The sequence below is a fragment of the Melopsittacus undulatus genome, chromosome 6, assembly GCF_012275295.1.
Source record: "Melopsittacus undulatus isolate bMelUnd1 chromosome 6, bMelUnd1.mat.Z, whole genome shotgun sequence".
NCBI classification, from domain to species: domain Eukaryota; kingdom Metazoa; phylum Chordata; class Aves; order Psittaciformes; family Psittaculidae; genus Melopsittacus; species Melopsittacus undulatus.
In genome coordinates this window covers 13,955,693-14,226,694 of record NC_047532.1, presented here as the reverse complement: position 1 = coordinate 14,226,694, position 271,002 = coordinate 13,955,693, and the positions used below count along the sequence as shown (strand labels likewise).

At 48.8% G+C, this 271,002-nt stretch overlaps 11 protein-coding genes and 1 non-coding gene across 18 annotated transcripts; 7 read left to right on the top strand and 5 right to left on the bottom strand.

The window, feature by feature from the left end:
• Nucleotides 1–2,478: 2,478 nt before the first annotated feature.
• SSBP3 (single stranded DNA binding protein 3) lies at nucleotides 2,479–56,022 on the bottom strand. 2 transcript variants are annotated; one of them, XM_034064084.1, is made up of 18 exons: nucleotides 55,935–55,990; nucleotides 55,709–55,781; nucleotides 55,459–55,520; nucleotides 54,858–54,942; nucleotides 20,708–20,797; nucleotides 12,907–12,987; nucleotides 12,075–12,134; nucleotides 10,024–10,090; nucleotides 9,840–9,916; nucleotides 6,655–6,719; nucleotides 6,498–6,546; nucleotides 6,087–6,122; nucleotides 5,841–5,895; nucleotides 5,288–5,358; nucleotides 4,660–4,738; nucleotides 4,408–4,436; nucleotides 4,173–4,274; nucleotides 2,479–3,626 (listed from the first exon to the last, which is right to left on the bottom strand). In XM_034064084.1, the coding sequence occupies exons 1-18, from the start codon at nucleotides 55,988–55,990 to the stop codon at nucleotides 3,597–3,599; spliced, it is 1,167 nt and encodes a 388-aa protein (XP_033919975.1). In that variant the 3' UTR covers nucleotides 2,479–3,596. The 2 variants fall into 2 exon arrangements, with proteins under 2 accessions (XP_033919975.1, XP_033919976.1); XM_034064085.1 differs by lacking the exon at nucleotides 12,907–12,987 and having other exon boundaries at nucleotides 3,114–3,626; nucleotides 55,935–56,022.
• On the top strand, nucleotides 55,989–56,378 carry LOC117436246 (uncharacterized protein C11orf96 homolog). Its single transcript, XM_034063520.1, has one exon. The coding sequence runs from the start codon at nucleotides 55,989–55,991 to the stop codon at nucleotides 56,376–56,378; it is 390 nt and encodes a 129-aa protein (XP_033919411.1).
• A 13,087-nt stretch (nucleotides 56,379–69,465) lies between these two features.
• On the top strand, nucleotides 69,466–86,933 carry ACOT11 (acyl-CoA thioesterase 11). Of its 5 annotated transcripts, none has more exons than XM_031050782.2 (17): nucleotides 69,468–69,558; nucleotides 74,147–74,222; nucleotides 75,607–75,805; nucleotides 76,631–76,700; nucleotides 79,972–80,032; nucleotides 80,184–80,285; nucleotides 80,604–80,739; nucleotides 80,984–81,140; nucleotides 81,472–81,591; nucleotides 81,673–81,817; nucleotides 82,711–82,766; nucleotides 82,887–82,953; nucleotides 83,076–83,159; nucleotides 83,272–83,405; nucleotides 84,094–84,225; nucleotides 84,301–84,427; nucleotides 84,509–86,933. In XM_031050782.2, exons 1-17 carry the CDS (start codon nucleotides 69,482–69,484, stop codon nucleotides 84,665–84,667), a joined length of 1,902 nt encoding a protein of 633 aa, XP_030906642.2. In that variant the 5' UTR covers nucleotides 69,468–69,481; the 3' UTR covers nucleotides 84,668–86,933. The 5 variants fall into 5 exon arrangements, with proteins under 5 accessions (XP_030906644.2, XP_030906642.2, XP_030906643.2 ...); XM_031050783.2 differs by having other exon boundaries at nucleotides 69,542–69,590; XM_034063958.1 differs by lacking the exon at nucleotides 69,468–69,558 and adding an exon at nucleotides 69,730–70,096.
• A 2,287-nt stretch (nucleotides 86,934–89,220) lies between these two features.
• TTC4 (tetratricopeptide repeat domain 4) lies at nucleotides 89,221–96,735 on the bottom strand. The gene is made up of 10 exons (XM_031050761.2): nucleotides 96,616–96,735; nucleotides 96,398–96,515; nucleotides 96,149–96,310; nucleotides 95,501–95,578; nucleotides 94,616–94,740; nucleotides 94,241–94,327; nucleotides 93,141–93,355; nucleotides 91,913–91,994; nucleotides 90,848–90,930; nucleotides 89,221–89,900 (listed from the first exon to the last, which is right to left on the bottom strand). Exons 1-10 carry the CDS (start codon nucleotides 96,688–96,690, stop codon nucleotides 89,801–89,803), a joined length of 1,125 nt encoding a protein of 374 aa, XP_030906621.2. The 5' UTR covers nucleotides 96,691–96,735; the 3' UTR covers nucleotides 89,221–89,800.
• An 886-nt stretch (nucleotides 96,736–97,621) lies between these two features.
• On the bottom strand, nucleotides 97,622–99,384 carry PARS2 (prolyl-tRNA synthetase 2, mitochondrial). The gene has a single exon (XM_005151291.3). The coding sequence runs from the start codon at nucleotides 99,357–99,359 to the stop codon at nucleotides 98,037–98,039; it is 1,323 nt and encodes a 440-aa protein (XP_005151348.2). The 5' UTR covers nucleotides 99,360–99,384; the 3' UTR covers nucleotides 97,622–98,036.
• Nucleotides 99,385–104,746: 5,362 nt separating this feature from the next.
• On the top strand, nucleotides 104,747–110,335 carry CIMAP2 (ciliary microtubule associated protein 2). Its single transcript, XM_031050952.2, has 4 exons — nucleotides 104,747–104,966; nucleotides 105,317–105,445; nucleotides 108,483–108,613; nucleotides 110,136–110,335. The coding sequence occupies exons 1-4, from the start codon at nucleotides 104,859–104,861 to the stop codon at nucleotides 110,230–110,232; spliced, it is 465 nt and encodes a 154-aa protein (XP_030906812.2). The 5' UTR covers nucleotides 104,747–104,858; the 3' UTR covers nucleotides 110,233–110,335.
• Nucleotides 110,336–111,999: 1,664 nt separating this feature from the next.
• On the bottom strand, nucleotides 112,000–122,394 carry DHCR24 (24-dehydrocholesterol reductase). The gene is made up of 9 exons (XM_005151154.3): nucleotides 122,089–122,394; nucleotides 120,677–120,832; nucleotides 120,055–120,160; nucleotides 119,659–119,777; nucleotides 119,305–119,568; nucleotides 118,368–118,511; nucleotides 117,240–117,437; nucleotides 116,266–116,444; nucleotides 112,000–114,112 (listed from the first exon to the last, which is right to left on the bottom strand). The coding sequence occupies exons 1-9, from the start codon at nucleotides 122,317–122,319 to the stop codon at nucleotides 113,959–113,961; spliced, it is 1,551 nt and encodes a 516-aa protein (XP_005151211.2). The 5' UTR covers nucleotides 122,320–122,394; the 3' UTR covers nucleotides 112,000–113,958.
• A 12,318-nt stretch (nucleotides 122,395–134,712) lies between these two features.
• TMEM61 (transmembrane protein 61) lies at nucleotides 134,713–142,037 on the top strand. The gene is made up of 3 exons (XM_034064119.1): nucleotides 134,713–134,777; nucleotides 138,820–139,229; nucleotides 141,671–142,037. Exons 2-3 carry the CDS (start codon nucleotides 138,880–138,882, stop codon nucleotides 141,957–141,959), a joined length of 639 nt encoding a protein of 212 aa, XP_033920010.1. The 5' UTR covers nucleotides 134,713–134,777; nucleotides 138,820–138,879; the 3' UTR covers nucleotides 141,960–142,037.
• Nucleotides 142,038–143,669: 1,632 nt separating this feature from the next.
• Nucleotides 143,670–146,579, top strand: BSND (barttin CLCNK type accessory subunit beta). The gene is made up of 4 exons (XM_005151155.2): nucleotides 143,670–143,846; nucleotides 144,882–144,961; nucleotides 145,358–145,597; nucleotides 146,318–146,579. The coding sequence occupies exons 1-4, from the start codon at nucleotides 143,670–143,672 to the stop codon at nucleotides 146,577–146,579; spliced, it is 759 nt and encodes a 252-aa protein (XP_005151212.2).
• A 2,198-nt stretch (nucleotides 146,580–148,777) lies between these two features.
• Nucleotides 148,778–148,848, top strand: TRNAG-CCC (transfer RNA glycine (anticodon CCC)). The gene has a single exon. It is a non-coding gene; the product is annotated as a tRNA-Gly (tRNA).
• Nucleotides 148,849–150,517: 1,669 nt separating this feature from the next.
• Nucleotides 150,518–155,731, top strand: PCSK9 (proprotein convertase subtilisin/kexin type 9). Its single transcript, XM_034063446.1, has 12 exons — nucleotides 150,518–150,679; nucleotides 150,760–150,948; nucleotides 151,040–151,163; nucleotides 151,308–151,441; nucleotides 151,966–152,107; nucleotides 152,183–152,379; nucleotides 152,547–152,730; nucleotides 152,972–153,142; nucleotides 153,438–153,586; nucleotides 153,692–153,857; nucleotides 154,084–154,265; nucleotides 154,772–155,731. The coding sequence occupies exons 1-12, from the start codon at nucleotides 150,518–150,520 to the stop codon at nucleotides 155,018–155,020; spliced, it is 2,049 nt and encodes a 682-aa protein (XP_033919337.1). The 3' UTR covers nucleotides 155,021–155,731.
• A 1,760-nt stretch (nucleotides 155,732–157,491) lies between these two features.
• On the bottom strand, nucleotides 157,492–225,540 carry USP24 (ubiquitin specific peptidase 24). 2 transcript variants are annotated; one of them, XM_034063444.1, is made up of 68 exons: nucleotides 225,232–225,540; nucleotides 210,771–210,936; nucleotides 209,746–209,813; nucleotides 208,131–208,274; nucleotides 207,195–207,317; nucleotides 206,296–206,331; nucleotides 205,660–205,725; nucleotides 204,155–204,220; nucleotides 203,270–203,344; nucleotides 202,352–202,510; nucleotides 201,344–201,458; nucleotides 200,726–200,829; nucleotides 199,470–199,577; nucleotides 198,306–198,401; nucleotides 198,043–198,204; nucleotides 196,777–196,821; nucleotides 196,107–196,214; nucleotides 195,325–195,474; nucleotides 194,487–194,618; nucleotides 193,558–193,669; nucleotides 193,229–193,305; nucleotides 191,764–191,904; nucleotides 191,558–191,611; nucleotides 191,254–191,369; nucleotides 190,545–190,611; nucleotides 190,266–190,376; nucleotides 189,767–189,865; nucleotides 189,515–189,685; nucleotides 188,808–188,893; nucleotides 188,566–188,659; nucleotides 187,856–188,011; nucleotides 185,492–185,589; nucleotides 184,018–184,113; nucleotides 183,632–183,860; nucleotides 182,622–182,781; nucleotides 182,199–182,354; nucleotides 181,597–181,667; nucleotides 180,730–180,890; nucleotides 179,503–179,564; nucleotides 178,972–179,163; nucleotides 178,563–178,680; nucleotides 177,115–177,259; nucleotides 176,606–176,725; nucleotides 176,239–176,364; nucleotides 175,936–176,034; nucleotides 175,652–175,734; nucleotides 175,322–175,463; nucleotides 174,791–174,910; nucleotides 174,187–174,407; nucleotides 173,642–173,766; nucleotides 172,841–172,982; nucleotides 172,367–172,517; nucleotides 170,986–171,081; nucleotides 170,229–170,332; nucleotides 169,488–169,601; nucleotides 168,667–168,763; nucleotides 167,878–167,994; nucleotides 167,200–167,292; nucleotides 166,755–166,857; nucleotides 165,840–165,961; nucleotides 165,205–165,318; nucleotides 164,876–164,941; nucleotides 164,535–164,601; nucleotides 162,400–162,478; nucleotides 161,729–161,804; nucleotides 160,589–160,675; nucleotides 160,155–160,265; nucleotides 157,492–159,986 (listed from the first exon to the last, which is right to left on the bottom strand). In XM_034063444.1, the coding sequence occupies exons 1-68, from the start codon at nucleotides 225,538–225,540 to the stop codon at nucleotides 159,924–159,926; spliced, it is 7,842 nt and encodes a 2,613-aa protein (XP_033919335.1). In that variant the 3' UTR covers nucleotides 157,492–159,923. The 2 variants fall into 2 exon arrangements, with proteins under 2 accessions (XP_033919335.1, XP_033919336.1); XM_034063445.1 differs by lacking the exon at nucleotides 196,777–196,821.
• Between the last annotated feature and the right edge of the window lie 45,462 nt (nucleotides 225,541–271,002).

Below are 271,002 nucleotides of genomic sequence, written 5' to 3'. Positions count from 1 at the left end.
TGAAAACTAATGGGGGAGACAATTATCCCTAAGGCTGGGCTCGGGAGACGTTTAGAGGAGGGAACTTGGCAGTTTCTCATGCTGGTGTTTAATAAGATTAGCCTGTAACCCAGTCAGAACCACCGGGAAGAGCTTTCCTATACCCTGCAATAAACCCACCACAGGCAGTGATGCTGCCTGCCTGTTGCTCCTCGATGGGCAGGAACGGCTTCGGAAAGCCCGGAGGGCATGAGGGCCTCATCAGCATCACCAATTACACTTGGGGGTCATGTTTCCAAGTGACAGCCAATGCTCACACTTCTGCAAAGCCCTGAGGGGTGGGATTGCCTGGACCAAAACCCGCACTGGGGCATGGCTGCGGACCCCGCACCAGGATGTCTGTGGTGCTAAACCTGCACAGGCAGCAAAGGGTGCAGACACACAGAGCTCCTAATTACATGTTAATGGGCTCTGCAGGCACCGTGGTGTTTCTGGGTGGTTCCCAGCCCATGCATTGCCCCTCACTCTTCTGTTCCATGATGGAGTGCGCCTGGAATTGCAGCGGTGATGCGGCTGTGGAGTCCTGGGAGCATCCCCCAACACAAGCAGAGCTCCAGGATAGCTCAGAGCCCCCCAGGCCTGCAGCCCACACTTGGAACAACATTCCCGCAAGGAGGAGATCGCAGCCAGCCCTATCCTGCCTGGACTGGTTGGAGCAGAGAACAAGCCTCAAACAGCAGCTCCGGGGAGCGTTTCAGGCCCCTGGCACTTGTAATCACCCAGCTAAAGACCTAAAAAGCCCCACTATCTCCCCAGACACTGCTGATGCTGCCTGTTGGGATGCCAGGTCAGCCTCGCCTTGGCTTCCCCATCTCCAGCATCTCCTGGAGCCAAGTTTCATCATGAAAAGGTGCACATCCCCCCCTGCACGGCAGCCAGCCTTGCCCAAGGGGGTCAGCACACCCCATTGCAAGCCTATAGAAGTATGTATTTATTTTGGAGGGGACACTTGTCTCCCCTTCCCTTCCCTTGCTCATCTCCCAGCAGTGCAGAACCCCAGCTCCTCTTGAAAGCATCCCTGATCTGCAGCCTGCTGCATGGGATGCCAGCACGGTGATGGATGAGGGCATCCCAATTCCTCCAGCCTCTAATGCGGACATCCTGGGGAACAGGATGCAAAAATAATCCCTCTTTTTAGCCCCTGAAAGCTCTCCTCTGCCTGCACCCATGCAGGCAGGGGCTCAGCAAGCACTTCCTCAGCCTGGTACAGGCAGGAATGATCATTTTCCTGGGCTAAAAGCTAAAGTTTCAAACCGCTTAAAACCCCCAAACCCTTTAACCAAGTGAGCATCACACACCCAAACCTGCCCTGGGTCCTGCACTGCAGCCGAATCCCATCCACCTCCCCAGCCTCAGCCAGAACCCCCAGCGCTCTCAGCTCAGCATCATCCCCACTCCCGCATTCCAAACCTCGGTTTGGTCCATGATAAATAAAGGCTGAAAACCAATTCCCCGTTACCCCCCGGGCCTGGCAGCAAGGAGCAGAACAAACTGCAGAGCACCGGAATCAAATGTTTATGTTGATATTTATTACAGCATGGGGAGGGGGGAGAACCGTAACCATTCAAAGAACCATCCCATACCAATGAAGACAATAATTTAGCTATTCATTTTAAAATACATTAAACCCAGTCCTTGCGTTTCCTCATGTCAGAACAGAAAAAGGAAAATAAAAATATATATATAAAAAACAAACCCTGAACAAGTGGGAAAGGAAAATGAGGTGACCCCTTGGGGAGCCCCTGGGTGTATTTGCAACAAATCTGTGTTATTTCTATGGGAGGTATTAACCTGACTGTAACTATGCGACTGACACCCTCTGAACCCTCCCCATCCCACCTATCCCTCCCTCCCCAGCGACTTCCTACAGGTAAAGCACAATGAAAATGCCCAGGAAAAAGAAGGCAAAACATTAAAACACCCCCCTTCCCCCCCCCCCCCCAAATTCATATTACACACTAAGAAGAACAAAAAAAAAAGGTTTTGTCATCTCATGTCTTGCAGTCAGAATAATAAAAACAAGCCAAATGTCCCCAAAAACGTCAATGGAGGGGTGCGGAAAAAAGACATCCCTTTAATAAAACATTATCAACAAATATCGTACACAAACTACAATGTAGAATAATTATTACTTGGTTTTTTTGGGTTTTTTTTCTTTTTTTTTTCTCATTGTTTTTCCCCCTCTGGGTAACTTTTCGAAGCAGACTACAAGGTAAGAAAAAACACTGAAACAAGATACAATGCTTGCAATAATCCGCACAAAGGGCAAATCCGAGGGAGGAGAGTATTTTACAGAGTATGATATACATGGAGCAGAAAACGGGAGCTGGAGAAAGAAACAGAGACCAAACTACAGGGGAAGTGTCATGTACAGAGATCCCAACCCGCCGCCTTGGCTCGTGTCCCTTCCTCTCCCACCAGAAGGAAGGGCCTCCAATGCTTGCCATTAGTTTTTATTTCCTTGTTACAGAGCGAGCCTACAGAATAGCAAGGTTACATCTTAACAACAAGAATTCCTTAAAAAATATCTCCATCCAGTTCCAAATCATAGAGAAGTGAAACCTTGACAAGAGCACATCTCTAAAGAAAAGAATATCCCCCCTCAAATACCCCCAAAAGCAAATATCCCTCCCCCCTCAAAGTTAGCTGGAGATCACAGTTTCCAAGTCCCAGGTCAGATTAACCCTTTTCTTTTGGTGGATTTAAGACAAAAATCATAACAGAAATCAATTGTTTGCAGTGAACCAGCTGAAGGGCCCTGGGGAAGGGAGGGACAGAGATTTCTTCTTGTACTCAGAGAGGGGGGGAAAGACTAACACAGTGCATGCCACAGTCACAGAGAGCAAGATCACGATTCATTCGAGGATGTGATCCTAGAAGGGGTCACCTGCGTTAACAAAGAACGAGGTGGTGGAGTCTCTTCCCCAAAGCAGATCTTGTTAACTGGAGGAGGAAGCGTTGTGCTGCAAAACGAACCAAAAACCAAAGCCCCCAAACCAAACCAAAAACATGGGGGGGGGGAAAGAAAAACCACCCCAAAACACAACCAAAACCAGGCCTTCCGAACGAAAACCACCATTGTAAACTGTCCAGTTTATTATTAAAAACAAAAAAAAAGAGAGAGAATAATAATGACTACAACAGAGACAACATGAGATTTCATATCTAGACTAGCTTCCTGGTGTCGCACGGCACAAACATACAACAGGTTCGGTTTCTGTCTTTATTTAAAAGAACAAAGCAAAGAGATCGGAGTTGGGTGCTAGAGGCTTCCGTTTGTTTCCAAAAAGAAGTGTCATGTACATATATAAACCCTTCTGCACAAAGAAGGGTCTTGTCATGTCTTGAAATATCTTAAGTTTTGTCCTTCATGTTTTATGGAATAAAAAGTTCAGCCTTTTTATTGCATGAAACTAAACCTGGGGTTTTGTCCCCCGCCACGCGTGTCCCTGCCCATACACCTAGCTTCTTCTTCTTCTTCTTCTTGCATAAGTCGTTGAGATCCTCCGAATGGCAGCTGACTCTCTTGATCCTGGAGAGGAGGAGGGGGAGGGAAATCACACACTCATCGTCATGCTGGGGGAATACTGGAAGAGAGACAGAGCCAGGGTGAGAAACCAGCCGGGCCAGACCCCCCGATACCGAAGGGGGATGCCAAAGGATGGCTGATGACAACTGTGCAGCAACCTAGTTGGATGCAATCAATCAGGAGGAGACCTGTGTTTATCAGGGCATAGTCTGCTCTGTAACTTGCTTTTTCCAGGGATAAAAATCAGCAGAACAGTATGGGGTGAGATGCAATTAAAAACAAGTCATTAACATGCATGCGTGTATATGCTGCTAATAGAGGAAGAGGAGGAGGGATGTCTGGAAGTCTCGAATCAGGCAGGCCAGCACAGCTGGCTTCATCTGCACCATCCATCTCCTCTCCATCCTGTGGGATCCTCTCCCCTCCATCGGTACACCCCCATCCCACCAAGAACCCAAAACTGTCCCCACCACTGTTATTTGTTCCTCCCCACTTTCTGTCCTGGAGCAGCTCACAGGTCCAAAAGGCACCAACCACCAAACCCACCCAATCCCTGTGCCACCCCAGGGACCATCCCACCATCCCCAGGGAGGTCCTCACTCACATTGTCGTTTTGGAAGGAATGGAGAAAGTTGCCTCCCAGCTCCCCGTCGTCTCTTGGAGTGCCCGGGGGATTGCTAATGCCACTTATGTTGTTTGGAGAATTCTGCAGCAGATGGAGAGGGGAGGCTGTGAGCAGGGTCCTGTGCCCCCCGAAACACCATGGTGGGAGGATGCAGCCCCACCTGCCCCCCAGTGCTGAGAAAAGGGGGCCCACACACACTCTGCAGCTCACTTACTTTTGGAAGTCCATCTATGTCTCCTGACCCTGTGCAGTGGGGGACACAAAAGAAGAGCATTACTGAGCGTGCAGCAGTGGTCCCCATGCCCTCCCGCCCTTCTCCTCCCTGGCTCCCCATCTGATTTCCAGCCAAAGGCTCTGCTTTGAGCGCTGGTCTGGACCAGGGGCTGACCCCAGGATGGGAGCAGGCACTGGGATGCTCTGCAGCCCCCATGGTGTGAATGCCACAGTCCCTCAGGTGGGTGCTCACCTAACGATCCGTTCATGTGATGGGGCTCCATGCCACCCATGCCGCCCATGGGGCCGTCAGAGCCGGGACCCATCGGGAACTGCGGAAGAAGAAGGGGACAAACCCAAAATCAGCCACAAAACCACCCTGCACATCTGCCATGGCCCTGGTGGCTCCATCCCTATCCTAGCCATCCCTATGGAATGGGGCGAGAGGAGGGATGCATCCACCCCTGAGGCTGTGGGGAGGTAAGGGTATGTAAATCATGGAGTACCAACTTGGAATGGACCTCAAGGATCAACCTTGCGTGGCAAAAGCACGGTCCAGCTCCACCTTAACAAGCAGAATCTGGCCGGACCCATGGCAATACAAAGGGCTCATTCAACCAGCATTTAATGGGACTAAAACCCTCCTGTACCCCCCACCAGAGCTGCCACCACCCTGGCCGGAGCGGCAGGACCGCTGCTCTCTTAACAGGCATCAGAAACGAACAAAGTTGCCCAAGAGTTAATCGCTTTTTGATGGTTTGTTTTATTCCTGTTTTGTACCAAATGGCTGAAATCAATTAAACTGCTTCCCCCACAACTGATGAAGTTAATTATGATTTGTTATGGTATCTGATATGTAAATGATTAGAAAGCAGACTTACATTCGATCGACTGCCTGCGGGCGGTACTGGATTAATCATTGTGTAGATGTTGTCACTTGAATTTGTTGAATCTGTGGAACAGTGAAGCCCAGGAAGGCGGGTGATTAATTCATTTCTTAATTAAAACAAACTCGTGCCACTTGAACTCATTCTTTTGTATTTTATCACCTAAAATTCCCTCTAAGTACCACCATTTTCTGCCTAATTTGGATTTAATGAAGATCCACAAAGTTTTGAATCACAGAAATTCAACTGTGGAAAATGATTCGAGGCCTGGTCGGGAAGTGCAGGGAGGTAACTCCCAGATGTGGAGCACTCCTCACCTCCCCGAGCCCTGCAGCACCTGAATCCATAGGCAGATAGAAGGAATAGCCCCAAACGCCATCCTGAAGCCAAGCAGCCCATGCCGCTCACTCCGCACAGAGGCGAAAGCTACATGAGTTGGTTATCACTGGCTGGGCATGGGTTGTCCATGCTTGCTGGTGCATCCCTAGGGATGAGGGCTTCCTAGCAGGGGAAGGGACTGGAGAAGGGGATTTCGGGGGGTTCATACCTGCAGGACTGGGCATGATGGGTGTCCCTGGAGGACCGCCGCCGCCGGGCGGACCCTGCGGACAGACAAAGAAGGGATCAGCCAGGCAAACACCATCAGCATCACCCACCTCCCCATGTCCTCAAATGCCCCCCACAGCTGCACCTTGCACCCCCAAACCCAGGCCCCCAACAGACAGTGGTTCCCTGAGCCGTAACATCTCTGCACCCCGATGACAGCATGGAGAGATGGAGACGGAGGACTCACCACGTATGTACCAGGCGATGAAGAAGAGTATGGGATCTGTAGAGAGAAGAGAGCCAGGTTCAGCCATGGGATGCATGGGGGGGTCCTGAGGGCTGGACCCCAGTGGGGCACAGCCAAAAGCCCCCACCACCCCCCTAAGCCCAGCCAGGATGGGGGTACCAGGGCCCACCAGCCCCAGAGGAGCAGGGCTTAGATGCAGTTGTGAACAAGAGGTTGAGGAACCCCTCTAATAAGCAAGATTCAGCTAATGAGGAGGAGCCTCATTTATGGGATGCTCCTCAAGCCGGGCTGGACAGAACCTTGGGTGACATGATTTAGTGTGAGGTGTCCCTGCCCATGGCAGGGGGTTGGAACTGGGTGATCCTAAGGTCCTTTCCAACCCAAACCATTCCCTGCTTGTGTGATACTCACTGAGTTAGCACTGCTGGGGTTCGGCCACGGTCTCCCGGCTCCCGGCCCCCTGAGGTCAGAATGAAACAGGGGAAAAGAGAAGTTAAGTTGTGTTTCTATCCGTACAATCCTGCAAAACCTGAGCTGGGACCCACACATCCCAAGGGATTTTCCTTACATGTTAATTCCAGGCATGCCGGGACCTAGGGAGTTGGGTGGAGGTCTCATGCCGCTGCCGTAGTTCTGCAACGATAACCGAGGGTCAGATTGCCATAAAGGGAAGGGAAACCAGAGAAGACAAAAGAAGGGGGAAAAAACCCAAACAAACACAAACCCAGGAGGGTTTGTTTGCAAAAATATGGATACCTATGAGGTGATGAGGACGAATGCAGAGGCAATCAGCAATCGTGTTTATCATCAACCCCAGCAATAGGGAAGGGAGCCTGGCTGAACCCCAAAGTGCCCCCTGGTCTCTGAGGCCATGCTGGGGGAGGGGAAACAGCCTCCTCCCAGCTCCAGGAGATGCGGTGGCTCACAGCCACCTGCAGCATCCCTTTGGGCTTGTCTGTCTGTGCAGGAGAAAACAGGGGCAGGAAGAGAACAGAAAGCATTGCTTGGGAGGTTATTGCTGCAGCGTACGGATGGGAAAAGGCTGCATGAGCTCCCCTCCAAGATGGAGCATCCCCTGCTCCCAGGCTGGAGCAGGGAAAACCAAGCCAGACTTGTTTTCCCCTTGCTTCCCAGCTCTCTGCTACATCCCCTGGAACAGGTCTGCAGCCACAGGGAACAGGCCAGGGCAGGCAGCCCTTGGGGCTGCTCTCCTGGGTTATTCCACCCCAGTTGGGACCAGGAGCCTCAGATCTGCATCCCTCATCTCCTAAACCCAGCTCCAGTACAAAGCCAAGCCCAAGGCTTGGAAGGAAGAGGAATCCCCTGAATGCCGCGCTCCATTTGGTCTGCTTTGCTCCCTGTGCCCTCTGGGTGATGTGCAGCCAGATTTAGGTCACGCTGCCTCTCCTCCCCTCCCACCTTCCTCCAGCGATGCATCTTTTTGGGCTGTATTTCTGCCATTTAGAGCAAAAATCACTCGGGCAGGAGGAGGGATGAATGGCCACTTCCGAATCTGAAGCCCCTCGGAGCGCTCCAAGCTGGATTTTAAGAGCAATACTTCAGTGCCATCGACTTCCCCTGGATTTACGGACGCACAGGAGCATGGTGCTCCACTGAGGGCATCGCCAAGTTTGTTTTGAAGAGGCAGAAAAGGGTTTTCCCTAAACAAATTACCGACAAGTCCTTAATTGAGTGAAATTCCATCCATTTACACTGAATAGCAGCATCAACTCCCCCCCCCCCTTTTTTTTTCCAAGGAAAGAAAAAGCAAAGCGTTTTTAATTGGAGCTGAAAGGCTGGAAAACGAAGCCAGCTGAAAGATGCTCATGGATGGTGGGGAGGGAACGCAGCTGTGCCGAGCGACCTGGATGCCAGGCTCCGGCAAGACACCGCTGAAACCCAGCGAGCTACAAACACCCTTCACAAGAGGCACTGGCAAACCTGATCCTGGCTTCTGCAGAGCTGAAACTGCGACTATTAAAGGGAAAAAGGCAGCAGGGATCAGCTGTGAGGGATGATTCATCCTCGGTGCGTAATGAGTGGCTGTCGTCAGGATGCCGGGATGTCCTGGCTGGATGCTCTGCAGTCCTTTGGAATAATTTAAGGATGTTTACGAAGGTCCTGATGCAAAGCTTAAAGGACAAAAAGCCCTGGGTATGCAAAGTGCAAGGGGCTGACGGGGGTTTGGTATGGTGTGTATGATGTAAGGGCTGGTCTCCTCTCCCAAGGACCAAGAAAGAGACAGGACAAGAGGAAAGGGCCTCAAGCTGCACCAGGGGAGGTTTAGGCTGGATGTTAGGAACAATTCCTTCTCCAAAGGGTGCTCAAGCACTGGAACAGGCTGCCCTGATGGAGTCACTGTCCCTGCAAGTGTTCACACACTGGAGATGAGGCCTCAGTGCCATGGGTTAGGGGTGGCCTTGGCAGTGCTGGGGTAAGGGTTGGACTGGATGAGCTCAAAGGCCTTTCCCAACCCAAGCCGTTCTGTGTTATTTCTGGTGGCTGCCAGCACAGGCGCTGGCTCCCGGATGGCTGCGAGGAGGCAGCGCCCGTGGGTGCCAGATTGGGAAGCCCAGCGCTTCTCCAGGGAAAAGCTGCCTCCAAACCCCCCCCCCTCCCGGCTCCCTCTCCCCAATGTACGTACACAGGGAACGTCGGAGTCAAAAATAAAGCCCTGAACATTCACAACTCCCGCGGCTGCCGGAGCCGCCGCCATCCCACGCGGCGCTCAGCGCGCGCTCCCTGCTTCCAAGTTTCCCTGCAAGTGGGAAAGCGAGCAGCCTCCCCCAGGCAAGCGCCGCCGCTCGCCTTGGCACAGGGCACGCTGACAAATGCCATCTTCCTTTTGGGAGCAATCCTCCAGGAAAAGGGAGGGTTTGAAGCACAGCGCTGGCGCTAACGGAGGGCTCGTCCGTGGAATGATGCTCGCGCAGGTTTGATCCCCTTGCGCCGGGACGGACCCTGCTGACACGGGCAGGCATCCCTGAGCAGCATCCTCATACTGGTGTTGAAGAGAGATGACACAAGCTCCCTCCTTACACAATATTCACTTCTCCCAACAGTCTCCGGGGGGGAAACAAAACAAGACTGCAGCGCACCCGCTCGTCTCTTGACAGACTCCGATCCTCGTGCTGCAAACTCGACGTAGGCGACGATGCAGAGAGGATAAACCTCCAACCAAAATATGGTAATCCGGTTTTGAAGTCTCGTAGAAGGAACAAACAGGAGTGAGTCAACAACGAGCCACTCCGTAAAGCGAATCCATGGGAAAGACGGCATATATTAACCCAGATCTGCTTAATTTCAGGAGTTTACTCCCCTTGCCTGAAATAGAGAGCTCAAGCAGGCAGGCGGAGGGGAAACCTCACAGGGGAAAGCCTTATTCCCCTGCCGAAGGGATCTTTGCCATTCCTTGTTATTTATTTATTTCTAATGCAAGCCTCCTTTCCCTTTCCTGCTGTTAGGGTCGGAACTATTTTCCAAGCAGGCAGTGTAATGCACTCAAAGGCTGCTCCGGCGCGGCACTAAGTGCCATCCCCTTTGACGGAAAGGCAAGAGGGATGTTGCAATATCCTTAATGAGCTCCGAAGACCTCACTCATGTTAAAAGGAAGGGATTTCCAGATGCAAGACTAATGTAAAACACATTAACACTAATGGGGGGACAGGGTGTGTGGGGGGAACTCCCAGCCCTTGGAGCCTCAAGAGGTTGCTTTGATGGAGCCTGTAAGATGCTCTTTGGTGTTGGGCTTACCTGTGGACCGGGACCCATGGGGCCCATCCCTCGCGGAGGATTCATCCTTTGCATGGGGCCGCCCATGTTAGGGTGCCCTGTTGGGAGGAAAGCAGGGGTGTTACATGGCATAGCAACCGTTTTGGGTCCCAAATTAACAGGCAATGAGAAAGGTTAACGTTCAGCCCTCCTCTGCTGGGTTTACCTTGCTGTCGCGTGGGATCCATCGAATTGGGCAGCAATGGCTGTGTACCGGGAACGGCACCCGGGGGCTGTGAAGGCAAGGGAAGGAAGAGTAAAAAACCACAGTAACTGCTAAAATGCAGCCCACAGACAGAGATTTGGGTTGAGGTTTTAGGTTTTCAGTGGGCTCCTCGATGTGCAACCATCCCTCCTGCTGCATCATAACCTGCAGCTGCTTGAGCATCCCGCATCCTGCTGCATCCCACATCCTGCTGCATCCCGGTTATATCTTCCTACAGCCTCCGTGTGTTTGCCTCCCCTTTCCTTTCACAAACACCCTCTAAAAACCACATAAGTCACCAGTGTTTCCTTCTCTCCCTGCAATCCCTGTGATGTCAGGCTGCTGTATTTTAGGGAAGCAAGGGGAAGCACAGGCTGCACGGAGCAGCGGTGTCAAAGCTGGCAGGGAAAGGAGACCAGCAGCATAGCTCCCCAATATTCACCCAGCACCAGGTCCCAGCTGCACAGGTTGCAGTGGGGAGATGCTCCATTTGCAGCGGACCAGCATTCAAACCCATTCCCATGCAGGCAGAGGGGAAGGCGGATGCTCCCCCTCCCCAAACCCCCGTTTCTGCTCAGCCAACATGCTATTTAAAGTTCAAAGGCTGCTCTGAACAGATAAAGGGGCAGAAAATCGCAGATACCATCTGCCTGGGGGAAGCAAACTGTAAACAGTTTTGCTACAGCGCTGCCTTTCATTTGAGTGCAGGCAGGATGGATCCCACTGCTGGAGCGCAGCGCGGGCACGGGGTGCGCATGGCTGTGCCAAGGCACAGTCTGCCCAATCCCTTGTTTCTCTGCAGCCTGGATGCTGGCAGCAGGAGGAAGATAAACGAGGAGGGGTTGCAGAGATGGGTATTTACACTTGTGCTGTCTGACCTTCCTGCCTGCCTATTTATTCCTCTTGTCCCTCTGGATGTGACCATAACCTCACTGAGCGATGCGTAGGTACAAACCTGTGTTTTACACACGGTGTTTGGGGGGGAAAGAATTCAATCCTTCCCGTTAACTTTACCCATTCCTGGATGCCTGACCAGCCTCCCCAGACCAGTCCCCTGCCTGCCCCAGCTCTCACTGGGCTCACCTCCAGCAGAGCTCAGTAAGAGCCCAGGACAACAGCAGGATGAGGTCCCACTAAAACTGCCCCATGAGGAGGTGCAGTCAATTAAAACCTCTCTAGAACAACCACCAGTGCCCTGGTGGGAGGCTCTTGCAGCCCAGCCAGGCTTGGAGGTCCTACATCAGCCCCCACTGTGTTTTTCCCAGCTCCATCTCAGCTGTCTCCCCATCATTTAGCAAGCTCCAGCAATTCAAGTCTCAAATCCACACGAAGCAAGCTGCTACATCCCGCTTCCTGACTATCCCACTCTTTCTGCTAATAAGAGCTATACAAAAACGATGTTAGCCAAAAATCAAGCTCCCAAGGTAACATTTAAAAATCACCTTTGCTCCTCAAAGGAATTCCAGGTTTCCTTTAATGGTTCGGCCCTTACCCTATGGATCTGCATGGCATCGTTGGGAAGGAGATGAATTCCTCACCCAAAGGCCACGCGTTCAGGCAGCGCGTGGGGTGGAAGCCTCCATCCGTAAGGCCAGAAACAAACTGCCCTTGTTTAAGCTGGGATAAGAGGATAAAACCCAACCCCAAAAATTCACCAGCGACCTGCCCTGCTTGACCCCACCGCTGATCCCAGCACTCGCTCGACCCAGCAGTGGGATTATCTCCATCGCTTTAATTTTCCATGATTGCAGGGAAAATCCAGGCGGGCGGCAAGCATGCTGAGAACACCACAAATCAAAGCAGCCTATTCCCCACCCTGGATACGCCTGAACCTCAAAATAGCATTAAAATACCACGGTTATGTGACAGCACCAAGAAAACAGGATGCCCGATGGAGGCGATGCGATGCTTGCCCTCCGAACCCAAGGAGCATCTTCAGGATGCCCATCCCTTGTCCCCCCGCTCCCAAACAAAAGCCATCCCTAGGAAACCCACAGCAGGGAGCACAGTACCTGGTTGCCCATCCTGATGGGGGGCCGGGGACCTCCGGCGTAGCGCGGCGACATGAACGGCTGCGGGGACACAAAAGGGAGGTGAGGCCGAGGTGCGGGGAGGCAGCACGCTCCCCACGCACGCCGGTTAGCCTGCACACGCCGTGTTTGTGTGAGTTGGGTGTTTTCTGGAGACATCCTCTTTAAAAAAGTGATAGGTTTCCAAAGGAAAAAGAAAAAAAAACTAAAAATGAAAAGAAAAAAGGTGTCCGGAGTCCTCTTATTTAGGTTTTTTTTAAACAGTTTCTCTGTAGGTTTAGTGTTTGACATCGGCAATGCTAGGTGAGGCTGTTCAAATCAGTGCATGGGAAACCCTGAGTGCTAGGTACTGGTCAGGTTTAACTAGATAGAGGTATATAAAAAACAGTGGCAAATAAGCACATACAGACACGCACACACAAAAAAAACCCCAGTGCTAAGATCATAAAAAACTAGAGGAAAGAGATTTAAAGTTACTCTTTTCTTGCTGCTACTAAACAGAAGCTTAAAAACCCACATCAAGTTAAACCTCTCAGGCTCCCTTGGGAAGGTAAAACAGGCTGATACCCACGATTGACTCCTCAGTCCATTGACCACTGCACATCCAAAAAAAGGGGAAAGAAAAAAAACACCACAAAAAAGGGGGGGAAAGGTAAAAAAAAGCCAACATTGTGCTTCAGAGCTGGGATGCCCGCGGGGATGCTCCCCAGGGGAAGCAGGTTCCCGCTGCCCAGCATGCTTATAGAGGGGGGAAGAAAAGGCAAATCGAGCGCACGTCCCAGTTCACAGCCCTACCCATCGCTAGTGTCTTTACCTGACTGTGGGGTCCCATCATGCTGTTAGGATTGTGGGGTGGAGGCTGTGCGTGTGGCGAGGGCTGTGACCCAGGCGGTCCCTGTGAGGTCAGACAGTAGAAGGAGGTTATAGATTAGCACATGAAAGCGCAGAAAAGAGCTAAAAAAAGGATTGACGGGTGGACCTGTTTTGTCTGGGAGTCCATCCTCCCATTTTTCCTCTTTTTTCTTTTTCCAAGTGAGTTTCTATTCATTTGCAGCTGAACAATGAATAATGAGATATGGGGAGGAGGGGGGAAAAAATGTTAAAAATATATAGCCAAAATCAGAACATCGGTCAAAATACAGCAGCCACATCGTAAATAATCCTGGGAGTTCAACCAAGTCTGCAAGGAGAAACACAACAGGGAAACACTTTGCAAGGGTGTGCAACCAGGAAGAAAAAAATACACCGGAGAGGACCAAAGAGGTTGGGGAAACACAAAAAAACACCCCAAACCTAAAAAAGAAAAAAGCATCGTTTTCCTCTCCCATCCCAAAGGTTGGAAACACCTCTGTTTGGGGGGGGTTTGACAGTGTGGAGGTGCTGGAGAGGATGAGGAGCACATCTCAGCTCGCACCTGGGCAGCGTTTAGCCGGCACAACCGGGGCTGCATCGCCAGGCTGTAGGGATGTAACATCCTTCCTCGAGGTGGATTCCCTAAGGATTGGAGTAAAATGGCTTGCGAGCAAAGAAAGGATGCCTGGGGGTGGGGGGGGGGGGGGAAAGGAGAGATTAGTCGGTGCAGGTTTAAGGCTGCAATGCAGCAGCCGCTGACATTTTGGGCTTGAACACCCACTTTTTTGCTTTTTACTTTAAATTCCCCTTAAAAGCACGGAATGCTTGGAAAAGCCACGAGCTCAGCGCAGGAACATACCGGTGTGTGTTAACATAAGGGGGGGGAAGGCTGTTTTTTTGAGTTAAAGGAGGTGTAATTGGTAGTGAAAGCAAAGGAGCTTTGTCAGTAGGTGATGGGAAGCGACGGCAGGCTCCAGGACCAGCGCCGGAGCAGATGTTCTCTACCTGCCTCGTTCCTAATTCCAACAAGTGTTCGCCTTCTAGCTGCTGCCAGCAATGGCATGGTTTGTTACCATGAGCAATTTTCTTAATTAACAGACATTAATTAGCCATTTAGCAATTTTGCAAGCATTTGTTTAGCAGCTTTCCTAAACATGAATACCACTGTGATAATGGTCCTGATTAGAGGGTCCCCTAATTAACAGTACAGGGAAGGAAAATTGAAATCACATAAATTAAAAAGGGAGGGGAAGTTAATGAAGGCAGGACATATTTGCACCTGCAACTCTTTTGTACAGCGGAAACTTGAGTGCAATGTAAATAAAGTAAGAGGGTGGGTTTTTTGCCTCCTTTTTTTTTCCCCTCCTCTCTTCTTTATCTGAACTGTTCGGTGGCGAAATGGAGCCAAGCGCATGGAAACCAACAGCCTCCTGCTGCCAGCCTCCCCGCTCCAGCCGCTGTGCCTGCGGGAATGAGGTCCCACCATTTATTCTCCAGGAGCTGAAGGCAACTGGTTCCTGGCCCTACTCCTCAGTGAGCCTCGGCTGGAAGAGGTCACAACACATCTGGTCAATTCTTCCAATGCCAACACAACCACCTTCCCCATCCACGTCGCATCAGAGCAGAGAAGATAAACCTCTGCAGTCCCATTGTAGCATCAAGCTCCTTTAGCAGAAGTCCTCTCCATGCATGAAACTCGACTTATTTCTGCTTCTGAGGTGGCTAACTCTGCATGAATGCAAACTGAACCGGGGCAGCAGCCACTTCACATCATCAGTTCACAGAGGACAGCGCTCCCCAGCGAGGTCTGGCCATCACAAAAGCCCTTCTACACATTACGGCTGCAGGATTTGGGGTAGGGAATATTGGCAGATGTGAACGTGCAATGAAACCAAGTGGAAGGAAAAAACAGGACTTGCAGAGGCCAATCAATCCCATCAATGCAGGAGTCAACAGGTCCTCCACAATGCCTGGCTTGCTGTGCTGCAAGGAGGAAGTCACTGTTATCCAGGTACTGCCTGAACAGGCACGCAGACCCCATCCTGGAGCTATTAGACCCCTCATTAAACTCCTGACGTCCTCCCTGTTGTATTCCCCAGCATGTGAGGGTGTGGGGTAACAGGTATTGATTGCATGGCCACCTACACACACCTTGTCTGGGCCTGGAGGTGATGCTTTAGGTCTGCCTCTGGAGCTTCAGAGCAAGCAGTGTTTGGTTATTGCAGAAGAATCATCTATATGAGACAGCAGTGTTTTCACCAGGGAAAAATCCCCCGTGGCAGCCGGATCCAGCGAGCATCAGTTGTTTGTGCTGCTGAATGCAGCCTCCACAGTGTGGTCCTGCCCCACTGCCCCAAGGCTGCTCCCCGGGATGCTCCAGCCTCAGAACCGCAGCATCCTCACCACTGCATTATCCCATGCGGTACCACCCGCGGCAGAGACTTCTGGATACCGTGACTGCAGACACCCAGCTTGTGCAAACACCTCGGCAGGCAGGGAGGAGCCAAAGGGGCTTTTTTCCTTCTTCCTTTTCATTCTTTTCTTGCTTTTTCAAACCAGCAACAAGCAGCAGCATCCGAAACGCTCGCTCCGGGCTGCAGCCACCACGGCCCCCTCCCGGCACGGCTGCTCTGCTCCATCAGGAACACAGACCTTCTGGATATTGTTATCTCCATAAATACTTGCAGATGTTTCAGGGCCGGGACCTGCGCTGGGCCGGGAACGCCTGCTGGATCGATTGCTTATTCGCATGGGTTTCCCTCACTGCAGAGGAGGCGGGAGATGATCCTGATGGATCGTGGTGGTTGAAACAAGTGTTTTGCAGAGATGACATGTGGGCTCCAACCAACAGAACCACCCTTTTCCCTTGAAAAACGTCTATTTAGCAGTGATTAACTAGTGCTGTTAGGAGAGGAGGCTGAATGAACGCAGTCCTGCTTCTTCCACATCCCAAATGCTCCAGCGTCACATCCCCTCGGAGCTCCATCCACCAGGACCTGCTTTGCAGCTAATTCACTCTCATCAAGACCAGTGCTCTCCCCAACAGGAGAAACCCCATCAAGTTCTGTTTTCTTTCCACCCCCAGACTGCATGCTTGCAGAGGGGCTGGTCTTCACCTTCCTGTTGCTGCCTCAAAAACACCCCCAGTAACCAACCCAAAGAGCTAAAACAGTGTTAGAAGGTACTGCTTCTGACGGCTGTCGGTGCCCCGATCTCTTCTCTGCTTCATGTTTTTCTCCCCTTTACACTATGGGCACCATAGTTACAAGCCCAACCTGGCCCATTGGACAACCAAAGTTTGCTGCTGCTGCTGCTTTCCACAGGGACTTCCCAGGCGATCGTGTTATTTCCAGTCTGTCTTTCATAAGCTCAGCTCCTCAAACTTCTTGTAAAATATTAAAGATGGAAAATGGCACGAGCGATCCTCGCCCTGCGTGTGTCAATTTCTGTTTCCAGCCTACCTCACCACAAATGGATCACGTCTGATGGGCTACAGACTTTCAGCTAATGGGCGAGTTTTCCTATGTAAGAGCATTGCCAAGCACCTCTGGGGGTGGCAGAACAACGCAGGATGGTAAGAGAAGGCAAAGCATCACCGCCACAGCATACTGACAGTTTAGAGTTAGCAGCAGGAAGGCATCTTGTGTTTTGAAATACCTGCCCCTGCCTTCTGGCTTTGACATGAGATAATACTAAATGAAATTAGATGGATATTAATCACAGATGTGTCTGGGTTTATCACATGGGAGCTTTAATTCCACCGAAGGAGAGGGAGGTTTTGCAAGTTGTCAACCAAAATATAAGGTGTCTCTGAAGGAGCCTTTAGGAGAGGTGCTCCTGTTGCCTTCAAAGAGGAAGACCATGGTCGCCTTCCAGTGCTGGGACACAGCTGCACCTTCCCAAGAGAGGGCAAGGCAGGGCAAGGCAAGGCAAGCAAGGCAAGGCAGGCCAAGTTCCCCCGCAGACAGCGAAAGGCAACCGTGGGCAGGAGCTCTGCCTCGCCTGCAGCTGGGGCTCCCAACTGCAGAAGCCTGGTTTTAAGGAATATGTTTAACACAAGCTCTTCAGGAAACAAACCCGTGTCAGCCGGAGCCAAGAACAGTCACCTCCATCTGGCTGGAGCACCCGAGAGAAAGTTGACTGCAAATCCCACCATATGCTCCAGACACTCGGTACAAAAGCCTCGGGCATCCTCCTAAACTTCCAGAAAAAAAGAACTTTCTCCAGTGCTTGCTTTTCCTTTCCTCCAGCTCCTCAGTCACCTTCCTCCAAACCCTGCCTGCTGCATGACTGATACCGGGTTCTGCCCTGGGATTTTGGGAAGGGCAGCCCCGTCTCGTGGCTCAACCAAAAACCGGTTGACCACACTTGGTGGTCACCTACGTTTGACGTATCTCAAATGTGGGATGGGAAATCCCACTGAGACATCAGCACAGCTGAGCAGGGGGAAAATGGTGGCATCCAAAGAGGGAGCAGGACAACATGGACCCCTTCCTATCACTCCTGGCTTTACCATCCTCACTCCTATGGGCAACCTTACCCACAGGGATGTGCTGCGGGATGCAGGGAAGAGAGGCGGGAAGGGCAGGGGAAGTCGGGGGGCTGCGGAGCCCCCCATCCTGCCTGGCTCCCGAGGTCTCTCTGCATTAGGGGGCAGTGTGGGAACACGGAGCAGGCGGTGCTTTGTTTTGGTGCATCTCTCTGAGCTGCTGATGCATAGCTAACGCAGTGCCGACATTGATTTATGGTCAACTTTCCATTTCATCAGCGTGCGGGGTACAGGGCAGCACAGGGAGTTTGCACTGGGGAGAGGAGGCAGAGCCATGGCTGGGGGCTGCTGGCTGCCCCCCTGCCATGTATTTAGTGTTAAGGAGGCACAGTATTGATTGGTTTCTGTTTCCAATTTTCCTTTCTACATTTCCCTGGCACCCTCCTTTTGAGGGATCTGCACCCCGGCATCCATCCAGCTTTCACAACAAAAGCAGGAACGCCTCCGATGACCTTTTGGAGGATGAGCAGAGGGTTTGTTTGCTCATCTCAATGGGACAAAGAGAGAGATTTCAATGCGAGCATCTACCCACGCCGGCCATCAACCCAGCCACCTTTTGTCCGGCGCACAGCCCGATGCCGTGCTGCTGCCTGGCACCACACAATGCCCCTGCAACCCAAGGGTGCCAAGGGCCTCTCCTTTCCTACCATTCTGGGGAGGCTTTGGGGCACTGCAGGCTGCATTTCCCTTGGCCCTCAGCCTGAAGGTCGCTGCTGAGCCCCAGCACGGTGAAGGGACTCTCCCTGCAAGATGATGGCTGCAGATGGGAGCTGCAGCCTGGACTCCTCCTCTCCTTGCCCTTCCCTGATGTGTTACTTCCCCAAGCTCACTCCCATGGGCTTTTAGGCCACCAGCTCCCAGGAATGGCCCGTATCAATTTTCCCTTTGCTAAACAGCAGCATTGTGTGGTACTGGGGGTGGTTTCATGCACCCCCAGGCTGGCAGCGCAGGGCTCCTGCAATCTCAGCTTCACTCATGACTCCCCATCTCAGCTCTCATATGAAGCCCCACCATGCCAGGACAGTGACAGGCCCTCTAAACCCTCCCCAAACCAGTCTGCCCATGCTTGCTCCCCCCAGGGATCTCCCTTGCAAGTCTCTGGTGCTTGCAGTATGGCATGGAAGAACAAGAAGCTGAACCCCCCTGAGCCTTCTCCATCCTCCAGTCTCCTAGCACCAGCTGAGCTGGTACCACCAGGAACCTCACTCCCTCCCAGTGCTGGCACACCAAGGGCCGGGGGGAAATCCGCTGCATCTCCTGTGACCTTTTTGGTTTTGCCCTCTTATGTTCAGCACTTCAGCTTCCTACAGAGACAGGAAATCACCCCCAGGCTGTGACCAGCTCCCTGCTGAGCCTCCAGCCCTCCTCTGCAAGAGCTGGTGTCCAGCATCCCCTGAAGCTGGAAGGAGCTCCAGCACCTGCAACAAATCAGACAGGCTTTCATGGAGGCCATGTTCAGACTGTGTTAAGAGGTGGGATTTTTCTTCTCCCCTCCATCTCCAGAGCTGGGAGGAGAAACCAGATGTTGGAGGGCTTTCAGGAAAGGCAGGCTCTTGAGATGTCACATGCGAGCCATATGCATCAGCACCCATTCTCTCTTCCCTCCTGCAGCCCCAGGGATGGGCAGCATCCCCACACACGGCACCTGCACTGGTGCCACTGGGTTTTCAGGTCACAGAATCATAGAATAGTCAGGGTTAGAAAGGACCTTAACATCTACTTCCAACCCCTTAAGAAAGCAGGGCTGCCTCTGAGCCTCCCCTCCCCAGAGGCTCCTGGTCCAGCTCCACAAGATGTAAGGAGCTAGAATCATCTGTCTGCTCCTGAACAGGACCCTCAGTGCAACACTACTATGTGAGGGCAGACAGGAAAGCACAGGGGACAGCTCAGAGGCTGTCAACGTGAAGAGTCGAGACAGGAGCATGCACAACACGCCTGGGGAGATGTGACTCCTCTTCCTCACCTTCCCCTCCAGGGGAAAGCCAACCCCTACTCTTGAAGCCTTGCCCTAACTTGGTGCCAGTTGTGCATCCCTCGCAGCACTGTGTGAAGCAGGAGCCCCAGAGGACAGTGAGCTCCACCACGGGCCGAGATCAGGGCTCCTGTTGGAAGCAGCAGCTTGGCACTCGCACTGCTGGCAGCGGCAGTGACCTGTGAGATAGCATCTCTGCTGCTGGCTTCACCCCGCGCTGCTACAAGCTTTGCCTGTTTTAGGGTTCCCGATCGATATCGGATATTCTTACTTTGTCAGAAGCATGTTCAGGAAATGGGATCTCACTAAGAGAAACCCCAGGCCCTCCTTCCCCCTTCCCATCCACACGCAAGTGGCGGTATCGGGCTCAGATATCGCCACAATAAATCACAAGCGCCTTATCGAGCCCGCCTGCCTACTGCCGGAGAAGCTCTCCCATACACAGATCACAAGCCCAGATACAAACCAACCCCACCATCTTGCCAAAACAAATATTCCTTCCAACCCTCGTCCCGTTCGTTACACGAACAAGTGTTTCTGCCTCAAGAAGGAAGGTTTTAATGCACCAAGAACTGATGCCACTGCAAAGAGATGGCAGAGCAACCCACAGAAAACTCCATGGCTCACATGTGAGAACTCCTTTCCTATGTGCTTGTCGAGATCCTTTCCATCAGCATCACTCCAAACACATGTTACCCCCTCCTTGGTCAGAGCTCGGCGCAGGAGAAGGAAGGAGTGAGGGGATCTGGGGGACTTTGCTAGGTATTTGCTTACAAGGTGCCTCCACGGCATGCGGGAATTTGGCTGGAGCCTGCAGCCACAGCCAGGGTTTGTTAATGCTTCCAGTGATTGCATTTGGAAAGAATCAAGCGGTTAACCAGAGGAGGGGGAAGAAGTTTCAGGGATCAAAATCCAGAATGTTTTCAATTATGCACGTCTGTTAGGACCGGAGAACAAACACAGCCCCAACCCAAACACAAACCAAGCAGCTCTGGAAAAAAACACTGGTTGTAAATACACAGTAACCTCTTCGAGCGCGGAAGGGATTTGCTTTAAGGCCACAAAGAGTAGAAAGCAAACGTGGAAGGGCAGCAGAACACGAGTTATTCCCACACAGGTCAGCATGCTGCTTCCCTAGCATCCCCTTGGGATAAAAACACAGGCACAACAGCGCTGACACCCAGAGCGTAAGCAAACACGTGCATGGTGTGGAGGGGAGCATCAGGAGGAGTGGGAGCCTACCTGGAAGAAGCCGGGTGGGATGGGGCCCCCGGGCATCCCGTCGTTCGGGGGAATGTTTCCAAGCACGGGACTCGGGGCGGCTGCTGCGCTCTGCAGGGAACAAAACCAGGACAAACACAGTGGGATGAGTTGGGAATTAAGGGGAGAAACACATCTAAAAGGCTGTCTCATCTGCCACATCCCAATGAGTCACTTTGCTTCCTACCTCCAGAGCCCCAGGCATCGCTGCCCCATCCCCTGAGCAAGCAGAGGGGCACCGGCCTCTGTGATTCGCCCATGGAGGAGATGGCTCCACAAAATCTGGCAATAATTCCAGGGCTTATTTATTCATTTACCCAGGCATTTCATGTCATTCATCCACCAATGAGCCTCATCCTCCATGTCAAGCTGTTTGCAAGCTTTTTGAGTACTTCTCTTACCCGCACAGGCTTGCTGGTTCTGTCCTGCTCTCTGAAAAAGATGCTTCCCTGACCTCACCAGCATGCCAAGGTTCTGTTATGGATTTCCAAATTCACTGCACCACATCTGTGGGGTCACATTCCCTTTGTGCCTCCCCATGATGAGACACCTGAGAGGCTCCAGCTCTGAAAAAGTAGGGATGGGGAAGGACAAGAGGTACCAGGACACTCTGCTCAGCATCTCTATTTGTCTGCACTTCCTTGCTGTGCTGTGGAGCTGGAGGCACTGGAAAGCACTGGAATGATGAGAAGCTCCTACCCAGAAGGAGAACGTAAGAAAAAGATCTTTCCTTAAAGACCTCTGCTGCTGTTACATCCCTGTTGGAATTCAGAGCGGCACCTGTGCTGCTGAAGCACTCTGGTTTAACCATCACCATTATCCAGGGCAGTTACAAGGGAGGCTTGGTGATGTTAACTGGGTTTGGATCACTGAGCTACACCCTCCATGACTTTTACGATGGGCTTACCCACCTAAAACCACATGGCAGGGCCAAGGGAAAGCATCCACCATAAAAGAAATTGGGAGAAAAATTTTCCACTGAGGAAATCCCATCAACAGATGGGGTACACGTGAGCCTGCTCACACTTGGTCCTACCCCAAAGCTTGGAGCATCCTGTCCCCACCAAACCCTGTGTCCTGACAGCAGCTGAGCCAGTCCCAGCCCCTCACCACATCCGACGCAGTGACAACCACAAGACTTGGGCAGCCTGGATAATTAAGGATTGCTATTAAGGACTAAGGCTTGCCAAGGTGGGACCCCACGTTTGGTTGGGAATCTCATTATTCCAGAACAGAAAGCCTTGTTGATGACAAGCATCAGGCCCTGTGTTTTCCCAGGGACCACCCCTTGTCCCCACTCCATCATGCTCTCCAGCAGCAGCCGGCATGCAGGATGTGGGATGAAGGCCAGGACCACGCCGGATGAGCTATCCCTTCTCCCACCCCAGCACGTCAGAGCTGCAAGTGCCAGAGATGACAGCACAGGCTGGCTCCCCAAAAAGAGACCCTCTCTGTGAAATAACTGGGGTCCCCCTGCACCTACAGGGTCCTGAGCCCCCCCAGCACAGCCCACACCACACTCCCCCTATGTTGCTGAAGCAAGCATCCCAAGCAGCCTTCCCCACATCCACAGCAAAGGCCAGATCTGAGTGTTTTTACAGTTAATAAAGAAAAGTCCTGGCAGGAAAAATAAGCCTGCCCATTCCAGGCTCTTTTTATACATCAGACGGCAGCAAAAATAGACGGGAGAGGGAGTGAACCCAGTTCTCCTCCTCCCTCCATCCCCCCAAGTGGGTCAGCTATAAAAGTAAAACCAAATCTTAATCCAAGGCCATGAACATATTGCAGTTTCTCTGCAAAGCAGATGACGGTTCTTAATGCAAAAATATATAAGACCGAGCCCCAAACTGCTGTGAGCCCATTTGGAATTTCCTTTATTAAACCCTCTATCACGCAAAACGCTTCTCTCCCAAGGCGGCGAGCGCTGCAATAAAGCTGCCAAGGTGATATTTTATGGTTTCAAGAGATTTCCAGCACACCATAATCCTTTGCTGGGGGAATCTCCCAAGGCAAAATGGATCCCCAAGCGGTGAGGAGCGAAGACAGGCATGGATTTGGGGGATCCAAGGGGGAAAGATGCTGCCTTTTGCCACACGGAGTGGAGGGAAGGAGGGCAAAGAACGTCTTGAAGGAAATGCCCATTCTCCCAAAAAAAAACAGAGTGCTTTTCCATGTTGGACACCCCAAAACCTCACCTATGCCTTCATGGTGCTAACAGGGACCCCAAGCTCCTCGCACACGTGGCGCTTGGCAGAACCCAGTAATGAAAAGCCTACGAGTGCCCTGAGCACACTGCAGGATGGGAGCCAGATTGGTCAGCCCCTGATGAATGATTTACGAGGCTGAGAAGTGACATTTCACTTCTCTTTCATTCCCCTCCCAGCCCCGCCGCTAAGGTAAACACCGAGGCACCTTTAGCCCTGCCGGAGCGATGGGAGCGCAGCCGTGGCTGGAGCAGCTCCGCAAATCCCTTGGGATGCACCAGAAAAGAAAGGAAAAGGGGGAAAAAAGGGCAGTGGGAATACATTTCCCAATCCCTAAGGGTGAGCACTCTAACCCCAGGGGCTTTCCAGCTCTCATCTCCAAAAACCAGGACTTTTTTGCCTTCCCGGCTGCCACCACCTGGCTTATTTTGACCAGAAACTCTTGTTAGGGACTTTGGGGATTTCAGTTGGAATTTGACTGCCAAGCCCCTATCCAAAAACCCCAAACCTCCCCTGCACAGGTGCAAGCAAAGGCAGAGATGCCATGGAAGCCAGCAGGACATGGGCAGCACAGGCAGTGTAGGAGCATGAAGCCCATCTGTGCTCCATGTCCATGGCTGGTGCATCCAGCAAGCACATCCAGCCACACTGAAGTCCCCATTGGCATACAACAGGGATTTCCTTCCACCAAAGCACACTGGAGACCATTGCCAGAGACGAGCAAGGATAACTCTGGCACAGCCAGCATGCCGGCTCGCTTGCCTTTTATTAGATGGTAGATTTGCTCCATGCTGGAAATAAATATATATGATTTCCTGGAGTGCGCATCTATAGCCATACACACACACAGACATATATATATATTTATTTTTCCCTACATATGTTGGCTTTTCCCCCTTTTTTGGTGGAAGCCAGCGGAGCGGTGACAATCTGGATGCCCGCGTTTCACTTCCAAACCTAAGCTCTCAGTTAACACACCGGCTCGGTACGCCAGCAGATGCCGTCTAAGCCTTTAAATCGCGCCCTAATTGCACTAATTGAGCTAACAGTCTCTGTTTCGTCTCCCTACCCTGAGTCAACCAGCATCTTCTGGTACTGCCGTAGAGATCCAAGCTGTTGACTGTAGTGTTATTTTGTCAGCCATTAAACGATTCATCAGAGTCATTAATTGATTTATTACCGCTGCCTGTGCGTATAGCTTTGCAAATAAAGAAGGATGGAGGTCAGGAGGCAATGGGAAGCGGACAAAACAGCACAGCCAGGAGCTGGGCACTTGAATTATCAGGAGCAGATTTGCTCACGCAGGACCTCTGGCACCAGGTTATGGGAGGGGGGGGGAAAACAGGGACAAAATAAAAAGGAAATATGTGCTGTTTGGCTGCACTGCAAAACCAGTTAGCTTTTTCAGCAAAGATCTATGTAGGATGTAAAAGGGCTATTAAAACCATCTTGTTTTCTTAACCTAATCCTTAGGAAGAGAGCAGGTTATTCCCCTGTATTAATTGTGTTTAAGAGTGGCAGGGAAGCAGCGCTGGTGCGGCTGCACTGAGCAGCTCCCCAGTCCCTGGAGCATCCCGAGTGCTCCAACAGCATCTCGGTGTGACCCAGATGTGCTTTCCCAAGGCTGGCTGTGCCGGAGCACCCCTCGGCTCATCCCACAGCCCTGGGAGGAGCCGCGGGCTGGAGCTGCTGTTTATTTACCTTCTTTAGTGCAGGATTTAGGTCTGTGTGAGGGTTTGCTCAGAGCAGGGTGCGGTGAGCAGCTTCCTGCCCCCCGCCCTGTGGCACACTCGACCCGAGAGGAGCGGTGAGGCACCACCGAGGTGCACAGGGTTTCGGGGGCTGAACGGAAAAGCCGCAGCAGGCAGCACAGAGATGCTGGGTTGAAGCCATCACCAGTCACTGTGTCACTGCCCCCAGTGCCAGGGCAGCACCGGGAATAAAAGGCAGCACCCAAGAAGGGAAGGTTTGGGGAGCTTCTCGGACGCACTGTTTGCATGGCAGGATTCTTCCTTCTTGTCCAGGGAGTGCAGCGATAGGACAAAGGGTAGCAGGTTCAAATGTAAACAGGGGAAGTTTAGACTGGATATAAGGAAGGAGTTCTTTACTGTTAGGGTGGTGAGGCACTGGAATGGGTTGCCCAGGGAAGCTGTGAATGCTCCATCCCTGGCAGTGCTCAAGGCTAGGTCAGACAGAGCCTTGGGTGACATGGTTTAGTGTGAGGTGTCCCTGCCCATGGCAGGAGGTTGGAACTGGAGGATCTTAAGGTCCTTTCCAACCCCAACCATTCTATGATCCCCACAGCTGGACATGCCTGAGCCACCTCTAAGAGAACCTCATAAGTGTGCTGCGGCACTGCACCCCATCCTGCAAGGCTCCCAGTGTCACAGCAAGACAACATTCTGCGTGGTGGCCCAAGCCAGCCTGCCACCCACCCCAACGCACCACGCTGCACCAACACCAGGGATGGTTTCTATTGACTGTGAAAAACAGGATCCCATCACTGATATCTGCTGTTGTTAAGCACAAGCCGGTGCCCCCACTGCACGCTGTGGGCAAGCAGCTTTGGGTGGCACAGGCAGTGGTGCAGCTCACCTCAGCATCACCAAACACTTTGTCTTAATAAAGATAACCTCCAAACAGTGGTGCAAGGCACCAACAGGCAGCAGAGAGGATGCTCCCTTCGTGACCCAGCTTCCATCAACCCAGCAGCGAGATGAAGAGAGCAGAAATATCTTCACAGCACAGACCTAAAACCAAACTAAGGAGCGCTGGGTATTCGATTTGCTGGCTCACACCTCGCAGCCACAACAGGAGCAGCACAAGGCACTCGAGGGCAGCTGCCTTTGGGATGCTCAGGACACATAGGTGATCTGCTCTCTATCTGCCTTCCTTTGATTTCATTTCTTTTGCCTTCAGCACAGGCTTTGGAGCCTAAGGAAGAAATCAGCGTGCGGGGTCAGGACTTAAGCAGGCTGCGTAAACAGGTAATGCGGAATTTAATTGGACTCTGGTTAAGCCTTTTCATCTCGTTAAAGCTGCCTTCATCTTATAGAGCCAGGTTTTCAATTTAATAACAGAACCCTCCCACACCTCGCCGTAACCCGATTAACGCTGGGGAGGACGGCACGCCAACCACTTCCTCTGGACCGAGCCCTCAGATGCTCTCCTGCATCAGTCCCCGGGTCGGTGACAGCATCTGTGTTGCATCAGTGTGCATGATAAGAAGTAAAACACCAGCCCACTGCAGCTGATGAGGGTGATTTCCAGCCCGTGTGCCAGCGTCAGGCACTCCAGAACCACAGTGGTTGCAGAGCCTCTCGGAGTGTTTTGGGGGGCACACGGGAGACCATCCAGTGGTGAACCCACTGTGGCTGTGATGGATGCTCCAGGAGACAAAACAAACACGTTCTGGTGTATTTTATGGTAAGAGGAGACCGGGCTGAAGCTTTGCTTATTGGCAAGAGGAAGATATAAAGAAGAAAACAGATTATTGTAGCAGTATCACCACAGCACCCAAACACCATCACCGTGCTCCCCTGGGACACCAAGCTGTGCGTACAAGTTCAGCTTAATTATACTTCTATGCCAGCACAAGCTGCTTGTGCTCCTTTTAAATACATCACCTGCAAGCCGCCCAGCACACAAAGCACCAGCGTACACCCCGGCCATGAACAGCCACGCTTCTTCCCCCCTCCTTTAAAGAGAAACAAGACCCAGCCCTGCATCTTCCCTGAGCTCCAAACCAGAAAGGCACAACAGTTGAATGGCGTTTCAAGCTAATACGGGGCTTTCCCCCCCCTCCTTGTAAAGGATAATCTGAGACAGCAGCTCCGTCCTCCACGGAACAATAGGATTTTAATCTCTTAAGTCGGCGTCCCCCTTATCCCCGGGAAGGAAACCCCCTTCAGTCATTTACAAGTTTGTAAATAAGGCTCTTGGTAGCATCTCACGGACATCTGCTCCGCCAGCCCGCCAGCGTTCCTGCTCACATTTACAAACATCCTTCCACAAACACCCAGCGCTCTGCTGAGCTGGCGTTCTCTAAATATATCCCAAGGAAATAACTTGGCAGAGCTGCAAACATTTCACAGCAACCGAATTAAAGGGGGGGGGTGGGGGGAGAAAAAGGGGGTGGGGGTATAAAGCATGGGAGGTGTAAACCAGACTAAATGCAATTAGGCTCGGTTTTGCACACGCGTGTGGATGGAGAGGGTTTACAAAGGGAAACTTCTGGGACGTCAAGCCAGGCTTGGTGGTAGTGCTTCCCCTTACTTAGGAAGGGCTTTGCAGAGGAGCTCCAGTGCTTTGGGTACACAGATGCACCCCATCGCTGGTATTTAGGGATGCTTTGTGATGGGCATCCCTCAGTGCCCCCCCCATCCCCAGCTTGGAGTGATGGTGAAGCCAAAGGTCCCGGCTCTCCCAGTGCTGGCACATTCCCCAGCACAAGACCCACGTGCAGCCTACACCTTGAGACCAGTGTACAAACCCTCCTCATTTCCTAGCAGCTCAAATGGATCTTGTGCAATTAGCAGCCTGGAGAATGCTGTAAATACACAGGTATTAATTACTATCAAGTCTCCTCTAATAAGTCCTGTAACAGAGAGGCCAGGCTCTTTTCCAGCAATCAATACCACCCATTTCAGGGCCCACCTGCCAAAAAAGTTATATAAAATAATTGGATAAAAGTTTCATTAGATAATGCAATTGCTTAGGACTATTAATCTACTGCTCATCTACCAGTGCAGGATGCTCTGCCCCACCAAGGGCCACCGCTGCAATGCACCTCCTCACACCAGCAACCTGCGTTTGCTCCTGCCCTGCACACTTGGTACTTCCCCCTGGATCTGCTCCTGATGTACCCACAGAATTAGCTTACAAATGAAATTCAGAGGTTTTTAAACTATTATGATTTCCTCAACCAAAAGGGAAATAGCCCCAGCAAGCAAAGCTGCAGGAGAGGTAATTTGTTGGAGTTTTCTCCTACAAAAGTTGTGATAGTTAAAGCAGATGGGAATTTACTCCCCATGATAGCCCTCGCTTCGTGCTGCTGCTGCTGAGGTATAATTAAGTGGGGTTGCATGGCGGGATGCTCATCGGCACATGCATTGGTGCATCCTCCATTCTCGCCTTAACCATCACAGCTGAAATCAAATCCTCTCCTTTACCGGCCCGTGAAAAACTCAGATTAAGGAAAAACACTGCTTCCCTCTCAAAAAACTAAAGGAATAATTTGGTGATGAGGAGCAAGGCAGCCGGATTCCTGCTCCCCAGTGCCTGTGCACATCACCGCTCCCCTGCCTTCTGCCTTTTTCCAGGTTGAAACTGCCAAGTGAATTTTGGAACGGGTTAGAAGAAAAACTAGATTTAAATGGGTAATCGAATTTAAGGGAAAAAAGTATATAATCCACAGCTCTGGACAAACGCTGTGCTACTGCACCATGTGCATTTGGAAAGCCATAGTTTTAATGTGTCCAAAGGATTTACTAACAACTAACGAGGATACTGCCCATCCCAGCCGCTAGCCAGCACACCACAAAACACCCCAAAGGCATCCAGTGCCCAGCAGTGATTTCCACACTGAAGATGGGCACAGATTGGAATTATTATGGAGTTCCATTTATTTTTGCCACCTCGCATTTCAGCTCCCTCGTCTCATTGGTTGCTGCTTGATATCAAAAAGAATACAAAATAAACTGTGAGTGATGAGAGCCAGTGATGCCCAGAACCCTCATCCAGATCCAGGGAAAGGGGTGAGATCCCCCCCTCCCAGTGCTTGCCTTTCCAATACAGCGGGAAACACTGTGATCTCCCTGGAAAAACATCCATTTCCATTGTTTGGGCAGCGGGATGCTGTGGGATGGAGCACAGACACCCGGCACTTCCCACCCCCAGTCCAGGCGGAGAAGAGCAGGACCTGGCTCTGCCCCACGGGAAAACATCCCAGTTTTCTCCATCCTCTCCCGCCGCAGGGAAAAGAGAGGAGGGAATTAATGCAAATACTCCCATTCTTGTCATGCACTTGAATGCCAAAATATCCCATTTGCTTAAGCCTATTTTACTGCTAGCAGCTGCCCCAGTATTATTCCCCAACACCAAAGGCAAAGGGCAAAAGAAGTTGGTCCGGAGCAGGTGAACGCCATCTGCCTGTCCCTGACAAGATGCTGATGGCCACCATCTTCGTGTAATAACACAAAGCCCGTCTGAAGCACTGCTGTAACCTTCTGCAGGCGTTCAGATGGGTTTTGAAGAGTCAGCCGAGCACCCATCCCCGCTCGCAGAGGCCCCTGATGGATTTGCCTGCTGATCTGTGAAGTTTTCCCACACCGAGCCTTTAGAAACCAAATAAATAACCAAATCCCCGTCTCTAACAAAGCAGCGGGTTAACAACCACAACAAAAAATCACTGGTTTTGACCAAGTGGCTGTGCTGATGTTTGAAGGTGCTTCACAGCATCTTCTCCATGCAGTATCTTCTATTAACTATGCCGGTGGAGGGATGGAAATGCCTTAAATTGAGGCGGAGGTGGCAGCTGACTTAAACAAGAGCTGTGACTTGCTGCGTGAGTACAAAGTCCAGCACCTCGTACAAACCCTGGTGAGGCAGATGGGGAGGCAGGCAGTGGACTTTGCTCAGGAGCAGCCAGCACCGCTGTGGCCAGAGCCAGGCCACGCTGTCAGAGCCCTACATTGACCGGGATGGATGGAACTGCTATTTTAAGGACTGCTGTATTCAGTAGCAATGATGGCTTTTGTCCTCCCCATCCCCCAGACAGCACCCCTCCTATAGGACACATCCTATACCACCCAGCCTACAGCACCCACCATCCTGGGAGCATTGCCATGATAAGCCCACCAGGTTTCTGCACCCTTGATGCTTCCCAGGAAGCAAATATGGGCTTGGAAGTCTTTTGTGAGGCTGCAGTTGTGCTCCAAGAGCTAACCCAGCCTTTGATGAGCCTTTGCTGGGACAGCAACACTGGTGTGCCATGAGGAAAGCCTTTGGCAAACCCCATTCCCAAGCAAGATGGGTTCTGCAACACAGTGATGCCTCCGTGCTGTGTATGGAGAAAAGCCATCGCGCCTCAGCATCATTCCTACAATTTCCAGGGTGACGTTTTGAAACTGGTAAAAATATTCTGCCCTCCATGCATGTACATGGAAATGCTGCCTAAGAAAGGAGCTGCAAAGCATCCTGCACCCCAGCATCCACGCAGTGTTGTCCTGTGGGGTGATGGAGCTGCATCCTGCATCCATAATGTTTTACTGCCTGCGTATGAAGCTGCAGAGCATCCTGCACCCCTGCATCCCACAGCAGCAGTGCCAGCCCTCCCGGAGCCCTGGACACCCATGGATAAGGTCATCACATGTGCAATATCCCAAGTGCCACAACCCTGGGGAGCAAGTTTGACCGCAGAGCATGGCACAGCACCGAGAACACTGATGCTCTCCCTGGGCAAGCTTAAAGCTTGAGCAAACAGCTCAGGTTGGACACGCGTCAAGCCCATGGAGGATGCAACACGTGGGTGCGAGGCAGCGGCAGGAGGAAAATCCCAGCTTTCCTCATCACCAGCTGGCACAGGATCCCACCATCGCTCTGACCCGGCAGCATGGAGACCGGGACACGGCTCCAGTGGCACCAAAGCGGTGCTGGCTGTCCCCAGAAATCATCCCTGTGCATCTGCCAGGGGTCACAGATGAGGGGTTTTGGGGAGGTGGAGATTGCATCAACTTTCCCCTCCTCTCCGCTCATATAATCCTCCAGGCTAATCCCTTCCAGCCATATGGAGCCCTCATATCCCAAACCTGCCCCGGGGAAGCACCCGTTTCCACCCCTCTGCACCCTGTATCCCTTTGGGAGCAGCACTTTAGACCTCAAAAGCGGTGTATGGGTGGGAAAAGAGCACAAGTCCCTGCTCAGCCCCCAGGAGATGCTCCCAACTGCTGCATGCACCCTGTTTATCATGAAAACCCACACTAACGCATTCTTTAAACCCAGGTAAGCGCAGCCCCCATGTGTGCTCCTTCCTCCCCTTTTAAACATCAGGGTTTATTGCAGTTATTTGTGGGTGCTGCCCCCCAAAAATACTGTTTCCCAGCCCTGGTAATTGCTCGAGGCATTTGGAAATTAATAGAGCAGCTAGAGCAAAGGACAGGAGGAGTAAATCTGACGTAAGCCAGCCTGTAATTCAGTGCTATTCCCAAGAACCGGTGGCTTGCTCCACAGACAAAAAAAAGGCAGGGGCTAAGCTAGCTTGGAGGGGGAGCAGATCCTCGCTGGTAGGCTGGAATTTTTGGGGAGGAGGGTGAATGGGAAGAGCTCCATTTCCAGAGCATGTTAACCATTTCAGCATGGCGTGGAGGAGAAGAGGTGTGGGTCTGTGGGATGGGAGGGAATTCACAGCATCACATCACCTCCAGCCCTGCTCTTCCTCACCTACCCCTGTCTGGGTTAGGAAACACCACTCCAAAGTGGCTCCACGTTCTATTTACCTTAACAGCAGCTCTCCACATTGCTTCATCAGTCCGGCCACAGCTGAGCTGTGGGGCTTCCCTGTGGAAAAGTCCCTCTGGAGTTGTGTAACTGACAAAGCACATGTCAGGAGTGGATTTCGGATGGAAAACGTAGGGTTTGATTAATTCAGTCACTCTTTTTTGCTGCACGTTCACATTGCGGTTCGGTTGGGTAACACTCCGAGCTGTGCTCCCCTTAAAGCCGAGTTAAACACATGAACTATTACACTCCTAAGAGCACCGCTCCCTGTCAAAATCAGGCGGTTAATGCAAACCCCTCCATTTATGAACTGGGAGCTTTTTGAAGCCGGCTCTGGAGGGACCCTATAAAACCAGCAGGCAAACCCCTCCCCCTGACCCTGCAATAAACGGGAGGCAGGGAAACTTCAAGTCTTGAGAGCAAGGAGGGAAAAAGGAGAATTAGCCCCAGGCTTTCAGAGAGCAGAGGGGGAGGGAGCGATGTGAGAGCACTGAGCATCGCTGCAAGGTCTTGTTTGGACTGGCAGCGCTGGTGATGGAGCGGGTGAGCAGAATGGGAAGGATGCATGGGGATGATGAGCAGAATGAGGGGATGAGCATGGGGGTCATGGCTGTGAGCTGCTGATGGAAACTTGAGGTGGGCTTTTTCTCCTTTTGCATCCAACATTTGACATACGTAAGCGGCTCCTCCATTCCCCTCTCACAACACCCTGATGCAAGCCCAGGCACATCACTGGTGGGGCTGTACCAGTGGCATGGACCTGACAGCACCCTCCTCTCCATGGGGACATGCCCATGGGGACCCATCCCCACAGCAAACCCTCCCCAATCCCCAAAGCTGAGCAGCCCACAGCCTCCTGGCTCTGATGCCTGCTGCTCCCTGGGAGCAAAACACCCCCAAACCCCACAGGGAGCCACAGGCAGACCCAGCTTCTCCTGGGAAACCTCTTCCTGATCATGGCATGGAAGCGACATTAGGGACGAGGGGCCTTTGTGTAGGCAGCACCCTGCTAAGCTGCACAAAGCTGGGAGGGGGCTGTTTTCAAAGGCTCCTGGTGCAGGGAAGGGCCCCCTTCCATCTTCCCCCCTCCCCGGGCACCAGCTTTGGCTTTTGTATGGTCTTGGCCGGATTCGTTAACTCCCCTCCCGGAGCTGGGGCCTCCTCCGCCTGCAATCCCTGCGGATTTTACCTCCGGGCAAGAGCAAGGGGGGAAAGGAGAAGGGGGAGCAGCCCAGAGCCATAAAAGAGCCTAGTAAAAACAACAGACTGCGGTTGGGGGATAGAGCCGCGATGGCTTTAAAAAAGCACACCGCTGAGGAGAGTGTGATGGCTCTGCCAAGAGGAAAGAAGTGTCTTCCCACTTGCAAACAAGAGTTAATTATAGAAGAGAAAAGGCCCAGGAAAGTGTTAAAACCATCTGTGCCACGAGGAAGAGGCTGGGGCCGGGCGGGCGAAGGCAGCAGCGCTGACAGATGCTGTGTACAGGCAGCCTGGACCCATCCCTCCGTGCTGTGCTTTGCCGTGCCGTGCCTTCCTTGCGGTGCCATGCTCCCATCCTGCCGTCCTTGTCGTGCCATCATCCCAAGCCAGTGGTGTCAACACCCCACAGTGCTGCTTTAGGGTTTAGCGTATGGCGTCCCTGCCCATGGCAGGGGTGTTGGAACTTGATGATCTTCAGATCCTTTCCAACCCTAACTATTCTATGATTCTATAAGATCCTACACATCCCCAGCGGGACCCCAAAACAGCCGCCCTCCTGCAGGGATGCACAAACAGGAAGATTCAGCACACAAAGCCATCGCCAACCCCAAAAAGTGCCTCAGGACGAATGGAAGAGACATCCCTGGGATGCACAGTGCAGCCTCACCAGGAGAATTGTCCTAAATCCATGCCACCAGAGCACCACACTGGTAGCTCCCAACACACAGACCTCTTTGTACCCGTTTTGACCCCAAACCCTAGGGTAAAGAGCCCTGTGCGACGATGCCAAGCACCCTGCATTGCCCCTGCCCTCTCCTGGACAGGGCTGAGGATGGTTGTGCCACTCACCATGGGAAGGATGGGGAGCAGGGGAGGCCAGAGAGCAGCCTGCACGGCCGGCCCGCGCCGCCTGACCCCACAGCCGGATCCCAACCGCTGCACAAATATTTACCTAGCTGCTTTTTAAACAAACCCCGAACGCCGCAGGGTTTAAAGTCCAAGTCCCAAACAGCTCCTGTCTTTTGCTCCTGCTTGTCCTCAGGTCCCCAGTCGTCTGCCCAGGGAGTCTCCATGCTCCTGACCCCCTCATTCTAAAGACACTGGAGTCAGGCAGGCAGGCTCCTGCCTGGTCAGGCAACACTTCTGCCTCTGATTTTATTAGGGACATTCAGGCTGGATGATGCCTGAACACGCAACTGGTGCCGTTCGGAGGAGCCCTCATGCTGATGAGCTTGCATATAGATTCACCGCAGAAAATAATTAGCCATAATTAAGGGCTTCTGGCTCCAGCAATTGTTTAAACAGCAGAGCCCTGCTCAAATGAAGTTCAGGACTCGCCAATAAATATTTCTTCACTGGGATACAGTTTAGTTTCAAGCTCCTGCCTGGGCTGCTCATGTTGGGGTTGGAGATGCTTCTCCCATGAGGAGACATAGGAGCTGCATGGCTCTGATCCCAAAATCATTCCCTTTGGGAGCAAAACTCTCTTGAGGTAAGAAGAAAGAACAGTAGGAAAAGACAGCTAGGAACTGGAGGAGTGTGGATGAAGAGCAAGAAGGTGCTGCTGGCAGGTAGCTCCATGGCCTGACGTGGGCACCAACGCCTGTGGCATGGAAGGATAAGCTCATGGGGATGGAGGCGCAGTTTGAAGCTTTTCCATGTAGCATCTACCCACTGTGCCAGCCCCTGTCCCACCTGCAGCGCTCCCTCCCTATGGACAACATATGGCACGTCTCACCTCATTAGAGACATAACTAGCAGAAATAATAAGCAAGTCTTAACACAGTATCTAAACTAATGCACTAGAACAAGCTCTTCAGCACCGAGGTGTTCTGGTGTACCCCCAAAACCCTGCTCCCAAAGCCAGCCATGGTCCTGCAGCGTGCTCCTGCTTGACACCCCCAGCCTGGGTGACATCAAGCAGGCAGAGCTAGAGGTGAAGATCAATATCCATGTCAAGGCAGCTCCTAAAAGGTCTCACTTGGTTAAGCAGCCTTGAGATTCTGGCCATCAAAGGCAACGCTGACAACGTGGCCGTATGCTGCCCTGGTGCACTCGGGGTCATCTACACAACTGTGATCTCCGGAGCAAGGAGCTGACAAGAGGGGGTCCCAGGCTGCTAGGGAAGGATGCAGGAACCATGCATGGCTGCAAACCTGCAGGCAGCTCCACAATACATGCACTGAAAGTTTACCTTTTAGTTAACACCAGCCCTCTGTTACTGCTGGAGAAAATGAACCCATCAGTGTGCTGCTGTCCATCACAAGGCACCATGCTGTGATGCTGTCCCACCATGCTGGACCAGGTGAAGGACAAAAGAAGAGGAGCCCATTCGATCACCTACATAGGAGCTCTGTCCTAGCATGGTAACAACATCATATGGGGATGCTGGGCCTTGGCCTGGGTGGCTTCTCCTCTCCAATGCAAGTCCTGCAGCCACCCCAGGACCACAGAGTATGGAAAGCACAGGCGATGCTGAAAATCAGTGTTTCTGCTGTTTTCTCTGAGGAAAAGGGATGTTTTGCCTCGTGGCTGCTCCTTCCAGCAGAAATAACCTCAGGAAGTGGCAGGAGCAAAACCCCAATGCTGCTCTGCCACCAGAAAGGGCATCTTCATACATGTTTGGTGCCTCCCCAGGGGGACAAGCCGGGAGCACCACTGGCTCCTGCCAACTGCAGGGCTTTTCCAAGCATGATCTAGGAGCACCGTGGGAAGCACGCAGGGAAAATGGCCATATCATAAACCAACTCAACTTTATGACCTGAACATTTTAAGACGTAGCAGGAGCCTTTGTACTGTGGCCATAACTGCAATATATCAGTTAGCCATCGCTTCCACCAAGATCTAGAGCTCTAGATTTCGCAGCAAACGCTGACTTAAAGACCCATATCAAATACATTATGATACCACTGCTTCCCGTTACCCACACTGATGAGTCAATTAATTTAAAAACAGCAGTGAAATGTAATTTCACCATTAACCCTGCAATGCCCAGGAACCGTCGGCTGGGGAGACAGCAGTTACCTTGCCCAGGTTTGGGTGGACCAGAGGGGTTGAAGGAGAGCGAAGGAATGAAAGATGAGGAAATATGGACGTGAGTGGACAAACAGGGTAAAGCAGGATCCTTCTTAAGCCCTTTGCAGGGGTAGAAAGTGTAGGAAAGTTTGGAGGAGACATGGGACAGGGAGCAAATGGTGCCTGCAAAGGGCTTTATTCAAAGCAGGCTCTTGGGGAAAAGGCTCACTCTCCTTCCACATCCTTGGCTCGAATCCACATGGTCCCACACAACTCCAAAGCCAAACATGATGCAGAGCACAGCGCACACTGCCCTCCAGAAGGGAGCCTGCCTGGGTCTTGCCTGGGATCCATCAGTAGGGCCAAGGGTTAACAGGAACCGTCAAATGAAGCGCAAGCGCCATAAAGGCAAGCTGCTCTTTCAGGGGGGTAAAAGGTTGCCCTTCAGAGACCTGCAGTGATGGGCTGCACGTAGGCTCGGGCCTCGGGTCAAGTGGAGCTCACCCATGGCTTCATCACACAGCCCTGCTCACTGCTGAGGAGCAGCACAGAAGGCACACGGCTGCCTGACGAGCTTCCCTCCCCGACACGTGGCCGGAGAAGAATAGTTATCCCAAGCAGAGCTCTCCCATCTGCTTTTGTTTTCCAGTCTTCAGTCCCGGGCTCCACTAAAGCCCCTGAAGTCACCGGGCATCTGTTCTCCTCCACCCATCGCAATCTGCCAGGCACCGCGGCTCTGACAGCCATCCATCACGCTGTAATACGCTGACCACGAGACCCAGTGGGACATCATTTTCAAGTCAAATGCAGCAGTTAGCATAAAATAAAGCATCGCCCTGGTTTGGGTTGGGTTGGTTGGGGTTGTTTTTCCCCCCGACAATCCCGCAGCTGCAGCAAGGGACTTGGGATGCAACAAAAGTGAGGGGAGGGGGGGAGAGAGGCACAGGAAAATGGCAATTCTACTCTTCTGAGTCATAACAATTATGACGTTGTGATAAGAAACGTTTTTCTATGAATTTTTAAGTACCAGTAATCCTGTTTTGCAACTGTCCCCCGGGAACAAGGCGACAGATTGAATGGGGCTGACAGTTATTTCCATCCTGACAACGCGGCTCCGACGCGTCGTCTCCTCCCTCCTTCCCTCCAAACTTCCCAGCCTGGTGTTCAGCCCATCACTCCAGATCCAGTTTATGCGGGGCAAGCAAAGCGGAGCTGGCTAAGCCACCATGGAGGGCATCCTCAATAACCCTGTGGAAACCACCCCACGGTGCCCAAACCCCAAGCATGCAGTTGTTCATACACCCATAAAGCAGAAGTATCCTCCAACAGCATGCATGGGGAGGAAACGCACCCAACAGCATCCCTTTTCCTTGCACAAACAGCTATCCCCTCGAGAAACCTTCAGCTGTGAGCTGTAAGGCGAGTGGAGCATCGTGGTCCAGCCACAGCAAACAGCCTTGTGGGTCCTGGGAAGATGGGGCTCAGCGAGGAAGAGCATCCCTCAACAGTTCAGTATTTGAGACTCCTAAATTTCCATCACCACCCTAAATCCCTGCAGCTTCATTTCACTGATGCTGAAACAGCTGCAGAAGGTAGCAGGGAAACACACCTTTGTGTTGAAGTCTTTTAGACTGGAAACAAAACTAGTTCCTTTTACCTCTTTTGTAAAATGAGCACCGTCATCAGAATCAGTGCCGAGGAGCGAGTTTGTTTTGCAGAGGATCAAATAAATAATGGATGATGAAGGAAAGCTGCCACAGCGAGACTGCTCAAGAGATGCTCTACTCAAGGCAGCCTCTCCCGATATCCCTATTCTTACAGCTCCTCATGCCAGCACCAGCTCCAACCCCAACAATGAGCCCCAAACCCAGGTACCAAGGGTGCACCAGCCAAAGTGACACGTTCCAGGACATCAGAGCCTTATGGCCCTTGTCTTTGGCAGCCCACACATACGATGGGGATGTGCTTTAGTTGCTGCTGAGCAAGGAGAGAGATGTGGGATGCACTCTTGCAAACCCAGAGCACTGCATGGCCCCTGGGGCACAAGCAGCCCAGCAAAGAGCAGCATTCCCAAAGGGAAGCCTGCCTCACTGTCCTCAAGCACCAGCCATCCTTATCCACCAGACTGTCAGGAAGTCCCAATCCTCTCAATAATATGTTACAAAATAAGAGGAAAAAACCAAGTTTCTCCAGCTGTGTGAGCAGTCACCCCATGCCTCTCCCACCTCCACTCTGGGACCACTCTATGCCACCATCCCAGCACCCTACATGAGCAGGGGCAATGCCCTGTGAGGGAAGCTTGGGCCTTCAAGAGCTTTATAGCCAGAAGACACTAAACCCAGCCCATCAATTTAGATGCAAATTTAGTGAAGATGCAATAGAGGGCTTACAAAAGAAGGTGCACTTGATGCTGCTTGCTTCTGCTAAGGCTGCCGTGGCTCCTAAGGGTGCTGAATGGGTGAGCTTGAGGGATGTGTGCTGGGATGCAGTGGCTTTCACCTCTGGACCAGTCCCTGCCTGAAACCTGGCTCAGTTAAGACCCAAAGCCCTTAGCTTGAAAGCTGTGTGAGCTGCTGCCATGGGAGCACTGCAAGCACAGGAGCATGCCCACCACCGCTGCCTCTTCCACACCTCTTCCCAGCAAGTCCTTGGTCCTATTCCACCGAGACTGGCACCCTTTGTTTTCAGCTTTGTTTTCCTTCCTTAAGCCTGGGCAGCCTTCCTCCTTCTCCTCCTCCTCCTCCTCCCCATCCCCACCATGGCAGCCCCAGGGCCAGGCTGCAGTCCTGCAGGTCCCCAGGGCAGCTTCTCAGGCAGCATAACTGCTCCTGCACAAAGGTAGCCCAATTGCTGGGGCCAGTTGCAGGAGTGCCTTTAACCAACTCACAGGGATGCCAAGCAAAAGGCAGCCGGATGGCAGGGAAAGGGAAAGAAAAACCCAATGCAACCCCCCCCCCCCCCGGAGGCTGCAAAGTCACCGCACAAGCGCGCGGGGTGATTATTTATAGCCTTTCCCTCTGCAAAAGCCAAAAATAATTGTTCCAGCCCAATTACTGGATTTTGGAGCGCTCGGCTCAGGGGTAGCCACTGAAGCGCCTTGAGCTGCCTGCAATGGGTTTGTGTGGTGAGGTTTTGGTAAGGGGGGGGGTACAGGGGTGAGATGCTGCTGGAAGATTCTCCTGTGCCTGATAGAGCCAATGCCAGCCAGCTCCGAGGTGGATCTGCCAATGCTGAGCCCATCAGCGATGCTGGCAGCACCGCTGGGATGAGGTATTTAAGGAGGGGGAAAGTTGCTGCACAACAGCAATTCCAGGTGGAGAGAGGAGTGAGAACATGGGAGAGAAACATCCCTGCAGGCACCAAGGTCAGGGGAGAAGGAGAGGAGGAGGTGCTCCAGGCGCTGGAGCAGAGATTCCCCTGCAGCCCATGGAGGTCCACGGTGCAGCACGGGGAGGACACTGTCAGCAGGGGGATGCTAAAGGAGGCTGTGATCCCACGGGAAGCCCATGGTGGAGCAGTCTGTTCCCGAAGGCTGGACCCACGCTGGAGCAGTTCGTGAAGAGCTGCAGCCTGTGGGAAGGGCTCATGCTGGAGCAGGGAAGAGTGTGAGGAATCCTCCTCCCCTGAGGAGCAAGGAGCAGCAGAGGCAACGTGGGATGAGCTGACCACAGCCTGTGCTCCTCATCCCCCTGTGCTGCTGCGGGACAGAGGCAGGGAATGCAGGAGTAAAGCCTGGGAAGACGGGAGGGGTGGTTTGAAGATTGGGGTTTATTTCTCATTATCCTGCTCTGATTTGAGTGCTAATAAATTAAATTAATCTCTCCCCCAGTCGGGTCTGGTTTGCCCACGATGGTAATTGTGAGTGATCCCCTCGTCCTTATCTCAACCCAAGAGCCTGTCCTATCTTCTCTCCCCTGTCCAGCTGAGGATGGATGGATAGAGCAGCTTTGGCGCCCAGGCAGGATGAGCCCACCACACGCAACTGGCACCCAGGGAGATGGGATGGCCAATGGCAGCGGGCACCTCGAGAGAGACAGCAAGCCAGGCTTTGGTAAGGAGGCTGTGTCTTATGAATCTAACCTCCATGGGGTTGAGCTGGGGCTCCAAAAGGCTCCCCAGTGAGGTGCTGGGCTCTGAGGAGGTTTCACTGCAGCCTGTGCTAACCCCAGGAACCCCACCATGCACACCAGCTGGGAACACGCATGGGAAAACACTGAGTTGGGTTCCTTCCATTGTCCTGAAGCCCAGCAAGACCTAAAGCCTTCTGCAGCCTCCTGCTCAGACACCTTCCCAACCAGTTCAGCCCTCCCTCAGCTTCCATTCCCCTCTGGTTTTGTTTGCAGAGAGCATTTCCTTCTCCCTTGGCTCAACACTCCCACACCTTCCTCCTCTCCCACAGCCGAGGAGGAGCAACTGCGTTTTGCATGGGAAGAGGGGGAAGCACCAGGCTCCCACTCCGAGTCTCCTACCTCTGCACTCCTTCCCTAACATAAAAGAACATATCACACACACACAGCAAACACACTGGTGGTGGGGAGAAGCCAAAAGGGAATTCAAGGCTGCACAGCGGCTGTGCTCCCAGTCAAAGCTGATCTCCCAGGTTGGGTTCCCATATTTTCATAGAATCCCAGACTGGTTTGGGTTGGAAGGGACCTTAAAGCTCACCCAGTTCCAAACCCCTGCTACAGGCAGGAACCCCTTCCACTGGAGCAGCTTGCTCCAAGCCCCTGTGTCCAACCTGGCCTTGAACACTGCCAGGGATGGGGCAGCCACAGCTTCTCTGGGCACCCTGTGCCAGCACCTCAGCACCCTCACAGGGAAGAACAAGGAATGTTTGTCTCTTGACAAGCCCATAAAGAACAACCCAACCATCCACAGCCCCCTGCACGGCTGCGAGGACAGGCACCAACCACTGCTGCCTTCAGAGGGAGCAAGCCCAGGCCCTCTCTGCTCATCACATCCACATCTGCTGGCTTGACCCATTGGGAGGTCTCAGAAACCTCCAGTCCTGTGATAAGCAGGTAAAGCAGAAGGACCTTTGAAAGCCTTTTCCAATCCAAACTATTCCATGAAACCCAGCTGCTCTGATTGCCTCAGCCAAAGAGTCAGCAGAAGCACAGATGTGGAGAAACCCAGAGGTGATCCCACTACAATTCCAAGTAAACACTTTCCTTTCTATTTGGATATAGCCTCAGTTTTTTCCTTCCCGGGGAGAAAGTTTTCCTTTGATATGTCCTTTGGAAGGTGCAGATGTGCCATTCTGAGCCGCTTTCATGTCAGCGATCATCTGGGGTCCCCATGAGATGCACCCTATACTGCAGATCACCCATCTGCCAGCACATGCTTACAACTGAGGCAGCCAGCGAAGCTGCAAACACCTAAACAACCACCCCAAAACATGCCCATTCCCTTCCACATGACTCATCCCACCCCATGTCCACCTTCATCCCAGGAATGACCTGCAGACCTCTTCCTCCCAGGTGTCTATAGGACACCTCCGACTGGGGCTCAAGGACCGGATGCTATATGAGGACCACCAAGCCCGCAGCTGGGAGGAAAATGGGGGGGACGGACCCCATCAAGCCTTGTATCCCCCCTCCTTCCCTGCGAGGCTGCGCCGGCTCCATCCGCTCCCGCGATCCAAGCGGAGCAGATGGCACGCGCAACACTTTCGGCTCCGCTTTCCAGCCGCCATCGCAGAGCAGCTTCTCAGCAGGGCGGAGGCGGGGGGGAGACGGCTTTTTTTTTCCCCTATTTTCCCTTGGAATTTTGATTTTCTTCAGGAAAAAAACCCAGCGTGTATAATCCTGCCATCCAGGAGCCCTGTGTTCTGCGGAAGGACGGTGCGTGCCGGCTGGTGGGCAGTGTGGCTGTGCCTAGGGAACAGGCTGACCGCCTGAAATCCCCGTCAACAGGGGCAAATCCTGGAAAGCCTCACAAAGCAGAGATGGGGGAAGAAAAAAGGATGAAGTGATCAAAAAAAGGCTTTCTAGGGATTCTGCTGGCTCGCATGGATTTGCTCTCTTTTCATGGCTCATCCACTGCTTACTGAGGGGCAGCTTCTGCCTCTGCCACCCCAGAAGGGCAGGCAGGAGGTTTGCAGAAGCATGCCCTGAGCAGAGGAGATCCAGAGGGAAAGCTAAGCCATGTTCCAGCTCTCCTAGGACATCAGTCCTCCTGTCCCCACCTGCTAAGATGGAGCAAGGGGTATGCTGTCCCACCCAGGGTACCCACCCACTTGGGTACCAGACCTGCCTGGGTCCAATGCCACAGCGCTCTCATCCTACACTGATGGCTCAATCCAGGTTTTTTGCTTCCCGGTGGAAGCCAACACCTAGAGTGAGGCTGGGAAACCATAAATCTGGGCATCGCAGACACCAGATTGCTTTCAGCAGCCACGCTCTGCACAGAGCTCGGCGATAAGTAACAAAAAGTCTGCGCTTTGCACCGCTGATTTCTTGTCTGGGGATGCATAAAACCTGGGAGATGACAGATCGGCACCTCGATCCAAGAGCATCCCCGCGCTGGCTCTGCCGGAGAGGCGGATAAACAAAGGCAGCTCTTCCCAGCGTCCACAGGCAGCTGCCACCGTGCAATAGAGGGAGGGGGGGGGAACAAAAGAGGTCTGCACCACCGGGATCTGTGGGAATGGGATGTGCCCGGCATGATCCCAGCCCTTTTATGCTGTTGGTACCCACAGGGAGATGGGCCATGGCTCCTTGGTCACCTCCCATCCCTCAGGGTCTCCTTGCCACATGCCCAAGCCATTCATCATTGAACAGGGAGGAGGAAACCATCCCAGTTTTGGGCACAGAGTGGATCAGCCATCCCAGCTGAGAGCTCAGTGATGGTTTGGACCAGGCTGCACTGGGTGCTGTTGGGTGCGACAGATGCCCATAAGAATCCCATATGGGACTGCACAGGCAAGAGTCTCAGCATCTGTCTGATGGTACCCAGAGATATTGTGAGGTCAAATAACTGGCAGGAAGGTTTTCTGAGGTGGTTTCTTAGTTCAGATGGCCTCACCACTGGCAAGGACCAGTGGGTGTTCACCAATGCTTGGTCATGACAGCAAGGGAAAAGGGAAATGTGCTGGGAAACACCAACTTGAGGATGTTTATAAGAAGAAAACAAGAGTTGAAGGCCGTGGCTGCGGCACTGAAACACCCAAGTCTTGGTCCATCTGTAAGTGGGTACACGTTGGTAGTGCTCATTTGGCTTCATGAGCTCTGAACAGCCTAAAGCAGCCGGAATAACACTGCCCTCCTCCCCCAAAACACTGGTTGGACCCCTGTACCTCATCTCCACCAGCTTTCCTATCACTGCTGCCCTGATTTGTGCCACATCAGTTTGTTGCTTGAAAGCCCTACTGCTGGGCTTCACCTCGGAAGAGCTGCACAGACCACAAAATTAGGGGTTTGGAAGTGCCAACAAGAGCACCTCTAGCTCCTGGGTGCCACATGGATTGTTTCATCATGGCAAATCCCTTGGGAAGAGGGAAAACAAGGCAGGAAACCATCTTTGCCACCCCAAAGTTGAACAACCACCACTCAGGCTGCGGGGAAGCCTGCTCCCCATTCCCAAGCACCATCTCCCAGAGCCCACCAGCACCCAGGGAGGGGACCAGTGAAGGGACGGTGGCACCGGCCCCCCCGGGGCTTAGCCAAGGAATGCTGGGGGCAGTGTCGGGGGGGGGGGAAGCAGCCGCGGTGGCGGCGGTGCTGGGAAGGGAACCAGCTGGAGAGCCGCAGCCTCATGAAATAATGAAATGCCAAACCAACCCCTGCATCTTCCACAGTCTCTCAGGTCACCTACCAGATTAGGAGGCCTGTTGCTAAGGCAACCATATCTTGCAAGTGCTAGCTGAACTTCCCCATCGTTTTTAACCCTTTCGGGAGCAAAAAAAAAGGGGGGGGAAATAAAGAGGGGGAAAAGGAGAAGAAATGCATGAAAAATACATATAAAATAAAAGGGTGACGCCGATGGTGCAGCCCATGGGAGGCTGGCGGAGGCAAAGGGGGGTGGCTGGGTAAGGGAAATAAAAGAAGAGGCGCCCCAGCAGCCACCTCCCGAGCTGGCTCCATTCCAGGAGGCTAATAAAATTATCCAGCATCCGTGCACGCACACGGATGAGAGAGACGCAGCAAACTTTGGGATGCGCCTGGCATGGCAGCGGGGACGAGGGGGGGAAGGAAAAGGCAACAAAAAGTGAGGTTTATGCATACGAAATGGGGGCAAACCAAGCAAAAATGGAACTTTTCTGTTTACTCCCCCTTTTGAACACAAGCCCCTCGCAGACGCAGGGCAAGCCCCGCTGCTGTGGCGAGCAGCCGGCAGCCCGGCGCCGCACGGAAGGGGACAGATGGCCGGCGCTGTGCCCGGCAGCCACGTCGGGATGGAGGTGATGGGCGCCTGCGGCCACCCTGCCAGGTCTGCTGCAAGCAAGGGCCTGGAGCATCCACAGCATACATACATGGCTTATACCTTGCACCGGTACCCCTCACCATACAGTGATCACATCCCAGGGGAGTGATGGGGACCGTGGTCACCTCCTCCAGGAAGATAAAACCCTGTTTTGAACGCACACAAGCTGGGAGCTCCAAATAGCTGGGATAACAGAGGCCTGCGAGCAATAAGGAATCGTGAAAATAAAGGAGCGAGGCGATGCACAGGCAGCACCAGGGGAAGGAATGAGGAAAAACAAAAAGAAAACAAGGAGGGAGGGGAGGGAAAAAGGCATGGAAACGAGGAGAAAATGTGGAGCGGCATAAATGAGGCGCGCGGGGGGAGGCATGGCAGCACGTGCTGCCTCCTGAGCACGGGCAGTGCACGCGGAGGGCTCCTGCCCAACGGGGTTAGCATCACACTGGGGAGCAAACTGGCCCCAGGGAAAGGGGCTCCCACCTCCTTGGGGTGGTATTTCGGTGTGGGGTATCGGCTCTGCCACCCAGCACACCGTCATTCCCTTGTGAAGATCTCCTTGGGAGAGAAAAAGCCTCTCCTGGCACCCCTGTAAATGATGTTCGATGGCAAATGTTGAAGGGATCCCCCCTTTCCCCACCCTTCTTAAGGTCAGGGTGGGGGCTGCACATGACAATTCCTGCTGAATTCCCCCTCAAAGATGGAAACTTGCTCCCAAACACTGCCTTATTCCCACCAGCATGCTCCAAAATCCTCGTGAAGAGAGGTGTGAGGGCCCATGCAATCCCAGCCCTGCTCTGGGGCTGCAGTGAGATGGGCTGCTGGCATTGCTGCCAGGCTCCGGTCCTGCCCTCCCGACCTCATCCCCATGCCAGCACCCCTGCATGTTGCCAAGTGTCTGGTGGGAGAAACTTAATTAGCCATGTCCATCAACCCCAAACATCTGTAACCAGCAAAATTTACAACCAGAAATAAAGAGGAGTGACCTTCGCGGCGCTGAAAGACAGTTGGGTTCTTGTATTACAACGGTAGGGACAGGCAAAATTCATTATCTCTAATAGCCGTCCTTATAACCAGATTAAACACAAAGGCAGCAATTCCATATTCCCTGACCTGCCACCGTCCCCATCCCAAGCGGAGGGGACCTCCCCTCTGCCGCAGCACCGCTCACACAAACCCCATCACTGCTAATTCAGCTGATGTTTATGCATGTGGCATCTCCACCCCTCCTACCAGGGAAGACAATACCATGGCTCATCCCACCCCACCGGGCTGGGGACACCCAGCTGGGGTCACAACCCTCCTGGTCCTTCTCCAAGGAGATGCTCGGCTCCCTTGCGAGCATCCCAGGGTACCAACTGTGAACTCCCCACAGCACCAGGGATGCTGTGGTGGTACCCAGAGCAAGGGTACAGGATGCAAGGGAAAAAACACCCATCTTCAGCACACAACCAACCAGAGCCTGACCCTCCAGAAACAACCATCGCTATGTCCCAGTGCATGGATGTTCCCAAGCGGGAGGGGTTGTGTCTTGAAGATGCAGCCAAAGCTTTCACCTCCAGCTGCAAGATGCATTCGGTACCAATCACCAGTTGAGGAGCAAGAGCCTGTTATTGTCATCAGAGGATGTTCTCTGTGGGGACCTTCAGCTGCCAGCCAGCAGAAACAAGCCACTGGAGACTACTTGAGCCTCCTAATGGCTGTTTCTTCACTGGCCCCTGCGCCAGGGCAGCTCCTTCTCTAGGAGATGAGCACCAGTGCGTTTCTCCCATATTCAACAGCAACAAGTCCGACTGCTTGGAAAACACTTATGGTGGGGGAGGAAGCTCCAAATGGACCATGTGGACGGTGCACAGTGCTGGAGCAGCGGTAAAAGTTAAAACTAATTAGCTGGCAAGATGACAAAGAAGCCATTGTGCAGCACGGTGGAGCCATCCAAGTACAAAGGCTTTATATAAGTCATGTTGAAAACTCCTTGATGACTGCAGGTAAGGACGGACAAGCTGTCAGGACGTGCCATGACACCCTGAAGGGCTCCGGGACAAGCAAGTAAATGTGCTGTTAACAATGAAACACACACTGGATGCTCCAGCCTGGACCTTCTCTCCAAGGAAGACTGGCAAAGGCGTGAAGCTCCTAGGTGTTACTGGTGTTGGGATGCCCAGGATAAAGCAAAATGAGATGGTTTGGGGTTTTTTCCATGGAAAACTGCACTTGGGCTGGGCTGGAGATGCCCATGTATAATATGGACCAGGGACTGCTTCCTTGTGAGCTCCCACCTCCATCCCCAGCCATACCCCACCAAGTACACGCAGCATGCTGAAAGCACCCCTCATGAGATCAAGCATTCCAAAGCATGGCTGCCCCTGCCTCAAACCAGACCCCAAGAGGGTCTTACAAAACCAGACCTACCTCCTGTGTAAGGGAAAGCCCCAGCCAAAGGCTGTCCATCACCAATAGGCAGACCCATGTTCTGCTCCTTGGAAAGAACAGGCACCCTGCCCTGAGCCACTGGGGACACAGGAGTGGGACAAGAAGGGGATGAGGTTGCTGCCTTCAGCCATAACCTTCCCTCTTCAGCTCCCCATCCCACAGGCAGATGGATGGCAGTGCAGGGGGAGGCCAGCTATGATGCAGAAAGGAGGAGGGAAGCACGTCTTCCTCCTCATCCTCACTGCAAGCATCAGTCCCAAGCAGGGGGATGTAGAGGCTCAGGCAGCCTTTGTGCCCCACAGGCTGCCCTTATCCCAGTGGGGCTCCCTCCAGAAATGGGGACAAGCACCCAGTGAGGGCCAGGCAGAGCAGGAGGATGCTCTGTTGGGCTTTGGCAGGGGAGCGGAGCCAAAGGAGACGCTGCAGCCTTATCTGTCCACCCCAAACCAGGCTCAAGGAAGCGCCCTGCCCCCTTCCCCAGCATGCCCCACCTTTTGCACTTAAATAAAAAGCAAAACACACCAACCCAACAAACCAGGCTCCCAACTCCTCCCCTGCCCCGATGCTGAGCCACAGAAGCACTGCTTGGGGCAGGCAGCAGCTGTGTCTGCTCTGGAGGGAGAGGCAGGCACTGCTGGCTCACATGGGGGTGATGCAGGGGCATTTCCCTCCTTAGGGTTGCCAAAAGTTAATAGGTAAGTGAAGCCAAAGGGTTGGGAAACCCTCAGTGCAAGCCTGGAACTAAGGGAATGCCAGCCAACCACGTGGTGGGCACTCAGTGCTGGACCAGATGTGATGGGTGATGCATGGGGTGGGAGCTGGGGCAGGAAAGGGGCACAGAAGAAAACCCACATCAGGACAGAGGGACTGGCTTTCTGTGCCCACTGTGGATGGCGTGGGATGCTAGCACCTACACCGTGCTAGGAGTCAGAGGTGCTGCAGGGCATCCTTGTAGCTAAACAATCCCAATTATAGGTGCAGGCTCAGCCCTGCGAGATTGTGAGAAACCAGCCCAAATCCAGGGAATAAACCCCACCCCAAGCCACGTCTGAGGCGAGCAGAAGGGGCGGCGAGAGCTCATTTTCACTACAGAAAGCCACCGCACCCCAGGAGGAGAGGCACCAGATCAAATGTTCAAGGGTTGATGCAGAAACATTAAGGAGGGGGGAAAAAAATGGGAAAGAAAATGTTAGCTTAAGACACAGCCAGAGGTCTTCCTTTGGACTTTATCTCGAGGCGGCAGGCTGCAGCAGCACTGCTCACACACAGACAGACAGACAGACGGACAAACCCCACAGCCTCCTGCCCAGCCTGGAGGACACAGAGGTGGAAGTCACCTTGGTAAAAACCACTGGTTGTGGTGGTGATGGCAATGGAGGAGGAAGAGTAAAGCAGGCTGGAGGGTACTTGATGGCTGGGTGTGAAGCGCTGCTCTGCCATGCTGCCCCAAACACACACACCAAAAAGGCACATGCACCTATATCTATCTGCGTCCATATGTAAACCTTAGTTCTCCATATTGCATAGATATAATTGCATATATAATCACATATATATACATATATATTGCTTAACACCGATATTAACAATCTCCATACATGCAGCATTAAACTGAGGCAGGAGGCTGGGCATTTCTCCTCCAAAAACTACACTATGTAAATGCACAAACCTGAGACAAAAGAAAAGCTGCTTTTATCAGAGGGAGCTGCACAAACCTCACCCAAATACCCCCAGGCAGCCTTCTTGCCCCAGCCAGGCACAGGGAATGGGTATCACTGCTATGGGATGCAGGGATGGGAGCAGGGAGGGGGTGGTGGGGTGGCTGTGTCCTGGCACACGTGTGGGAAGCAGCACTCAAAAACAGCATTGCTGTGTTTTGGAAATCCCCCCCTTGACTGCTCAGCTGCAGCTTTGAACTCGGCTCCTGGCACTTGTGGCCACAAGCAGGAGTTGTGAGAGAAGGAAAGAAAACAACAGAACCCAAAGCAAGGCAGAGGCGAGGTATTTGTTTACTTGCAAAGAGCTGGGTTTGCTCCCTGCCAGCATGGAGGAGAGCACTGCTTCCACCCCACAGCCCCTGGTGGGCCTGCCCATGGGAATCTGCAGGGTCAGGACTCTGAGGGAAAAGCTGCTGGGAAATAAGGGAACATGTGGGTTGAGCAGAAGCCTCAATGGGAGTTTCAAACCTGACCCACGAGGGGGATGCTGGTGAAGCGGCTGTGTGATGCTCACTGGGATACAGCCCGCTCTGTGGTCCCCGTGAGCAGACCCCCAGCACTGGTTGGGATGTGCATGAGCTGCTGTGGGTGCTGCACCACTCTCCCTCTGCCATCCCCTCCTCTCATAAGGACCAAACACCGCTGCAGCGGGTCCCCCACCTCCTCTCTAGCAAACACCCCCCTTCACCAAGGCTTTCGCACAGCTGGGTGCCATTTAGGTGGTGCCAGCTCAGCCATGGGGCCAGGCACGGTGAAGGAGGAGCCAGAGCCGGAGCCCCCCACCCGCTCCTGAGCCCCGCTCGGGCAGCTGTTTCCAATAGATCCAGGGACAGCTTTACAAGAGAAAAACCGGGAACAAAAGGTAGGAGAAAATCCAAGTTTCCAAGGTAAGGAAGGAAATGATCAGGAGAACAGGAAAGCCTCACTCGTACCCAATACACGGCGTCCTGACCTAACGAACCTCCCCACTGCCCGCTGCAGCGGCACGGGGAGCCCCCCCCGGTACAGCCCAGCCCAGCACAGCCCCTTTGTTCCCGGGAAGGGACCCCAGAAAGCAGGGGAGGGCAGGGCTGGGAGCTTTGTGCTCGCCCACAGCCGAGCATCTGCCAGGGGCGTTTGCTCCCACCGCGGTCCCCTCGCCGGCCTCACCGCGCTGGCCCACGTGGCCGCGGCGCTGCCGGGGCAAACAATGGGATGGCGCGGGCTGCTCGCCATGCAAGGCCTTCCTCCCCATCACCATCCTCCTCCTCCCTGCTGCAGGCTTGGCCTGCCATCGAGGGGGGGTTACAAACACAACACAGAAAACCTAGAGATAATAAGGCTCAGATCTGCCTTGCTGGTGCGCATGGGTGAGGGCACGCTGATCTGTGAACGCCAAGAGAGGTGATGGGGATGGCACAGCACCCCAACACCCATGCGAACAGGGGACCCCCAATGGTGTTGCAAGCCATCCCATTGTCAGCCAGGACGGAAGAAATCCTCCTTCTCCTCCTGTCCCAACCCCTGGCTTTTCCGGAGAAACCCCTCCCGGATCGGATCCAGAGAAACTTTGCATCTTCACACCATTTGTTGACACAAAATCCATCCCCTGCCTTACTTTTGCAGAGGCACTCGGGGTGGGGTAGAAGGGGGGAACGTCTGTTTCCATTTGAATCTGTCAAAATTAGCATTCAGTAATTAAAAATCACACCCTTTCTCTTAATAACCTAACCAGCATGATACAATCAGGTTGTGCCAACTCTTTAATCTAATTGACTAATTACAGATTTTAATTTAGTCAGTTACTGAACAACTGTTGACAATTTGTTTTCATTAGGGACAGAACAGGATAAATATTTAGGCTCCCCAGTCAAAGACTAAGACATAAGCTCTGGGCTCTGACCTCCAGTTTCACGCCGGCGCCTTCTCCATCGGCATCACCCATGGAAAGGTGCTGCTCTGAACCACCCCGATCCCACCAGCGTGCAGTGGGAAGCACGGCAGCAGAGGTTGCCTTGTCCCAATAGCCAATATTGTTTAAAATAGAGCATTAAACTAACCCAGCTTTGCAAAGCACCATGGTAAAAGTGGGGTTTAAGGGATGCTCACGCTCGCGGGCAGGATGCGCACACCAGTACCTGGAACTGGGAGGGAAGCTGAGCCCAGTGCACTGCTGGGAGAGGGAATTTGTGTATGTGTTTTATGTATTTCTTTATAGCGATGTGGAGCCTTGCTGCTGCTCCTGGCAGCCTGCCACTCCCAAAGGAGAACTCCTCTCTCCAGTTACCTACCAGGGAACCCTGTCCTTGCAGAGCGGGGCTGGATGGAGCCCAGATGGAGCGCAATCCCGCATGGAGATGGGATGGAGCTGCACATTCCGCCATGCCCAGGACTCAGGCAATATCCACAGGGGCTCACATGGACCACACAAAGCTGTTCCCATCCCCTGTCCTTGTGCTGTGCCAAACCTACCCCAAAACCACCTGCTCTTCTATGCAATGTGTTTATAATGCATGTGCTGCAAACGGCATACGGCAGAAGCACCCATGGACCACCACCACCACCATGCCTGCTGGTCCCACTCACACCCTGTGCAGCCATGGGTGCCTACAGCAAGAGTCTCACAGCCATTGCTGGTCCTGAAGAGGGAAGACAGCCTGGTACAAGAGAGGTGACAGTCACCTTATCTGCCAGGTGCCACCAACATCATGAGGTGGCCACACAGACACCAAGGAGCAGAAGATGCTCTGACAACAAGGAGATGACACAAGTCTGTGGACATTCAGACATCAATGCCAGGATGGGGTGCCTGTCCTGCATCCATCCAGGGCACGATGGACACATCCATCAGAACAGGACCATTTTCCACACCTCACCTCCAAAGCATGCTAGGAGAACACTTACAGTAGTGCAATGACTGGATCTGGGGTTCAAACTCCAGTGCCTGGGTGACAACCTCAGCCAGTACCTCCAACAGGCCAAAACCCTTCCCGATCCTTGGGTTTCATCTCATCCCCCACCAAGCATGCTAACACAAACAAGCCCATACATTATATCCATCCATCTCCAGAGGCTTCAGAAACCTCAATAAGACCTCAATCCAAGAGGAACCGTTTCAGATATGGGGGATAGCAAGAACCCTGCTTGTCCCCAACCAGGATGGAAGGACACAAGCCCCAGGCACACCATCTTCTCCCAGACCAGCAGCAAGTACCGCCACTGCAGCAGAGCATTCTTCCAGACCCAAGTTAGAAAGAACTGCAGCAGCTTTCCAAAGTTAAAACAATAAAATCAATACTTTACATTAATGGCAAGCTGAAGCCACCACTCCATAGATCTTACACTGCAAAAACAGCATCTCAAGCGCTCCCAAGTGTGGGTCCTTCTCAGGGGGAAAACGCAGAGGAGGGGAAAGATGAAGTCAAAGTCTCCAGAAGCCAAAGGCTACCCTGATTTTTCTCCCCTGCACATTGACACTCTGAGCTGGCCATGCAGGCAGAGCAATACCACAAAAGTATGTAGCAACAGTCAACTAGATTTAAGTTCATTTTCTATAGCTCGAGGCCAAAATCGACTGAAGTGGTTCTGGTGATCAAGTTTTCTGCAATTCCCCTTTCTGTGTATTAGCTCTTTGACAGAAATTCACTGCGGTATTTAAACTGGCAGTCATCACCGCTAACTCAAATTGTATTGGCTTTCATGGCGTTGAAATGCTCAACTGCGACCAGCCATCGGCCAATTCCCAGATAACGCCGCAGCTGAAATCCCCTGTCATGCCGAGCGATCCCGTTGCAAGCTCGCCGGCTCCAGGAGCGTGCCGGAACGCCGGCACTCTCACCATGGGGCTTTGCCCAGTGTAGGAGCACAAGTCAACGGCTATGGGTTGAGTTTTAGGAGTTGATGGTGCTTTTAACTTGGATAAACTCTTTGGACACCGGTGGGAGAAGCTGATTAATAACCCTCCAGCCAGCTCAACTTGTTGGTTGTGTTAAGACTCGCAGCCATGCTGGAGATGCAAGGAAATAGCACGGTTGTTCCTCACGTCTGCTCCAGATGGATCCCTGCTCCCATCACCCCTTTCCACCAAGTCCCAGCAGCCTTTTGTCCCAGCTTAAGAGAAAAACCTCAGGACAAAGGTAAAACTCAATATCCCTGAGCCGCGGCAAGAGCCCACGGCTTTCAAGGGTCTCCCAAAAAAGAAGAGTGGGATTTCTCTTTTTGCTTTTATTCTTGCCAAGCAGTTAAATATTAAAAACTGGAGGGGAAATTACCAATTTGTCCTGCTGTTCCTAATAGTTTTCATACGGTTGCACTGGGAGATGAAGTGGAAGTGATGCAGCATGCAAATCCCACTGTTAGCACCCCACTAACAAGGCGCACCATCACCTTCCCAAAGATGTGTCTCCCAAGCCAGCACCCCTCTGGGTGAGTGCTGTCACCCCTATGACAAGCTCTGGTGCTACCACACTGCTCCTGGAGCATCCTCCTGTTTTGTCTTTCAAGGAGCATTGTAAATACATCATCTTTGGATAAATAAAACCATATTTTGGGCAAACACCAAGCTGGCTATGCAGAGCTTGCCCACCGTTGGCCAAGCGTAAATAGAATGTCCTACCAATCTGAGGCAAGACTTGTATCGGGATATTTTGAACCACAAGCACCATATAAAGCAATTCATGACTTACTGGTCCAGCCCCACCTGGGGCTTGGACCCTGCTTTAGATGCCACACATCGTTGATGGGTTGCATCCCAACTCCAGCACCCACCTGCAAGGCTGACCACTGTGCTTAGATACCAGGATCCTGCCCCAGCATGGAGACTGGTGAGAAACAAGGAGCTATTCACACTGCCCTGGTTATCATTGCGTTCTTTGGTCAATATTTAAGTTTTGGCTGGGCAGGTCCCTCGCCCTATAAAGCACACGCTGCGCTGGGAAAACACCACTCCTCACAGCAGGATTGTGCCATGAGCATCCGCCACCGGCCACGCCAGGGAGAAGTACAACCCCTGCTCTGAGGGCGAAACATGCCCCAGGAAACCAAACCAGTGCCACAAGCCAAGGCACAGGGGAGTGAGAATCTTCTCTCAAGTCTTTGTGGTAAAACCCGAAAGGTAAAAGCACTTGGGGCTGTTACAAAACTGCGTTACACCGAGAATTAAAACCAACCGGGATTGTGTCTATTTACAGTAAGCTTAAAGCAACGTGTATTAAAGAAGTTTATGTGAATCATCTAATGCACTCAGGCCCATTGTTAGAATTATTACCAAGCTAAAAAAAAGATTAATTTCTCTAAATACACTAAATCCTCAGACACGATGAGGAGACTGCTGTGAACAGAACATTACCACGTCTTGGTTGTTAATGCCATCTTCACCTGCGGCTTTGCCACCCAAAGATCTACCTCTGCCTTGCTGCTCCTGATGAGCCTCCTGTCCCAACCAAGCTCCAAAGAAAACCCCAAACAGACCAGAATGTGGCCCAAAACACCCAGAAGCACGCAGCTGATCACACTGGTTGTCAGCCCTGGTTGTCAGCCCTGACCCTCAGTTCAGGAGTTCACCATCTTAATCCAGCCCAGTAAAAACAAATGATGCAGAGAGCAGCCATGGGAAGGGATGGACAGATGGACAATCCCCACCTAACAATTAGCCAGACCCACTTCCCACATGCTCCAATGGGATGGACATCTCCCCACCTACAAGGCTCAGCTACAAGGCTCTCCAGCAGCCTGGCATTGCCCATGCCCCAGGGCGACAACCATGTCCAGTGCCAGCACACAGGAGCACCATGGAGGTCCCCAAGGCACTCACCCAGCGCTACTTGCCGGCAAAGCCTCACACATCCCAACCCAGGCATGTCGAGGCAACGAGAAACTTGGGAAGGGAGGGAAAAATGGTTTCCATACCATAGGCTCCCCGGAGCAGACAAAACCAGCTCCTGCTACAGGGTTTAAACGCACTTGACTGGGGTCCAAGCAAGCAGCCAGGTGACTAATCCTTTGATGCAAATTCCTCCCGACGCGTGCGGGATGGGAGCGGGCAGACAACCCATTGCCCACCGGAGCCAACATGCCATGCACCCTCACCAAAGGTGTGCTTTTGGGAGGCACCTCAACCCCAGGATCCCCACCCCTGGGTCAGGCTAACACCTCACAGAGAACAACCCAAAACACTGACACAGGAGATGCCCACCATCAACCAAAGGGGGGCTGCAACATCCTCTTCAACAAGCAAACACCTCTACCATGCTGGTCTCAAGGGAGGACTCAGACAACCAAGGAAGCCTCCAGCCATTCCAAAGGCAAGGAGATATCAACTGGGGCATTCAACAGTGTTTTAGGGAATCTCCACCCTCCTCCCCACCCCAACTGAGGCATCCTCAGCATGAAATCTCTCACCATCGACCCTCTAGTAAACGCTTTGTTGTCCATTGCTATGCAAAAGCACTTCATTCTACCAGTAGCCCGAATGCCTTTAAGTGCTTAAGATAAGTATCTGAGCTAATTTACATAATTGCAACGTTATGAAATACTGTTCAGGCAAATGAGAACGCTGCTGGGTCATAAAAACCCACCCTCGGTGGGTTCCACCGGCTCCGGGTGAGCGGAGGAGCCGGAGCTCCCCAACGCCGTCATTACCACGAGGATTAGAAACTTGTTACTCACGTAGTCATGAAAGGCTTTCGCTTCACTCGAATGCTCACAAGTGTCTCGCCTTTCGGGAGCTGCGCAGTAAAGGTCCCAAAACACGCTGCGTGGTGGAGAGAGGCAAACACAGGGAGTCAGTTACTCATCGGGGCTCATGCACCGACACCGGGGGTCATTGGAGGTGAGCTGCTTCCCACCCCACTGGGCCCATGGGAGGGGACTTCAGGCTGTGCATCCGAGCTCGGCACCACTTGGATCCCTGGAAGTGCTGCGGCCACCAGGATGGGTGTTTTAAGAGGCAAAAGTGGCCACTTTGAGCAGTAACAACCACAACACCTTCAGGACTTCTCTACCCTCCACGGGCACCCCAATGGCCCCAACACAACTTGGGCTCTCCAGGCGCGTCCAGCGCCGCTCCAGCCACCGAGTAGGAAGCTTTAGTTCCAGCCTGCCGCCTCCCAGCCCAACGCTCCCGGGGGTGTCCGGGGCGCTTCGGGGCTCGGCTTGTTGCTGACTCACGCCCATCACCGTGACTTCACCCCCCACCGCGGGGGCTGCGCACCCCGGACGGTGCCCCCAGCTTAGACGGTCCCGTCGCCGTCCCCCCCCCGGTACTTACCACCACCAGGAGTGCAGGAAGCCGGGGGGCTCGCCCAGCGTGATGTTCTTCTCCCACCGGATCTGCGGGCGAGAGGAAGGCGGGGGATGGAAAGGAGGGAATGGAGGGGTGGGGGGGTTTAGGGGTGGTCACGGGTGGGCGTGGGCCCCCACGCTCGGCGACCCCCCGGCGCCGCCGCCGCCCCGCGCAAGATGGAGGGCGGGCGTGCGTGCGGCGGCGCACAAAGGGCGCGGGGGGCGGCGGGGCTCACCTCGGACAGGAAGGTCTGCGCAGACTTCTGGGCGCCGACGTGCAGCAGGTACTCGTAGACGTACAGCGCCAGCCTGCAACAGCCGAGCGGCGGCCGTCACGGGGGCAGCAGCGGCACGGGGAAGGAGGAGCCCCCCCGCCCGCCCCGCACAAAGCCGCCCTCCACCCGCTTCCACCTCGCACCCCCCCCTCCCCGCTCCTCCCGCCGCCGCCGCCGCCGCTCTTACTTCTCCCGTGCCTGCCCGTCCGAGGGCACGGCCGAGCCCTTCCCTTTGGCGAACATGGTCCGCGCCGCAGGGGGTGCGGCCGCCGCCGCTGCCGGGAGCCGCAGTGCCCGCCGCGGAGGGAGCGCCGGGGGCTGTCAGAGCTCGGGCCGCCGCCGCGCCCCCATCGCCCCGCGCCCGCCGCCGCTCGCTGCGCCCGCCGCGCCGCTGGCCGCGCACCCCAGCGAGGCCACGCCCCCCAACGCCGACGGGCGCTCGCCTCCGCCAATCAGCGCCGGCAGAGGGAGGGGCCGACCCGAGCCACGCCCCCCTCCGGAGGCGGTGGGCTGCCTCCCGCAGCGGGGACGGAGGGAGGGAGAGCGGCTGCGCGCGGTCCTAGCGCCCCTCCCCTGCTCGGCCGCTGGCGGCGCGGCTGCCCTGGCGCCGTGCCGCGCCGGGGCCCTTTAAGGCGCCGGGCCGCGGCGCGCAGCGCACGCTGATTGGTCGGCGCCACGGAGACCTCGCAAGGGGGGGCCTTGAAACCGCCCGCCGGGAGGAGGGGGGGAGCGCGGCCGTGGGGCCGGGCGGGAGGCGGGGGGAAGCGGGGCCAGGCCCGGCCCCCACCTCCCTCCCACCGGCGGCCTGGCTGCGGGGAGCCCTGAGGAGGGCCTGGGGCCACGCTCCCCCCGCTGCCAGCTTGGGCGCCGCTGGGAACCGGGCGAGGCTCGCGGCGGGGCCTCGCCGCCCGCTTGGCTTCGAGGCCCTTACAAACAAGGGCGGAACGCGGCCCGTTGGGGCTGTGCGCGGCCCCTTTGCCTCTCGGGCCGGTGTTAGGGGGTTGGGCTCTGCACCCCTCGGCCCACCGAGGGTGGGAATTCGTCATGGGAATGTGAGGGCAAACTAACCGGCGCTCCCCGCTTTTAGTGGCAGGTTACACAGAACCAGATGTTGGAGCAGCACAAAAATAAGGGATTCAGAGAGCAATTCCCCTTGCCCCTGCTTTGCCTCCGCGTCCAAAAGAACGAACAGAGAGCAGCAGGGATGGAGGCTGCATGCTGGGTAAGGTTGTGTGATCAGGTAAAATTGAGAGGTGAAACACATTGAGCCTCATCCTGCCAACACTGAGGAGTCTGAACAGGGCTTTATGGGCCCGGCATCCCTGCTGTAAGGGCAGAGAGGGTCCTGAAGGCAGTGTGGGGAGCCATGGGGTGGAGGAGTGCCTCCTGGGGCTGTGGGTAGTGCTGCTGCACCCCGTGGGAATGTTCCCGGCCATAGGGACCTGCCTGAGCAGGGCCAAACTCGCTTTAAAGCACAGCTTACAGTGAGCCGGGGCTGGAAAAGAGTTCTCCTGGCAGTGCGGTAGGTTGGGAAGGATCAAGACTTGAGGCATCCTAGATCTTTGCTTTGAAAAGAGGAAAACCGGTGTTTCACAGCAGGTTTGGTTTGCAGGGTGATGGTGGAGGTGACAAGACAGGCGTTAAGAGCTCTGCTCTGTGCATGCCTCTGCAGCAGAGACCGGAGGGCCAGGCCAGACAAATCCCAGACTTCGTGTCTCCTGAGCCTTTGCATCCCGCTGCTGTGCTGATGGGCTCAAAAATAACCGGGAGCCTCCCGTGGGATTGAGGCTATGGGATGAATCAGACCCTCCAGCAGCGCTGAATGTCTCTGGTTCAAAACAGTACCCTCACATTCTATACCGTATGCACAGAGGTGGGAAGCATTAGTGCTGGTGCCATGGTTGATGCCATGCCCTCTGCAGCCAGGTATTCCCTGCCCTGCTTCTCACTGGGAGCTTGTGTGCTTTGAAGTCATTGATTTTCTGGGATAGGCAAGTGGACAAAATGCAGCCACCTTCTCTCCCACCCCTGAGCCACAAAGGTAGCCCAGGGAAACACACTGGGGGCCGGGATCTCCCATCTATAGGTGCCTTCATCAGTCTGCTTGCAGGTCACCAGCCAGGAAAGGAGGACATCTCTGAGATGCTCTGAGTAGAAACAGCCTGGGGGAGCTGGGAAGCTGCTTCATCCTCCCTCCTCTCCTCCAGACCAGCTCCAGTTCTTGGCTGTTGCTAGGGGAGATGGAGAAGAGCAGTTTGACGGAGAGCTTCCCGTAAGTGAACCAAAGGCAAGTAGCAATACTGCCATGCCAGGGTGGCACAGCCCGACCTGCCACATGCCAAGTGTCAGCACAGTGAGGGTGGGAACTGCTGGCCCGTGTGAATCCACCGGCGACCTGATGATTAGGGCAAATTACAAGCTGGTGCTTGGGACCAGCTCAGCCCGGGTTCAGAAGGGAGGCTAATTTCACATCATCACCACCGCAGAACGCAATTAAATGGCTCTGCAAAGTTCTAACGCAAGTCATGGCAGGAAACTCGGGGAGAGAAATAAATCCCCACACCCAGAGGCAGCCGCTCTGTCTAGCCGAGTCGCAGGAGGACACGCTACAGCTACCGAGCACTCCCAAGGCTTGGAGGGCTTCTTTGCTTGGCCAAGCTTTCTCTTTGTCAGGAGTTTGTCTTGGGTTGAAGCAATTTAAGGCACCAGAAGTCATTAAAAACTCCAAGAGCTGCTTTAACCACCCGCCTGGGGATTTCTCCCAGCCATTAGGGTGTATTGCAGAGCACCCATCCAGCAGGATGACCCAGGAGACCCTGCTGCATGCCCAAAGGCAGCAGAAGGTGTTGGGTACCCACAGGGAGCAAGCAGCATCCCCTGTGCACAGCCAAGGGGAAGGCATGGAGACACCAGGCTCTGCCAGCAGCTCATGTGGGGCTGCTGTGGGATCCCCGTGGGCAGGCTCCCAGTGGGCAGGGATGCGCAGCAGGAAGGACAGGTTTGGGAAGGAGTAGCTGTGGGAAGAGTGGCCTGTGCACGTTGCATATTAATGCTCCGCGTGCTTTAATTGCGGCAGGGCCTATCGTGCGGGGCCATTAGCATGCAATGCGGAGGAACACGTATTTTTTGGGATGCCTGCCTGGCTCGCGGGCTCTCAGCCACACAGAAAGGGAGGGGGGAGCTGTGGGATGCAGGGAGAGGTGTAACTCGTCCCCTCCCCAGGGACGCCGCTGGAGCTGCAGCTCCTTCCTCGAGCCCCTGATTCATCCCCGCTGCCATCTGCTGCACCCTCGCTCTTCCCCGCAGATGTCCCTCTTCCTTCCCCAGAAGGAGATGAGAGCCGGGGACGAGGTGCCAAGCGCAGCTTCAAACAGCATCTAATAAAACACGGGATTAATGTCTCCTGACTGGTGCTCAATGGCTCTGATTAAGCAGAGCAGGATTTAATTAGCTTGTTTGGACTGCCTCGAAACCCGTGCCAAAGGTGGGGAGTCTCAGTGGCTCATCCCACCGACCACGAGCAATGGGGGCCTGCAGGTCCGTCCCCTATGGAGCAGAGCCCACTGCTGTCCCACCAGCTCCTTCGGCATCCCCTGACCATCCTCTGCCACCCTTTTGGCTGTGCTTAATCCCAGTGGCAGCCCTGGGGCAGGCACGGCAGGAGGATGGGTGATGGGGATACAGGCAGGTTGGTGGCCCTGCCAAAGGGGTGCTTCTGTCTTCCCAAGCTGCATCTCACCCTCCAAACCCCGTGCCTCCTGGCACAAGCCAAACTCGCCCTGCCACCAGCGAGTCCTTGAATGTAAAGTAACCCTGCTCTCTCCCTGATTTGCTACCAGTTGCTGGCTCCTCTCCTCTCCCTCCGCCTGTCTCCTTTAACCCATTTCATTATCTATGCTAGCTTAGGCTTGTCTACGTGGGAACATCACGGGGAAGTTGTTGCAAAATAGATGGGCTGTGAATGTAAAGCACGGCAGCTATTCCCCAGCTTGGATTCCTCACCGCAATCCTGCAGGAACCTCGGCTGCAGGCAGGCATTGCAAAGAGCAGAGCAGGAGCACCCATGTGGGATACAGCTCCCAGGCTATGGGGAAGGCTGGGACACGGTGCTGCATTCCCAGAGCCGGCACTGCTGGGATTTCCACAGACAAAGGTAGAAGGCTCCAAGGGAGAAGGCACCAAAGATAAGAGCCAGGGAGCACAGACAACTTGTGTGCCCTGAACTTGCACTCCTGGCTATGGGTTGGACTCCTGAGGCACAGGGTGAGCTGTGCAAGGGCAAACCCCAAAGTGTGCGACCCCGTCACCTCATTGTTCCAACAGGGTCACCTCTGCCCGTCTCCAACCAGTGCCAACCACTCTGGCTGTGTCTTCACCTCCCGTGCTGCTAGCATCCATCTCCCTGCAAGGGACATGTTGGGATTAAACATCCCACCCCAAGCAAACCAGCAGGCAGGAGCTGTGGTGCTGCCCCAGCCTTGCTCCTACCAGTGCTGGTGTCTTTGCTGTGTGCATCTGATCCTGCACATTCCAGCAGCAGCTACATGGGGACAAGCAGAGCACTGGCATGGGGTGAGGGTGCTGCAAGGGGTTACTGATAAGTGGTGCCTGTAGGTCTCTTATGGAGATAGTAGAGCAGAGACACCTCCCCAGGGGGTTCCTGTGTGTCTGCAGATCCTACACACAATGGGATGGTGCCTGTCTTTGGGTTTCCTTGATCATCCCATGGGGATGGGCTTTGAGCTGCACTACCCACTGCCTGGTGTCACCCATTCTCAAGCGAAGGGCCGCAGCCCTGCAGGGGTACCAGTGGTTGTCAACTGCCTCTGCAGCCAGGCAGAAACCCCTTTTATCAACCACCTATCTGCGTTTAACATCAGTGCTGTCCTTATCCCCCTGCCCTTGCTGAGGCTGGGTTTATGGATGTTACGGTGTTGAGTTCCCGTAACTGGTGTTATGGGAGCTCAACGCAGCTCAGCTGGGTCTGGTCCCAAGCCTCCTCACCCTGCCCAGGCAGCGCCTTTGGGTCTTATCACTCCCGTTTCTCCTCCAGGCCCAGTCCCTTATCTGTCACCTCTTCCCTCTGTCCCTGCCTGATAGGCACTGCTGGCAGTGCCCCACGCCAGCCCCTGCAATGGGCAGGAGCATCCCTTTGGCTCTGCTTTCCTGGGATGCCCCATGGAGGGTGACCTTGGGTTCCGGAGCAGATGTTCCCCCTGCTGCCAGCGGCCCCATGGGTGCTCCCATCCCTTTGGATGCAGGATGCTGCACCAGTGGGCTCACCCCCAGGCCATGGACCCTGCTCTCACGCTGCACTGAGCACCCTTTTCCTAACTCAAAACCAAACCCATTTCACTGGGACCATGCTTTCCTGGCTTGCTCCTTCACTTTGTTATATGGAAATGCTGTGACTGGCGCTCCCACTCCGACCTTCAGGCAGGGAGCACTTCCCCATCCTGCTTTCACCCTTACTGTTTTAAGCACGGTCTCTTTCTCCCTCTGAGTGCTCATCATTCGTTTCTAGCCTGTGCAATGTGCTGACCCAGCACTCCTGCCTGCTCCTCCATCCGTTTTGCCTCCACACATAATGCACCTCCATAATCTCCTGAGGAAGGATGTGCAGAGCAGGGTCACAGTGCTGCATCAGGAGCTGTGATCACACAGGGTCCCCATGCACCAGCCCATGGGGCCCTGCTCCCGGGTTTTCCTCACTGTCCACCCCACTTCTTGGTGCTGATACCTTCAGGGATGTGAGAACCCCCTAAACTTGTAATTAGGGAGCTGCTTGCAGGACAGTGATGCTCTTTTGTGATGCTCCTGCTGTGCTGGCTGGCTCGCTGGCCCTCGGCACCTCTGTGCTCAGGCTGTTGAGAGCCTCCTCACATCCCTGCTCTGGCTGCTGCCAAGTAGGAAGGAGGCAGGGACTTGTGACCACTTGCAACAGCCTGGGGAGGAACAACAGCCCAGATGTGAACAACAGCCGGGGAATGGACAACAGCCCAGATGTGGACAACAGCCCAGGTGTGAACAACAGCACAGATGTGAATAGCCCAGATGTGACCACAGCCCAGATGGGAACTGTATCCCAGCTCTGACCATGCCACAAGCCAAAGGATTCTTTGTGCCATTGCTGCTGCCCCACTGCCTCCCTCTACTCCCAAATCTCTTATCCTGCTGCTAGCACAGCCTCTGGGGCTTTGCCATGCCCACAGCCCAGGTGCCAGCACCCTCACATGGTGCCACCAGCATCATCAACGCATTGAGCAACACAAGAGCCATCGCATCAGACCTAGATGAAGGTGTGGGCTGTAACTGCAAGACCTCATTAGCTTAATGAATGAATTTCAAAGCTGGGCTTTGGATGAGCTTTGGACATAGAGCAAACTCTTGGGAGTGCCAGGTTAGGACATGGGCTTGGCATCTCCAAAAATCTTCATCTCCTGGTTTCTGAGCACAGTAACCACCAAACCAGGAGGTTCTCATAAAGGAAATCAGCAAAGACAACTACTTTTATGTGTGCGCTTAAGTATTTAGGTCAGTATTTTTAGACTAAATAGCCGTGGGTTGGCTCCTATCTTTTCACTTCCATTTTTCACACTTCAGCTTCATTTTCCCAAATCTGGTTGCACTGAAGCAGCAATCGGGTGTTTTCAAAGCTCTCACACCTACCAGCGCCCTGACCTCACTGGCTCCTCTGGCCTTTTCCTCTCCCCTGAGCTATGAGCACAGTTTGGGGCTCAATCCAGCCTCCTTTGCCTTAGAGTTATCCTTGGGAGCAAGCAAAGCAAAGGAGGGATGTGCTACATGCGGGTCAGCTCTGCAAGGCTGTGAGGAGCTTTGCTGGTCCATACTGGGTACGGGGAGCACATAGCGCACGGCTGTGATTAAACATGATGGATGCGTGCACGGCTCCAGTCCTGCACCCAGTGCCACCCAGGCCCAGGGACAGCCCCGGCCGCGCGCTGGGCGTTGCACCCTGCAGCCTGCTATTAAAAGCAAACCATCTAGAAGAGTCCTTCGGAGCGAAAGCAGCTTTTAAAGGAAACATTGGCAGCCTGGCTTGGCTTGCAGCAGCGCCTGCCTTGCGAGCGGCCTCCAAAATTAGAAGAGGCTCCGAAACTTAGGATGGATGTTCCTGCAGCACAGTGGGGAGGGGGAGAGAAGGGGAGGCTCAAAGCTGCTGTGCCTCCTCTGAAATCAGGATGCTGCTCCATAGCCCATTGATACAACCTGGATTGGGGGTGGGGGGGAAGATGGGATCGCTGTGGGAATGGGGATCAGCACCTGGCCAGTGTGGAAATCCTGGGCACGCACATGTGGCTGGGGAAAGCAGTGGTCTCTGTGTGCTAAACACGCTCCACGGGAGTGACGGGGATGTGCCAAAGCCTCTTCATGGCTTAGCTCCTAATAAACACGCTGCGGATGGGAAGCGAGCCCTTGGCTTTTCCTAGTGCAAGTGAGCAGGGAGCTCATTCCAGCCATGCTCCAACCCTATGAGCTGAGGGGACCTGGGGGGGCACAGGGCACATCCCTGCGGGTCCCTGGGGTTGGGGCTGGGCTCCTGCCTGCTCTCCATTGCTCCTGGGGGTGTTTATTCTGGAATAAAGCATTCCTCCTCCCCGGCTCAACAGCAGCTTCACCTCCCAGGGTTACTCACAGATAAACTCCATAAATTTGGGGGACAGCCATTTTATCACTCCTGGCAGCTCCATGCTTTGCCTGCCACAAGGTGAAGCCAAGGGAGCTGGCAGGGGATGGAGAACCGGGTCCCGGGAGAGCCGGAGCATTGGAGCGCTGGGTCATGGGATGGCCGTATCCTGCCTGGCTCCTGCTGTCTGCCTGGGGTTTGTGAGGCTTTGTTAGATGCAGGGAGGCGCGGGAGCAGGAAACCTCCTCCTCCTCCTCTCTGCCTTGCCTCCATGGATGATTTATTTCCACACGCGACTCCAGCCTGTTTTGCTGCATCACTCCAGGCACTTTATTGCCTCCGGCCTGGGCTGGTGGCATCCCTGCTCCCAGCTCCATCTGCCCGGGAGCAGAGGAGCCCTCAGCCTGACACTGAGGCTTATGGGGATACCACAATGATCCCAAGGTTAGGTAGTTGGCCTTTCCTGACCTCCTAGAGCAGCTTCCCTTCTCCCAGCCCCTTCCCCAAACTGTCGCTCCAGCACTCCCACCCTGGGCTGTTGAAGGGAGGATCCCTGTGCTTATCCATGCACAGGGACTATTCTGCTGGAACACTACCTGTAAGAAGAAAACCACCCTTCATTTTGCCCTGCAAAAGGTGCAGGGATCTATTCAATAGTCAATGTTAAGCTGTATCAGCCCTGTGAGCTGCTGAAGTGATGTGGTCCTTGCTGCTGGCAATTTGGATTGTGAATTCTAATTTTGACCAAACTATAGATTTTCTTCTTATTTTCAGCTTGCTGCCAGACTGGAATTCCCTTTTCCCATGGGAAAACCAGACCCCGGGGCATGATGACTGCCAGTGATGCTGGAGATGCTGACAGGGAGAGTGGCTCCCATCAGACAGGGGCACCTCACACCCCCTATACCCCCCCCAAAATAACTCCTTCATTCCACACCCTTCCCAGAGCACAAAGCAGCGGCGAGAGGGGCTGGATTCGGTGTCGAAAAGCTCCCTATCTCCTAATGCGCCTTTTTCCCTTCCCCAAACCGGCTGGCAGGAAGAGCCCCCTCCTCTGCTGGCCGCGATTCCCACACCTCAGCGGCGGTGGCGAGCGCTCTGCATGGCTCGCATTCCAATGAACTTGGCGCAGGAGCAGGCAGCGCCGGTGGGTGCTGCCACCCGTCTCCCACCCCATCCCCATGGATATCTTTGGGAAGGGCTCCTTTGCGCGCTGCGGGGTCGGGGTTTCCTGTTTACCGGCGCAGATGTGCCTGCGGTTGATGCTGTAACATCACCGCTGCCGACACGCGTGGAGTTCGATGCCTTCATGAGCCTGGCTAAAAACCCAGCTAGGAAAACGCGTTTTGCGTGGGAACGGAGCAGCAGCAATCCGCTGGTAGCTGCTCTATGCGCATAATTAATTAAACCGCCTAATTAATAACCCCGCGTTATTTACACAGGGCTCGGGGGTGCCTCCATGAGACCGGCCGTGGAGTGCTGTACTCCCGGTCCATGGGCAGCATATCCATCCCCCCCCTCCCCTGCCCCGAGGCCGCGGGTGCGGGCAGGCAGCGGGGCGGGCACAGGGACCACGCGGCCTCCGCACCGTGTGTGTGTGAGCCCCCCCCGCCAGGGGCCGCCCCCCCGCCGAGCAGCGCGGCGCCGCGCGGGGCGGGGCGCGGAAGGGGCCTCTTGAAACCGCCGCGCTCTGATTGGCGGAGCGCTGACCACGCCCCCTCTCCCCCTTCTCTCCTCCGCCCCCCCCCCCCCCGATAGGGGCCCGGGGGTGCCGGAGGGCTCCGAATCACCGCGCCCGCCCCTGGCCCGGGCCTCGGCCTCGGGATGGGCCGCAGCCACCGGAAGGCCGCGCCCGGGTGGGGCCGGGCCGAGCCGAGCCGAGCAGGGCCGAGCCGAGCAGGGCCGAGCCGAGCGGGGCCGGGCCGAGCCAACGGAGGCGAAGCGGCCTCGAGCATCGGGGGGAGTGGGGTTGGGAGGGGGGGAAACGGTGGGGGAAGCAGCGCGGTTGCTCGGAGCAACGGCGCCCCCTGGCGGTGCGCGGCGGGGCTGGTACCGCGCGGAGGTCCCGGCGCGTTGTGCCCCTGTACCCCCCCCCCCCCGGATGTCCTGGTATTCCCGTGTCCTGTGTCCTTCTGCCGCCCATCCACGTGCTGTGCCCGTGTGGCTCCCCCAGCCCCCGGGGTGTCCCTGTCCCCGTGCACCCCAGGTGTCCTGTACCCTCCCCCCTCAGGGTGTCCCGCTGCTCCTGGACCCTAGGGCTGGCCCTGTTCTCTTGGATCCCCAGGTCTGTCCTGTCCTCACGGCTGCCCTGGGGCTGTCCCTGTTCCCGTCTCCTGAAATCCCAGCCTGCACTGTCCACCAGCTGCAGGCCTGTTCCTGGCACTGCCCACACCTTCCCCAGAGGTCCTTGCTTCCCACCAGCCTTTCCTCATAGAATCAGCCAGGTTGGAAAAAACCTTTAGGATCATCAAGTCCAACCATTACTGCAGGTCTCCCAAGGTAATGTTGGTTACCATCAAATGATGGCACTGAGGCCTCGTCTCCATGGTGTGTGAACACTTGGAGGGACGGTGCCTCCAGCCCTGCCCTGGGCAGCTTGTTCCAGTGCCTGAGCACCCTCTGGGGAAGCAATTGTTCCTCAGTTCCATCTAAAGCTCCCATGGTGCAGTTTGAGGCCATTTCCTCTTGTCCCATCCTTGTTCCTTGGGAGCAGAGCCCAGCCCCTCCTGGCTCCATCTTCCTGTCAGGCAGTTGTAGGGAGCGGTAAGGTCCCCCCTGAGCCTTCTCCAGACTAAACCCACCCAGGTCCCTCAGCCATTCCCCATCACACTTGAGCTCCATCAGCTTGTTCCTGATGCTCCCCATCCCCATCACATCTGGACGCTGACTGATGCCCCATATCACCCCTTCACCAACCCGTGTTCAAACAACCACTGTTGCTGTGGGCTTTACCATTTGACTTAAACCCAACCCAAACCCCACAGCAGAGCCTAACAGCTCCTGGTTCCTCCTTCCCCCTGTTGCGGGGCGGGCGAGCCGGCCTTAGGAAATTAAGTAAATACCAGTGGAGGAGTTGAAAAATAGGTTACCTTGTAATTGAATTCTTTTGCCTGCAGCTAAAGAAAAGAATTAGCCTCCCTGCTATCTCATGCAGCCTGTGTGTTTGAGAGCTTACCGGGGTACATAACAGCTGAAAGGGTGGCGTGACAGCTCCTTGGCCCAGCCTTTTCAACTGCCTCCCTTCTGAGCACTGCTTGCTTTCCCCCCACCACCTGCCCCTGCCTCTAAACTTCGAGTGCTGCCGGGGAAATGGAGCGCTTTGACAGCTCGGAGGAGCCAGGAGCAGGACTCCTGGCACAGTGATGTGGTCCCAGCCCCATGCTGGGAGCTGGGGGTGAGCCCCTCTCTGAGGGTGGCCCCCATTGCTCTCACCCCATCACCCTTGTCCCGTCACCCTGCAGTGGGGTAGCAAAGGGCATCAAGGCAGGAGGATGGTCCAGGGCAGAGCATCCCAAGTGCTTGGGGGTACACAGGACCCCCGGCCCATGCAGGCAGTGCAGCCACAGTGTGGATCTCCCCAGCATCACAGCAGCTCCTGATGCAGCAGGATAACACGAGTGTTTGATTTATGAAGCTGGTGCATTAGTATCATTCCCCCTGTCCTTTTCCATAAGGAGCCATTTCCATAGTGTTGCCTGCCGTGCTGCCCTCCCTTCTTCCCATTAGCACCAGGATATGGAGGGTGTTTCCCAGGGAGAAGAGACCTGCAGCCCAACTTTGGGTACCGCACCATCATCCTGCATAGGGGGAGATGTGCTTTGTCCCCCTGGAACCAGGGATGCTGCAAGCACCATCCTCCCAGCCCTGCTGCTTGTTCAGGATGGGATCCCCTGCACTGACCGTCCTGGGTGCTGATTCTGGGTGGCTGAGGGCTCATGTGTGATGGGTGCATCCCATGGCAGGGAGCAGGATCCCTGCTAGAATCATGCAGAGCAGCGTGGGGCACCCTGAAAGCATCTCACAGCCCCTGGTGTTGTGGTTCTCCCCCTGCAGCAGCCAGTGTAGGCCTGGTGATGCTGCCCTCAGCAGCTTGGCTTAGTCTCCACCATCCCCATTGCTGGTGTGGGTCTCACTTCAGGCTCTGTGGGGCTGCAGGGGAACCAACATCCCCTTAAGAGCCGAGAAAACCCACATTTCATCCCAGCTCTCACATCCTCCGCAGCTCCTGCACAATTTATCCTTCCAACTACTCCAAGAAGCAATGAAACCAATAGGCCACTTCTTTCCCCCCTCTCTCTCTCTCAGCAGTAATTAATGGTTTAATTAACACTCCTGACATCCAATTCCCATTGCTTTGCATGAGCAGGCTCCGCTGCTGGGGCCTCACTCTGCTGTAACTGGGGGTGGAAAGGGTTAGCCAGTGGGAGCTGCTGGCTGGAGGCCGCCCATCTGGACACCAGTGCTTCCCAAGCTGGAAACTTCTCCTCCTCCTCCTCCTCCTCCTCCTGAGCAGTGTTCCCAACACGTTCCATAGCCTGCTTTGCTTTTGCACGGGCTTGTTCATGGCAGAATGCAGGCACCCTTGTTAGTTACTCCAAACGATTTTCCAGTATCTTAACGCCGGTCCCTGAGAAATCCTGGTCATCCCAAGGAGAATAGCTGCTTGTAACCATTTGCTAATTACAAGTATGATTGTCAATTAATTCATTTAGCTAATTATCCACTCGCTGAGCATCATGCACCAAAGAACTGTAAAAGACAGGCATATGGTGGTGGATCAGAAGGAAGAAGCTGGAGCCTGCGTGAGCTCAATGGGCGGCCCGGGCCGGGCTTGCTGGGTGTCACGGAGAAGAGATGCAGGCAGGGAGCTGGGGGAATACACCCACTGCAAGCCCATAATGACAGCATTGTGCTAATTGGGCCTGGAAAACATCAACCCTCTCCTTGGGACTTCTGTTTGGAGGCTGGAGAGCGGGTCAGGCATCTAAAGTGTGTCTGATCATGCTGTTCCCTCTGGCTCGGAGGAGGGGAAGAGCCACTCTTCCTGCCTTGATCCCAATGGCTGGCTGCAGACACAAACAGTCCTCAGGAGGGAGGGATGCCTGAGTAGCTTCCCAGCATGGGGCCTCTGTGCTAAAGGTGGGGAGATCCACTGGTATACTTGCTGTAATCTGGCTCGCAGGGCACCTGGGCTGCTGCAAGGAATCATCCTGGAGAAAAACAACCTTATTTATTATCCCAAGGAAGGAAAAATGTTTTAAAGGCAATGTTCTGTTCTGGAATGACTGGAGTTAATGGCATATTGGTGTGCAAAGTTACCTGTAAGACATGGAAGACGTTGTGCGTGCAGAGCAGAGGACCCTCCCTTGCTCTCAGAAGCCAGTGAAGAACTGGAGGTTTTATACTAAGAGCTGAGGGGTGGATGCTCAGTGGGTTAGAGTTCTTTGGTCAGAGCAGGGCAGCAGTCCTATTCCAAAGGGAAAATCTGGCACCATGCTGGGATCAATCACCCGGTGCGGAGCTGTGTCCTCCATCACCCAAAGGCTCCCAACCTTCGATGGGCAAGCATCACCCCAGGCTGGACCACCATCTCCATCCCTGCCCGGCCCAGCCTTCACAGAGGGACTGAGGGTCTCACCTCACCTGCACCCTCATCTGAGCTTTTGAGGAGCATTTCCCATATCCAGCCTAAAATGTGCGTCTCTGGGACCCCAGGTACTGATGCTTAGTGCCCACCATGAGCGTTTGCTCTGTTCCAGAGCTTTGTTATCCTTATTAACCCAAAGAAGTGAGGGCTTATCTCCTGTTGAGTTTAATTACTTCACTGCTGGCTTTCCACTGGCAACGCTTTGTGCAGCTTTGAGGCAGCTTTGATCAAGCTCCTGTACGTCGATTACCCAGATTCACTTATGAAAAGCACGCAAATCAAATACAAACAGAACAACATCTCCCCCAAATCCAATAGGCTGCACCATTAATGACACAGCAATTTGCATTCTATTCCCTTGTCATTAAAAAAAGGGAAGGGATTTATTGTGAGCCCTGATAAAGGTACTTCAAAGGCAGCAGGGCCAGGGAGCGGCTGCATGGATCCAAGTGGCGCAGACTGGAGCGGCTCTGGAGAAGTTTGTGGAGGATTTCCTAGCCAGAGAGCCCTGCATTGGTGACTGTGGGGAATAAAAGGAGTGTTTCCAGGCAGGTTTAAGGGGGGAGGGGGGGGGGGGGGAAGAAAGAGCCTGGTGCTAATGTAGTGCCATTGGTTGTGGGGAGCAGCCGGGAACAGTCCCTGCAATGATGGGGGCAGAAGCAGAGGTGATGCATGGGGATGGAGAGGGAACCCAGGACCCCATCCCCGGCTCTGCCCGCTCTGGCAGCACGGAGCAGTGGGTACCACGCCGGTGCCTCCCGCTGCGCTCCGGGGCGCATCCCTCCTGCAGCCGGAGTGTCCGGAGCCAACTTCCCGCAGCGCCGGCCATTTTCCAGGCGGGAGCGGATCTGCCGGGCGCTACCTTAAGAGCAGTCCCTGCGTGTCTATATTTAAGGAAGCGGAGGGGTGTGCGCTGGCCTCCGGCCCGGGGCTCCGCGCCAGCCCTTGGCCTCGACGCCGGTGCCGGCCGCGGACGCAGGTGTCTGCGCGCTTCTGCTCCACGCCAGCCATCGCCTCGCTGCCGCCTGCAAATGCTCAGCTTCTTCTGGCTGAGGTGAGGGCCGGGGGCATTGGGGGCAATGGGGACAGTGCGGGGACACCCCCGGGGCTGGGCGAGCAGGAGCCGGTGGCTGCGGCTGCTGCAGAGGCTTCCACGCCCGCCCCTGGCTTGTCCCAGCTTGTCCCGGTGCTGGGGAGGAGGATGTGGGGTGGAAGCTCCTTGTGCTCACCCGGGTGATGCCCTCTCGATGCTGTGCTCCGTTGTGGTCATTGCTGGGGGCGCAATGAGGGGGATGTGGAGGGAGCTGGTGCCATCCTTTCCCACCCCTCCAGGTCTGCCTGGGTGTGCTGGGGGTTTGGTTTGTGCAGCCTGTTTTCGCTTAAAACTGGGGATAGTTATTCAGGAAGTGTGGATACAAGGCCGCTGGGAATGGTGGAGTGCTGGGGAGGGCAGTGGGATGTGCTGGGGCTGTCTGGGACAGCGTGGGTGGCTGGATGGGGTACATAGCACAGTGCTGTGGTGATCACCATGGTTGGGACCCCTGCACCATCTCCATGGTCACCATGGCTGAGACAAGCACAGTCAAGACCACTGCGGTGGATACCAATGCCCCATCATGATCTCTCTTCGCTGTGGTGGCCTCCACCGTGGTGGCCTTGACCGCAGTGATCTCCACGATGGAGGTCTCCAGCTTGGCGGTGGTCCCAGTGCTATGGCCATCTCCTGCCCGGAAGGCTGCGGTCAGCGGGGCACAGGTGCCGGGCCTGGGCGATGCTGTTGGGTGTGAATGTGTGCTGTGGGTTGGCCCTGGTGGTGTTTGCAGTGCAAGGAGGTGACATGCGGCTTCCCTGGAGGCAGCAGTGTCAGGGACCTCTGTCCCCTGGGGGGACTTTGCCCTCACGCTGGTAAACTAGAACCAGCCCTTCAAGGAGCCTCCCAGGAGCAGCAATAGCAGCTGGGTAGGATATGGATGGGGCTGTGGATGCATAACCCAGCACCGAGCTGAGCAGTGCAGAGGCATGAGAGGAGCCTGGAGGGGTTCCTTCTGTGCTCACCCTGAGGAAGGTTTCCTGTGGGTGGTGGATGTAAAACCACCATAAGGGGAATTCTTGAATCCTCCTGGTGCCTTTGGTCCTTTGTTTGCATTCTCCTGGCCCAATGCCTTGCTTCACTCTGTGAAACCCTATGGAAAGAATGTGGTCCCAAAATACCCCTCACACGGTGTCCTGGACTCTCTTTTGGGCTGGCTGCCCTGCTGGGGTCCCGCCGAGACCCACCACAGGGAGCTGCTGTGCTTCCTCACCATGCCCTGATCCTGTGATTTGGTCCTTCTCATCCCAGCAGGGACACCATCCCAATGGCACCACCCTGTACCCCAAGCCAAGCAAGTGCTGTGGCTCTTGTCCTGAGAATCTAGCTCCATCCTGGCAGGCATGGAGTGATGGAGCTGAGCTGTGCTGCCCATCTCCATTGCTGGAGAGGACATCTCCTCTTGCACAGACCTGCCCATCCCATCCCTGGGAGCACTGGGGCTTTGCTGCTGCAGGCAGTGGGACTGGTGGGCCATGTCTCTGGGGAAGGAGAGCCCCCACTGCCCCATCGAGATGGCAGAATTACCCAAAGTAGGTCAGGTTAGTTTGTTAAGGCGTGCAGATTTGCTTGTTACCATGGATATTGCTCAATTATACACCAATAATCCCCCAGGAGAAATTCATTGGCAGTGCTTTCCTCCCCTGTTCAGACTTTAAATATTCCCAGAGAGGGGTAAGGATGCACCAAGGGGCTGGGGTTGGGGTAGGAAACCAAAGCCAGGAGAGGGAAAATGGGGGTTGGAGATTTGGGATGCAGCAGTGGGAGAGCTCTGAAGGACAGGCAGGGGCTGCTCGAGGTGTCGGGCTGCCCCATTCTGCCAATAGCTCCTCATAGCCCAGCACCCAGGATCCCTATCCAACCTTCATCCTCATCCCTCCCTCCCATTCACTGCTTCAGGGTGATTAAAGCAAACATCCCCCTTCCAGTGGGATCAGGGGTTTGATGGAACAACCTCTCTCTGCATCCCAGCCCAGCATCATCTCGGGGCTGCAGGACCCAAGGGGGTTTTGCACTGGAGGCTCCTCCAAACTTGTGGTCCCCTGGTGATTTCCCAAGAGGCCAGCACCCAATTTGGCAGCAGAAACCATCCCCAGAGCTTGTGGATATGTTGGTGCTGCAGGGTATAGGAGAGGAGTGGGGTGCAGCAGGGTCCCTCTCCCCTGGTATTTGTGGACCCATTTGAGGTGTCTCTCCCTATTGCCCCCATTTGCCCTGTGGGCTCCTTATGCCTTTAGCAGCACTGGAAGCGAGCATGGCAGGAGGGAAGGGACATATCTGCTGGAAGATTGTTTTATTTTCTCTAATGCAAACTTTTTTTGGGTAGAAGTGGGTCACTCGAGGGGTGACAGAGTAAGAGCATCATCGCCTGGGTACCGCATCCCGTTGCCATGGTGACCTGCGGGCTGCATCAGTCAACAGCTTTAAAAATGTGACAGTTGAGTGAAGCTGAGGATTTTAATGAGGACAGACACTTGCTCGCTTAGTTTTGATAACAGAATACTCTATAAATACCCACCAGCTCAATGCTTCCAGGTCTCTGGAGCGTATTGGCAACACGTGGCTGGGGTGCTCCCCTTCCCTGTGCTCCAAGGGTGGGAAGCATGGGCTGGGGCCGCCTCAGAAATAGCAGCATGGATGGATCCAAAGCAGACAGCCCTTTTCATCCCTCGCCCTAAGCCAACCCATGGGCCAAGGTGACACAATCGCAGAGCCAGGAGCAGGTTTGGGTTTCCGCATGTTCTCTGGTGCTGGTGGCTGTGGGGTGTGACAAGGCCAATGCACCACTGTGACCTTGTGCCTGCAATAAAGCAAACCCAAGGAGCGAACCCATCTTGCTAAACAGGAGGGTGACTCTTGCACCAGGCTCTTGCAAGGGGGGATGAGCTGTGAGCAAGCTCCAAGCCTCAACAGCAAGAGTGGAGAAGTCATGGGCTGGGGAAAGCGAAGCCTGGTGCTGCTTGCATCCATCGGTGCTCTGAGCACCCTCATTTCACACCAGCCACAACACGTGTGATGCCTGGCACCAGCTCCGTCAAGGGCTGACTGTGCAGGAGGCAAATCTGCAGCTTCCACTTATTTTGACCAAAATCAGTCAGTCCTACACACTGGGGAAGGAGCTGCTGCCTGTGGAATATACACACAATATAGATACAATATACACGCATAATAGAGAGACTTCTGCTGGGATACACCAAGGGTCGATCAGTGTTGTGTTTGGAATCAAACTCTAAACATAAACCCTTTCCTGCTGCAGCTCCCATGCTGCCTTCCTTGCAGTGTGCCCAGCCAGCACCCATTCACAGTGCATGTGGCCAAGGAGCCCATGGGCACCCAGGGGCACATGATGCCCTTGGAGATTTCAGAGCTCCATAGGCAGAGGGGTTGGTGCAGGGGGTGCTGCCAGTGATGGGTCCTTCCCATTTGCTGCCCCTGGTACCACCTGTACGCAGTGTGAGGCCTGCTCCTGCCAAAAATGTGCTCCTGGATGTCTTGTGACCACAGTGTTGTCACCACACCGGCCAGGGCAGCTTCAGGACACAGCCCTCTGTCACTTGAAGCAACATGGAAAGTATCGACACGGCATCAGCGATGGAGAGATCGCACACAGCACCGTGTACTGGGTCTGGTCCAGCATCCCAGAATAGCTGGGACTCTTTCCATTGCAGCTGGTGAGAGCTGGACCTGACCCCTGAGGAATGGCAGGCACCAGCCCTGGGGCTGCTCTTCTCCATTTCGGATCTAGCAGCACCCTTGATGGGTGCTGCTGAGAACAGGTGACACAGGGAAGGACATCAGTGTGGGACAGGGGGACACTGCCCTGCCCACGGCAAGGGGTTGGAGCTGGATGAGCTTTAAGATCCCTTCCAACCCAACCCATTCCGTGGTTCTATGAGGAGGTGTGACCACCCACCCCACACACTGCATTGTCCCCACCAGGGGACCACCACCAGCATCCTCCATCCCCACCTCGGCCGGTCCTTCTATAACTGCAGCCACTCTTCTCCTTTCCAGGTGTCTCTTAAAAATGGTCAAGGAGAATATTGTAATTCCTGAAGAGATCTTGAGCTTCTGTTGCAATGGCTTCCAGGTACCCCCTGTGCCATGCAACTAACCCTGGGGCTCCCTGTTGTGCCAGTGGCTACTAACCAAGACCGTGCCACCAGCTGCTGCACTGGTTGTGGTTGCATCTGCTCCCCACACATTCCGCATCAGCATCCCCAGCCTCTTGCTGGCTACTGTGTGATCAGGGCTTTTCCCATGTGATGCTGGCTTTTTCCCTACCACTTAGAAATGGCAAGCGCTGGGAAAAGCACCGGTGGGATCTCTGGCCAGGCGGCTGCTCGCTTTGCAGCAGACAGCTTTGGAGCGCTTTGCATTGCTGGCTCGTCCCCCAGAGCCTCCCTGCTTCCCGAAATAGCTCCATGGTACTCATGGAGGCACCTCAGCACAACGGGAAGTAGCCCAGGAGGTTCCTAAAGGGGTTCAGGACCCACTGAAGTCAAGTGTCCATCCCACTGCGGGATGGGGGGCTCTTTGACGCAGGCTTGGCTTGCTGCATTCACCAGCATCGCTGCCAAGCCAAGGTCTGTGCCGTTCCTGGGATGTCGTGTACCAGTAGCTATGGAAACAGAGGTTAGACCCGCGAGAGAAAAATGCTATTCTGAGAGGCAGAGAGCTCAGGGTGTTCGGGAAAGCTTCATTTGCAGCATAAACCCGTCTTTAACAGACACTGGGCAAAGCAAAGGGCAAAGGAGCGGCTGCAGCGCAACAAGTGCTCTAAACGGGAGCCGCGGTGGGAGCTGAAAGAGGAAGGAAGGGCTGTAACGAAGGCCCCCGCAGCTCCTCGTGTCTCCTCCATTACTCACGGGGGTAACTGAGTTCACCCCTTGTGTAACACGCCTCATTTGACATCAAATCAGCTCTTCTCCCTGCCCGCACAGCCGCAATACCAGCCTCTCCCTCCCAGCCTGCTTCTGTGCCCAGCAAGCTGCAAAGCCAACACAGAGCACAGCAAACAACCCCAAACCAGGGCTGCTTCCTTCAACCCTGCTTGTACCAGACAGGGAAACCTTTTGGGGTTCCCTTTGGCAAAGGGGGGTGATGGTGGAAGGTGTGCGGCATCGCTGCATGCCTGCTCTGGGGTGCAAACCCACCCTTTGCTGCAACAGCCTAGAGATGAGATGTTGGGGGGGCAAAATGCTTTCCCAGAGAGTTGATGGACTTTGGGAAGGGTTTTCAGGAGGAAAGAGCAGAGAAATGGGCTGCAAAGCTGCAGGAATCCCTCCTGGGGCTCTTTTTGTAGGGAGTTTTGTTCCCTTAGGCTATGGGCATCATGGCTTTGGTGAGGGCTGGGTGGGTTTTGGTGGTGCTTGGGGCTGTGCATTGCTGGGATTCCGATGGGCCGCGTGGGTCACTGTTTTCCCAATGATTTCCCTCCCGTTTGGGTAAACCAGAGCTCCCATTCCCCGCAGGGCTCCACCTCTCCGCCGTGTTCCCAGGATCCAGGGGAGCGGGAGGAGGCAGCGGGGGCCATGGCGAGCCCTTCACATCCCCGCAACCCCACCGAGGTGCAGATGAGCCAACTGGTGCTGCCGTGCCACACCAACCACCGTGGCGAGCTCAGCATCGGCCAGCTGCTCAAGTGGATCGACACAACCGCCTGCCTCTCCGGTAAGGCATCCTCTGCTCCCACCGGAGCAGTCATCCTGCCGGGATGGGATGGAAGGGGCCCGGTGCTCATCCACATCGTGCCCAGTTGTCCAGTGCCGTCCCTGGGAGCTGGGGATCCACGTCATGCTGTTTTGCTGAGTAATTAGAGAGGGGGAGGAGACGTGTGCTGCAGCACGCACACTTGCTTGGGGACACATCAGCATCGACGTCTGCTCCTTCCCAAACACTGTCCTTCTCCTTGCCTGGTGTGCAGGGCATGGCAAGGACCAGCCTGGTGACATCCCTGGCATCCCGGCAGCAGATGGAGGGCTCTGATGGACAGGGCTGAGCTCCTCTGCTCGGTGATGGAAGTGATGGAGCTCACCAGATCAACTGCCCTACCAAGCACATTGCAGAACATCAAACACAGGGAGGTTATGGCAGGAAAAGGGATGAGGCTCCCAGGGCATTTTGTCAGCTTGGGGTTTCTGGAGTCCCAAGAGAAAGCCGGACCAGCAGGACTGTGTACGCATTTGCTGTGGATGGGGTGATGTTATCGGCTGCCTGTGGATCCCCACAGTGGCTGAAGGCATGGAGGGAAGGCAAACAGCAAGGCAAGGTGTCTCCTAGTTGCAACACACCCTCCAAACCCTAAAATCATCTGCAAACCCACACTGTAGAAGCCCCAAACCCATCTCTTGCCCCCTGCAAATGCAGCAGGAGCAGGGAAAGGGACATCAGGCAGGGTTTCATTGATGTCACCAGCCCTGAGGCAGCGGTGAGGGGCACAGGACCCTCGATGCGTGTTGCTGCACGTTGCTGATGCAGTTTGCTTTTCCTTTCCAGCCGAGAGACACGCTGGCTGCCCGTGCGTCACAGCTTCCATGGATGACATCTATTTTGAGCATACCATTAGGTAAATACTAATGCATGTGCGGGGAAAGCAGAGGTTTTCACCCCATCTGCTGGGTGCAATGTGAAACAGAGAGGGGCAGGGAGCAGCGTGCTTGGGAAGGGAGGAGATGCTCAGAGGGCAGGCAGGGATTGAGGCTCCGGCTCCGCCACAGGGCTGTGGACTGACTGTCTGCTCTGATTTATCTGCTGTCTGCTCGCCTGGGGAGCTCCTACTGGGTTGGCTTCCCGGTATTCCCCCCTCCACCCCGGCCCCATCCCAGCTCCTCCCTGGCTTTGTTCAACCCACAGCTCTGGAAAACTTGACTGTGGCACGTTGTGCCTCTGCAGCAGCCGTGTGGGTGGCTGCGTGCTGGGGAATGGGACCTCCCTGCATGTTGCTTGGTGAGATGAGCTTTGCCTGGCCACAATCCCCCCCAAGCTTGTCCTGGCAGCCCCTGGTGCTGCCCCTGCACAGTTGCCCTCCCCAGTGCATGCTGCTGCGTTGCAGGGGACGTCTCTCCTGACATGGGGATGTTGCAGTGCAGAGGGGATGTGAACCCTGCCAGGGACCTGCCCTCATCCCAGCGCTGAGACCGTTCCCATCAGGCCTAGACCTTACATGTCCAAGGTTTTCTCCTTCCTTACCACCCCCGGTAAGCCCAGGTGCTGTCACCCACCTTCAGGCATCTCTCCGAGCCCCTGTTTCCCACTGTGCAGGGGGATGCCCGTCTGCTTACTCCCTGGGTACCGTCTCAGGGGGCTCTCTGGGTGTTCTCTGCAGGGTTTTAGTGCACTGGTGGCATCCCCTGGAGATCTGCTGGCCATGAGCGAGACATGCAGTGTAGGGTTAACTTAAACAGGGGAGATTCAGGTTGGATATAAGGCAGAAGTTCTTCCCTGTGAGGGTGCTGAGGTGCTGGCACAGGGTGCCCAGAGAAGCTGTGGCTGCCCCATCCCTGGCAGTGTTCAAGGCCAGGTTGGACACAGGGGCTTGGAGCAAGCTGCTCCAGTGGAAGATGTCCCTGCCCATGGTAGGGGTTGGGACTGGATGAGCTTTAAGGTCCCTTCCAACCCAAACCATGATTCCATGATTCTATAGGGTCCATGCTGCCCTGTAGCTCCCCACCATGCACATCTGCCCACTGAGTGAGAGGCCAGTGCGGGCACGCAGGGCTGGTCCTGGGGTCCCAGGCTGTCAGCTGGTTTGTTTGGTGCCAGGAATTCCAGCTCTTGGGTTTCACTCTCATCCCCAGGAAACACTAAACTCCCACTTTCGCCATCTCACATCGTGGTGCTGGGTGAGCTGCCCATCACCCTGTGGCTCTGCTGCATACCAAAGCCATGGCATGAGGACATTGTGCACCTCCTGTGACACTGATGGAGGTGGCACCACTGGGATCATTGTCCTGTGCCAGGGAGGCTCAGTGAGTGCCCCAGCACCTGGGGCAGCTTTACTTGGGAAGCTTTTCCCTATAGGTTTTGGGACTGGGAGAACAGACCCAATCCCTGCTTCAGGGCATTAAATCAACCCCTGGAAGGCATTTGTCCCTCCTCGGGGGTGAGTCAGGCACTGCTCCAAGGGCTCAGGAATTTGTGCTGCTCCTGGCTCAGATCCCACTGGTGTCCAGCTGAATGCTCCAAGTACGGGGCCTGGCAGGGATGTCTGACAGAGCTCTTTGAAGGCAGAGCAGCTTTGGGCAGTGTTTGCTGTCAGCAATCCTCCTTCTCTGCTGTTTGTGCTTTCTGCCACCCTCCCACTGTGAGGGACAGGCAGGGAGGAGCTGGAGGTGCCTGGGGGCTCATTGGACACCCCAGAACATCACCGACACGAAAACTCCCCGATGTTCCTCATCCTTCCTCCCCTCTGCATGGAAGCTCAGCCTCCCAGGAGGATTTCACATAGCCCTGAGCTGAGGTTTGTGTGGCTGTTATGGCACTGGCTTGAGAAGGAGAGAGAAGATGAAGCATTGGGAGGCTGCGCTATGGACACCCTGCATGCCCATTGCTGCACACCCATCTGGAGCATCCCTGCGGCCGCTTCCATTGCCTCTAACCCTCTCCCCCCCTCTTGCTCTCTCTTTTTGCACCAGCCAGCCGTATCTAAACGCTCCCGGGCGGCGGGACGGGAGGAGCGGTGTCGGGTACGGACCTGGGCAGCCCTAGAGCCTAATGCGGCTCTGCGTGAGTCCGGAGCAGTAACCCCACTGACACGCAGGGCCCGGGAGGTGGACACAGGCTGCTCATGTAACCTCACTAATGGCTTGGTGTGGCACAGCGCCGCGGATGGGCACGGGGTCCATGCCAGGGGCTGGTTAAAGACATCATCCCAGCCTTGTGCCACCCCTGCTCCTGCCAGAGCCAGTGTGGAGTAGCTGAGGTGGTGATGGTTGTCTCAAGCCAGACATTGTGCATGGGGACAAGGGGGTTGTCATGGTGCTGAGACACACATGGACTCTTCCTCGCCTCTGGGTTTGAGTCCCCTACATTTCAATCTTGCAGTAGCACTTATAGGGTTTATTTTTCCACTGGGTTTTCCAGCATTGGTCTCTCTTAGGATATAAGGACTATTCCTGATCTGATAAAGACTGCTTGCTGTCAGTGTCACCAATGAGCTGTGTTTGCTCCAGTGCGGAGCAGGTCAGGCTGCAGAGCTGAAGCTGTCTGGGTGTTTACTCTGAAGCCTACTGAAGGCACAGAGCAGAGCTCCTGGACCCTGCCAGCAGCAGTTCGCTGCCAGCAGATGTTTCATGTAAGAGATGGTGCAAAATGATCCTGCCTCCTGCCAGCTCCCAGCATCCCAAGGTGCCTGTTGCTGGGAGGCCCTGGAGAGGAGAAGGGATGGGAGCAGTCAAGCTTTGGGGCTGCTGCTGCCACCAGCTGAGGGCCTGTGGGGAGACCCTATAGGTGCCCCTGTTGAGCAGAGCAGCACAGGTGAGGCTGGAGGAGCCGTTTGCCCTGGCAGGAGCACATGGTGGGGGCACCAAACAAGCCTTGGGCACCTCTGCACCCCTCCGGTGTCCCAGCAGCACCCCAGACCTGGGACCCATTTGCACGTGGGGTGACATCTCACTGCTGCGCTGGACCCATATGGGCTCTCACATCTTGGAGGTGGCTGTGCCCATGTCCTGCTGGCCATCCTGGCATGTCCCCACCATCCAAGCAGCCTGTACCCAGCACTGTTAACACGGTGGCACCTCAGTGAGGAGCTGCTGAGTGCTGGCTTACATGCTGGAGGACCATGGGTTTCATCCCACAATAACCCCCATGTTCTCTCTCCTCTTTCTGTTTTCCAGCGTTGGGCAAGTTGTCAACATCAAAGCCAAAGTGAACCGAGCCTTTAACTCCAGCATGGAGGTTGGTGTGCAGCCCCTGCCTCCCCTCCATCCCTGCCCCTATCCCCTTTGCTGTGTGCCTGTTCCCAGCTCTGATCGCCTGGGTCTGGTGTGGGATCTTGTTGGATGCGGGGAGCAGAGCCAGCTCTCAGGGATGCTGTGCCCTCTCCCAGGTGGGCATCCAGGTGAGCTACGAGGACCTGTGCAGTGGGAAGCACTACAGCATCTGCAAGGCGTATGCCACCTTCGTGGCACACAGCTCCTCCGGCAACAAGGTGAGGGGTGGATGGTGGCTGGGGGGAGGGCTTGAATGGTTCCTGAATGGAGGAAATGGTCCCTCTGGGAAGAGCTGGGCTGGGTTCAGCTTCCTATCATGGCATTGTTGGTTCATGGCTATCCCTTGTCCCATGCTTGCAGGCACCTCCCTGCAGATCCCTATGTGTCTATAGGAGCCCTTTCCCGTTCCATAAGCAGCTATAATATAACCCAGGAGGAGCGCAGCTCTGGCACATGTACAGTGGGATGTGTAGCATGCAAAGGAGCCCTCCCTTCTCCCGCAATGGGACTCCATCCTGCCCATGTCCCCTGTGCAGGTGACGCTGAAGCCGCTGATCCCACAGACAGAGGAGGAGAAGATAGAGCACAGCATCGCTGCTGAGCGCCGCCGCATGCGCCTGGTCCACAAGGACACCCTCAAGGACCTCCTCACCCGCAGCCGCCAGGAAACCGGTACCGTGTGCTGCAGCCCAGGCTTCCATACCCGAAATAGCCCCAGTGCTGCTGCTTCCTCAGCAGGATGCTGCTGGGAAGGATGGTGACAGGTTTGGGAATGCCCTGCCTATGGAGGGGTAGGAATCGTCCCGTCATGCCGAACCCCCAAGCAGGAGGTGTGGGATGTTGATGCAGTGGGGAGAGGAGGAAAGGATCCCGCTGCCTGGCCATCACACTGAGCCCCGTTCTCCCCCCATGGCAGAGCTGGAGACACGGGATGGCAGCGTGGCGGTGCCGGCGGAGAAGACACGGGTGGAGAGCGTGGAGCTGGTGCTGCCTCCACATGCCAACCATCAGGGCAACACCTTTGGAGGGCAGATCATGGCCTGGATGGAGAACGTGGCCACCATCGCAGCCAGGTGATCCGACAGGGATTTGGGATGGATGGGTGGTGTGCATGGAGGGGACACACAGGCAGGGTTGTATGGACACTCGAAAGGGATGGTGCTGGCACATCACCCTTGGGGGGATGCTGTACAGGGAATTCCATGGGTTCCTGGTGCTGGAGGACCCCAGGGAAGGATTCACACTCACCAGTCTCCTCATTGCCCCTTCTCATGGCTGGTTTTGGTGGTTGAAATCAAAGGGTGATATTTTTGGGGTCTCCTTGCCGCTGTCTGGGTTGGGAGGGCTGCACAGGGCTGCTGGAGCATGGATCCATGCCTGGTAGGTAACACTTGTCCCCTGCAGCCGTCTGTGCCATGCCCACCCCACGCTGCGGGCCATCGAGATGTTCCACTTTCGGGGACCATCGCAAGTCGGGGACCGCCTGGTGCTCAAAGCCATCGTCAACAACGCCTTCAAAAACAGGTCGGTGCTGGTGATGGAGGGCTCCCAAACCTCCCTCCTGGTGCCTTCCACACCCTCACCCCTTCTCTCTGTCCCCCCTAGCATGGAGGTGGGGGTCTGCGCCGAGGCGTACGGCCAGGAGATGTCCGTCAGCCGCAGGCACATCAACAGCGCCTTCATGACCTTCGTAGTGCTGGACCAGGAGGGGCGGCCCTGCACCCTGCCTATGCTGGCACCCGAGCAGGGGGTAAGGATGGGCAGGGCTGGTTTCTGCCAACCACAGGGGCATGGGACCCCCGCTTAGCCCTGAGATTCCCAGTGAAACAAGCACAGTTTTACGATGATGGGAAGGAAGCTGCTTGGGAGCAAGTGGGTTCATAGGTTGCTCGGTATGACTGATAGTAAAATGAACCACTTGCCCATGCAGAGATGGAGATGTATTTGCCATGCAGGGCTGAGCAGAATACTGCCTGCAAGTACCAGCTCTTTTCTGTCATTCAGGGGAAAGAATGCAGACCTCTCAGGTCGCTTTTACCTCCCAAAGCATCCTAATCAATAACTGCCCTTTGGATCAGTGATGAAGAAAACCTGTCACACGAGCACAGCAGTGAAGCAAACGCCTGCGTGTCTCAGGGTGCATCACAGCATGAGCGAATGATGCCATTGCCTTCCCTTTGGCTGCTCCGTGCCCACCTCCTGGGTGGTTTTGATGCCTTAAAACTCAGGCTCTTCTCCCACCCTGCAGGAGAGCATCTCGCAGCCAGGAGAGCCCACTTGCTTTAGAACACTGCCCCAGCGCTTTCTTTGGGATAAGCTGCTTTTAGGGTGGTTTTATTTCCCCAGGAGGGGCCATTTGTACGTGCCCGGGGATGTGATTGGGGTTTCAGTGCCTGTTTGCAGCTCTGCAGCCACAGCAAGGGGTTTTTCCTAATGTGCCAATGCCTATTGCTTAATCACAGCACAGCAGCAATGCTGAAATAGCTCATGGTTCATCACTAACCATCACTGCCAGTGTAACCCAGTGAGCTTCACCTTCCAGACCTTCCCTGTGGAATGTTTTGCCCACTCCCAAAAAGACATATGTTTTAGGGTCTTTCCCTCCTTTTCCTACTAACCTAATGGTCTTCTCCTATTTATCAGGATGGAGAGAGGAGGTACAGAGAAGCCAGTGCTAGGAAAAAGATTCGGCTGGACCGGTGAGCAGGAGAAGCAAATGGGATGTGAGGATGGAGGAGGATGGTCTCAGTAATGGGTTTCAGGAGTAGTCTATGGGTGGTTTGTGTCCCATCGTAAGGAAAACTCTTCCTTTCCCACAGAAAATATGTTGTCTCCTGCAAACAGACCGAAGTGCCACTATCTGTGCCCTGGGACCAAAGCAACAAGGTAAGTGATGCCCTGCAGGGTCACTGCCTCCTCCTGCTCCCCCTTTCCCTGCTCCGCCTTTCTCTGCTCCCCCTTTCCCTGCTCCCCCTTTCCCTGCCCCTGACGCGCTGCCCCTGCCCCAGGTTTATCTGAGCTACAACAACGTCTCTGCACTGAAGATGCTCGTAGCCAACGTGAACTGGGCACTGGCCAGAGAAAAGGAAAAGGTACCAAACCCTGCCCCTTCCCCCCGAGCTGCTTCTCACCCCCAGTCATGGTTAACCCGGGCGCTTGGTGGTGATGGATGTGTGCCAGCCCATGGTCTGTGTGCTCCTCAAGGTGCAGATGTACACACTGGAGGAGGACAAGTTCCTCTCCTTCCGCATCGAGATGTCCGTCCGCATCGCTGCTTCCCAAGCCTTCTCCCTGCTCTCCGACCTGCGGCGCCGGCACGAGTGGGACAGCCACTACCTGTGAGTGCTGCCGGGTTTTCCATGCCCTTGCCAGCAACTGTATCCATGGATTTAAGGCTTGTTGATGAATGTCCCTTTGGGCTTCCCTGGGAGCATGGGCTGGAGCACCTCCCATACAAGACAGGCTGAGACAGTTGGGGCTGTTCAGCCTGGAGAAGAGAAGGCTGTGTGGAGACCTCATAGCAGCCTTCCAGTATCTGAAGGGGGCCTACAGGGATGCTGGTGAGGGACTCTTCATTAGGGACTGTAGTGATAGGACAAGGGGTAACGGGTTCAAACTTAAACAGCAGAGGTTTAGATTGGATCTAAGGAAGAAATTCTTTACTGTTAGGATGGTGAGGCACTGGAATGGGTTGCCCAAGGAAGCTGTGAATGCTCCATCCCTGTCAGTGTTCAAGGCCAGGTTGGACAGAGCCTTGGGTGACATGGTTTAGTGTGAGGTGTCCCTGCCCATGGAACTGAATGATCTTAAGGTCCTTTCCAACCCAATCCATTCCATGATTCTATGTGTGTTGCCCCAGAGCCATGATGTCCTTTTACTGTATCCCCATCCCAGCTCCACCTGGTTTGACGGCTGCACTTTGCTGCAGAAAACACCTATTTTGGGTGTTGTGATGAGCTGTCAGTGGGTGAGACCTCAGGGTTTCCCTGGTTTTCCATTCTCTGACGGGTCCCTCTTGCCTCGCAGGAGCGCCGAGCTGGTCCAGCAAGTAGACGACGACGACATGATCTACCATGTGGTGAGCCAGACACTCAGCTCCGAGAACAAGCTGCAGGACTTTGTCATCCTGGCATCCCGACGGAAACCCTGCAGCAAGGGGTAACTGCTCCCAGCCCTGCTCCCTGCTCCCGTCCGGCTGGGATGCACCGGCTCACCGGGCCCTTCCCTCCCCAGGGATCCCTATGTGGTGGCCTTTCGGTCGGTGACGCTGCCCACCCACCCTGCCACTGCCAGCTTCACGCGGGGGGAGACGATCTGCTCGGGGTTCTGCATATGGCCGGAGTCAGAGGAGATGAGCAAGGTGTGATGCTGCTGCCTGCACCCCGTCGGGGATGCTCCCTGCCCTCTGTGTGCCCCTGTAACGCTCTGCTGTGCCTTACAGGTGGCTTACTACAACCAAGCGACACCAGGGTACCTCAACTATGTGACCACCAACATAGCGGGGCTCTCCTCTGCCTTCTGTGCCACGTTTGAAGCCTGTGAGAAGTTCCTGCTGAAGAACAAGGAGGATGACCTGATCGTGCGGCTGCAGAGCCTCTAGAGCCAGGGCATGGATGGTGGATGGATGGATGGATGGGTGGATGGATGGACAGACAAGGGGGCACCTCTGTGGTGCATGGAGATGTGGGATGGTGGTGCCGGGACCCTGCCCTCCCCAAGCGAGGTCCCAGGTTATGGGGTGGAGGAGCATCCCTGCACCGCCTGGTCCATTGCACTGACATGTCATCTCTTTTTTCTCTCCTTCTTTTTTGTACGTAGAAGTTTTATAAGCTGATGTACAGGACTTGGTTTTCTAGTTCACTCAACGCTGCTTGAATCTTTACATGATCCAAAGTCTTCCTAAAACAGGGGTTTTCTGACTAATTCTTTATGGGAGGAAACCAGTTCCCTTTGAAGTAGGAAAGGGAGAGGCAGCAGTGATATCCGTCCCTGGTGCAGGAGCATCCCACTCCTCCCACACCGCCCGGTGCTGCTCCACATCCCAGGCAGGACTGGGAGCCGCTGCTCCCACCGGGATGAAATCCTACCCTAGGAGGCTGTGGAAGGAGTGGCAATGAAAGTGCAATGAAAGGAAAAACCTCAGTGTATGTGCTGTGGGTGAGTGCCTGCTCCAGGGGTTCACTCTGAGCAGGGATGGGGGTCCTGCACCCACAGCGTGCCCAAGGGAGGTGTCATCTCCCTGGGTGAGGAAGAGGAGGGGGCTGCCCAGGGTTGCCTGCCCCAGGAGCTGCTGCCCAGGACTCAGAGCACCATTTGAAGTGGGAACAGGGGATTCACCCAGTGCTCCATGCAAATGGATTTTGGGGCTGCCCAGAGGCATTGCAACCATGGCAGGGGCAGCAGAGGCTGGTGCAGACCTTCGGGCTGCTCCTCATCCTCATCCCCATCCACTGGTTGCATCAGCACCTTGAGATGCAAACCCCAAACTGCCGCAGGGGCACTGAGAAGGCAAAAGGAAGAGAAAACCAAGCCTGGTTTCCCTGGGGCTGAGCAAGGCTGCCGAGGACATGAGGAACAAGTGCAGGTGGATGCTGAAACCCAGAGCCTTTAAGGCTTCGACACCCATCCCTAATTGCCCCAAGCACCAATGACCTGAGTGCTTTCAGGGGTGTTTCTTCCCCAGCTGCTTTGCTGGCAGCACTGAAGGCCACAGTGGTAGAGGATGGGGTTGAGACCATTGCAAGGATCTGGCTGTCTGCCTGCTTCTCCTTGAGATGCTCTGGGAAAGCAGCTGCAGTGCAGCAGGGGTGATGGTGGGAGTGCTGCTCACCACACACAGCCCGGGTCAGGCTGCCCTCAGCTATAGACTGCTGAGAGCCCCCTCCCAGGCTTCCCTGGCTCGCACAGACAGGGGGGTTCTGATGGCACTGAGGAATGCTGGGAGGGAGTGAGCCCTGGAAGCCCTTGGGCACACAGAGCATTGGGCACAGCAGGTCTAGCGTGGCCCTGAGGCAGCAGCTCTTCTCTGTGCCCTCATTTGGCCAAACTTAAACCTGGGTTAATACTTAATCAGGGGAGGCTTAGGCTGGATACAAGGCAGAAGCTCTTCCCTGTGAGGGTGCTGAGGGGCTGGCACAGGGTGCCCAGAGAAGCTGTGGCTGCCCCATCCCTGGCAGTGTTCAAGGCCAGGTTGGACACAGGGGCTTGGAGCAAGCTGCTCCAGTGGAAGGTGTCCCTGCCCATGGCAGGGGTTGGAGCTGGATGAGCTTTAAGGTCCCTTCCAACCCAAACCAGCCTGGGATCCTGTGATCTTTGCTAGCAGAGCCCTGTGTGCTGAGCCAGGGTTTTTTTTGCAGAGCTTAACCATGAGCGAGTGATGGTGATGCCGTGCTTGGGCTAAGATGAGGCCATGGGGTACCAGAAATGCGCACAAGGTCTTTCCCAGGTAACCTCCAGTTTTCTTTCCCTCTCTGCAACACCCAGTCCCTAGACAGGCGCTTTGCCACCCAAATTCCCCACTGGGTTTATAAGCAGAAGGAGCTTCCTGCCCCTCTCCACTGGCCATAACTCCTCATCTCTGCTGTACCTCCCATCACAAACATCTCAGTGCAAGGTCTGGTGTGGCACTGCCCTGATTCCCCCCTATGCTATCACCACGAGATAAAAGTTGTCTCAAGCTGAACATGGTACAAAATATCCAATTTTTATAGAGCTCTCTTATCTCCCGAACTCGGAGCAATCCTGCCTTTTTATCACCGGGATGAGAGCCATCCTTCCCGCTTATCGTTAGGAAGGGCTGCTGCTTGATTAAGTGGAGGGAATGATGTATTCCCATGACCATTAAACTTTAACTGACCTCTCCTTAAGTACTGTGCTTTCAATATGGGCAGCCCTCACCTCGGCCTGGCTGGGTACGGGGGGGGGCACAGGGTGATGGAGCAGCAGTGATTTGGGGTTACAACAGGGAGCAGCAGTGGTGTGAAGGACCACGGGCACAGGGGAGGGTGCTCAGCAGGGTTGGGTGGTCTGGAGCATCCCAGCTCCCAGGGGAGGAGGGATCTGCTGATGGGAGCACTGGAGCCTGTTGGGAGCAGCCTGCCCTTACCAGCCTTTCCCAGAGCCCCCTGTTTGCCCTCCCCACCAACCGCATGGCTCTAGGGCCAGTTTAGCAATCAATGGCTGTTTCTGTGTCCCTTGGAAAGACAAATCCCTGCAGGGTGTTATCCCTGCTCTGAACAGCCCTCCCGGCTGTGGCTTTGCACAGAACCACCCAGCTGCCTTGTGCTCTTGGCTGCTAATGCCTGCAGGGAGGCAAACGGCTTGGAGAGGCAGATCTGGGACCCTGGGAGCATCAGGTCTCCATGCTGGCTGCCCACAGCACCCATCACTGCCTTCCTGCACAGGATGATCCAGGGAACAAAGGACCATGGCTGTTTTCCTAGGGCCCCTGCCAATGTGCCATGGACAGGAGGATGGTTGGGGCAGGGCAGCCATGCGGGATGGGGCTTGGAGCAAGCTGCTCTAGTGGAAGGTGGCCTGTGACAGGGGTTGGAACTGGAGGAGATTTAAGGTCCCTTCCCACGCAAACCAGTCTGGGATCCTATGATTCTATGGATCAGGGAAGCATCCCAGAAATGCCAAGAAGCTTTCAGCATAGAAAAAGCTGTGAAGACAGCAGAAGATTTACAGGTAAGCACTGCCAGTGGGATCCAAGCACCTTTTGCAGTACATGATGCTATTAGAGATGGTTTCAAGGACCTGATTTTATAGGTCCCTAAATAAACACATTAAATTGATATATGAAATCAGTGTGTATGTGTCTGTTTTGCAGGGGGAGTGGGATGTAATTACATGGCTGCATCTCTCTCCAGGCTATTCCCACTATAACCCATGCCCTGAGGCGGCTGGCCAAGGGGAGGAGGAGGGATGAAACCAGCAGCACAACTGATGGGCTGCAGCAGAGCTTTTAATTCATTTCCAAGGAGCTCCTTCAAAGCCTCCTTCCACCTGCTGCTGCCCCTGCTCCCATGCTTGTGCCTTCAGGGGTCTGGGGCACTGAGGTGAGCCTGGGAACTGTCCAGGCCCTGAGGCCTTTTGGTTAAAGAGTGCAGAACCTGGTTGGTTTTAAACAGGGGATTTCGCCCTGGCCAAGAACCTGGCACCTGGTTTTCCTCTCCAGCTCCTAGGAATGCAGATCTAAGAGTGGATTGTGCACACTGCTGTGGCTCTCTGCTCCAATGGGAGGTCCAGGGGAGGGGGCTTTGCCCTAGGACCTATCCCTTCCTCACCTCACCTATGGCTTCATCTGGAGCAAGTCCAGGGGAGGCCATGGAGATGCTGCAAGGGCTGGAGCAGCTCTGCTCTGGAGCCAGGCTGAGAGAGCTGGGCTGGGGCAGCCTGGACAAGAGAAGGCTCCTTAGGAGTGCAAGCTCTTCCTCTGGTAGTTCCCCATCAGCCGCACTAGCGCTGATGGTGAATGGTCACTCAACCTGACTCTATTTGCCATGTACCACCCCAGCAAGCTGCTCGGTGATGAACAGAAAACCCAGGTAGCCTCTTGCTTTAAACCACGAGCTGGCTGCAGCCCAGACCCCTTCCTCTGCAGGGCCCTGCTCTGCTCCACTGCGGCAGCCTCACAAAGGATGACAAGGCTCACATATGGCTCTGGTTAAAAGAAATGAGCAGCGAGCTCTGTAAGAAGGGGCTGGGGGAGAAACTTGAGCTTTGGAAGATTAAATTTCAGCATCCTCAGGTGCAGATGATTTTACTGTGCTTGTGCATGGTGCAGAAACTGAGGAAGAACAAAATGGAAATGCTTTCTTTGGAGTTGTCTCAAGCCAGCCTCCATCACCTAAGCAGGAGCGTTCACAGCTGAACAGCTTTCTAATGCCTGGGCACTACCTGTGCCTCAAACTGCAGCTTATTTCTGCAGGCCCAGATTGGCTGCAGAAGATATGAGAGAGTCAGCATTTAATTCAAAGTAATCCTAAATGCTAATGCAGAAGCACAGGAAACCCTGTATGTTGGCTGTACCTGTAAGTATAATGGAGAAGGTTGCTGCATTTGTGTTTAGACTTCACTGTTTGCCATTCTCTTGTAGTTTATGGGAGGTGAGAAGAATTTCTTGTCTCATTTACTAAGCAGAAGCCAGTCTACTTGAAAATAGACATGTTTATTTCCAGGTTGTGCAGGACAAGGGGTAAGGTAGCAGAAGGATCAGGAAAACACACACTGCTCGGAACAAAGAGCTCTGCTTCACCCTGGCCAGCAGCAGAGCCAGGCAGTGAAACAGCAGCTGCTTAATCCCAGGCAGGAATGAGTACATCCACCCTGCTGCAAGAGGCAGGAATCTCCATAGCTCACTGCTGTTAAACCCCAGCAACTACAGCCCACCTCCAAGGCAATCCATGACTTTCCACAGGTAAGGAAGTGCATTCCCAGCTGCTGTTTCAGTTGGAGCCGGTGTTTGGCACTGCTTCGGGTTTGTTTCAAAGCCACACGCAGCCCATCACAGAGGAGCCCTTCTGCAAGCCAGCTGGATGCTGGTTTAAACAACTCATCCCCTCTTGTAAACCCTTCACTCTCCTGGGCTGCTTTCCTGGAAGCTCCCCCCGTGTGCCAAGATTATTTCTCCCCTCAGTTGTGCAAGGCAGTTTGGTTCAAGCAGGAGTTTGCAGTCTGGGATAACAAAGAGCAGCCTCCTGCACAGGATTTCTTGTTTCACTCTTGCTCACTATAGTCGATGCACCTTCTTGCCAGAGAAGTACTTGTTGGAGTAAGGAGAACCCTTTACAAACACCAAGACTGTCGGAGTTCCAGCTTTTACAAAGTACCTGCAAAGATTAAAAGGAATCCTTTGGCTTCCTTGTAGCTGGCCAAGGGTAATGCAAAGTGAGTGACTTCCACCCAGCTCAATAGAGCCTGATCTCCCAAAGGCCAGTGACAAGCTTTTGTGCTGATTAGCAGAGCCTGATGGAGCCAGGGCTACCCACATGCAAGGAGGAGTGGTTTATGCATCAATTCTTCTCCCAACAGCTACTTCTAATTAAACCAGATGTTATTCTCCCTCTGGAAGGAGGTTGCTTTTGCAACTACCCTTACAGCCTGAAATCTAAGGGTTTATGCATGCTGTGGAGCTTTATGGAGTGAGAGCTCAGACACAGCCTGCAGCAGAGGACCTAGAGCTCTGCTCCCACTGGAACAGACCAAGCCAGTTGCGCAGCAGGCTTCCTCCAGCTAGCTACAAGGGGGTGCAAGGTAACAGCACAGCCTTTACAGCAACTTTGTGGCTGCACAAACAGCAAATTCTTCTCTCTAAGTAAGTGCACAACCCTTTAAAAGCCAGTGAAGCTGTGCTGCATGCCGTGTTGGGGGCTGCTCACACAGCATTATTAACAGTGAGAGCTTTGTTAACCTTCAATACACTCTCTTTATATGCTGCTATTTTTTCCCCTGAAGTAGTACTGTGTAGATGGGATATGAAACAGCCCTTTTGTGCTGCTGCTTGCGTGTAGCCCAACTTCCCTTCCCATCTCCATCCAGTCCTCGAATGAGTTATTCTTGTTTTGGGGGAACAAAATATATAGGATGCTAAAGCCAGGCACAAAATCCATGCAGTCCCATTGCTTTATGCCTTCAAGAGTTAGGACTAATAAATCAGAGAAGATTAGGACTATGAGGAGTCCAAGATTTAGGACTGTTAAAAGAGAGGACAAGCTGCACTCGGAGCCCAAAGCTCATATGTTTTGCTCTCTCTGGACATGAACAGGCACAGCCTCACCTCTTGTGCTGCAGTACTTGTAGCAATGTGTGCTCTGGGTTCAGCTCGTACATTTCCTCTCTTTCTTCATCTTCAAAATAGAGCTGAAAAACATTTTGGAGGGTTATGAAAACCTAAGGCACATGAAATCAAACTATTAAGCTATCGGAAGTCTAGTAACAACACAGCACGTATCAACTAGAGGTTTATCAAACTTCTGTAGCTTGGACCATGTGTGTCAGATGCAAACTTCAACATAGAAACTGGTTTGTGTAAATTCCAAGTCTTCCCTGTATAAATCAGCTTAGCTCCTTACAACAGTGGCAGCAGGAGGGCAAAATACACCGGCTCTTCCTGTGCTCCACAGAGAAGCAATGCAAAGCTACAGATTGCTCTTTATCAGGTGAAATGCAGCAATGGTATGAGCTAAACTGTGTGGGTTTAAAGTTATTTGAACAAAACAAAGTAGATTTAAGAGATCCCAATCTAACAAGTGTGCCTTAGATTGTACATATGATACCAAAGTGGAAGAGTCGGGGTTGGAAAGGACCTTAAGATCATCCAGTTCCAACCCCTCTGCCATGGGCAGGGACACCTCGCACTAGACCATGTTGCTCTGCCCAACCTGGCCTTGAACACTGCATCATCTTGATGGGATTAAGTGCTTAAGCACCTCCAGTTCTGAAAACAACCTGGGTTTTTAACAGTATTTTCTCATTTGTATTGAGCAACTTCACAACACAGTTTACAAAACAGGCAGCCCATCAGCTTGATGGTCTGAATCTTCATTATCAGTGTAAACATGGGAATCTAAGCAGTATCCATAAATACCTCCTGTTGAATACAAGGTAAGTGAAAGACAAAAGAACTTTCATTGTCATTAATGAATTCTGTGTCCATGTCAGCACACCTGGAAAACATCTGAGTTTATAAAGCAAACGTAGCTCTGCAGATCCTTATTTGACATCCGTGTATGGTAAACAGGTAACAATGCCATTGCTCTCACACACTCAAAGTTGTGTGTTTGGGTGCAATACAAAACACAATAGAACAACCTTGAAACAGAAGGAAAGTTGAACTCCTCACCTGGAGATTGCTGGGAAGGTATTTTCTTTCTACATCCCAAGGAGGTAACTCGGCAAACATCACCATTAAATGATCAATAAACCTAAAAGCCAAAACACACTTGGCTAGCTTAGACAAAGTGTTTAGCTTCAGTAATGTGTACAGTTGCATTTGAAGGATGGTAGGAATACATTAGCAGATTAGACAATAGCTTGAAAGCAAGTTTAGATCACTGTCAGCTTCTTCCCTTCAAACTCACTGCTTTCCCAGTGAGACCAAGGCTGTGCTATTGGATTCACACTGGAGCAGTGCAACAACAAATTATTTCTAACTCTTCATTTTCACACTGAAAAGGATGTCAAATACCCTGAATGTTGTCCAAAATCGATTCTGCTTCTACGTGGTCCCATCAGCACCACACTTCATAGGGGAGAGTGCTGAGAAGACACCTACATGTCAGAGGCTTGTTTAGTGTGGTACTTCAGGAGTGCTGGTGGCCAGTTTGTGCCTATTTTCACTTCCTTTGGTCACACAAAGGTGTAGTGAACACTACCATATATGAACACTACCATATAAGAACCACACTTACTAACCTGCTTGCACTGGAATTTTAAGTCCTAGACTTAGTAGATGTGAGGAATACGAATCTCCCCACAGAGAATAAAACCCCCAAACTACAACTTCCACTGCAAGCCCAGGAACTGAAGTTAACATCACAAGTGCAATTCCCACCTTACCAGTCACTTGTTTATAGTCTGAAAGGGCTACAGCACTTCAAAGCCAGGCCTGCTGAAAGCCCTGCGGACAACTATGGCATCACTGATGGTTATGAGAGATCCCTTTTGGAAGCTCTTTGTAAGATTTAATTTTTTCTGAGACCCAGCATTATATTAGAGGGCTTCAAAACAGCACCTTAACAAACCTCAGGCATGTGCAGGGTTACAAGTGTTATTGCACTGCTCTCAGCTTGCACTGCAAACCGCTTTATCACACTGGCTTAACAGGCTGTATTTCCTTGAGCTTTTGATCTTTTGCCCATCATATTTTAAAGCACATTTGTAAATCACAGAATATTCAGGCTGGAAAGGACCTCAGGAGCTCATCTACTGCCACTTCCTGCTCCAATGCAGGGTCAGCTATGAGACTGGAAATCTGGAACTACTTCATTAGCATGACAGTGTTTCACTTGCTGTCTGTTCTCATCTATTCAAACATCTCCATGCATGAGTGCTGCTGACAGTGCATTTACCTGGAGTTCTCATGGAAAGCCACAGTGAAGTCTGTTTGCTCGTGCTCAGGGTACAGAAAGAGGACAGGCCAGTTCAAGTTGCCATCAGCATCTAAGTGCACCTTTGCCCCTGTGGTGTTGCCAGATTGGAACCCGTCTAAGGATATCTCAGCCAGGCCATCTGATATTTCCTCTTCTTCATTTGAAGGCTCAAGAGCCAGCTTGATATTTCTTTCCTGGAGGGGAGGAAAGACAAGAGAAAACTCCTCAAACAACCAAGCACCAAAGAGGTATGGTGGGGAGAATAAGAGGAAAACATTAGCAGTCAGGAAAAGGACAAATTGTGTCGTTCTAGTTAACAAGACAGCTCTTAAACGTGCTATCAAAAGCTTTCCTACAGTATCAGACTCAAGTGACTGGTCTTCCCAGTAGAATCCAGAACCTCAGCCAGACACCTAGGCTCCTCATAAAATGGATGAGAGGTGGGGATCCAGAGAGCCTGCATGCTGAGAGAACAGCCTGAGATAACATGGGGAAAGGGATGCATCTAAATCCTGTTCTTTGGGATCTCTCAGGTATAACTTCATGGCGTAACTACATGCACCAGCTCCCAGGAACATCCATTCTTCCAGAGAACTGAAGAAAGCTCCCTCTTTTCTTTGGAAAGACAACTGCAGAAGAGGAGTTCTGACTTTACATAATAACCCAAAACATTTAAACATAGCCCAAACTTTTGCTGAGGGAGAGGGCCCAGGACTGATTCCTTTCTCTACTCTACCAGATGCTCATCTTCTATCCTTCCATTGAAGTAATGTCCATCAACAGCAAAGAAAGCAAGGTGCATTGAGCCAGTGTGATGCTACAGCCCAGCAGCCAGAACACTCTCTTGGGTGCTCGGTTCATCTCCTAACACTGGGTTTGTATTTTGCATTAGTTGTTACCTAAAATATGGCAACCTGGGAGCTGGGGCTTGAGCCAGACAGATAAGGAGGATCATATTTTTAACTCAGTTTTTGGCTCTAGATGTCAAAAGCCTGTGTACAAGAGTAACATCTTAGAGGTGAGAGCTCTTAAAACACTCAAACCAAACCACACAAAACCACTCCCCCTCACAGACCCACCTTTATGGCTGCAAGCAAAATTTCCTTTTCACGCTGTTCTTTCTTCTCCATCACCTTCGCTTTCCTTGCATCCCGCTCCTGAGTTCGCTACATGGAAGAAAAGGTTGCACCATGGTCACACACAGCAAGACAATGCCCATCACTGACCTACCCTGCAGTGGAGAAATCAGTTCAGAACTCCGGAATGGTCCCCTCTGGCTCTTTCCCCTACACATCTCAACACACACAATACGGAACCACCACTTAGTTTTATCTGGGTATATTAAACTACACAAGAAACTGCTTTGGAGCGCTCTTCAACCAAGGATCCCAAAGTGCTGTTTGACACAAAGCAGGTGACAAACATTGTAGGCACCAGTCTGCCTTCATAGTTACCTTTAATTTGTCAGCTTTAGCTCTCACTTCCAGAAGCTTTTTCTCTTTTGAATCTATTTGCAAGCCCTTCTCACACCATGCTATAGCTTCAGAGAAATTCTTCAGTTCCATGTGACAGAGGGCTCCTGGAATGATGAAGACTTTATGTTTCTAGTCTAGGAGTCAGTACACAGCTACTATACAAAGTGGGGGCTATAAAGACAGCATCAGCCCTGGTGCTTTCAAGAGGCACACACAGCAGCACATGTGCATGTCATGTTCGACTGTAGGCTTCCAGCAGGTCAGCTGAGAATAACATCTAACGTATTTCAGTAGTTCTTGTATCATTTGCTTATTTACATACAGAAATCAGCAAAAACGATGCCAGAAGTGGCACAAGCAAAATTGTATAATCAGAATTAATATTTCAGTATTTGTCTCATAAGGAACAATAAAGTGGCAATTTCCACAGAATGAGAAATGCTCGGGGGGGAGGGGGGGGAGGAATAACCAAAGCCCAAAAACCAGAGTTGTGGAAAGCAGCAAAAGTTATGCTGTACTCTGCAGAAACAGGTCCAATGCCTCTGACAGATATAGAAGCTGAAGTGTAAAGAGCAAAAGGACAGTGTTTTGGCTGAAAACCCAAAGCAAAATGCAAAGCTCTGATTTGGGGAGACACGGCAACAATAACACAAGAGATCTCTTACAGTAACTGCTTCACTTTTCTGGAATGAATACTGTCCTGAAACAGGATGTAATTTAAGGCTATTTAACACAGAAACATGCATTGAAACAAAGAAACATCTTCAAAGATGGGCTTCAAAGAGTAAGAGCATCGTGCTTAAAGCTAACACGTGCAAACCTGTGTGGAAACTATGTTCCTTGCCCTCCATATTTAACTCTTACCTCTTATGATTGCTTTGAGGTGGGTGGGCTTTAGTTTTGTTGCTTGGATGGCATCATTGAGAGCAGAACGGTAGTTACCTACAAAGCAAAGGGAACTGCTCAGAACCTTTCGCTGACATGTAAAACCTACCCAGATCCCAAAATGATAAAATAGCTCATGGGGGGACCCTGTAATTCACCATTTCTACAGTCACTGTGAGGAGAGTGAAGAAAGGAAGAGCAAAGAGCAAGAAGGGAAAGGACAGGAATCAATCATTCAGGGAAGAGGTAACATGACTGTGAGCAAACACGCAACAGCACTGAAAGGCCAAGAACACCTTCCCTTCTGCACAGATGCTGTTGGTAGGTTGGGTGGTAACTCGAGGAAGACACAACCAGGAAAGAGGAACAGAATGTGTTACTTTGACAGATTTTTGGGGTCAGAGCACCCTCCTGCAGCTCCGATCACCCTGTGAATGTGTTCAGCATCAGCCCTACCAGAAGGGATGCAATACCAGCCCTATTGGTCACCAACACAAGTGGGCTAATCACTGCCATCAACACTGGAAGCAGCCAGGACTGCATTGACCATGTCCTGATGGGGTTTGCAGTGCTTAGGGACATGGGGAAGCAGCCTGGCCTGAGGCAGCACAGCATGTGCCCCGTTACCCAGGTAGAACTGTGCAGCCCCTCTGTTCGTGTGCAGCACCGCGTTCATCTCCGGGTCCTCGCACTTCTTCTTCAGCCCCTCTGTGTAGGCAACGACAGCTTTCTGGTACTCCTTCTCCCTGAAGTACTCGTTCCCCTCGTTCCTGTACATCCTGGCCAGCTCTGCAGGGAGCAAAGAGCGGGGACAGGGCCCGAATGGAGCCCGCAGCGCCGCAGGGCACCCGGAGCCCCGCACATCCCTCTGCCCACCTGCGGGGCCCTGCTCCTCGTCGAACAGGAGGGACTGCAGACACGCCAGGTCCGGCTGCCGCGCCGCGTCGATCTCGGCCGGGCACTGCTTCATGAACATGGGGATGGCCTCCAGCTCCTGCGGGGCACACACACACATACACATACATACATACATACATACATACATACACACACCGGCCTCAGCACCGCCCGCTGCCCCGGCCCCGCCGCCTCACCTGCTCCCAGGTGTCGGGGTGCAAACCGCCCCGGTACCGCGGGCCCACGCCGCCGTCCCCACCGTCCTGCGCCATGCTGCTGCCGCTACGGCCCGCCCCGCGCCTGCCCACAGACCCGCCTCTGGCCCGGCCCCCAGCGCCCTCACACCCGGCCCCCAGTCCGTCAAACCCGGCCCCCAGCGCCCTCAAACCCGGCCCCCAGCGCCCTCAAACCCGGCCCCCAGCATCCTCAGACCCAGCCCCAACCCGTCAAACCCGGCCTCCAGCATCCTCAGACCCGATCCCTCCGGGTGGGGAAACAAGGAAGCCCAAGGGGGATCTGGTACAACGCCTGACGGGAGGATGCTGTGAGGAGGCAGGGGTTGGTCTCTTCAAGTGACAAGGGACAGGACAAGGGGAAACGGCCTCAAGCTGCACCAGGGGAGGTTTAGATGGAGATGAGGAACAATTCCTGCCCCAAAGGGTGCCCAGGGCAGGGCTGCAGTCACCGTCCCTGCAAGTGTTCACACACCGTGTACACGAGGCCTCAGTGCCATGGGTTAGTGGTGGCCCTGGCAGTGCTGGGGTAAGGGTTGGACTGGATGGGCTTGAAGGTGTTTTCCAACGTGGTTAACTCTGATTTCAGCAGTGGCACATTGCAGCGGGCACATACAGCCAGGACATCACCACTCTGCGGGCAGGGTGACTTACAGCTCATAGGGAACAACGTGGCCTGGATGTTTTTACCCCCAGGCTCTGCCGGTCCCCAAACTTCATGTTTCCTTGGTGTTTTGTTGTGGTGGTATTATTATTATTATCATTATTATTTAGTTGGTTGTTTTTCCTCTGTCAAAGACTCTACCACTCTGAGGCTGCATCCCCAAACCCACACCATCCCCACACAAGCCCAGCAGACCCAGGTTGTCTCACCAGCCAGCCAGAAGTGGGATGCAGTCCCTGACACCACTCTTCCCCTCAATTCCTGCACATCGGCAGCACTATGGCGGTCTCAAACCAAACAAGGCTCTGGAGTTCACTGTTTTGCTTTAATTAAGGTTAACGTCCACCTCCATAGAACCTGTGTGTCTCCAAAGACACAGAGGAAAGGTGCCTTCCTTCCTCTCCTTCTTAAAACCCCTCGTGCTGAGAACTTGGTGCCTAAAGAGGGAGGAAGCCCTCCTGTCTGTGCTCCCGTCAGCCACACGTGCTGGTTAAAGCAGCTCAAGAGCCTGTAGACAAGAGAGGGAAATGTCCCCAGCCCCATTGGTGAACATGGGCTCACCCCAGCTCAACCTGGTTGCAGGACACTGTGGCTGGCTCCAATGGGAGCTGGATTCAGCTCCATGCACCCAGAGCCAGACGACCTGCATGTCCTTGCAAGGGAACCAGAGCCATTCAGAGAGACCTCATGCAGCAACGCTGAGACATTGAGAGATGGCGATTTAAGGGACTTGCACTTTACTCAGCAGCTCAATGACACCTTCCCTGCTGAGGAACAACACCTCCCCGGAGTTCTGATCCCAGACCTCAAGGACCGGTGGGTCCTCGCAAACCCTCTTCCCTGCTACGACCACGAAGGGATAACCCAGCTTGTTGGCATCCTTCAGCCTCTTGCCGATGGTCAGATGTGTCCTGTCATCCAGCACCGAGTCCCCAGCAAGGTGCGGCAGCGCTTCGGCCACGTCGTCGTACACCCGCTCCAGCAGCGCGGTGCCCTCCTCCTCCTCCTCCCTGCTGCCCCTCTTGGGGGGGATGAAGCAGAGCTGGTAGGGAGCAATGAGGCTCGGCCATCGGATGCTGTCCTCCGTGGACAGCACCTCGATGGAGGCCGCCAGGATGCGAGTGATGCCCAGACCGTAGCAACCCATTTCTGCCAGCAGGGGCTTGTTCTCTGCCGAGTAGAAGACAGCATTGGAGACCGACGAGTACTTGGTGCCCAGGTAAAACGTGTGCCCCACTTCGATCCCTCTGGTCTGGGTGAGCTTCCCCCCGCACGTGGGGCAAGACGTCTGCTCCCCGTTTAACGTCTCCACGTTGGCCGCAAAGTGTCCTTCGGGGCACAGCACCAGCCTGTCCTCGCCGATGTCCGCCGGCAGCTGGAACTCGTGGGACATGGAGCCGCCGATGTTGCCCGTGGCCGCCTGCACTTTGACGAAGGGCAGGCGCAGGCGGTCGAGGAGGCGGCCGTAGGCACCGCAGACCTCGCTGTAGGTGCTCCGAGCCGCCTCCTCGGAGGCGTCGAAGGTGTACATGTCCTTCATGTAGAACTCCCGGCTCCGCAGCAAGCCGAACCTCGGCTTGGGCTCGTCCCGGAACTTCCTGCTCACCTGGTAGAGCCGCAGCGGGAGCTGCTTGTGGGTCAGGTTGCTCTGAGCGGCCACCAGCTCCGTCACCACCTCCTCGTGTGTGGGGCCCAGGCAGTAGCTCTTGCGGTGCCGGTCCCAGAGCCGGAACAGCTCCGGGCCCATCCGCTCCCAGCGCCCGCTCTTGTGCCACAGCTCCGCGGGGCTCAGGCTGGGCATGCTCAGCTTCTGCCCCGCCACCTCCCGCATCTCCTCGTCCACCGCCTTCACCAGCTTCTCCAGTGCGCGCACGGCGGCCGGCAGGTAATGGAAGCAGCCGGGGCCGGCCGGGTGGATGAGCCCCGCCTGCAGCATCAGCCGCAGGCTGCGGCAGGAGGGCTCCCCGTCCGCCAGGGCCCCGCCGCCCGCCTGCAGGTTGCGGGGCTGGAAGAGCCGCGACAGCAGCAGCCGCCGGGAGCCCATGGCGGGCGGGCGGCGGGGGGCGCCCTCTCACGTGGGGGGGGATGCCGTCCGTCCCCCCCGGAAGGCGGAAGTGAGCGGGTGGAGCTCTATGGTGCTGACGGCGTGGCGGCGGGCGCCACCTGCCGGGCCGGCGGGCGGCAGGAGGTGCCTGACCCCCCCAGGGTCAGCAGCATCCCTGTGGATGCACAGGGAACGGGAAGGGGGTGGTTGTGGTGCGGACCGGCCCCAGGTGATGCTGCCGCTCCTCGGAGAACGCTGTTGGGGTTTGGTGGCTCCTGAGCATCACAGCTCTGGTGTCCTGGGGCTGGGATGTGGTGGAGGCAGGGGACACCCCAGGCTCCCTGCTGCCCAGCTGGGATGGGAGGTGGAGGTTCAGAGGGGCCTCAGCAGGCAGGCAGCCATGGGCAGGGGATGGAGGTGGATGGGCATGGGCAGCAGGGGCAGCAGCAGGGCTCTCACAGGGGGTTGTCTATTGCGTGTATTGATTAACAAAGTTTTAGAAAACTGAGAAGGTGCTGAGAGCTCATAGGAGAGGTTTTGCTGCCAACCCAATGACTCGGAAGCACTGTGACCTCTCCTCCATCCTGCCGTTGGAAGAGGCAACCTTCATCATCTCCAGACATTCTTTACCTCCAACAGCAGCTTCATCGGCTCCATCCTTCCCAATCAATCATGGCTTTGGAGAGCTGGACCACCTGCAGTGTGTGGCTGCAGCAGACCACCCCCAGCTCCTGCTCCAGGCTCTGCAGTGGGAATTTCTCCTCATCTTTCTTAACACACTGCTCCACCTCCTGCATCAGCGTTTCTGTCTTCAGCCTCACCTAACCAAGGAGCATGAGCAGTGTCTCCAGGAGGCACTGCAGGCTCTCGGTGGAGCCTGTGTGAAGCAGCTTTTCAACCACACAGGCATTTGCCCAGAAAAGCTACAGTTCAGGTATGGTATCAGACTCCACGGCTTTGTCCAGGAGTTTCATCCACCAGGAATAGTTCTTGTGCGGTGTCCCTCATGGAATAGCAATAAATAGTAAATAGAAGAGGGCCAGGACAAAATGGGACTGTCAGGAGAAAACGGAGACCAGCGGCTGCCTCTGAGGATGACATTCCCCATTGGGCTCTGGGGAGAGGAGTAACAGCCTGCCCCATCTTCCTGTGTTCCAGATCTCGCAGATACATCTTCATGTGGTTTGGAGAGCAGAGGAAACTCATCAGACTGGGCCCAGGTGATGGAATGGACTGAGTCCCAACCACTGGCACACATCAGTCAGCTCTTCGGCCATGCCAAGCTACACCAGAGCGCCAGGTTGGCTTACCCAGCACCCCGGTCTCCAAAGCGTGACCCCAGGCTGGCTCATGATTGACAGTACTGGGAAGGGCAGTGAATGCTTACCCTGGTTTGATTCCTGGTGAGCATGGGGTCCTTGGAAGCAGCCAATCCATCTGCTCCCGTTCTAGGCTCGGTCTCAAGACACAGGGCCAGTATTCCCTAACGTGTTCAGGGGTTGAACCCCTTGGCCATAGGAGCGTGCCTGGGGCCAGGCTGAGAAACCAAAAGCCTTTTCCTTACATCACTGCAGCTCTCTCTGGTCCAATCTGGCAGGCAGACATCAGCTGGCACCCAGTGACCACCTCCACACTGCCCTTTTCAGCCTCCTGCCTCGACCCCAAGGGATGTTAAACCTTAAAGGATGCTAAACATGGATGTTAATGCAACCAGGAAGAGTGGTTGTAAGCGTGTACTGATGGAGAGGAGGTACCACCTCACTGAGCCTCAGTTTATGAGGAGTTAAATAATCCTGTTTGAACACAAAGAAGTGAGTCCTCATTTTAAAATGGGGTTTGAAGAGATCTTTGTGATTCTTCTATGATGGGAAACACAGATGTGAACTGTAACTTGTGCCCATGTTTACAGGGGACTGGAAATGGGCAAAACTAAGGGATTAAAGAGCACATTTTGATGTTCCTGGGTGATTTTTGAGCATGAACGTTCTTAACCAGCTCACCCAGCTCTGTGAGGTGACTCTGTGTGATCCAGGGGGAAGTCCCCCAGTGCCAGAGCCAGGATCTGACCCAGATTTCCTGGCTGCCAGGTAGCAACTTCCCTCCCAGCCCTGCTTGCCCTGGTTTTGTCAGGCAGTCTCCACTCCCTGTGTGTTTCTCCCAGTCCAAAAGCAATGCCAGTCTGGCTGGAGAAGCACCATGGCTGCCTTGGAGGCTGGAGGAGCAGGACAGGTCCCTGTGAGGAGGGACCAGCCCATACCTTGGACACACAGCACACTGAGCTGGCCCTGACAAGGACTTCCTGGGTGCAGGATGCCTGCCAGCTGAGCTGTGGGTCCCACAGGACCTCCAGTGCCACATTCCATATCCCTTTGGGCATCTGTTTGCCAGGTGGTTCATGGCAGGAGGGTTGTCTGTCACCATTTCTATTGCCTATGAGGACCTGGGAGTGTTGGTCAGCAGCCGGCTGAACATGAGCCAATGGTGCCCAGGCAGCCCCCAGCATCCTGGCCTGGATCAGCACCAGTGCGGCAGCAGGACCAGGGTAGGGATTGTGCCCCTGGGCTGGGCACTGGTGAGGCTGCACCTGGAATCCTGTGTTCAGTTCTGGGCCCCTCACTGCAAGAGAGACCTTGAGGTGTGGAGCAGGGCCAGAGAAGGGCACTGGGGCTGGAGCAGGGCCTGGAGCACAAGGGTGATGGAGAACAGCTGAGGGACCTCGGGGGTTCAGTGTGGAGAAGAGAAGGCTCAGGGGGCACCTTACCCATCCCAGCTGCCTCTATGAGTTGTGCTTCAGTCACCTGCCAGAGCCAGAGAAGCAGAACACGTTTCCAGCAGTGGCTCACTGCCTGCTGCACTGATCGAAGGCACAAACCCCCTCGGATTGATCCGCTGGTACCATGTTTTAACTGGCAGGGTTTGCAGGAGCTGTGGTCTGCAGGGAAAGCTGATGCCTGCTGTTAGGTCAGGGGCAGGGCTGGATGCTCGGGGCTTCGGTGCCTGCCTGTGCTCCTTATTTCTTCCAGCTGTGCCGGAGGAATCCAATGAAGGCACTGCTGTTCCTGCAGGCTTTCAACACGCTGCTTGCCCGCTGCTTTGGTGGGGAGTGATTTATGCCACCAGGGTCAAATGCATGGTCTGAGAGGGGTATGTGCTGCACATGGTGGGACTGAGGGACTTGGCTGCCCTATGGGGCTGCCCCTCATTCCCCTGGGGCTTTCTAGGGGTAAAAACACTGAGGATGGGGGAAAATGAATGAAGGACCAAGAAGAGAAGGCAACTGCTTCAAAGTGGTCAGTGGTGCCAAAGCAACCGAGGGGTTCACTCTCAGGGAAAGCACTGCAGTGAGGCACTGGCGGACTTGGTGACTTGTCAGAGCACTGCCAGGGTCCTGTTGGAGGTGGGCAGCCTCTTCTGACCCTCAGTGGGATCCCAAAGAGCCTGCAAACATGGCTAGGATTGAGCAGCAAACCTTGCTTTCTGCACCAAACTGCAGCCCAGCGCCAGGGAACTGCTTCCCCAGGCATGGCATGATCCTGTTGGAAGCACCACGGGCATTAAGGGGGCTGCTGAGCCCTCCTACAAAGATCATGGATGCGGATCCAGACCTGCCAGTGCTCACAGACACAGCAAATACAGTTCCATAGAGGACATCTGCACCAAGAGCATCGTTTCATTGCTCAAAGTGCAACTGGCTTTAGGAATGTATTTTTTAGCAGCTTAGAGATAATTTGTCCCTATAAAAGCCTGGTAAATGGTTGGGTCCAGCCCTTTAGCTTGGCAAAAGGTCACAACCAGGCTCCTGCCTTGGCCCTGCTCTCTGCCAGCCCGGGAGGAGCCATTCTGTGTTACTGTGATTCCAGTGCCACGGTGATGGCTGCCATGGCAAGTGCTGGCAGCATCCCTGCCACACTGGGGGACCAGAACTGCCTGCGTGGGACCGCAGACACTGCTTGGAAGCATGGGCAGCCAGGTGAGGCCACCGGCCGGGCTTGCATGGATGCATGGGGAGAGCTGGACTTGTGGTGTAGCTGTTCTCACCTCCCACACTGCCTGTGCTGCTGGGAAGCAGCTTCTTGCATTGGGACCTTTTGCACGTGACACTCCAGGGTGGAAGTGTGGGACATGGGGTGCTCATCCTGGGGCTGGCTGGTGCAAGTAAACACAGAGCATAGGATCATAGAATAGTTAGGGTTGGAAAGGACCTTAAGGATATCTAGTTCCAACCCCCTGCCACAGGCAGGAACACCTCACACTAAACCATATCACCAAAGGCTTCATCCAACCTGGCCTTGAACACCACCAGGGATGGAGCATTCACAGCTTCCTTGGGCAACTCATTCCAGTGCCTCAACACCCTAACAGTAAAGAATTTCTTCCTTAGATCCAATCTAAACTTCCCCTGTTTAAGTTTGAACCCGTTACCCCTTGTCCTATCACTACAATCCCTAATGAATAGTCCCTCCCCAGCATCCCTATAGGCCCCCTTCAGATACTGGAAGGCTGCTATGAGGTCTCCACACAGCCTTCTCTTCTCCAGGCTGAACAGCCCCAACTTTCTCAGCCTGTCTTCATACAGGAGGTGCTCCAGTTCTTGATCATCCTCGTGGCCTCCTCTGGACTTGCTCTAACAGTTCCATGTCCTTTTTATGTTGAGGACACCAGAACTGCACACAGTGCTCCAAGTGAGGTCTCACAAGAGCAGAGTAGAGGGGTAAGATCACCTCCTTCGACCTGCTGGTCATGCTCCTTTTGATCCAGCCCAGGGTACGGTTTCTTCCTGGGCTGTAAGCACACATTGAAGCTGGCTCATGTTAATTTTCTCATCAAGCAGCACCCATGGGCACACGCCAGAGGGATGGCTCTGTCCCACCGCTGAGCACAGCCTTTCCCTTGTGCCTACAGGGCAGCGGCCTGGGAGCCAGCACCTGCAGCCTGCGGGGCAGCATCAGCGGGTGGGCAGCCCCAGACCCTGCCTGCGTGTCTCAGGAGGGAGGCTGGAGCCCACCGGTGGTGGCTGTCAGTCCTTGGAGGTGTGTTGCCGCAGGGTCCAGCATGTGGATGGGGTTTCTCAGTGAGCTGTGGCACTGCAGGCACATAAGGATGGAGTGAGGCATCTGCCAGCATCTGTCCTGTTGGGGTTTGCTCCTTGACTTCCCTTGGAGAAATGTGCTCATGCATAGAATCCCAGACTGGTTTGGGTTGGAAGGAACCTTAAAGCTCATCCAGCTCCAACCCCTGCCATGGGCAGGGACACCTTCCACTGGAGCAGCTTGTTCCAAGCCCCTGTGTCTAACCTGGCCTTGAGCACTGCCAGGAATGGGGCAGCCACAGCTTCCTTTGAGCAGTGGCAGGGCTGAGCTGTCATCACACAGGATGGATGATGTGGACCAAGAGACCATCAGCAGCTGAGCTTCTTGTGCTGCTCCCTTGCCCCAGCAGAAGCAGAAGAAAGGCTCTGATGTGGTCACTTCCCCTGTCAAGAGTTTCCTGGATGAGCTGATGTCGAATGAGAACAAGAAGAAAGGCTGCTTCAGCACCCTGCCAAGGGACCCGGCCTGCCCCACCGAGAGGATCTACTGGTTCACACTGAGCCAGTGCCCGAGGAAGGTAGTCAGGAGGAGCAGGGACATCACACCATGGTGTCACCAGCATCCCTGGTGGTGCAGCGGGTACCTGGGGTGGGGATGCTTTAGGGCCTGAGGGAATGGATAGATGGATGGATGGATGGATGCTTGGATGGATGGATGGATGGATGGATGCTTGGATGTATGGATGGATGGATGGATGGATGCTTGGATGGATGCTTGGATGGATGCTTGAATGGATGTATGTATGAATGGATGGATGCTTGGAAGGATGGATGGATGCTTGGATGGATGGATGGATGGATGACTCTCCAACATTTTGCAGCTCTTTTCATGAGCAAACTGAAGTGTAACAGGTTTTCTTCTGCACAGAATGTGGTGGGCCCAGGCTCCTACAACCCGAAGCCCATTGAGAAATCAGCATGCAACAGCCAAGCCTCATCCTGGTCAACTGCCAAGAGATTTGACAGAAATTTCTACCGTCTCTTTACTGGGAATGAGGTGAGTGAACGGATGCAGCAGTGAGGGAGGGATGCAGGAACAGTCAGCAGCTGGGCTCTGAGCTTCCTCTGTGACCATCCCCAGCCCATTGCCAGCACCCTGGGAGAGGATGAAACTCCTCTGAGCCAGAGTAAGGGATCTCTCCCCTCCTCTGTCCTCTGAACAGACCCAGCAGAAGGGCCACATCAGATGGTGTCTGTGACAAAGGGCAGACTGACCTCAGGAGGGGCTTTTCTCCCCCCACTGATTGTCAAGGAAGCCTGGGTGATGTGTCCAGATGCCCATCCTTTAGCAAGGAGATGAGCCCCTCTCTGGCTGCTGTTGTTCTTGCCCAGGACAGGCTGTTGTAGCATAAATGGTGAATAAAGGTGTCCTGCCAGGTCAAGGGAAAGATGCCCCCATGTACAACATCATGCTGAGCATCAAGCATGTGCTGTCCACAGGCAGGTGAGCAGAGGGGCAGGAGCTCAGCAGTGACCACATTATTTCTGCCTTCACCCTCAGGCCTTTGCCCTTTTCAAGGGATGCTCAGACAACCCTTCACATTAGATTTGCTCTGCATCAGCTGCAAGCAAGCAGATGCACTTCATGGATGAGGGCAGCTGAGTTTGAGTTCTTTTAGGTGCCAGGAGCAGCTTATATCCTCCCAGAAAGTCACATTCTGCTGCTTGAACGCCAGTTTTACCTCTAGCAGCATCAGCAGCACGTTGCAGGGACAGTGCAGGTAGGAGCCATTCCCTTCATACCCATTCCTGGGGCTGCATTCATCTTGGCAGCTTCCCTACAGAGAACCAGAACAAAATCTAAAGGCCTCAAAGCAGACAGGGGAAAGCTTTAGTCTGAAATAGCCCACCTTGGCTAGGGATGGGGAGCAGACTTCCATGTGGCTTCTCTCCTTTATCCAGCTGAGCAGGGAACAGACAACTTGAAAGAGGTCAAGGATGAAGACAGGATCACAGAATGGTTCGGGTTGGAAAGGGCTTTAAGATCACACCTTTGTAATTGTTAGGGAGCTCACAGATCACATTCCAGTGGGGAGGTTGTGGCAGGGCAGCCCTTCACTACAGCTGACTGGTGAGTGTGCAGACTTTGTGGACAGCTGTGATGAGAGGGACTGTTTATGAAGGGCACTGGTCAGGCTAACACTGATTATAGCATCACAGAATCACAGATGGTTTGGGTTGGAAAGGGCCTGCAGATCATCCAGTTCTAACCCCTGCTGTGCATCTCCTCCCTCCCCTTCAATACAGGCTCAGTTTGGGTATGATACATCACATTGTTCTACCAGTCACCAAGCAGCGACAGAACTGGTGCACAGGAGCAGTTCCCAAACCTGAGCACCCTCGGGGAGCCGGGAGAGCTGCCAGGAGCTGGCATCTTGCGCCACAGCATCTGATGGCAGCTGGGCAGGGCAGCAGCACCCCCGCACCTATAAAAGAAGCCCCCAGGGCACAGCAGGGAGCAGGAACCCCACCAATAGGGCAGGCAAGCAGGGTGTGGTGCTGCCGTTGGCACCGGCTCGACCGGCAGACGTGGTGCGCAGCCAGCACCAAGCTCTGCACCCACCGCGGCTGATGCAGCTGCCCTGGCAGTGGTCCAGTTGAAACGTGTTCACATCCCAGTGCCAGGGTGTGCCTGGCTCCTGTGCAGGACCAGAGGGGCAGCAGTGAGTGTTCCTATGGCAGGTACACCCAGGAGAGGGGCTCCTCTGCTCTGGGAGAGAGCTCTGGGAAAAGGAAGGCTGAGGTGTATCAAGGGAGTGCAAGAGAGAGATAAACATCACTGGCAATGGTGATGTCTCCTCTGTGACCACCCCACATGCCCTCACATAGCAGCTGTGAGGCTCTGCAACTGGAACTGAACAAGGACAATGGCTCATCTAATTTGGAGGTGCAAAACTGCTTCCATAGGGAAACAAAAGATAGGTCGTTGTCATAGGAGGCTGCTCGTCTGAAAGGAATAGAAGGCCCAGTATGCAGACTGGACCTGCTCAGGGAAGTCTGCTGCCTCCCTGGAACCTGGGTTAAGGATGTGAGGAGAAGGCTTCCCACCCTCGTATGTGCCTTGGATTATTATCCATTATTGATCTCTGAGATAGGCAGCTGCTGCAACACGAAGTCCAAAGGCAATCCAGAGACACTTCAGGGCCTTGGGATAACTGTTAAGGGATCAGAAGCTCCAGTAGTATTCTCATCTATCTTTCCAGTTGCAGGGAATGATGAGGGAAGGAGCAGGAAGAGCCAACAGATCAATACCTGGCTCTGAGCATGGTGTCACTGGCAGAATTTTGGGGGATGTTTGATCATGGGTTAGTCTCCACAACACCGGGTGTGCTGTTGCTGAATGGGGTATCCCTGTTTGGAAGGGGAAGAAGGATCTTTCACAGCAGTTAGCAGGGTTCATTGGAAGAGCTTTAAACTAGGTTTGAAGGGGAAAAGGGATAGACCCAGGATCCCTATGGATAAACCCAGGGGCAGCACACCAGTGCTTGAGGGACAGCGTGCTAGTGAAGTCCTTTAGTCTGCTGTCTCAGTGGAGGTAGGGGATGGAGATCCGTGTGGCAGCAAAGCCTCAAGGGTTACTGGTGTGTTAGAAACCATGGAAGCACCTGGGGTGGTCCCAAAGGAATTGGGGCTTCTCTCCTTGAAAGAGGTGGTGGGATCAATAGCCCGGCTGAAGTGCATCTACATCAATGCATGGGCAACAAACGGGAAGAGCTGGAGCCTTTTCCCTGAAGGGGCTGTCAAGCATTGGAGCAGGCTGCACTGGGATGGGGTGGATTCATCATCCCTGGAGGGATTTGAAAGGCGTGTAGATGAGACCCTCAGTGACATGGGTTAGTGATGGTTTTGGCAGTGCTGGTTTGATGGTGAGACTCAATGATGTTAAAGGTCTTTTCCAACCCAGATGATCCTGTGATTCTATGATGTTTTGCAACTGAAAGCCTGGCTGTGCACAGACACTACCTGGTTTTGCCCCACTCACATCCCCTGTGCTGCCTATGGATGGGAAAGCACATGAGAACTTTGCCTTTCAGAACCCTGTAGGTGTTGGTCGCTATGACATCTCCAAGCATGAAAGGTACCCTCAGAAGATAAGATACCAGTCCCTGTACCAGTGCGATGCCCAGCGGTACCTGAGCAACCCGAAGCGGGATGCCTACTTGCTGTAAGTCTGATAGACAAGGGGCTGTAAGTGGTTTCACACTGGCTTATAGGTAAATCATCTTGAGCAGCTCTGGGGAGACTCTCAGACACTACAGCTGATGTGAGGTGGGATGATCGTGTAGTTAAATCATGGATTGGGACTGGGAAACACTCACCAGCCCCACCACAGGGTCCATGTGTGGACAGGGAGGTTGGTATTGCTGCACCTCTCCCCTCCCTTTGTGCTTCCTCACTGCACAGGGATTTGGGGAGGGTTAAAGAACTGGGTCTCAAGGCACTGGAGAGATGCTGAGGTGGCTGTTGTATCATGTGAAATGCAGTTTGCCTGCAGCAGAGGTGTACGCTAGTAGTTTTCATGGAGTTAGAGGAGGCAGCCTGGAAAGGACTGGGAGGTGGATGGATAATTAGGCTGTCTGGACTCATTCCCAGTGCAGGCACCGGACTGCTGAGCAGCCCGAAACAGAAATCACCTTCTCAGGCTGTGCCTCAGTTTACCCATGTGAGGAGGGAGGGTAACACACCTCACTTGCACCACAAAGGGCTTTGAAATTGCTAGTGTGAAAGCCCTGTGAAGCAGGTAGGAAGGATACTAATGAGAGGCCTCAGGGTAGCCCTCTGCTCTCACCTTTGCTTGTGGCCAAGATCAGCAAGTTGCTGTGGTGGCACTGGCAGCTCTGCAAAGGTCTTTCTTCACCTCCAGGGAGTAGGTTGAAATCAGTCTTGGCTGAATACAAATGACAGCTTTCAGTGGAGCAGCCAGAAATCAGCTGTTCTGTGATGGGGGGGGCAGAAGGGTAGATTGCTTTCAATATTGCCCAGCTTTGTTCACCTTGCAATAGGAATAAAAGAATATGTGAACAGTGAGCAGGACTTGGAATTCAAGTGCATCTCTGATCAAACAGCACCAGCTCCAGAACCACTCAAGTTACATCAAGTTACAGCGCTGCTTTTAAGGGGGTAGTCAGGCTTTGAGAGCTCTGTTCATTTCTGTGCTCGTTAAGACTAATGACCCATAGACTGCTTTGGGTTGGAAGAGACCTTAAAGCTCATCCAGCTCCAACCCCTACCATGGGCAGGGACCCCTTCCACTAGAGCAGGTTGCTCCAAGCCCCTGTGTCCAACCTGGCCTTGAACACTGCCAGGGATGGGGCAGCCACAGCTTCTCTGGGCATCCTGTGCCAGCGCCTCAGCACCCTCACAGGGAAGAGCTTCTGCCTAAGAGCTCAGCTCAGTCTCCCCTGTTCTGGCAGGTTAAAGCCATTCCCCTTGGCCTGTCCCTGCAGGCCCTTGTCCCAAGCCCCTCTCCAGCTTTCCTGCAGCCCCTTTAGGCACTGGAGCTGCTCTCAGGTCTCCCCTTCAGGAGCCTTCTCTTGTCCAGGCTGCCCCAGCCCAGCTCTCTCAGCCTGGCTCCAGAGCAGAGCTCCTCCAGCCTTCACAGCATCTCCATGGCCTCCTCTGGACTCAAGGTAAAGATCAACCCAGCCAGTAATTTGAGCCCACTGAATCACATCTTCTTTCCACAGCGAGCGGCTCAAGCCTGTTGCTAAAATCAACTGGTGTGATTTGGTATCTGCTCCACGTCGTCCAGATACCTCTGAAGAAATCATTTTCCCGAAATAAGGTGGTGCTGGAAAGCCCAGATCAGTGAGTAAACACCGAACACGGCAGCAGAGGGGACAAGGTAGATGAAAATGCTTCCAGCCTGTTGGCATGCAAGTCAAGAGGTTGGAAACAGCTCCAGTTTTGCCCTATGCTAATGAAACACTCAATGAACAGTCTTTCCTGTCAGTGATTATGTCCACCTTGGGCTTTGTCAAAGTGACAGGCTTCAGAAGAGGCTGACAGACACTGCCTGTCCTCTGAAGTATGGTCTGCTGGCACTCATTCATCATTGTGTTGAACACTTGTGCCCAAACGATGCCACTGAAAGAAGCTGCAGGTACCTGTGATACCACAGCTGGACCACCAACACAGCTCAAGGGAGAGCTGTGGCTGAAAATGCACTGCTGTAGAGTAACACTGGCCCTTAGTAACTGCCTATGTGTATGTCCTGTGCTGCCTTTAGTGTGGCTGCATGCAGGGATCTTCATCCCAAGATGCAATGTACAGCTTCACTTGAATTAACAATGCAAAGGTTTTATGGAGTCAGGGGGTAGTTTAGGTTGGATGGGACCTTAAACCTCATCCAGTTCCAACTCCCTGCCACAGGCAGGGACACCTTCCACTAGAGCAGCTTGCCCCAAAACCCTTCCAATCCGGCTTTGAACACTGCCAGGGAGCGAATTGGGGGGAATTTAATGTCATCATTCCGTATTTTTTTGGATATTAAATCCTAGAGGTGATGGAGAAAGTAAAAGGAACAGAGTTGTGTCAGTGGCAAAGGAGGATGGCCATAAAAATGCACTGGGAGTATACTGGTTCACTCAGAGTTAAGCTTTATGAAGTCTCACACTAGTGTTTAGACCAGACTGGAATAATTAAATTGAGGTGGAATTAGACATTAGTTGTGGCTAATTAAATATGCTAATTAACTTGCAATTATCCTTTGGTGGGGGAAGATAACTTAGCACAGGTAGAACTGCAGTGAGCTAAGGAAATCCTGATGATTGCTGCAGAGAGGCAGAGGAAGCAGTTCCCTGATAGGCAATGTCTGAGCAGGGATGTGGGTGAGTGCTGGCTCCAGAGATACTGCTGGGGCAGCAGAAGAGGCTTGTGCCACACAGCAGGTCAAGGCCACATGGAATGTGATTAAAGAAGGGTGGTTTCAGTGGGCCTGAGGCATTTGGCAGCCTGGATTTCAGAAAGAAGCCTGGAGCTTCCTTCTGCGAAGGAAATGCAAAGCTGTGACCACGGGAGGGGCAGGAACACCTCTGACAGCCCATGTAGCTGCTGTGAGGGCATTTTCCAAGGCAAGAGATGTGGATGTGAAACTCCTCAGGCTAAAGAGTGCCCCGAATCTTCATCCTCCCTTCTGTGGCTGCTCATTCAAACAAGGGATTAGATTTATCAGTGCGAAGGGAGAAGAATAAAGTAGCTATCAACAGCTGTAGCACCTAAATCCAACAGGGAAAGAATGAGGTGAAAGTGGGGAGATCAGGATAACTGGAATCATGAGGCTACGTGGTGTTAGTGGGGTGTCACTGAAGGGTTAAGGCTCAGCTGTATGGTGTTTGTTTTGTACGGTGTGTCTTGGGGCAGAGATAACTGTTGACTCACAGACTTCAAAGCCATTCCTTCTCTGTCTGCAGCACCCTCCCAAGCACATAGCAATGCTTCCTCACCAGCAGCATTCCTCAGTGATGGCTGACCATTTGAAACAGGCCAGCAAGCAGGAGAAACGACCTTGGCAGCTGTTGAAAAGTAAGCAATCAGGAAAGGACACCCCTATGAGCAGTATGCTGGCTAGATCTTTATTTTAAACAGCCCATACAACCAAAAAGTAAGAGCAATTAATGTATGTGCATGTGTGGGACTGATACACTTACAGTACCCAGTATCATCCGAAGTTTGCCAATAAATTAAGGAGTGAAAACCCAAATACAGTGCATACCTAAAGATCATCAGCACATAGGTGAAACACAGCCTAAAGAAAAGTATTTGCATATCCTCTAGCTGTTTTAACGTGGCCCTTTAAAAGCTAACCAAACCCACTCCTGCTTCCTGCAGGTTTATCTTACAAGCAATGGGCTAAATGGTAGCTTTGCCCCAGGGGCAAGGGGCAGGAAGGCTGGTTACACCCTGAGCATCAGCCTTTGCCTTCCCCTGCACCCCGGGGACCGTGTAGCAGATGCTCCTGGATCACTGACACAGCTTCTGCCCTGCTCTGCATGGGCTGTGTCTCCCCATGGAAGGCTGCCCCTGCTACCAGTCCCCTGCACTGGGTTTTGATCATAAGGGGTACCTTATCTGCACACAAGCTGCCCAGCGTGCAGTGTGAGTACCAGGCCAACCTGATTCTTGTTACTGCTTTATCATTGGTTTCATCTGGACAGTAAACATCCATCTATCAATAAATAAAATCATTGGTTTAGCACACATAGAAATTAAGCCTCCCACTGGTAACTGTTTAAGAAGTTCCTCATGTTACCCTCTACACAACAAAATGACTTTCTTCTCCCTCAAGCTCAGTAAGGTTTCAAGTAATAAGTTTAAGTACTGCTTGGACAAGACATGGGCTTAGTTTGGAACCCAAAAGCAGCAGAAGGGGGGACTGAGCAGTACTTGCTGCTGATTTCCTCTCCAGGTGACTGAAACAGTCCTTTTACAAAGCCTATCAACCTAATCCAGCTAAACAAAAAGCAAAAATGGGGCTCGAGTCAGAACCAAGGCATGTGTGTGTGTCAAGATACACAACCACAGCCACCTGCTCTAACAAAACTCGTGTAAAGAAAGCCTGGACTTCCTACCGGCCAGGCCAGAATGGTCTGAAATAACCCATATCTTCCTCCAACCAAGTATTCATAAGGCACTAAAATAAAGCAATGACCAAACCCCCCCAAAAAAAACCCAAAACAACCGTCAAAAATCCACATAAAGTGACCCACAATGAATAAAACCTGAAATCAAAACCTGGCTATATGAAATAGCAGCAATTTCTTTAGTAGTCTGCAAAGCCAGAACACAGATACTCGTGGGGCAACCCCCCAATGCACTGTTAGCCAACTACAAAGTACCTAAACCCTACATCCACTTACGCTTTACAATCAAAACTGATCTGATAGGCACAAGTAAAAAGCGTTTTATTCACACCTCAACGCTTCGTTTTGAAACTGAAGCCCCTGCCAGAGAGTTTTCACTGCTCTGCTGACAGGACAGCACAGTACAACTCACATGGCACAGCACCACGCAGCAGCTGGAAGGTTATGGTACCACTGCTGAGGTGTTCTACCAGTTACCAACCGGGGGCAAACGGTTTTAAACATCATGATCAATGTGACAACGTGTTCAGCTTTGGCACCTCTTTCTGCACCCTCCCTGCTGTTTTCAGAAGTCATGTTAAATCGAGCTATAGCACACAGCTGGTGTGACTCCAGCATCTTCATCTTTTCCAACTGTTCTTCTTATGCTCGGAAACAGGTGAATCCACCCATGTCACATTAGATACAAAGGCTAGCACTTGGAAGAGCTCTTCAAAACAATCACTTTGAGTTTGGAAAAATCCATTTGAAAACATACAAAGAAATACTAAACATAAATTCATAAAGCAGGAATTCATACCTTTAAACATCAACAAGAAGGAGCTTATTTGGAGAGCAATAAAGCTTTTTTTTTTTGTTCTTAAAGGATATACTGACTAGCTATAGGTAAATTCATCTTTCCCTGATTGCTTGGTTAGACCATCCAGGCTCAGTGCCTTGCAGCCTTGCAGATTTTGTCATACACTTCTGGAAAGGCATCCTTGCAATTCATCTGCTCCCGCAGCTTGTGGTATAAGGAACCATCAAACATATCCCAGAACTCCTCACGGGTCATGTAGCAATCTGCATACAGCATCTGGAAACTGCAGAGGAGGAGAAAATAAACCAGGGACAATATTAATTGTGCCATAAGATACATCAAGTATAAAGAAAAATGTCAGGGCAGCAAATACTCAGCCAAATAACCCAATTAAAAAGTACTTGTAAAAGGCAGGCAAATATAATTGCTCACATGGATTATGCTGCAACACTCAGCCAATTGTATTTGTGGATTTAACATTACCATGATCTCTTTTCCTTAAGGAAATAACATGTAATCGTGAAAACAGCAGAATACTTCTAGAGTCATTTTAGTGAAGGGCAAGATGGGAAAAGAAAGCAGTTAAAATAATTGTTGCTTTTAAAATATGGTTCAGAACCGTTCTTTAGCCATCAATGTACTGATGCTTTCATTAGTTCTGTTACTGCAAAAAGAAGGACTAATAAATGTGTATAAAACAGTGGTTCATGTTAGAGATTCCGACCACGTGCAGCCAAATCTTCTGACAACTTGTATGCTAACAGCTTGTGTTCACAGAACCACAAGTCTGGAGAGAACCAGAAGTTCCCTCAAACCAAGAGTTTGAAACGCTCACATAACCTAAAGTATCCCTGGCAAATACTTTTCTAACTGCTTTTGAAAGCCTGTTTGCCTTTTCTTCCATTCAAACTCTTTCAATTCCAGCTTCAGAAAAAGGAATTGCTTTTTCTGCATGCTTGCTTATGATCCATCAAGGTGCAATCATGGCATCTTGTATCAGTCTGTGCTACAAAATGCATTCAAGGCAGATGTAGCAACGCATTCTTTGACTTTTTAGCTTCTCTGAAGTGCACATTGAGAATATACCAGGCTGAGGAGATAAAGTTCTAGGGTAAATGAAGCAGAGTGTAACAAAGGCCCATTTGCAGAACTAAATGAAACCCTTATTTAGCTGTGGACAACTCCTCACTTTCATCCTATGCTCTCCAAAATACAGCAGTAAAACACAAACTGTTACATGAAAGCTCTCTTGTTGTGTGTGATTATGAAACTGTGAGATAAAACATTTATCCCTTGTTCGCTTCCCAGGGACAGGTAGAGAAGAGACAAAACTTTGTTAGTAAAGAGCTTTAAATGAAAAGCTTGATTTCCAATTAATAAAAACAAAGCTTAAAATTAGCTTTCGGTTGCTTTGTTCTCTGGCAGATCACTTAGAGCAGCTAGAAGTCATTTACACTCTTCATCTCGAAGCAGACTCACCACTGGTACTGAGCCACATGGGATACAATCACTGTTAGACTGAGAAGTAGGTCAAAATAGAAATGGGGATAAATCGTACTGATGGTGTAAAAATACCATGTAGTTGTTTTTTTGTTCCTGAGAAACAAGCCTGGAACTGCTTCTCCACTGACACTACTACAAGCAAATGAGGCTGGCAGGAGTCTGTGACAGATGGTGGGCACGTATCTTACGCCTACTGTGGCCTTGTGTAATAGCAATCAGGGCAAGGAAAAGGAAGCAATGGAAGTACAAGTCATGAGGGAGGAAAGGCTCCCACCACTGCACAAGGATGAGTCAAGGCTGGCCTCCCTCTGCAAGGACACGCCAGCACAAGGACGGGGCAGAGCTGCAGCATGACGCTGAAGGGAGCACAACAGTCCCAAGGGCAGGGAGGCAGGGAAGCTCTCCAAACCTTGGCAGCCTCTGGCATTCCTGAAGGGACTGCAGCCAAAACATCACTTGCTCTGCCCCTGCTCTGAACCACCTGAAAGACATCAGCCTCCATACATGCAGCTCAGTGGCTGCCTTCCTGAGGGAAGGGCTAAGAGCCATGCTGAGAGCTGCTTATGGGCAGCAACTGCTTTGTGTACAGTCAGCACAAATCTGCCAAGGCCTTTCTGCACCTGGGTGGGTGCTTGCATGAGTTTTGTTGCAGCAGAGACTCCACTCCCAGAGCAGCCTGGGGCTGAGAGGTCACCTGAAGCCACCCAGCTCCCGAATACACCTCAAGAACTTCAGCCAGTGGTTTGGTTTTGCAATAAAGTCATAAAAGTGAATCATATTTCCAAATCATACCATCAAAATTACTAATTAAAATCAGTTCTCTGGTGGTTAAATCATTGCAATATTTAAGTGCTGTGGGATTAAATAACTATTTAAACCACAAGGGTGTAAATTCTATGGCATTATTACTGCTCTAAGGAGTGGGATCCTTACCCATGCACACTTCTTACAAACTTTTCCATTTGCCTCATCGAAGCCCTGGCTTCAAATTGTTTCCTTTTGGGCTCTCCATAAGCTCCTATATCCACGTAGAGTTCCGCTTCATCGCCTTTTGGATGGACCATACCAGGATTATTGGGCAGTATGAAAGGACATAGCCAAAGAGGGTACACCTGCAGAGGCAAGAAAACATTTTTTCACTTATCTTTAACAACCAACCCTTTAAGATATCTCTTAATAAAGGTGACAAATGAAGAGTTGAGGAATTCTTCCCAATTTGGGATTTAAGCATGCACTTCCTTTCCTATTGTCTTGCTGTGCTTCTTAACTGCACTTGCTAATGATCATAACAGAAATAGATTGAGATGCTTAGAATATGTGCTGTGTCCTCCTAGAATTACATCTCCTCCCACTCAGATATTTGAAATTAAACAAAACCAAACCACCCCTCATCCCAAAGCAATGACTTGAATACACACTCTGAGCAAAGAGAATGAAGAGTTTTCTTCGCCAGGCCAGTCTGAAATTGAAATTGCCAGGTTTGTACTTCTTACACTAACTGAATTCAGCAATAAAAGCAAGAAAGGGAAATCAGTTCCTGCAGGTGAGGTTTAGTGAGACCACCAGTCATTTTAGAATCACAGAATGGTTTGGGTTGGAAAGGAACTTAAGATCATCTAGTGCCAATCCCCTGCCTCACACTAGGCCATGTCACCCAAGGCTCAAAGTTCAAGTTTCACTAAGTGATAAAATCCTTCAGAAGTGCTGGCCTCCTGCTAAAGTTTGAACCTCATTTGTTCACTGTGTTCATTTCCTCTGCAGCCTTGCACAAAGGCAAAGCACAGCACTCCCTGGGATACAACCATGACCTTCTACACAAGCCCCCTATTGTGCCTTATGATCAACAGTCACAGCTCTTATCACAAACAGTCCGGGATTTGCTGCATTTTAAACTCATGTGTTCTTACATTAAGGTCATCGTGGAAGGTCTGGATAGATTTTTCAAGGCTCTTCATTGGCACCAGCATGTCCTGTACAACGTGGTGCTGCTCGTACAGCTTTCTGATAGCTTCTCCTTGGGTGAGTTTCAACAAGGAGATTTTGGGAGGAACCATCCAGCCAAACACGTAACGGAAAACAGGGTTATTGCCAAAGGGGATGATATCCTTGAAAGAGGAAAGAAGTTTTACTTAAGAATGTGTAAGTGAACCAAAAGACAATGCTTCAGAATCCTCACAGCAATATTAAATCAGATTTTCAACAAATCTAACTGATGATACTTTTGCTAAACTACTGTAATACAAATATGAATAAGAGAGGCCTGCACTGAGCTTAGCTACACAGCCCTGCCTGAAGCCCTCTCTAGTTACAATGACTGATTTTCAGGCACATGAATCACAACTTACTCAGCCCCAAGTCTCGTCAGAGAATGAAGTTCAGAGAACAGTAAGTGATTATCTTCAAATATCTAAGGAAGGACTGCACAAGAAGCTAAACTTACAGAACTCTTGCAAAAATAAACACACACAAGGTAAGTTCTTTAAAAGAATTTTAAAGCTATAAAATGTTAAGCACTTCCTGCACAGGCAATTGCTGCTTTAACTTCTTCAGGAGCTGGAAAGATCCAGTATCTAACTCCAGAGATTCAAAAGGCAGCAGTGGAAGTCTTTCAGGATGCCACACAAAGTTTTGTGTAAAGGCACATGTCAACAAAGTAATGGCCAGTCAAAGTAATGACCTTACTGTATAATTACTATTTGTAGTTTAGACAGGGAAAATTTTCAGCCCTCATTTCACAGTCATGTTTTTCCCACCATGTGTCTTTGAAAATCACTTTGTAGGTATAAAAGCTTAATGCTGACCTATGTACTTTAAGTCTAAATTCAGAAAAGCACTAAACAGAAATTAGGAGGTTATGATCTAACACCATATTTGTTTTGCCCAAATACAGGACTTTTAAATTTGCCATAAACTTCATTGCTTTTAATGCCATGAAAGGCAGAAGTGTTACCAAGGGGAAGGTACATTGTACCCATACTGGGAAAGAGCATAGTACCCTCTTGCAGATGTTACTTTAAGTCTGGAACTGGTCTTACCTGCAGCTCCCAGAAGATACTGCGTGTATGTCTATGGTAATAATGTCTTGCAGGAATGTATTCTGTTCCAGTCCTATCATCTTTCAAATACTTCTCCACATGCTTAAAGAACCACGGCTTGTAGTAGTTGCCAATTCTGTTTATCTGCAAGAAAATACGCATTCCTTAGCAAACACCAACAGAGAAAACAGTAACACCTTACTAGACAACATTAAGTATGTCCCCAAGTTCCTTTACTGTGAAGAATCAATGCTACACCCCCTGTGATAGTGTGAACGAGACTGTCACCAAAGATCCAGGCAGCCTTCAGTTCTCCGCATGCATGGCTGCTGCTTTCCTTTCTTGCCACTAAGGTTTAATTCAGATAAGGGTTGCTAAGGCTTGGCTGTTACCAGTTAATTAAGAGACCATGAATGTGACAGAACTGGATTCCTAAAATACCAGTCTCTCAACCCATTGTTAACTGAAAGTCTCATATGGCAAAGGAGAAAGATCCAGGTGGAAGACTGCAGTGAGCAGCTGGCATGTCCCTCCTGTAAATGTCCCTGATGTGTTTTACCAACATGAGCTGTATAAAAAGCTTGCTGAGGAAAGAATTACCCTGAATAGCTGCAGTTTAAAACAGCCTTGTTCTGCATATGAGAGAAGACACTTGTCTTCCTCCTTAGGTACTGCAATGAAAAGGCTGTAGATTAAATTATTAGCTGGAATAATGAAATGAGTGGATCATTTGTTCTCAGATGAAGAGATTTAGAGTAAAGACTGCTGTAGCAGCACAGAGCTGTAGTTTAAAATATTATGATGGATGGATCTAACTTTTAGTCCCATGCTAAGAGATGGTTCCAATCTTATAATGATTCTGGTTTTATACTGGCATATAGTACAGCTGCAGTTAAACTTTGGGGGTACTTTTTCTCTGTAACTTCCCCTTACTTACCTTGCTTGGCTCAGCTTCATCAGTCAGGACTCCTGTCATGATGACTGCTTCTTCCAAAGAATACACAAGTCCTTCCACAAAACTATTCTCCTTTTTCTGCGACTCTTCAGTAAACTTCTCACAGATGTTCTGCAGCCCTCTCACAGGCTTGTAATGGATTTTGACATATTTCTTGGCAGGAATCATTTTTATTTCTGCTGCAACCAGGAAACCCAGAGTACCACAAGACCAAGGCACTGCATAAAATAGGTCTGAATTTTCAGTCTGCAAAAAGTATGTCATACTCAATCATATATCCACACTGAAAACTGTCAACGACATTGTAAATGATAGCAAAAGAACAGTTTGTCTTACTGGTGAACATCTCACAAGGCTTCCATCAGCAAGAACAAGTTCATAGGCCACACAGGTGTGTTGAAAAAGTCCATAGATGTGGGATGAAGACTCAATGCCAGTTCCCATGATCAGGCCACCTTATCAAGAAAGCACATAACAAATCAAATGAAACACATTGAGATATGAAGGTGATTTATGAGAACAAAACCCCACTTTTAAGCTCTGAGCATGCTTTGAGGACTGTTTAAAAACTAAATAAATATAAAGGGAGCGCTTACAACATAAATACCACAACAACATCAGGTTCAACAGAGTACTTCTGGAACCTTTAAAATAACCCATCATGTTACAAGCAGTGACATGTTGCATTATCAGCAAAATCAGTGAGTCTCCCGTCATCAGAACAACCCTTACCTACTGTAAGATCATCAAGCTCTGGTACTACAGGAATAGTCCAGCCCATGGGATTCAGGTATGCGGTCAACTGGCCCATGGTCACCAAAGGTTCCACACGAACAACCTAAAAAGCAAACAAATCCCAACCCAATTGCCCCCACCAAACATGAATTAAGTGTTCAGCATTAAGGATGACAAAACACAGCCAACTAAGATTGTGCTTCCATCTGTTATCAGAATTCAGAGACTTACTTTCCTAAAAGCACTACTAAAAATAGTTGAAACTGTTTAGTGATTCCTCCTCTGCCTCAACATCTTGTTGCTCAGTCCCCCAAACCACAAATCAATCTGGTCTTTTAGACTTCAGCACATAAAAGCTAAGCAATTCCATATGCTGTTTTTTTTTGGATAGAATGATCTGAGCACAGCCTGTAAAGCCTGGTGGGTCTACTGCTATTAAAATCCTTTGTTCTTCATAGTGTCCCTGCCCATGGCAGGGGGGTTGGAACTGGATGATCTTAAGGTCCTTTCCAATCCTAACTATTCTATGATTCTATGAATCCAATCTCTTCAGCTACAAATGTAGTTAAAAAAATATGTAAACTTCATTATTACAAAAGCTTGGTGATGAAGTTGTTACCTGTCTTTCACTGTCCACTTCCAGAACATCCATTAAGTTGATCATGATGTTCTTATGAGTCTTCTTATACTTCCCAACACGCAGTGATACAGTCAACCAGCCAGGCCGGCCAGTGCACATGTATCTTTTGCTGCCTTCATCTTTCCATTCACGAACCTGCAAGAGGTAACAACTGAGGTGATGCTCTAAGGCATACATGTGCCATCAATAACGTGTACCAGAAACATTTTCCCTCTCTGTGGAATACTGTTACCCCTCTACATGCATGTTACCTGCAAGTAACAAAGCCTGGATGTCTCTGTGTTGAGAAGGGATGCTTTGGAAGTCTCTCTGCAGACCTCTGAACCTCTAAATACAATACCACCAGAGGAGTTAAGTTATGGAGAGAAAGTATTTCTCTCTATATATATACCCATACACATACTCCATAACTTTTGGGGTTTGGAGAGGGGCTTCAGAAAACTTAGCAAAGAACTAAGAATGAGTTTTAAAACTGGAAACCCTGTCCTCTGAGGGAGGTATTATCACTGCCATAAATAATCTAATCTTAGTTCTGTGAAGCTTAATGGAGCAATTCCTCCTCCTAAACTCACCCAAAAATGGTCTGAGCCTGCAGCGGAACAGGCAAGGGGAGAAAAGTTGAGAAGGGAAACATGTAAACCACACATTTGGTCCATGAATTCTGCAAAGCCACAGTGGTTAACATCTGGAGAACAACCATCAAGTGTAGCATTCTCTTCAAAGCCCAACTGCTACTACAGCTGGTGACAGAAAACCCAGCCCCAAACTCTTCAAGAGTAACTCCGTGCATGTTAATATCGATCTGTATCTGCAATGAACATGAGAGCCAAGGGAGAAAACAGCAGCAGACGTGACAGCAATACTAGAGAGCACGGAAGCATCCAAGACATCTGCATTTATGGGTGGAAGAAGTTGTAGTTCCCCTTCATTCACCTCTTGGAACCAACCACAGCGAGAAGCAGGATGAAATGGTATTAAAACACAGCATTAAGCCAGCATCCAGAGGCTGTCATTTCCATGTTACACACGCACACAGGTACGTGCCTAACCCGTGTGAGCACACAGGGACACTACAGCCCTTCTCTGAGGACGCCAGCGACAGCAGCCGGACGGACACATCTGGACTTGCCAGATGTTGATGCCGCAACTTCCCGAGGAGTTTCAGACAGGGGAAAACCCCACAACACAGGGGCACAAACACCCCCGGATGGCTTTTATTCGTCTGCTTTTCCCCCTCCGGCTGCCTCAACCGGATTCACGGCCGCGTTTACGAGAGGAAACGGGAAGGGGAGGGCTGATCGCCCTGGGGCCCCGGCCAGCGCCGGCGAGCAGCGGGCCGGGGATGGGGGGGGGGGGGAAGCTCCCCTCTGTCAGAGCCGGGGGGTGCTCACCTGCGCCTGGATGTGGCGGACCCGCTGTGCGTGCAGCCTCGGGGCGCTGTGCAGGCGCCAGACGGCCCATGCGCGCAGCTGGTAGTAGACGTCGAAGAGGATAGAGAGCGGCATGAGGAAGAGGCAGACGAAGACCCAGCGGTGGTGCACCAGCACGGCCTCCAGCCCGCGGTGCCTCACCCACAGCAGCAGCAGCAGCAGCCCGGCTCCCAGCGACCACACCGGCGACATGGCGGCCGCCGCTCTGCACCAGCTCCCTCACGGCCGCCGGGACCCCGCCATACCGCGCCCGCCGCTCGCGCCCTCGCCGCCCGGACACGCCCCTCTCCCCCGCGCGCCCGCGTCCCATTGGCCGCCGCCGGCCTCCTCCGTGAGGAGAGGGGAGGGGAGCGGCCAATGAGAGGGCGCCGGCGAGATCGGACCAGGCGCTGAGGGCGCCGATTGGCTGAGAGCGGCGGGCCCCGCTCTGCCCCCATCGGATTGTACCGACCCCCGGCCCCGCTGCGCCGGATCCCCCCTGCCATGGGAGCGGGGTCGTGGCCTCGGTGCCAGGCCTGAGGCAGGGCCAGAGCTGGGGATGGGTCGTGAGGAGGGGGACAGGGCTCGGGATGGGGGCTGAGGCAGAGGGGACCTCCCCCCGGTCAGGGCTGCGGGGTTCCGGGGCAGGTCGGTGGTGGAGGTGCTGCCGTGGTCAGTGTGCCTCGGGCAAGGGGCTCACCCTGCTGCCTTTGGGTTGGGGGACGGGAGTGAAGGGCTTCCTGCACGGCTCTCACGCTCCTTTGTGGGCGTTTAGGTGTGAGCGCACCTGGCAAGACGTGCTGTGCCATCCACTTCCTGCAAGGAAGAAGGAGGTGCCCCCCTCCAAAGCACCGCTTGCTGTCCTAAACCCTGGCAGAAAAGTCCTCTCCGCAATGGAACAGGGAGGATGTATAAGGGAGGTACAACCTGTTTATAAACTAAACCCCATCACATCCCTCAATAGGTGTGCTGTTTGAGAGGCCAGTGGCAGATGCGCCCCGACACCAGTGACCACCCCAGGAGACGCAGCACAGACCCAAGAGAGCCAGAGGGACCTTGCCACAGCACTGCTGGGTTCAGAGAGAGACGTGGCATGGAGGTGTTTGGTGAGGACACCACCATGGTGACACAGCACACCAACACAGCCGGTGTCCCTTCCTCTTTGCCAGCAGGACAGACAGTCACTGTTCTGCTGCCACAGGAGATACTTGGGAGCACTGAACCGGGAGGGACGGCAGCATTGAGGCTCAGAGCTGTGCTATGGCAGGCAGCCACACCTTGCAGCCTCCTTCAGACAGCTCAGAGGCTTCGTTTTGTCCCACTGCTCTTATTGGAAGACTGCTCTGCTCCTTCACAGCTCTGATATTTGGAAATGGACTCCCAATTCCAGCTTTAATTTATTCCCAGCCAAATTACATTCATTGCGCTTGTGCCTGCTCTGCCCACTAGCTCTTTTCCTTACTACATGCAAGCTGATGTTACCTGCTTTCATTTACCAATTCATCTGCTGACTGAAATTATGCATGGGAAAGAAGTTTCCCATGCCCCAAGAGAGGTTATTTTAACCTCTCTGAAGGAGCTAAATAATTCTTCTCGGTCTGAATGTGATCAATTGCAGGGCTTACTGGTTAAGAGCATCATTTATTCATAAGGGGATGTTTATACCTGCAGAGTAAACAGCATTTTGAATTCGTTTTTATGAAGACCTGTTAAAAGTCTTTACAACGTTTTCCGTGTCCTGCTCTTCTTTTTGTAAAGCCCTAGGCAGCAAGTAGGTGAGCTCAGAAACCACGATGTGAAACTGTGCTTTGAAAGAGAGGAGCGAGTGAATCACCATTAAGATGATGGTGAAATTGCCTGTGTACCTAGCAATGCCAGTCACAGGAAACAGGAGTCAGAAAGGGATGAGGGAAGGGGAGACACATGTTTTAAATGCTCTCAGTTTTAGTTATTTTAGGTGTGAGCAAAACATCCTCCAACAATCTACGTGGGCTTAGAAAACATCATGTGAAATTCTGGTTGGAAAAGCTCAGATTCCCTCAGTACCTTTGCAAGGCTAAAACCCCCACTCTCTTCAGTGAAATTATCATTTTAAGTGTTTAAGCTGTTGGTGCTTCTTAAAAAAGCATCTCCTTCCTCTTCTCCCTCTCCTGCCATCCCACCCACCCACTTGTGCTGTTCTGGGCATGCTGTGCGGTACAAGTGCTGCTGCTGTCACTCAGTGGAACAGGTTGGGAGCTGATCTGACTGAAGAACTGAACTGGGGTTTAGAGCAATGCTTGTTCCTGCCTGGATCAGCTCTCTGGTGGGATTGATGTAGGTGCATAGAGCAGAGCAGGGGTCTCTCACTGACTGCCAGAGCTGCCCATCTCCTCATGAGATGCCAGTACTGTGCAGGACTCCATTCATTACCACTCAGGACTTTGTAATAAAGGCTTTTAGACAAGGAAAGAATTAAAAGATGCAGCTGTTTGCCTAAGGAGGCAGCTAAAAGGGTGATGGTAATAGCATACAGAGCATTTGAGATGCAGACAAAAGTTGGCTATAGACTTCTGTCTCCGTAAGAGACAGTGGAAGCAAAGGCAGGCGTTAAAAAGCATTAGAAAGCCCTTTTATTTACTCAGGCTCTCTCAGGCTGGGCACTGGGTGCCACAGAGCTGCTAAGTGGTACCAGGCTCTCACAAGCACGGGTCTTTTAATAGTAGTAGTCACGAAAACTAATAAGGAACTTGGGAAGGCTGCAAGCCGCCTTAATTCCATAAGGAAACCAAGACATGGTTCCTGAGGGTTAGGACTACATTTCCCTAATCACCTACCTGCGTGTTTGTTTGGCACAGAGGTGGTGCTGTCGGAAAAGGGACGTGGTTTCAGAGGGTTGGAGGAAGGTGGTGAACAAACTGATGGGTGAGAAGCTCCCTCTACTGAGGAAACCGAAGTACAATCGGTCGCCTTGAAGGAAAAGCCTGTTGAGGGATGTAGGATGGAGTGGGGCTTCAGTGGGACACGGGCGGAGTGAGGCGTGTTGTTCTGGACATGGACAGAATGAGTCTGGAGAGCTTTTGTGCAGCTAGTGATTGGAGACAAATGTCAGACTTCAGCTTAAGGGCTTCAAGGGAAAAATACAGGGGGATGTTATCAGCTGTGTCATAGACTGACGATATCAGAACCATTGACAGAATATTCCAGAGGGATGATACACGCTTATCTGTTTCCTCTGAAAGGAAAATGTTGCTTTGTGGCACAGCAAGATTCAAAGCCAGCCTGGTCTGGGGAGTGCTCTGTGCCCTCCAAAGCAGGGCTGCACCAGAAGCCCAAACCCCACCTAACACCAGATAACCACATGCAGGGATAGGGGATTTGAAGGCAGCAGAACACTGCTAAATCCTTTAGATACTGTGAACTTAGAAGGAAAGCAGCTGTTGTGATGATCCTACTTGTCTGAAGAGCAGGGACTTTGGCAATGGAGTGGTTCTGTGTGGCCTTTCTCCACCTGGATGCACATTTGCAAGGCCCAGGAGGTTTCAAAAGACAGCAGAGACATTTCTACTGATGTTTGATTCGTCAAGCCTGCTTTCTGCACCTTATAAAGCATTCTCTTTGGAGGGTGTATGGGATGAATGTGGTTCATCTTCTGTTGCTCAGTTGCCTGGCTTCCAGATGGTGTTTTCTGAAAGGTATTTTATCAATAAAATATCTATTATCTAGACTCCACTTTTTGAGTTTCACAAATATTTCATGTGAGGGAGCAGAAACACGTGATGGCTTGAGGAGGAGGAAGGCAGAGGGTTTAGTACAACAGCAGGAGCTATGTTGGCTGTTGGAAAAGTGCATCCGAAAGGAACAACAGGGTTATAGTTACTTTAGAAACTGCCAGGTAGCTCTCAGGGAAAGTGAACCACTGTCTGAAGGCTTACACAAGGATTTTAGGATGATTAGGCTATTTTAGGTGGATCTAATCTAAAGTGGAAGGACTTGTTCAACTTCAGTGATGAGTCAGGGTCTCCACATCTAATCCTCAGGGTGGCTTTGCTTTTTCTTCCTTCCCTTCCCCTCCTCCTATCACGTCTGCAGTCACTCCTTTTGCACTGCAAAGGGCTTCACCAAAGAAGGAGTAACTCTGGTGCTGCAGGGTGGGACAAAGAACCAAGGATGCTTGGGCTCTACCCTGACCATGTTGTGTGGCCCCTCTCCTCCTGCAATGAGTTACTGCAGGTGGCTGGTAGGACCCCAGTACAACAGCTTGGGAGGAAGCAGATGTAGGGTGTGAAGTGAAATGTAGAATATTAGTGATGGCAGAATGGGGCCCATCCTTTGGTGGCCATGCACTGCGTTAGGAGGCAAGGTCAGATTCTGGTCAGCACGTTCACAGAGCCACCAAACCCCCCCCATGCTGCAGAACGTGCCAGAGCTTTCATGTATTCCCTGTGCCGTGTATTAAATCCAGCTTCACAACTGCCTGTGAAAGGACATGCTGTCTGGGGTTTATAAAAAGAATCACTTGTCAAAACAGAGAGCCAGGCTGGGAAAGGAATTCAGCCCTCCCCTCATTGTCACTGGGGCCAGTGTCCTCAGCAGCCAAAATGAACCGGCTGTGGCAAGGTAGTGGACACAATGAGCTGGTTACTGAGGAACCCAGGCTTCCAGCAGTGAAATTACAACCTGAAGAAGGCTGCACTCTTCATGGGCAACCATCAGTTGGCTTCATGGCTCTGCAGGGCATGAGGCTGCCTGAAGATGCAGTTAGAGGAGCAGCAGTGGTCCTGTCTCCTTCCATCAGTGAGATCCTGGGGACACCAACCGTGGTGGGCATCAGAAAAGAGCTGCAATCACTGGCAGGCAATAAACACGTTATTTTGGACTAGTGGTGTAATGGACACATGTACCAGGGGCCTCAAGGTGCTCAGGGTGAACTCGGCTATGAAGACAGCTGTGAAGTGACTCCAGGGTACCCTCTCCCATCACTTGCCTCTGGCCTCCTCTCGCCTGGAGTGGCAGATGCTGTGGGAACATGCAAAGAGCATTCAGGGCTGATGTGATGATGAAGGCTTGCCAATGTCACAGGAGGGGAACACTGGAAGCTGTTTTTCTGTACAGGCCAAATTTTCCCCCTGTTCTCAGCTCCCAGCAAATCCATGTGTGTGTGTTTGGCCTCCTGGTACCAGATGTACTCACAAGCCCTTTTCCTCCAAATAAAGCCAAGACTTTCACTGCCTTGGCCGTTGCCATTCTCTCCCCTGGTGCTGTCACTCTGTCACCTGTCTGCTTTCATTTAGTTCAACATCTAGAGCATTTCACTGGCCCAGTCCCAGATGATGTAAACTGATAAAACTCCAGGCTGTGCTCCAAACCCAGCAGTGTAACTGTAGGATCTAGCCCTTACCTATGCCAAAGAGAAACAGAAACGCTGTAAGCACAGTGAAAAAGGGAAAGAACGACTGAAACCCCCAAAGTTAAATGTTGGTTATGTAAGAATTGTACAGCTCTTACACCCAGCAAATCCTTTTCATAAGCGAAGCGATCGCAGCTAGATAAGTTAATAATTAAGGGCGACAAAAATACACCATTGTTCCAATCATAAGGAATCACATTGGTCTTATTGAAGATAAATGGAGGCGTATTTAATATGGTTCAGTGCTGTGCTGATAGGCTTTTTCACTAGAAACTCAGTATAAAATCAGGTCAAAAGCTGACTGCTGGTATCTGTTGAGCCAATTTACTTCCCTCTGAGCTTCTCGCCTCCTTCTGATGGCAGATGTGCCTTGGTGACAATCCATGTTGGGAAGCAACTCCCACATATACGGAGCTGAGCAGAAGGAAGCCGGAGGCTTTGAGAAGAGGTTCCTGCCCCTTTCTATGGGGAGTGATGAGACGTGCTCCTGCCTATGGATCATCTCATAGAGATACAGAACAATCTCAGGCTGAGGACTGAATAAATAGATTCGTCCTCACCCCTGCAAAGAACCGATTGGCAAAGGTATCTGTGAGGGAAGGTGATGAGGGTGTGATTGCTCAGTCTCCTTTGATACAAGAGATTCCTGACAAATTCCTTTTGGCAGCCTTGGTTGTAGCAATACCTGGTAAAACAAGGCAGCAATTTCAGTACCTCCTGGCACAGCAACCCCAAACTTCTTCGTACCTCTAGCACAGAAATGTGATGGCTGCAAAACTGTGCTGACAGGGAGCAGTGGCCTTGCTGTACCCACACACAGAATTCCTGTGACTTCCAGAATAGATTGGAGAAAGGGTAAACACACAGATCCTGTCTCATGTTAAAACCTAGGCATGCTTCCCAACACTTTCTGTCTCCTTCTGCCCTCCCCATCCTCAGCGCTTAAGGAGAGCATCTGGAGATCAGCCAGCAATAACCCATTGTCATCCCAGGGTGGTTAATTACCATTATCTCCAGTATCAGCCAAGAGCCTGTAATAAGCTCTGAACTTCCATTTCACTGAGGTGTCCGTTCTCATCCAGACTAATGCAGATTAGAGGGGTGGGATGAGCTCTCCCTCACGCTGGAAGTGCACAGTGAGTCACGGAGGGAGGAGAGTTCCATCTCTCTGCATGGAAAGAGTCAGCCACCAGTGAGAGTTGTCAGTTTTCTAGCACAGGAGTCTTCACACCTCCAGAGAAGTGAAACTACATTCCTTCAGATGAGTAGCCAGACTAGCTCCTAGCTAAGGGAAGGACAGGGTCTATTTTGGGGAGAAAGATTAACTCTTTGGGTCCTGGGTGATTTCAGTGGGAGGGCGAGCAATGTGCTCTCCATCAGGGGTGTCAGGTCTCTGTTTCAGGGGTGAGACGCTGACTGTGACTGGATGTGGGAGATGGAGACCTGGTTTTCAGTCTGAAGGTAAGTAATTTAGGTGGTGTCTTCCATCTGTTCCTTCACATGCATCTTGTTAAATGTCTGTTACTCACTTTCACATCCTTCCCCTGCTCACAGACCAGTATGAGGTCTGTTTCTCTGACTCACTGAGGGAACAGATAGGAGCAACCCATTCTGACACCTCCATAGCAGAAACCATCTACTACTGTTGTTTCTTTCAGGAGTAAATGAGGAGAACATGTCAGGATTGGAGTCTCCAGAGTGCCTGGAACTGCAGAGCTAACCTGAGTGTGAGCTGAATTAACCACTGAGAGCTGTGGCATTGCCCTTGGCTTCACTGGGGATGAGTGATATCCTCAGCCTGACACTTTTCATGCCATTAAGGAGAAGTCACAACCCTTTACTTCCCAAACTCACCTCTGTCATTGTTCCAGGACTTTGTCTCCAGCTACCTAGAAACTCGGGTAGGAAGATGCAAATGTTCCAGGTTAAAAGCGAGGCAAGATGTGCAGGCAGAAATAGCAGCTTTACTTGGTCAACAGAGAGCATTGCAGGTGATCTTTGCAGAGAGCACACAAGCCTTTGGGCACAGCTGTACAGCCAGAGCAACATTGCTGCTGCTGGAAGGAAGAGAAGGACGTTTACTGCTTGAAATAGAGACCCCATGGCATGAACTAAAGAGAACCAAGCTAAACAACATCTACTCCTAAGCTGGTCAAGTAACACAGCACCTTTCCCACCACCTGTAACCCTCAGAGACCAGATGCTGCCCCAGATATTCTGACCTGCAAAGGGGTTTTGTGCCTGAAAGTGTGTTTGGTTTTCCCCAGCTATATATCCCTTAGGATAACAAAAGGTGCTCCCTTTCCTTTCAGCCACACCTTGCCTATCTCCTCATGGTTCCAACAGAAGGTTTGCTGGCAGCATAATACCCGGCAGCACAGCACACTGATGTAACCAAGTGCTTGTGGGCAGCCCGATGCCAAGCCAGGCAGTGAGATAATACAGGGGCACTGGGAGAGGAAACCAGCTGGAACATCTGGGCAGGGGTGTGTTGGACACTTGGGCTTCCTTGTGGCTCCACACGTGCTCCGGATGTGAGCTCGATGGCTGCTCCATCCTTTTCCTAGAAATCATCAGGAATGATGCTTTTAAGCTTCTCTTTTGCATTTCTGTGCTGCAGAAAAGCCCCAAACCAACCCATTATCTATCTACTCCCTGGGGACCACTGTAGTAACTGAGTGCTGCAGAGACATGAAGACTGCACAGGGGCTCAGGGATGTCGGGGTAGTTCATCCTATTTGTAACGCTGAGTTCACTGGAAAGCAAATTTAGCCAGTTTTGTCTTTGATTATAAGCTTCTTGAACACCAGCATTTGGAATCACGGATACACTTCAGCCTTAGATATTCAACGCATGGAGTGAAGCTGTGTTTCAGCAGCCACTGCACATCCTCGCTCGCTCGCTCTGCTCAAGTGTGATGGATGCACTCATGGCCAGCATCAAGCTTGACTGCGGAGCCTGCAGTGCTGAAAATCAATGTTCCTTTACCGTGAGCCAAGCGGCAGCTCCTGCTCCAGCAGAGCAGCAACATCTGCAGCATGTAAAACACACCGGGTGGTGGGGTGTGAGCATGTTAGCACAGCGCCCGGGCCTCTTCTCTGAGAGAGGAGCTCACATAGAATCATAGAATAGTTAGGGTTGGAAAGGACCTTAAGATCATCTAGTTCCAACCCCCCTGCCATGGGCAGGGGCACCTCACACTAAACCATGTCACCCAAGGCTTCATCCAACCTGGCCTTGAACACTGCCAGGGATGAAGCATTCACAACCTCCCTGGGCAACCCATTCCAGTACCTCACCACCTTTACAGTAAAGAATTTCTTCCTTATATCCAATCTAAACCTCCCCTGTTTAAGTTTCAACCCGTTACCCCTTGTCCTATCACTACAGTCCCTAATGAATAGTCCCTCACCAGCATCATCTGAGACACACACAGCACATGGGGCCTCCCTGAGCCTAAAACCTCCAGGAGAGCAAGAGGAGTTGTGCCTGAATAAAGACCAAGTGGAGGATCAGGTTTTAACTCCTTAATTCCATTTAACTCCTTTATTCCATTCCTTCATAGGCCAGCTCCAAATCCTTTGCAGATTCTGGTGCAAAGCTCTGAGGAGCTCTTCCTACCCCCATTTGCAACACAAAAACTCCTCTTACAGGAAGCTCACAGCTTTATCATGCCCATGACAGCCTCAATGGGAGGTGTCACATCAGTCTGAAACTCCTGTACTAACTCAGGTTCCTGAACGATGAGCAGAAGGGGTTTGAAATCACTGCTCCTCCATAAAGCTCTCTGTGGATGAGTCCACTCTCTGTGGACTTCTCTATTTCCAGGACTTTCCACCATAGTCATGCTCCTCAGCATGGTGCAGCTTTACAGACTGCTGGTTAGGACACTTATTTAGGCTTTAAAACACTCAGAGGTTTTGGTTCCAGAGGTTTGTTAGATGGTGGCCATAGCCAGTGCAGAAACCACTTCAGAAACTGGTATTAAACAGGTGACTGAGCTGAATGTAGTTTACACACCTCTTGCTCTTTTGTTACCATTCAAATCCACTAAAAGCCACTGGAACTAAATAAAAAGGTATGTTATGTATAGAATGTCCCTCTGGAGTTAGGAAAAGCTCAGGGCAAAACCATAGTACAGGAAGAGTACTTTGTGGTGAGTCTGGCCAAACCAAGCTAACACCACTTGTGGTCATGGGGATAATCCCTTCTCACATCCAAACATAAGGCATTTCCTGCTGGAGAGCAAGAATGAGGAGTCTCAAACCCCATACAGCAGAGCCACCAATAGGGATCTATGGCCAGCTGCAGGTTCAACCCCAAATAAGCCCTCTGGTGAACATTGCATCACTTGAAGATGTAGGACAAATGTTTCCAAAGCCTGGATTTACTGCCTGGATTAGGCAGGAGTGCCTGAGCCAGTATGTCAACTAGCACAACTAATTAGGCATTTTAAGGAGATGCAAATGAAGGCACAGATATACAGCAGGAGGTTTTCCCCTTGCTTTACAGTGCTGGGTGCAGGAACTCCTTCCCATCTGCACATCCCAGATGTGCAGCAGCCCCTTAGCAGGCTGCACACACCTCTGCTCTGCCCAATGGCCTGTGCTGAGGGGAAATCCAAACTGTGCTGACCCCTTGGGAATGGCTTCTCTATGGATCTAAACCACGTGGGCACCTTCTGCCTGCAGAGATGTGTCCCCTAGAGCCTCATCAGTGGCTCTTCAGTGGCTCCATCGTGATGGCAGCACTGCTGAGTGCTTGCTGGCAGCACTGGGGCATAGGAGGGTGGCCTGGATACCACATCACCAATGGAGAGCTGTGAGCTGTCTCAGTGTGCTGGCACTCCCATCACAGGTATGATGGCCCTGGAAGGGAGCCTGGGCTCTCCACGGTGCCCTGATGCACCCAGATTCACTCTTGGTGCTCTGCTATCAACCACCTCATTGTGATGGGGCAGAAAGTGCGTGTGCACACACACACACACAGAGGTATGGGGAAAGCTGACTTATTCAGCCTGATTATACAGAGAAGTACATTATTTTACATGCGATTTGCTGCAGCAGCAAAATGGGGAGAACAGTGAATCAAAAAGCAGCACTTCTCCGTGCCAGCAGCATCCTTACCTGGGGGAGGCAATTACTGGAACAATCTCGTTGCACGTTCCTCCTTTGTTCCTGTTCTTGCAGGGGCTGTAGCTGTCTTTGATATCTTCTGGTTTTCCCTGCTGCAGTTTCACCGTGCATGGGATGTTTAACATACATTGCACAGATCCTCTGACTTCATTTCCCTGTGCCCTGTGTGTTGTTGCTCCTTGTGCACCAGCAGGAAAGTCCCCAGAGGGGGATAATGCCCTTTGGCCAAGGTGTTGCTAAGCAGAGGTGCTGGCACTACTCAGCACTTACAGCCTTTGCCTTGATGTGAGAAATCTGCCATGGGTTTGTGGCCACCTGAAGGCCACCTCTGTGGGGAGGACAGAAGATTGCACATGCTTATGGGGCTGGAGGACCCAATGCGTTGGCATGGAGCCCCCTCACTCTCTGCAGCCCTGTGCTAGGATGAGCACACACAGGCTAACATCACCTACAAGTGCTTCAGGAGCCATTTGACAAGCAAATTTCAGTGAAGTATAATATCAGAACAGGTAATGAGCAAAAGAAGATGTCTCATTGTCCCTTAATAGGGGAACTGGTGATTCACATCACTGCATCACTCCTGGATGGTAATGTGAGTGCCCTGCAATGGCGTATCTGCGACAGAGGAATGCAGATGTTCACCCCTGGGATCTATGGGGACAAATTCCATCCTGCCAAGGAGTAAGGACCATAGTGTTTGGATATATTGCCAGGGATTGCTGCATCCCAGCCCAGTGGGGTGAAGCTATGCTGAGGCTGAGTGAGCTGAGGCTGGCCCTGAGGACTCCTACCCTGTGCTGTCTGCGATGGAGACTCAAACTTGCTGCATGTGAACCAGCCCTCCTCATGCCTCAGTTTACCACTTGTAAACCTCCACAGTGTCTGCAGGTAAAAGGGGCTGCCCCTCAGCTCTGCCGGGTGGCTGCTGAGCACGCATGAAACATCAATTCCATGATGGGGCTTTGCATCAGTCCCTACAAGCCTGTGCAGACAAACCCTGAGCTGTTTTGGAGCCAGGAAGGTGAGGAGCTGCAGGCAGCGCAGGAGGAACAGCCCAGCATTCCAGCTGCTCTGTCTGTGATGCTCAGCTGTAGCTTGAGAGCACTGCAAACAGAGCCGTGAGTGTGCACAGCAGTAGCACAGTGTGGCGTGACTGTTGATCCAACAGGTCTGTGATGAGGAAGTGTGCCTGAATCCAGATGCCGGTCACACAAACCACCCTGAACTGCAGATCAGAGCGTTCTCAGGCTGTTTGATATCCAGGTACACTCATGAGTGCCACAGGGTGGAAAGATCCAGCTGGAACAGGGAAAGGAGCAATATTGGTGTTTGACAGAGAGGTGAGGAGAACTGAAGTGGTCACAAAGCAAGCTTGTGGCAGAGATCACAGAATCACAGACTGGTTTGTGTCAGAAGGGACCTTAAAGCTCATCCAATCCCAACCAGGGACACCTTCCACTGGAGCAGCTTGCTCCAAGCCCCTGTGTCCAACCTGGCCTTGAGCACTGCCAGGGATGGGGCAGCCACAGCTTCTCTGGGCACACTGTGCCAGTGCCTCACAGTGCTTTCACAGGGAAGAGTTTCACAGTAAAGAATTCTTCCCCCCTGTGCTGCAGCATGGGCACAGAGCAGCGGTATCCCACCATGGGGTAGCGATGACCACCCGGTGGCATCCACCGGGTACAAGTGTCCCATGCACGGGGTACCTCTCATGGGCTCTGAACCGGATGGTCTCTCCAGGTCCCTTGTCCGCTGGGCCCCGAGTGACCTGCCTCTGGGCTGCCCGACCCTGCGGAGCCTCCACCTGAGTCCACCCAGCCGGGGTACGTCCGTGCTCACAGACCCGTTCCCGGCACTCGCACCGGGACAAGCCGCCGGCAGCCGCACGCTGCCTGGGGGTGGTGGTGGTAGTGTTGAAGCTGCCTTTGACTTCTTCCTTCTCTCTATTCACTGCCTTTGCATTCCCCCAGGACCGGGACGGGACCGGGACCCCGCTCCGAGGAGCCGGGAGCATCGCGGGCCGCCGCCCCGACGGGACCGATGGGCGCATCCCCCCTCCCTCCCCGCACCGCCCCCGGCCCCGCCCGCCCCGCGGGCCGGGCTCCACGGGAGCCGCCGCTCGGCCGGAGCGGGGCTGGCGGCGGCGGGTGAGTACGGTGCGGGTCCGCGGGGGGAGGGACACGGACACCGGCACCCGGCATGGCCTTGCCCCGGGGGAGGGAGGCGGCGGGGGCAGCGCAGCCCCGGCCAGGGGGTGATACCGGGGGATGGGCACGGCTCGAGAGGGGACGCGGGGTTCACATCGCAGCCGTCGGGGCGGCGGAGGCGGGGATGGAGCACGGCGGGGGTACGTGTGCTTTGAGCCTGCGAGGGGTCCCCTCCATCAGAGCCTGCCTCTGGGAGGTGGTGGCACGGCGCGTCTCGGATGCTCCTCTGGAAGCATCGGTAGTACTGTGGTCTGGATGGGTACCAATCCCCTAACTGATAATAGTAATATAGTAGTAGTAGTAATAGTAATAATAGTAATAATAACAATAGTAATAATAATAACAACAATAATAATACCACCAAATTCAGGCAGAGGCAGGAAGGAATCCCCCTAATGTCACTCTCATGCTTCTCTGTCTCTCCCTGGTGTTCCTTTCGGCACATTTAATGTCTTCATCCACATGGCGTGCGGCAGGACAGGCTGTCAGGGCCGTGGAGGGACACGGGCTATGGAAGTGGGTTTGATCTTGGTGGCACTGGGGAATATGCAAAACTCTTTTCGTTTTCTCTTGTAGCTGGAGAAGAGTGTTTTTCTGAGTAATGCTTAGTAGACCTTATGAATCACCATCTGCATAACTTTATATGGGGGATGCTATTCTCAGCATCTTAGAACTATGTAAACTATTAACATTCGTAGTTGTTTGTACATGCAACACACAAATCTATTTCCTTGGAAAGGCTATTCCAAAGCAGGTCAAAGGAGGAGACAGGAGAGAACAAAACGTTGGAGTGGCTCAGCTGGTAAAGACGGCTGTTTGGGAGCTGTCTTTGGAGGGGCAGCCACTCCTTGGAAACCTCACTGGGATGCTGAGCGTCCCGGAGTGGAGCCAGGGGCAGGATCAAGGGAGCAGAAACTCAGGTCCTGTCTTGGTCTCACATCTCTCTTCCTGCTCGCTTTGCCCTGTTCTCCCAAAGGTTGTTGTGCTAAGGAAAACGTGGTGGCTCTTGGGAAGAGGCTCAGAGAGCTGTGCCAGCCCTGGCAAGGGGCAATGGCACCCTGCACGGAGGAGCCACCTCTGCACACGCATGGTGGGAGCACGAGTAGGCTGGGGGAGCGCACAGCGCTGCTCCCCGCGGCGCTGGGCTTGTCAAGAGAGAGGAGTTTATTCTCTGGAGCTGTCAATCCGTCACTCCCAGAGCTCCCCGCCTTCCCTCCACATCCGCCTCCCCCTCACTGCCACCGCTCCCAGATGTGCGCAGTGCCGGGGATGCAGAATTCCCTGTGCTCAGGCAGCAGCTCCCAAAGCTCACAAGGAGAATCGCAGCAGCTCCCAAAGCTCGCCAGGCTGACCCCAAAACATTCCAACTCTTGGTGCTGCTCCAGTCCTGGCTTTCAGTTTGGATTGACCTGTCATTTCCATGCAGCTGGAGCGAGAGATGTGCAAAGGGGTATTTCGGATTGTGGCTTACAGGGCCTTGAGCAAGCTGCTGAAGTGGAAGGTGTCCCTGCCCATAGCAGGGGGTTGGAAGTGGATGAGCTTTAAGGTCCCTTCTAACCCAAACCAGTCTGTGATTCTATGAACATTGGCTGAAAACCTGCCAGGAAGATGAGATGCTCTCAAAAGGAGTGGGATTCATGGGTCAGTGGAGTCCTTGCGCTCTGCTGAGCATCTACTGCTGCAAGGCAGTGTAAGCCCAGCTTGTCTGCCGTGTCCTGAGCACATCAGGAGGTGAGTTGGAGGATGCTGGTCCCTGACAGCACCTCACAGCATCTCTGATAGTCTCTTCTCTGTCTCAGCTCAGCCAAGCCCCAGCCATTCAGGAGGGAGCATCTAAACATGCCTTCTCCTCATGAGGGGAAGCTCTGCCTCCTCCCAGCCCAGGAACATCACCTCCTTCCCTGTGGGACACTGCGGATGTTGCTGGGGACCACTGGCTGGCAACCCATTTGGGATCATGACCATGGGACGAGAGCATTCCAGAGGACTGGGAGGACACAGGGCTCCCAGTCCTGCAGCCGTCCTGCAGGTCTCCTAAATCCCACTTCTCATGGGTTTCCTTCATTAAAGGTAGATTAGATCAGCTGGTGTGTCTTTCACTACAAAGTAATTTGTCCTTTCCATTTCATGGACCCATCTGATAAATACTGGCTTGGAATACTGTAATTCCACATGCCCTTGATCACAGTGTGTGTGTGCTGGGCTCTGCTTCCTGCCTGCTCCAGCTGCATGCTTCCAGATCTCAGGGTGCAGTTTAAATCCCTGCTGCAGGAGGAGAGCCCTGCCTGGAGGAATGGAAACCAAAGCCACCAGGTTATCCTCATTTCACTGACATACCGGTAGAGTGATGAAGGCAGAGGAGGGGATGGAGCATGGATCCTCCAGCTTTCCATCCACCTTTGTGCTTGAGCCCCATCTCCATCCTGGCTGTGCCCTGGTGTGCAGGCTCTCCAGTGGCACTGGCACTTCCACTGTGATAAGTCCTTACAGAGGAGTCATCCAGGACTGGATCTCTAAGGGGATGCTGGTGCTTGATTCCCACATGATCCAAAGCCTTTTGTCCATCAAAAAGTGGGAGCTGAACCTGCACCTTCTTGCTGGGCAGTGAGCAGGGCCAGAGGGGACGTGGTGGGTGCTGTTTTCTGTCTGCTTAGCTGGGAGCTGGGGATCCCCAAGCCCAGATGCTTGTTATTTGCTGGAGAAGGCAAAGGGGAGTGAGAGCCCCACAGAGATCAGCTCCCCTTCCCCACATTTCCCTGTGCCAGGGAAGTGTGGTTGTGACACTGGACCAAGGAGTGCCAGGCAGCAGGAACACATGGCACTGCCTCGTCTCTTTGCTGGTCAAACCAACCCCAAACCACCCTGATAGGGATAACGAAGGAGTGATGACACCTATGGGATCGATCGTGCTGGGATGCTGAGGTGTGTGCTGGAGCTGACCCGCAGGAGCAAGACTTTGTGTACAAAGGCAAATTTGGATGAAGACTGAGCAGCTTTGACAGCATCAGGGTGTTTATCCCACCTTCAGAATAAGCCTTCCTGCTTCTGGGGTGTCTCAAAGTAGGTTACTAGGAGCCTCATAGATCTCAGTGCTCTGCTGCCTCAGCCACCAGCACAGCACAAACACCTACTTCAATGGTAGTCATACCCTCTCCAAGGGTTTAGCTTGCATCCAGAACATTCCTGACTTTTAACGGAGATACCCATGGATTCCTGCTCCCATCCTTGCCCTGAGCTTGGCTGTGGCAGGGAGTACAGCTATAGCAGGCCCCATCAGTGATGGGAATGCTCACTGGGATCCCTGCTCGCTGGGTGTCTCAGGAGCCATCCCTAAGGGAGGTCCCTCTGTCTTGTCAGCACGGGGGGGGGGGGGGGGGGGGGGGGTTCCCTCCTGAAATAGCAGCTCTGTGGCTTTCAGTGATGTGCTTGGCCCTTTTCCCTGTGAAAGCCCCAAGTCCCCTGGGCTGTGTGCTTTGGAGCAGGGATGCCAGGCACCTCCTGTCACCGCAGCACTGATTTACCTCCAGTTTCAGAGGAGAAGCCATGTGCATGGATAATGCGGGAGCGATCACATCTTAAATTTATGTCCCTCTCCTTAACCTCTTCCATAAGCCTTGCTTTGATCAGAAACCCTGCTGGCGCTCCTCCAAGCTCCAGAGGAAGTCTGGAATACAACCCAAAGGCAAGAGCTATGCAAGTCCCCGGAGCTGCCTCCATAGCTCTCCTGGCTGGAGCTTCCATCCTGCCTCTGTGGAGCACTGCCTTGTTATTGAAAATGAGGATGTTGGGAAGTTTATGCATCCAGATGGGCATCCAACTTCAGTCCGCACAAGGGCTTCCCATTGCGACATGGAAATACCTTTTCTGACGGCCAATAACAGCCAAAGTGTCTGCAACCTGCAGACAGGTCCTGACTCCGTCGTTTTCTCCTCTAGCAGCTCTTCCATGACCTTACCCACTCAATCCCTTTCTTGTCTTGCAGGACTTGGGCTCTCCCATGCGCTGCCTCCATCCTCCTCCCCTCTAAAACCTCTTCCCAAGGATGGCAGCCGCCTCATTCCGCTATGGCCTGACCATCACCGGGGCCGTGCTGCTGGTGACGGGGACGCTGTGCTTTGCCTGGTGGAGCGATGGGGAGGTGGGATCATCAGCCAGCACCGGTGCTCACCTCCTGCCTCCCCGGGAGGCCGAGGCCGTTCCCAGCTCCTCCTCCAGTGCCCTGCTCCGCTCCATCAGCTTCTTCTGCTGCGGCATCGGTGGCATCCTGCTCCTCTTCGGGCTCCTCTGGTCCGTGAAAGCCAACGCCAGGGTCGTGTCCCGGCGCTACCAGTACCATTTTCCCAGGGATCTGCAGTACTTCACTGCGGAGCCTCCGGAGAAGTGGAACTGCAGGTGGGTCCCTGCACAGTGGTGGTGGTGGGAAGAAGGTGAGGGTGGGTTTGACCCAGCACTGCCATGTACCAAACCTGCTCACGAGCTCAGGTGAACAGTAAAGCCACTGTGCTGTTGGCTGATGCTCAGACCCCATTCTGGGCTCTGCTCCTGCTCCATGAGCAGATGCTCTTGGGGTGATGCTTTTAAACTGAAAGAGGGGAGATTTAGGCTGCATGTTCTTTATAATGAGGGTGGTGAAGGATTGACACCGGATGCACCATCCCTGGTAGTGTTCAAGGCCAGGCTGGATGCAGTTGAAGATATCCCTGCTCATTGCAGGGCTGGAACAGATGAGCTTTGAAGGTCCCTTCCAACCCCAACGATTCGATGATTCTCTGGCCCTCCCCTCCCTGCCAGCACTCTCCATGCCCAGGCTGGCTGCTCCCACATCCAGCTCAGCTGCAGATGCCTCTCCTTGCCCTGCAGGGCCTTCACCAGCCAAGGCAGCATCTCCTTAGCAGAGCCACCAAGCAGAAAACTACATTGGTTTTCCAGAGGAAGGTCTGGATTTGGGGGTGGGGGGGCGTTATCCAGATCTCCAGCTTTGAAACCTTCCCCAGTGCCACAGTTCTGCAGTGCTCTGTGAGGATGGGGGGGTTTATGGCACCTTTAATGGAAGAAAAGCCCATGTTAAAGGGAGTTAAAAAGCAAAAGAGCAGGACAATAATCCTTGAATTGGCATTAAACTGGGAGCACAGGCAAAGAGTCCTTCTACAAAGCCTCTTTTGGGATGTGGAAAGACCCCTCACTGCTTGTCGTGTCCCCTGACTCCCACTACATGAGCCTGAGCTTTATTCCCACTTCTCCATGTAAAAGCTTTCTGATCAGAAGGGTTTCTTTTCCAGAGGCTGCTGTGGAAGTGGAGCCCTCCGGCCCTTCCCAGTGCTGCCCTATGGGGTCACAGCAGAGATCTTGGCTCCGGCATGAATCGGGCTCTGGGGAAAAGCAGCACGACAAGAAACTCTTAAGAACATAAATCCATAAGAATTCATTGGGAGTGGGAAGCACGTTCCTGGTTCTCCAGGGCTTTCAGTGCCCATCAGAGCATCCGGGGGTGAGAGCCTGAGCCAGCCTGATAGTCTGGGGAGGTTTCTTCCTCTCATGGTGGGCTTTGCTCTGCCTCCCATGAGGAATGTCCCCTTCCCAGAGCTCCCAGCTCCCATGCCAATGGGAAGGCAGCTTCCTGGCACTGCTGGCTCTGTGGCAGCTCCTCCAGCCCCAGCTGTGCTGGCATTCACTCAGCAAAGCATCCTGTGCTGGGAGAAACCCTCCTCTCCGCATGGCCAAGGCAGCATTCCTCTGGGAGCTGAGCCTGTTTGGCAAAGGCTTGGAGAGGTAGGTGTGGGATATGGGACTGCCAGTTTGGGATGGAGGCATCCCAGTGGAGCATCACAGCTTTCCCTTTGGACCAGCTGTGCCTCTCTCCAATAGCCACAGCCTTCCTGAGCACACAGCACTGGCTTTCTATGTGTGAAAACAAGAGGATGTTGGGTTGCTTTCAGAGCCTCCCCGTCTTTGGGGCTGCACCCAGGGTGCTGAGCAGGACCTGGCACAGGGCAAAGGTTGGTGGAGGTTTTCCCTGTACACAAGCTGTGTTTGCTCAGCAAAGTGCTGCTGAAGTGGCTCCTGGCAGTGCATGGAGGGCACTGATGAGTGGGACCCCATTGAAGTGGGATGCTGGTGCTAAAGTGCTCCTTTGGCAGCCTCTGTACTCTGGGGGTGGCTCTGGGGTTAGGCAGGTGATGAGGATGCTCTCCTGCCCTGTGCAGCGCACAGTGAAGGGGCAGATGTCCCCAAAGCCTTCACCTCTGCTGCTTTGTGGCCATCACACCTGCAGCTGTAGCCCTAATGCTGGAGGAGGCAGCTTGTCAAGGCTGCCTTGCAGGCTGCCCTTCCTCTTGTTGGGTCAGGGGTTACAAACACAGTGGGAACTGGGTGACACTGCCTTGTCACAAGGTCTGATGCATGGTCCCTTCCTCCTGCATGGTTCCCTACCCTCTGGTGCTGGGAGGTGGCTGCCATGGGCTTGCCTTGACCCTGGGCATGCAAAACCTGTCCCCAAAACACATGTGCCTATCATGCTCAGGGATGCTCCAGCAGATGGTGGGGGGGATGATGGCAGAGAGGCTTCAGTTTATGAGATACAGGGATGCTCTGACTGATAGTGCTCAGGGATACTCCAGTTAATGGGCACCAGGATGCTCCAGTTGACGGGACATGGGGATGTTCTTGTTGACAGGGCTCTGAATTACTCCAGTTTATGGGTGCTGGGATACTCCAGTTGATGAGTGCCAAGGTACTCCAGCTGAGGCGGCTGTCTGCTTGATGGGGCTCAAGGATGCTCCGGTTGACAAGCACTGGGACGCTCCAATTGACGCTGTGTTTGTCTGCCCTTGCAGCTCCTGGGACGCCAGCGCCATCCCCACCTACGAGGAGGCTCTGACCTGCAGACCTGCCCCCGACACCGCAGCCTACATCCACCCGCCGGGGATGAAGCCGGAGGAGCTCACTCCGCCCCTCTACCGCTACCTGGAGGAGGACGAGGGCTGGCAGTGCGGCCGCCGCCGCAGCTCCTCCGACAGCGTCTTATTCCGCCCCAGCCCGTCCTGGCTGGAGAGCCAGGAGCCGGCGGAGCCTCAGGCAACGCCTCCCCCCAGCTATGAGAACATCAGCGTCCGGGGGGTCTGAGCTGCCGGCTTTAAACCCAGCCCCTTCCCTTGCTTGTGGGTGAGGAGGGGAAAGGGATTGCGGGTCCCGAGGGGATGCGTTCGGAGCGGGGGGTGGGGGGGGCGGGGGGGGGGGGGGGGAACGGGCATGTTTGAAAGCCTTGGTGTTTGTAATAAAACCACTGCTGGTTGCACATGCTTTGCACCCCCTGCTCCGAGCCTCCCTGGGGCTGCCTGCCCAGAGCAAGAGCAAGACCTGCAGCAACACACAAGGAATCTGGCAGAGGAAAACCGGCTCCGTGCTGCCCCGTTTGCTCCTGCACCTTTGCAGTGCCCCTTCCAGCCGTCCATCCCTTCCACCTTGCTTTCCCTGCACGCTGACTTCCCACGCATCGCTTCATTTGGTTTGGAGATGTGCAGTGGCTCGTGTGCGTGTTCAGAGCATCCGAGTGCACTTGGTATTTCAGGCAGCATCCCATGAAGACACCTGAGTGCAGGGCGCAGCCCCCTCCCTGCCCATCACGGGCGGGTGTGCAGCATTGCCCAGAGGAAAGGTTATTTCTCCTTATTTTGGTGATTAAAATACAAATAACAGGGATAGGACAGGGGCAATGGGCTCAAAGTGAACTGGGAGACTGAGCTGAGCTCTTAGGCACAAGCTCTTCCCTGTGAGGATGCTGATGCACTGGCACAGGGTGCCCAGAGGAGCTGTGGCTGCCCCATCCCTGGCAGTGCTCAAGGCCAGGTTGGACACAGGGCTTGGAGCAAGCTGCTCCAGTGGAAGGTGTCCCTGCCTGTGGCAGGGGTTGGAACTGGGTGAGTTTTAAGGTCCCTTCCAACCCAAACCAGTCTGGGATTATATGAATGGACAACTGCCCCGGGGGCTGCTGATGGTTGCTCCATCCCACCAGAGTAATGAGCTGCCACAGCCAACATAAAACATTCCTTAGGATACAATAGATTGCTTTTCCCAAGCCAGGTCCATGTGCTCCCATGTGGGCAGCAAGCAAGGGTTCAAAATGAAGGGGAATTAAATCCACCACCACTGTCGGCTGTTGGATGTGTGGTGTGAAGGGGACACCTTTTAATGCTCCAGCTCCATCCTAAGCAAACACAGGGCACATGGACCCTCTGTTCTCACAGAACAGGGGGACCAACCCCATTCCACCCTTCCCTGGCTTTAGCCTCCCCTTCACAGCACCTGGCTCCCCAGCACCTGGTCCCAACCCACCAGCCTCCATACAGACCCCGGAGCACTCCTTCCTTCCCTGCTGCAGCCCCGCAGCCCTGGAATACATCCTGCATCCCTTTATTTGGGGCCCTGCCAGCTCTCATTACTTGGGGCTCTGCCAGCTCTGATTTATGCCCCAGCCCAGCTCCAGCCCCCAGAGCTGGGAAAGTCCCCTTGGGCCCAGCCACCCTCCATGCCCCCCTCTCCCTCCCCATCCCTTCCCAAGGCGCGGGGTCCATCCACGTGTGTCCGCAGGGAAGGTTACCTGGACACGTGCCGGGCGGCTCCACTGGAGTGTGAACGGCGGCTCCGTGTTTGCATTCATTACAAACCCGTTAGGAACTGGCTGGCTCAGCCCTGGGCAGGACCCGGCTCAGCCTGCAGCTGATCCGCAGCCTCCGGAGCAGGAAACCTCTCCTTGCCTTCCCATCCCGGAGGTGTGCTCAGCACCTGCAGCCCAACAGGCTTCCCGGCATCAATCCTCGCCTGCTTCTGCCACCCATGGCCGAGGAGAAGACCTTTCGCTACGGGTTCATCATCCTGGGATTCTTCCTGGTGATGACAGGGATGTTCATCATGAGTGTGGAGAAGCCCCAGATCTACATCACCTTCTGTGCCCTGGGTGTGCTGCTGGTGGCTGTGGGCATCACCTGGAGCATGTGCCAGTGCTACCCGAAGGTAGGGTCCATCCTGTCTCCGTGCGCATCGGGGGGGCTGGAGGGCTCAGCTGGGTTTGGGGTTTGGGTTTGTAGCCTTGGGTTGTGCTTTGGTTTTTCCATCCATTGGCTGGGATAGAGGCAAATCCCAGGGGAAATGTGAGTGATCCAGAAGGGAAAGTGTTGGTGTTGGAGGCTCGTGCACCTCCCTGCTGATGTCTGCAGGATGCAGCCCCGCTCCCTCAGCCCCTGTACCCCTGCATCTCCCCAAGCCTGGGGCTTCAATCCCAAGCAGGCAGTGGGGAAGAAGCCCAAGGAAATCATCTCATGTTCATCTCTCCCATGCAACCCCCCGAATGCTGCTCCCCCCATGGGGATCAGGGCCTTGGTGGGCTCCCAAAGAAGGGGCTGTGGTGGCCATGGATGCCAGAGGGTCCTGGCCCCCGAGCACAGCCCTCACCTGTGGGTCTCCTTGGCAGAGGGCACAGCAGAGCAGCCAAGCATCCCTGCCCTAGGACATGGGGCTGGCAGGAAAGGCTTTCCCAAGGAGAGGCTGTGCACTCACCTGGGAGCTGCCGGGTGGCCCATGGCTGCACCCCAAATTGTGGGGTGGCACAGGGGAGCCCAGGACCAAATGGGACCCCTGAGACCGGCTGGGTCCCCATTGACCAGGGTGAAGCTGACCCCAGCTCTCCCCAAAGCCAAGCTCAGCCCCAGTGAGGAGGGAGAAGTGGCTTTGTCACCATGCTCAGGGCTCAAGGACAGGGCACCCTTGGTGCTGTCCCCTATGGGCCCTGGGACCCCCCATGGCTCAGGGACACATATGACCCTGCTGGGGACAGGGTGCTGGGAGCAGGGCTGTGCTGGGTTCATTCAATCCTCATTGATTTCCTGAAAAAAAAAACCATTTCCAAGCAAGTGTGTTGGGAAAAGGACAAATTCGAGCGGAAGGGACACTGTCCTGAAGGGACACGGTCCCTTTTAGTGCTAACAAGGGCCAAGGGTCCCTGTGATGCCCATCACAGCCCCCTGGGCAATGCATTTCTTTCCCCCCCAGATAACCTTCATCCCTGTGGACCTCGAGGCTGAGCGGTTCCTGGAGCACAAACCCATCGTGCTGCTGGACAAGGACACCCGGTAGGTCCCAGCACCCTGCCCCGGGTTTCCTTTTGGCAGGGGTTTCCATCGGTACACACGCTATCTGTGTGCCCTCGGGGCCAAGGGCATTGTCCGAGCTCACTGGCACTGGGGACAGCTGCACCTATTGCAGCAAAGGATGGCAGGCAGGGGCCCCGGGGGGGGGGGCAAGGGATGGATGAACCCCCAGGGCTGGAGCCGGAGTGATGCTGAGGGGTTCAAAGCATCCGGATGTGCTCTTGTGGGTACCACCTGCAAGGACTCGCTGGCTCTGCTGCTGTGATGTGGCCTTGCTGGCCCCTAAAGCACTTGCTGGTGTTTTGTGTTCATGTCCCTGAGCATCTCCATAGGGGTCCATGTCCTGCTCATCACCCCCTGTCCCTCCTTCACCCGCAGCTTGCTCGCATCCTGCACCAAGCAAGAGGCCAGCAGTGCCTATGAGAGAAGCCTGCCCTCCTATGAGCAGGTCCAGAGCCAGGGGGTGGGCTCGGCCCTGCTCCCCCCTGCCCCACACAGAGCCCGCTCCTGCTCCCAGCTGGCCCTGCAGGCCAGAGCAGAGGTGCACCAGGAGCTGGGGGGCACCGGTGAGCCCCCCAAAGAGCTGTCCCCTCGGCTGGAAGCAGCATCCAGCAGCTGGTACGTGATGCTCATGGGATCGGCATGCAGAGGTGGGACTGGGGGGTGAAAGTGGGGGGGGTGGGACCTCTGGTGTGGAGGGAGAGAGAGGAGGAAGAGGGGTCTTTGCTGCTTGCACATCATTGACCCCCTTGGAGTACCAGCCCTGCCTTGATGGTGCCTCAGCCCATGGGGAGCCTCAGCACCAGGTTATTTACTGGGAGGAGATCTGGATTGCCTTTGGTTGCAGATTGCATTTTGCTTTTATTTCAATTTATAAATATAAATACAAACAATGCCCCTCACTGGAATAAATCCCAAGTTCCTGGTCAGACATAGACAGAAATGAGATGCTCAGTACATGTCCTTCAGATCAGATGCCACTTATCATGCTCCTACATTGGGTTGGGAAGTCCCAAAAGTGCTTTGCAGGCAATGGGAGCCACATTCAGCACTGGGATTGAAGACTTGAACACCTCCTCTACCAAAGCACAGCTACAGCTGGGATGGGAAGCTCTGCTTTCTCCCTGGCACAGCATGTGAAGGGAATCACTGCTTCATCCCATGGGGAGAAGGAGGAACCTGCAGGCAGGTTATCCCCATAAAGGCAGGCACTGGGGGCTGAGATAGGGCCCCAGCCACCCGTTAAGGGGACTGGTGATGCTGGGACCATGCTGCTGGTCCAGCAGCCCCTGTCTCCAGCTGTGTTTAGTGCAACCCCTCATCTCCCTGCTCCTGCAGCCCATCCCGGCCGGCGCTGGGGCCCGCACCGCTGGCATCCCTCCTGGAGGACATGGACACGCCATCACTGGAGGGCTCCGTGCCCAGCAGCCCCGTGCCACGGGGCAGGACCCCACCATCCACCCGCTCTGGCTGCACCCCGGTGGGGGCACAGCACCCCCATAAAGGCACAGCAGAGGAGGATGACCTCTATTATGGGCTCCCGGAGGAGCCGGATGCTCTGCTCAAGGATAACGATTGCCTTTTTGAGCCTGAAAACTGATTTCTTGGAGGGAACGGATGCTTGACATGGACTCAGCTCATGGAGGGGACACAGATGTCACAGTCTGGAAGAAAGGGGCTTGGGTTGCCCCCCCCAAAAGAGCAGTACCTGCAGTGTGGAGGAGCCCACAGACTCCTGTGTCGTGCTGCATCTCTTGTGCCCACCCAGATGCTTGGGAGGATGCCACTGGTCAGAGCCCAAGGAGAGCGTGGCCACATCCTTCTGGAACCCATTGGGTGGACAGGTGAACACTGGGCTGGGCAGGATCTGGGCCAAATAATGTGCTTGGGAAGGGAAAGCATCAGCCTTGCTGTTTGAAACGGGATTGGTGTGCAGGTGGGTAAAGGTGTGCTCACCCCAGGCAGGCTTTGTGAGGCAGAGATGGCCAAAAAGACTTTTTCCCACCCATTAAAGCCTCTTGGAATTAAAATCAGATCCTGAGAGCCCTGCAGCAGCAGCCTTCATGCTGGGAGAGGGTGATGTGGGCCAGCCTGTTGGCAGCACACAGCCAGCAGTGAGAGCTGTGACCTCTGCCTGCCCTTCCCTTCTGCTGCTGGGGCCGTGGGGATCTGCTTGGCTGAGCCTCTGCAGAGCGGCTGCGCTCGGATCAAAGCATCAGTGGATCCAACAGTGCCGGGATGCTGAGTCCCTCGCCCTGTTCTGGGATCGCTGGGGTGGATGCTGCAGCCCCAGGGGGTTTGGGAGCGCACTCATCTGCTGGTGGAGCAGGGCTTCAGTGCCTCGAATCCTGTGTGCAGTTCTGGGCCTCTCACTGCAAGAGAGACATTGAGCGGGGCCAGGGAAGGGCAATGGAGCTGGTGCAGGGCCTGGAGCACAGTGTGATGGGGAATGGCTGAGGGACCTGGGGGGTTCAGTGTGGAGAGGATAAGGCTCAGGGGGGACCTTATTGGTCCCTACAGCTGCCTGGCAGGAGGATGGATCCAGGAGTGGCTGCTCTCTGCTCCCAAGGAACAAGGGATGAGACAAGAGGAAAGGGCCTCAAGCTGCACCAGGGCAGGTTTAGACTGAATGTTAGGAACAGTTCTTTCCCCAGAGGTTGCTCAGGCACTGGAACAGGCTGCCCAGGGCAGAGCTGCAGTCACCATCCCTGCAAGTGTTCACACACCATGGAGACGAGGCCTCAGTGCAGGGGAATGGTTGGACTGGATGAGCTTAAAGGGCTTTTCCAACCTATTTGAATCTATGATTCAGCAAATTTATGTGGATTAATGAGCCCAAAGGCAGGGACAGAGCTGTCCCCTGGCACCTTATGGGAATGGAGGATGGGAGCTGTGGAAGCAACGCTTCCCATCCTTTCCTGCACCCGGGATACCACCCAGGGCTCTGGAAGAAACTGCTTTGCTTGGATCCTCGCTCCTTCCTGGTGCTCCTGCAGCTTCCCTCCACATCACTGCAGTGCCAAGGGGAAAAGGGCAGGCAGCACCCCATGCTCTCAGGTGTTTATGGGCAACAGGAGGGTGGGGAGCGAAGGTGTTTGCTAAACATTGCCGGCTGGATTGGGAGCAGCTGCCCGAGAGGAAGCGTTACCCAACTGTTTAACCTTGCTCGACTCCTGCCTGTCCTTCCCGGCATGGGGAGGAACATGACGGCTGCAGGGATGCTCATGGATGTCTGGAGGGTGCCTGGGGCAGGATGCTGCTCTGCTCGTGTTGAGGGTGGGAGCCGTGTATAGAGCTTCTGCCCATCTCCTCTCCTGGGATTCTACTGCTTATGGCCAAGGAAACTTCATTTGCCAAAGCTTTTAATTGGGGAGGAGCAGGGGAGAGGGCTGGGATGGGGACAGGAGCATCCCCAACCCCCTGGAGTCCCCGGGATTTGGGTCCCCGCATCCCCCGTGAAGCATCCCTGCCTGGCCTACGGCTGGGATGACCCCAGAGCAGAGGTTGCCGGAGCCGAAGTGTTCAGCTGGGATGGAGGTTAAACATTGTGAGAAGCGGGACATTCCTGCATGGCATTAGAGCTCCGAGAGGCGCAGGGCCCCGCCGCCCGCCCGCCCGCTGCAGGGACACGGGCAGGGACGGGCCATGCAACCCCCAGGACCGCAGCTGTGGCCGGGACCTCACTGGGGGACGGAACAGGAACGGGATGGGGACAGGATAGGAACAGGAAAGGAAAGAGGTTCCGCTGCTGTCGCTGTCGGTGCTGCTCAGCCGAGACCAGGGTGTCAGCATCGCAGCGCACCAGTGGTGTAGTGGTATCATGCAAGATTCCCATTCTTGCGACCCGGGTTCGATTCCCGGCTGGTGCAAAGCTACCTCTGAGTTACGGCTCTGAACGTTATCTGAAAGTACGGGATTGCACTAAATTGCCCTAAACCTCAGGAATGCAAGTGTTGTATATTTTGCCTCGGGAGCTTCCCATCCCAGCATCACCCTACCCTCTGTGAAGGACCCCTCCACCCCCGCCCCCCCCCGTGCTGGAGAGCACCAGGGGATTTAGGGCCTTTTTGCCCTTGTTGGGATCTCCTCTGTTGCCTTTTCTGCTCTCTTCTTCCTTCCCCTTCCAGAGGACACAGGCACAGCTGGAGGGTATCACTGCTCTCTGCAGCAGCAGGAATCGCTTCGAGTAGCGACCCTGTGTGCCAGGACGGCAATCAATCAGCTCTCTTTTCTACAAGGGACAATTTCTGAGTATATTTTTGTTAAAAATACAGTATTTCTGCAGATATCCCCTCCTTCCAGTGGGCTGCGGGGCTGGACATCCCTCACACCCCCTGCACAGGCATTGGGGCTGGGTATTCATGCCAAGACCTCCCCAGGTGGCTCATCATGTGAGGGTATGTGCAGGGCTGGGGGAGGCTTTGCAACCTTCATCCACCTTCTGGGCTCTCTCTATCTATCCCTTGGGAATGGCTTGTTCCCTGTGCAAAAAGAAAGTGAGCAACTCTGTATGGAGCAGGAGACTGTCCCCCTCGAAATGGGGCTCCCCAGTGTGCAGCTGCCCTGAGGGTGTCATAGAATCATTGAATGGTTTGGGTTGGAAGGGACCTTAAAGCTCATCCAGTTCCAACCCCTGCCACAGGCAGGGACACCTTCCACTAGAGCAGCTTGCTCCAAGCCCCTGTGTCCAACCTGGCCTTGAACACTGCCAGGGATGGGGCAGCCACAGCTTCTCTGGGCACCCTGTGCCAGCGACTCGGCACCCTCACAGGGAAGAGCTTGTTCCTTATATCTAACCTAAATCTGTCCTCCATCATCAGTTTAAAGCCATACACACCCATATAAAACATATAAATGCATATAAACCATGCACATAATTGTAAAACATATACATCCATGTAAAGCATTTACATCCATATAAAACATTTACATTTATATGCGTCCATATAAAACATGTACACATCCATATAAAGCATATACATCCATATAAAACACATAACCTTCGAGGAGCTTATAAACGGCTAATAAATCCCCCTAAATCCCCATTTCCCTCGAAAGCAGGGAGTGGGAAGGGCTTTGCTGAAGGTCACCAGGGATAGCGGGGCCCCATGGGAGCCTGGCACTGGGAGACAGAGAGGTGGAAGCAGTGGTGAAGAGCCCTGGGAAAGCACCAACCTCACCCCCAATGCTTGCTCTGCGTGACGAGTGTGTAAAAAAATGCCCAAACGGGATTAGAGGCTTCCATGGAAATTTACCTCTGAAGTAACCCAGCGAGAGGCACATAAAAGCCTTCTGAAAATAGTCCCTGGGTGCCTGCGCTGAGCTCCCTTCGGGGCACTGCGGCCCCGGGGGACCCCTCACCCCGGGGAAAGAGCCCCCCCTTCCCGTTAATGGTTAACCCGCCCGGGTGGGCCGATGGGGCCGGCGGCGGTGGCGTGATCCCCGCCCCGCCGAGCCGAGCCGAGCCGGGCAAAGCGGCGGCCGCGCTGGGAGCGCGGGGGCTCCGCCGCTCTGCGGGCGTCGGGCCGGGCTGCGGGCATGGCCCCGCGGGCGCTGGCGCTGCTGCTGGCGCTGCTGCTGGCGCGGGCGGCCGCGGAGCTGGCGGAGGAGCTGGTGCGGGCGCTGGGGGAGGCCGAGGAGGAGGCAGCGGCCGTCGGGGCCGCCCCGCCGGGACCCGCCGCTTTCCACCGCGCCGCTAAGGTGAAGCGAGAGGGAGGTGGGGGGAGCGGCTGCGGGTGTGTGTGTGTGTGAGCCCGGACCTAAGCGCTGTGTCCCCGCAGGCGGCGTGGCGGCTGCCCGGGCGGTACGTGGTGGTGCTGCGGGCCGGCAGCGGCGGGGCCGAGGTGCGGGGCACGGCTCGGAGGCTGCAGGCGCGGGCGGCTCGGCGAGGGTACCTGAGCGAGCTGCTGCACATCTTCCACCTCCTGCCCGCCTTCCTGGTGAAGATGAGCAGCGATGTGCTGGACATGGTGCGTGCGGCGGCGGGGAGGGTGGAAGGTCCAGGGTAAGGGGGTGTAGGAGTTGTGGTCACCACGCAGGGCGCTGGGGCTCCTCCCGCAGGCGCTGAAGCTGCCGCATGTGGAGTACGTCGAGGAGGATGCGTACGTCTTTGCACAGAGCATCCCCTGGAACCTGGGCAGGATCGTGCCGCCGCAGCCCGGCTCGAGTGTCTACAGCCCTCCCAGTAAGCGCTGGGGCATGGGGAAGAGAACCACAGGGATATCCCCCTGCGGGTCTGGAGCTGTGTTTTGGGAGCATCCCAGCTGAACTGAGCTGACTGTGGTGGTGGTTTCCTCCCTCTCCCCACCCCGGGCTGTGTCCCTGGTAGATAAAGGTGACCTGGTGGAGATTTACCTGCTGGACACCAGTGTGCAGAGCAGCCACCGGGAGATCGAGGGCAGGGTGCTGGTGACTGACTTCGAGAACGTCCCAGAGGAGGATGGCACCCGCTTCCATAGGCAGGTGAGCACCGAGGTGCCACAGCCTGGCAAGTGCATTGCCCTGCACCCACTAAATCCTGATGGGGTCTGTGGGGCTTCCCAGGACAAGAGAGACACTTGGCTTGTGGCAAAATGCCGGGCAGGACATGCAGGAGCAGGAGCTGTGGTCCTGGGGGATGTTGAGACCTCAGTTTGGAGCTGTGGCTGAGTCTGGGGAAAGCAGTTTTGGGGTGCATGGCTGCATGTCAGGGTGTCGTTGTAAGAGGGAATTGAGGTCCACCCCACACCTGGGGCCAGGGCCTGTGCCCTGTAGTGGATACTAGTGCTGCATTGCATGGCTTTATCACTGCTTGCATTAAGGAGCCCAGTGGGAGCACAGCCCTGGGGAAGGCTCCCTGTATCCCCATCCATAAGGATTTATTCTACAGCAGGATTTAGCTGGTGCAAAGTGCAAGGGATGGGTTGGGGTTGGGGAGGACTCTGTGCGGTTGCAAACCTGCTTTGATGGGATGAGCAGAGGTGTTAAACCCGTGTTTCCTGCCCCAGGCCGGCAAGTGTGACAGCCACGGGACACACATGGCCGGGGTGCTGGGCGGGCGCGATGCCGGCGTGGCCACAGGAGCCAACATCCGCAGCCTCCGTGTGCTGAACTGCCAGGGGAAGGGCACGGTCAGCGGGACCCTCATCGGTGAGTCATGGGTGCTCTCCCCCCGCCTCATCCCCATCCTGTGATGGTTCCCATCCCTCCTCTTGTCCCTCCCAGGCCTGGAGTTCATCAAGGCAGCGATGGAGGCTCAGCCCTACGCACCGCTGGTGGTGGTGCTGCCCTTCGCCGGTGCCTACAGCCGTGTGCTCAATGCCGGCTGCCAGCGGATGGCACGGATCGGGGTGGTGCTGATTGCGGCTGCCGGTAACTACAAGGATGATGCCTGCCTGTACTCCCCAGCATCCGAGCCAGAGGTACAGGCTGTGGGGGTCCCCGGGCTTGTCCAAGTCAGCTGAGGTTGGAAGGGACCTTAAAGCTCATCCAGCTCCAACCCCCTGCCATAGGCAGGGACAGCTTCCACTAGAGCAGGTTGTTCCAACCCCCATCCTACCCACATCTCCCTCTGTCTCTGCCCTGGCAGGTCATCACAGTCGGTGCCACCAACAGTGAGGACCAACCCGCCTCCATCGGCACCCTGGGCACCAACTTTGGCCGCTGCGTGGACCTGTTTGCACCGGGGGACGACATCATCGGTGCTTCCAGTGACTGCAGCACGTGCTTCATGGCACAGAGTGGGACGTCACAGGCAGCTGCGCATGTGGCGGGTGAGCTGGGCTGCAGGGTGGCAGCAGGGCTGGCCCTCCACTTGCTGGTCCTGGGCACGTGTCCCTGCCTGTGCTGGGGACACCTTTGAGTGTTATAGTGCCTTGGGTTGGGCAGGAGCTCCCACATCCCATGTGTGCTGGTAATGAGTTGCAGTGATTCCTTCTCCTGTCCCTCTTCAGTTGTGCTGCTCAGGGCTATTGTGGCCCCTGGTGCTCACTGTGACCCCCGGGATCTCTGCAGGCATTGCTGCCATGCTGCTCAGCGCCGAGCCCCAGCTGAGCCTTGCTGAGCTCCGGCAGCGCCTCCTGCACTTCGCCACCAAGAATGTCATGGATGTGGCCTGGTTCCCTGAGGAGCAGCAGCTCCAGACTCCCAACAGTGTGGCTGGGCTGCCCACCCGTCTGGGTGCAGGTAAAGACCTCACTCCTGCTGTGTGCAGGAAAAGAAACACGTGGGTGAAAGCAGGGTAATATGGTTTAATGCAAGGTGTCCCTGCCCATGGCAGGGTGCTGGAACTGGGTGACCTTAAGGTCCTTTCCAACTCAAACCATTCTATGATTCTATGGCAGGGCACATTCCTCACTGAGCTGTGCCAGGCATGGCTGAACCCAAGCACAGCTCCATGCAGAGGGCAGGGGTAGACCTGGCAGCCCGGCTGGGTGCAGGGTGCTGCTGCAGGTGCACTGCCCCTGTGTTCCCATTGCAGAGGAGCAGCTGTACTGCCGCTCAGTGTGGTCAGCGCGCTCGGGGCTCACCCGGCATGCCAAGGCCGTGGCTCACTGCACCGGCTCCGAGGAGATGCTCAGCTGCTCCAGCTTCTCCCGCAGCGGCAGGAGGCTGGGCGAGCACATGGAGGTGAGCACAGCGTGTGGGGACTTGGCCCTGGGGTGCCTGCTGGCCTCAGAGGGGTGTCCCCAGCTCCCCCGGCACCCCGGTGATGCTGTGCTGCCACTGCCATAGGAGAAGGACGGGCAGAAGCAGTGCGTGGCACACAATGCTTTCTGGGGCCAGGGTGTCTATGCCATCGCCCGGTGCTGCACATGGCCTAGGGACAAGTGCCACATCAACGCCAGCTCCATGGTGGCTGAAGGGGCCGGCTGCTCCCCGAGGGACCACGTGCTGACCGGTAACAGACCCTCGAGCTTACAGCCTGATGGCCACGGGGGTTCTTCCTGAATAGCTTTGGGAGCTGGGGGTAAAGGGTGGGTCTGGGAGCTGGGATGATGCGGAAGGGGGATGTGTACCGCATGCATGGAGGTGTGGAAGGCTGTTCAGTGGGAACATCCTTTGGTGATGCAGCACTGGGATGCTGGCACTGCCACCCCTTGCTGACAGCTGCTCCCCTCTCACAGGGTGCAGTTTCCACTCGCCCCTCGCAGCACTGGGTGACAGTGGCAGACCTGTTGCAGGGCTGGAGAGTGAGCCCACACATTGCACCAGCAGGATGGAGGTGATGGCGCATGCCTTGTGCTGCCCTGCTGCCAGCCTGGAGTGCCGGGTGAAGGAGCACACATCCCTGGATGCTGTGGAGAAGGTAGGGATAGAATCATGGAACCTTGGAATGGTTTGGGTTGGAAGGGACCTTAAAGCTCACCCAGTTCCAACCCCTGCCACAGGCAGGGACACCTTCCACTGGAGCAGCTTGCTCCAAGCCCCTGTGTCCAACCTGGCCTTGAACACTGCCAGGGATGGGGCAGCCACAGCTTCTCTGGGCACCCTGTGCCAGCGCCTCAGCACCTTCATAGTAAAGAACTTCCTTATATCTAACCTGGTTCTCGCCTGTTTAAGGATGGTGCATGCTCCTCTCTAATGGTGTCCTCATCTCTGCTTGTCCTGCTGCTGCCCTGATGGGGGTTTGGGTTGGCTTTAGCATCTTATTGCAGCCACCCCAATCAGTGTCCCCAGTTGCTGACCTGTACTGGGACAACCCCAGCAGGGATTGCTCAGTGTGACACTGGCTACATCATCCTGAGGACCATGAGGGACAGGCAGACCCTGCCCCTTTCCTGACCATGGAGATGACCTCTTCTCCCCCGTTAGGTGACTGTGTCCTGTGACGCCGGCTGGACGCTGACGGGCTGCAATGCCCATTCCCAGAGCCTGGGTACCATGGGAGCCTACGCCGTGGATGATGCCTGCGTGGCAGCCAGTGTCCCTGGCAGCAGTACCGCTGTGGTCATTGCCATTTGCTGCCGCAGCCGGCAGCAGGGATGGGCTGAGCTGGAGACACGTGCCCAGCAGGGCAGGGCTGGACCATCAGCACCCAGGTCAGAGCCTTCCCAGCTCTGAGCTGCTGGCAACCTCCATGCTTGGGCTGCTGTCATGGTGGGGTACAAGCTCATCACCCTCTTGCAGAGCAGGGCTGAGCCCCGGGATGCCTTTGTAAGAGGTCTCCGAGCAGCCCCTTTGTGGCCCTGCTGCATCCCAGGAGTGATCCCAGCATCCTTCCCACGTCACCCCAACTGTATGAGCCATCTCAAAGCTGTCTGCATTATCACCCAGCATGACAAACCCCTCTAGCTTGAAAACAACAATCCCGTGGTGAGGATTGCTCCTTTCTTTCTCCTTAGTTGCTCATTGCACATAAGTCAATGCCACTCTGCCCCTCGACAATCATAGTTTAGCTATTTTGGGACAGTTTTGTAATTGCTTACCCACCTACCTAGGAGAATTGATTGCTTTTTCGTCAAGTGGAAGGGCTCTAGTTTAACCAGTCTGCTTGTTTGATTAGATTTGAATCTGCATTGCTACAGTCAGCTACTGCTTTGGTAGTGGGGTATTTTGTTCTTAAGGCAATGATCTGTTGGTGTTCTGCTTTGCTTTAACAGTTTCCCTTTCAGGTCTTCCCGAGACAGCCTGAAGTGGCTGTAATTCCTTTAAAAGACAAGCAAGAACAGAAAGCTCTCAGAACAGCGTGGTTTTTATGTTTGTATCTTCAATATTTATTTGGAATTTTATAAATAAACATTTTATAAACGTCTTTTTAAAATAAAATCCACAGACCAGTGCTCAGTAGATCCGATCCGTTGTGTGGCTCCATGTACACCCCATGGGGAAGCAGTGTGCAAGGGGGGGTGACACTACCAGGCAGGGATGCTGCTACCCCAGAACGAGCCCTGATCCCCGCCTGGGCTATTAAGTGCCCCTGGGTGACCAGTGGCCCCCTCAGAGGTCAGTGCAGACAGCATGGGCAACCTCCTGTTGGCTCTAGGACTGGTGCAGAGCCCAGGGGCTGAGCCGTGCTGCCCCATGCACATGCAAGAAGAGAACAGTGGGAAGAGCTTCCAGTTACGGAAACAAACCATGACCCAGCTTTTGTGAACATGCCCTTGTGCTTCTTGTTGCTGTTGCTTAACATTGGGCTTCACTCGACAAGCATCTAAGCCCCATGAAGAAGATAACGCACAGAAGCTCCAAGATGCACAGCAGCAGAGATAGGCTCAGCAGTAGCAGAAGCCACCAAAGCTGGGCTCACTTTGTTTTCAGTGATTAGCAGCCTCCTGGTACTGCAATATATAATTAGTGTGGTGTTACCTGAGGAGAGATGTAAAACTAAAGCACCAGGTTAACCTGTCAAACTATGGCTATTCGGGGGTGGGCATTTTTCCCCCATCAAAACCACCCTTACGGATCATTACTCCAGCTTCATCTGGCAAGAGGAGACAGAGACCCAGTAGGAAGCCCTGCTCTTTGAGAGGTCGCAATGATTTCTAACTTGTTACCTCAAGATGGCAAGAGCCCAGCCTTACTCCAATCATGTAATTATATAATATGCATATAATTACAGCCCATAATTTCACCAGCTATAATCTGAATTCTGCACAAAGAGGTGGAAAAGAATAAGGGATGTTACAAGAGCTCCTGAGGGGCACTGACACAGCTGGTAATTTCTCAACAGACTTACTAGTGCTTAAACCTCTCAAAACACACATCAGGTATCTCACCTCTGCTGACGTCCCTGCGAGAGGGGAGGATGCTGCTGCCTGCTCCCAGCACAAGCCGTGAGCACATTCCACACACAATAAGCCAGGCAGAGCTTTTGCAGCTTAGCATAAGCATGCATAAGCCTGATGGAAGAAAACACTGTCAGAAGATCAACAACTCTTGCTTAGTATTGTGTATGTGGGTAGGCAGAAAAGCCTCTCCAGGCAGGAAAAGGCAGCCCGAAGCTCAGGGATGCTGCAGATAGTCCTGTCAACACAGTTTGCAATAACAGTCCATGCTCCCATGACTGAAGAGCACAGGCTGGGCTCTGCTTGAAACAGAAGTCTTTGTCCTTAGGGTGGAAGACAAAGGCAGAGCCTTGATGACAGCCTTTTCTGAGCTCCTAGTTTTGCTTATGAAGGCAGCATAAGTGAGCAGGGCACTGTGGCACTGCTGCACGTTCAGCGTTCAGCACCTCACACCAGGAGGCAGCATTAATTAAAGCCCAGCTCACCTGCAAATCTTAGTATCTGACACATAACAGGCAGTCTAATCCATGACAACAAGTGTGGTAAAGCACTCTGCTAAGAAGGTCAGGAGAAGCAACTGCACACAGATACAAATCTTACAGGGCACCTGAACATGCCATGGCATAAGGTTATACAGCTCTGGGGGCCACTCAGCTGCTTTGATTTACTCTGGGCAGGAACCAAAATGGGAATCACAACCACCTCTCAGAGCTTATCATCTGCAGGACTGGCTTAAGAGGTCTCAAGATAAGAGGATCACCAAGACAACAGCATAGAAGTGTGTGCGTAGTCTAAAGATTACACTAGTTTTCTGTGAAAAGAATAACTTTATTCCATTGACCAGGAATCCCAAGACTGTTCATCAAGACTGCCTATTTTTTCCAGTGCCAAATGTCTGTATGTATGAATTGGACAGTATCTCCCAAACGCTCACAGGCAGGCTGTGGCTGCTCTTCACTGAACATTGTGTAAGCTGTATAAAAACATTTTCATCCAAAAAGATTGGCAGTAAAAATTACAACATAGAAATGCATCACAATTTACACAAAAACTAGTTTTGTTGAACTCTATTTTCCAAAAAATAATCTTCAGCAGGTTCAAATGACAGCAGCTGGAAACAAAAAATAATGGACCAAGTATCATCTTATTGCAAATTATAACCATTGACTTTGTACAAGCGTGAGCAGAACCATGAAAAAGTTTGTATTGGTTTCAAGTATACAGTGGTGATGAGCCATCCTGATGCAATTCTCTTAGCAGTGCTCCCCTGGGGCCCGTGGTGAATCGAGGACGTTGTTTCCATAGGAAATAACAGGAACCTGAAGGGACAAGTGGTGCCAACCCTTAGGAACATGACCAGCTTCTTCCATCACCGCTGTGTACTCACTTCTCGTGATGACCCATTAACACAGTATTAGGGGTAGGGAGGGAAGGAAGAGGGGTTCTCTGCTGAGAAATGAGTTATCCAAAATGAACTGCAAACATCACATTTCAAATGTTCCAGCACATGATCAGAAACATCTATAAAACGCTAACTCTGCCACGTGTCTATGAAGACATGGTTTGGGAAAAGAAAGTGAGAGGTTCACTACAATGCCACCCTTCCTTCTTTTGCACGTACAATTGATGACAATGGCTCCCTTGACCCGCAATAAGTTATAAAGCTGTACAGCTGGAATCAGATCCAATGGTTACTTCCAACAGTGAAATGACTGGTTAATTTCAATATTAGTGCACAGGAGTGAAAAGCTGTCTGCTGCTGCTGGTTTCAGCAGCGGTATGTAAAAAGGAAAAGAAAAAGGCACTTTTTGGCTGGTTGTGCCTTTAACTTGGCAAATTTCTCTATTCTGGAGGTACCCAGGCACTCCTTAAGATGTCCCCCATTTCTGTGCATGTTTGTTCCTAGAATTTTTCTTTTAAAGTAAGGCAGAATCCATAAATAAAGGCAAAAAGCAGTGCAGAAAATGCGACAAACGCAAAATGTACAACAGATGAAGAGCTATATGGCACAAAAAGAAGCTTATATCCAGAGCCAGAAATCACTGAACTGCACTTGACATGGAAAACAAAACTGTGCTCGAATCGTCCCAACTGGTTTCCAGTTGTTGCTGAACAAACGAAAAGAGCTGTGGTGTTTTAAACGTTGCCTGGTCAAGTGAAAAATATACAAACAAAGCCAAATCATTCTTTCCCCGTGTTAAAATTGCTATAAAACCTGCACGACAGTGTCTCCAACTCACTCAAGGAATTATTCATCATATACAACCAATACCAACTTTCTCAGTAATTTCAAAGCACAAGCAAGTGATTGCAGATCCATGACCCAGACTGTGTTTTATTCAATATGTCTCCAAAGGGTAAAAAAATTTAATGAGTAAAACTGTAACAGAATTCCATCTTAAAGTGCTTTTTTTTTTCTTTTGAAGTACTCATTAACTTTTTTCTTCTTCTTTAAATCGACCTTTAATAATAAAGACTTGTATACCTACAGCACAAAGCTTCACTTTTATGGCCCTTCCCAATTGCCTGTGGTTTTGGAAGGGTAACAGAAAACATGACCCGTTCCAGAGCTCCTTGACCAAGCCATTGTGTTTGGATCACTCTTTACAGAGCAATCTTGCTGAGCCTTCTCAACATGAGCTTTACAAATTAGCAGGGAGACATATTAAATAGAGAAGTCCTTATGTAAACCCATTCTTCAGCTAATATTTTACAATGAAATGTAAGTCATCACACATCTTTACAGAAATTGGAATATTCCTATTCAATATCATCAGAAAGATTAAAAATTTGCCCTCCATACGTAAGGGCAACCTGTTTGCTTTTGTTCTTTTTCTTGTTTTCCTGTATAAAAACCAAAAGAAGGATTTTGTTTTGCAGCATCACAGAAAAGCAACAGTTTTACATTCACTCATTTAATGTTCACATAAAAATTCAACCACTATTGTTTGTGTACTTGAGAAAATCTTCTTGACAAACTGTTTTCGGTGTCTGGACTGTCATAAAGCTACTGCAGGCGAAGATGCAGTTTTCTAGAGCATTTATTGACCTGAAGCCTTCATGGCTAAAGAATGGTTTTAGCTTTCAGGGAAACCACCTCCTCCAGCATCGCCTCCGATCCTACAAAGCCACATCTCTTCCAGACTGTTCTAATGGCATAAGCAACGGGACTCCAGTTTCAGTAGGTACCGGGCATTAAATGTTTTGAGTGGAGCTGTTCTTGTGTTCATAGGTATCCTCTATGGGTCAACATCGTCAAGGTCACTTTTAGGCTCACCAATCATCATAGGAGACTCTGAGCCCTTTCAATACACACAAGGGATGGGGAGAGAAAGATATGGCACATTACTTTTGTAAGGTACATGGCTACTGTGTCCACATTCAGTGATGGTTCTGACCCAATCCCCAGGATCAAGCTGTCTAACAAAGCAATGCAACAGAAGATAAACATGCCTTCATTTGATTGTTACCTGCTGCAAATGCCTCTCCCCATTCTCGTTGGCTGGACTACTTTCTGACCCATTACTGCTTCCAGACTGATCTTTCTCGTTTAGCAGGGCTGTGGCATAGGCCAGGGTGTCCTGGGTTGGGAAAAGTCCAAAACAGTGTAATGAGCCATGGTCACACCTTCATTTCATAATATATTTTGTTCTTAAAGTTGATTCTGAAACAATACAGCTGCTGTATGAGACGGCTGAGTCACCACAGGTAATTGGGAGGTATTGACTAACATCACTCAGCAGTTGAGTTTTTCCAGGAATAAGCCCAGGGTCTGGCCTTCTAAAGGAAGAATGGTCTTAAGTGCACTGGAATATGCTAAAGTTGCCAAAACCAAAGATGCTGACTGAAAAGCAAAAAAGGAAATAACCCAAGTTTAACATCATCTCCTCACAGTGACACATACCTGTGCTGAAATAGTGCGCTGGAAGGTTTTTGCAGTTGATGTTTCATTGGATACGTTACTCTGTGGAGCCCAATAATGTTCAGACATCTGCATAAAAAGGCAAGATAACCACAAAATTGCTATATGAGCTCTACATGTGTAAAGCCTCATCCACTTGTGAGAGAACTAACGAGTGTGGAGCAAGCTTTCTGAATCCATTAGCAATGAGCTGGAGATCTGGGGCAAGAACAAGCATGCACTTTTAATGCATGCCAGAATGGTCAGAGAGGCTACTGCCCCTCAGCTGAAAACTAGCAACCAACTCCCTTTATGTGGCAACTGTACACGTGTGCAAGTTACTGGGTGTCAGCTGAGAACTGGTGGATTCAGGGTTTATATGAGCTAGTAGGAAGTAAAAATGGGTACAGCAGGACTATCCAGCCATCACAGTGCACTGTGTTTCAAGAGTGGCAACAGGTTGTGCCAGCTGCACTGCAAGCATCCCACTAATTCTGCTTCCCGTGTTCAGTACAGTAGGTGTTCATGTATCCAACATCTGCCTGCTGGCAGCTGTCAGGACAGGAATCAGCCTGGAGCTGGGATGTTATTGTGCTGTACATGCAGTGCCGCGAGACTAAGCATGGCCCTGCTTGACTGCAGACACATCTGAGCTTTATGTTTCCAAAGTGTCCTTGGGCACTTATTAGAGTTACCAGGAACAAAAACTACACATGTGGGAGGAAAAAGCTGTATGTGTCAACAGCTGTTTTGTGCAAAGCTGCAATGACTCCGTAAGGAATCCACTCATTTACGCATTCTCTTGCATCAACACACAGGCAAAGGAAGACTGCTTTTTGAAGTGAAATCTTTCAGCATGAATACAGTGGCACTGAAAGCTTCCCCACATGGTAACGAATAATCATTACAACCATTCACACTTGGTTTTATTCATGATACACGCATTTATGCCTGAAACACATGGGGCCTTACTGATGTTCTTACACGCCATCAGATTTAATTGCATCCAAACTGTCCTTGTAAATAATGAAGGGGCTTGTACTTTGTCTTTAGAGTCATCTCAGAATCATATAGAGGATGGAGATTTCCTAATTCTCATTTCAAACAAGTGACAGTTTCTCTGTAAAGTTACAGCCAAATTACCTTCTTCTGTAGCCACTGCACAGCCCAACTCCAATGGTGGGAATTCTCCTTGAAGTAATCTTTTGCTGTAGGGCACCTTGGAAACGGGAATGATATTCATTAGTCATGAACAAGGCATTCTGGCAAACCTAAAAACGAAATGCAAAGACTTCTTTGTCTTTGTGCTGCTGCCCTCTGCATGCACTGTTATCACTGCAAATTCTGTCTTGAACCGCACAGCCCTGTTACTGAGTTAGCAAGAGCAATAATACCCAGTAAAGTTTACACTGAGTAGTATGCTACAAAGATTCACATATTTCAGAACTATGCATTACTGGGGCATAAGCCAAGTTCTAAACAGAGAATTTAGGAATCTTGATATTTCAAAGTATGGGACAGTCACCTTATATTTATCTTGGCCTTAATGCTAGGCTCCTACTCTACAGAATGTAGCTGACCTTTGCCTTTATGAACAGCAATTAACATTTGTTATATGAGAAATCCATCTCAGGTACTAATCATTACAGATTCCACTTCATACTGACACGTGTACTATCAAGACCTTTGAGCACCACTTCTATCACAGTAACACAAGATAAAGCTGATAAAAAGCAGAAAGAGTAGCAGCCTAAATAGTTCCAGAGGGGGCTAAGGTAGGGATAAAGTTAAACTCCAAAACTCATATTACTCACTTCTGAGCCAAAGTAACAAGAAACTTTACACACTGGTAACAACGGCTGCTGTCTATGTGGTTGCTGTGGTGCATCAAGGCTGGGAGGGGAGAAGAAACACACAGATTAGAAACCACAATTCAGATTCCTGTGTACCAGCCAGGCTGAAAGCATAACAAAGATGAACCCAAAATTTTAACTTGGGTGGCAGAAATTACTTTACAGATGTTAGCATGAGTATCTGTGTTAAACACTGCTGTATTGCTGCCAGTTTCGAGTACTTCCACAACTCTATTGGATTAAAAATAGATCAAAGTGAAAATGCAGTAATTCTTTCAAATGCAGTACCTGAATTTTAAACAGTTCTCTCCTAATGCAGTTCTTCCCCTATAATCCATTCTATATTAGATAATCACTATGGTTACATCTATCTGAAGGGAAAAAAATACTGCCTGAAACCCACATAAACAGACCAGATCACCAGCTTCCACCTGGATCAGAATTTGCATAGCTAGAAGAATGTTTACAGCTGCCTCACACAAACAAGGATAGCAGCATTCAAAAGCCATGAAACTCTTCTACGGAGACTCTGGCAAAACCCCAGGCCATTCCTTCCAGGAAGTTTTCTATACCATGAATTCCCACATCTTTTAACAGAATTGAGTGAGGAGAAGCACAAAGGTTTCCACAGAGTTGTCACAATCAGATTTGCCATGCAGAAGTTGCTCTGTCCATAGCACTCAGGGAAGAACATTGTAGTGAAACCTCTAAAGTGGGCAAATAATTACTAGGGAACTGCCAATTGTCAGTTTTATTGGTGCTGAAGCACAGCAGACAGTTAAAATTACAGCAATGGTGTACTGCAAATTATGCACAAATACCCTGTTGAGGACCACAGAAAACTATTATTTACTGATTTCCTTTCTGGAAGTAAAACTAGCCAATGTGATGGATTGGTTACAGTCCATTGTGAGTGCAGGGAGACTGGATGCTGTTCCTTGCTGTTGCAAGGAAACTGCAAGGTAAATGTGCAACTTCCACACCCAGAATTCAGGTTAGTTCTTGAAGCCTTCACCATAAAACCCCAATTGAATAATTGCACCTTTCCTGTGCAGAGGAAAAAATGGTCACGCATTGCCCAAGTTACAGAATAGAATTGGTCCAAGTGGGACCAATTTACCCAGAAATAAAATACCCACTTAGCTATTCTCTTTTATTGCTACATATTCTCTTCTATCAGTCATACAGGGAAATTACTAAACAGAAGACTATAGAAGTATAAGAAAGAAATAAAGAACAAAGCTAAATACTCCTTCTCAGGGAAACAGAATCCAAAATCAGGTGAAAGCCACAATCTGAAGCAGTTCCTCATCCAAACAGCTCTGAAAAAGGTATCCAAACTGAATTACTTTATCAGAGGTGCTTTTTGAGCACCATGTGGCCACCCCACCTTTCTCTTGCACACAAAAGCCTTTTCTCCAGATTCACATGAACTAAGATCTCATCACTTCTGGGACTTTTCTGTTGCTTTTGAATGCTTTAGTAACTCCAGTAAAGTTGCTGTATCAAATAGAGAGACAGTACTTTGTATGAACAGCAACCAATGGGAGCCACTTGTTAGATTATGAGTCTATCCTGCATTTAGTAATATTTTCATCCTTCCATGCTGAACTAGTTTCTTTTTATAGTAATGAGGATGCTGACAAAACAAAAAAGATTGGTAATTTCTTGAGATACATAGAAAATAAAACCTAAATTTTAAGGGTTACAGGATTCATAAAGCTACTCTGTTACGTTAATCCAAGGTACTTCCCTCCAGCCCTTATGTATACACCCTGACCTGCTTCTTACTCAGATGAGTTAGTTCTGTTGCTAACGTCTTTTAAGTACGTAAGTACCATTTCTCTCTGGGTTCACTGACTGCTGCTGCTGCAGAGAATTCATTTTTCCTAGTTAAATTCCTTTCCACTTTGCCATTATTACAATATTCTAATGCTTATTTTGGGTTTTCTTAGAGCAGTGGTGGCTAACTCAAACGTGTTGTTTTCTCTGAAAAGTAGAACAGTTCAGAAGGATTAGAAACTAGGAGATGGTATGAACCATCATCACCACAAGGTCAGTAGGAGACAGGAGTGTTCACCCACTGGCTTACTTGCCTATTAATCCATTTTCAGTTTCAAAGGCAAATTTGATGCGCTCTACTTGTAATGGGTCTTCAATAACCTGTTAGGAAAGAAAAGATCAAAGTAAGCTGTATGTGATCCCTGTATTTATTCTATGGAATGGTTTAAACCACCTCAATATGAAAAAAAACAAGAAAGACTTTTGACGTTTCATTTATCACTGAATTATCAAGACATTAACTTAAAAGTACTAAAAATTCCAAACGGAAGAATTAAGAGATATGTGGATGCTGAAATGACCAGTGCAGTCCTGACTCTTCTCATTATGCACTGATACAGTATCTATTCTGTACAAGTCTTTCCCCTTCACCTACCAGTATCTCATGGAGTAACTGGAATATGTTTTTCAGTTCATGAGGTGGAGCAGTTTCTAGCTGAGTCTGCATGTAAAAAATGTAGTTACTTAGATTGCAAAGTATGTTGATGACACAAAGAATTACAAGACAGCTTTACAGTTTTAAGCAATAAAAACCTAAAACCCCCCAAATCCACCAACACCCTCCCTCCCAAATCCAACAAACTGTACTGATTCCAGTGTCATTATAACCTACAAGACACAGTATGATTAAAGCCTAAAAGAAATACTTGGAATGTGCTGAGTAAAAACGGATAAGCAAAAAGCTTATCTTGATTATTTCCCTACCTTGATGAAGTGTAGCACGGTAAAGGAAAAGTGCTCATTGCAGAAGCAGCAATACACCACCATCTCAATGAGAACTGACAGAGAACCAGTTAGCTCTCGTAATGCATACATCACCTAAGGGAAAAGTGCAAACAACTTCAGACACAGCCATATAATTATTTTAAAGTAAGTTTGTAATAGAATGTTAGTCTTTTCCAAGAAGGATGCAGCTTCTTCTCCTAGCGCCACATGGTGCAGTGAGCTGAAGCTCTGCCCTCAGAACACTCTATTCAGCTCCTGCTGCTCATCTCTAAAGGCCTGGGTCAAGCATGACCCAGTAACTCAGAGCAATTCAGGTTAGTTCCTGAGGCTGAGATGGTAACTGAAGGCATGGGCACTTGCAAAATATGTTCAGCTGCCTTTGCTGTCTTTGTAATCTCCCAAACCAGACCCCTAAGCTTAGGGATATATTAGAATAAGAAGGGGTCAAGAAGAAACCAGAAGTGCCTTCTTGTTTAGGCTCAAAATAATAACCACACACTCTCCAGCTGGCTGCTTTTTAATATTAATATCAGTGTTTTCATGTAAGGATACGTCAAACAAATCAGATCAGACCAACTTGTAGGTTCAAGCTGGGCAGAATTTAGAACAGATACCTCCATTAAGTATGGTTTTCCCTCAGACAGGAATAACAAGGCTTCCACTTCTTCATGCAGAGTCAAAAGCGGACCTGAAGCAGTGATGCTTAGAGGTGGACGCTGCTTAAAGAGACCAGGAGCTATAACAGCAAATACAAAAACAATCCACTAATAAATTAGTTTGTTCTACACACCTTAAAAAGACACTGCTGCTCATTTGGCATCATTAGGGTCTCTAATAACATTCACCTCAACCCCCTGACAGCTTGTATGATACTGTTCCAAGTAATCTCTAACACACCTGAAGTGTCATTTACTTCAGTGACAACATCAGCAAATGAACTGCAAGAAGGTCAAAGCAAAATGCTCCTATTTACTATCAGTACTTTGAGCTTTAGTTTTACTCCCTATCACTGTTGCACAATCAAGATTCAGAATGTTTTATCATTCTTCTTTTACTTTATGATTTTTGACTGCCTCCAACTACAGAAACTTTTAACTCTAAAAAGAAATTAAGTTACTCTTTTAAAAAGTCAACTTGAAATTTCTCCTTCAGGAAACTGATGATCTCAACTTATTCCTTTATTATCTTTATCTAGAAATTTCTGCCTCTGGAGAAACACCTAGGAGAGTATTTCATGTCTTGCTATTCATCAGCTTAGTCTCAGGAAAGACCTTTTAGGCATATAGGAGAGGGGAGAAGGCACAATAATGTCACTATCAGGATTTCCACAAGCTTCTCTCCCCGAGTTCCTGTAATACTATCTGTTTGCCACAGCCCCTTGGTACTTTTACAGCAAAATGAAAAGTAATTAAACACATGCTAACCATTACTGCCTTACATTCAAGGTTATTGTATTTTCTTCACTAAGTTATTCCCAGTTAAAGGAACTGAAATACAAAGCCACCAGAAGGCAAAATCCTAGTTCTTACCAACATTTCTTTGCGAGGAGACATCAGAGTGCAAAACAAGAAGTGCTACAGTATTGTGAAGATATCCAAACTCACGTGCTTGGGCTGAACTCCACCTGCGATTCTGTTTAAGATGAAAGAGATGTTTCATTAACTGTTTATCGGCTGGTTTAGTCATCTTCTGCTAACTTAAAGCAAAGCAATGTCCTTAACAGTCCATCACCATGTTCTAATACTTGGAAGATGATGAAAATTTTGTCGTTATCAGAAACATGATGCTCACTTCTGCCAAAATTGCTGTTTCCATGCTAACTATGCACAGGTAGACTAACACTGGCATGAAGTTTACAGAATAATCCAAGGATTAGTCTATGCTACCACCTGAAAAGCATTTATCCCTAATTTAAGCAACATAAACCCATCGAAATGACAAACCACAGCACAACACATGCTACGTAAACTTTACCTGATTACTCTGTCGGTTGGGGCCAAGGAGGAAGTTGATCATGTGCCTCAAAGCAGAGTGTCTGAGAAGAAGACTGCTAGCCCTTATACCCTGCTATATGGACAATAAGAAGAAGTTACATTCCTGTGTAGCTCGAGGGAACAAGAGTAAATTGCATAGGCTAAACACTGCATTTTCCACTCTAAAAAATGAAATAGATGATCATACAGATCAGTAAGTCACACCTTTGAAAAGCCCTCTCATTATACAGAGCACGTTGCATAAAATGCATAGAGCACATTGCATAGATTGCATAAGAATCAGTATATGCAAGCTAAATGTTACATTAAAAAGGAAAAAGAACAGGAGAACAGAGAGAAGCCATACTGGCATAAACGGTCATGTCTATGCAGTTGTTCTGCCTCCTATAGGGCAAACCCATGAACACTAGATTTTATTTCCTATTCAGACTCTGGAAATGACATCTTGAATTAGTACACTCTGCTGGTATATTTTTGTGTGATTTTATTCTAATCTAGTGCTTAAAGCATTCCCCTTTCAAAAAAGGAATAAAAAGAATACTCTGCTAAAGCTCTGTAAGAGTTTCACTGTGCTGCTTAAACCTTCTACGAATATGGATGACTGCTTTGCTATTATCCTTTAAAATTAAAACAGCATGAAAAAGCAATGGTTTCTTACCTTCTGTACAAAGTTATTGAATAGCAAAAAGTACTGAGCACAGTTTTTACAGTTTTCAGGTACATCTTTATCCAGCAGAGCAAGTAGCACCTCCAGTAATTGATGTAGAGTTTTTAACTGTGGAAAAGAAATGATTAATTCAAATGTAAAGAGTTGTCCAAGCCCTCACTGACAACCTACAGGCACACACGAGAACACAGGTAACACTTGTGAGTTCTCTTCATACAAAGTATGGTTCAGGAATCCCAAGGGAAATAGGTAAATCTCTAGCATTCTACAAATGACGGCTTCCCTAAAATATTAAGATCAGCAAAACGGAACAAAACCGCACTTCCCAAACTTCCTTGCCAAGATTTTCTAATAGAAAATTAAACCTTTAAAACCAATCCTACTTAATGAGATAACTCAAGTTTCTACTGCTGTAGGCTAAGTGAGGAAGGAGAACTGGTTAAAAATCAAGCTGATTTCTGGAATCAGAAAAATAATAAATCTTGAGCAAACACCGTTTCCAAACTATTAGGAGAATATGTGATACCAGTTTATAACACAGGCAGAATTGTTTAAGTAATACTTTGAACTTAAATTCTGAGAATGACAGCAGCATGATACCACCTAGGACAGGAACAGACAAGCATTAAGCTATTCAAGAAATGAAGATCAAGAAAACATGGTCAAGACAAGAGCCTTTCCCCATGGCATTTACAAATCACGCAGCACTGTCTGCAAACACAGCAAGAGCCATGAGGTGGAGACAACCAACAGGATCACTGGTGATGAGGTGTCACTGACCTTCTCCTGATAAAGCAAGGCACTGTCGAGGGTTTTTTCAAGGATAGTGGCTACAGCAACTCGCACCTCTCTCACACTGCATTCCAGGAGGAAGGTTCTGGAAGATAAAAGGCAAAGCTGCAAAGAGAACTGGAATCAACGTGTACATAGGGTTACTATGATTAAATGCCCTGTTTGTCATTTTAAAAAGGGTAACAGCCCACATGTCTTGTATTGTACTTCTGTAGGTAAGCCTGAAGTTATTTTCCTGCCCTCCTGCTTGTCTATAATATTCCTTTATATTTATTTATTCAAGTAACAAAAAGGCTCTCACAGGACCCTGTCTTTCAGTGCAACTTCTAAGATAGAATTTTCTTTACACTGACACACTTCTAAGTATATCAGATCTTCAGCAATTTGTCTTCAGTGTTTTCAAGACCTATTAGCTGATTTTGGGCTTGGTGAGACAAAACTATTCCCAGTTTTATCTATCATTGTCAGGTAAGTATTTAACTTACCCCAAACACTTTTACCATGTTCTCCTTTCCTATCACTTCCAGGAGTGACTAGACATAAACACACTCCAAGACACTCTACTCAATACAACATCTGCATCCTCCTCCACGTGATGCTGCACTATTTTATTAGGTTTTCAGTTATTCAGAAAGCTGCACAAGCAGAGAAAATAGCAGAAATAAACCCCTAAGTGATTATCTAGAGTGATGCTTAAAGAATGCACACAGTTCTGTGGGAATACGTCAGTATAGGCCAGATCATGTTATAAGGAAGCTTTATCCATACATGAGACACAAACCACCTAAGACAGAATTAACAGTACTTACTTTACAAGCTCCCGGCCCTCTGGCCCAACGAAATATTCAACTAACCACTGACAAGCATCAATGCTTTTGGAAAGCAGCGCATCTATGGTGGCAATCCATTCTTCTGTATCAGCCCTTGAACAAAAGAGGGATAACTGTCAGAAATTGATTCTATGATTCTATGAAATGAGAGATAAAAAACCCTCCAAAACTGAAGCTATGTTTCTTGATTGCCAGATAGAAAGAATTTTTACGTTACTTGAATGTACATTTGATGGCTTAAGACAAAAACACGTAGAGAAGTATTTGGGAACAACTTGCTGCCTTTAAATCCGTTAAAGCCTTCCCATGCCCAATCCACTACCACCAAAATAACAGACAGCTGGGAGAGTGAGCAAACTGTCAGGTTATACATGACCCTCTTTCCTCCCTCAGGGCTCTTTGTGATGGGATTCCAATGCAAAGCATAAATCACAGAATTATAGAATCCTAGAATGGTTTGGGTTGGAAAGGACCTTAAAGCACATCCAGTTCCAACCCCCTGCCATGGATAGGGACACCTCCCACTAGACCAGGCTGCTCAAGGCTCTGTCCAGCCTGATCTTGAACACTGCCAGGGATGTAGTGCTCACAACTTCCCTGAGCAAATGTATTGCTATTTCTGTAAATGCCTATGCTACCCTCAGTATTTCAAGATGGTGCAGGTAAGACAAGCATGAAAACCTCATAGTTTGTTATTACAGTACAAGAACAAGAGCTTACCTGAGTTTCTTTTTGGTTCGGAGATAGGTTTGGAAGAGGAATTGGACTGCCAGCTGTAAGCTCACCTTTGCCATGCACGGATAATAAGGATGCTTTACCTTAGTCTGAAAGAAACGTCAAGTTTACTTTAGCAGAACTATGCCTGCAGCACAAACACTGTCTCTTAAACACATCAACGTGTTCTATTTAAGTAATTGACTTCATTTGGAAAACCAAACCAAAGCATTTTTCTGTGCTAAAAACAGTCTCTAGTGCTGACTATGCTAGTTAACAAATATGCTAAAACAGGAACAAACTTGCTCTAAAACCCACTAGATCTGTGGAGTTAATAGATTTAAAAAATGCAGGTTTATTTTATTACTCCATTTAGAAGAACTTAATTAGCAAACAGTATTTCCTATGTAAGCCTATCAACTTCGAGGTGACGAACACCAACTTTGGGATTTTCCATGCAGAGAGGAATTTCTGTCTCTAGAGCTCAGTTTGCATCACCAAAAAAGGTGCATGTTATTTGATAAGTTTTACTATGGCACAAGGTTTCTCCCACTACTAGAACAGGAGGCCAGAGTCTGCTTTGAGACAGATGTTCTTACCAGCATGAAGAATTACCGGAGATAATGAATTTTGCTCAGCTGGAAAAGCAAAACCATGTCAATCCTTCTCTTCCAGTTTTTCTGGTTGTGACCCAGATAGCTGCTGTGCCCCTTTCTAACCAACATATTCTGAATACTCTCAAGATGAAAATCTAGGTACTTACAGCATTCAGTGAAGCTAATGACAGCACAAAACTGAAGTAGTCACTACTGTATACATCTCTATTTTTCATAAATTTCAAGTTTTCATCTCTCACCATCTGTAAAAGAAGACAAAAAAGCCTAAAATGATGTCAAAGTACATTTCTCTAACTAAAATTGCTTATTTTATGTAAATATGTGTGATGTTTAAAAACCAGTGTCAGACCTATCCTGTTCATGTTCTGAGTCACTTTTTCGGTGGAGGGGTAAATACATATACAAGTTTTGTACATCTACGGATATTACAAAACGTAAGAGAACAGATGAGTGCCTTAATAAGCATTTGGCCATTAAGGGAAAAGAAAAAGCAAGAAGTTGCTGATAAGTTCCATTTTTTGCTGGCTTTTAGTGAAAGAGCTGAGAACATCCTTCAAACCTGAAAGGCTTGCTTAGCAAATTTACATGTGCAGAGCAAGGAGCCACGGTGTAATTATAAGCTGCATCCACAATAATATATTTAAATTATATTAATATTTGCCATTTTTCAAAAGAGACTTTGATGAAAGACTCTCAATAAATCTGAGCCAAGTTCTGTTTACTGTAATAATATAATGCTGGATAAAAGAATACCTAGAGTAGTTATTAATGCCTGATACAGCCCTACTGGAGGGCCATACATAGCCAGCAGTTTATTGTGTACGTGATGTAGGCTCTCTTGTGTATGTGCAGATCAGCAGGATTGTGTGTGGTTCAGAAAGCTAAGTATATGCAAGACTGTCCCCTCTCCTGTATGGACCAGAGCTGCAGGACTGCTGATGGAGATGTTCCTCTTATGACAGAGGATACTCAAGCTCTACCATTCTCTAACTGCTCTGCCGATGCCATCACACCTCTATTTTCAGTCCTGACTTGCAAAGTTTTCCCCTTTGAGATCATATTCAGTATTATATAAACTAACAGACATGAACAGAATTGAAGCTGGTTTTTGTTTCTCTTACTTCTCCTCCACTTTCTACATTCTCGTTAACTCAAGAACTTAAGGATGACTGTAATTTGCCATCAACTCCATTACTGCTCAAGTGTACTTCAAATGAAGCATCTCCTCTGCTCTTATCTCTCCCTGCTTGCACGCTGACTGCTGCCATATCTCATGTTTGAATAATTTGCCTGCAGTTTCTTCAAAGCAAAGAATGATGGCTCAGCTTTATGAGAAGGGACTGCAAAACTTAACAATAAAGTACCACTGAGCAGCTTAATAACTATGTGAAAACCTGAATTCTTTCCTTGCTTTGCTTGCAATGGAATTACTTCAAGGCCACCTTCAAAGTTCCTGTGCTCTTCTTACTATGTGCTTAAATTTCCTATCAGCAGGATTCAGTTGCCACTTGCAACTGATATATCTACCTGATATATCCGCACAGGCATTTTCTCTACAAAAAGCCCCTTTTTCTCTCCTTTTCGAACCAGCTTGGTCAAGATGGAGAGGCGGTCACTGTTGGGCCTATGGGGTCGAGGTGATGACTGGGGTGAGATTTCTGGTGAAGATGGAGCAGATCTGAAACATATACAAGCTCAGAGTGAATAACAAAATCCTATGACAAATCCACAGTTCAAGTTTAAAGTGCCAGTATAGCCAGTGTAACCTTAGGGCAAATATAGATGAGTCTAAACACTACTTGAGGCTGTCAGCTTGAATGTCTTAACTGCAATAGCGACAGCAACATGGAAAAGGAAATTCTACAGGCAAAAAAAGGCTATTCTTAAGCAGCTTAAAAACCAAAACAACAGAAGGGTCAGTATACTCCTTTGTTGAACAGGAACTCTCAATTTCTTAGACTAGATATAAGAGAAACCATGACAGACACAAGAAGAACTTACAATGAGAGGTCCTCAGCTTCCTGACGCACAACACTCACTCGACTTTTCTTTGGTAAGACTGGAGAGTTCTGGTCAGACACTCTCTGGTAAAACAGCATATAGGCATTCCAGTAGCGCCGACGCACATCAGGGTATGGGTTAGCTGGTGAGAGAAAAGGCATTTGAGGAAGGCCTTTCAAGGCTTAGTACCTTTTTAATTCCTATGGGGAAGTGAACCCGGCTGTGCAAGTAGTGTATACTGTGGCACTATAAGGCTGTTTGTCCGAGCAAAACATCAGTCTATGTTAGCAAATAACAAGAACCTGAATTAAAAAGTATTTTTTTTGCAAGAAGCAGATGTATTTTTAAACGATAATAGTCAGAATTATGAAACAAATGAATACTGGTGGAGAAGCATTCGGAATTAATTCCTTAAAGTGCTAAGAAGTTTAACTATGGATGCCACACCATGTTCTATGCACCATCATTTTCACTAATCTAAAAGAAGGCCTTTTTGGTTTTTTTTAGACAATTTTAACAAGGTGCCATTTTGCTTCCGAATCTCCTCTGCTACCAAGTCTACAAAGTGCTGAACAACAGTGAATATGGTTCAATCAATATTAAGTTGTATACAAGCTGTTATGTCCTTCAGTAAAGAGAAGACTGAGGGGAAAAAAATCCTGCTGCATAAAGATTATTAGAGCAAGCAGCTCAAAGCAGATACAACGAACTGAGCTCTACCTCTATTGAGAACATAATGAAAACATAATGAGAATATATGAAACATAAAGCTACTGTAAATCAATCTGTAGTACTGCTTACATTGATCATAGACCTTAGGTCTATATTCTCCACCAAAACATTCATACTCCAGGGTTTCATCAGTTAAATCAAATTCTTCAACAACGGTGTCATTAAATTTGTACCACTTTCCTTTTCCACAGCCCCTGTGATCCAAACAGAACAGAAACACAGAAACAAAGTCACTTGATTGTCTAGTAAGAAAACCAAACCACCGTGGATACCCTACAGATGACAAACCTGAACCCACATTTCCTTTAACAGTTAACAGAAAGCTTAGTTCAATCAACATCAAAGTTGCATTAAACAAATAAGTGATTAAAAACAGAAGCACATCACCTGCAACTATGTGTCACAGGAAGCCCTCAAACTGCAATACAACATACATGAGTATTGCTGAGACTTTTATAATACGGTGTCCCACATCATTGTGCTATTAACACGATACTGAGTATTAAGAAAGGGAAGAGTGATTCCCACAGAGCTCTGAATGGCTCTCTATACCTTCCGAAAACAAGCAGTCTTTAGACCACTTTCAACACTCTCAAGCAAGTCTTGTTCATTACCTCCTGTCCTTTATAAAGGAGTAGTAGTGCCCTGCATGTGCCTGGCCACTGTGAACAATCACACCAACAAGCTCATAGTTTTCTGTAGGGGCAACTTTCTTCCTAGGGGAGCCTCCACCTCCTTGATCTGTGTTTCTACCATTGTCTCCCACTTCCGAGGACGAGTCCTGGCGAGCCATCCCTGACACAGTGTAAGGTTCCATGTTCAGCATCCAGGGAAACTGTTGAAAGAGATTATTTCAGATTAACTCAGAGATCGTATCATGTACATGCTTAGTGTAACCTCAAGAGAATTGTAACAATACTTCCCACACTAGGAATGCCAAAGAAAAACACCATACTTCAACTTTTCATCCTTATGACACAGACATTAAATGTATTTATGGTTTATGGAAGTTTTTGATCTTGCTTTCTGAAAGGACCTCAAGAATGTTGCAGACAAGGAAATCTCTAAGGAAAACAGTCTGTTTTTTGCAGCATGTTCATGTGTTAAGTGTACTCAAAATTCCTGTATCAAAATGTGGGCAAAAGAACGAATGAATAGGAAGAGTGAGAGTCTACTCCACAAAGCAGCAGGGGTGTGTCATAAGAAATGTCTTCTTACCCTTATTTGCTCATCATATTTAATAGAACGTCCACTCTCCCAGTCAAAGCCAAATCTCATCAGGTGAATCACCAACAGGCTAGGTAAGACCTTAATGCATGTGCGCTTCACTGTAGTTCTCTTAAAAAGAAAACAAGATATCACCTCTATATCCTTCAAACATTCTGAAGTGCTCTTTTATAGATACACAATTCCAGCCATCTGGAATGAATGTACAGTACAGCCACTGGAGGCAGGGTGACCATAAGATGACTAATATGTACAGACAAAGTATGAGTACAGGTATTACACAGTTTGTGCAGTGGGCTGGTATGTTACAGAACATTTTACCACCATGGCATCCCCCTCAATGTTCAGTCCACGGTATGAGTTACAGGGAACAAGGAATGCTGTCTGCATGCATCAATGGAGTTAATGTCCTGTTTATGTCTTCAACATGAAAGAGTAAGCAGGGCTTAAGCATGGCTTCTGTGCTGAAGAAAATACCATGCTACAGCTGAATCTTCTTTTACATACACAAAGAACTAATACCTTTTCTTTGCACTTTTCACAGTAGTATGCATTGCTTCCTTCCAGAACCTCTCCTCTAACAAACTGATCCAGTGATATTTCCAGACTTTGACATGAAGTCACACCTAGGTTGAGAGCCATGAAGGCTTCCTCGCGCTCATACCTAAATTCAAGAAGAAAAACAGTCAAGGCATTGACAGAGTAGAACTTGAATTAACACGACTTATGCTGGGGAAAGAATACTGCATTTGCCACATAGCTATCAACAGCTGTGCTGCTATTTTGGCCTACCTACTTTAATAGTTATAGGAGCACATTACTTTGGAACTAACGCACTGAACTTAATGTTACCTGTGAGGGCAGTCCTTGCATATCTTCTGATCAGAGAAGATCCCTTGAAAAGTATTCTTAAATATCTGGTCTCTTCCTATTTTCTGTTGGAGATGTAAAGGCAGACATCAGTTGGATGTATTGCAGGGAAAGACCAAGAAAGCAATAGGAATTTTAAACTTCTGAATACTATGGATACTAGTTGAATGGCTCTCTGCCTTCTTTTCTGAAGAACAATGGAGAAAGAGAGGAAAAGTACTAAGGAGATGCATATAAACAAGTAAAGAAATCCCTGAGGATTTTACCTTGAGGTACTCATCCATTTGATCTATAAGACTGGTGAAGAACTCATATGCATCCTGTTGCTCTCTAACATATAGCTCCTTATTCCACATCTTGAATATCTATATAAAGTATAAATATATATATGAAAAGGTGGTTCCTCCATATACATATCACTGAAAAAAGTGATTTTTTTGAAGTTATTTTTACATGTTTTGACTTTCTGAAGTAGAACTGACCTTATACCTAGATATTCTACAATGAGAGAAGGCTGAATAAATAACTCACGTGGAATGCTATATAACCTAAACAAGAAGACATAATACCTTCCAGAAGTTCTCAGGTACATAATACTGTAGCTTGCTTTCCATCAGATGACCAAAAAGAGACTGAACTTGATAGAACACATTGTCATCTGGATTGTCTGTATCATCATCTATGGAAAGGAAAGCCTGGAAGGAAATAAATAACCTTATGAAGTTGGTTCTTGGCAAAATTATTACTTTAAGTTATGGCACACATCACAACAACATATAATTTATGTATTTATCATGTGTATATATTTATGCACACATACATATACAGTTTTGGGTTCATTTAAACAATTCATTTATAAATGGTGCTAAATTGAACTTGCAGTTCGGGTGACATTCGTTCCAAAACAAGGACTTTAATGGATGTCGAACCAATTACCTCTGGAAGACCTGGCTGCATATACAGCTGCTGGAAGACGGCATTCATGTAACAAGTAGCACCACCATTCTTCAGGCCCACAAATCCTGAAATGGAACGACTATCCACAGGTGGAAGATACTAGAACGACAAACAGTTTTTGCTCCAGTAAGTTATAAAAAGCATGAGACTCTTAACAACACACTATAGTTTTTATAATCACCATCATATAAGCTGTTAAGAGCAGTTTAATGGAAAGCCAGGAATATAAACTCTGAAAGACTGAAAGAGCACTATATCTGGTGTTTTAATTATCTAACACTTAGCACAAAACTCTTAAAAATAGCTTAAAACAGACTCACTGGAGCATTTGCTTCAGAGGAAGATCAGATGGGTCTGCATTTAATTTAATCTGTGTTATGTCATCTTAAACTGAAGACCATTGAAATGTCATGAATGCACTAGTTAAGCAGAACATACACAGTACTCCAACCCATGCTAACACACATCAAAAAAGGCTTCTTGCTTACATCAAACTCCTTGGTAAGTGCAGGGTCACACTGGTGATGCATAGAAAGCAGCTCTTTTGTAATAAGCTGCAGATTGGAAGGTGAGCTATCAGCCAGCATTACTAACACTTCATAAGCAGCTAATCGGCTATCTGCTGTGCTGCACCTAAAAAGAAAACCACATTTGAGATCTATTTTGTAGATGACTCAATTATTTCTAATTCCAGAAAGCCACATTACTCAGAACAAGTGACAATTAATGTTCAGAAGGAACACTTCAAATGATAGAACACTCCTGAGAGACTGCAGAGTGCTGTTTTTTCTTTCCTGGGGAAGGGGAATGGGGAAGAATCAAATCACAAGAGCAGCACAAGGAACATTCCTTTAAATAAGCCTCTCTTACTGACATGGAGGCACTTGTTAACATTCAGTAGCAAGAGTAGATGCCCTAAAGAAACAGAACTGGTTGTACACTGAAGGAGACAGACAGATAGTCTCTATCACTGTAACACTGATACAGACATAATGACTTATTTACAGGGATACAAGCTTTGAAAGAGCTAGAGCAGACAACTTGCTATAAGAGATGTCCTTAGACCTAAGAGGCACTTAGACCAGTACAAAACACTTCTACTTAGCTCTCTTCTGTGCATCAAACATTCCAGCCCTTTCTTCTTAGAGCCAAAGAAAAGGCTTTATTTACTTTAAGCAAACAAAAGAGCATGCTTGACATTAATTGCAACGGAGCAAAGCTGGAGCAAAACACTAAGGTGTAGGCAAGTCCCATTCAGTTCAGGGGCTGCTAAATGCTCCACTGGAACCTTCTTTAGGGTATGTGGAATGGCAGTGTGAATATGCCTGATCCAACTTGAACACCAGCTAGTCAGCGTAATGCAAGCAATCCAGCTGCAGCAGCACAAAACTGCACATGAACTAATTTAGCCACCCCTTCACATACTGTATGGCAATAACAGAAGGCAAGTGTGACAGGAAAGAGAAAGCCCACTCTTCTTCCCACCCCCATTTGATGTATTCTGGACTATTATCAGCTATGTCAGGTGCAAGGAGACTTGCTTGGCATTAGCTTTTTGCAGAACACATTTCTTTTGAAGGGAAAAAGAAAACAGTGGAACTTCCGAGATTCTCATTTACAAGGGGCTTGGACAGTTAATTTCCTGCTCACGCTCCAATTTAGCCAACTTCCCAAGTGAGGATAAGCTAAAGGAGTACTCTTTGAAGTTAGTGCTCCATTATGCTTGCAGTTCATCACTGATGCCTTAACAGTACACAGACTTTGGTAGTACAGAAAAGCAAAGATTTTGTGTGACATAAAACTTATTAAAATGCTATTTGGACACTTATGTAGGAAATGTAAAGAAACACTCCAACACTGGTATTAAGTCCTAGCATCTGTGCAACATTTGTATTCGTGAGGACAAAACCCAACATAAAGAAAAACCAGTTTTTACTTCGGATGAAAGTCTTGCTGGCTGATTGCAGCACTGCCTGCTGGAGAATGGCTATTCAGAATGATCCTGGATGCTCGGAAGAGGAAATCATCCAACAATGGCTTAATCAAAGATGAACCTGTAACACAGTAACCCACACATACTGTTAGATACTTGTATTATCACTGCAAATGTCAAGGGTGTTCTGTAACAGCAAAATCACTTAATAGCACCGTATCAACAACAAAAAGATCCAAATATTTCATCAGATGTCAAAGGTACAACAAAGGTACTGCCAAAACTACTCCTCAAAGCTCTGCAGCACTTCTACTGATGTGCTATGTCTTCACACACACTGTCTACTACAGTAATCAGTTAGTGCTGATGCAGAATTCACACTAGTCACTTTAGATTAAAAAGGAATACTTACCAACCATTTCCTTTTCTGCCCCACAGAGTGAAAGAAGAGTCTTGATGAGCCTCAAGTGTCCTGCTAACAGGATGTTATCAGCCTCACTGGTCTCACACTCCGCTGTGCGGTTGGGTTCGAAGTTGTCTAGCCAGGTGATCTCATCTTCTAACATGGCAGCTGGGCTTATCTTTAGCTGTTCCATTTCTGATGCTGCAAGAAGAAAACAAAAATCAACAGCTCTTTAAATGCAGACTACAAAGAATTTCAAGCAGTTTGGTAATGGTCTAATTTGCCCCACAACGTGTACAAAGTGTAACTTCCACAAAGAAACTCAGTTCATTTTCCAAAAGGAGTGAGCTGCCTTGCTGTAACTCAATGCAAGAACAGTCCATGACAGACATTAACACAGGACAGCCAGCACACTGGCAGGTCACACTAAGCTCATGGTGTAGTTATCCCTCTGCAAAGGCAATCCTACATCTTGTCTATAGAAGGAAGACAAGTTTGGAAGCTGCCATTAGAATGACACGTGTGCCTGTACATACTTACATGTGAGGTCATCCAGTAACTGACATCTCAGGTCAAAATATTCTGTACATTGGGACAGAAGTCTGAAATGGGTACAAACAGAAGAAATGCTCAATTTAAAAGCAGAAACTTCTTCCTAAGCAGTTGCCTTTAAGGCCTGTGTGCTCTGTCCACCTAATCCAGACTAGCACAGCTATCTAGGTATGCTTCTGCATAAGCTTTATGCTGCAGCTTTAAAACAAATTCCTTCCCCAACAGCTACTTCTGAATGTTAAGAATAACATTTAATCCTGATTTCTTCCTTTACCTCTTAACAATTTTAGTTAATTATCATATGACAATAACACAGGTTTTAACTTCTCAGTTACTCCTCCATTCAGATTCCTTCAGAAACTGCTGTTTAAAATTACTGTTAAATTCCACAAGCTTTGGCTGGTCAGGGACACGTTAACAGGACTGACACCTACAGGTTTTAAAGGTGTAATGGGTAACATGAAGAAGAAAACAGATGAAGAATGAGTCCAGACACCACTGAAAAGACCAGATCCTTTAGGACTGGTTTCTGATCCGGACCTATGCAATACTATCAAATAAATTCAATGCTACTGTCATACATCCCATTGCCACTGTTCCTCATGAAGGATTTAAGGATGCTGGGGAGGGACTCTTCATTAGGGACTGTAGTGACAGGACAAGGGATAACGGATTCAAACTTAAACAGGGGAAGTTTAGGTTGGATATAAGGAAGAAATTCTTTACTGTGAGGGTGGTGAGGTACTGGAATGGGCTGCCCAGGGAGGTTGTGAATGCTCCATCCCTGGCAGTGTTGAAGGCCAGGTTGGACAGAGCCTTGGGTGGCATGGTTTAGTGTGAGGTGTCCCTGTGCATAGCAGGGGAGTTGGAACTGGATGATCTTAAGGTCCTTTCCAACCCTAACTATTCTATGATGATATGATTCTATTCCAGCCAGGTTCTGACTGCCACGACCACACCTGAGAAAGAGCAGGCCAGTTTAATTTGGTAACTCAAGCTGAACTATAACAATTCACTGAGGAAGAGTTGTACCTTGAGAATTCAGGTTTATTTCCCTTCAATTTACATTCTTCCAAAACCATGTGGGGTGTGAAGGGATGTCTACTTTCAACAGACTTGCAAAACCTTAATCCCTTGTGCCTCAGAGCTCCCAAAGCATTCCTTACTTAAAAAGGTGACAGATTTGCTTCCTCAATAAACACGTATTTGACTTACCTCTGGTTGATTCCTCTCATGATGCTGGTTGGTGACCAAAGAGGCAGCTGGGCACCAAGAACAACACTCAGGAGAAACTGGTTTGGCTTTTGTACATCTGGGTGAGCTGATGTATCTGTCTGACTAAGGGTGTACAACTGGTCACAGGCAACACGACGAATCTGAAGCAGTGTCAAACATTAGCAGCTGCTCAAAGGTTGCAAACAATACACTTATTTTTTGGTAGAGACATTGAAAAGCTTGTGTAAACCAGACTATGAGCCCTACAGCCAGGGCTTCTCTATAGGGATTTAGGAATCCGCTTTCATCCCTGAGCTAAAAGCTCTGATGCTTTATTAAACACAGATTATAAATCTAGATAAGGACAAAAAGATGCAAAGACTGCATGTAAAATATATGAGATGCAATGAAATAAAGTGAGCACGACTTGAAATCTCTAGATTTTAAAATACTCAGAACAACCTTAGATCAGAAAGAATGAATTTTAAGAGGGTTCCAGCATTTGGAAGAACTTTTCAGAAATTTAGAAAAGTCCATTAAAACTTACCCAAATCTTTTGGGATGAAAAGTTACTTGGAACTTTTCCTAAAGTTTTACAGAATTTGCCTAACTAAATGGAGAGTAGTTTTAAGACAGCACAGCTCTGGGTACCCCATGGATTAAATAAGCCTAAGGAATGCAATACTTCAGCATTTTCTATCAACACATCACTAGATACTGGAATTACTAACAGTTATACAGAGTTTACTCATTCAAATACAAAAACCTTTGACAGTGCCTGTTATGAATAATTTCATCTTCAGGCCATAATAAATGATCAAAGTTTAAACATTTCAGAAGTATAACAAGAAGCTTTCAGAGCCTCACCTCAGCACTTGGTGATCCCAGCAGTATGTCAATGATGAAATCAGCAACACAAGGCAAATTGTAAAAAGATCCTGGAACAGAAATAATTTAAATAACTTATAATATTTAAATAATTAAAATAAGCCAGATACAGTCTTCTATTAATACACTACAGCACCCAGAGGACATCACCCCCATCAACACTGAAAAGCAGTAATGGCTATTTGGGTATTTCCCCATCTTTTCCCTCTGGCACCATATTAGAACAGCATTTTCCTCCACCTTTCACCACCACCAGTATCTACAACTCCTGTACACTAAGGTTCAAGTACTAAGCACTAGCTATGCAAACAGCAGCAATTACATACTTCAAAGCCAGTGCAAATATTTACATACTGGCAGTAAGTCAGCTTTCCCAAAACATGCTTTGCTCTATGTCACCTATTCTTCAGTCCTGTAAAGAAATCTCTGTGTTTTTTTATGAGGTTTTGTGTTTTTAACCTGAGCTGTCTCAGCTTACAAAGCCATAAGTTTCTCGTGATTTTTTTGTACTTGTCTGTCTTCGAAAGCCTCCCCCCTTTACTTATATTCCAAACAGTGAGCAATCCCATTCTATTTCATACCTAGCTGCTGACTGCGTAGCTGAAGGCAGGTTACTAAGAGGGACAAGGCTTCTCCAGCAATCAGAGCATCTTTGGTGGATACAGACTGCTGTCGTACACAGATACCAGCGTGCAGTGCAGTCGGTTCTCCTTCACTTCCTGAACTGCAATTACTTCCTGCATGAAGAGAGGAACAAGTGCTGTATTCCATTACATTCTTCAGATGCTTTCAGCTTCTGGTCAGTTCTCTGCCATTTCAAAAACTTCTCCAAATGCAATACGAATGTACAGCATTTTGTTCAGATTTGTGTCATTCAATCATATCATACCTTGAATTGGAAGGGACCCAAGAGAATCACTGAGTCCAACTCCAACAAATTCAGCTTCAATTAAACATAAGCCAAATGCCTTCTTTAGGTTGGTTTAGAAACACAGTTAACTTACCTGAGCTGCTAAGTCTATTTCGAATCCCAGCAGGAAATAAACTGTTGCTCTCTTTTATTGGCTGACTACTTCCCACAAGATCCAGTCGTCCTGCAGCAGCAGCCCAAGAGAGCCTCATGAAGCAAGCCACTGTGGAAGTGAAATCATTCACCTCCATAGTCTGAAGGAACAAGAAACAGCAGTTATTTCTACAATCAATATTCAATAGCCTTTATTAATCACAAGGATAAGAGAAATGTATCTTCTGAATCATGTCCAATTGACATTTGGATTCGTTTTCCTCCCTCTTTTCTAAGCAGGCCCAAGGATACAAGAGTCTTTTTGTTTGCAAGGAGAGATTAGTATTGCTGTCTTAATAGGAAGTAGTTAAAGTTCTTCACTAGGGTAGGTATCCTTTTCACCTATCTGGAGTTAGGCATGCTGATTTCAGTCACATCTGGGAACAATCACATAGATTCATCTGGGAAGCACTGCCCAAGAACCTAACAGAGCATGCTCTTTACATGAATTATGAAGTTTCTATATATGCCTATAAAGGAGACAATAGCATTTTCCTAAGGTATTGAAAATAAGAATTTAATTTTTCCCCCAGGGTACCATCAAGCTCATTAAAAATTAACTTTTGTTATTTGAAACAAAAAACTTGCCCGAAATTTGGAACTCAAAGAAACATGGACTATAAACCACAAGTTTAAACAGGAACTTTCTTTCTATTCAGAGAAAATTACTAAGATCTTAGAGTTAAGCATGACTACAAATAAATCACAAGTAAGATTTCTGTGTAGATCCACTTCTGGGGTACTGCTTCCCTTTGTACTGCCAAAATAATTCCTGAGGCTACATTAAAATCTGGATCAAGATCACGGTAAGAGACTGATGGGTCAGGATTTTCAGAGGCTGGGAAAGAACCTGTGTAAAAGGTGGAGTTTTGATTAAAAATCCGAGAGTTATAGAGCTGTCACTGGAGATGACACTGCTACATGACCAGAAATCATCAAATGCTTCCTTACTTGTATGGCAACTCTTGCTGCTGGTATGATCTCTTCTACCCTAATGGAGGATCTATCAGACACAGAGAGCTGGCGGTAGGATGACTTCTCAGGTGTTCCACAAATGGACATCTGCCTACTTGCTTGTCGGCTGACATTACGGAAGGGACGTGAGGACAATGCTTCTACCCCATCTTTAATGAAATCCTCATCCAGTAAGGTAGGCATTGTCTGGCCAACAAGCAAGAACCTACATTCACAGAGCAAAAAACATCAGGCTTGTTTTGGAATGTGCACAGCAAGTGAATGAAACAGGACTCAAAGGATCAATTAATCTTAAATATTACAAGCTGCACTCTAAAAGCCAAGAAAGCAGCACTTTTCGTTAATGAAAGGCAATTACATACCTTGCAAGTTGCAGGCAGATGGAATAGACTCCCTGTCTTGTTTCATAGTCTACTTCTGATGGGATGGAATCTCTCTGCATCACATTCACCACCAAACTTAAAAACAAATCAATATAACAGACTCCATTTAAAAGTGTTTTACATTAGGAGAAAGATGCAATTAATTTATCTCTATCCTTCCCTCCTCCTGCTCAGTCAGCTGAGTGCCAGTTAAAACTTCCAATCTGGCATGTTTGGAGGCTAACATCCCCATTTTCCCCTCTTATATGGAATCGCAGAATAGTTAGGGTTGGAAAGGACCTTAAGATCATCCAGTTCCAACCTCCTGCCGTGGGCAGGGACACCTCACACTAAACCGTATCACTCAAGGCTCTGTCCAACCTGGCCTTGAACACTGACAGGGATGGAGCATTCACAACTTCCTCGGGCAACCCATTCCAGTGCCTCACCACCCTCACAGTAAAGAACTTCTTCCTTAGATCCAATCTAAACTTCCCCTGTTTAAGTTTGAACCCGTTACCCCTTGTCCTATCACTACAGTCCCTAATGAAGAGTCCCTCACCAGCATCCCTGTAGGCCCCCTTCAGATACTGGAAGGCTGCTATGAGGTCTCCACACAGCCTTCTCTTCTCCAGGCTGAACAGCCCCAACTTTCTCAGCCTGTCTTCATATGGGAGGTGCTCCAGTCCCCTGATCATCCTCGTGGCCTCCTCTGGACTTGTTCCAACAGTTCCATGTCCTTTTTATGTTGAGGACACCAGAACTGAACACAATACTCCAAGTGAGGTCTCACAAGAGCAGAGTAGAGGGGCAGGATCACCTCCTTCAACCTGCTGGTCATGCTCCTCTTGATGCAGCCCAGGATACCATTGGCTTTCTGGGCTGCAAGTTTCTATCTACAAATAGTTTTCTGTACCTGCTGGAAAATGCTTCAGCATCTATGGGACTCCAGGAAGGGGGACAGATAGAATTACTAAGAGCAACAAACACCTGATAAACCTGACACAAGCACAAGCAGTACTGTAAGTATTCCAAACCACTCACAATGTGCTTCAACTGTTATCTGAAGAGTCTCAATTTTGAAGACTGTAAAATTTAATCTGGTTCCTACTGCAGTGTCTATGCTTTGACCACTGAAAATGTCCACTAGGATCTCTGCAGGTCATAGTATAATGTACACACCTGCAAAGTTGAACCGAAGCACTTAAATGCTAACTGTCCAGACACCAACTGCCTTACTAAAAGCTAAACTTCCCAAGCTCATCCGTGAAGCCTAACTTTATTGTGGGGTTTAACAACATGTACTATAGCAGTAGCTTTACAGACATTGGACAGTGAAAAATAACAGCTTTGGGTGAATTTCTTTTTCTCTGAAGAAGCCTACATCGTGTGCTGCAATGTGGGAATGAGAAACCACACAGAACTGGTAACTAAATGAAGTGCCAGAAATTGAGTCAAGATTTTGCCATCTAACCTCAACCCTCCTGCTCTGAGGAAGTTTTCACAGAAAGACTTGGCACAGTTTCTTGCCATTTCATCATCTGCAGTTGGCATCAGCTTGGAGCTCAGTACCTAGAATAAATGCAGTATTCTTAATCTGCTGAAGGTTGAAAGTGTAACAGGAAAAAATCCACTACAAATGAAGCAATTAACAATGCACTTATGTGAAGCTGTAGTCAGTAAAGAGAAATCACATTAAAATATTCAGGAGAACTACGGCTATTACAGATATTTACTCTATATCAAATGGCATGTTTTTCTCATTGCAGTTTACTCATTAAGGGAAAGCATGAAGTGCATATTCTAGTACATGAAACAACTTCAGTCTCAGTCAGGCCTGAAGCTCCTTAGGAGCCCAAATGCTTCCTCGGCTTTCACTTGACAGTATCCCATAGAACATCCCACAGATGGCTTACTCATTGCTCTGAAAACTGCTTTCACTGGCTTTTTTTTCCTTTGGTGAAACATGGTCCAGGTAATTCTATGGACCTTATCACCACTGTATCATCCCTCCTGTTTTAAGTTAGCACTAAACTTCACACAATGCAATTACATGCAGATACATGGCCATAAAGAAGTCTGTGGTCTCTGTGGGCCAGATTTCACATATAATTGTTATAATTTTAACTTCATTTTACATCAAAACCCGTCAAAACATTACCCAAACAACTCCACAGCCCCCCAAAGATCCCCAGCCCCTCCCAAACCCCCAGAAGATGCCCAGAACTTATTTACTTTCTTGAGAACTCTTTGAAATGTACAGCCAACAGTGCTGCATACAGGAAAACAAAGCACGTCTTTTTCAGGTTCCCAGGTCAGAAAAATGGCTTACAGAGTTCCACACACGAAATCTTATCACAGCACTGTATAATGCAACCCCAAACATCTGCACCATTCAATTCCCATCTCTTTCATGTGCTCTGCAATTTTCCTGTGCACACTTTTTCAGAGAGCAGTTCAGACTGGTTCCCATGTTTCCAATAGATCACCAGTAGAGGGTATAAGAAAAGCACATCCTCCTTTTCCTTACAGAAATCATCTTCCAACTGGCTTAAATGGACTTGATGAGTAAGTCCACTCCTATGATCTACACACCTAATCCAATTTTCTACTTCTCATCCTTTGCCAGAAAAGCAATTTATTACTTGCTTTTATTATTTGCACTGGCATAGCAGCAGCAGATAACTGCCTCGTCACACGTAATATAACCTGCCAGTTCAACAAGATACCCTTGCTGTGATATGCTAAACCATTTGCTTTCAGTTGCAGCACTTGTCAACATATTTCAAAGGCATCATCAAGTATCTTCCTTTCCAGCTGTACAGCAAAAGGGGAATCCTAATACTGCAGTGTGATGACAGAGTAGGAAGATGAAGAGCTAACATTAGCTTGCAGAAAACCAAAAGAAAGCAACTACAAGAGAATTCCTACAACAATCTTGGCACACGCCAGGAATGAAAGAGAGTGGCTTTGTCCATTGTTCTTGAAGCTGCTGGCAACTGGCCCTCCAACTTCAAGTTGTTCAAACCATATTTGTTATGGGTCCTTATAAACAATGGGACTTTCGAGAACTACAAACTGTTCAGCTTCCCAGAGTGTGAACGCTACGGTACTCTAAGACCACCACCTGAACTCTCATACACTTTAAAAACTGAACAGCTGGAAAGAGCCTTTTAACAGGGTCCAATCCAGTGTTTTGGCTGACGAACTTACTCAGGAGAATACTTAGTGTTAAAAACCAGCATGTAATCCATTCACTTCACATGCACAGCTAGAACAGGCCAGAAGCTTCTGGATAAAAGCCCTGCACATTTGGATATTGAAAATTCTTCAGAGTTACATGCTTCTCAAAAATACTCCTCCTGAGTCTCTACAGATTATGATAGACTTGTATAGAAAGCAAGTTAGTGCTCTTTTTTGTTCAAATTAAATCAAGCAAAACCAATTAAATGAAACAGCTCCCATTAATTCTTAAAACACCCAGTTTTGTTTGTTTTTAATATATACCAAAAATCCCATATCCAGAGTTTCTGGAGATTCAATGAGGGATTTTACCTAAACAGTAAAGACTTCGATGCTTCTTTGCTCCCCTCCACTTACTTTAGAACACTCCTTCCACAAGAAGAGGGGCCTGGCTTCACAGTAAAGTCTCTGAAGGGAAACCCTTTGCCTCTTTCTTCTGTGCAGGATTTGTTACATACACAGAAGCAGACTATAACATGACATTTGCATTCTGCACAATGACCTTGTCTGGTGGACTTCTGCCCAAGAAACTTAAAACTGCTTCAATTTTAGTGCTCAGAAACACAAGTAGAAAGAAACAGATTTGTTTTCTTACCTCTAAGTTATAGAGCACTCTGAAGGTGGACATGCCTGGAGCAAAAGATCTGAAAAGACTTTCGAGTATTGAACTAGCACTGGGCTGATGTTGGTGTTTTGAAGACAAGGATGGTGATTTTGACGACTGAGAACTTGATTCTGATAGGAGTGTTTTCTAGGAGGAAAGAGCCACAGAAGAGGTATTTTGAGATACTACATTTTGTTGTAACTGGCAATATAACTTCTATGATCTCTGTAATAAACACTGTTGCCTCCAGCTGCTTGGGAATCATAGAATCATAAAATAGTTAGGGTTGGAAAGAACCTTAAGATCATCTCGTTCCAACCCCCCTGCCATGGGCAGGGACACCTCACACTAAACCATATCACCCAAGGCTCTGTCCAGCCTGGCCTTGAACACTGCCAGGGATGGAGCATTCACAACCTCCCTGGGCAACCCATTCCAATACCTCACCACCCTCACAGTAAAAAATTTCTTCCTTATATCCAATCTAAACCTCTGCTGTTTAAGTTTGAACCTGTTACCCCTTGTCCTATCACTACAGTCCCTATTGAACTGTCCCTTGTAAGTCAATAATCCTTAACATGAGCATTATTTTACAGCAGAGTTTCAAACCCTTCACAGATTATAATCTGACAGGGAATTTAAGAGACCTGGTAGTAAAATCCTTTTTAAATCACCAAGATCAATTATTGTATAATCCATACCTTCCTTCCCAGGGAATCAAGCTGATCAAGAGCCTCCTGAATAGCTGGGTCAGTGGGAATCAAGAGCAGAAGTTTCCTCACTCGTAAGGTTATCCTGAAAAGTTATCAGAAGTTACTTCTGCAAAACAGGGCTCAGCCACACTGTGGCCAGGTGGATGCCTACACACTGCAAAGTAAGTAGCTATTACAACTTTGCAGTGTGAGCATTGCTTCAATATTTAATAAGCATTTAGTTTGCTTACCTTGGCTCCTCTAGATTGGCAAGCTGGTAAAGCATATCAAACACATTACACACAAGAGCCATGACTACTCCAGGGAGGGATTTCTCCTGAGAATTAAGAAGAAATACAAAGGTTTTTTTCTCTCCACTCTCTTGCAAGTAGTTTTAAGAGAGCTCTTCACTCAAGGAATTAACCCAGAGGCCAACCTGGCCTTTAGAAATCCCAGTTGCTTTCTAGACTGAGAAACATTTCATTTTTACATTACCCCATTTCCCTTTTAACAATCAATTTCTAAGTCAACTATTAGTGTTGACATACAAAGCAGACCAGGAATGGTCCAAACATGCTAGTTGATCCTTCTTGGTTTATTTTCATACTGCAGCTTTGTTAATAGTGGAAATCTCTCCTCTAGACAAATATACAATCTCAAAGTTCAACCATATGGGTCCTGATTGTTTAAAAGACCCTGCAGAAAATAATAAATACCAAACAGGCTACAAAAGGTGAGAGAATACGTTACAAAATCTAATCTGCATGCATAAGGCAAATGTGTATTTAAATGCTTTGTTTCAATTGTAGTTTGAAAGCAAAACAAGACTACTGAATATTGGATACTGAAGCTGATACGAACAGCTAGGTCTCTTAAGTCTTCCACCCCAACTGTGTCTTCCCAACTACCTTCCCTCCAGGAAAAATCTGAGGGAAGGTTTCAGGCTATTACACTGTACCTGTTCCATTGCATAGGATGAACTAAACACACTGCTGGTGTTGCTAGAACTGGCTGAGGAATCTGCAGAGCTCCCCGACGGGGTCCCACTTCCTGATGTTTTTACTGTAAGGACTTGTTCATCAGAGAAGCCCAGCTGGTGGAGTAGTTTCTGATCTTTGTTTACAGTTAGCTGCAAGAAAACATTTATCATTTAGTTCTGGGAAAGAAACTCAATTTCATAAAGAATGAGAATTATTTGTAGTTCACATACCAGGCTGTCATTGGCAAATATCTGTATATTATCCACAGGCGAATTCAACATCTTTGCTATCTTCCATCTGACGCTTCCTACAGTTTCATTGCTGTGTGCCTGGAAAATGAAACAGCACTAGTTCAGGAAGTCTGCTCAAGCACTAAATTCCAAGAGAATAAAAATCTTCCATTAAAGTCTTCCTGCTCCTCTGCATAGGGTGGTAAAGGTACTGTCCACAAGAGAGGCTGACAGGGTAGGGCAGCAGGAGAAATGCTCATCACTGACAGCAAGCAAACAAATTCTTTTTCCCAACGCAGCATGATGATCAAAATACATTCAGTCTACAGACACTTCTGTTACAGTACCATTATACAGACTTTTAACATTTTCAAAGAGTTTTCAAGTTGACCAAGTCCCTCAAACCAGCTTACTCTGTTCAATCCAAGCACCTAAAACCCCAAGAGTAACTACATGATCCACGCTACACACATAACACACGTAACCTGTGTACACATACCTCTACGGTGAAGGTATCTTTGGTAGACTCATATGTAACATTAAGTGTTAAAAGATGTCCATGGAAAGAAGCACCATGAGGTAGAATAGTTCGGGGAACAGAGTAAAGGTCCTACAGGAAGAAAAGGTTGACAATAAATATCACCCTTGAAAACAAAGACATTTCTATGATGGTATGTAGCAAAGTTACCAGACATGCATAGGTTTAAGTAACTTTTATTGTTTTTAATACTAGAAATTATGGTTTTAGGCTTGCCTAGTAAGAAATGCTGTATCTTACCTCTATTGTTATCACATAACGCTCTGCCAACAGCAGCAGCCTCTCAATTATTACAAGTTTAGTTGACCTAGAGACAAACATTGAAAACAAGCATAACCTGTTTCAGAAATTCATTTTCAGCACCCACAGATAACTACCATGAATTAGCTCTTTCTAAATATAGCTCCTTAAAATTTGAGTTAATTCAGTTGAAACTAACTAGGAAAACAGGCCAAAAAGCTTGTGTTATACTACTTGAAATGTAGCCAGCTTCAGAAGAAGCTTCATGTTTATCAAGGTCCCACTCTGTGCTCATCTACTTAAGCTACACACATTTAGGTATTCATTAGAGCTAGAGGAGCAAAACCCATTCTTTTCTTTCCAGTTTAAACAACCCAAACAAACCAAACCCTTCTGCCCCAGAAATATTATATGACTAATAGGCTGGTTGGTAATAGTTTATGAGGGGTTTTGTGGTTTGGGTTTCTTTACTTCGGTTTTGGCAGATTGAAAGGGGAAGTGTTGGCTTTTTTTATTATTTCTGTTAAAAACTGGTTTTTCAAAGTCTCTTTGGAACTTAAACTGCACTATAATTGGAATATTCAGCTGAGAAACCACCAGAATATACAACCACCAATACTGAGACTTTTAATTAGCGCTCAAAATCATGTGGGAAGCAGCTGGAAGCAAATGTCTACTGCTGTATTTATTCTTTTAAAGGCACACGTACCTGTAAGGAGACTGAACTGATGTTGCTACCGTAGGCATAGCAGTTGCTGTAAGCATTTTTGTAGCTCTTGTAACAGCATGTGTTAACGTTGGACCTCCAAGTGCAGAGCTGGCTGCCTAGAATACAAAGCAGAGTGTAAGTGCTGGTTTACATGGATGATTAGCATGTCCTGCAGAGCTAAGAGGACAAGAAGTATCTGCAGAAATAATGTTTTTGTTTAAGTAGAGTTATCACAGTCAATTATTCTAAGATACAAAACTGAAAAAGGATGCACGTACAAGAGCAATTAAAATGTGTCCTTTACCTCTAATCGTGTGTAGCAATCAGCAATGAATTTCTTGTGCAGTGATACTGAATCCTAAAGATAAAACATACAAATGAATTAGAAGTTAAAACCAAGATGATGGGAATTACTTAAACAGACAGAATCCAACAAATCACACATTTTAGCATGCAGAACATCAAGACTCTATGAACGTCCAAGCACTTTACGTACAAATACATGCCTACCTTTTTCAGTCTAGGAGTTAGATTGATATAGCTGTAATTTATTATCAGTTGAATAGCTTCATTGGCAATTTCTTCATCAGGTGATTCCATTGCAATTTTCCAAATGAAATCCATTCCTATTAATTCCAGTTTTTCCACACTCTGTGCAAGGAAGAATAACAATAAAACACAAGTGGATTTCTCACACAATGGTGAGTTGAACTGCAGGAACAAAACAAGTCTTCCATCTTGGTGATGTACTGGAATGGGTTGCCCAAGGAGGTTGTGAATACTCCATCCCTGGCAGTGTTCAAGGCCAGGCTGGATGAAGCCTTGGGTGCCATGGTTTAGTGTGAGGTGTGAGGCTGCCCATGGCAGGGGGGTTGGAACTGGATGACGTTAAGGTCCTTTCCAACCCTAACTATTCTATGATGCTATGATTCTATCTGTTAGAAAAGCATCTTTTGAATGAATTTGTAGAATCTTCTTTTCCAACATGCTGCTAAGCTTTGGCACAGTGTGAAGGGAAATCAATAGCTGCATATTTGTATACTTACACTAGAAAAAAATCATTTTCAGGTGGATAAACAAGTTGCAAAGACTACTCTGTCAAGCCAACTAAAAAATAAAAGACCTCAAACGCATGGAGAAACTTAACTGGGAATGGAATTTGTTTCACAAAGGTCAACATGGTAACTAACCACATAATAAACCATCACAAAGCCTACTACGATACTTGGCAAAAAACTGTGCATTTCAAGTTAGGTTTCTGTGATAAAGATCTAAAATGCCTATGGAAAACTACTTAACATACAGCCATTAATTTTATGGAGACATTTAAAGGTTGTAGAGTTAAAAATCACTGCAGGTTGGAATTTGAATATGATATATAGTTGGATATAAGGAAGAAGTTCTTTACTGTTGAGGGTGGTCAGGCATTGGAATGGGTTGCCCAGAGAAGTGGTTATATGTTCCATCCCTGGCAGTGTTCAAAGCCAGGCTGGACAGAGTCTTGGGCAACATGGTCTAGGGTGAGATGCCCCTGCCCATGGCAGGGGGTTGGAACTAGATAAAGTCCTTTCCAACTCAAACCATTCTGTGATTCTAAGCCTAAATCTCTTGTAAAGAAGAAAAATAATAATTAAAAAGACTAAATGAGGGAAAGGAATATTTCCCTACAAGGGACAGGTAAAAAATGCGTATTAGAAATCCTGATTATTAATATAAAGGTATTAATATCCACCCATTCCTCCTGCAAAGTTTTAGAAGCTACACACCAGCTTCCAGCCATCAATTGCTGAATTTTAATTGCCATAATTGTGGAGTTTAAAGCTTCAGAATTTCAGTGTCAACACTAAAATGATGACCTGGATACTAATACAAACATGACCATGTCAAACAGCTGCTACAGAATCCTTGCCTCACTTCCTCCCATCTCCAAGATACCACAGGTGGTATACAAGAATGAACTTGTCAGAACACTCACCAGCTGAGTTCCTTGCCTCTTCAGTCGATGGTCACACAGGTTCACATTTTCAAAGAAAGTCTTAAATAAACTAAAACCTGAAAGTGAAAAAAGGTGAAAGGTTTTTATTCAGGTCAGGTTAAGTTCCTATGCTTTCCTGAAAAAACAAAGCTATCAACTACAGGAGATGACCTTTTCCTCTACAGCTATTAGAACTCAAAATGATAGAAATAGGCCCCTTTCTTATCCTGAATTACAGAACTGGTTATGTATTTAACTTAAAGGCTCAGGAAGCAAATTTCTGGTATGTATTTCAAAACCAAATCTGTTGACAGAAGCCATTTTCTTACCATTCATAGTAATTTCATATGACTCCAGTTTAAGAATTTTCTCTTTGAAGAGCTGTTGCTGTACATCACTCTCTAGATCATGCTGTCCTTTTGTAAACCACTCAAAACACATCTGTGAAAGAAAGGTCATGTATTTTTACCCCATTGTCATGGCTAGTACTTTAGTTCTGTACAGCACTGGCAAACCGTATCAGCTATTACAGTAACTTATCCTACAGAAATTTTATCCACAGCAAGAGGTTCAAAATCTAATCTCTCAGTAACCTTACCTGTTATCGCAGGTAACCTCAATATTGAGGTAACCTCACCTGTTACTGCTGTATTGCAGTTAGGGTACTTCAGAGAATCATAGAATGGTTAGGGTTGGAAAGGACCTTAAGATCACCCAGTTCCAACCCCCTGCCACGGGCAGGGACACCTCACACTAAACCATGTCACCCAAGGCTCTGTTCAACCTGGACTTGAACACTGCCAGGGATGGAGCATTCACCACTTCTCTGAGCAACCTGTTCCAGTGCCTCACCACCCTTATTGTAAAGAACTTCTTCCTTGTATCTAACCTGAACTTCCCCTGTTGAACCCATTACCTTTGTGCTATCACTACAATCCTAGTCATCTTTCACCCAAACAATGCTGAATGTCTCCTATGACTGCAAAATTACACATACTCCTTTTCAAACCAGTATCCATAAACCTGCAACTAGTCTCCAGGCCAACGTTCATCCCTCAGTCAAATTTAATGTTAAAAAAGCATCCTAGTCATAAGTGAACATGTAACAGTGGCTCCATTAGCTTTCATGGAGAATATAAAATGCATTATTAGTGCTTACTACTTACGTCTGGCATGTCTCAACAAGCACATGTGTTATTCCTGACCCATTAAGATCCGCTCTGCAACCACAGATACCAACTTCTCAAGTATTTCTTACCTCTCGATCTAACTCACAAACATCCTGGCCAGTTACAAGGCACTCCCAGATCTCCCTGGCACGATTCCAGCCCAAGTAAAGGGTGGCTTCTTGCAGAAAAAATGCCAGAAATTTTAGATGTGCTTCCAAATACTGAGGAAGAAGAAACAAAAACTCAAGCTCAAGACTTTTTTTTTTTCCCCCTGAAACAAGAACTCTGAGCATTCTTTTTTAGCAAACTTAGCTGTCAAACACCAGTACACTTTGTAAAGCCTGGAAAACTGAAATTGCTACTGCAGTTTTATTTCTATTTTATATCATTTTAAGCATTACTTCTTTTTTATTACCTTTCTAAAAAGGAGCATAAATCCCTTTGGATTTGTTATTAATTTCCTGATATTGACATTATTTGATACTAGTTACTAAATCTCACCTAGCAATAAGCTAGTATCATGTGGCTTCCATTTCCTAACTAGCACATCTGTTTCAAGAGCTTCACATCAAATTCAAGGGTATAGTCACTAGAAGGGTAGTTGAACTGGAAGGTGGAAGCTGCACAAGCTTGGAGACAGAAAGTCCAGGGGTGAGGAGATCCAGCTCTTGACCAGTTAAAGACTTTGCTAAGAAATCTGGATTGTTATGTTTGCCCACCCTTGTTCTATAATGTAACAAGGCTACATTGAGCTCCTATAGGTAAGCATCAGAACTGTTAACTAAAACCCAGTGTAATTACTCAGAGATAACATAGATACCAATGAATTCCAAAATGAAACATCACCTAATCTTACACAACTTGGTCAGTGACAGACTACATCATGGTTTCAAAACTTCAGGTAGTAAGAAATCCAGGGTTCCGTACCTCCCGGTAAGTGTATCGGCCATCCACTAATGTTGCTCCAACAAGCCCTCCCGGACCTGCCACAGATGCAGCCAAACGGTGGCATGATATTAAGCTTCCTGTCACCAGCTTCACTATTTCAAAGTTTTTCTTTAAATCTTGAATAATGCTCTTGGCAAAAAAAAAAAAAAACAACAAATAAATCAAACCAAAGCATTAAGAGGTTTTAAAGAAAACAGGTCAACAGGCACATGTCTTATTGGAAGGAATAATATTCCCCCCCTTTCCAGTCAGCTGTATCCCATCCAAGCATCCAAAGCCCCCTTACATTAGTGTTCTCAGGATGTGCTGAAACACACATGCTGCAGATTGCAAACAAAGTCCCACCCCTCTGCTCAGCCACTGTGCAGCACATGTGACTTGCTGGTATTTTAGTCCCTTTTCTAATAGTCAATTCAATTACAAAGCAGCTGGTCTAAACATTAGCCACTGCTCATTTCTTAACAGCATGTTAATTATTCTACAGGAAGCTGAGAAGACAATGAATTAGTCCTGACACAGCAAACAGATTTATACATATATATATATGTATACATGCACACACAAATGGATGGCACACCATACGGCATCTCTACTTGAACAGTTTATGCTACATCACTAAACACTACTTAGCAAAGTATGTTTCAGTTTGTTATTTTTCTCCCCCCTCTCTCACTTCTGAATTCAGTTTCCACATTCTACAGAAGCAAAGCCACACAGACAGAACAAGGGCTTCAAAAATCATCTCAGCATCATATTCTTACCTTGTCTTGCTTTTGGTAAGTTTGCTTAATAAATGAACGTGTGATTTCATGGAGCTGACGTAATGCTGGCACCACCCACACAAACTGAGGATTATTGTGCTGGGAAGACTAGTAGTAGGAAAGGTAAAAACAATTACACATGTGTACATGCTCAACAACAGTCTAACTTTCCTCTTAAGACTCCTAGAAGCCTAATGATGTCTGTTAATACTACTGTTTCAAACCAACATCTACTAGCTCTGAAGGCTTCAGTTACTTGTTCCTGGTCCCCTTCTGAACACACTCAAGGTGCCCTTCTTCACTCTCTATAGGAAATCCTTTGACACATATATGCCATTTTGCTGTATTTATTATTAAGCCCAAAGTACCACCTCCTTGCTAGGTGAACATGCAAATTAAGCAGACAAAAAGTTGCACCAGGGAGAGAGAACCACCACCTTCCTTAATTACAAGAGATGAAGCAGGCCTGTTAGGGCATAAAAGGGCAAATCCAGTCAAATGGATTACTTATTGCTAAAACAAGAACAATAGAACAAATAATCTGGAATACTACTGAGGGTTGAGAGATAAGAAGAAACTTCTGATTGGCGCTGCAAGGAGCCTCTGATAGGAAGCAAAGGAAACTTAAGCTGCATTTTGAAAGAGATCCTGCAAAGAATTACCCTCCTACCTCATTGTTAGAACTGCTCATCACTTTTCTGGGAGGCTTCATTTTCTGTAAAGTTTGACCACACAAACCAGTACTGAGCTTGCTTATTCAGAGAAGTGATGTCTGGTTTAAATACTGACAACAACCACTACCACCTACACACTCAGGGAGAGTAAAGCAGCCTGCCCTTAGCAGAGGTCTCTACTGAAGACTCCCTCATGTATTTGAGAATGCTGACTTAATATTACATTCCCTCCCAGTTTATGCCTTCATTTCCCCTACTAAAGTGTGATTAAAAAAAAGGATGTATTTTTAAAAGTCTGCTGTATGGTTACCCCAACCCCTTTTAGTTTACAGTTACAGCTTTCCCTTAGTGTTTCCCAATGCAGCACCTCTATAAAGGCCCTTGCCAGAATGTAATTAAAAAGAATGCAAGAACAGAAAAGCACAAGAGAAGATCCAAAACAAAAAACTGCAAGTTTCACAGACATTGAGAACCCAAAGTTTGAAATCCATATTCATAGACACCAACACACAAAAAACTGTGATCAATATCAAGAAGCAACAAACTTTGCTTCCGGAACAACTAAAATCCTCTACATACGCTACAACACAGACAAAACCTGATTTACCATGGAAAGAAAAAAAGGATGAAAAAAGAACAAGCCTTTTTCTTTATTTACAGCATTCTTCAGACTGAAAAAAAGACAGAGGCATTCCTGCAGACCTCAAGAAAAATTGCCTGCAGTGCAGGAGAGAATATATGCAGTCTTTTAAGCCATGCACATCTCTGCTGCTGCTGCCAGGAAACATCTTAGCACAGGCAGCTGCGGGAATGGCTTCTTTATGTTAGCTGAAAAGAGTTTAAGTATTTTATTAAAATACAAAACTCTTAGGATTTAAGTATCAATTTGTATTTTGAGACTTAATGGTCATGCCAGAACACATGCTCAAAGAGAACTAATCTAGATTTTCACATGAAAGGGACAGTTAAAATACTGACATACCTTTATAGTGGTTCCATTTGCAAATTCTAACCTTGGGCCCATCCTGGTAGTTTCCCATAAACTGATCACTCCTTGTGCTGAAAATTTGCTTAAAACAAAGGCAAGAGACTTACTTTGAGTCTCATGGTCAACAAACGGGCTCACACAAAGCCTACCCCTCTTGTGGACTCCCCAAGGTAAGAACTTACAGATGGGACACGCAATTTGAGCATCTTGAAAGGAAGGGCAACATCAAGACTAGATAACATTTCATTTTGGAAAAGATAAATAATAAACCAACCCTCTTAATATCCTCTATGCATTTGATGATGTAGCTTCTTTTGATTGCCTCTTTCACTGCATAGGCATCACTGAGGATTGTCAGATGTTCCTCCAAAGCTTGCTGAATAAGACTACATGGTAATGTTGGAAGATGAGCCAGCTCCCAAAGCACCTCCAGCACCTAGAGGAAGAAGTGCAAGACTAGTCAGGAGCTAGGAAGTACAGAGTCCAGCATCCTGATGTTTAATAAAGGAAAACCCCAAACAAAGAACATTCACATGCCTTTCCAGTGGTTGTTTCCACCCGTGCTTCTCGACCAATGCGTCCTATCAGGCTCAACAGCTTCTGCCGCACTCTATCACTCTCTGTTTCCCAGCTCTGTATAGCAAAGAAATAATACTCACTGTTAAAGCAGCAAGGACTGTTTGTCTGCTGTCTCACAAAAAGATCATTTACAACTGTTTTACTGCAGAAAAATCAAAATACAACCAAGAATGTCTCCACCAGACGTATTTCCTTGGTTTTGTTGCTGGGAGCTACAGTATTGATTTGCCCAATGATTTTTTTTTCCAATATAAACTATATGAGATTAAATATAATAATAAAACTTCACTTTAAGTACCTTAGCACTGCCTACATGAAGTGTCTTGGTTTCAGCTGGGATAGAGTTAATTTTCTTCCTAGTAGCTGTGTTTTGGCTTAGTTTGAGAACAAAGCTGATAACAAACCAATGTTTTTGTTGTTGCTCAGTAGTGCTTACTCTAAGTCAAGACCTTTTCAGTCTCTCATGTTCTGCCAGCGAGGAGGAGCACAAGAGGCCAGGAGGGAGCACAGCCAGGACAGCTGACCTGAATGAGCCAAAGGGATATTCTACCCCATAGAACATTATGCTCAATATATAAACCAGGGGGAGTTGGCTGGGAGGAGCTGATCACTGCTCAGGGGCTGGCTGGACATAGGTCAGTGGGAGGTGAGTAATTGTGTTGTGCATCACTTGTCTGTCTTGGGTTTTATTTCCCTCTCTGTTGTCTCTCTTTTCATTACTATTATTAAATGGTTATATTTTACCTATTAAACTGTTCTTCTCTCAACCCACGGGCTTTACCTTTTTCCAGTTCTCCTTCCCACCCCTCGACAGGGTGGGGAGCAAGCAGCTGCATGGTACTTAGTTGCCAGCTGGGATTAAACCCTGACAACAATGTACTTAAAATCTAAGTCAATCAGCAATACAGAAGCAGATCAGACTTGAGGTTAACACACAAAAAAACCTCAGTATTAAGTGTTATTTTTTTATAGCAAATTTTATATTTATATAGAAAATATAAATGTATTGAAGGTATTTGCCTCCTGGTAGGCTGGATGCAAAAGTACATCTTATCAATTCCTTTCCTAAGGGAATTGAATTCCCTAAGGAGAGAATTGAAAAAAAATCATGTGAAAACTTACCTTTTGGATTAGAACAAATAAATGGTTGAGCTGATCAGAGCTAAACTTCACAGCAGCTGCAGCAATAATGGTATGTATGTTTTCTATCACAGTGGAGGATTGTCCTGACTGAAAAGAGGAAGGAAAACATAAGAAAGGTGGTCTTTATCCCAAACAAGATCAAGAAAAACCTTCATGTAAGCATTACCCTGCTATTCACTCTAGTGACAAAGAGTAACAGGTTATGACATCTTAAGAAACACAAGGCAAGAGTAACTGTCTCTGCTCCCCATTTCACTGACAAAAGAGGTCTTTGGAAGTAATTCTAAAGTGGAAAGACCGAGTTAATCAGCCATTATTACACCAGACTGAAGATGCTGCAGTGGCACACACCACTGAAAGGTGTGGTGATAGGAAACAGACATGACCATTTTTATTTCTTGGTTAAGTTCATGTACGGGGTGCTCCATCTCTGACACTCTTTAAGGCTTTGCTCAAAAGCAAGCAATACAAAATCTCCTCCCACACTGATGGGAGCACCATGGTAACAACAGACAGAAGAACAAAAGTGAGCTAGAATCATACTTCATATCTACCAAGCTTACAAAACTTGCTGCCATGCCTGCATATACCACAGATCTGACAGAGTCAAGGGAGTTTAGTCTAAAACTTCAACATTGGCACAGAGAAGAAAACTGTTTCCTGCAGCACATTATGTCTCTGGTCAAAATTTCCATGTGGTGTTTGCATTAAGCAGTCAAACCACCTTTCCTACACAGCAGGAAGTTGAATACACGTAAAGTGAATATGAAAAGATGACTTGTCAGTCAATTCTATGTATGTACAGGGAGTTAAACAGGAATTCGTGAGCCTACTCTTTAAAGTCACACTGTGAATTGCATTCAAAAGCATACCTCCAGTCATAAAAATTAACATCCTTAGGCCTGGTCTCTGGTCTAGACAAACACTCTATCACCTGTTTCAGGCTGAAAACATCTTACTCCAAATCAAATATTTTCACAGCCCTTTAACACTTGTGGCAAAGAACCGAACTTCATTGTAAGATTTAACAGCTGTTATTACAAGAAATTGTCAACACTTGATTTAAATGGTAAAGGAAGAAGCAGAAGAAAGCCTTTGCATTAATTATACTGTTAACATCTCAACACCTCCACTTTGCAGTAGATGCATATATTATCAGCTAAAAAAATCCCACCATTAGAACATTTCCTTCTGTAAGACAGTCTAAAAACACCTGCCTAGTCTTGGTTGCTCACCTGAATTCTCCAGATTTTAGTGAGCTCATCTAGAGACAATTTACTGCCCAGCAGTTCAATAATTCCCTTTATACGATCACAGTATTGTGCTTGGTCTATATTACCTATGAAACAAAGAAAGGTAACTAAGTTAATAGATTTAAAACAGTATTAGAGTAATTAAAAACCTAAAAATAAACAAGTTCTTTTAAAAGGGAGAAGAACAAAACTCTGCCTTCAGTGGAAAATTCTCTCTCTATTGTTACAAAGAAATTTATCAGTCCAAAGAAAAAGAACAAGGCTCCTTCTATTTTTATTTTGTCACACTTCATATATCTATAGCACTTCACACCTATAGGACATTACTACTTGGGAAAAAAAACCCTCTTTTTCTATTTCCTAGAACCTACCAATATACAAAGAAACTGAGAACAAAACCCCAGGTACAGCATAAGACATCTGCAGATGTCAAATAGAGGACTAGATGATAGCAGCAGAATTTGCAGGGTTTTCCTTACTCGAATTTGAAGATGACAAAAACCTTCAACTCCTTTGTTAATTAAGATGCACTGAAAGGGACAGATGAAATTGTTAAATACACTCAAAGCTCATGCTGAAAGTCTTTGTGAAAGTGCTTACCTTCTAGAGCAATGGACAGGACAGAGTTTTCTACCAGCCAGTTTAGTAACCGGTCTGTATCTATTGCATTCTTCACTGACTTGGATACAGTGCTGTCTTCTATTAATTTTGTTACCTAGAAATTGCAAAATGGGAGATTCTAACAATGATTCCCACAGGTGTTCCATATGCACACAAGGAAATCTATTCAAAAGGCTCACTGTGAAGCTTAAGTGTGAATCCTGACATATTTTGAGCACATGAGGTGTTTGAGCTTTTTTGGTTGGTTGGTGTCTTATTGTGTGGTTTGGGCTTTTTACCTTGTGTGTGTTTGGTTTTGTTTTCCAATAAGCTGGTTAAAGACAAACTCCTACTCAGAAACACCTCCTTGTCATCAGCCTCTGATGCAGCAGATTCTTACTCACATTCTGACACAGAAAAGGTATATTTCTGCAAGGTATAGTTCCACAGATATACCAGAAGTAGGTTATTTCAGGCTTCTGCTTCTTACACTCAAATCAGTGTCCTATTTTTTTATCCAATACCGGCTCCTCACTCCAGGGAGAAAGAGTACATTTCTGCTGAAGACTTCAAAAGCTGCACTTTTAGAACTTCACCAAGGATACACAGCGTTTATGACTAAGAATCAAACAGCAATGAGGTTTAACATCTCAGTTTTCCCATAAATAAAAGCACAAAAGAGGGACTCCAAAACACCTTACAATGGCTGCACACTAAACCAATGCAGTTTTTGGGGGGACAATTAAATTATACAAATTCTTGAAGGAAGAGATGAATGAACAACACTATATTTAAACCACAACCTCAATCAAAAAGAAACTGTTTTCTTCTACTTTGATATAAGATTTTAGCACAGGGAGCTCTGGTCCATAAACCCCAGCTCCTAGGTGTTTCTACAGTGTCCATGTACCATTTCATCTTTTAGGGTTGCGGTTTCAATGGCCTCTAAACAACCCACCCCACCTCACACATGCACAGACATACACTCCCCCCCAAAAGCAAACCTACTTCTTTGAGGGAATTCATTTTTGCACTGAAGTGAGGAGATTTTAGCATGCGCAACAGAATGTCCAGCCGTAAGTCATCTACCGCCGTTACCAAATCGGGTTGGAAGCGCATACACAGCAGTTTGATACCAGACAAGAGCTCAGGGATACTGACTAGTCTCTATTTAAAACAAAACACAAAAAGGACAAATAGAGGCACTGCTATTTTTGCTATTCTGTTTCAGACTTTAATGATTCACAAAGAGGAGGGTTAGTGACCCAACACAGACTGTTTAATCTATGAAATGCGGTACCATGTACATCTGAAAGTGTAACTTGTACACTAGAAACCTTAAGACAACAAAAGCTTTGGTTAAATTGGACTTTCCTGCTACAGACTTGGTACACTAAATTGCTCCTATGTAGTTAAACCAATATGCAGACTTTACAATTTACAGTTAACAATTTCAGCCTAAGTAAAAAGTCAGCACTTAAAAACTTAATAGACCTGAATGCCAAATTCAGAGCAACACAGGAGGTAGTCACAAGCTATATGGACATAAAATATCAGCAGTTACTGAATTCTCAGAAGCAAACAGCTGATGTAACACTCAAAGTCTTATAACTTGTGTGCATACAACAGACTGCAAGACACTTAGCACCTTCAAATCCGTTAGAGAAGTGAGCATTCAGCTTGCTGCAGAAGTGGACCAACAAAACATATTTGATAGTAACAGAGGTAAAATACTTTAAGGGTCATAACATGAGGTATTTATTGAAAAGGGGACTGAATGGAATTGGATAGATGTATTTTGTTCTGTGTCATTCAGAATTCAGAACAGGCTGTATTTTTGCTTATGAAAATAAAGCTATTGTTCTAGTCTACATTGACAAGACACACAGTAAGTTCTTCTTAAATATTTAATGTATAAAACATTACCTTGTCCTTCAAGTCCTTCTCTTCTACATTCTGCACATACTTAATCATTTTATGAATGACTGGATCCAGCATGGGCTAAAGAATGTGAGAAAAGGCATGACAATCATTTTGTGTTTCCTGAAATCAATCACAATACTCGCAAGATCTGGCTTCAGCAAAATGAAATACTTAGCTGAAAGCTGACAATTATCTTAGACAGAAAGCAACACCTACAACATACATAAACCAGTCCTGCTAGCTATGTCCAGAAAAAGAAGCAATTAGAGTAAGAAGCCATTTCAGACCACTGTAATACAGGTTTGCAAAAAAAGGTGGACAGATCAACCTTTCTAAAGGTATCAGTTATTAGATGCACGTGCCTCTCTGACTCTCAGTGGCTTCTAAACTACCTCCCCTTCAAATAAAGCCTTTAAATCACTTAAGAAATCAAAATTTTTTGTTAGTGAGTGCAGGTGTGAAGCCTGGAGTACATTTACATGTACAAATATATCGCGGTGATTTTTCCCCCCCGTATTACCAGTTTCTCAGCTTAAACTCTCCTATCCATGTGCTTGATCTCAGCCAGAAAATTAAAACTGAACCCAAAATTCACCCATCAGGCTAAATTCTTTTCCCACGTGCTTTACACTGATGAAGTTTACTAATGGCAAAGGCAAAGCTTCTCACTGTTGCAGATGTAGATACATGACTACAGATCACTGTGCTTTGAAAATGAATATGAACACTATAGGTGTCCCCTATCCATCACCCTCAGGATGCTCAAAATGGTTCTTGCACTTCACGCAATGTGAGTTGAAGGTTTTTTGAATTAGTCACCAGTTTCACACCAAAACAGTTGTAAACTGATTTTCAGTCCCCTGATAACTCTTAACAAAGACATTTTACCTGTACTACAGAAGAGTTGAGATATTCTGCACAAACTCCAAATGGCTGAACTAATGCAGAGATTGCCTGAAAAAAAAACACAGCAAGTATTTAGGTGCACATACAAGAGACCTTTTCAGAGCTAGTGATCTATAACAAAAGGCAAATTAAGGTCAATAAGTATCATTTATTTCAGACAATAGTTTCCAGTCATTTGCTACAAGTTCGTTTCGGTGGGCAAGTCCTTTACAACAACACATGGCTCAGGAAACAGATTTACTCTATGGTATGCAGTATGTATCATATATCTTTGCCTGAAATAAAAAATGCTTTCCCAGTTTTCACTAATCTTGGTCCTCTCATCATTCTGTTCAGTCTTCTCTGTCTGATCCTGTTTAGTCACAGATTGAAAAGGACACATCACATTTTGATTGCTCTCTACAGCAATAAGAAGTGTGAATCCAAGCCTTAAGGTTAAAGCCATACAGCAGATTTCTTTCCCAAAGCATTAAGTGGGAGAAAGCTTTTGTAAATGTGTCAGATACATGTCAAGGTCTCTTCCATGCATCATTTTCAAGTTATATTTATCATCATCAAGAAATTAAACATATAAAGGCATTTGTTTGCCAATAAATAACATCAAAATTTGCTTTTTCTCATAGTGGATCAAGAGTTGTGAAACTGAGTGTGCACCACTGCAATTAAAGGCCTGAATTGAGTGATGCTGACCCAAGACTTCCTCCCTAAGCAAGCACTTATTAATGGGTCAACAAAATCAAAGTTCCTATTGCAGGATCGGGACTTAAATAGAGTTGCCTTATTCTGCTGTCAGGCTCACATATAAGCCTATCTCTTTATAGAGCAGCAAATATCAATATCCCAAGAAAAGAAGCTGAATTTTCACCAAATGGTACTTGACTGAAAGCAGACTGATTTTATACTGTGGGACAAGATTCTAAATGACATCTTTTCCCTTAACCTCCTTGCTCTTCAAAGCTTGAAAGATTTTGAAGTCTTCTGAATATAGGTTAGAAAGCTAAAAAATGAACCAGTTATGCTTTGTCACCAAAAATAGTTTAGCTCTGCTGAACCAGTCAGTTTTTAGACATAGCTCTTGAACAGTTGCTCAGGATTAGACAGTGTCTGTACAATGATTTCTATAATACATGATAGAAGTCAATTCACTTGAAGCTAAATGCAGCTACAGCTGAATTAAACAGAAAACCAGGGACAAGCTGGTGAATGTACAATGAAACTAGATTGACTGATGTCTAACTGGAAGGCTGACTGTTAGCCAGAGGTACACTAACCCCTCCTCTTTTCCACGGTATCTCAAAAGCTCTTGTGTCAGGATTCTTGTGCACAACCTCATTTAACTTCCAGTCTGACAGCAGTTCTCCGGGGCTCTGTGGCAGTGCTGCTCTGGTACCAAATCAAAGGTAAGAGCACTGCCAAAAGGGACACTTCTAATTCTTCATGAACGTGTAATGGAAAAGAAGAAGTCTTGTGACAGAAGATTAACTTACCCCAAGTTCAATATCTTCTGAATTCAGTTTGGACTGAATTGCTGAAAATCCACCCAACTCTGCAAACTGAAATAAAATCATCAGTATTATGTTAGTGAACTACAGTATCTTATCTTTAAAATCAGCTATTATAGGAAATATGGGATTGACAGTTCCTGGGATGCCAGCAAGTATTCTTTACTGTGAAGCATCACATTCAACACAAGCTTTATGTTCCCATGGGAATTAGAAGCATGCTGGGGAATGCAATGCAGTTATACCCAGTACCAGCTCAAACAACAAGCTAGAAACTGTTTTGGTTAAAAATGGATACAGGGAAGAAAGCCAGACCACATACAGCAACTGGCCTGGCACGTCTGACTGGGAAACAGCACTGCAGCCTAAGCTGAGCTTTCAACTTCCTCTAGTCACAGCTATTGTGTTAGGTGAGGTGCTCAAAGGAGAAGGCAGCAACTCAACAAGATTTATTTAGCAAGGCTCCTTCTCTACATGTAGGCAGGATAAAAAACTTGGTTTTTTTTGGTGGTTGTCAGAAAAGTGAAGAGTGAAAAAACAAGCTGGGGGGAGAAGAAATTACCTCTGAAAGAGCACTGAATTCAAGCGACAAATTACAGGTCTCAGTTTACATTTACCTACCCTGTTTACCAGATCCACCAGCCAGCCATGAGGTTCCTTGAACAATTAAAACATTAACAAATTAGTAGCTGAAACATCAACGCTATACATTTGTCTTCTGAAACAGAGATTTGGACAGATGTATTCAGCCCACAACACCTCAAATACATGCACTATGATTTCAAAGAAACCAGCAATGTGTTTGCAACAGCTCCTTCACCAAGTGTGTAGCTGCAGCTCTGGCTAGTTCTCATAAGCATCATCTGTTTTTGGACTCTGCTTGACATCACTGACCACGTGCTGTGGCAACAGTACACACTGTGGCTGCTGACTCACATCAACTATATTTATAGCACATTAGCAGTGTGGAGCATTACTAAAGGACATTTCCCAGAGCAGCAGAGGTAGAATTTTCTTTCTATGGCCACAAACTTGTTTCCTGAAGGAGAGATCAACTCCACTGATGCTTTTTTCACAACCACCCATCTGGAACAACTGTGACAAGACAGTGCAAACCTCAAGAACTGCCTCCTTGATAGTGTGCCTGACTTAAACATACCCTATCCTTGCCTGTCAGAAAAGCACAAATTCTCTGCTAGAACTGTACACTTTGAGTTATGCTGGTCATTTCGCACTCAACAACCAGATGTCAGTCCTTTGATACAACAGATCTACCCATCCGATTGTTGTGCTACTTTAGACATGAAAGTACACCAATTTCTAAATCCAGCCTCTAAGAGAGAACTGGGACAATTTAAGAGGACAAATACATTGCTACAGACCAACATAATCTGAAGATCTACTTGCTGTAATTCTTGGTGACACATTTAAGCTTTCTTGTGTTATAAATACCAACTAATCAAACAATCTTCGCTGAAACAAACACATCTAACTTAAAAACAGGTCATGGCCATACTCACCTTCTGAAAAGTGGATATGGGCGAGACAGCATGCATGTTCCCCTCCCCAAAGACTTCTGCCCAGTTTCTCTGGCACACCTTCATTCGGTTCTTGAAATGATATTCATTGTCGGGGTTAAATGCCTTGAAAGAAAAAGCCCATGGCAATGAACAGCATGGTTTATGCCAGTCTCAAAACCTATCTTGATACTATCTGACTTCTGCAGTAGATTTCTCCTGGCTGACAGTTAAAGATCTAGCAAAACAATCAAGTTTAACAGATCTCTGATTCTGAAGCTTCCTCTCTATAGAAAACATTCAATAATACACATGAGCCAAAGATCTGTAAAAGGGGGAGATGAACTCAAAGTACCAGTTTTAAAAACAAACAGTGAAGTGACAGAGTGACAGCACTTTCAATATCTGAAGGGGGCCTACAAAGATGCTGGGGAGTCACTCTTCATCAAGGACTGTAGTGACAGGACAAGTGGAAATGGGTTTAAACTTAAAACAGGGGAAGTTTAGATTGGATCTAAGGAGGAAATTCTTTACTGTGAGTGTGGTGAGGCACTCTAATGGGCTGCCCAAATAAGCTGTAAATGCTCCATCCTTGGCGGTGTTCAAGGCTTGGTTGGACAGAGCCTTGGGTGACATGGTTTAGTGTGAGGTGTCCCTGCCCATGGCAGAGGAGGTTGGAACTAGACATCTTAAGCTCCTTTCCAACCCAAACCATTCTATGACAGCAGATGTTATTTTTAAGAGTGTTGGTTTAAGGAGTTTTGAACAGCACTCACCCCTTTATGAATTGCATACTGGACATTAAAAATCTGCAGCAAGCAAAGGCTGCAGGCCGTAAGACAATACACTAAAACTTAAATAGTTACAAAAAGCATCAGCAGCATAAATATGAAATGATAAATAGCCAAATATTTGAAATTGCATCAGAGAGTCAAATACCATTGTAAGTACACCGAGCAGGCCCACAGGAATAGGATCTTGTTTTACTCTTTCTGCAACCAGGTCCACTAGCAGCATAAGCATGTTGTATATTCCTTCATGGATTTCTGTTCCCCATTTGTGAACAGCACTGGATGTCAATAACTAAGAAGAAAACAAAAGAGAATTAATTTTTTTGAAGTTTGAGCACAATCACAAAACAGAAGAAATATATCAGCCCCCAACCCTAGAGACTGTTTTCAGAGCAAATGTTTTCTTAGCGTGTACTACTCACAGTCTGGTGTGGTTTTCAGATGCTCTAATCGCTTAAGAGTTAATAATATTTGTAATTTCCTTGAAGAGCATCTTAAATCACAGTTTATGACAGAAAATAAAATGTGTCAAACTGTTTTCCATTTCCACGCACTAGTAAAGACTGTAACCTTTGCAAAGAACAACTAATATGGAAGCAATTTGTTTGCAGATTGAACATGCTACTATTAAATCTTCAAGGAGACGTGCCACAAAGCTGCACTGATTCAGCTGTAATAACCATTTACCAAGTCACACTTTCTGAGCAGTTTCTATTGGAAAACAAAGAACATGTACCATGAAGAGAGAGGTATTTAATGCTGCCTTCACACTTACTGCAACATGTTCGTTATGTCTGCTCTAATGTGGCTGTTTATAAAGGACATTAAGCTTCCAGCTGCAAAGTTAATTTAATTCCTGCTAGCTGTGTCAGAATATAAGCAGTTAAAAAGCTAATACTTCAAATACAATTACTTTTTGTACCATTAGTAGAGTTTCTTGCAAGTATTTCAGCAAACTGTAATTCAGCACATTCTGAACTTGGATTTCCACAAATAATCCTTCTGGAGTAGCAATCTACACTTTAGTGTAGTTTAGTTTTAGTTTAGTTAATATGCAATAACATTAAAAGCAATGTATGTTAGATTCCTCTAACAGCCAAATAGGAAAAGAATTTTTCCCTTAAATTCCTATCTTCTTTAAATATACTTATATTCTCAGCATTTAAAGATTATGACTAAGTTTATAAAGGTGTACATACATTTTTATACATATGGCCTAAAAACTGGGCAAGAAATTATGTCAGTATCCAAAGCAAATGGAATAGTGGGAAGTAAATTAGTTTGGGGAGCTCTGCAGAGAAAATTCACAGCAAGGCAGAGAAGAAAAGCCACAGGGGCACATCAGGCATTAAGCACTGAGGGGAAAGACAAATTCTAAACAGAAGGTGAAAAGAGCTAAGAAAGAATCTGGCAACCCTCCAAAGAAGGAGCAGAAAGAACAAAGTTCAAGGAAATCTGATTCTGACTTGCCTCTAATGTATCTAAGGGTTTTTAAATCTGTCTTTAGGCTCTGCAAATTACTATAGAGCTCTTAATTTTAAAAAGGACAAAACAAAAACCCAACACAAGCTATGTGCAGAATTAGCCAGAACTGCAGAACTGGAACTCTCTGTGATTGCTGTCTAGGAAAGTAATTTGAGCATGATTTTAATCTAAGAACATACTCACTACTTACCATAGTTTTTGCTGTCTTGATTACAAGCCACTATTTCAGCCATGAACAATGCAAAGAAACATTGAATTGGTCTACTGTATCTGCTTACCTTTTTAAATGCTTCAGGCATGCATCTGTCCATAAATCTCTTGCAATTCTCATCAGAATCAGAAAGACCTTTACAGAAAGGAGAATGCTTTTTTAAAGTATAATATATATGTATATATACACACACACATATATCAAAGATTACCTTAAGGAGTTCATTGCAAGTTTTTAGGAACACCAACCAAACCCAGCAGTAATAAATATGCTATTGTTCATTCATAATTAGCTTTATCAGCCACAAAAAAGCGTGACTTAAAAGAATTTGCCTTTTAGAAACAAGTTTTGCAATGTTACACCTTTTTAATGTCTTCAAGCATTAGTACCAAATGTATTTCTCCCAAGTTTAAAATTTGTACTAATTTCAGATCACTGCTGATGCTTCAGTCTCCAGCCAAACCCAAATTTAAGCACAGCCTTTTGACACATATGAGAACCAAAGAAGCAAACCAGAACTACCTAACAACTTCCATTCTTCCAACAGATTATAACATCCCCTTAGTCTGCTATCAGGCATGATGGAAAAACTATCTTGCAGTTATTATATACCAGTTGTTGGACATGATGCCTCCATAACACTCACAGCTCCAGCCAAAGTATTGAATACAGAGAAGCCACATTCAGGTCTAATGCAGTATAAGCATTTCACTAGGGAAAAACAACCAGTTACACAAGCGTGGTACAGCACGGATTTAGATGACAGCTTGTTTTTACAACTGGAAAATAACCAGCACAAAGGGGAAAAGAGCCAGTAATTCAGCGCTGAAAAACAGTAATTCCTACAATCATTAGAACATAAAGAAACATGTGCTCAACTTCTTTCAAAAGCCTAAGCAAACAAATCACTTTAGAGAAAAGGAAACCAATGTTCATTGGGTAGAACAGTTCACTGTTAACCACAAAGATGTGATCATTGTGCAGGCTGCCAAGTAAACAACAGTGAGATTAATACAAAAGACATAACTGCCCCCCATACCGCCTGTGAAATCCTTTGAACAGATAGTCTATATGTGTAGGAAGAGGACTTACCTAGTCTTGCCAGGTAGGTGGATGCGATCAGACACTTGCCTAGGGACTCCTCCCTCTTATAGGGTATGGACCAGTGATCTGTTAGAACTCTGCTCTCCAGTTCATACAAGTTTGTTGTTGGAAACTCAATACCTTCACCAGAGCAATTCCCATTTTCATCATTTTTCTGTGAATAAAAAGGAAGTTCAAGTGAAACAATTTAATCTCTCTGTCTATCCTAGAAGCTTTAAAGGATTTAGTAGCTTCAGCAAAAGCAACTGTGCTTTTAACAAGTGTCACATTCGCAACAGCCCTGAGGCTGCCTGTGTTTTTCAAAGTAGAACTTAAGATTTCAGTGTTAATTAAAGGGATTTCATACCTTTGTGTATTTAATGTAGGTGATAACTACTGTGTTTACATAACTAACTGCTAACCAATTTCTATTTAGGTGGCAAATCTTGCTCCTCAGCATATCAGATCCTAGAGCCCAGTGATAAGTACTTCCAGTCCCTGTGAGACTCTAGAGGTACAAGCCTTGATCTTCAGAGATCTGCATATTAATCCTCTGTTCAACAACTGCTGCAGAATATGGAATAGTTTGTTCTAAAGGAAGACAATTTCATCACCCTCTCACCCTATCACATTAAGAAACACAAGTCAGAATCCAGTACATCAAGATTCTTTTTACTAACTGGTTACTGAAGGAATAATTTACATCTCAAATACAATTTTCCAACAAGGAAACTCCAATTGTCCTTCTCCTAAGTCAAACTACGGTACTGGAAAATGTTTTGGAAGGCAGAGGGGTAAAAGCAAGCAGATGCCTGCAGTGAAACTTTACTGGTTTCTTTTGCTAGCGCCACTGAACAGCAGCTATTTCTGCGTACAGGCAGAACCCAGAATTAGCCCCATGTTCTTTGCTCAGTGCCACATGAGGTAACTGCCTCAGCTGAAAAGAGCAGACAAGTTATTCATTTATTTCCTTTTGATTACTTTCTAACCTCACACAGACACTAGTTACTCAAGGTGTCAAACAGTTCACATGGCCTCGTTTTCCCTGCCTTCACAAGAGCTGACAACTGAAGCAGGAGAAAGGACAGAGCGGCTGGATCCACCCTGGCAGCAACCAGGAGCAACTGTCAGAGACACAGTTAAAAACCAGAAGCACAGTGATGGTAACAAGACCGCCCTGAGAGAGAAGCCAGGGACGTGCTGGAGCAAGTCCAGAGGAGGCCACGAGGGTGATCAGGGGCTGGAGCACCTCCTTGTATGGAGACAGGCTGAGAAAGTTGGGGCTGTTCAGCCTGGAGAAGAGAAGGCTGCGTGGGGACCTCATAGCAGCCTTCCAGTATCTGAAGGGGGCCTATAAGGATGCTGGGGAGGGACTCTTCATTAGAGACTGTAGTGATAGGACAAGGGGTAACGGGTTCAAACTTAAACAGGGGAAGTTTAGATTGGATATAAAGAGGAAGTTCTTTACTGTAAGGGTGGTGAGGCACTGGGTTACCCAGAGAAGCAGTAAATGCTCCATCCCTGATGGTGCTCAAGGCCAGGTTGGACGAAGCCTTAGGTGACATGGTTTAGTGTGAGGTGTCTCTGCCCACGGCAGGAGGTTGGAACTGAATGATCTTAAGGTCCTTTCTGACCCAAACCATTCTGTGATTCTGCGTAGGGAGGAAGGACAAGCAGGAAATATGCTGAAGAGTGAAAAAAACCCCAAACAGGCAGTGTCAAGAAAGTGAACAAATAGAAAGGAGTAAAGCAAAAGAAAGGACTGAACTCATGAGAACACGCTATACAAAGAATGAAATTGGTGTATGCAGACAAGTATGCTTCCTCTCACTGCACTTGCTCTTTGTAGGATTAGACCTCTTTAGGGAAAAGTAAATGTCTCACATTCACTTTCATAATGGTTCAAAAATATTAAAACAAGGAAGCAACAATTGTATAGAGCTTACACATTAAAAGTTCAGTGGTGCAAGTGACGATACCACACAGTGGCTGGACTTACTAACAGCTTCTGCAGGGTAGCAGTAAAATTCATAGCAATGGAACACAAAATAGTGCTCAGGAAAATAAACAACAGGGCAGTGCTTGGGAAGTAACGTGCCACCTTTCCCAGTCCTCTGCTAAACATTTAGTCCTAAGTCTGTCATTATGGGAAGTTGTACTTTAACAGACCTGAGTATCAGCTTCTGAAACTGCAGTCACCTGATCCAGCACAGTGCACAGAAGCCTGATGTCAATCACGCTTAGCAAATCATGCCCTGTTTAAATACTTCGAAGTTCTGGAGCAGAAATATTTGATGGTTTAAATGAAAAAGCACTGAAAGTGCTTAAAAGCAAAAGTTTTCTAGGAACTATCCTGTTGTTTTGATTAACTAAACAATAGCTACGTTTACAACTTTTGTAAAGAACACCCATCCGGAACACAAAACCATTTCCTGCACAAATTAGATGTGCAGTTATAAAGAAAGCCCTTACAATGACAGTGTAGGGTACAATGATTAGACTAATGAAGGTAGACTGAGTACAATATCAAGCCCCAATTACAAGGTGTTCAGCAATTTTGGTTCTGCTTTGACCTGCAGTAAAGGACAACAACATTTCAACAAATGATTACAGTAGCTGAGCTACTTTCCTGGAGGAAAGCATCCCCGTTAAGTAATAATATTACTAACCAGTAAGAGCAATGGATAGTTTAAGAGGTGCAGTCTAGTATCAGTGCAGACCTTCAACTGCTGCTGAAAAACTTAACCTGTTGCTCTGCTTCCCCAGCTGCATCTAATCATTGCTGCTCTTTATCTATCTCTTGCCACACAAGTGATTGCCAGTGGCTGTAATAGGGAAACACATCAGGAAAGCATGAAATGAGGCATGCTCTTCCAGAAATAGGGGCATCATCATGAACTGTGCTAAGGATACATCTGACCTACTGCTGGATTGAGTGTACAAACAATGTAATGAAAAGATGTTTTATAACACAAGAGATAGCCGAATACTGCCCTAACAACAATAGGAGCTATTAGCATTGAAGGAGCACATTTTGGCACATTCTGCTACTTAGAGGCAGTAAGTCTTCTTGCTTGTCCGTGTTCAGCTACTAAAAACCCTCCCCAGCAACTATCAAGTTTAATTATTTCTCCATTTTAGAAGGTATCACATACAAGTAGCTTCACAACTTCTGCGAAGCCTAAAGCAGTCTCAAACAGCCGAATAGTTTAAAATTCAACTTCCCCTGCAAACCATTAATACATTTAATACCCTGATTGTCTTAGACCACTGCGGTGTTCAGATTACATTATTGCAGACTGAGTTTTGTTTCTTACAACATACCTAGTATGAGCCTCTTTGAAGAGCTGCTCTTTCATCCTGTACAAGATAAACCCCAAACTGTTCACCATCCAACTCTGAAATCGATTTGTGTAGTGCTCTTTCAAGCACTTGCTGTAGCAAGGTGCAATGTCAGCTCAGCTCTTGCATAATTTCATGTTGGTTCAGTAACCAACACAGGCTGATGATCCTGCTTGCTCTGTTGACATTCACAACTGCAGCACAGCTCTGAATAGATAGCCACGATTCACACTTTGTAACTGAGGAGACAAGAATTGTCACTACAGACTCTACTGACACAGGTGAAATAAAAGCTTTCAATGAATCATAGAATAGTTAGGGTTGGAAAGGACCTTAGGATCATCCAGTTCCAACCCCCCTGCCATGGGGAGGGACACCTCCCACAAAACCATATCACCCAAGGCTCTGTCCAACCTGGCCTTGAACACTGCCAGGGATGGAGCATTCACAACCTTCCTGGGCAACCCATTCCAGTGCCTCACCACCCTTACAGTAAAGAATTTCTTCCCTAGATCCAGTCTAAACCTCTGCTGTTTAAGTTTGAACCCGTTACCCCTTGTCCTATCACTACAGTCCCTAACGAATAGTCCCTCACCAGCATCCCTGTAGGTCCCCTTCCGATACTGGAAGGCTGCTATGAGGTCTCCATGCAGCCTTCTCTTTTCCAGGCTGAACAGCCCCAACTTTCTCAGCCTGTCTTCATACGGGAGGTGCTCCAGTCCCCTGATCATCCTTGTGGCCTCCTCTGGACTTGTTCCAACAGTTCCATGTCCTTTTTATGTTGAGGACACCAGAACTGCACACAGTGCTCCAAGTGAGGTCTCACAAGAGCAGAGTAGAGGGGCAGGATCACCTCCTTCGACCTGCTGCTCTCATTCCTCATGATACAGCCCAGGATACGGTTGGCTTTCTGGGCTGTGAGTGCACACTGAAGCCGGCTCATGCTCTTTTTCTATCAACCAACACCCCCAAGTCCTTCTCCGCAGGGCTGCTCTGAATTTCCTTTTTGCCCAACCTGTAGCTGTGCCTGGGATTGCTCTGACCCAGGTGTAGGACCTTGCACTTGTCATGGTTAAACTTCATGAGGTTGGCATCAGCCCACCTCACAAGTGTGTCAAGGTCCCTCTGGATGGCATTCCTTCCCTCCAGCGTATCAACAGAACCACACAGCTTGGTGTCATTGTATGCAGAGAGTATGCTGTGCATGAAAATAAATCTCAACAGCCTCTCAAAAAAGTGGTTTTCTGTGTCTCTTATTTGGGGAATTACATGTTTGGTCTGGTTGTTTTTTTAATATATATTTAGAAATTACCTCCCTCTCCTCAAATAGATGACCTCAGAATGGTGTCTGCCAGTGGATGATGACCTAAATCACTGACTATGCAATTCTGGCTGAACAGACTCAACACTGGATTGACATGTTAAGGACTTGTAGGGATACTCTTCAACAAGAGAATAGTGAAAAGCAAAAAACCCAACCTATTCCTGGCAGCCAGTGGGTCATCCAAAGATTAACTGCCTAGAAGTCTGTATGAATCCACTGTGTTCTGAAATAGGGAATCACATCATACATCCTGTGACTACTCTCCTTTCTGCAGCTGAAATCTTGAGACCAAAAAACAGTTGCTGGCAAACCTTTAACATCATTTCCCATGCCTTCTGATGTATTTCCTATTATACAAAAGCCCTGAAGATCCTGCCACTCTTGCAGTCTTGACTTTTCTGGCTTGTTTTCAAGGTGTGAAAACACTGTTATGTCTAAACATACACACACAGGCACTCAGTGTCCTGTCCTCCCATGAAGTCTCAAGCACTGAGTCAAGATTCTTATGCTGGGGATCAGGCACCTCCAATAGTTTTGTGCAAGGCCAAATAAACAAAAATGGTTAGATACCTGACCAATAAAGCATTGCTTAAATCTGTAGTACAATACCTTCCACAGAGGACTAACACAGAAAAAAGATTAGCCCTTACATAAAAAGGGAAATATAAATTAACATTAACTGCCAAAAAGGTCACAATTCAAAGCTTCCGAATGTATTCCTGCAGTATTCACTAACAAATCTGTCAAACACTGTTTAACTAAAGCCATTGACTTTTACCATAGCAGGCACCTGACATTAAATAACAAGGAGTTCAAGAGCGTGTTTTGATGCTAACTGGCAGTCTTAGTAATGAAATTACATTCAAATTATCATTTAAATTTGTGAATTTGATTTTGAGAGAAGGCTACCAGCAGGCTTTATTAACACCAGAGCTAATTCCCATTGGGCAATCCCAGGCACAGCTACAGGTTGGGCAGAGAAGAGATTCAGAGCAGCCCTGTAGAGAAGTACTTGGGGGTGTTGGTCAATGAGAAAATGAACATGAGCCAGCTGCAGTGTGCTCGCAGGCCAGAAAGCAACCGTATCCTGGGCTGCATCAAAAGAAGCGTGACCAGCAGGTCAAAGGAGGTGATCCTGCCCCTCTACTCTGCTCTTGTGAGACCTCACTTGGAGTATTGTGTGCAGTTCTGGTGTCCTCAACATAAAAAGGACATGGAACTGTTGGAACAAGTCCAGAGGAGGCCACGAGGATGATCAGGGACTGGAGCACCTCCTGTATGGAGACAGGCTGAGAAAGTTGGGGCTGTTCAGCCTGGAAAAGAGAAGGCTGCATGGAGACCTCATAGCAGCCTTCCAGTATCTGAAGGGGACCTACAGGGATGCTGGGGAGGGACTGTTCATTAGGACTGTAGTGATAGGACAAGGGGTAATGGGTTAAAAGCTTAAACAGGGGAAGTTTAGACTGGATCTAAGGAAGAAATTCTTTACTGTAAGGGTGGTGAGGCACTGGAATGGGTTGCCCCGGGAGGTTGTGAATGATCCATCCCTGGTGGTGCTCAAGACCAGGTTGGACAGAGCCCCTTGGATGACATGGTTTAGTGGGAGGTGTCGCTGTCCATGGCAGGGGGGTTGGAACTGGATGATCTTAAGGTTCTTTCCAACCCTAACTATTCTATGATTCTATGATTGCCTGCTCTTGAATCCAGTATAACTTATGAAACAAAACCTCAGTGTCGTGTTTCAACAGGCAATGGAATCAGACTTTCTAAGAGACAGACCAAACAGTTACCTTCTCCCTCATGTCTCTCATAAGTGATTTTCACAAACTGACTACCATTTTTTAGGCAAGAAAACAGATTTCTGATGCTTCACTGTATTGTCAGGAAAAAAAAACAACCTGTATTTTGTTACCCCATACCTGTATCAGGACCAAATTTAAGTGCTCTGAAAAGCAGTAATAAAAAAAAATGCTTAAAACAGAAATAGAAGCCAAAAATTCTAGGGGCACCTTTCAGGTTTTAGCCCAGACATACTCAGCAATAAGGAGAAAACGAACTTCTTAATGCTTCAGCTTCCCCAGCTGTAAAGTGTCAGTAGTGTTGCTTCCCTCTGTCACAGCATACTGACGAACCATTCACTGGTGTCTGCAAAGGACCGCAAGATGCTCAGGTGGAGGCAAGGTAAGAGAAATACATCAAATACCCATAAAAACTGGCAGAGCATTTCTCTGCTCTCTGATCTATTATGTCCATCCTGAAGTCATGACTTGACAGCCCCTCCATCTGCAGACTGCTGATTGAAGCAGCTTCTACTTTCACACCTTGATATCAAGTCTTTTAACTCCTAGGAGAAGGATACTCTCTTACCTACAACTAAATGACAGGGTAAGAATTAAAAGGCTTTCAAATAAATCAAAGCTACCACCTTGCAGTTATACTTCAAGATACGAAGAAGGGTGAGGAAAAACTGGTACATTTTCATACCTGTAACATATGTGTTTTTTTTAAACTGGTCCTCCAGGAGCTTAAAGAACTTCTCTACACTCATGTTAAGTGGCAGGTGTGGGAATGAAATTGAAGAGTATTTCCCAGTTGCCTGTTCTTGCCATCAGATCAAACTCACTCAACCCACATTGCAAAGCGCAAGCTTGATATTCCATTATGAGCATGACAGCATCAGTAAGCCTCAGAAAATGGTGTCATACATGGAATTTCTATATTATGTTTCTTATTTAGCAATCAGAAACACATTGTGACTTCCTAAACATTTCACAGTCAAAGAGACATTTATTTGTAAAGTACAGTAACAGTTTAAGTGTTTTAAGCGCTAAACAGATACAGCACCTTGCCCTTGCATTTTCACCTACAGGAAAAGATCTGTATGCAGCATTTCCAAGTACAGTGATAAATAGGAATGTTTTTTTGTTATTTCTGGTCTGCTAAGAAAAAGTAAGCTTGTTGGGGAAATATATGAATGGTTTATTCTTTTTGCACAGAAATTAAACTATTTAGTTCAAAGTTTTACTAGGCACTACTTCACACAAGCAAATGCAGTCTAGTCATAAGAGAAATACTAGTGTTTCATCATGTTAATATAAAGGAATGGTACCAGTCTATCACTACAGGAAAATAAATCCTATGGCACAGATTCTACCTAACTGAAGCTGATTTGGACACTCACCTGACCATAAAGATGTCCTAAGAAAATTGATTTATTCAGCAAATGTTCTCAACAGAGAGTTTTGGACACTGACCTTAACTGAGAGTAGCGCAAGTGCCCTATGGAGAATGCATGGCTGACTAAACCCTTCTCAGTAGCTGTGAGGGATTATATTATCAACCACAAAAACCCCATGGCTCCCCTTTCCTGTCCCCTTCCCTCACCTCTCACAACTGAGACCTGTGTAAGACTGGGACAAAGAACACAGTATGAATTTGAGAACCAAAAACTAACTCAGCAAAGCTAGAAATTAACTAGGGATTTTCTACAGCCATTGTGTGCACTGGTGTCCCAGGCTTCCAGGGTGATGGTGTGATGTTACTAAGCAATATTCCCCTATGCACTTGCCTAGTTGCTCCGAGACAAATACAGTACTAAACATTACAGCAGCACGAAGTAACTGAGGCTCTGTGAAAATCAGATTTGAATTAAAAGATCCATTTGACTTCAAAAAGGAGTATCTTTGCCTGTTTATAGTCCTATTACCATTGCACCCAGTAAAATCTGAGACAGATTTGTTACAACCACTTTTGGTAACGTATTTTAAAGGTTGATAATGAGTTGTAGGTGACGGAGAGGTCACGGAAAGCACTATTAAGAAAGCCATTCATAAGGAACCAACGAAAACACACTTATCTCCATGTGTTTTCAGTATTGTCTGTGGATATATTTAAAAACCCTAATCCATCAGCATTAACTACAAACAGCCAGACTCTGATACTACAACTCCTTCCAACCCTTGGGTTTTTCTAAGCACAAATCCCTGTGCTTATTTCCAAGTAACTCAAAATAATCTTGTGTGGTATCAGATAAACACTGTGCTTTAATACAATAAAACAATGAATCACAAATGCTTAGCATTTAGTACTTCAAATTAAGTCAATACTTCCAGCTCCCTCTGCCAAAGTACAGGCATTAATAGAGAAGTGCTGCAGAAACAATAAAGTAGTTATTATAACATTTTAGTGACCAAAGGTCAGGCTCTGGAAGAGATGATTAATTCAATAACACTGCTGTGCAATCATCTATACTTCTGTTCTATGAATACTGATTTACAGAGAAACAGAAACCAGAACTGACAAAGCAGCTGACAATGAGTTTGAAATCATCTTCTGCAATGTGTAATTACAAAACTGTGATTAACTAATATGAAAAACCTTTACATGCCTCTCCAGACTGCTCTGCTGGGCAGCAGAACAAGAGAAGCCAGAGGTGCTGTGAAGCGGTGAGCAAGAAGATCAAGTGGCGAGAAACACTGAACATATTAGCTTTATTTTAATTAATATTAAATTGGCCCATGAAGCAAAACTGAAACCTACACACCAAAGAGCATTCCTATGGCTGAACAAATACATGGGTTTTTCCAAATAAGAGCTTACAAAAAAATCAGGCACTTCCTTTGCATCTTTGCCCTCCTCATACAAAGAGCTACTGTTCCTTAATCCAAAAGCAATCCAAATGATTTGCTGGAATTAACTTCTAACACTGGCTAATTTGTTTTTATTCTCATTCTTCCTCAGTATTTCACTTCCTTATTAAACAGCTGCCACAGAATAGCACTGTAAACTGGGAAGATGACCAGAAAATGCCTCCAGAGAACATTGTACCAAAGACACTTCCTGCCCAGATGAATGCTGGCTATACAGAGTTGTCTACCTCCACTGACCCCAAAGGCATCACCTTCACTGATGAACCTGTAATTACAGAGTAAAGACAGGGTGCTTGTCTCAACCTGAAGAACACTCTATCACATTATCTGATAAGTTATTTGAAACAAAGCTTACAGTTAAACTTAACCCACTGCACCTCTCAAGATTACCCCTATTTTCCCTAACTTCCCGTAGCATCTTTATTAGCCTGTGTTACACCAATAATGAAACCCGGGATATTTTCTTTCAAAATCCAAGAAAGCATTAAGATAAGCAGACTCTAAAAAGAGGTTCCACACCAGGACCACTGATTTTTACAAACAGTGATGCTTGAAAACCAGCAGTGTTAAAATACTCATTCCACTTGACATTCTGATGGCATCCAGCCAGGGATTCAATGCCAGAATCCACCACAGAGCTTTATTTGATTGCTTAATTGTTTCACAAGGCCAGTTCCTAAACAAGCCACACTGTAAAACTTCCACATGAGAATGCCAGGAATATTCACTTTTGCAAAGCTCAACACTACTTACAAAACAGGAGTCTGGCTTTCGATTTTTAACATTGTAGTGTGAAATCCATCTCATTTGCTTTAAGGCTAAATACCATTTTTGTCTTTAAATAAATCCTGCTCCTTTCATTCAAGGATCAAAGAACTTCACAAGTCCGTGGTATTTGTAATAAAGCCCACACCATTATCCCAGTTTTACACACTAAAAGGTAAACCAGAGGTTGTTGCACACCCACCATGATGCAGCACATCTGTGGCAGAACCACTTTCAGTACTGAGCTCTAATAATGAGGAGCAAAAGGGTTTTGAGCACAGTAGTTCTGCAGCATGACTAGTGAGAATGTTCCTGGCACCGTTACTAACTACAGCTGCTGGACTGTTTCTTTTACACACCCCCCTTCCCTTCAAATCAAAACAGCACCTCAAAAGCAATCTTGGACAGGTTTTATTATAAGCTTTATCTTGTAAAATCTGGTGTATAAGAGCCTTTTGAGCCAGTTCATCTTAAAAAAACAAATCAAACCAGCATATGTGAGACAGGAATAGCTGGAAGGTAATACAATCCATACATCACAATTTACCCAAAAGGTCACAGTAATGACTCTCAGAAGCTGTTTAAAAACCAATCAAGATTATTTCAGTAAAGGGTATATAAACCACTGTTATATGTTCAATATCTTAGCATAAGTGGGTTCCTACCCCTTACTCCAATTCTAGGTTCTCTGGTCACAATCCCCACATTCATTTAGCCTGCTCTTCTCCATCCCATTCCTCCCCAGCTGGTGAAAACCAGCACCTGTGGCACTCATGGCAATTCACGGACATACTGACAGACACTGTCATCACTTTCGTTTATAGTCTTAAATTATAAGGAATTAGCAGCAGTTCATAAACCAGCTTATCTGTCAGCCACAAGAGAAGATGAGCACACACCACCCTTCCACAGCCCCCACTTGTCAAAGAATCACACCACAGAAGTCTCTATGTTGCCCAAGGAAAACACAAAACTCCCAGATTCTTGCCAAAATGCATGTACCGGATTCACCTCAGCTGACAGACATAAGCACGGAAGTTATGTGGAACAAGCAAAGGTGCCTCTTGTCAGAGCAGGTGATCTCAGCCTGTCAAAGCCATTCAGCACTATGGAGGGTAAAACTTCCAACCTACTGTAAACCTAAAGCTGAATTTGCTGATATTTCACACAGACGTGAAGCCCCCGTTATGTTTCCAAGTTTGCCTGGCCATTTCCTTTGAGTGAGTTAAGCATGGTCATGCCAGCATCAACACCAGAGGCACACCACAGCTATTAACTTATAACTGCATCAATTACACGCTCTTTTGAAGACATCAGTTTGCTGAAACTGAAGTTTTAGCCCTCATGAAAATCAATTTCTGTATGTGCTCATCTCAAGTCTCACAGAGAAAGCACAGTGTGTGTTGGGCCAGCTCATAGAAGCTATCTTGCTTCTGGGCCAGTTACTCCAAATTCAGGCTTCTTCAACACTTCCAGACACCCCTGAAGACCTGAATCATTGAAAGAGGATTCACAGTGATCTTACTGCGCTATATAAAGAAAACATGATTTTACTAGTATGATATGCATCTAGTCGCTGTGCTGTTCTCTAAGGAAACCAATAGACAAGCCTTTCTTTGGTCGACATGCTTATGGAACAGGACAGATTCTAGCATTACATAATAGAAACCAAATAAACATAAGCAAACAGAATGGATTCATTACTGATTAAATGTAAAGTGTTTAATCATTTATCAATCTATTCTTATATGTATGGTAAACTGTACTCGGCCAAAAAAAGAATGTAAATACAATGTTCATACCTCTTACACATGTCTGGAGAATGACTAAAGCTTTCTTGTTATTTTTAACTTAAATGTGATCCTAACTTCTGTTCATGAAGAAAATTAATAGACTGGAAAAATTTATTTAGGGAAAAACAATCTAATAATTTCTATTAATTTCTAATAAATGTGTTATTTTGATTAATATCACAGAATCCCAGACTGGTTTGGGTTGGAAGGGACCTTACAGCTCATCCAGTTCCAAGCCCCTGCCACAGTCAGGGCTCTCACATTCATGTGGGTTGCTCATATATAAAATCCAAACCCCAAAACCAAAAATCTAACACATCTCCCTACAGACTAAAAATTAAAACTGGTACTATGTTGAGAAGAAGGAATAGATACTCTTAAGAGCTGTTAGGAAAAAAGAGAGATGATTCTGAGAGGGAGAAAACCAGAAATAACATCTGAATTCTCACAGGCTAGTACCGGGTACAATATGTTTCAACATAATGTGTGTGACTACAATGAATAATACAGCTATTTGTGCTTTCTGTACCACTTCATCTGCCATAAGCTTCTGTGGAATGGAAAACTACTTACTGTTTAACCACCTCAATAATAGCTGTAGTTTATTAAATTAGTTCTAGATTTATTTGCAGAATAACTCCCCCCCCCCCCAAGAATATACAATTTTTCTCCCTTTTAGACATCAAAAGCTGCTGTCTTGTACTCCAATATTAAGCAAAAAAAAAACAGGCCAGGCAGGAACCCCAGGTCTTAAGATTTTGACCGCTATAACTCTTACAAAAATACTGTTCTGCATACATGTGCAGGAGTTGACAGATGCTCATATGCAATGAATCCAATCACTAAACTGAGGCCTGAATTTATATACCTTCATGTAGCAAGACAGAATCACAGAATCCTGGAACAGTTTGGGTTGGAAGGGACCTTAAACCTCATCCAGTTCCCACCCCTGGCACAGGCAGGGACACCTTTCACTAGAGCAGCTTGCTCCAAGCCCCGTCCAACCTGGCTTTCAACACTCAATCCTTCTGAAATGCCAACTTTATGCAGTCATTTGTCTCTACTGAGATGTTTCGGTTTCCTTCCCATGGGTTAACAAGAACATGAGTCAAAGCAAAAAAGAACATGAGTGGCAAAGGAAACTATACAGCCTAAGTTTGATTAGACATACAAGCTGAAATAATAGGGGAAAAAAAATTCCTCTTAGTCAGAGCTGTCAAAGTGTCATTTGTAATAGGAAGAAGAGGGGAGAAGAAAGTGCTTCTCTGAAGTTTACACTGACAGCTTCTCTTGAAATATCACACTGACAACCCAGATTGTCCCAATCATAACTAGATCTGATAGGAAAATCCACCCTCTTGGTGGGTACAGAGATCTGAATGCAAACAAGCAGAAGTCTCACTCACTTCCAAGCCTTCCCAGGAAAGGTTAGAAAACCAGGTCCTCATTGCTTCTATCAGTGAAGTGATTCCCCTTCTACACAGCACACATGCCATCCTGCAGATCACCTTACTCCACAAGCACACACCAGCTTCTATGAGCTAAGAGACTAACCCACTTAATTCAGTAAACAGGATCATGGATCTTTATTCTGCAAGACCGGATTTCAATACAATAAGGCTATGGATGATCTGTACACGTGTAGCTACAGAGAAGATGCGCACATGTATTCTTCATACCCATGTTTGTAGACACATGCACAGATGTACACAGAAAGATTACATTTCTAGCAGAGGAAATCATCAGGATACTGTTCACTGAAGCCTGGAAGGGTACATGAGTCTCCCTGGTTATAAGACACATGCTTAGGCACTCGCTATTACTGACCTCTTGAGACAGAGCCTGTGCAAGGTGGCCCTTTGGTACAGCACAGCAGGGCCACTCCTGTGTTCTCATCCCCATGAGCTCCATAGACTGCACACTATTAATTAACTCTTTCCATATGAGCACTCTGGCAAGTTTTGGAAAAGGCCTGGAGGAGGAAAAGGCTTTACAGCTAAGCACTCCAACACTGTTGCAGGCAGCAGGGAAAGCACTGAGAGTCTATCTGCTGGCTGAGCAGGTCAGAGTTCTGCGAGAGGATGGAAGAGAGAATAGAGAAAGGCACACAAGCGGAGAGAGACTAGGAAATGCTGGTGTTCTGCAGCATTTCTATCTACTTCACATCTTTCTACTGCATTTAGAACAGAGCTACAATTTATGAGTTAAAGCCTGTATTTTGGCAGTATCTGAACTGGCTGCACCCGTACTGCAGAACTTATACTCAGCTTACCCAAATAAAACGGTACATAAAGTAACACCCAGACTGTGCAAACAGTCCCCAAAAAATTAGACAGTCATTAGTCACTCGGATTATGCAAGACAGCACAAGACAAGGCGGGGGGGGGGGGGGAACCGTGATCCTTACGGTAGCCACACATTCCTGGGATGCCAAGGAAAAGCCCGGGTGCTCTTCACCTTGCAGCGCTCGCAAGGAGCGGCCGCAGCCACCCCAGCGACCCACACGTGTCCGCAGCCCCCCCCTAAGGCAGGCAGGCTCCCGGGGGGACTCCCCCCGGGCTGACAGGAGGGCTGCCCCGGGGCAGGCCGCAGCTCACCTCGGTCTCCACCACTTCGTGGTAAGCGGGCGGCGGGTCGAAGCCGCCTCCACCGCCGCCGCCGCTGTCCCCGTCGCCGCCCCGGGGGCCCTGCCCGCCGGCGGGGGAGCCGTGGCCGCCCGGCGGTCCCTGCCCGCTCTCCATGGGCTCATAGCCGCCGTAGTGAAGGCCGGGCCGCTCGTTGGTGAGCAGAGCCACGGCCTCGTTGATGTCGTTCTTGGCCAAGCGCAGGGCCTTGCGGATGGCGGCCGCGTCCGAGAAGCCCATGCAGAGCAGCGTGGTCATGTGCTGCTCCTCCTCGCTCTCCATGGCCGCGCCGGGCCGGGGGAGCGGGCCGGGGCCGCGAACCGAGGGTGGCCGGGCTCAGGCGCTGCCCGCCCCGCGCGCCGCCATGTTGACGGGAGCGCCGCGCCTCTCCCCTCAGCCGCCGCCGCCGCGGCCGCCCCCCCCCCCCCCCCCGAGCGCGCGCCCCCTCCGCCCCGCCCTCAGCCCCGGAAGCGGCGGAGAAGCCCGGCTGGGGGAGCGCACGCCGGGCCCGCGTCACGTGACAGGGCGGGGCGGGAGGCGCAGCGAGGGCATGAATGGACTGGCAAGGGAGGTGGGGGGGTGTGTGGATGCGGGGGGGGGGGGGAAGAGCGGCCGTCGCCATAGCAACCAGGGTCACGTGAAGGGGGGCGGTGTTGCCAGGGGAACCGGACCCTCGCTGTGGGCTGTGGTGGGGCCTGCCCGGGCCTGTGCGGCGGAGCCCGCCCAGAGGGAACGGTGAGCGGGCAGCCCCGCCGGCCTCCTGCCCGCTGCCGGTAGTTCCTCCTTTAATTGCGGTCTTTAGTCGTGAATAATCCCCGCAGGGGCACGGCCGGCGGGGCGGTGCCTGGCTTTCACGGCGAATCACGGCAGGCCCTTGAGGGGCGGGAGGAGGGGTTGGTGAGGGGAGGCCGGGCAAGGCGGGAAGGCAGGGGCTGGCGCAGCTGGAGGTGTCTCCTGAGGTGGTGAGGGTGGGTTTTAGTGAGGAGCCAAGGGCTGGCTGCTGCTTGAGGCTCCTGCCGCCTGGGCTGAGGAGGAGGTGAGGGGTAGTCTATGGGGCTGGCCCGAGGAGAGGATGCGGCTCACAGGGGTACAATGAGAAGTTGGGGTCTGGATGTAGTCCGAGCGCTGCTATCACTGGCTGCTTCCAGGTGTTTCTTTGTATAAATGTGACTTTTAAATGTATAATACAGTTGAGATGCAGATCTCCAGAAGGGGACCATGGAGATGCTGCAAGGGCTGGAGCAGCTCTGTTCTGGAGCCAGGCTGAGAGAGCTGGGCTGGGGCAGCCTGGACAAGAGAAGTCTCCTGAAGGGGAGACCTGAGAGCAGCTCCAGTGCCTGAAGGGGCTGCAGGAAACCTGGAGAGGAGCTTGGGACAAGGGCCTGTAGGGACAGGCCAAGGGGAATGGCTTTAACCTGCCAGAGGGGAGATAGAGATATTGGGAAGAAATTTTTCATTATGAGGGTGCTGAGGCGCTGGCACAGGGTGCCCAGAGAAGCTGTGGCTGCCCCATCCCTAGCAGTGTTCAAGACCAGGCTGGACACAGAGGCTTGGAGCAAGCTGCTCCAGTGGAAGATGTCCCTGCCTGTGGCAGGGGTTGGAACTGGATGAGCTTTAAGGTCCCTTCCAACCTAAACCAGTCTGTGACTCTATGATTGTAAATCCATGCAAAATGGACTGCAACCAGACATTATAAGACAAAAAAAGAAATTTGGTAATGCCCAATGCAGAGCATAAGTTGTGTATTTCTTAAATACACTCAGTGAACTCTGGTACTGCACGAAAGTTCGTAGATCTGGATCTCTGTCAAACTCCCTGGCAGAATTTAGCACCTCATTTTAACAGTGTGTTTTCTATGTCCACAGAAGAGGAGGAAGGAGGAGACATGTCAGATTTGGTAAGGTCAGGGCTGGTATTTGCATGGGTGCATTTGTCTTCAGAGGCTCGTGTTTTCTGGTAAATTATTTTGTGTTAACAGTGGCTGACAACACTAAAAGCACTGGGGTTAGGAGTCTAGAAAGAGCTGTCTGAAGTCTTAGATACAAATCACATTCAGCATAAAGGAAACACTCAAGCGTAGGCGACCCCAATAGTATTTAGGTGTCTAACCTACATTAACTGTCAGAGCTCAGTGTCTATTCTGCTCCTGAATTTTTCTGTGGAAAGACAGAAGACTGATGGATCGTTTTGGGCTGGCAGGATTTTGGGTTAATTTTTAGATTGTAGTATACCACCGGTGGTCTCATATTGCTTATATAATGACCCCCAAAATAATCACAGTTCCTTCATCTTGCTCATTCATCTCTCTTTTCCTGTTTTGGTTTTTATAGGCCGGCATTCAGTGGAATGGATGTAATGTACATCTGACTCTGAACTTCAGCTTCCGGATCTATGGAAGATCTTTCATTCATGCTGATCTCCAGTTATAAAAGAAACAAGAATCTGTTATGGCTCAAGCTTGGCAGGCTTTAGCAAAATTCCAGCCCTTCAAATGCATTCAGTTAACATGCTGAGTATCGACGCACTGCTTACCCATGTGACCCACATTTAAATTACACTTTCTCATTTTTGTAGCATATCATAAATAATGGTTTAATCCTCACAGCCTGATGAAGTCAGCTGGCATCGTTTTTCCTTGCTAATGGAAGAAAATTTTGTAGGAAAAAGTAAGGTATTTTATTAGATGTCATTATTGCTTTCAGCTTTATTTCAAGGAAGTGCTCCTGTAAATTTGAGCTGAGCTAACTAAAGAAAACATACCAAAAGTAATGGAGAAACTGATTGTAATCCCAGGTGGCTAAGAAAGAAGAGAGTGCTGTAACATTGAGTTACCTGTGCTTTATAGTCCAGCTGTTCTGAAGGAAGTTTGAAGGGAATTTGAATTTGCCAATATTTAAAGGGTAGCACTTGGACACAACAGCTCAGCATAACTGACAGTGAGGGGTACTGGTCCTAAAATCAGTCTGCCAACTTCACTGACAGCATCTCTCTTGACACTGCTTAAAGGACAACACAGTATGTTCGAGCTTAGTGGAGGAATGCAGGTGCACCTTTTCCACAAGTTATTCAGCCTGGAAGTCCCAGTTTGCAAATATTTTTCCTGCATTGTCACTTCAAGAAAAGTTGCAGGGAGGAGCACAGCAAACTTGTCTAACAGAGAACAAGAAAAGCAGTGAGTGAGTCTTACAGGGCAACAGGAGGCATAAGGGAAGGACAGAAAGTGGAGAGCAAAAATCCTCAAGATCTGCTGTTAGAGTTTGTGTTGTGTGGTTGCCAGTTTGATATGACACATAGTCCTGGGTTCACTAGTTACTTGATGGTGTCACTTCATGGAAAGTAGTGACTTTGTACAGAACGCATCATATGTGTATCCTGATGCATGTCTGGACATGAGAAACCCCTGTGTTACAGAAAAGAGATATTTTGGAACATAAACAACTGTTTTGGTAAGTGATCATGCTGGGATATCAAAGCTGGCTCTTTGGGTTGACTGTGGTATTGTCAGCCTAAAAATAGGGTTTGATGGAGGATTGCAGTGATGTTTTTGCAGGGATGTTACAGTAGGATTATTCAGTTAATTTGTCTTTTTAGCTGAAAATGCTTTCCTGCTTCTCTTCCTAAGCCTGTTTTAAAGCCAGACCTGTGTTTATAGTGCTCTCACTATTTAAACAGCAAATAACAGCATTTTCTCTCAAAGAGAAACAGCCGTATTATTATTGTGGAACATACAGATGCAGGCAAACTAAGAGGTGACTCTGTGGCTTGTTGAACTTGGAGGCTTCCCTTGTTGTTTACAGCTGTTGGGGAATTCTAGCCATAATCTCAGATATAATTGAGAAAATATCCTTTGCCACCCTGATTTTATTTCCTCCTTGGTTGTAACTTCACAGCCATGATTGTTATATATATACTCTGAGACTCTGATAGAAGAGAATGTAAAGTTTAGTATGTTGCCACCAAATATTTAATTTGTATATTTTACTCAAGGAATATCTTTATCATATCCTTCCCTTTTTTGTTAGAAGTGCCATAGCTATATATTATCAAGGAAAGGTCAGTAGGAGCTAGAAGTTACTGTTCATAAATCCTTTATAAATTATAACTAAGGAAGGGAAATCAGGACAAAATTTAATGACAGGGCTCCACCACTATATGGTACATAAACACAGAAATACTTGTGTGAAAAGCAGTGTTGCAGTAGCTAGAATAAACTCCTTTGCAGTTGCTGAATGAAAGAGGAGTGGGTGTGAGTCTGTGAGAAACCCTGCTCCTTCATTTGGAAGCAAGAGCACTCTCACTGATGTCAATGGTTTGGGATTAGGCACCTGATATAGTTGGATCTCAGGTCCCTGCCCACCTAAACATGCCAAGCACAGAGGAACAAGTTTATGAAAGTTTCCCTAATCTTATGGTTTGGATGGGCAAGGCACTTCTTTTGGTATAACAGGCTGCCAGGACAAAGGAATTCTTTACTACCTGAGGACAGAGTATCTGAGATGTCACAGAATACAGCTTTTGTATGGTATTGGGAAGAATTAATTTAGGTTTTGTGAAATGACTTTATCTTTCCTTCCTTCCTTCCTTTTATTCCTTGTCCCACCCAGTCTCTTCCAGTTTCCTGCTTCTGATTTATTTATAGCTCAGTATAATAGGTGGGTTTTAAGAAAGTGCATATCCTCCTGAATTACTGAAAATCATGTTTCTTACCTGTGCATATTGATGGATGGTGTTTGGTTGCCTTTAGCGGAGAGGTTGAAAGTATTTGTGTATAAAGAACTATGTAACCCACCTGAAAAGCATAGCTGCAATGGACTGATAACTAAGTAGATGCACTGATGCATTCAACTCCTCAGGTAGCTGAGCAGCTTCACACCCAACAAAGATTTTTAGCAGGCACAAGAAGTGTGTGAGTGTATTCACAAGCAGCAGCTAAGCAGATTTATGCAATAGACCTTTATACTGTCTATGCTATGAGCTTTTTCCTGCCTTCACACCTTTTGGCTTGCTAGAAAGGAGATTTGTGCTGGGGTAACTGCCAAGGCAAAGCCTGCTGTCAGCAGTGATTTGCAAAGAGGCAGTTTACCTTAGTTTCAAGCTGGGATTCATGTACACTATAATCATAATTATAATATTTAGCTCTAATTCAGTGCTTACGAGATGAATATCTAACAAGCCTTCTAGGAGGATGGAGGAGTATCATTAGCTCCTCAACACTGATTTTTACAACTGCTTCAAACTGTAGTTGGGCTGAAAGGGAAAGAAGAAAGGTGAACAGATCTCATCGTGTTGACGTGCCTCCTCCAGAAAGTCTGTCCCTGTTGTTATTCTTGTGCCCAAAGGGAACAGGAGCTGATCCACAACCGTTTTTTCTGTGGCAGGAGCTGAGTACCCGCTAGTCTCCTGAATACAAAAATGAAGTTTCATGCTGTTTCCCTTGAATGGAACAGCATGATGTGAGTGTGAAAAGAGTGGAACAGTATGTTAAGGGAAACAGGATTGAAAGGAGAGAGCAGCTGACTCCAGGGGCTGAGCAGATCTGCCCCCTCTGCTTCACTGTATGGGTTTGTTTTCAGCTCTTCAACTCAGACCGTTTCATGGGTCTCACAACACATCTCCTCAGCTCTGGCCTGGGAAATGAAACAATTGTAAGGAGGTTGTTCATTCTTCCTGAAACAAGCTGTGGAAAATGAAAGCTAGGGCTGAACTTCAGAACAAGCTGAAAGCACTAAGATGCAGAAATGCAGAGTGAAGCCATTCAATTGAATCAGTTTTGGAACAGAGCCCTTAAAAAACCTGCAGTTATGACTAATCCATTTTAAATGTGTGTGGTTGTAGGTAAAATCACTTCTTTTAAAGATCATTTCTCTTCCTATGTTGATTACAGTTCTTTACTGTCATTTTGGATGAACGATGTGTTGACATGTGAGTTCACTATCAGATGAACTGCACTGACAGAATTATTTCTGGTGCTGGAGTGGCTGAGCTGCTGGTGAAGGGGAGAAACAATACAAACAGGATATTCAGCACCCTGAGATCCACCCAGGGGCAAGCACGTGAATGCTTCCTTCAGCCAAGTTAGCTTAGGAAACTTTACTGCAAAGCTCAGTTTGTGCAGGGACACGCTCTTGCAGTGACATTTTTAGAAGGGAAACAATCTGAAATGGAAACTTCTGGTGTTCCTGTTGCACTTAACAAGTCTGTCAGGCACCACAAAGGGTAGTCTTTGGTTGCTTTTATTTTGTCCTGAAATTGTCCCAGCCTCACTTGCTGATCCCTTCTCAGGGAATTCTCTGATGCTATGATACAGAGCCACTGATATTAACACACTGCAGTAAGGAGGGGAGATGTTGTGTGACATGGTGTTTGAGTGTCACAGCTGTGGGCATACCAATCCAACATTTATAGACTGCAGTCTTATCAGTAGAGCTGTCAATAGGTGTATGAATTCAGTGCAAACAGTGCAAACAAGCAAGAGACCATGGGGGGAGGGAACAGCATGGAGACTGTTTTGGCAGGTGGGAAACAGTACAGTGAATCCAGTGCTCTCGGGATATGCTCAATTTACAGACTACACCAGTCTAAGCACAGTGCAGTGTGATGGCAGTACTTCTAGTAACAGGCAGTACTCTGAGGGTGAAGGCTGTTTTCTGTAGAGTGTGTGTGTGTGTGTATCTGATATCCAGGAACAAAAGCAGTTGGCGTTTCTCTGGTGTGGGATGAAATGTGGTGCAGTGTGATAGAGCAACAAGGAACTCCTGGCTGGCTTTTTGCCCTGCGCAGATTCCTTTTGAATTAGGTTTTGACCTTTAAAGCAAGATCTGCTTCTTCAGTTTCTCATTGTCTGAATTCTGTGTTAAAGCTTGAGAAACAAGTCTGTGAAGCTGGAGGATTTTTAAGCTCTAATTGGAGAAAAGAAAACAAAAAACGAACAAATAGGAAAGAGACTGCTGAGGGAGAGAACCAAATGGAAAACATTTTACAGATCTGGTACCTTTTATTTCACTGTTCCACAGCAATGCAGTGGAAGCCCAGCCTGTGTGGTGCTGGGCTTAGATCAGCACAAACCCATGGTTTCTATCAAAGACTAGTCTACAACTGCCCTGGGCTTAAGAGGCACCTCTACCTCCTGATCAAAGCACCACCTTGTTTGTCCTCAGTGATGTGGAAAGCCAAGGTCGTGATCCTGGTGCCAGGGTTTTGTACTAGAGCACAGTAGGTGGTTTGCACCAGCAGCCCCATACAGAAGTTTGGAGGTGGGAGAGTTGAAAACCTCTATCCTGACTAAAAAAGTAGGGTTTTTTTTTTTTTTTTTTTACTACTATTATTGCTTCAGGTGTATTTGCACATGATTTCATGATTTCTCAGTCAGGCAGATTCTGTTGTTTCATGCAAATTGTTAAGTGCAGGCTGAAACTGAAAGCCAGTGCTGGATGGGAGGGAGACAGCAGCTTTGATGGGCCTGAGGAAAGTCTTGGTACTGTGCCTAGGGATCTACAGGTGGGACTGCAGGGGAGGAGGCACAGGATTATATTTGGTTCAAACACAAATCTCAGATTTCCAGAAATACCAAGAGGTCCTTCAAGGCTGTGAAAGCCTAAAGCCTCAGATTTTTCCTGCCTCATCTGCCTGCTGGCACACACAGCCCTGTTGTCCCTTTTACAGTGCATTTGATCTCTCAGTGACTCATTTGAAGGCTTTCTATCTTCACCAGCAAGGTGCTTCAGGGCTGAGTCGCACCCATGTAGCAGCTCGGTTACACTGTTATCAGCTACTCCTTTCACTCCTCGGGTGCTCCCAGCCTTTGATCTGTTACCATACTGCAGCAACAATTTCCCTTGTTTCTTAATGCTGCATTACATTGTGCAAAGCCATCACCACTCCACAAATGCAGCAGCCTCTGCATTTCCATGCAGTGCATGGAAATAGGCAGCACTTGTGTCAAAGTGTCCCAGGAAGTCCCCTTTTGCTGGCCAGGCTGGATTTTGTTTTATTTCAGGTTGATTCTGTCAAAGTCAGAAAGAGCTCAGTGGAAAGAAAGGTGCTCTGTGTGTAGCACGAATGAAAACCTTGTGTTTTACAACGTTGTTTTTTCTTTTTTTTCTTTTTTTTTTTTTTTTACAGTGATGTGGTCAAAAGCAGAGACAACACAGTAATTTAAAACCTATTTGCTTAACATCAGCTAAATAGCAGTCTAAGTGACAGTCTTCTAATATCTAAAGGGGACCTTATCTGAAGAGGGACTTTCTTGCAAGGGCATGTAGTGGTGGGACAAGGGGGAATGGTTTTAAACTGAAAGAGGATAGATTGAGATAAGATTTTAGGAAGAAATTCTTCCCTGTGAGGATGCTGAGGCACTGACACAGGGTGCCCAGAGAAGCTGTGGCTGCCCCATCCTTGGGCAGTGTTCAAGGCCAGGTTGGATGGGGCTTGGAGCAAGCTGCTCTAGTGGAAGGTGTCCTTGCCCATGGCCGGGGGTTGGAAGTGGATGAGCTTTAAGGTCCCTTCAATCCCAAACATTCTAGGATTCTGTGATAAAGTTCTAGTAGTGTTGGAGGCAAGACCAGTATCAGTATCTGAGCAGGTTCTGCTGGAAACGGTGCTTATCAGATGACCCAGCAAAACCTTCTCGGCTTGTAGGATTGGGGCAGAAATTCCAGTGTAACAAACGCATACCATCTTGCAGCCTGCAGAGCAGTCAGCTCCTGCTGTGGTGATCCAACTTGCTTCCTCTGTAGACTCTAGGGTGGGCCTTGGCTGGCGTAGAGGGGTGGAGGACATGTTTGCTGCAGTAGGTCATGCAGTACAGGGAAGGCTGTGCCTACCTGGGTGTTGGTCTCCTAATGGTGTCCAGCCCATATCTCCCTATCACTGGGAGTCTTGACCACAGGATGCTGATCCTAACGTGGTTTAATAGTGAGGAATCACATTCCTTCCAGTGGCCAGGTTGGACTTGTTTTATTTATGCCTTAAAACCTCTCTCACACTGTGATGTGTGCAAAACTGGTGAGTTAAAAGCACAGGCTGCTGTGTGGGCAGGAGAAGGCCACAGCCTCGTGTGGAAAACCTTTGAGATGTGGTCCAGGCTTGTGGGAAGAATGAGGAACCACAGGTGCCAGTTGTGTGCTCAGTTCTTACTACTTGCTCAGCTTGTTTCTCAGACTTGTAACTACTGAGCCTCGGTTCTATTTCAGGCCTGGCCTATGGTCACTAATTGTCAGTGTCCTGGGGCTTCTTCCATGTTTTAATTATCCCTATTAGTATGATGAATGCTGGAAATAAAGACACACTGGAGAAAACTGTAGTGTTGAGGCTGCTGCCATTGTCATGTCAGGGGCTGCCATTAAAACTGCTTTCCGGCATTTGCCTCTCTGTGAAATGTGTTGATGAGCTGAGAAACATCAGTTTCCCCATTAGCTCTGCCTCTTAAAGTGTGATCTCCCATCTTTAGGATGCAGAGACACTTTTCCTGCTACACAGCCCCCTCTCCTGTCTTTACCTCCGGGTACACAGCATATGCACTGGGCTGCATTCAGCCTCAGTGTTCACTTGCTTCTACTCTTCCTGTCTGAAGCAGATTCAGCCTCATGTGCAGGGAAGGAATGGCTCTCTTCCCGGAGCAGTTCAGTCCCAGGTATGCAGGAGTTAGTCTCTGTGCTTCTCAAATACTCTTCTAAAGTAGCTACAGCAACTTGCTTTTATTATCCCTCTCCTGTAAGGTGCAAATTACCTCACTTTTTAAAGCATGCAGTTTCTTGAACAGCAAGATTAATACAGCTGGATTTCTAGCGTATCTGATTGTCTTTTACCTTTCCACATGTGGATTTGCTGATGAACAGGAAACCTTCTCGCTCTGTCCTCAGTGGGAGCATGATTCTTCTGCCAGACTCCCAGTTTTTGTGAAGCTGAGAGAAATTACTTGCCTTTGAGGCCTGTACCTCAGTTTCCAGCTTGGTTAAGGCTGATCAAAGGACTCAAGTAACTGCTGTAAGTAATGAAGCTACTGTAGTGTGGTTGCAATTAGACTTGCTTCTTTCCCTCTGTTCCTGGAGTGCTGGCTGTTATCTGCAGGACACACTGCCCTCTCATGGTCCTGCAAGTTGAATTCGGCATCCGGATTGAGGAATCTGCCCTTCCTGGGGGTCTGGGTGGCCAAGGGGGAATTGCTGGTGCCTTGAGGGGAATTTGATGTGTGCTGTGGACCTTGTGAGAGGGTTGAGGTTGGGCTGCAGCACTGCCTGAAATCAATTATGGGAAAAAGAACTTCTGAGTGATTTTATCATTGCATGCAAGAAAGTGATGTGCAAACTGCAGAAATCTGCTTGAGTGATTCTTGAACACACAGTGGAAGACTTTAGTCTGCTTTTTCTTATGAATGAGTGGTTTAGGTAAGTGCTGGAAAATCATAATTATGACAAACGTTTTAGAGAATTTATACTTTCAGATATAACAGAGTTGCGGGAACAGTCTGGAAACACACTTGTTTGAAAGAGGCATCTCTGACTTGATCCCAGCAGTGTTACTGAGGCTCAGAGCCTGTCCCTGGCTGCTGCTGGAGGGATTTAGGATGGAGCTGAGCACTGGACTGCTCAACACAGGAATTTTAACAAGTGGGATATAATTGTTCCACATGGGCACATTTCTACTACATGCTGTGCTTGTCCTCCAGTCCTTGTGTTGGGCTATTTTGTTCTGTCAACATCTGACATTGTGTTCAACCTTTTATATGGCCTGGAGAGTTTCATTAATTTGCTCTATTTCCTTTTTGGATTACTGAAATTTTGAGTTACAGCAAGATGGGGGAGGAGGGGGGTTAGGAAAAGTTAACTGGTTTTCAGGGTGATTTTCATAGGATCATAGAATCATAGAATAGTTAGGGCTGGAAAGGACCTTAAGAACATCCAGTTCCAACCCCCCTGCCATGCACAGGGACACCTCACACTAAACCATGTCACCCAAGGTTTCATCCAGCCTGGCTTTAAACACTGACAGGGATGGAGCATTCACAACCTCCCTGGGCAACCCATTCCAGTACCTCACCACCCTAACAGTAAAGAATTTCTTCCTTATATCCAATCTAAACTTCCCCTGTTTAAGTTTGAACCCATTACCTCTTGTCCTATCACTACAGTCCCTAATGAATAGTCCCTCCCCAGCATTCATATAGGCCCCCTTCAGATACTGGGAGGCTGCTATGAGGTCTCCATGCAGCCTTCTTTTCTCCAGGCTGAACAGCCCCAACTTTCTCAGCCTGTCTCCATACAGGAGGTGCTCCAGTCCCCTGATCATCCTCGTGGCCTCCTCTGGACTTGTTCCAACAGTTCCATGTCCTTTTTATGTTGAGGACACCAGAACTGCACACAGTGCTCCAAGTGATTTTGTTCTTTTGTTTTGTCTTTTATCAAAATACTTCTTGTCAGCAAGAAAACCTGATGTGACTTGGAAGTGTATGTACTCACTGCACCTACTGTTGAAGGAGCAGCACATGGAAATAGGCAGTGCTTGTGTCAAAGCGTCCCAGAACAGTGAGTGTCCCAGGGCTGCATGAGTTGATAGGTATCTCCCCTTTCATCTAATTGCACTTGGAGCCACAGAGCTAGTTCTAAAAAACCCCAACAAACTAGCAGATACTATCATCCCAAATGTCTCACCTCTCTTACCTATGGAGACAGGCTGAGAGCTGGGTTTGTTAAGTCTGGAGAAAGAGAAGGCTCTGGGAGACCTTCCAGCAGCTTCCAGTGCCTAAGGAGGCTGACAAGAAATCTGGAGAGGGACTTAGGACAAGGGCCTGTAGGGACAGGACAAGGGGTAATGGCTTTAAACTGAAAGAGGAGATTTAGATTGCTTATAAGGAAGAAGTTCTTCCCTGTGAGGGTGCTGAGGTGCTGGCACAGGGTACCCAGAGAAGCTGTGGCTGCCCCATCTGTGGCAGTGTTCAAGGCCAGGCTGGACAGAGGGGCTTGGTGCAAGCTGCTCTAGTGGAAGGTATCCCTGCTCATGGCAGGGGGCTGGAGCTGGGTGAGATTTAAGGTCCCTTCCAACCCAAACCAGTTTGGAATTCTGTGATTCTTACTTGAGGAGTCACCTCCTCTCACTGTGCACCTCCTGTGTGGGTTGCAAATTGCTCTATGTACCTATAGCTTTGGTCCTATATCAGTACTGTCTGCTCTGCACAGTCACTCTCTGGCTCCCCGCAGCTGGGAAGACCCTGGAGGCTGTGCCCACATTGTGAGTCAAGCCCAAGGCAAAGTCAAAGTTTAGACACCTACACAGGGAGTGGGAGAGTTTGGTTTCTGCATTGCAGGAGAGTTGGTACACACCTCCCAGAGACTCCCTGAAACCACAAGCTGCCAGGGAAGGCCTGGGCAGGCTGATGGAGGGCTTGGAGCACTCTCACTGGGAAGCAGGTGGGGAGAGTGGGGTAGAGCTACAGGAGAAAGCCTCAGGCTCTGGGCTCTGCTCTCAGGTTGCTTTTGCTAGGATCCTGAGGAGACATTTCTGTTTTAGAAACCCACTGGCCTGGAGCACAGGATACCTGCTCTTTTAAAAGGGAAACCTGTGCTTTTAAAAGGGAAAAAGTCCCTTCTGATCCATAGTACCCCACAGAGGGAGATGCTTGCCCTAGAAGAGTGTTCATAGTTCCAGATGTAAAGCCTGACAGCACTTAGTGTTCAGAGGAAGTAGCATCCAAATGATGTCTCTGCTCTGTCTTGCCTTTGCCAGTTTCCACACCAAGAAAAATATCTTTTTATTCCTAGTACTTACCAGGCAGGGCTGAAGTGTCTGAATTGGGTTTCAGAATCCTGGGGGCCAGTAAGTGCAGAAGACATTGGGTTGACATGGAGCTGGTTATCTGAGCAGCTTTTCTTCTCCTGTGATAGCTAAACCACAGCACTATGTGGGAAAGCATGTGTTGGCTATCTGAGCTTGGCTGACATTTGCCCCCCCCCAGTGCCGGGGAGATGATCAGTTATATCCCAAAGAGAGTTTCTCTGTGCTGCTCAGACTGACAACACATCTGGCATGGGTTTGGTGAGTAGGAGAGAAACCCCATGCCCATTCTTGAGCTTGCCTTTTCCTTTGGCAGCCCATGGGTTTCCTCAAGCCTGGGGACCACCAGAAGTCAGATGACAGAGGGAGGAGCTCGGGTGCCAGGAAGGGGAACCTTGCCATGAAATAAATTCAGCATGGATTTGTCCTCATGGAAAGAAATGGCTTCTTTCTCACTACATCTTCCCTGCCTCTGCTCCTGCATCCCTGCTTTCAGGGAGGTGTATATGACACTTCTGTGACTTCTGAGTTTTGTGACATATTGTTTTGGGAGTCTGCCCTGCAGTGGATGCTCATGTGTATTAGTGGTCTTGCTGCCTGGGTTGTGATTTCCTTACTCCTGGTGAGAAACCAGCCATCTGAAAGTAGAACAATCCTGCCTCATTTCCCACGCCCCCATCTTCTTTCTGTGGCTCAGGGCTCCTGGAACCTGCTCAGTGATGGTACTGTCTGGCTGGGCTAGCACAGGGAAAGGCATTCACCAACCCCCAGTTCACTCCAAATCTCCACTTGGTGTTTTCATAGTGATTTACACCTTTCTGAGGTCGGGCCTTTGAATCAGAATTTCCTTTCAAACCAAAACGAAAAGGGAAAGCTGGAAAAACAGCCAAAGGATTTTTTTTTTTTTTTTCCAATGCAGGAGGCCAGGTTTTGAAGACAGCCCCGGATTCCTGCTGGCCAGCTGCACATGTGTCAGCCTCCTTGCTCAGTGATCAGCGTGTGCAGGTTGAGGTGTTGGTGACCAGCTTGGGCAAGCCCTTAGGTAGCCAGGGGCAAGTCCAGAGCTGGAGCGTGTGCCTTCATGTACACAATTTGTTCTGCAGTTCTCACGATTCAGCTTGACCAAAACCATACCCTGACCGTATAGCTACAGGCAAGATCAAAATGATTTAGCAACTGTTATTTATCCACTTACATTAGTCATATAATTAGAGGGTAGACGTGGCTGTTACTCGGCTGGCAGGTCTTTAGCTGCTGCCACCAGGGGACACTGTTGGATAGCCTATAGACCCACTCCCGGCCTGGTGTGTCTCAGCTTGACCATCCCGCATTCCCAGGCTCAGCCTCCCTCTGCTGAGCTCGTTGTCCTTGGCACTCCTTGCTCTGTCACTGATTTTCTTTAGAGCTGCTCCCTACAATCCCAGCTCCTCATTTTTCTCGAGTAGTTTTAGCACCCAAGGTCACCATATTGGGGAATGTTGAGTTTTGTGCTGTGTCTCCTCCCCAGAGGCAGGTAGCCAGTACATCAGTTTTCTGGGAGCGTGTCAAGGACCTCCATGGAGCTGCAGGGCTTGGCATACTCAGGACCAAGAGATATAAGCCAGACACAACCTGTCCTGAAGCTTGGAAGCACTTGGAATAGAGATTTGGGTTTGGGCCTGTTTAGAAGATTAAGTTCAGTCTGAGTTCAGACCACTCCAGTTCCCTGTGTTAAAAAAGGTCCTATAATTTGATTCCTTGTAATAAGCATGAAGTGTAAGATTCATTGCTTTTGAAGCTGGTGCCTTGATGGTTTGTGCAATAAGAAAGACATGTCATTACTTGCTTGAAATAAAGAGAAGTTGTCAGATTGCTTTTTCAGATGGAAAGAGGCATTACGTAAGGAGCCTGAGCAGGTGGGCATGTGAGTGATGTGGGTTCCTGCAGGTTTGCTCCTGAGGACAGCAAGCTGAGTAACCTGTGTGTGGAAAGGGCCTCTCCTCAGGGCTGATTACTGTGCCTGGGCTAGAGGTAAGGCAGAGCCACAGTGCCCATCGCTGTGGGGAGAAGTTCCTTTTAGCACCTCATCCCAAGGAGAGCAGCTTGGCTGGGCTGGCTCTCATGTAGACAGTCATGGGATAGGGGAATAGAGGAGCAACTCTGAGCTTTTCTTGGAACTGTTCACTCATGGTTGCAAGAATGAATTTGGCTCACTGGGGTTTAAACTTTCCTGCAGAGCCCCAGACTTCATGTGCATGTGGCAGCCTGGGAATTGATAGAAAGAAAAGGAAGGTGCTGAAACCTAAGGGAAAACTCCCTGCTCCCCTCCGTCCCACATTGCTTCCTGAAGTGGCTGAGGAGTTTTCCAGGGCCTCCTTGTTCTCATAGAGACACTGAAGGGTCTTTATGTCACCGAGGTTTAGGTGATGTGTTGGAAAGGTAGTTTCTTCAAGCAGCTGAAGAAGAAAGAGATACCCTGACATGAAGATGGAGGTTGGCATTTCATTGCCATGTCATACCCAAGAACAAATGGGATTTGTGGCAGAAGTGGATGTGCTTGCACTTGTGCTGAGTTACCCAGAGCAGATGAGATGGCTTTATCCTCTGACTTTTGCTTCAGGGAGACAGCAAAGTCCTGATCTAACATACAGCCTGCAGCAGCAACAGATAAACAAGTGGATTTGTGTTGGGTCATCACTTTTGCATAACATATAGTTCTGACTTTTTTGACTCAGTGTTAGGAATTCTTGAGTTGTGTTTAATGTTTCAGGGTAAAATGACTTGGACTGCTCCAATTTTTAGGAAGATTCTTATTTCCTATTGGCAATTTGGCTGCATTACTGTGTATGAAAATTGGGAGTCAGAATTGGTCTGAATATACTCTCCCTACTCTGCCCCTGCAACATATCAGATATAGCAGGGTAAACCAGTAGCAAGGGTGGGCTTTTGCCACTGGAAGGCTGGGATCTGATTCTATCTTTCAAGTCCACTGATTTCAGTGGATTTCCTTATGGATTGAAGCACTTTTCTATCCTGGTTGAATCATATAGCTGCTAATAGGTCTGGTCTGGTGACAAACTTCTCTGGAAGCTCTGCTTGGAGTTAGCAACTATGGTGTGGAGGACAGGCAGCCCTCACCCCTTTTATAAATAATGCTTTTTGTCTGAATTTATGTCTTGGAAATCTCTTTGTCAACAAGCACTATATGTTTGCATGTGCAGAAGGAGAGACCAGGGCTTCACAGCCAGGATCTGGTGCAGAGGCGCAGTAGGACACCAGTGACCTGCTTTCATGGAGCAAGCACATGGCAGTCACTGGCTCTTCTGCCTCAGTTTCTCCCTTTGCAAACAAGGGGACTCAATTACAACTGCGTTGCGAGATGACTCCCACAGTGTGGCATTGGTGCCTCTCTGTAACATGGGGAAAAAGAGCTCTTGCAGTATATGACTTAGATTATTTAGGGTGTTGTCATGTGATCACAACTGATTGAGTTCCTGTGGCTTAACAAGTTGCCATCTGTTATCATTCCCATTATGAATTATGTATTAACTTAAATCAAGGCTTCAACTAAAGGAGTTCAAGCAAAGTCCTCACCCCAATGATACCGTAAAACTGTCTTGAAGGCTGTTAGCAGTGGATCCAAAACCCTGCAGTCATACAAGAGAGCATGATGGTCCAGTACAAGCTCTCTCTGCTGATTCAAACCATGCTGGCAGCTTTCCTTGGTTGTGGCAGGCTTTATGCTTGTCCATGTCCTCCTGATGTAGGCTCATGAAACCAGAGAAAACTGTGTCCTGGCTGAGTGGACAGAAATGAGACCATGGTCCCACAGCAGAGTCCCAAAGGTCTCAGGAACTGCTGCTGCAGGAGGCACAGTGACCACATGCTGAATTGCTGGCTCTCTTCATGTGAGGCTTTGTGAGTCTGTCAGCTCTAGAAATGCCATGAGCCCTGCTGTAAAACCTGACCACATACATGTATGTGGTAGTCATTGAGAGTAAAACACTTCAAGCCCAACTGAGACATTCATCTGAGTCCTCTGGCCAGAAAGCAGGCTCTGCCAGAACATTCCCATTTCTCAAGCTGATCTATGCAGTATGTCAGCTTGTCGGTGCAATTTCCCTGTGAAGAAGTGCCTTGAGCAGCTCCAGCTATGTCTACGGGCTACTTTCCTCTTAGGCCAAAGAGCTGTTGCTCCTTCATAGCTCAGGAACATCCCACTGTGAAGTGTCTCCTCTTTGGTTGTGTAGCTTATATTGGATCTGCAGTGAAAGCACCTAGGGCCTGCTGTCCTTCCAAGGGTGTAATTACCTGATCATCATCACATTGACAAGCCAGGCTTTCTCTGCCTGTGATACACCAGCCCATGGCAGCTAGCTTGGCAGCCTGGAGTGACTGGGGCAGGCTTGGCTTTTACTGCAGTTCTGGAGTTGGCTGAATTTATACGCCTTCTCTGGGCAGCAGATTGGTCAGTGCCTGTGTTCTGACGCAGTTTATTACCACCCATTTGAGATCAGAGTCTATAAAATAAACAGTTCTGTCTGTGGGAACGGGCAGCAGAGATTACTGTAGCTAAATCAAGACTTACTGGCCAGTGTGTCTCGTAGGGAACGCAGAAAATTCATGGCATCCACAGAAGCCAAGTGCTTTCACATAGATGTGTGGCTGTCCTGAGGAGGGCCACTGGGATCTGGCAGCCAAACAGGATGGGTAGGCAGGGAATGAATGTCTCTGGCATCAGAAGTGGTTGCAATGATAATTCCTGGTTGAATTTTGGGTCATAAGTCTATTTGATGGCTGCAAGGACACTTCCAGTAGCTTCAGCTTTATCCTAGTGTTCAGAGCTGTTTTCTTACAGCTGGAGGGTGCTTGTTCCATCAGCTGGCATACAGGCTCCCAGTTTCTGCCCTTGCCTATCTGAGGGCAAAATCCTTTGGCTTCAGTAGTTACTCACACAATGTCCGTGCTAGAAATAGAACTATGTTCCTCCTCTTTAAAGCAGGGCCGGATTCTTTGTCTTCAGCTTGATGTGCAAAGCCTTTCCTCTGGGAGAAAGCCAGCCTGATTTTTCTCCCAAACTCACAAGTGACCATACCCCTTGCAGTTTCCCAGAGGGCTGAGCAGTCTTTTCAACTGAGACAGGAATTTGGAGTCTTTCTTAACCTCCTTTGGGAAGAGGGAGGTGGATAGGAAAGGAATAGTGTCACCATTAAGATTTGTATAAACAGAGTTGGTCATACTGGAGATCTTCTTTCGCATTTTGGTTTTGCAGTTTGAAGGTGAACCAAAAGAATGGTGAAACTCTGGATGCAGGATGCCAGGAAGGAAGGAATAAGAAACCAAAGGAGAAAGAGTTGGAATTTAGTGCGGACCACCAAGATGGGAGAAAAGTGAGACAAATTCTTGAGCTAAGTTTTAAATTGCTTCAAACCACAGGGTATTGTGCTTGAGGGAAAGGCAGGGAGGGAAGAGTTGGGCAATTTCATCCTCAATCATGCAAAGGCAAATTATTGGACAAAGGGATTGTGTTAGATATATTGCAGTTGGAGCCTAGTAGAGCATTTGATACAGGGTCTTACAAGATCCTGCCCTCCCTCCAAAGTTGTTTGGCTTGTTTTGGATAGGAACTCAGTCATGTGGATCAGTAGAAATGACAAATGAGCCGTGGCTCTCACCATGCAGATTTTCAGCTGATGGGACTGATGAAAGCTATGGATTCATCCTTCTTACGGAGGGCTCCTCCTGTGCAGCAGCAGAGCAGTAAAGAACGTTTTCATGATGGTTTTAGGTGTGATGTTTTGCAGATACTGCTGAGTACTTTCTCCATGAAGCAGAAACCATGAAGTTTGTTAATTTTGGTGAGATAAAAGTAATGAAAGCAGTGAAACTTAAGAGGAGGAAAAGAAGCTTTTCTATCTGAGAAAAACATCTGAAGCAAAATTCTTTAGGAAAGAGGAACCCTGAAAGCTTTTATGTGAGAGACAGCAAAGTGAGCAGCATGCTTGTGTGATAGACAAGGTAACTGAAGTCAGGTTACTGGGCCAGGCTGCAAGCTGGGGAGAGCAGCATAGCTCCATGGTAAGGGGGATAAGTTAGAAGAATCTACTTCCCTCAACATATTAGAGAAGAGGGTCTGCTTACCCCAGGTCAGAGGAGGAGAAAGGTTGTACAGGAGCCTGCCAAGATTACAGAGGTGTGGGAGCGTCACTGAGCAGTATGGGAGGACTTGACACACTGGAAAGGAAACGGAATATGGCACTAAAGCCTGTTCTGTGGGAGCAAGGCTGCTGGCTGGGAGGCAGCTTTAAGGACCAGATCAGTTTCTACCTCTGTATAGCTGGACTCTGGATTGTGGCTGAGATTTCACTACAGGCAGGTCATGAGATTTCACTCAACAGTCCCACAGAAGGAATTGCTCCGCTGTGGAGTAGAGGTAAATACTATCTAAGGCAATCAGTTGTGGCTCAGTATGAGATTTTCTTTCAGAAACTGCTCATTTGCAATCCAGAGAGTCCAGTTCTGCTGCCTTCACCATTAATGCATGTCCATACTCACATCCTATCCTTGGAGAGGTGCGTGCATGCAGGTCATTTATGTACTGTGGCCAGTTCAGGAAGGAACCTGTGTGCCTCAACAGTGTATTTCTTCATCCAATTTACAAGCTCTGACTACTTGGTTGGAGAATAGGAGTACTTGGTTGTTCTCCCTCCTGCATCATCTGCAGTGCTGCAGAACCCAGTGAGTGTTGTGAGAATGGAAGGGCTAAATTTGAAACAATCCTGTGTCAGTGTGCTTGGCTGTTTCTAGGACTGGAGAAGGATGCAGGATTTCCTCATCTGATTGCCACAGTTTGTATCAAATGCTGCTTGGGCCCTTTCAATAGCCACCAGTGAGGAAATTACAACTTAACTGCTACTCTTCGGTACATTTTGCTTGAGGTATGGCTTTTTATATTGCTTTCTGTGACATTTGGGCAGTTTAGTCTTTTGGAGCATCTGCCAATAGCAGTGTCAAACAGTGACTTGGGCATTGCAGCATTTAAAATGATGGCTAGTCAAAGGTTGTACAAAGCTGGTCAAGCTATAACCTTTGCATATAGTAATGCTAATATGAAATACTATCAGCGTGAAAGCCATTCAGCTGAAATCTTCTGATCCAAGCAGTTGGTAGTTCATAGCATGATCTTGTAGTGCAGCTTCAAATGTCTGTACTGTTGGCATTGAATTTTAGCTACAGCCAGTTGTCCTCTGTCCTGTGTTAATTGCAGGGGCTGAGTTCATGGGGTGGCAAGCAGAGTTCTGTTCTTCCTCTCTTCAGTCTTTCTGCAACTCCGTTACTTGTGGTGGCATTATTCCTGGGTTACATCAAATCTGTGCTTGCTCTCTTTTGACCTAATAAATCAGGGTGAAGAAGAGTGACTATTTACTCCCTCATCCATTTCAGGAGAGAACTGGGTGGTCAAAAGCTTCCTTTAAAGACAAATTGCTTAGTTTTATATCTTCATTTCCTCCTGTCTTTGTTATTTCATATCCTAAAAATAGCTCTGGGATTGTTCAAGGTTGTTCTTTTAGACAGGGGCATGCAGCAGGAAGGGCAGCATGTGGTAAGCACGGAGTAAGCAGTGAGTAAACACTCACTGAGCTTGGTCCTTCAGGCAATTCTTGAAGAGTTTTGCACGAGCAGAAAAGGAGAGAAAAAGGAGAAGGTGAAAGGGAGTGTTTATACTGAAATCTTTATTTAGTTCTAAAAGCCTAGAGCGAAGCATCAAACCCCAGAGTGCCTCATCCAAGCCAAGACAGGGAATAGAGTTTCCATTCTGTTCCAGATGAGAAGTAGGTCTCATTAGAAAGGCTTTGGGTGACAAAGCTAAATGTACTTTGAATTTCTCTTCCAATCCATCCCTAATTATTCATGTGTAGATTCTTTTGTAGGGTTAACAAGGAATTTGCCAGAAGCCAGCCCACAAAGGCTTGAGCTGCAGTTTGCCAGCAGACGTCCTGAACCCCCCCTGTCACAGGCAATCATCCTCCTTGGGGAGGTGGCCTCTTAGCAGCGTGTTCACTAATTGGGATCATTCTGCAGTGGGTAATTGTTTGTGACACCCACACTGATTGGACTCACCAGATCTTCCCATCCTGCAAATGGTCCATGACACTTCTGATGAATTTGAAGTTTGGAATCTGAATAAATCTACAGAAAGACAAAAAAAAAAACAACCCACTTCCATTGGAAATTATATGCAGAAGAGCAGAGCTGTGCCCTGGGTCAGTCTTCAAGAATGGAGCCACATGGGCATGCAGAAAGAGAGGCCACACCGTGGGGCTTGTCAGACTTCCTAGTTTTTCCTCTTGTGTTTAATTAGGAGACCAGCCATGCCAAATTAAAAATGGGAGAGTTGGTTCAGCTTGCACAGGACAGGGATGGCCTAACCAAGGACTTGGGCTCACAGGGAAACTGCAGATGTACTGAAACATCCCTGGAATGAGTTCAGATGCAGGTCAGGCCTTCTTGCTGACAGACAACAGCCAAAGTGATACAGAGGTCTCCATCAAACTGTGCTCGGGAGCAGTATGTGAGGGTTGCAAGCATCATTTTACAGAGGAGCTGGAGAGAATTTTTGGCTTCTGGGGGCTGAACAAAACTGTATTTTACAGTTTTGTACATTGATACGTGCTTTAGGGACAGAGTGAGGATCACACATCTCTAAGAGCATTTTTGATCAGTTCCTTGCCCAAAGCTTGTCCTTCTGGACCAAGCATAAATTGTATAGTAGGATAAGCACCATGTTTAACCCACTTGACAGAAATTGTCTGGTTTGCATCTGTACTGCCCCTGGGTGAGCTGGAGGTACAGCAGGCTTAGGCATTGCGGTTAAGAGATTGGAGCTTCAGTTGGATTCTGTAAGCTCCATGCAAGTGCTCAGCATCTGCCAGATCTCAGGTGGAGGAGGAAGTTGCAGGGCTGATTTTAGGCCATGGATCAATGAGATGATAATCTGGGCTTCCCTGCTCCTGAAAGGTCCTAAGTGGTCATATATTTCAGGAAGACTCCAGCAAAATTAGTACTGGACATATATATCAGGTCTCAGAGTCACTACTACAATTCCCATATCCACTGTCTGGACCTTTTGATTGAAAGTACAGATTTAAAGAAGCATTACTCTGTAGGAAGCTTGGCAAGACAGGGAAATTATTAGTGCTTTTAGGATAAACCTATATTCATATCCCTATTCATAGGGCTAGTAATGACTAAATCATAGGAGACAAGGATTCAAAGGTGTCCAAAGACAACAGAGTTCATCTTCCTGTCCGGAACAAAGGTCAGTCATCCTTCTGAGCCAGAAATTATTTCTGGAGACAGAGCTCTCTTTTTGTGGTAGCCATGCTCCATTCCACAAGCAAATGAAGTTCCAGATGCAAATTAACATGGAAAATTATGAGCAGCCATCTAGATTTGAGCTTTGGAAAAGGGGAACTCTTTATATCATCTCTCATTTCTTCCAGTTCATGCCTGGCCAGCCACAACAGGCCAGCTCAGTGGACTTTTAATAGTGGTCCTTGTAGAATTCACTGAAGCAAGGCTGAGTGCTGGTATACGATATAAATGCAAATCTTTCCTCCCAGTGGACTTATGAAAATGCAAACAGCTCTCTGCAGGTCTGGCTGGATATTGAAGGATATTCTCAATAAACTCATCACCCTGGGGCCTGTGATTACACTGTATGTATTCAGTGCTAGCTGACTGAGTTAGATAGTGGGAGGGAAATCAGCATCTTGTCTTGGAGGCAAAGCTGAAGGTGCTTCTCAGGAGATCGATATTGTAACATAGAGTTCAGTGTCAGGGCACTGAGCTGTGTAGTTTCATCATTTATGCAGACATGTTCACTTTATACAGAATCACTAATGGAATGAGAACTCCACCTTGCACAGCAGAAGGCTGATGAATAAGTGAAAATACACAGCACTTGCAGGAGGAGATCCATTGCTACAGAAAGCAGGTAGTGAATATCAGATACCAGCCATTCCATAGAATCATAGAACCATAGAATGGCTTGGGTTGGAAGGGACCTTAAAGCTCATCCAGTTCCAGTCCCCTGCCACAGGCAGGGACCCCTTCCACTGGAGCAGCTTGCTCCAAGCCCCTGTGTCCAACCTGGCCTTGAACACTGCCAGGGATGGGGCAGCCACAGTTTTTCTGGGCCCCTTGTGCCAGCGCCTCAGCACCTTCACAGGGAAAAGCTTCTTCCTTATATACACACGTGTTATATATGTATTTTACACTCTAAGTTTTCTCCAGGGAAGCCCTCTTATTACCCCTCCCCCCCCATATTCCCTAAAATAAATTTCACAAGTGTTTCTCTTCACCTTTGTTAGTCTTTTGTTATGTTGAGGTAAAGTTAGAAGATGTACCCAAAGCCATAGAGAGAATGAAGAAGTCCTGACTGGAGGTGTGCAGGTGCACTTTGCTGTTGCCTCTTGTATGTAATGAATGGGGTTAATTAACTGTTGAAGGTTTGCTCAGTAGTAAAAGCCAGGATACTCGTCTGGTCATGCAGAATTCACTGAAGCCAGCTGGATCCTACAGGAGTGGTGTGGTCCAGCTTTCTGGCTCCTATCAGATGATTAGGACTTAAATGGGATCAAGGACTCAGTCTTTTGAGTCAGAGTGCTGGTTACAAGAGATGATAATTTTTATGACTCTTACCAGGAGCAACCCATCTCGTCAAACCCAGCGTCCTGCACATTAGCTTAACTCTGATAATCTTCTGGAGCTTTAGCAGATTCACAGGAAAGGGTGGATCTGGAAGGATTCCTGGAGGCTGTCAAATAAGTATCTAGCATTTCAACTGCAATGAGCTCCAGTGCATCTTCCCTAAATCTGTTTCAAGTTGGTCTTTTCAGGGTCAGTGGAATACAGTATAAATCCCGGCTTGCTCAAGTCCTTCAGGCGGAGAATTTGGGGAATACATATGGAAATACTTTTGCCTGGTGTTCTCTACTCTGCACCCCTCCCAAACAGAACATACATTTGTGTTGCTGTATAAAAAGGGAAAAACCCCCAAGCCTGGAGTAATGTATACAGTTCAATAATACATGAAATTCAAAGCCACACATTAATCACACTCATGTTTAACTTTCAGGTTTAAACCCCTGCAGGTTGGCTGCCCTTTGTTCTGTTAAGTGGAAGGGGGCATTCCAGCCTCTCAGGAAGAGTTCAAATGCTGCCTCAGGTAACAAGTGCAATTGACTTTGTAGGCCTCATTGTATTCTCCCCTCAGGGCAGAGGGAGAAGCTACTGAACAGATTGGCCGCTTATCAGGCTGTTCAAAGGAAGAAAAGTTTGGATAGCAAAGGCTTGGCAGGTCACTGCAAGGGGCTGCTGGCAGGTTCAGGAGGCTAAGACTGGAAAACTGATGATGTTGCGAGTCAGAATCCAGCTGCATCGGCAGGTCTGGGCAGGAAGAACAAGATATACAACCTCTCCTTCCCTTCCACCACCATCAGGTTTCAAACCCCTTGTTTTCATTAGTCAGCTCATTTGCGTATTTTTGTGAGCAGCATTTCATGTTGGAATGTTTGTCTCTGATGTGTGTTGGAGTATTAACAACTGTTCTGGGTGGTTACTTTTGTCCAGGATTCATTCACTCGTCTGAGTGCTGCAGCTTCCTTGCCTCTGGCTGTTCAGACCCCTATTCCCCCTCCTCTTTCAAAAAGCCATGACAATATGCCTTTATCCTAGCTTTTCCCAGCCAGCCTGGCTTTCCAGGGCTCCACACAGGCAAATTAAGCCACAGGGAGCAAAGACTATTGCTGCCCTTCATCAGGCAGCTGCCATAGGAACCTGCCTACTTGCTAATATCTACAGTGGCCTTAGTTATAAATACCAGTGGGGTGCTGTGGCTAACCAGAGAATGAATTGTATTTGCAGTAGCTGATTTGCATCAGGGTTACAGTCCTGGGTAATCCAATCATAGCAAGATGTGGCAGCAGTGATGGTTGTGCTGTGGCTGCAGATAGATTGGAAGTGACTTCAGGTGGACCAACTTGGTTATTGTGTTATGTATTACATGTAGAAAAAGGAAGATTTCCAGTTGTGGTATGGTTAAGAAGGTAGCAAAATCCTTACCAGAACTGGGTAAATGGCAATTAGTCTGCAATATTTTGGCCATCAGGTAGTTTAAAGTGCATCTGCAGATCTGTTATGACGTGGCCTCCAGCTTCCAAATCCCAGTATGTCACCCCAGGTAAGACTTCAACTTAAGATGTTTTGTCTTAGTCATGGAGATGCAATGAGCATCCCAAGAGTGTTTATAAACATCCCATAAAACAGGATATGGGATGTACTTTCTATAAGTAAACACATGGGTGGCTCAGTAAGACTTGCATCACCAGCAAGTGAGCCTGAACTTTGAAGTTAAATGGTCAGTTCCAGAGAGTCCAAATGTTTGTACACAATAGAGCAAAATGCCAAATTCTACGTAGCAGCGATATAGTGTTGGGTTAAGAGCTGTATATGTAGTGATGAGCTCTTCCTGGTGGGTCATCCAAGGACATTTTGTGTGTTAAACTCAGGTTCTGATGGTGCAAATCATTAATAGACATCAAAGTGGTGGTGGAAGAATTTGATCAGGTCAGGTTGGACAGAGCCTTGGGTGACATGGTCTAGTGTGGGACATTTCTGCCCATGTCAGGGGGGTTGGAACTGGATGATCTTGAGGTCCTTTCCAACTCAAACCATTCTATGACTGTATGATCCTGTGAGGTCCTCTCCAGAGTCTAAGCAGGAGAATAAAGAGATCTTTTTAAGAAAGGGAGGAATTCAAATGCCTGTTGAGATCAAGTGGTAAATTCATCACTTGTACTTGCTGACAAACATCCCACCACCCAGCCAGAAAGGCAGCATGGCCTGAAGGACTTCCATATAGAATACAAATAGAGAGGTGCAACAGAGGGCATGATTTGCCTGTGCTGACAGTTGGAGAGAGAATCTTGTATGCAACAACACTGAATTTAACTTGCAGTTATAAAGTGTATTCTGTTCTTGTAAGGCCACACTGGGTTTTTACTGAAACAAATGGCAAAGCTCCCGCTGACAGGGTTTGGCTTTCAGCAACTTCAGCTCCGGAAGTTGTTCTGTTATGTATTATGTGTAGAAAGAGGAAAGTTTCCAACCTATCCAGCTTTGATGCAAACAACTTTTCCTATTTATAGCAAAAGGATAAAGTGTGTCCTGTAGGCAGCATGCAAACATTTCCAAAAGGCTGGATTATTGTATAGTGCCTTGGAATCTTCTTGAGAGATCACACAAGTGACTTTCCAAACTTACTCCCTATGCTTCTGCACTACCCAAGTGTATAGCAAGGTGTGGAACAGGCTTCTCAAAGACCTGTGTTAACTTGAAATCAGTATAAAGCCAGGAGTGTGACTTAGACAAGTGCTGGTGTTTCATAGTTAAAGGTTGCCATAAGGAGCAGTATTAGTTTTGGGACATAGTGAAAGATCTCAGAGAAGCTCTGTTGACTTAAAAAGGAGCAGGCCTCAGCGCAGCTTCTGATCTAAAGGGTTTGACACACAAGCAGGCATCTGTCAGCTGCCCAGTAATAACTTGCTGTTGGTATATCCTGACCCTGTCACAATCCACAATAAATAAATTAGATTTAGTGTTATGATTTGTGAGAAGGCTTCTCCATATTAGATAAAACTAAAAACCCCAGGGACCTGAGTGTGCATGTGGACTGAGAGAAGCTGGTGTGTGATAGATTGTTACACTGCAATCACACATTGGTGTGTCAGAGCTTTGTGATACAGCAATTCCCATTTTTTTTCTAACATCTCTTTGCTGCTTGTTTTCAATTGCCATTTTCCCTAACAGAGAGGAGAGATTCCTGTCATGGCATTCATAGGCCAATACTGAAATCCTAAGTAAGTTTAATGCCCATATACCATTTCTTCTTTCTGTTTTCCTGACAGATGGAGATTATCTGTATCCCATTGTCCTAAGGGAACAAGACTCATGGTTGTTCGCTGCTGGTTCACTCAGCTTAGAGTAACCAAATGCAAGCTTCAGCTTTTCTTTACGTCTGTAAGGGTTAGGTGGATGCTTACTCAACCACTGGTGGCTCCGGTCCTTTAAGGTGGGTTGTAGCTGGAAGATGTCTTTATGATCAGCCAGACTGGTCCAACTTCCGAAAACCTGGCAGGCACCCTCTGGTTCAGCCTGTGGAAACCATTCATACACGAATGATGGAAACATCAATTTCTTTCCTAGAATCACAGAATGGTTTGTGTTGGAATGGACCTTAAAGCTCATCTAGTTCCAACCCCGCTTTGTCCAGACGAGGTTGCTCCAAGCCCTATCCAACCTGGTCTTTCATATCTGTTTGTATCATTTATTCATATAAGGAAGGTACTAAGGTAAAGTGACACCTGAGCAAATAAAATCATATTTATGATGTTGCAGAAGCTCTGGTGGCTTCTGAGCAAGCCCAAGTGTTTCCAGAAGCCCGTGATCAGAGGTGTCTGGAATTCCTATGCAGAGAAAGGACTGGGTTTCCTGCCTCCAGTGCTGGACATTGGAGTGCCTACTGAATCTTCCAGTAGGTGTAATGGGACCTGCATATGTCTTTGTCTCACACAAAGCCGAGTTAGATGAGATACTGGTAAGATCCATGGCAAGCTCACCCAGCAGAGTGTCCTGAATGGAGGTGTATTCAGGGTAGCTGAAGGCACTGGTCCCTATGGGCATTAGCTCTCTGTGCTGGCAGTAACTAGCTCTGGGATGAAAAGGCAGCAGGGGCTGGCGGATTCAGTTCAAAGTTTATAAGTAGCTGGCTATGAAGAAGTGCACAGTTCCCATCACACAAGTGGAAAACTCAGAAAAGAATATTTTATCAGTCCAAGGTGTGGGATAAAGAAACTCATATGACATTCTAGAGAGGAGAAACCAGTGGCTCTTTGCTTTACAGCATGACAGAGGTGATTAAACCTTCTAGAAGGCTGTATAGGCCTCGCTTGGGCTGGGCTCAGCTCCCTGAACCTAATGACAGTGCTCTGGCAGAGTACATTAGCTCCACTATCCCAAATTGTTAAAAATATAGTTAGGAATACTCTCTGGCCTGAAGTTAATGTGAGGTACCAGGTCATATCTAAAAGCACTGTTTCTTAGAAAGCAATGTCTGATGAAAGACTTACAGTCTCTCTTCAGTTCACATGGTGGTAAAAGAATACTTCAGCCACACTGCAGGCAGCCAGATCGTTCATAAATAGGTTCAGTAACTGAACGTGATCTTACGTGTATAGAACTTGCTGTTCTTTGACCCAACTAACTTGTTCCAGGAGGGCTTGAAAAGGAGAGAAATAAAAGTGTTTCTAATTAAAACTGAAAAAAGGTTTCAAGAACATCAGTTGTAGAATTACTTAATTCACAGAGTTTCCTAATTCTCCCCATGATTTGACATGAAAGGCGGGTCTGTGGCCAGCTTGTCAAGTGGAATCACTTGGCTACTGGCCCGCACACATGGATTGCAAGCCAATATCTGCCCTACCTCCTCACCGTGCTGCTGATGTGCTGCAGCGTGGCAGGAGGAGGCAGATGGACGTGAGCAGGAACACTGCAAAACTGGCAGAGTCAGCACTTGATTTGGATGCCATTTTTACAGCTGTTGGATGTTTGAATTTGGGAAAGGAAAGCCAAATCCTGATTTTAAGACAAGAATTATTCCAGTCCTTTAGTGCCTCAATGAGGGGAGTAACCGGGAGTGACAAGGTCTTTGAGATTTGGCAACTTCTGCACACACTTCTCCTTATCAGCTTCTTAAAGTGACAGATTAGAAAGGCTTTGTTGTTGTTGTTGTTGCTAAATCTTTGGGGGGAAAAGCATGTATGAGATTTCTTAAGTTGGTTTAGGTCAGGGCAAAACTTACTTGATCTCGAGTTTCACTGCAATTTCGATCATTCTCTCTGGCATCTGGTGCCTATTTATAAGGTATAAAATAAGGAATCACTTAAAAGCATGCTCAAGCAAATGTGAAATTTGTGCTAAAACAATGCACTTGGGGATTTTAATACAATAATTGACCCCTTCCTTGTTTGTCTGTCTAATGCGCACTTTGTTCTCTCTCGATCTCACAAGATATTGAATTCACTGGCTAGAGAAGGGCTGCAGACTAGAGAAAACAGAAAAATTTGCTGAGAAAGCAGAAGAAGAGGTTAGTGGAAAAATCTTATTTTCTCTGGGCAAACAGTACTTATTCTCCTTGTGATCAACACCAGATACTCTCCAGCAATGGTTTCTTGTTGTTCACTCCACCCTGAAACAGTTTCACTAACCAGAACTGTTGTGTGTTACTGGTTTTACAGATCTGATAAAAAACCTCAGAGCACCATCCGATCCATTTCAGATAACAGCAGCTCAGGGCTGAAAACCTTCCATCTCACAAATTCCCAGCTCCCAGAGAGCTTTATACAGACAGTGGTGACAATCCTAAGCTCTCTTGCTCTTGTTCTGCATGTTTGTCATGGAAAAGAAAGCTGAGGATGTTTGTGGCTGGCAGGCTGGGAGAGAGAAGCCATGTGCATAGGGGTGAATCACACTCAGTATAAAGCCAATGGTCAGCACTGCACACCCCACTGGGCTTCTGTGTGACATGGATACTGTGAACCTGCATACTGTCACCATGGTTTGAAGTGCTTGTTCTGCAGTCAAGAATACGCAACTTTTTCTAGTAACTAAGAATTTAAGTGCTGCCTGTTGGGTCCCATGCCTCAGCACTGGGAGAGAGATGCTGGTGCACTGTTCTGCAAGTGGAAATAGGGACAAGAGCCATGGTTTCAGTGGTATCTCCTCATCTGCATCCTTTGCTTGTTTCCAGTCATGCCAAACTCTTCCAGCAATATCTCTGTTCTCGGTGAGACTACTTAAGTCAATGAGTGCAATGATTTCAGTATTTCCTGTTCTTAACTCTTGGACTAATGTTTAGGTCTCCAGCCTCTGACTTAGTTTCTTGCTTCTCAGATGCCAAGCAGCTATTTGGATCCTTTAACCAGGCTTTTCTTACTCTGGCAGAACAAGTTATCAGCATGGCCCTGTTCCTATCAGTAGGCATGCTTCATGTAGCCTCCTTGTTTCTCAGCCTGTTAGCTCTACCTGTCTCCAGGAGCAAGTGTTCGGCAGAGGAAGGATTGCACAGCCAGGCCCTGATGCAGGACATCCATTTGTCTTGCTTGGAAATCCTGAGGTTTGAGGTCTGATAATTAAGTGTTTCATTAAGCCTGATGCTGTGGTGGAGCCTGGAAAAGTGTGTGCTGTGTGTTAGAGCACAGACCTCTCTGCTTGAAACAGCCACTGGGGGAGAGCTGAGGCTGCTGTGTTGGATAAATCCTTGTCTGAAAGGATGCAGTAGGTCCCTGAGCCAAGCAGAGGTGCAGCTGACAGCAGCATGTCCTACTGACAGGCTGAGCCCACTCACCGTCACCAGTGGCCTCCATCAGGATCCTCACACTGGAAGCAGGATGGGAAAAGTGTCTTTGGAGGAGGAGGAGAAAGAGGAAGATCCTGACAAGGGCCAGAAAGTCCCAGGGAGCTTGAAGACTGTCAGAAGGAAAAGACATGACTGGAAGGGTCCCAAAGACATTAAATGTGGGGAGGAGATTTAGATGAACTGGAGATATTTGAGCATGGCTGGTTCCCTGATCACCTCCTTATCACCACATTCAGGAATCTCTCCAGGGCCTGTAGGGAAAAGGAGGTTTCTTTATGAATTATTTGCACTGAGTAGTTGTGCTGCAGACACACAGATGCAAGGTACCCTTTGGTCCTGTGCTTAGATGCAGCTACACTGACCTGCATCACATCTCTGCTCAAAATCTTCTTTGTCCTGAGGCACTGCTCATCATGATCAGAACAGTCTTAGTTTTGAAAGCACAAAATGAGAATTCAATGGCAAATAGTTCCAGTAAAGGGAGTTAAAACCCAGAAAATACTTATGCTCCCGGAGTATTTCACAGCTGTCAGGTTGTGCTGTAGTCAGTCATGGCAGCATTGCGTTGGCCAGTCTGATTTTCCCAAGTACCAGCTGGGTTATACCTTGACAAGAAAGAAAAACCTTGCATGGTCCTGAGAACTCCCTGTTTAGATGCCTGTGCAGACAGATGATGTATGCAGTCACAGTCAGCTAAAGGGTATTCTATGGTTGGAAGAAAACACTGTATAGCATTTCTTCTCCACCAGTGGGAATGACCCGTGGTCTCTGCTTTTCTCTTCAGCCCGCTGTTTAGTGCTCCCAAACAATGGAGAGAGCTCACATTTAAAGTGTTTGCTCATCTTAAACTGAAGACCCAATCAAAAAAGAACTCTTTGAAAGAAGTTTTCAGCAATAATTTACTTCACTCTAATATGAACAAGTTTGAACTGAAACTTTTGTGACCTCTGACTTGTCAGATTTTTCTTCCCAGACCTTCCCCTTTAGTACATTTTTCAGGATAATACAAACCAATCTGTTTATTATTTCCAATTTTAAAAAGTAAGGAAAAAAAAGATTGCATCCTTGCGAAAATTGCTTCATTGTTGGGCTCTTTGAGTGGTCAGTGTAATATATCATTGTTTGATCTGGCAGAACCATCTATTTATAAGCTAGTATGTGTCAAACTCTCTTTTTGGCAAAAGGGGGAAGACACCTGGTTTAGTTTAGATTCCTTACTATGTAATTCCAAACATCGCTCCATCCTCTTGGATTGAAAACGCAGGCTGGGATCCAGGCTTAAGAGTACTGCTGTCATTCACAGGATGCTCAAGGGCCTCTGCTCTCAAGGTTCATGAGATCATAAATTCTTTGTTAATTTTCCTTTTTTCGCAGTTCAACTCCAGGCACAAGCCCAAAGGAGGGTACATATTATATGGAAGTGAGGCGCAGTCCGTCCCTATTCAGAGAGAGTTGCCTGTATTGAACAACAGAGGCTGCAGCAATGAACGTTTGCTTATGAGATCAGGAGGAGTGGGTCACCTCTGCAGAGCTATTTGGGCATAGGAATTAGGAACATTGTGTTTCTTCATTCAAGTAAATGGTAGGGAACTGATGATGGACTTGCTGTTGAAAGGCACTATTCAATAACAGTGCAATAATGCCTTTACAGAGATGTCTTTGTAGTTTACTAGTTCCCTCTTTTTAGGGTTTACATACAACATACTGCAGCAGCAGTCTTTTAATATAGGTCCCCTTTTGGGTCAGCTAGATCTTGCTATTAGATAAGATTCAGGATGTGCATGTCACTGTTGCTTGGTTGTAAATTTGAAGAGCTTATATTGATGGATTTATATTGATTTCAACTATAATGGTTTACAGATCTCATAAAGGGCACTGGGATTATCACTGCCAAGTGATTGGTATGGTGGGAGTTGTAGTAGGCAATGCTGTGTGCATGTTCAGCACTTCATAGAACCCTGCAATGGTTTGTGCTGGAAGGGACCTTAAAGCTCATTCAGCTCCAACCCCCTGCCACAGGCAGGGACACCTTCCACTAGAGCAGGTTGCTCTAAGCCCCTGTGTCCAACCTGGCCTTGAACACTGCCAGGGATGGGGCAGCCACAGCTTCTCTGGGCACCCTGTGCCAGCGCCTCAGCACCCTCACAGGGAAAATATTACATAAATTACACTTAGATAAATGTAGTAATGATGAAAAAGAAGGCAAAGTGTGAGAAAAAGAGGATGAGACAGGAAAATGACTGGTGCCGATCCTGACCACACGCTGTGTCCCTGCTTAAACCAGTGAACCCAGTCCTTTGTGTCCATAACATCACAGCATTGCATCATTGCCACGTTCAGCCTTCTGCAGGCTTTGTTTTGTTTCTGTGGTGGATCTTCTCTCTTCTAACTGAGAAGGAGCCCTTTGCAAGGAGCTGGCCAGTTGTCTAAATAGGCTCAAGACCCCATGATTATTTTCTCTTCATCCTCCTGGTGAGGGAGATAGGTGGTCTGGAAAACAGAGTCCAAGTGAAATGGTTCATGCCCGGAGCAGCACAACTATGCTTTGAGGCTAACTTACTTTTCATGATTTATCTTGTAATGTAAGCCAATGCAGTAGTTTAAGACAAATTTATTTTAAGCCTTAAAGGGCAAAGGACTTGTATATTTAACCACAGGTTAAGTTTGACTTAAGTACACTGAAGTCAGCAATGGCTGTTACCTCAGTGACCTCCTGTCTCCCACTAGGCAAAGTCCTTCTGTTCCTGCAGCCCATGTTTAGACACTCTGTAGTAATACAGCTGTGACAGTGCTCTGGGAAGGAGAAATGGAGCTTGGCTGTGAGTGGATGAGTGGTTATTGGTGGCAACTGAATGCTTACCAATGTAGTAAGCAGCACTGTCACTGTTTCTGAGGTGTGTTAGGTCCTGACTTGTGCGGTGAATGGAATTAGGCACCCAACCCCAGCACTGCCATCAGATATGTTGCTGAGAGGGCTGTGAGGGGCTGCAAGGGAAGTATGTTTGTGTTTCCATCCAGCCAGGTGTGGTCACAGCAGTGACAGCCTTCTTGATAACAGACCTTGAGTTACAACACTTGGTGAAGTGGAAAAGCTAAGGAACACTTGAGAGCTTATTTAGCCCAGAGGGCTTCCATTCCACCTCTTTCCATTTCGTACTGGAAGATAACTTGCAGCAAGAGAAGGTGGATTCTCCAGCTGATGGAGCCAGAGGGAGCATTACTCTAGCTACCGAATAGGTTTTCTTGTTTTCCAGTGGTTCCAGTTCTTAAATCTCTGCACATATTTCACTGGGTGGCACTTTAATGCAAAATTCAGAAGCTATTTACACATGGGGTTTGTGTCTTCTTTGATTCTGAAACCTGAAATCCCTCCAGCTTGCACTGGAGGTACCTAAGTGGTTTGCTGGATCTGGCCCTAAGTATTTCTTCTACTCAAAATATAAAGTATCATCCTCCTATTAATGGAGCATCTTCTCTGGTAAGGCCATTAATTTCCTCAGTTGTATGTTACCAATTCCAGGCTACTTAAATGAGTGGAAGTTACATGGATATGCATGACAAATACCTTCATTTAGCCCAGTCTCTGATGGCTTCTGGGTCTGGGAAGGTGGGTAAGCTAAGAACCTTGAGAAGGTAAAAGAAAACATTGTTAGGAGTCAGTTAAGGGGCCACATTCTCTGCTTTTGCATTCAGAGGTTCTTTCCTGTAACTCCTGCAGAAGCAGTGGGACAGACTACCCCCCACTGTATCATTTCTTTGAGCATATATTGGGTTTGGGTTGTTATCCAGTGACAGAAAGACAGGATGTTGTGGATTGGAAGCATTTCATACTGACTCTGTGTGGACTGAGGATTTAGGCCTGGCCATAGTGAGACTTTCCATGTTTTTCCTGTGCTAGTAGATCACAGCAGAAGCAGCACTTGCCAGCTTCTTAAAAGTAACAAAAAATGTGAACGTGAAAAAAGGATAAACATGTCCTTCAGTGTCCTGTAAGGGATGTAACTTTATTTCTTGTTTTGCCAGTGTTCAGGCTCTTTTATTATCTGAACCTTGGGGTTGTGAAACAGTGTGTCACCTTTACACTGTCGGGCTTTATTGAAAACAGTGTTTCTTGGACACAATGTGACCGTACTTACCAAACAGAGAGCAGGGGAATGTGATGGCACCAGAGAGCAGAGGTAGTAATAGGAATATGACTCAAAGAACTTGCCTCAGGCCTAAGAAAATCTTTTTACCCTCCAGTCAATAATACATCTTTGTTCTGCTCCCTTCATACTTCAGAGTTCTCTGCTTTCTATGGTACCTGTATTACATCTAATGGGCTCAGTCTTTTACAATCATACATTCATAGAATGGTTTGGGTTGGAAGGGACCTTAAAGCTCATCCAGTTCCAACCCCTGCCACGGGCAGGGACACCTTCCACTAGAGCAGCTTGCTCCAAGCCCCTGTGTCCAACCTGGCCTTGAACACTGCCAGGGATGGGATTGTCCTTAAGTCATAAGCGGGAAGAGCATGCAGGGCATTAGAACAACTATATTATTTTGTCTTCCTTATGCAGTATGGAGTCCAAATACAGGATCCTTGCTGCTCTTGGATGCTGAGACCTGGCAATGAACACTACTTCCAGTTCTGTCCATATCATAGCAAAAAGCATGGCCTGTTCCAGTGGTGGAGGCACAGATTTGTTTTACGAGTGTGTTACACCAAACACCACAAGCTGGTAGATCCAGAATTTTATTTGGTGGTCATCTTGATCAATAGCAGCTAAATCATTAACAGAACTAAAGTAAATGGGAAGAAAATTTCTCATTTATATTCCAGCTGTGCAAAGGGATCTTGAGTTTTCCCCATCCTCTCCTCCCCAAGCTTGTCAGCAGTAGGAATTCCTAGTAATAGAAGCCAGACAATGCAAGGTGTTTCTGGAGTGATTGTGATCTTTCTGATGAACTTCATCTGCAAGAGATCTCATCATCACAAGCAAAGCAGGAGTTATGAAGGAAGGTGCCCCTCAAGCAGTGAACTGGCAATTAAAATAGTATGAGAGGCTCTGAGACATGGAATTGCATTGGAAATTTGGAAATACAGTAAAGATAGATCTGAAGATGTCATTATGCCACCAAAGTCTTGGAAGTATAATGGACTGACAAAGGAGCCCAGTGTGATTAGATAGTGCTGAAATTCAGCTTTAGCTGTATAACTCAGTCCCAACAGGCTGTCCTAAGTCATCTGCCCTAAGTCATCATGGAAACGGCTGCAGAAAAGTGCTGATCTTGGGAAAACAGCGTTTTGCTGCTGTGAAAGGCCTTAGGATGACAGCCTTGGAGCCCAGGGTCTGGTTTCCTCATGCAGAGCAGCAACATAAGGTTTGGTACATTACAAACTGAGTGGTCTCACACTGTATTTGAAACAAGAAGATTTAATTGAGAGGGAAATTGATTAACAGTGGCTAATCAAGCCCACATTTTCTTCTAGCCTCTCAGCTGGGGCATGTGAAACATTTGCAAATGGTTGTCATTCCAAGATGAAGCTTTAGTGAGAGCAGGATACATTTACACATGGAAAATGCATATGCTGTAACCTGCCGAGAGCATTTCATAGTGCTTGTGGCTGCAGTCTGGTTTCCACTGGGAAAAGCAGAGTGGACCTCAGCTTCCTGATGGCAGCTCTATTCCCTTCCGCTCATCCCTGCTGCTGCTGGAAGATCTTATTTCTTATTATGCTGGGTTGCCTGGGATTGAGGTTTCTTTCCCATAATACTCGTCCCTACTCTGAGCTCTACAGTCCTAACAGGATATAGTATTGAGGCGAGAAGTTACTTCCATACAATCAGATGCAAAGATAGGTGATTACCAGGACATGTATCAGGATTTTAACCCTTGAGTGCCCGTTCAAACCCCTGCTCTTGAGATAATCCATCCTGATTTATGGGGTAAAACCAGCTGACACATGGATGTGTGACACAAACAATTAAACTGTACCTTCTCAAACTGGAGGCACGACAGTCCTTTGGTTTTGCCATCATTACTTGGAAAGAGACAAATGAAAGGCATTCTTCAGTGTCATACAGCCATGACCTAAAGTCAAAAGGATGTCTAAGTTGTTACTGGAGGAGATCCAGTTGTAGAGAGAAAAATTCATGCCAAATCAGCTAGAGAAAGTTGACTAAAATATGTTTGAACAGACAGATTGTTCAGCCATCTACACAGCTGGCTCAATAGAGGAAACAGCTATTCCTGGTAATTGGAAGCAACTATGTGTATATATACATAAAAAAAACATTGGACAATCTTTCTAGTTGTCACTGTTTCTCTCAGTGAGAAGTCTGAAGCCCCATGGTAGCAGGGGGAGAACTCAAACCAAGACATTCAGTGTCAGTACCCTCCCACCGCTTGGCCCCCAGCAATTCTCTGTTTTCTTATAGGAATATATGGCTCTGAATATTGCTGAGCACTTGTGTGCAGCAGGAGATGCTGCTACACATCCACTAACCAGCTGTCCCCATTCATTCCTGCCTTCACAAACCATACCAGATTTCCTTTGCTTCATCATGTCCTGAAACAGGGAAAGCTATTTGGTTTACTTGCTAAATCCTGGTCGCTAAATCCAAAGATGGGGTTTTGTAATATCAATGCAGAACCATGGCATATACTTGTTAGCAAAACATTTAATATGCCCCAATCTGCATTAATTTGCATTCTGGGACTTGGCAGCAGCTCCAAAATTTGTATTTGTTTTGGGATACCACAAGAAGAAAATCTGTTCCCTTCAAAGCATGTGGCTGCCCCATTCCTGGCAGTGTTCAAGGCCAGGTTGGATGGGGCTTGGAGCAAGCTGCTCTAGGGAAAGGTGTCCCTGCCCATGGCAGGGGTTGGAACTTGATGAGCTTTAAGGTCCTTTCCAACCCAAGTAATTCAATGATTCTATGATTCGTTTACCCTTCCTTACCAACCTGTCTCTGTTGGGCTAAGGGCAGGACACGGCTGCTCAGGACCTGGCAGTTCTAGTGGTAACTGAAGGGTTAAATTGAGCCCTAAGCACTCGTTCTTCCAACGTACCCTGCACTGCTCACTGTCTCCAGGATTTATGGTCACCTAGTCACATGTAAAAAAGATTATTGGAAAAATATGTAAATGAAAGTTAATAAGTGTAGCAGAGTGGTGTAAAAGCAGACTTATTAGCAACAGGATGCGAGGTCCTGCACATGCTACATTGCTGTTGCTGGAAACATCATCAAAGAGCTTTCCAAGGCTGCAAGGCCCAGATGGATTTACCATCTTTATGCACCAGCCCTGAGCCAAAGCTGAATTCACAGGTGAAGTTGACACCCCAGGACATGGGGAGGTGCCCGGGCTGGGTATCTGTCCCCCACACAGGCTGCTTTGGTCTTCAGGCTGAAAATACACATCACAGCTATTCCCTTTCCAGGCCTATTGGAGCTTTTCCCCCTCTAGAGACTACACATCCATTTGCCAGCAACCCACAGGGCAGTGCTTTAACCCTGTGCTTTTCTCCCATTGCTGGCAGGGAAGTTTTAGACTTAAACAGCAAAACACCAGTGCCACAAAACACATCTGCTTTCAGCACCCACATGGCTTCTGGCTAGGATTTCTGTGGCAGCTTGTGGCAACCAGGCTGGGGAGCAGGATGCTGAGTAGAAAGAGCAGAACCCCATTTTCCCCAGGGTATCTGCCTTCCCTGATGGAGGCTCTGGTTTTCAGAGTGAGAAATTCTCCTACTGTGTAACTGATGGAGAGATTTCACACAGCCAGTACCCTAAGGGGAGAGCCAGAGCCAGGTCTGTGGTATCCTGAAGTTATCAGGAAAAGGTCTAGATTGCAAAACTTGGGAATTAATACTATTTAAGTATCAAACAGGTATACTTGAATGACACTCTGCAGAGTCCCTCTTGAATTCCATAACAGAGCTGTCAGCATACCAGTCTGGTTCCCATTCTGTAGCCGGAATTCCCAGTAAATTGCCTCTCTGAAGTGGTGTTTGCTTTCTGATTGCCCAAACACCACAGATCACTTTTGCATCAGGAGCAGAGCATTTGTGGCTTCAGCAGCAGTCAGCTCTGCACTGCTCTGGGTACTGGGAAGGTAATGCAGCAGCCAGCAGGCCCCATGCCCGGATCCATGCTCTGCATGAGCAGACTAGGGATTCTGCTGTGCACATTCATCCACTAGATCAGGAACCAGATGGGTGTATTCAAGTCACCTTCAATCTGGTCTTTGGAAACCTCAAACTGAGACAAAAATATAAGCCCTCAAACAATAACAACAAAACCAGCATGTGACTAAAAGCTGGAAAGAGGCACTGCCAGGATTTCTCTTGGCAACCCATCGTCCTAAGAATCTGCTTCTTGCCACACTTGTGCAAGGCACATTATTGAACATTTCCTGACTATTTGCCCAGGATGCTATAAATGCTGTCCAAATAGCAGGGTCTTGCCTGCCTCTTTGATACATCTGGCTAAATTGCATTAAGCAGCACGCCAGAGGCTGATGGAGTCCCCACAGGACGTGCTCCGGCTGTCAGGCTCTCCAAAGAGCCCGGGTGATGAATGACAGTGCTAACATTAAACAGCCTGCCTGTGATGTTGTTCAAGTGTCCCTCCCCAGCAGCTCGCCTGCTGCCCCGTCTTCTAGGAGATAACCCAGCACAACAGAACATTACCTCATTAAGAAAGCTAGCTCTAATTAAAACCAGACGGGGCATCACCTCCCTTACATTAGCTTGAAGGGTCCACCCTGCCATTTAAATTCCATTTGGGAAGATTAATATCCATGCACACATTGTGAAGAGTGACGTTCTTAGGAGTAGACAGTTTGGAGCAAATCCGAACGTGGTGAAAGTGAGCATCAACAATCAAAATCGGAATCACAGGGCTTTCAGATGTTCATGCAATACTCTGGAGGGGTTATGTGTATATGGGGGGTATGCACGTGAGAGATCTCTCCATCCCTGGCTTAGAAGAAATGGAGAGACATGATTTTGTCCAAACCTCCTGTTAGTACCATCCAGACGTGTTGTTTAGGCCCAGGTCCTGTATCAGTATAATATACCTGTATGTACCCAAAGAAACAGCATACCAGCTGAGGAATGTCAGGAGCAATTCACAGGATACCCACAGCAGAGCCTTCTACAAACATCCCATCACATCAACAACTCTGTTCCTCCCATTACGCTGAGTTTCAGGGTAAAGAAAGGCCAGGTAAGAGATGGATTTGGCTGGCCCCAGAATGGATGGAAAGGAAAGGGGAAAATGAATCATATCCATGAACTCACAGCTCAGTTTTCATGGCACTCAGGTTTTTCTTCCCTGATGACTCTCTGGTTTATTTTAAACCAAAGGTTTTAAGTTCAAAAATGACTTAATTTGGAATAATTTGAAGCAAGCCAGTAGTATCACTTAAGTCACTTATTTTGCCTTTTATTCCTACAGAACGTTTGGCACAGAGCACTGCCATGGTCTGTGCAGAATTCCCATTGCAGGAGCAGCCTGACACAATGGAAGCACTTTTTACCTCAGGATTTTACTGCCATCCCCTGACTGATGAATCTAAGACCCTTAGGCAAAGAGCACTGTCCATGGCAGCAGCATAGGCTGCCCCTTAGGTGTGCCAATACAAGCAGGTGTTTTATCTGCTGGCAAAACAGAATGTTTCTCATGTGGATCAGGTTCCTGGGATGATTTGTCACCCCACCACCCCCAGCAGCAGTTCTGGCCTAAATCTGGGAGGTGGGAAAGTGAGAAACTCCAGCGCAGCCACCCCAGAAGCAGCAGTAAGTGGAACCTGCATCCAATCTGTTGTTCAGCAGGGCAGTAGAATCATGGAATAGAATGGTTTGGGTTGGAAGGGACCTTAATGATCATCTAGTTCCAACCCCCTGCCATGGGTCTTGGCTGTTTACCTCAAGGCTTACCTCAATACCTTCCAGAGGCCCCAAGTTCAACCTGTATTATTGGTGGCCAGCCTAGGAGCCCATATTCAGTTCATATTGAACTGGTCAGTAGCCAGGATACAAGAGTTCTTTCAGGGAGTCCAGAGATCCAGAATATGATTATGTCTAATACATGTACAGCTGATAGAAGTGTATTTTAACAGTATATACTAACCTTATCAGGTGCTGGTTGACTGAACGAGAGGTTCCCAGTTACTCAAGTGACAATTGTCTTACTTATGCTGATTTATGTACAAAACACCCTTTTTTATTGGTGAAATGATTCTTGAAGCCATTAAATGCTTGCACAGCAGCCTGCTATAGTGGAAAACCTTTACAACACAAAAGATGCATTTAATGTTGTAAAGCATCCTGTAAGCAGTCAAATGTTGTCTCTGGGTGGAAAAGCTGAAGAGGTTTGTTTAGAGAGGAAGGCATGACAGGAAAAAAGTGTGTTTAGATCTCTATAGATACAGCCTAGACCTATAGCCTGCAGTGCATCATTTCAGTACAGACTTCTGAACTGTCTTCAGGATCCCTCTCCCATTTCAGACATCCTTTGACGAAACTCCTCCAAAACACTTAACTAGACTTAGTTTGTGTGCTGAAGAAATAGATATCTGAAATGCAGGTGGTATGGGCAATGATTTCAGGTTAAGAGTGCTAAACAAAAACCATCTACTTGGTCAAATTGGGGTTGCATTGTTGCTTAGTTAGCTGGAGTCTTGGACAAACCATCTAGACCCACTCAGTATAATCTCTAATTTCACCACACATTCAGTAGAAACAGGTGTCCTGGAAGAAGGCAACTCATCTGCTCTTCACATCTCTCCCCTAGCAAACGTTTGGCTCAGAAACCTAAGCAAGGGAACTGAGATTTAAGACTGAAACACTAGACTTAATGCTCACCTTTATGTGCATGTAGGGACAGGAGAATGGATTTCATGGGGAAGAGCCAATCTGGATCATTGCCCAAATCTCAGTCCCCAGTATCAAGGCTCAAGAATGATCAGGTGCAATAATAATAAGGGGGAAAAAAAGAAGTGTTTCTTATTTCTGTGTTCTCCAGTTTCTGGTTCCTGTCAGTGTTCAAAGTGAGATTATCAAGTGCTCCAGGAACATCTGTTTTCTAGTAAGACCCAAAGTATCAGGAAGATGTGGAAGTACACCAAGAAAACCTGCTATCAGGAGATCATCAGTCTAGTTGGTCATCTGGAGAGGGCAGGAAGCCTTAGCAAAGCTGGCAGACCTTTGAGGTGTGTGTCGGTAGTTGCAGCACAATTTCACTGGGTTCTCAGAACTATAACTGACCTTACAGCTCCACAGAGACTCCTACCCCTCCATTTATGGCTGTGTTCAGACTTGCATGCTAATTCTTCTGATTCATTAATCATTCTCCTCGGTTTGAGTGTGATCCAGAACTCCTCATGATGCTTTAAAGTGTTGCAGGTTTAAAAACCAAAACAAACCCAGGCAATAAATTACTTTTTCAGTTTGCTTTCGAATAATCTGCAATAGTCATAAAATCAGAGGAAATAATAAAATCCAATATTCACACATGTTAATAACAAAGTGGAAATGGCTTTTAAGAAACTCTCAACCTCAAGTCTATGCTGCATCCTTGGTAGTTCCTTAAGGAATCTCTTAAGGGATAGAAGTAGCAAAAGTTCTGGTAGAGCAGAGTAGACTTCTTTACCTCAGTGGAAATACCCACACATTTGTGCTAAAACTGGCTAGTTCCATATTCTCCCTCGCACACAAGGAGATAACTAAAAGTGAAACTACTTGCAGCTGTGGAAGTTGCTAAATTAGAGAGTAAAACTTGCTGATCTCAGGGTGTTCAAGCACATCAGCTTCTTTGGCACTGCAACTACTACAGCATCACGTTACATGTCTGTTCCTCAGAAATATGCACATTTACTTTTCAAATTCACCTTGGGTTACTTTTAAGCTGTTGCTCTTCTTTTCTGCCCATCACAACCTTTGTAGTCCTAATGTGGCAATTCTTAAGATCCTACTTTCTCCCTTTATGGAACCAGATCGCTTTCCACCATTCTACTGTTTTATATGCCCAAAGTTGGATGAAAGCTTTACATCAAGACATTGTTTCTTCTTTGCTTCATCAGTTCCTCTAGTAGATAAATTCTCTTTTTTCCCTCAGTAATTTAATACAGTACTGCAGGACATTCCTTCACTGTACCATCTTCCAAGCTGATTGCTTGCAACTGGGTTTACTTACTGCTATACTTGCCCCAGAGCACTTATAAGCATAAGAAGTCTGTAACCCCTGAATTCTGCCTCTGTTTAGATCTAGTGTAATGCATTGGATCATTCAACTGTTCTCCCCTCAAGGAAGGCTAGCATGTGGTTCTGCCCATACAGCATGCTTAAAGGTTGTGCAGTCTTTTGCAGTTAACCCAGACCCTGCTTTTACTTGCAGATAACTTCAGTAGTAGACCCCATAAACTCTCCCAAGAGCATATGATGGATTTGCAGGTTCAAAACAGCTTTCAGAAGGGCCAGGGCAGTCATAGCTCAGGGGTACATTACATGCAGATTACCTTCCTGCTGAAGATCACTTTACAGCATCATCTTATCCCAGCGGTCTTTAAGAAGCTAGCACAGTATCTCAGCTCATCCTTGCTGTGCACAAGGGGGTGTGATGAGAATAGAAGAATGAAATAAAGCAAATGTTTCCTGACAGCAGGATGAGGAGGATGTGCTATTCCTCAAAGAAGACTCTACCACATCAGAGCAGCTGGTAGGTCATCTCCTTTAGATCTATCCTGACAAATACAGATGTTGGCATATCTAACTTTCCAATGCACCAGGAGACAGTGTTTTTAAAGCTCTGGTTACTTCACTCATCAAGGTAATTACTTCCAGCTGAAAACAGCTCCACTCCCTCATGCCTGCCTCTTGGCAGACCAAGCAGACACCTGCACTAACTAACCAGGGCTTCTGTTAATACATTGTGCTGCTAAGCAAGATCCAAAGCTTTAGGAATTCCATATTACCAAGACCTCCAGAAGTTCTGTTTTTCTGTAGATGTGTAAATTCTCACCTGAGCCTCTGGCATGTCGGGGCAGTGTGGGGTTGCATTGATGGGAGCATACAAACACCCAGGCCTTGGCGTGCAGTGCTGCGTGGAGACGTGTCAGTAACAGCAGGCCTGCATATGACAGGAAAACTGCTGTACTTCCACATTACATTAACGCAGAAGCTGCTCCACCCGGCTTGTTAAATGCAGTCAGATACTTGTGTTAACTTCTTTTACTGCAAGCTGAGGCCTTTAAATAACATAAGACTTACAAAGCGAGCTGAGCAGAGAACGTTTCTCTTATTCTTTAAAACACTGAATCTCAAGCTTTTCCCCTGCTGAGAGTCATTACAAAGCCAGAAACAGCTCACAACAGACTAAACTTACTCCCCTGGGCAGTGGTAAAGTCCATCTTCCATCCCAGCCAGGCTGGGACATTCTGAGATGTCTTGGCATTAAGTAACAGAAGCATTTCTGAAGTGTTTTAACTAAGACATTTTCCAGCAGAAGATGTCAAAATGGTCCTAACCAGACCTTATAATAGAGTCAATCAGTCATCTATGCTTTGGGAGGTTCAATGGTTAATTCCAGCTTCTAGTTCTGTTGCAGGCAGGATTTGACACAGCTGGGACTGGTTAAATAAGAAACTTGAGATGACACTATTGCAGGCTTAAACATTAGCCTGGGCTAATGACAACAGATCTCTCTCCTCTCAACACCAAAGATAACAACCAAAATAGTCTTAGATATGTCTGGCTCATTTGCAGATCCCAGTTGTTTCAGGCTGTACCACAAATTCCATAGCACAGACTTAGTTGTGATCTTTACTTGCAGCAAGTAAACAGGGCACCTCTTGACCTGTGTCTCACTGATGCTTAGATTCCTTATTTTAACACTAACTCTTCAATTCCTACAATCCCCATCCAGAGAGGAAAGGACTCTAATTCCTCACAAGCCCTCCAGAACATAAACACAACACTGAACTTCAGATAGAAGAATTTATTTGCCTAAGAAAGCTTTTCCAGAGAATGAACTAGTTCCTGACTGTAGAATTAGAGTTTAGCCATATAAACTCACTTTGGGGTCTGTAGTACAGGATATGAACATGAATGAAACATTAAAAATATGAGTTGAGAATAAGAGCTCTCCCTAAATCTCCATTATTGTATAAGCTGCTATGAATTAAAGCCCTTTCAGACTGATTTTTAGTCATCAACATAATTATTTAGGAACATTTTCCAGACCAATGTTTTTTACAAGTATTTTAACAACCTGTAAATCAGGAAACTGTAAATCAGAGAAATGGACTGAAATCAGCAATCACAAGGCAGGAGGCCCCTGGCTTAGACTGTGACAGCACACTGTGAATAGCAGCAGCTCTGTTCCCTTGCTTGCAAACACTGGGAGTGATTGCTAGAGATAGACCTGAGCTAAAAGCTGCTGCAGCCCTGGGACTTGACAAGGAGAGTGCTTAACTCCAGTGCTGTGATCCAGAAGACATTCAGATTCTGTTCTCACTGTGAAAAATGAGGTAGAGCTACACCCTGGGTTTGGATTCTCTCTTCCTCCTCTCCAAGCAGGACAAACCCAGAACCAGAACCCATTGCAAGCATCTTCTTCCTTTCCCCGGAATCAATCAGTTCTGTTTCACTTTCTTACACTTGAGGTAATAGGTTTATAAGCCTTAGAAAGAGCAAACCTTAAGCTCGGTGCCAAAAAAATATAGCTGCCTGCTTTCTAGAAGTGCACTCCGTGATCAGCCTGGGTCAGCCTTATCTCAGAGCAGAATGCAGAGCCCCATTCCATGGTGTAAGTATGGCCTTAGTTTTTCTGGAAAGGATTTTTTTGGCCAAGAAAGTATTGAAACCTGCCAGACACCAGTTCAGCCTTTGTCAATATAGCTGTGTCACAGCCCTGAGATTCAGTGATCAGCAACCTGTAAGGCAAATATCTAGTCTTTGATAAAGGATTCAAGTGCCAGAAACCAAAATCATGCCTGTCCCATGCTTATCCCGTGGCATGGCAGAGAAGTGAACCAGTGGAATCCCTGCTCTGTTCTGTCTGGGAGTGAAGTGTCAGGACTAGTGGCATTCCTAGGAACAAGTGACAGCACATAGAAGTTTAAAGGTGAAATGTCACATCTTTCTATAAGAGGCTGAGAGATGACATTGCAGGCCTCTAAAATCTTCTACCATTGAGAACATGACAATTACTGACGACTAAAAGATGTCACAGCTCTGAGATCTCTCCTCCAAGGCATTCAACATTTCTTCCAACAAAAGCATGGATTTTCAGAGCCATTTGTGCAGCCACCTGAAAGTTTGGGCCTTGTACTTCAAAGTATACTATCATCTCCTGCAATCTTGTCTCCAGCTTCCTGGGTTTAGTTGCATCATCTGCAGAGAAGGGGACTGCTCTGGTCAAGCCTGAGAGGTGGCTAAAGAGCCACCTTAGAGCTTCTCTAGGTTAATGGAGCTTCTTCAGGGTAAGGCAACAATCACCACGTTAGCTGTGCCTGCAGGAATGCAGTAA

Bases quoted from the DNA above. Each gene is read 5' to 3' on its own strand.
- LOC117436246 (XM_034063520.1), top strand. From the start codon at position 55,989: ATGGTCCGCGCCGCAGGGGGTGCGGCCGCCGCCGCTGCCGGGAGCCGC.
- SSBP3 (XM_034064084.1), bottom strand. From the start codon at position 55,990: ATGTTCGCCAAAGGGAAGGGCTCGGCCGTGCCCTCGGACGGGCAGGCA. The intron at 4,739-5,287 runs GTAAGTCTGCTT...CTTCTTCCGCAG, and splicing joins CCGCAGGCAGTCGATCGAAT to TTCCCGATGGGTCCCGGCTC. The intron at 4,437-4,659 runs GTGAGCACCCAC...CCCACTGCACAG, and splicing joins TCACATGAACGGATCGTTAG to GGTCAGGAGACATAGATGGA.
- ACOT11 (XM_031050782.2), top strand. From the start codon at position 69,482: ATGGATCCAAGTGGCGCAGACTGGAGCGGCTCTGGAGAAGTTTGTGGA. The intron at 81,141-81,471 runs GTGATCCGACAG...TGTCCCCTGCAG, and splicing joins GTGGCCACCATCGCAGCCAG to CCGTCTGTGCCATGCCCACC. The intron at 81,592-81,672 runs GTCGGTGCTGGT...TGTCCCCCCTAG, and splicing joins AACAACGCCTTCAAAAACAG to CATGGAGGTGGGGGTCTGCG.
- TTC4 (XM_031050761.2), bottom strand. From the start codon at position 96,690: ATGGCGCAGGACGGTGGGGACGGCGGCGTGGGCCCGCGGTACCGGGGC. The intron at 96,311-96,397 runs GTGGGCAGAGGG...TGCTCCCTGCAG, and splicing joins CGAGGAGCAGGGCCCCGCAG to AGCTGGCCAGGATGTACAGG. The intron at 95,579-96,148 runs GTAACGGGGCAC...TTTGCTTTGTAG, and splicing joins GGCTGCACAGTTCTACCTGG to GTAACTACCGTTCTGCTCTC.
- PARS2 (XM_005151291.3), bottom strand. From the start codon at position 99,359: ATGGGCTCCCGGCGGCTGCTGCTGTCGCGGCTCTTCCAGCCCCGCAAC.
- CIMAP2 (XM_031050952.2), top strand. From the start codon at position 104,859: ATGTCGAATGAGAACAAGAAGAAAGGCTGCTTCAGCACCCTGCCAAGG. The intron at 104,967-105,316 runs GTAGTCAGGAGG...TCTTCTGCACAG, and splicing joins TGAGCCAGTGCCCGAGGAAG to AATGTGGTGGGCCCAGGCTC. The intron at 108,614-110,135 runs GTAAGTCTGATA...TTCTTTCCACAG, and splicing joins AAGCGGGATGCCTACTTGCT to CGAGCGGCTCAAGCCTGTTG.
- DHCR24 (XM_005151154.3), bottom strand. From the start codon at position 122,319: ATGTCGCCGGTGTGGTCGCTGGGAGCCGGGCTGCTGCTGCTGCTGCTG. The intron at 120,833-122,088 runs GTGAGCACCCCC...TACCTCTTGCAG, and splicing joins TCCGCCACATCCAGGCGCAG to GTTCGTGAATGGAAAGATGA. The intron at 119,778-120,054 runs GTAAGGGTTGTT...TTTCTTGATAAG, and splicing joins GCTTGATGATCTTACAGTAG to GTGGCCTGATCATGGGAACT.
- TMEM61 (XM_034064119.1), top strand. From the start codon at position 138,880: ATGGCAGCCGCCTCATTCCGCTATGGCCTGACCATCACCGGGGCCGTG. The intron at 139,230-141,670 runs GTGGGTCCCTGC...CTGCCCTTGCAG, and splicing joins CCGGAGAAGTGGAACTGCAG to CTCCTGGGACGCCAGCGCCA.
- BSND (XM_005151155.2), top strand. From the start codon at position 143,670: ATGGCCGAGGAGAAGACCTTTCGCTACGGGTTCATCATCCTGGGATTC. The intron at 143,847-144,881 runs GTAGGGTCCATC...TTTCCCCCCCAG, and splicing joins TGTGCCAGTGCTACCCGAAG to ATAACCTTCATCCCTGTGGA. The intron at 145,598-146,317 runs GTACGTGATGCT...CTGCTCCTGCAG, and splicing joins GAAGCAGCATCCAGCAGCTG to CCCATCCCGGCCGGCGCTGG.
- PCSK9 (XM_034063446.1), top strand. From the start codon at position 150,518: ATGGCCCCGCGGGCGCTGGCGCTGCTGCTGGCGCTGCTGCTGGCGCGG. The intron at 150,949-151,039 runs GTGCGTGCGGCG...CTCCTCCCGCAG, and splicing joins GCAGCGATGTGCTGGACATG to GCGCTGAAGCTGCCGCATGT. The intron at 151,442-151,965 runs GTGAGCACCGAG...TTCCTGCCCCAG, and splicing joins GCACCCGCTTCCATAGGCAG to GCCGGCAAGTGTGACAGCCA.
- USP24 (XM_034063444.1), bottom strand. From the start codon at position 225,540: ATGGAGAGCGAGGAGGAGCAGCACATGACCACGCTGCTCTGCATGGGC. The intron at 184,114-185,491 runs GTTAGATGGCAA...TTTGTTTTTAAG, and splicing joins CTCAGAGCAGGAGGGTTGAG to TTTGGTGGTGAATGTGATGC. The intron at 174,408-174,790 runs GTAAGAAGACAT...CTCTTTCAACAG, and splicing joins AATATGATGAGCAAATAAGG to TTTCCCTGGATGCTGAACAT.